Source organism: Pleurodeles waltl, chromosome 4_2 (assembly GCF_031143425.1).
Source record: "Pleurodeles waltl isolate 20211129_DDA chromosome 4_2, aPleWal1.hap1.20221129, whole genome shotgun sequence".
Classification (NCBI taxonomy): Eukaryota; Metazoa; Chordata; class Amphibia; order Caudata; family Salamandridae; genus Pleurodeles; species Pleurodeles waltl.
In genome coordinates, this window is record NC_090443.1 from 5,808,806 (window position 1) to 6,097,163 (window position 288,358).

At 45.6% G+C, this 288,358-nt stretch overlaps 1 protein-coding gene across 2 annotated transcripts; it reads left to right on the forward strand.

The window, feature by feature from the left end:
- The first annotated feature begins 35,045 nt into the window (after positions 1–35,045).
- Positions 35,046–235,829, forward strand: XAB2 (XPA binding protein 2). 2 transcript variants are annotated; one of them, XM_069230363.1, is made up of 19 exons: positions 35,046–35,176; positions 42,709–42,857; positions 57,044–57,167; positions 90,366–90,563; positions 91,788–91,922; positions 93,676–93,840; positions 96,602–96,746; positions 97,341–97,492; positions 123,870–123,989; positions 126,145–126,276; positions 126,765–126,896; positions 155,403–155,516; positions 162,982–163,144; positions 168,615–168,805; positions 176,640–176,762; positions 176,992–177,163; positions 199,693–199,813; positions 231,127–231,239; positions 234,463–235,829. In XM_069230363.1, the coding sequence occupies exons 1-19, from the start codon at positions 35,150–35,152 to the stop codon at positions 234,522–234,524; spliced, it is 2,538 nt and encodes an 845-aa protein (XP_069086464.1). In that variant the 5' UTR covers positions 35,046–35,149; the 3' UTR covers positions 234,525–235,829. The 2 variants fall into 2 exon arrangements, with proteins under 2 accessions (XP_069086464.1, XP_069086465.1); XM_069230364.1 differs by having other exon boundaries at positions 35,090–35,176; positions 42,683–42,857.
- Positions 235,830–288,358: the final 52,529 nt, after the last annotated feature.

The following is a 288,358-nucleotide window of genomic DNA, read 5'->3' on the forward strand; positions in this document are numbered from 1 at the left end:
TTTTGAAGTTGAAAACAAATTAAAGTAGGGAAATGACCACAGACACACCGGGAATAGAACCTTCAAGTTTCAGTGTAAGCATCTGTGACCTTAACCATTACACCACAGGTGACTCTTCACCCTCCTGTTTCTAGACATACCTATGACATTCAACCCATGCATGTGAAAGGTAAGAAAGATGAATGGTCCATAACTAGGAAGGTTTAACAGTCAAAACACTAGTAAAATAACAAATACACTGCCAAGCGATACTAAGGCTTGACCCTTCAGCCTCTTGAGTGACAGCACAAGACCTTGACTATTAGGCCAAAAGTGACTATGTTCCGCTCTGCATTGAAACGTAAGTATAACATTTGTTCCAAACATCTAGCTAGTCTTATTTTTTCAAGTCATTGCACGGAGAGGCCATTTCAATGACTATATCTCTCTCTCTCTCTTCCATCCCATTATGAAATGGAAGAGAGAGAAAGAGAGTGACAGGACAGTGGGGGAAGCATCAAGGCCCCCACGTTCCTACTGGCTCCCCAGGCACTGCGGGAGCCGGCTTTGCTCCCAAAAGCAGGGAGCTGCTTTAAGTAGCACCCCCTGCTTGTGGGAGCAATGTTTTCATCTGTTTCCCTGTACACATTTTTGCATGCAGGGAAACAAATGAAAACTCTGCTTTCTGCCAGATAAAGCTGTTTGACAGCTCATGCTGTCAGAAAGCGGATTTTGTTTGGTTTTGCTTGGTGGGAGCTGTCAGCTTCCACAGAGCAGAAGCAAACAGCTATGTCCCAGGGGTGGGCACCCTGGGACACAGCAGGAGCCGGCCCTGCGGTCCCCAGGATCATCACTGACTCCACGAGGGGGGAAACTATTGGCCCAGGAAGGTGGTGGTCCCCGGGGTCCAAAACAGATCCCTTTCACTCATTTGTTGTAACCCCAGGGAGGTGGAGGTCCCCAGGGTTGCGGGAGAGTCCGCATGCGCCCCTGCATCCACTTAAAATTTCACCCCCGTGCTGCATGGGGGTGGCAGGGTGCTCCCCCGCATCCATTTCATATTTAGCCCCAGGGAGGTGGTGGTCCCTGGAGTCTGCAGAGGGGTTGGATGCCCCCTGCATCCATTTTAGATTGCGCCCCAGGGAGATGGTGGTCCTGGAGAGACCTGGTCCACCTGGGGGCTGTTTGAAAAACAGGCATGGGAGCTGGCGCTTGTTTTTTGAGGATTTTCATTGTATCCACAGATTCGCCCAGGCACACAGCAAAAATGTTAAAAAATGCTTTTTAGCTTTGGGGGGTGGTTCCCTCTGAGACACCAGCACCTGAGCTAAGTGGTCAGAGCATGCCTACTCTGGCACCTTTTGTTTTTTTTCACATCTTTTTTCTGGGACTCAGCTGAAGCCGAGTCCCAACATGGCTGCCAACATTCCCTTGGTGAAGTGTTAGCAGCCAATCATATCTCAGCAAGAGGTTGGTTGGGTTCACAAAGACTTTGTGTCCCTGTGCATAGAAATTGGGATTTTCTTTAATTTATTAAAAACTACTGAATGGATTTACACCAAATAACAAAAAGGCCCCGTTCTGGACCAAGAGCTACCTTTCTGCTAAATTTGCTGTCATTCCGTCCAGCAGTTTGGGCACTATTGCTGTTCAAAATTCCCATGGAAAAATGAATGGGGAAAACATGTTTTGGGACCCCCCTTTTTCTCGTCCCCTGCTTCATGGATCACCCAAAAACTTTCCAGACAGCAGCTGAAGTTAGCACCGTTTTTTGGGGGGAGGGAATTTCGTGAAGATTCATTAAATGGCACCAAAGTTATCAGCCAAACAAAACACGCTTTTTCGATAAAAACTAGGTCCTAAATATAACTACCTAGTGGCAACAAAGGTTACAGGGACATTATACATACAAAACAACAGAAATTGATCAGTTATAGTTAGTTATTTCAAGTAACTATAACTTGCGCCTTATGGTAACTATAACTCAGCCCCTCACCATGCACAATTTTCTCAGCAATTATTTTATTGCAGATGTTGCAGTGATAATATCAAAAATGCCATAGAAGATCTCGTCAATGATATCATATGTGGAGTAATTAGCTGTGCATTGGGAAGGCGTGAGTTATAGTTACATTAGGACACAAGTTATAGTTACTTGAAATAGCTCTAACTATAACTGCTGAATTTCTATGGTTTTGCACAGGTAAATTCAGAACCTGACTATAACGTCGCTGTAACCTTTGTTTTTTTCAGTGAATTTGTATTTTTTTTAACGTAAAGTAATTTGAATTATTATACATTATTACAACCACTGCACTGCACAACTGAAGACTATGCACAGCAGGGGTTGGCTGCCGGGCCCTTATAACCACACAACCCTGTGCACAGGGCCTGTCTCTGTCAGGTCAGTGGATCTGTGAGTGGGTGCGTGATTGTCTGAGTGAGTCTTAAAGTGGGTGTGTGAGTCTGTGAGTGAGTCTGAGTGGATGCATGAGTGTCTGAATGGGTGTGCGAGAGGGTGCATGAGTCTCTGAGTGCTTGTATGAGCGAATGAATTAGGGAATGAATGAATCTGTGAATTAAAAAAAATGGTTTGCACATTCTCGAATATCCTTGAATATTCGAGGATATAAGAGGATATTTACGAATATGGCGTATGGTGAAAAAAAAACATTTTAAAACCATAATTTGACCCTAAAATACTCCTATATCACACCCCTGGGGTCAGGGTACCTCCACTCTGACCCCTTATACCACTTATCCTTTCTATTTTCATCCCTGGTTACCCTCACCATAAAATGGCAGCCGTACCTTTCTTGTCAGGTTGTGGCCAGCCAATTACAGCACCTCTATTCGGACGCACATGCACATAAATTTTTGAATATTCACGATTTATTTGAGCCAGAGATATACAAATTTGACTTTTCTTTAATATCTCATAAACTACTGAATGGATTTACATGAAAAAACTAAAAGTAAAATCTGCGTACCGAAAGCTAGCTTTCTGCCACATTTGGTGTAATTCCGTCCAGTCATTCAGGCTATAGTCTTGTTCAAAGGTCCTATGGGAATTACCATGGGAAACTCAACTTTTTTGACTCCCCCTTTTTCTCAGCCCCTGCTTGACGGATCACCCTGAAACTTTCCGTGTGCAACAAGAATCACCTGCGCCCTTTTTTTGTAATTTTGTGAAGATACGTCAAACGGTGCCAAAGATATAGGCAAGTCAAAAAACACTTTTTCTATGGAAACATGGTCCTAACTATAACTACCTACTGGTGACTACCATATCTATATAATTTCTCCAAATCTCCACCACTATGTGCGGGGAAGAACGGCACAGCAATTGAGGAGGATATATTCACTGATTTATTCCGCTATCCCAAAAGAAGCAAGAAAACGTGGCCAACGCATTTCGGTGATTGTCTTAAACTGCCTTTATATATATATATATATATATATTCATACACAAACACTTGCCTTGAATTGCTTGCCTTGAATGGTGGAGTCATGTGCATGGTTAGGGCATGCTTGGTGGGGGATTCATAGTGGAGGCATTGCATGGGTGGAACAGCATTGTAAAGTCTATTTTCTGTGCTTCCATGGTGTAATTCTTGAATTTACATTACTATACACATAAAATTATCACTATGGCTGTCTGAAACCTCAGCCTGTAACTAGTCTGCATGCATCCAAGCTACCACTCATTTTCTCATACCGCTCTTCATCCATCTTTCACTTATTATTTATTCATGTATGCACTCACCCAGCCTGCAATGTCACTGACTTATTCATTCAGTGCACGTACTCATCCCTACAAATGCTGACTTATTCTCACATCCAGTCAGTCACCCCACCACACATACAAACTCTAATTAATGAACAAGTAAATGGCTAGACCCATTGGCTTTGACAATGCTTGATTTTAACTGTTCTTCAAATTAGGCCTTTACCAAATTTGAACCTTTCCTAACAAACTAATTTACAGAAGCAAGCACGCATTGACCTAAATTTGCTTTATGACGCAGTCCCCCCCACCCTTTGATTGTTCTCTTGGGCTGAGGAGGAAACAGTTCATGCACAAACATGTTTCTATGTATGCAAAGGCTACCCGTTGTGGTTCACTTTTCATTTGTTTATTCATGGTCTTGTGAATAGATGGTCCCTTGCCATCTAAACTCCTCCTCTTCTGAAAATACAAACACATGGTGGCTCAAGGTGAGGAGATTAATGCACAGAGGTGCCTGTTAGCAATTTGAACACCTAGAAACTGCCTTTGATTTGACAGGGTGCCTTGGGCAAGAACAAAAATACATTTGTTCCTCCTCCCATGCAAGCCCCCCGTGTATGCTTCCTCAAATCTAGTTTCACCCCATTCCTCCCAGGCTGATTTTCATTACCCCCAATTTTTAAAGCAAGACTTCCAAATCTCCCCAAACTTCACCAAACCATCACTCTATGACTCATCCTATTCCTCTTTTAAAATAGCCCCCTCCTCTGTTCTCTGATTCATCCTAAACGTCTCTTACTACCATGAACTCCCAAATCCCCTTTCCAAACTCTTCCCTCCTCTATCCATCCTTCATCCCATTCATCCAACTAATAAGCTCTCTGTCTCTTCCCAAATCTATTTTACTGCTATGAACTCCCAAATAATATTGTCTAAACTCTTCCCTCCTCTAGGCATCCTTTATCCTATTTATCAAGCTAACAAACTCACAAGTCTACCACTACCACCACTCCCAAACACAATGTATATTTCCCTCTAATATTTCACCACTAATACACCACTGGGATGAAATTAATTGGCAAAATTGCCAATTCACTTCATTCCCAAATCGAGGGCAGGGGCAGCCTTGTGTTCATTTTTAATTTGATTTAGCACTTCAGGCAAAACAGCATTGATGGGGTACTGCGTGTTAGGGTATATGTGTCAGCAAAGACCGTGATCCATGTGGCACAATCTTCAACTGGGAAACCATTCCAAGTGGAAGACAGTGAAAATTCTAAATTTATCTTGAGGTCCTGTTTTAGGAAATACTGCTTAAAGCTGGTTTGCTTTTTATGCAATCCAAACTGATTTTCCTCCTGTTTGGTAGGTGTTTTACCTATAATTGCATTAATAGTAACTGGACTAACAGCAGAAACGGCTAACTGTGGCTGCCCAGCTTGAAGAGCACTTGCTGGGGCAGTAGATACTGTACATATAACAAACTGTATTAGAGGCTGATTTGGTCTACCTAGATGGTTATATAGAGCATGGGTGTGAGCCTGATTTAATGCCCCTGCATTTGGATAAAGTGTATAGCCTGCCTATGCTGGCCAGGTTGCCCCCTCATTGCTGAGAGGATCCAATCTTATATTGGCGTATGTGTGGGAGGGTGCCTTGGAACCAATGTTGATGTTCCCGGCATGTCAATGGCATTTCTAAACATTCATAAGGTCTATATGCATCTGGAACTGCTGCGTCAGTGTATGTATGAAATGTCAGTGTATTAGCATACAATGCAGGAAAATTAACCCAGGAACAAAATACTTTGCATTTATAAGTTGTGTGTGCCTCAACCATGAAGGTAACTTACCAACCACCACTGGCATGCCCATGTGCAGGTAAATGTGCAGTTACTGCTTGTCTACAATTAACAGGAATATTCACTCATTACACCATACTTAATGAATGGAATTCAAAGAAAGGTAACAATATAATGGGGTAATCCTTTTAAAACGTCAAGCTTGAACAATCTACAGACAGAAATGCATGCTTCCTATTAAGCTGGGAAGGATAGATCCTTTTCACCATGGATGCCTCTGCATAAAGGTGAATAGAGGACCCTTCGGCACACACAAGAAAAACGACTCAGGAGACCCATTAAATAAGTATCTGACCTAAAATGTTGGGCACGTGTTACATGGTTTCTATGAGTTTAGTAGGACTGTGTATATACCAATAAATACTTCCCTATATAGAGACTTAGGCCCTCATTATGACATTGGCGGTAGGTACCACTTACCACCATGCCGACTGCCCCCAACATACCGCTGCCTCACCGGATTACCGCTATACATATTATGACACACACATAGCAATCCGTCACTATACAGCCACACACAAAAGTCCGTCAGCCCAAAGGTCAGTAATAAACTGGCGGTAGCAAAACCCACACCGTTACGCCAGCAGAACTACACCCACAGCATTATGCTCCTCGAATCACTACGGCGGACATTTAATGGCAGTAAGCCATTGGCGCTACATACCGCTGCACTCAAAATACACACACCATAAAAAAACAACACTACATTGGACAATTCAAATGACACACACCTGACACCCATACACACACCACACATCCACACTACTAAAAACACCCACCCACACTACCCACAACCCTTTACAACTAAAAACAAGTGCCACAAGAGAGATAGCAAGACCACAGACAAGATCACTGCCACACACCACCATCACCTATACACCATCCAAGCACCTTAAATCACACACCCCAACACATCACCCCACAAACCCTCACCCACACCACTTACACTATACCTATGGCACCACAACAACACCCCAGGTTCTCAGAGGAGGAGCTAAGGGTCATGGTGGAGGGAATCATCTGGGTAGAGCCACAGCTATTTGGATCACAGGTGCAGCAGACATCTATTGCTAGGAAGATGGAGCTATGGCGGAGAATCATGGACAGGGTCAACACCGTGGGACAGCACCCCAGAACAAGGGATGACAGCAGGAAGAGGTGGAGCGACCTATGGGGGAAGGTGCGTTCCACAGCAGCAAGACACCAAATAGCTGTACAGAGGACTGGCGGTGGACCCCCACCTACTCCCCCACAGCTAACACCATGGGAGGAGCAAGTCTTGGCAATCATGCATCCTGAGGGCCGGGCAGGAGTAGCAGGAGGACTGGACTCTGGTAAGTCAACTCTTCACTATTTGCACCCCCTCACCTGCATGCCGTCACATACCCCCACCCTTACCCTCACTCCACCACTTCCCACACACCCCACCATCACAACCCACTCATCCCAATACAAAGCCCTGCATGCAACACCAATGCATGGACACCACTCACAGACCTGCATGGCACCTATCACCACTGCATGCACACTGGAGAGAATCACCTAGACCACCAAATAGCTACTCACACAAGGGAAAGCTGCCAGGGCACTAACAACCATACAGGGCAACACATCCATGCACAAGATGTCACACACAGAAACAATAACACTGAATTTAAATCCCCACAGGTACCCCAGCCAACGTCACCAGAAAGCAGGTGCCAGCAACATCCAGTCCTCCCCCCCCCCAGAAGAGGCCTTCAGTGATGACAGCAGCTCTGGACGAAAGGATTTGGATGACCAACCTGGCCCATCAAGGATCTCCGGACAGTCGGTAACCCTGGCACAGTCCCATACCACCACAGAGCCTCCCCCCTCAGGAAACACCACCAAAGTACCCTCCCAGTGGGCCCATACCTCTGTCCCCAGGACACGTCAATCAGCAGTGTGTCCATCACTACAGGGACCCCAGGCAACCCCACAAACACAGGACGATCAGGGACCTGGGGTCAGTGGCAGTGGGCACACTGTTCAGGGGACTGAGGCACAGGACAACAGGGAAGCTGGGAGGACTGCTGTGTGACAGGTGGAGGACAGGCCCAGGGAACCGACTTTCCAGGAGGCACTCACCAAGATCCTGGGAGCATACCACCATTCCCAGGAGACAATGGGCCAGATACTGGACAAGGGGCCAGATGTAGCAACGGTTTTGCACGTCGCAAAACTCACATCACGATGCCTTATTCCTGTTTTGCGAGTCTGTAACCTGGTTACCAATTCGCAAAACGGGACTGCGAGTCGCAAATAGGAAGGGGTGTTCCCCTTCCTATTTGCGAGTCGCAGCGCGATGCTGCATTGCTTTGTGACCGCGAACGCAGTTACATTTGCAAAAGGGAAGGGGTCCCCATGGGACCCCTTCCCCTTTGTGAATGGCCTGGAAAACATTTTTTCAGAGCAGGCAGCGGTCCTATGGACCACTGCCTGCTCTGAAAAAATGAAACTGACACGTTTCATTTTCTCATTTTGTAATGCATCCCGTTTTCCTTTAAGGAAAACGGGCTGCATTACAAAAAAAAAACTGCTTTATTTAAAAGCAGTCACGGACATGGTGGTCTGCTGTCTCCAGCAGGCCACCATCCCTGTGAGTGCTGCGAGTCGCATGGGAGTCGCAAATTGCGACCCACCTCATTAATATTAATGAGGTGGGCATTTGTGACCCCCTTGCGAGTCGCAGATGGTGTCAGGGACACCATCCTGCATCCTGAATTGCGACTCGCAAATTGCGAGTCGCTCTGATTCGTAATTTGCGACTCGCAATTCAGGATTTTCCTACATCTGGCCCAAGATGCTGGAGAACCAGCGGCTGCAGGAGGGACAGACAGTACCTGGGGATTAGGGAGGACTTGAAGGACATAAACACCACCCTGGTCACCATTGCAGGGGTGCTGGCAGACATGGCCAACACTATGAGTGAGGCAGAGGCACAACAGCCAGCCCCTACCACCAGCCACACCGATGACCCTCCACCTCGGTTGCCGATAGTGGACAGGAGGCCCCGCCACAGGACCAACAGGCCACCAGCACCTCCCACCCCACCTGCAGAAGGAGAACCACCGCGCAAACGGTCCCTGCGAATCCAGGCAGAAGCCAGAGACTATTGCCAAGACCCCCGCCAGGAAATAAGACTCTCCTGTCACCCTTGTGTCCCCCTCTGTCAACCTGTCCACCTTGAACTGCCATTGCTTCCCTTCCTATGTCCCCTTGGACACTGCACCTGTGATACAAATAGACTGGAGTCTATCCTGAACTTTCCTCCATCATCACCCCAGCCCATTGCACATCCCCCTCTACTTATTAGTACTGAAATAAACACACTTTGAAAAAATTCAAGTATGGAGTCTGTCAAATGATTTAACTATGTATTTGTTTAACAAGCTTTAAACACTACAATACAACTGTACAGTAATGTATACATAGGAATGACCTGTAGTTGGCTGCGGTCAATACACCAGGAATGATAGTGGGTCACAAATATCTGCAAATAGAGATGCCAAAGGGTACAGTAAGTGGCCATAGAAGTGGGAAAATCAGCCTGCCAGTGACAATGTCAAACACAAAACTGTCAATGCAAAGTGAATTTACAGTGTCTTACCTGTGTGTCATTGGAAGTATTGTCGTATTATTGCACTTCTGTTGTCCTCATCCTCATCCTCTGCCTCCTCGTCTTCACTCTCCAGAGGGTCCACGGCTGGCACACGCCCATCTCCAGCCTCATCCTCCTGCAGAGAAGGGACCTGGCGACGTAAGGCAAGGTTGTGCAACACACAGCATGCCACGATGATCTGGCAGACCTTCTTAGGTGAGTAGTACAGGGATTCACCTGTTAGATGGAGGCAATGAAACCTGGCCTTCAGGAGGTCGAAAGTCCTCTCTATGTTTCTTCTTGTTCGCCCATGTGCCTCAATGTTAGTTTCCACTGCCCTTGTCCTCGGATTCCTCACAGGGGTCAGTAGCCATGAGAGGTTGGGGTAACCAGAGTCACCTGCAAATATCGAGGGACAACTGTTAACCACACACTATACCTTAGGGTCCACAGCAGGGCTCACCTATTAGCCACACCCGGTGCCTCTTGAGTTGACCCATCACATATGGAATGCTGCTATTCCTCAGGAGAAAGGCATCAGGTACAGACCCAGGATACTTTGCATTGACATGGGAGATATACTGGTCTGCCAGGCACACTATCTGCACATTCATGGAGTGAAAGCTCTTTTGATTTCTGAACACCTGTTCATTTCTCCGGGGAGGGGGAGGACAAATGCGATATGTGTACCATCAATAGCCCAAATAATGTTGAGGATATGTCCCACTGCATAGAACTCAGCTTTCACTGTGGCCAAATCCTCCACCTGGGGGAAAATGATGTAGCTGCGCATGTGTTTATTTAGGGCACACAACACTCTGGTCAGGACTATTGAGAGCATTGCCTGAGACATTCCTGCTGCCAAGCCCTCTGTCACTTGGAAGGAGCCAGTTGCCAGGAAAAGGAGCACTGAGAGCACTTGCACAAGAGTGGGGATCCCAGTGGGCTGACGGATAGCAGATATCAGGTCAGGCTCCAATTGGGCACACAGCTCTGTGATTGTGGCCCTGTCCAGTCTATAGGTGAGGATAATGTGCCTGTCCTCCATTTTTGCCAAGTCCACCAGGGGCCTGTACACGGGGGGATGTCTCCATCTCCTATTCATCTGCAGCGGTTGCAATCTAGGGAGCAAAACGGTGAGCAGCTGGTCAGTATTCCATATTTCCAAACACTACACTGCATTGCATGTTGTGACTGTAACAGTATATTGTTGGATAGGCCCAAATGGTGCCTATGTGTACTGTGACACAGTTAGGTGCCATGGCCTGCCCCCCCCTGAAATGGCGTCTGCCTGTCCTGTATGGAGGGACAGGTGGAAATGAGGTAATTCCGCTGACGTTGTGCGCTGTTGCGGGAGGCGGTCGAGAACCGCCGTGCAACTTCTCATTGGATACCATTGGGCCCTATGGGTTACAGTGGCCAATGGTGATGTACTCCGGCGGTGACGGTACGCACCCCCGCGGACGTGACCGCCATTTTCTATCTGTTCACTCACTTGCTACCTGACCTTCAACAGGAGAGGACCTATATTGCAAGTGCTGCTGTGACCTGTGTCTGGAACCGACCATGGCTTTTGTCACTGGGGAAAGGGCCCCTGCCTTCACCGCTGCGGAGACTAGGGAATGGGGTCCTACCCCGGTACCGAATGCTGTATGGGCCTCCAGACCAACAGATGAGTACACTGTGAGAACGATGCATGGGGCATGAATGCATGGAGCGCTGTGTGTGAGGGCCTCGTGTATGGGGGGTTGGTGGAAGGGCCCTGGGCAGCGTGCTGCATGTATGGTGGGCCATGTCTGTGTGCAAGGAGATGTGATGGCTATGGTGGGCAATGAGTTTAACAGGCAGGATGGTCTGACTGATACCTTTTCCTATGTGTATTTCTCTGCAGGTCAGCACCCAGTGCATAATTTGTGCTTGTTGTTTCTGGTGCTGAGCACCGGCACTTATTTTTGAGGGCTGGGGCTTATTCTTCTGCTTCAAGCATTTGCTGCGAGCAAAAGACACATATGGAAAAGACGAAGGAAGGGAAAAACAAAAAAGTGTCACAGAAGGGAGAAAGTAGAAAGCTGCTAGAGTGAGCTGAAGGGGCAAGTAGTGGCTTTATATTGATTGAAGAGGCCCGAGATTGCTCCAGGTTTAAGCCATCTCAGTATTCCGTGTTCCCACATTTAAATGCAGCAGCTGCCTGTATAAGAGGAGGGCTTTAGACACTGGCACGTTTTTATTTACAAATTAAGCACTGTCAGCGCCCATCAAAAAAAGGGTATATGGCGTGCCATCGCCAAGGAAGTGTGGACCCTGGGGGGACTATGGCATGCGTAGCACCCACTGTCGGAAACAGTGGGAGGACCTGAGATGCTGGGCACGGAAGACGGCAGAGGCCCAGCTGGGGATGGCCTCCCAATGAGGAAGGGGTGCCTGTCGAACCCTGATCCCCCTGATGGCCCGCATACTGGTGGTGGCCTATCCGGAGCTCGATGGGCGCTTGGGGGCATCACAGCAGCCACAAGTGGGTGAGTGCAGTGCCCCAATATACTACTTGCGCGTGGTGGGGTGGCATCTGGGTGGGGGATGTGGGCCTGTGGGTGCCCCTAGGCCAGGCCAGTCATTGCAGGGTAGGTACCATGTTGGGCAGGGTCTGATGTATACCTCCTCCAACCAAGGTAGTAGGCATCCACTACTGGGCAGGGGTCTGTGGGTCTCAGGTATGCTGCAATTGGCATTAGGTATCCCTGTCCGTAGGCTGGTGACTAGCATTGTGACTGGTAGTGCATTGCCTAGTGTGTAAGGCTGTTCCCTGTGTATGTGTGTTGTGTACGCCAACAGTGGTGTTGTTGCCGCCATTGACCAAGTGTATCCTTTGTCTCTCCCCCCCTTTTTGTTTTGTCACCCTGTCCTTATGTGCATTAGCATCATCTGGCGAAGGAGCAGAGGCACCGGTGATGGGGAGAGCTGCATCCCACAGGGCCCAGGAGGCCGAGTCCACCAACAGTGAGGGCACCAGTGGGACGGAAGGCGAGGGGAGCACCACAGCAGAAACAGGGGGGGACAGGTCTGACAGTGTTAGCTCCTCCGATGGAAGCTCCCTGGTGGTGGCGGACACCTCTGTGCATACCCCAACTACAGGTACAGCCACCACCCCCTATACCAGCACCGACCTCCCAGCAGCCCCTCAGCGTGTTTCCCGTGTCCATTCACCCAGAAGGTTGGGCATCTCCTTCGCCCCAGGCACAGCAGGCCCTGCCCCAGTTAGCCCTGCTGCCCTGAGTGAGGAGGCTATTGACCTCCTGGTATCCATCTCTGTTGGGCAGTCAACCATTGTGAATGCCATCCAGAGGCTGGCAGCCCAATTGCAACAAACAAATGCATTCATGGAGGGCATTCACTCTGGCATGGCGGCCCAACAGAGATCATTCCAGGCTCTGGCCTCCTCCCTGATGGAAGCCATTGTCCCTGTTTCTAGCCTCCCCACTCCAACTTCCTCTACCCAATCACATTACCCTCAACCCCAACCTATCCCAAGCACACAGGCAGACCAGCATGCACCCAGAACAACAGACAGGGGTGGTTCAGACAAACACAAGCACCACACGTCATCCCACAGGCACTCACACAAACACCATCCAGATGCAGACATACCAACATCCACTGCCTCCACTGTGTCCCCCTCCTCCTCCTCATCCACCTCCCTCCCAGTAGCATCTACACTCAGACCTACATGCACTCTATCCTCATCCACTACCACCATCACGCCTATCATTATACACCCCTCACTGGCAGTGACCACCTCCACATCCATGCACACCTATCCCACTGTGTCTGTGCCCCCTCCTCCCAAAGTACACAAACACAAGCTCTCAGACACCCAACAGCCATCCACCTCACAACAGCATCCAGTCCATGCACCTGCACCCAAAATCAGCAGACAGACACCTCCTACAACCACTTCCTCTTCCTCCACTCCCAAACCTTCACCCTCTTCCTGCCCCAATGTCCCTAAGAAGCTTTTCCTCTCCACCGTTGACATGTTCCCTACCACTCCCCCCGTCCTTCACGTCAGGCCAGGGTGGTCAGAACCCAGGCGGGCACCTCAGACACCCAGTCCATGGCCACAGTAGTGTCGACAGCTACTGCAGGTGGGAGAGGATCCCAGGCACCAGACAGCCACACTGAAAGGGTGCCTGCACCAGGTTCTTCAAGGAAGGGCAAGGAGGCACCACCAGCTGTGACAGGGAAGGGCAAGGAGGCACCACCAGCAGCATCTAGGAAGGGCAAGGAGGCACCACCAGCAGCCTCTAGGAAGGGCAAGGAGGCACCACCAGCAGCGTCTAGGAAGGGCAAGGAGTCACCACCAGCTGTGACAGGGAAGGGCAAGGAGGCACCACCAGCAGCATCTAGGAAGGGCAAGGAGGCACCACCAGCAGCCTCTAGGAAGGGCAAGGAGGCACCACCAGCAGCATCTAGGAAGGGCAAGGAGGCACCACCACCAGCGTCTAGGAAGGGCAAGGAGGCACCACCAGCTGTGACAGGGAAGGGCAAGGAGGCACCACCAGCTGCGACAGGGAAGGGCAAGGAGGCACCACCAGCTGTGACAGGGAAGGGCAAGGGGCCTGCACCTGCAGGCAGGAAGGACAGGAGGGCTGGTGCTGGGACTCATTTGGAGCCCCCACCACCAACCATGGTGGTTCAGCCCTCCGAGGCTGCAAGGGAAGGGCTGGAGCCTCCCACCACTGCCAGCACCGCCACCAGCACAACCACCAAGCACCACCACCAGCACCACTGCCAGCAGCAGCAGCCTCAGTGGGCAGCCGTCTGAGGCTGCAGGGGATGGGCTGGAGCCTCCCCCCACCACTGCCAGCACCGCCACCAGCACCACTGCCTGCAGCAGCAGCCCCAGTGGGCAGCCGTCCGAGGCTGCAGGGGATGGGCTGGAGCCTCGCCCCACCACTGCCAGCACTGACCACTGCAAGCAGCAGCAGCCCCAGTGGGCAGCCGTCCGAGGCTGCAGGGGATGGGCTGGAGCCTCCACCCGCCACTGCAAGCAGCGCCACCAGCACCACTGCCAGCAGCAGCAGCCCTTGTGGGCAGCTGTTTGAGGCTGCAGGGGAAGGGCTGGAGCCTCCCCCCACCACTGCCAGCACCGACACCTGCACCACCGCTGCCACCACTGAGCAGCCATCACCGCCGGCGGACAGTGCGCAGTCCTGCCTCCATGGGCTGTTGTGCGTCCTGGCTCCTGCAAATCCTGTGGGTCTGACACCCAGGTGAGAGACTGTGACCTTGCACTCCCCAAGATCTGCATCAGAGGGCACAATTCCCCATCCAGAACCAGTGGAGAAGCCATCCACTCACCCCATCCTTCCCAGGATGAAGCACACTGGGCACAGTGCCCCCTCCAGAACCAGTGGAACAAGCCATCAACTCACCCCATCCTTCCCCGGATGAAGCACACTGGGCACAATGCCCCCTCCAGACCCAGTGGAACAAGCCATCCACTCACCCCATCCTTCCCAGGATGAAGCACACTGGGCACAATATCCCCTCCAGAACCAGTGGAAGAAGCCATCCACTCACCCCATCCTTCCCAGGATGTAGCACACTGGGCACTATGCCCCCTCCAGAACCAGTGGAAGTAGCCACCCACTGCCAGCACTGCCACCAGCACCACCACAAGCACCACCACAAGCACCACTGCCAGCAGCAGCAGCCTCAGTGGGCAGCCGTCCGAGGCTGCAGGGGATGGGCTGGAGCCTCCCCCCACCACTGCCAGCACAGCCACCGGCACCACTGCCAGCAGCAGCAGCAGCCCCAGTGGGCAGCTGTCTGAGGATGCAGGGGATGGGCTGGGGCCTCCACCCACCACTGCCAGCAGCGCCACCAGCACCACTGCCAGCAGCAGCAGCCCTAGTGGGCAGCTATCGGAGGGTGCAGGGGAAGGGCTGGAGCCTCTCCCCACCACTGCCCGCACCGACACTGCCGCTGCCACCACTGAGCAGCCTTCACCGCCTGCGGACAGTGTGTAGTCCTGCCTCCATGGTCTGTTGTGCGTCCTGGCTCCTGCAAATCCTGTGGGTCTGACACCCAGGTGAGAGACTGTGACCTTGCACTCCCCAAGATCTGCATCAGAGGGCACAATGCCCCCTCCAGAATCAGTAGAGGAAGCCATCCACTCACCCCATTCTTCCCAGGATGAAGCACACTGGGCACAATGCCCCCTCCAGAACCAGTGGAACAAGGCATCCACTCACCCCATCCTTCCCAGGATGAAGCACACTGGGCACAATGCCCCCTCCAGAACCAGTGGAACAAGCCATCGACTCACCCCATCCTTCACAGGATGAAGCACACTGGGCACAATGCCCCCTCCAGAACCAGTGGAACAAGCCATCCACTCACCCCATCCTTCCCAGGATGAAGCACACTGAGCACAATGTCCCCTCCAGAACCAGTGGAAGAAGCCATCCACTCACCCCATCCTTCCCAGGATGTAGCACACCGGGCACTATGCCCTCTCCAGAACCAGTGGAAGTAGCCACCCACTAGAGAGACTGTGGCCTTGCACTCCCCAGGACCAAGCAGTGGGCAACCCACCCACTTGAGAGAACGTGGCCTTGCACTCCCAAGGACCAGGCAGTGGGCAAACCACCCACTTGAGAGACTGTGGCCTTGCACTCCCCAGGACCAAGCAGTGCGCAAACCACCCACTTGAGGGACTGTGGCCTTGCACTCCCCAGGACCAAGCAGTGGAAAACCCACCCATTTGAGAGACTGTGGCCTTGCACTCCCCAGGACCAAGCAGTGGGCAAACCACCCATTTGAGAGACTGTGGCCTTGCACTCCCCAGGACATCGCACAGGGCATGTAGCCCCCTCCAGGACCAGTCGTGTTGTACCATCTTCCGGCTGAGATGCCCCCCCATTCCCCGTCCCCCTGAGGTGCCTGTGTATTATCGACCTGATGCCCCTGCAGTGTTCTTTCCGTGTTGTTGCAGGAGTGAGGTGGGGCCTTTGCCTATGTGTTGTGGCCCTGTGTCCCACGGACATTGAGGACTGGGCAGTGTTCCAAAATTTTTAAATATGTCTATACATTTGCATTTTGATGCACTTATTCATCGTATTTTATCTTATTACACTCACTTTCTTCAAATAATTTTGTCCTTGCATTATTCCTGAGGGGTACGGGGTAAATATGTAATGTTACTACATCTGGTTGTGTGTATGGTGTTGGGGGTGGGTGTGTTGCGTGTTGGGTGTGTGTGTCACTCTCTTTTTCCTCCCCCCTTCCTTGAGTGCTAGGCGGCAGTACTCACCGTGGTCATCTTCACCGGCGTTGATGTTCATGATGCAGCTGAAGGTAGACGAGCATCTGAAATATTTGCAGCTTGGGCTCCATAGCGTCACGGTTGTTCCCTGAGTCTCCACAGGTGAGTCCTTTGACTTCTGTGCAGTGTTTCCACCAGGGTTGTGATGTTGTTGGTACCGTCCCGAAAAAGGTGGCAGATAGGCTTGTCATAATACAGTGGGCGGCACGTTGTCTTCCGCCTGGCTGTTGGTGGTTACTGCCATGGTGCTTGTTGATTCCGCCATGGCGGTCGGTGTGTTAAAGTGGCTGTCTGTCTGAGCGGTTTACCGCTGCTTTATCACTGACCTCCAGGGTTGTAATGAGGGCCTTAGTCTACAGATAACATTAGCATTTGTTTTATTAGGATAGCTCCTAGTACCACATCCAAATCCCTAAACTGACCAGCGTAAGAGATGTTATTAGTAACCTGGAACATGAACACTCTTATTCCCAAGGAAATTATGGAAACAGATTTACCTTTTTGTTTTGTTACTCTTGTATGCCAAATATATACACAAGGTACAAAATTGCATTTTAAAAACATTTGTTGAAATGATCGTATTCTTGCACAGAACGCATGAGTTGCGAATATTAGAAAGATGAGACATTACTGTAATCAGCGTTATTAAAATGGTGAAAAATTCAAACAATTCAACCATGTTAATTGTTGCTAATGTATACTCACTCCTATCTGTTACTAATATTATACGGAAGAAAGCATAGCAGGAGTACCCTCTGTCAGATCAATTGGGATAGTCTAACCTCCACACATGGGTCTCTGTGTCAGAAAGCCAGTCTACATATACAAGCTGTCTTCCTTTGCAGGATGAAGGTCAAAGTCAGCAGGGCTGCATCTCAGTCAAAACTCACATCTTTTCCACAAGTGGTAAAATATGGAAAAAGTCACCATGGGGAAAAAATGTCAAGCTAAAACTGAAATCTGAATTGGAAACTAAGGGGCTCATTATGAGTTTGGCAGTCTCGGGACTGCCATGGTGGCGGCGGCAGTCATACCGCCGATGGCCCGGAGGGGAAGACCACCAAATTATGACAATGGTGGTGTCCCCAACAGAACACAGCCAAACTACTGCCAGTACCGACAGGGTGGCAGGCCACCGCAGACAGCAGTAGGCACCTTCTGAGCAGCGGGGAGCGTGTTTCCGCCAGACACATTACAAGACTGCACACTGCCAGGGTTTCCGCTGCAGTCGCAACGCCACCAAAACCCTGGCGGAAACCAACTCTATAAAAGGAAACACCCATCTTCAGGAACACAGATGTACCTGGACCCGCCATGGAGTCAGAACTCGAAGTCGTCCCACTGCTCTTGCTCGCACAACGACTCCGGATCCAGCGGCGGAGACAACAACCGTAAGTATACACACCTAGCACACACTGGAGGGAAAGACATTAGTACACACCTGTAGTGATATTTGTGTGTTGACCACTGATGTCATGTTGCACCACTTTGCACCTGGCTTAGTTGCCCACTGTCACTTTAGTGGTCACTGGTTATAGACTACATTTTGTATTCAGCCTAGACTCCATTTTGTGTTCAGCTTAGCTTCACCGACACGTTAAAGATGCAAGTATTTTTCCTTACAAACAGGTTATGCAACGTGTTTTCTATTTCTGCGTGTTTTCTTTCTCACCGAAGAGCTAGGACATATTATCATCTAGGACTGGTACATAATATGTAGGATGTAAGCAGTCAACACAATAAGAATGTACCTGACTTTTAGTGCAAGTAGGGAACGGTTTGGCCTTGAGAGAGTCCATTTGGGAAACTGGCCAGTTCCAACCTGTTTCTTTCAGTTCTGACCTACATTCGCCAGCATTTCTGAATATTTCCTTCTGATGGGTGGGGTTTTTCCGGAAAGCCCTTTCTACAGTTCTTTAAGATATAAAAAGATGGCCCTGCTCAGTAGCGGTGAATTCCAAGACCTCGGTCAGGATTGGACATCAAATGCCTGACATCTTTTCCGTGAGGGTGGAGATCTCTTTCTCGCAGTTGAACGGGGTCATCTTCTTGCTGGCATCTGGCAGGCCCTATGGTGATGAATTGTTGTTAATTATTTGCTTTGTATTGTGTATGAATATATATATATATATACCAATATAAGTGTTTGTATCCTTGCATGTATATATTTGCTGTTCATAGACTGAAGATTATTTAAACATGGTCTTACGTTGTTGTTGCACATTTTTAAAGTACACTTTTTACTGTTCAAATCTTCCTTCACGAACCTCGCAAAAAGCTATAATAAATGTCTTCTTCATATTAAGAAGTGCATTCCAGAGAATCTTTTCAACTGCTTTCAGTGTGTATATCTTGGCTCATTCAAAAGTAAAGCAAAACAACACCCACACACAACACACACATCCGGGACGGCTTGCCACGGACGGACACACACGTAACCACACACCCATACAAAGACACACACACCTACATATACAGACAAACACACAAACCGCACACATGTGCACCCAAACAACACACACCATGGCCAAAACACACATGCTGTACACACACCAACCCACACACACACAGCACCACCACTGTCCAACACAATCATACACAACTACACCTACTTACACAACCACATCATAACCACACCTACACAAATGCTTCACAAAGCACTCACATTGCACACCTCCATTTGACAACACATACATACATCAATATGTAAGAACACCACAATCCAATCAACTCAATCACACTGCCATTCAATGAACAATTCAACACACCATGCCCACACCACACACAACGCATGGGACATAGTCAACACCACACACAATCGCACACAGAACAACCACACAAGGACACACACCACCATCACACATGCCAACTATTACTGTACACATTTTGGCTATGCAAATGCATGGAACACACATAAACATAATCAACAAACAAAACAAAGCATTTACAGTGGGATCAATGGCAGGGCCACACACACCCATGCAGCCCAAGCACAACAGCAAGCACAACCAACACATATGTCACACACACAAACCGAGGCCCACATACACCAAACAGCCATGTAGAAAGAAAGGTAGGACAAGCATGTTAACATAGAATCCAACTACATATTGGTCCAGATGTATTCAGAAGGCTAACATGATTAAAAATATGTCAAACTATATACAAAAATAAGGCCATTGGCCAGTCCAATGTCCACGCCTACAAAGGCACAAATGGCACTACACTGTGCCCCTGCTTGACTCCTGACTACAAAATGACCTCCACGGGGTAGGGGCATCAAGGGGGGCAGGCAGGCAGGCACCTCAGGGTTTGGGGTAAGGGGGCTCTGGGCTTGAGGAGGTCCTTGGGCTTGGATCTGGGCTTGGGAGGGAGTGCTTGGCCTTGGGAGGGGCAGACTTCTTGGCAAGGGAAGGGGCATGGGCACCAACCAGGGGGCAGTGGAGGACTTGGAGGTGGAAGGGCTGGACTTAGGGAGGGACACAGAGTGCTTGGGGGTCTCACAGAGGGGTAGGGAACAGGAAAACCTCCAAGAGGAAAGGTTTCTTTGACATACAGGGGTGGTCATGACAAAAGGGTTCGGGAGTGGTTGTCAGATGTGTCTTGGTGGATGTCTTGGGTACAGGTGCATGCATGGAATGCTTGTGTCTACTGGGTGTCTGTTAGGTGGGTGAGTGCGGGCGTTTAGGTGTTTTGGGTGGAGGTACTGGGAAATGCCATGGTGGATGGGTGACTGTCTGTTAGGGTGGTGTCTGCAGGTATGGTACATGTGTTGCATGTGGGGGTGTCAGTAGTTGTGGTGGGTGTGGATTTGGTGACTGGGGTCGATGTTTGCGGGTCTGATTTTGTGCTGACTGTGGGTACGATGGGACTTGTGGCTGGATCCAACAATGATGCTGTGGTGGCTGCAAGTGTGTCTGGTGAGGTGTCTGTGAGGAAAGGGGTGGCAGGGGAGTCAGTGCAGGGAGTGGATGTTGTTGTGTCTGCAGGTGGCTGTTGCTTGTGTGCATGCCATTGGTGGTTCTAGTGGTGCTTATGTTTGTCTGTGGAAACCTTGTCTGTTGAGGTGGATGCATGCCTGTGTGAATGAGTGCTTTGCAAGGGTATGGGGAGAGGGGTTTGGGAAGAGGTAGTTGGAGGGGGGACGGTAGGCAAAGGGAGACTGGCTGCCATCAGAGTGGAGGCCAGAGCCTGAAAACATCTCTATAGGCCAGCCAGTGCACCGTAAATGCCCTCCAGGAATGCATTGCTCTGTTGTACCTGAGGTGCCAGTCCCTGAATGGCATTCATGATAGTCGACTGACCCACAGAGATGGACCTCAGGAGATCAATAGCCTCCTCACTGAGGGCAGCAGGGCTGACTAGGGCAAGGGACGAGGTGCCTGCGGCAAAGGAGACGCCCACCCTCCTGGGTGAGCGGGCATGGGCAACTGGGTGGGGAGCAACAGGGAGGGCAGTGGTAGTAAGTGGGGAGGCGGACAAAGATGATGCTGGGGTGGTGCCAGGCCCGCCACCGCCAGGGAGAGTCTACTGGAGGAGGATTCCAATGAAGATGTGGCTGATCCAGTCTCCCTCGTGGCAGTACCCTTGTCCTCTGTCCCACTGGGTCTCTCAGTGTCGCTGATGCCAGCTTCCTGGGTCCCGTGGGCTGCTGCTTCCCCACTCGCCTGTGCCCCTTCTCCTTCACCAGACGATGCTGATGCACACAAAGAGAGAAAGGGAGGGAGGGGGAGAGAAAGAGAGATAAGGGGCAAAATGCCTAACATAAACCTCCCATTGACACAAGTAAATATGTACATCGATCACAATACATATCATGGCAAGGCAATCGCATTTGACAATATACATAACCTACATACGGGCATCGCATGTCAGCACTACCTACACCTCTCTGCCAACCCTCACATCTACAGCAATAACTAAGTAGGACAACACTACAACACCCAGCCCCAGGATACCAACTAATGGCCTTTGAAGCTGGCACAGCATGCACTGGACTCAGTATCAATACAATGCCTGAATACACATCTTACCTCTCCATACACCTATCACCCATTAGATGTGAAGCTGACACAACATAACACAGCAGGCCACTACAGTGAAAACAGTGATTAGTCCATGTCCCCTGTAGTATGTACATTACAGTGAAGACAACTCTACTCACAAACCACACACCACCTACCTGTCCTCAGGCATGGCTGCCCACTCAGTATAGTGATGCCATTGGGGAGGACAACTCTTATTTAGCCAGTACTAGTCAGACACCCAAACACTTAACTTCAGATGTGTACTATGTGAATCTGTGGTATAAACATGTGAGTAGTTAGGCCCTATCACAGAGCTAGAGCTGCTGACATAAAACACATATATCACTACTCAGCATACTGCCAAGTGCATCTACTATGGGCCATGTACCACATGTTTACCGTCTTAACACATCCACTGAGTGCAGTGTCACAACAGATGAACCACTGGAACACACATACCACATTGTGAACCACCTCCCATGCCATGCACATGCAGATACACCAGTGGGAATAGGCACAATGACAACTCCACCCTTGAACACTCTATTCTACAAATGGCAAAACCTGTCACTGAGCCCAAGCAACACACATCACATGGGGTAAATACTTGCATGCAGTAGGTACACATGAACTAACACCACTGCTAGTACACCTAATACACATCCAACTAACACTTAAGCATCCTGAGTAGACAGGATACAAAATCATCTTTACCTCAACACGCCATGTGTCATTCAATACCCAAACTACTCCTAATCTGCCACTACCTAATAGCCAAAGCAAGCTGTAAGAGTCACAGGCCATCAGAAGTGGCCTTAGGCATCCATGTCAACATGAAGTAGGCAGTCAATCAGCAATGCAGCATAGGAGTAGCTAGGGCTTTGTCAGCATGGTGACACATAAGGGTCCTCCCAGGGCACTTACTACCTCCAATACTAATCCATAGTTTGGAAGGCTGCATCCCTACAAGTATTGCTCCTAGGAATGCATATTCTGTGCAATCAGACTTCATCATTTCAACATGTTTCTAAATCCCACGTTACCTACCTACACAGTCTCTATAGTCAGCAGAGCACGTATATATGCCCAGTCAGCCATCAGGCCAATAAACCTGTCACCTGAAGACCAGTTTTGTGGTGGAACTATTAAGCCATGCCCACAATCTGTCAATATCCATAACCAGTACATGATTTAACAAGTCCCAGACATAAAGAAGAGTCACACAGTCGCATATGCAGGTAGGCTACACAGATGGCAGTGGATTGACACCTCAGAGCCACTGATGCAGATGGCAGGAGATAATCATACACAATGCTGAGGGTAATACTGACACTCATATCCATTATATGGCCAGGAAGGAGTCACACATGTGCCTATGTCATTAGTGCATCACCACATAACTGACATGGAGAGGTAGGGAACAGGGAGATTTACATCCAATGACTGTTATGCATGGAGACACATCTACAAAATATACTCTGCCAGGGTGCCAATTTACCATTTCCTAATGTTGATACACATGTAGCATGTACTACAATGCCACTCTGCCATGAATGAGGCACCCAAACCCATTTAAGGCCAGCCAAGTCCCAGGATACAGTGATTACTCACCCCCTTGTGCCTGCTGTGCTGCCCTCAAATGCCTGTCTAGCTAAGGGTAGGCCACTGCCAAAATGCAGGCCATTAGGGGGGGTAATGGTCCGACGGGCCCCGCTTCCTTGTTGGGAGGACTTTCCTAGCTGGGCCCCCATGGTCTTCCGGGGCCAGCGTCTCAGGTCCTCCCACCGCTTGCGACAATGGGTGCTCTGCCGAACATGGTCCCCCAGGGTCCGCACTTGCTTGGCAATGGGTTTTTTCTGATGGGCATTTACCTGCATTTGTGACACAGACAGAAGAAGAAAGTCATGTAGACAGGCACCATAGCAAGAACACTGCACTATAGACATCAGACCCACCCAGTGCCCACACATACCCATCCTAACGCATCACACCCATTTATTTCACGCCCCCTGCATGCATTTACCCCATGACTGGATCGAGTACGGCATTCATCCTCACACACACCCCTATCACACATGACTATGGCATTGGGCTCACCTTCTCCTCGGATGCCTCATACAGTTGTCCATACAGGGTAAGGATCCCTTCCACCAGCTTCTCAAGCTTTTCTTGGGCGAAGGCTGGGGCTCTATCACCTGCAGGACATGGTATGATGGCTCTCAGAGACAGTACACAGCAGCTCATGTAGTGGAGGTCTTGTTTGCAGTAGTGTCAGGAGTCAATTGAGCAAGGCTACAGAAAATGGCTGTCGGGAACAGGACCGTCACCGCCAGTGGTGATCGCCATTGGCCCCAGTCACCCATAGGCAGCAATGTTATCCAATGAGAAGTTGCGTGGCAGTTGCGACCACCTACCACCATGACGACATACGCCAGCGGACTTAGGTCACCTTCATCTGTCCAGTGCTACAGGACAGGCGGCTGCCATTTTCTGCATATAACATATGTTGATGCAGCTAAATAAGTGTGCCACACACTTTTAACAGCTGAATGCGTAGTAGGCCTCCTATGTTGTGCCATCTTGGTTTGACTCATACATGTGACATGCATGACACAGTTGCGTCATATGGCTGGTATGTTAACAGGGTTACGTTTATGTGACAATGATATGTAGTGCTAACATGTGTGGAGTGCATATCACATTGTACAATCTCTCCTTTCTATCCTAGATACCATGTAATGAGGATTTTGAGACATGCACCATTGCACGTCCGTTAGTGGACCTTGCAACCTCTCAAGGAGAGGCATATAATTCAAACTTATCGTCTGAATAGTCAGACCATCATGGATCTATGTACCCAGTTGGAGCCTGATCTACTGCCTCTCATAAGTAATCCCTATGCCATCCCTCCCACAGTTCAAGTTCTGTCAGTGCTACACTTTCTTGCCACAGACTCCTTTCAGATTACAGTGAACTTGGTAGCAGGGATGTCACAACCCATGTTCAGTCTTGTGCTGAAGGATGTTCTGTGTGCTTTACTGAAACACATGGACAGCTACATCAGGTTCTCCCAACAAGGGGATTTGCCCTATGTGAAGGCAGACTTCTATGATGTAGGACACATCCTTCATGTGACAGGGCCCATAGATGGCACCTATGTAGTCTTTGTTTCTCCCAGTGCCAATGAACATGTGTTTGGGAAAAGGAAAAACTACCACTCCATCAATGTTCATCTGGTGAGAGTGGCAGACCAATACATTTCCCAAGTGACAGCCAAGTTTCCTGGATCTGTGCATGACTCCTACATTCTGAGGAACAGCAATATCACCAACATGATGGCACGACTACAGAGAGAGAGAGAGCTTAGCTCATTGGTATGTATGCAAATGGATGTGTCTTTCTGTTTTGATACCTGTCATCACAATCTTCCCTGTGTCTGTACCTGCATTGTGACAGGTCCTACCTCTGTGCACACAGGTGACTCTGGCTATCCTAACCTTCCCTGGCTGTTAACACCAGTGAGGTACCCTGTCACTGGTGAAGGGTGAAGGGAAACTGTTTCAGTGATGCCCACGGCAGGACAAGACATGTAATAGAAAGAACATTTGGGCTCCTGAAGGCCAGATTCAGGTGTCTGCACATCTCTGGGGGTACCCTCCTCTACAGTCCCAAGAATGTATGGCAGATCATAGTTGCCTGCTGCATGCTTCACAATCTGGCCCTGAGACATCAGATAACCTTACTTGCTGATGAGGAGGAGGCAGCAGGACCAGTGGCTGGTGATGCAGGAGCGGAAAGTGATAAGAAGGCAGATGAGGAAGGTGCAGCTGACTCCAGGGCAGAGCTCATCAATCAGTACTTCCAGTGACATACAGGAATGCTGTGTATGTATTTGCATGTGTACTATTTAAACATACTTTGCTTATCAATGGTCCTCCTGATTTGGCTTATCAGTGGTGGTGTAAAAGGTACCTATCCCTATGTGTGAGGTGACTGAATGCATGCAAGCTGCTGACTGAATATGTATCTTCTCTACTGTGTACACTCTGCAGGTTGCAAGATTGACATCTCCAATTGACAGCCCTGTATTGTGTGTGTCTGCATTCTCCTGTTCTCATGTCATTCCAACAAAGTGACTGTGTCCTGTTCATCCTTGGCACTCCTACATATTGGTTGATCCATTAAAGTTAATTGGCCTTTGGTTACTGTTCACAGAGTTCAGTTTAGCGTAATACAGATGGCAGCGAGTGTGTTTTATGATGTCTTACCTGAGACTGGTGATATGGAAGTGATATTTGTTGTGCCCTGTTTAAATGGCTCTCTACACTGGACAGAACAACTATGTACTGCGTATGTGCTTTGTGTGGTACCGTGCCTACAGAACTGATGGTAGTCTTTGTCATGACCTTTTTGCAGAATGGATATTTGGATTTACTGTGGTATGTGGCTGTACTGGTGACTCCCTTACATCTACCCTGGGCCATTTCTGTTGTACTGTGTCTCCTGCAGAGGATGCCTCCCTCTGCAATCCATTTCACTGCCTGTTGGATTAGGGGGCCATACCCACATGACATTTTGCAGAGCAAGCATTTGGATGTGTGCAAAGACAAAAATGCAGTTGCTGTGATCCAAAGTGTTTACGGTGCATACAGTGGCAAACAGGTGATGAATGGATCATGGTAAATGGTATCCTTACAGTTGGTGGCACAGCTGTTGGTGGCACAGGTCCAGTGTCCATTGGAAAATAGAGTAATGTTAGTGCACAGTCGACACAGAGTCTCAGTGGCAAACAAGGGAGTGTAATCAGGAGAGGGTCACTTCCTGGCAGTGCGTTTGGTCTCTGCCTGGATGGACATCCACTTTTGTGGGGGAGTTCTTCAGCTACGGAGAGAGAGGTACCTGAGGCCTGGGGTTCCCCTTGCAGAGCCTCCATTCCAATAGCAGCCGCAGATGTAGATGGCTCTGATGTGATTCACCTAGTGGAAGGGGCCTGCTGGTGGGTGGGAGAAGCATGGAGGGTGGTGTTGATGTCCTTGTGCACTCCTGCAATAGTGGCCATGGTGGCATTGTAGGCCTGACACTGCTGCATCACCTTCCTGTTGTATTCCCTCTGCAGCCTCTGGTTTTACCCCAACATGGTTAACTGGCCCATCCTGCCCAGGGATTGATGATATGCTCCCAGGACTTAGGAGATGGCTTCCTGGTCAGGTGACTGCCTTGGCTGCCCCATTCTCTGGCCCACAGGTCCCCTCCCATGCCCACTGCCTCCATGTGCCTTTGTCCCTGGTACGGTGTGCCCACTCCCACTGTTAGCAGATCCTTCATTGTCTTGGGTGTCAGGGGGTGACTCAGGTCCCTGTACTGTGGGCACACAATTAATTGTACAGTCCTTGGGACACAGGTTTGTGGATGAAGGCTTGGCTGTGATATTGGTGCCAAAGGGTGGGGTTTTGATGTGGGCAGGATGAGGCAGGGAGTGGTAGACTGACCAGGGGTTCCCATATGGGCCAGGTAGGTCGTCAATGTCCAGACATCCTGCGGCATTGTCCTCACCATCGTGAGGAGGGCTAGCTATCTCTGGCATCCTCTTCATGGTGTCAGTGACAGAGGAACCTGTGGATGAAGTAAGAAGGGGTTAAATGGTGGCAGTGTTATAGGTTATCTCTTTGTCTGATGCATACAGTGGCTTGACTTGATTCCCAGCAATAGCAATGATAGGTGAAGCTTTGCTGTTGTGATATGGAGTGCACATTGCACATATTGCTGTGGATGGACTAGTGCAGTTGTTCCCAACCTCTGGTCTGGGAACCCCTGGGGGTCTGCAAAACCTCCTCAGGGGGTCTGCGAAAAGATTAGGGACCCAGCTTTCAGTAATGACTAAAAGGGTGGTCCCCGGATTCAAATAATGATTCAGTGGGGGTCCCCTGGTTCCAGTATTGATAAAGTGGGGGTCCACAGAAATCAAAAGGTTGGGAACCACTGGGCTAATGCATTGTCTGAGTGGTAGTGGTAGTTATTGGCTGTGCTGTCCATGTACCTGGCAGGGAATGTGTGGGCATTGGGCCACGTGGGTGGTGTGGCATGCAGGAGACGGGCATTAGGTGATAAGATGGGAGGTATAGTGGGAGATGGGGAGAATTGGGAAGTGTTTGGGTGGTGAGGACGCAAGCTGTACAGGTCGTTTAGTGCCAGGGGAGTGTTAGTTAAACCAGAGTCCAGTCCTTTGGGTATTCCAGTCAGGCCTTCACGATGCATATGCTCAATACCTTCTTCTCCCACAATGGTAGCTCTGTGGGGGGAGGTGGGGACCCACCGCCAGTCTTGTGCATGGCTATCTGGTGTTGTGAAGCTATGGCTCACACCTTCCCCCATAGGTTATTTCACCTCTTCCTAATGTCCTCCCTTGTGCATGGATGGTTGCCCACTGAGTTGACCCTGTCATCTATTCTCTGCCATAACTCCATTTTCCTGGCTATGGATGTTTGCTGTACATGTGCTCCAAACAGTTGTGGCTCAACCGTGATGATTTCATCCACAATGACCCTTAACTCATCACTGAAGCGTGGATGCTTTTGACGTGATATGGAGGTTGTGTAGTGGGTGAGGGTGGGTGTTGTGTATGTAGGGTGAAGTGTAGGGTGCTTGGTGGGATGGGGTGTTTTATTGTGAGTCCGGATTGATTGTGGTGTTTGTGTATAGTTGTGATTTGTGTATAATGTTGTTTATGCAGTTGTGTAGTGTGTGATGACTGTGATTGTAAATCTGCCTATGATGTATGAGTGCTGAGTAATAGGTTTGTTACTTCTTGGTGTATGTGCTGGTCGTTTTAGTTGCAAAGGATTGTGGGTTGTGTGGGTGTGTTATGTAGTGCAGTGAGTAGGTGTGATTGGTGTGTGTATGTGTGTCAAATATGGGGTATTCAAACTGTCCAATTGGGTGTTGTGCTCTGGCAGGAGTGTATTCTGAGCACAGTGGTTCAGACCGCCAATGGTTTTCCGCTATGGTAGAACTGCTGTGGTGATCTGTGGGTTGTAATCTGATGGGTGGAAGGTTGTCAGCGTGGGGTTCTGGTAGTGGAGCCACCTCATTCCCTTCCTCCTGAGTCCTGGCAGTGTCGATTTTGTGGCTGTATTTTGGTGGTCTTCATAGTGTGACTCTTGATACGGTGGTCGTATTACCGCCAACGAGGTGGTTTTTTTACGCTCGCCACCTCTGCAGTCTTGCAAGTAGACTGCCAAAGTCGTAATAAAGGCCTAAGTGTGGGCCACACAACAGGAGTAGCGTGCTGCTTGATGAAAAGCTCTTCAACGCCTCATCACGGGTAGTAAGCACTATATAAAATATAATTACAATATGTCAGCGTACAGTTTACTATTCAGTGGGTAAGGCTTCACTTGAGACAACTGTTATAGCATCTTCACAGATATAGGGGGTCATTCTGACCCCGGCGGGCGGCGGTCGCCGCCCGCCTGGAGGGAGCCGCCATATGGCCGCTCCGCGGTCGAAAGACCGCGGAGGCCATTCTGGCTTTCCCGCTGGGCTGGCGGGCGACCGCCAGAAGGCCGCCCGCCAGCCCAGCGGGAAACCCCTCCCCACGAGGAAGCCGGCTCCGAATGGAGCCGGCGGAGTGGGAAGGTGCGACGGGTGCAGTGGCACCCGTCGCGAATTCCAGTGTCTGCAAAGCAGACACTGGAATTCAAAGTGGGGCCCTCTTACGGGGGCCCCTGCAGTGCCCATGCCATTGGCATGGGCACTGCAGGGGCCCCCAGGGGCCCCACGACACCCCTCACCGCCATCCTGTTCCTGGCGGTCGGAACCGCCAGGAACAGGATGGCGGTGAGGGGGTCGGAATCCCACATGGCGGCGCAGCGAGCTGCGCCGCCATGTGGGATTCCCAGGGCAGCGGAAAACCGGCGGGAGACCGCCGGTTTTCCTGGTCTGACCGCGGCAAAAAAACGCTGCGGTCAGAATGCCCTGCGGTGGGACCGCCAGCCAGTTGGCGGTGCTCCCGCATCCCCGACCGCCGGGGTCGGAATGACCCCCATAGAGGTTTACCTGCGAGGTTTGGAGAGGAAAGTGCTTCTGTCAGTGGATATCAAGTTATCTCGTCAATGGTGGCTAGATATGGACAGTCTGAATAGTGGAGTTTTGATGCATTCAGATCCTTCTCAACCCCTGACGATGAATGCCAGTATCTTAGTATGGGTTGCTACACTGGGGAGTCTGTCAGATAAAGCATGATGGAATCTGGCAGGCACATCAAGGTTGTCGAATTGAAGGAAATTAACATCTGTAGCCAGAGCCCTTCTTCATTTCATGTCTTTGCTGCTTCACTTCAATTCAAAGGTAAGGTCCAACAACTTGATGACAATGACCTATAACAATCACCAAGGCAGCACCAATTCACAGTCTCTGAACACAATGGCTTGCTCTCTGGCATTGTGGGTGGAGAAGCAACTACTGCAAATTGCAGCATTCTACACCAAGCATCTGAACAAGACAGAGGGAGATGTTCTGAACAGAGTTTTTCCCTCCTCTCAAAACCTAACTATGCCAAGGTCTAATTGTACTTACACTCCCCACCCAACCTCCTGTAAACCATCAGCCTTGTGCTAAATTAACAGTACGTCTGTGGTCAAAGCTGAAAAAAAATGATTGGATAAACACATTAATGAACCAGTTTGCCTCCTCTTCTCTTCCCCAACATTATACAGCAGAGGGCTTTGACAAATGGATTTCGAAGTCTCTAGATATCATTTTACCCACTAAAACTATATTCAAGACCATTCGGAAAAAGAACTCATCTTGGTTTACTCCCAATTTGCTGGATCTAAAAAAAGAATGTAAGCAGATGGAGAGAAAGTGGAGGAAATCATATGACCCTGGCCTCAGAAGAGACTATAGGAATATGATTCGGTCTTTCCACCTGGAAATTAAGGCGGCACAAGCCTCCCACTATACCTCCAGGATCAAACGCTCCTCACACTCTCCTAGAGAGATGTTCTCTATTTTTGAGGAACTTACTAAACTTCCCCAGGTCAATAACACAGTAGAGGGCTCTCAGGCACATAGTAATGAATTAGCCTGTTTTTTCCAAAAGAAAATTGCTGATATTTAGGCAACTCTTCCTAGTAATAACCTCAGTGAGGATGAGTTTGTCCTTCATCCTGACCACCAGGCCCCTCAAGCCTCACTCACAGTCTTCCAGCCTCTGACTAAAGATCTAGAAGACAAACATCTGGGCTCCATAATATCCGGATCTCTTCTGGACCCTTCCCCTCCTTTCATTTTAGCTCTAGGATCTGAAGTTGTATCACTGGTGCTAACTAACATTTTGAATTACTTGCTGTTACATGGGCATATCCCACAACATTGTAAACATGCGGTAGTTAAGCCTCAACTAAAAAAAACTAATCTTGACACAGCTTTACTATCCAACTATAGACCAATTGCTCTTCTTCCCGTTGCGTCAAAAATAATTGAGAAACATATCAACTCTCAGGTGTCAGGTTTTCTAGAGGAACACAATCTTCTTCATAACACCCAAATGGGATTTAGACCGCTCCACTGCACCGAAACAGCCTTGTTGGCTGTCACTGAAGACACCAGACGACGTGTGGATGCTGGTGGATATGCAGCAATCATTCTACTGGATCTGAGTGCCACCTTTGACACAGTAGATCATAATGTTCTTCTTCGCAGAGCCTCTCAAATAGGAACCAAAGGCACCTGCCTTAATTGGCTTGCCTCATACCTAAGTCAAAGAACTTTTCAAGTTCTGAATCAATCATATTATTCTGACATTTTCCCACTGACCTGCGGGGTTCCACAAGGTTCTTCAATAAGCCCTACGCTCTTCAATATTTATATGGCCCCCCAGGCAAAGATCGTGGAACCCCATGGATTGTCTCTTGTGTCCTATGCCGATGATACTCAATTGTTTTTTTCCTTTTCTACTGGGACCAACTCAGATTTTGCCACTCTCTCTTTGTGCCTGTTTGCTGTTGCTAGATGGATGGCGAACAGCAAACTCAAGTTAAATGAGGAAAAAACAGAGGTTATGCTGATAGGAAAATGTTCATGTCTGAAGCCTCCTGCCTCAGTTTCAGTTGGACTAAATGACCTTCCCTTGACTAAAGATAATATAAAGAGTCTAGGTTTTTGGCTGGACTATCGTCTCACAATGGAATGCCACTAGAAGAAACTGGTGGCTACTTGTTTTTACTTACTGAGGACCTTTAGGAAAATGTTCCCATTTCTTCCCTTTGCAGCCAAAAGGCTCATTGTCCAGGCTCTGATACTGTCTCGCCTGGACAATGGGAATGTTTGTTCTTCAGTTCCCCTTCTTATGTGCTAAAGAGACTACAGGTGGCGCAGAATGCTGCTGCCCACCTTTTAATGGGTATCCTGAGACACCACTCGGTTAAATCTGCTCTGGGTTCTCTTAATTGGCTCCCCATTGAACAGCGCATTAATTTTAAAGCCACCTGCTACGTGCATTGTGCACTCCACAATAGGGGTACGGCCTTCCTTAGGCATATTATAACTCCCTACATCCCCCAGAGATCACTTAGATCCTCCTCTGCTTCCTTGATCAATACACTTTGGTTTAACAAAGCAAGATGGGGAGGCAGGTCTTTTGCCTTCAAGGCGGGTCACCAATGGAATTCTTTACCATTGGAGCTTCGACTAGGAAACTCAGAACTTCAGTTTCGTAAAAAGCTCAAGACTTTTCTCTTTCCTTTATAATTTGTCAGCCTTGTCTGTTTAATGGTCCTGCATCAGCGCTGGGAGGCCTCCGGGTAGCCATGTGCTCTACAAATATCTAATAATAATAATAATAGGTAAATGTTTGGAGAGACATTTTGGAGCTTTGGGAACCTGTACATGGATCTTTTTGTACCAACGAAGAAGTTCCTGTCTTCTTCCAATACTGTTGTAAATGTCTTTTGAAGTGGACGGCTGCTATTTCACACAACAACATATTGTGTTCCTGGACTCGGTTTCACCAATAGTTCTTTAAAAGTCTTATCCCACTTTACACTGTGAACCCTCTTTCCTTTCTTCTTTGGTCTACTTTCTCACCTTTCTTTCTTTTTTATTTCTTGTTTTCTCTTATTTTATCCTTTTTTCTTTCCTTCATTCTTTCTTTTTTGCCTTCTTCCTTTTTTCTTTCATTCTAGCTTTTCTTTCTGTCATACGTTCTTTCTTGCCTTTTTGTTTTCCTCCCTTCCTTTTTTCTTTCATTCTTTATGTATCCATCTTTTTTATCTATTTTGCCTTTTATTGTTTCCTTTTTTCTTTCTTTTTTGCATCTTTATTTCTTTCCTTCTTTACTTTTTCCCTTCTTTCTCCCTTTCCAGCCCTCTTTCCTTCTTTTTGCCTTCTTTCTTCCTTTCTTGCTTTTTGCCTTCTTTCCTTTGTTGCCTTTTTTTATGTCTTGCCTTATTTTTTCATTTTCTATTTCCTTTCTTCGGTGCATTCCTCCCTTTTTTCTTTCCTTCTTTCTTTTTTACCCTTTCTTTCTTTTCCTGCTTTCTAACTTCTTTTCTTTCCTTATGCTTTCATTTGTTCTATTTTTCTGTCTTCCCTTCTTTCATTCGTTTTGCCCTTTCTTCCTTTTCTTTCTTCATGCCTCCTTTCCTTTTTCTTTCTTCCTTCTACTTGCCTTCTTTCCTTCGCCCTTCCTTTTTTTGCCTTCCTTCCCTTTTTACCCCTTTCCTTTCTACCATTTTGTCTTCTTCCATTCATGTTTTTTGCCCTTCCTTAATTTTTGTCTGTCTGTCTTTCCATTTTTACCTGCCTTCCTTCCTTAATTTCTTCACTTCTTTCTCAAAGGCGAGCATAGCAAGACTACTAACTTGTTTTGGTCTGTGTTAGCCTAGACCTGTTCATTTTACTAAAAGTATGTATAACATAATTACTTATAGGTATTAAGACAGACTTCATCCATTAGTGTCATTCACATGTTTCTTATACCTACTCCGGCATGCATCAGGGGGCAATGTTAGCCTACTTTCATCTCCTAAATAACCCTGCCTAAGCTGTTCCCTTCTCTTCCACATCTAAATCACCCAAACCTCATTTTACTACCATGATCTCCCAAACAACCCTACTAAATTCTCCCTCATTTATCTCACCTTTTGACTCATTCAAACCCCCTCCTGCTACTACGATCTCCACAACCCTTTCCACAGACTCTTCCCTCCTCCACCCCCCTTTACTCATCTCAAGCCTCATCCTATTACTATAAACTCCTAAGTAACACTTCTAGATTCTTCCCTCCTCTACCCTCCATTACTCCAGTCAATCCAACTAACAAACTCACATATCTACAGCTCAAATTAACTCATAAAAATACTAAAACTGTACTCATATTTCCCTATACTAATCCACCACTAATTTCTTCTGGGTTACGGAGTAGCGTGCTACTTGCCGAAAAGCGCTTTGACGCCTCATCAGGGGTAGTAAGCGCTATATAAATACTATTACAATACAATACAATATTTCAGCCACTGATTGAGTTCAATGAGTTCCTGCATGCTGTCCTTTAACAAGGAGCACATCCATACACAAAGCAGTTCCCTTCTGTGCCAGGTGCACCATGGCAATGTGTACTTTTTTTAGACCAGAAAATCACTTTGCCTTTGGCCCACGTTGTTTTAGATATAATCACAGCCCGGCAGCTTACCAAACAAAGTTTTGCAATAACCATGACAAAAGAATTGCCTGAAGGCTGGCGGCCAATGATGCCACCCATACCTATTGCTTTTGCCAATGCTTGCTTCTCATGCGCCCACCAAAAATACTATTAAAAAGCAAGTTACTGGGCCGGAACATTGTTTCCTGATTTGGTGCCAAATAACCCCTCTGCAGTCAGCAAGACTGCAACAGCATCAATTAGGCGTTAAAATATAAAGTTCAAAGTTAATCCATATCCATTCCTCCACCTGCACAGGAACCACGCTGTGCGCCATGAAATGAATGGACTTGTTATAATTCATCCTTATGTGTCTACACTACGATATACTGTAGACAGGTGGGTTGAGGGGAACTAACGCAACCCCAGTCAGACACTACGTAATCTCCAATCCCTTTACGTTCACTGAAGGTTTGAAGAGGTTTTGATAATAATGTTAGACCGCGCGTATCTTATTTCGTGTCCGAGGACCATTCTTTGGCGTAGCTATACTCCGCATTCTGAAAAACAGTGAGATGAGAAATTCTTGCAAAGGTGCCTGCCACGGGAAATCTCTTGGGTCTGTATTCTTGTCTCTGTTTTTGCCCGCTATGCCGTACTACACAGGAACCACTAATACACATAAAGAGGTATTCCTGCGTTTAACCGAAACTAACCATACAGCTGAATTTCTGCTTAGTGACACATGGGCGGGGGATAAAGAACACAATCCGTTTCAAAATGGCCGCCAGTGTCATGATTATAGACATTAGCCTGGCCAAATATGGCGCCCTTGCCGATGTCCGTGAATGGAACGTCATATTCTAGCTGCTCATCTAGCCTCCAAGTACATCATCAGCCATCGCCAGGAAGGTATACTTCAGCCGTGCGAGACACACTGGTGGCGCAAACCCGGACTGTAGGAGGATGCCGGGGAAGCCAGAGCTCAGTTTCGTAAGTCTTTAAAGGAAAGGAAAGGTGGGCGGTTGAAGCGTGCTGTCTAAAACTGCGAGTTCCCGCACGCACTCTAGCAACAGTTTACAAAAATTCTACTAAACTTTTAGTCGTCCCGGAATGCCCCGCCAAAGGCTTTTCCACGAGCCACGGAGTATAGCCTTTGATTTTTTTAAGGACCGCAAGGCTACGGCCTCGAGAACTCTCTGGTTAGGCATTACTTGCAGTACTCTGATGTGTAAAGGCAACGGGTAGTTCCTGGAGCTGAGGAGCGTCATGCAGGCTACACAATGAACATGGTAGTACTATAAATGGTAGGGGTGCAGCCGTCAGGATTTACTTGCAATGAAGCACTTATTGTCGACTGTCTCGAATAATACGGGGTAGCAGTTAGTGCCACCAGCTCAAGAATGTTGTTGAATAAGCTGTAAAACTGCCAGTTTAAAAATACACTGGTAAATAATGTAGAACTGACACATTCTTACAACGCTCATTAAAAATGTCAGTACTACTAGTTTTCGATTACCCTGCAGTTGGAGATACCAGCACCAGAATCGCTGAGGCAGGAGGTAGTCCTGACAGTTCTACAATTTATTGGGTAGTAATCGGCACTGGCAATCGTAGACGATCCTGAGTCGGAAGGTAATAGGCTAGAGTCTGGTGACCACCCGCCCGTAAATTTCACGGACTGTCCGTAATTTCGCCCTGCTGTCCGTTGTCCGTGATGAAAGCTTTAACCTACGGCATTTGTCCGTAATTTTAGCCTTTCACCTAAAGGGCAACGGAGGCAGGTCGAAATTATGGGCAGATCAGTTTCCCCAGCCAGACTGGAAGGCAAGGGAGTCTCGTGTGCCCGGGAGTCTCCAGTGCTCTGAGGGAGGGGCAGACAGATAAGAATGGGACCTTCTTGCCATGGGGTATCCTTCCCTAAAGACATGCAAATGTGGGCAACTGGTAAATCTTCAAATACAAAGGGGCTTGAAAACCTGCATTGACTTTACTAAAAGGAGTCACTTGAAGTTTTCGGGTGGCAAAGATATTTCTTTTAGAGAGATATTGTAATGGTGTTCCAAGGTGAGCTGTGGAGTGTGTGGTTTTAATGGAGTGTTATAAAAATGTTTAGTACTAGATATAAACTGTATATTATTCAAATTTGTATTTGAGAAGCACTTTTTTATTTTTTTTATTGAACCGAAATGTATTTGCGCATTTTGTAGCAGCCTTTATTATGATGTAATTGTATTTTTCACAGTTCTTCCAGGTACTTTGGTACCTCATAGTACTAACAAACATTGGCAAAGCAATAGGTCTCGTCTACAAAAGAGTTATTGGTTTTGCTAATGTGTTTTAGCCATTAGCCATGTTATACACCAGAGTAGCTGCTGTTCAGCATGGCTTAAAGCTAGTGGCATAGTGGTGTGGAGTGGAGTAGAGTAGCATAGGAGCAGTGGCGTAGAGCCCAGTGGTGCACAGTACAGTGCAGTGGGGTACAGTGCAGTTGTTTGGAGTGCGTTAGCGTAGAGTGCAGTGGTTTAGAGTGCAGTGGCGTGGGACAGAGTAGAGTGGCGTAGAGTGGAGTAGAGTGGCATAGAATAGAGTGGCAGAGAGAGCAGTAGTGTAGAGTGGTGCAGTGGCATATATTGCAGAGTAGGCTCACGTTGCAGGGAGTGCAGTGGCGTAGTGTAGAGTGGTGCAGAGTAGAGCAAAGTGCTGTGGAGTGATGCAGAGTAGAGTGGTATAGAGTGCAGTGGCATAGAATGGAGTAGTACATAGTGCATTGGTGTATAGTGCAGTGGTGGAGAGTGCAACGCTGTAGAGTAGAGTGTCAGTGATGTGGAGTAGAGTGGCACAGAGAGCAGTGGCATAGAGTACACTGGTACAGGGTAGAGGGCAGTGGTGTACAGTGCAGTTGTTTAGAGTGCCTTGGCGCAGAGTGCAGTGGCATAGAGTGGCATGGGGTAGAGTTACATAGAGTGCAGTGGAGTAGAGTGGCATACAATAGAGTAGCAGAGAGTGCAGTAATGCAGAGTGGTGCAGTGTCATAGAGTGCAGAGTAGACTCATGTGGCATAGAGTGCAGTGGTGTAGAGTTGTGCAGAGTGGAGTATTGTAGAGTGGTGTAGAGTATGGTGCCTAGAGTGCAGTGGCATAGAGTGGTACAGCGTTGCAGAGTAGAGTGTCAGTGCAGTGGTGTAGAGTGGTACAGAGAACAGTGCAGAGTAAAGGGCAGTGGCATACAGTGCAGTTGTTTAGAGTGCACTGGTGTAGAGTGCAGTTGCATAGAGTGGCATTGGGCAGAGTAGAGTGGCATAGAATGCAGTGGAATAGAGTATATTGGTGCAGAATGCAGTAGTACAAAGCAGAGTGGTGTAGAGTATAGTGGCGGCCAGTGCAGTGTTGCAGAGTGTCAGCTTGCAGTGGTGTAGAGTGCGTTGAACTAGAGTGCAGTGGTCAGAGTGGTATAGAGTACAGTGGCGTAGAATAGATTGTTTCAGAGTTGAGTGCAGTTGCATAGAGTGGAGAGGTGCAGTGGCATAGAGTGCAGTGGCATAGAGTAGATTATTTCACAGTAGAGTGAGGTGGCTTAGAGTGGAGATGTGCAGGTTAGAGGGGAGTTGCATAAAGTGGCATAGAGTGGGATGGCATAGAGTAAAGTATTGTAGAATGCCGTGGCATAGAGTGCAGAGGTGCAGAGTAGATTAAATTGATGTACAGTGTATTGATGTAGAGTGCAGGGGCATAGAGTTGAGTGTTACAGAGTAAAGTGCATTAGCATAGAGTGCAGTGGTGCAGAGTGGAGTTGTGCGGATTAGATTGGTGTTGCCTAGACTGGAGTGTGGTATGGCGTGCAGACGAGCAGAGCGCAGTGGTGTAGAGAGGCGTAAAGTGCAGTGGCATAGAGTAGAGTGGTACAGAGTAGAGTAGAGAGGCATAGTGTGAAGTAGCATGGAGTGCAGTGGCATAATGTGGAGTGGTTGCGAATGGAGAAGAGTGCAGTGGCATGGAGTGGAGTAAAGTAGAGTGATACAGAGTAGGGTGCAGTGGCGTGTAGTGGTGCAGAGCAGAGTGGAGTGCAGTATGGATGATATGCTAACACACTGCCATTACAGACAACACATTTTTGATTGAAATGACCATTACATTTGCACAGATATACAGCTTTTCAAATCGAACTATACTGTGCACAGACGATGATGTGTGGAAATTGCATCCCTAATACAATGATTTGTTTTAATCATGTAAAGGTATTTGTTTCCAGCACAGTTCAGAATTAACACAAAATGTGCTTGATTTGTACTTCTAATTCTGATTATATTCTGAAGTTTATTTAAATGTTGTCATGTGATAGAAAAAACTCTTTCCTAACCCCAGTATCCTGCAAGATTTTCGCATAAATCCTCTCACTTTGAAGTCAGAGAAAGGAAAGTAAACACTAAGTTCCCACTGAAGACAGAGCCTGACATTTGACTTTGTTCTTTGAATGCACAGCAAATATGATAAGATAAGAGCAAGATTTACAGGCCTGTTTATAGAAAGGGAGCACTCTGCAGGATACTGTAAATAAGGTTTTGGCAAGGGAAGGGACTAATTCAAGCTGCATGGCCTAAAACAAATAAAGCCAGCAAATTGAAAGCAACAAATTGTGAGTTACAAACCACAAGGCCAATGGCAAGCAATGGGCAGAATGCATTCACAAGGAAGCACTATGAATTTACTTAAAGTGACAGCTGTGGGATACTTTGTGGGGAAAGTCCAGTGTTTTAGTCCATTTCTTGCAGAGGTTTGGCTACATCAATCACCCAGGTAGTATGACGAGAAGACCTGGAGTGGTTTCCATGTTGCAGGATAGGTCTGTATACCCATTCTATCAGTTTGCCACCATTTCCTATGGTACAGAGCTTCTGGCACACCTCTTGTAGGGTTAGTGCTAGGTGGCAGACATGAAATAGGGCATTTAATGATTATTGAAGGTGGTTGTAAGTAAGGAGTTGACCGGGTGAAGATGGCAGTCTGCCACAAGGGTTTGGAAATTTAGTAGCTCACTGTTCAGAAACAAAGTCCCCAATTTTAAGATACCTGCAACATGCCACTGATGGAGTTGCTCTGAGCACAGCCATCCTGTGCGAGTGGGAAGGCTTAGCAAAGGTAGTGCAGGAGCATAAGGTTTCTTCGTGTCAGTGAGTTTACAGGTTCTGGCAAGGCAAGAGAAAGCCGTGCATAACCCCAGATGGTGATCCATAGAATGGTCAGTAGGAAACAATGAGCAGTGTATTAAGCCTTCCTTAAAAGTCTTTGCTGATAAACCCCATCTCATGCAGGGGGTGGGCAGAAAGCCAGTGAGCCACCCATTGGACCTGTGCAGCTGAATAATAGCATTCTAAGTCCAGAAGACCTAATCCACCTGCAATCATGGGTAGCTTTAGAATGGAAAGAGCTCCCGATGGCACCGCAGTGACCAAATCAGATGAATGGCCTGTCTAAAGAAGGAATGAAGGATGAGCAGGGGAAGATTTGCAAAATAATACTATCATTGGGGTAGCACACCATCCTCACTAGTGCCAGGTGGCCCACTACAGAAAGCAGAAGAGAAGACCAAAACACAAACTGGGCTTGGAGGGACCGTTCGCTCTGCCGAGGATTTTCATCCTGGAAATCAGTGTAAGAATGGTAGATATTAATCACTAGGTATCAAAAGTTAACTGGTTCCCAGTTCAATCTGAGATCTAATTGTATATGAAGATTCTATGTGTACTTGACACTTAGGGATAACCCAGATCTCTAGTTTGGCTTTTGCTCAATTTCAAAACCATATAAAGACATGGAGAAAGTGGGCAATTGCCTTGCACAACCTTGCAAGGGGTCTGGCCCCTGCTCACCCTTCAAAAGCACTAACAGCGGACCATTGCACCAGAAGAGTTTGCCAAGGTGGATGGGTGTTGCTTGTTCAACCCCATGACAGTGCCCCTTCTGTTTCAGTCCTGTGTGCAGAGACAACTCCCCAGGTACCCAATACCTTTGAATAGTCTTGGTGGACCCATCTTGTCTGATTTTAGGAATTGTCCCACCTTGTTCTTCTCTTCTTTATTTATCCAGTTTTTAGCAACAACCCTTTGAATTACTTGTTGTGGATCTCCCATTTGATCTCGATTTCATCCTCTTCTTTTATTATCTTTGATTGGTAGTCCGGGCTCCCATTTCTGAGATAAATGTAGAGTCCCAGACATACACTCTAGTGCAGTGAGACTACAGACCAGTTATGGGTACATCACATCCTGACATTAGGTGTGAGACTGTCGCCCACACCATCTGCCCTGCCTCTTTAAAAAAAAATTAGGTTGAAAGTCCATGGGCGGTTGGGGTAAGCTAGATGTTTTTGTTCAATTTGTTTAAACTAGCATAAGGTTAATTACCTTAATGTTTCCCAAACTGTTTGCCAGGGGTTTTAAAATGTTCAGAAACATAATCAAAATGTTGCTGTTACTTTCTCTTCAGGAAAGATCGGGTAGATTTTGGTAGGGGTGATGGCCTTGCCGCAGTACTGAAGGGCATTAATTTACTACTGAACAAGTACGTAATGTGACACCTGAATGTAGCATACCAGGAGGCAATCACAAAAGGTCCACAGTGAATAAATAGTGCTATGTTAAAAAAGAGTAAATAAATGCACTGACAGCATAGTGAGGCATGGCCTCTCTTAAGTGTGTCTGTAAAACTGACGTTTGTTCTTGAATTTTTGTCCTGAATTTTGACCCTTTGTCCTGAATTTTTGTCCTGAATTTTGACCCTTTGTCCTGAATTTTTTACAGTCCTGTACAGAATTTGCCTCAATGCCAGGTGGTCACCCTAGTGCTAGACTGTTAATGCTTAGTGCCATTGGTAATGTGCTAGTCCACAAATGCCATGAGGTAACATGTTATACTGCAGGTAGAGTACCCTGGGGCAGCAGGTGTTAATGCCAGTCCCAGAGTGGCGATGGACATGATGCATGTGCTACTACTGATTTCTCAACCATGAGTGTGGAAAATCCTATAACAGCAAATCATAATCAATTGGTGGGAAGTGGATGTTCTAAAGCACAGCTTTTACTGGAAGTTGGGAAACACTCACAGACATGTATATTTGTGGACATTCACAAACCGCTTACAGACCCCCCTTTCCGCCTTGGAAATGTGAATTATTTCAAATACTTTAGTGACAGATGGAAAATGAAAAAAGCTTAATTTTAGGCAAGTTTAAAATAGACCAGGAAATATTTTTTGGCCCACTTTCCTCAACAGAACAGTTATTCACTGGTGGTTCAGGAAGCTTGGCCCTAATGATGTATGTTCTGTGTTTTTATAACAACGTTGTTTGAGGATGTCCTGTGTTGTTGTCCGATCGTGATTAGCATTAGCGAACAAAACTTTTGTTTATGACAGTATTATTAAACTTTGAATTCATTTTGGTTGCGACTCAATTTCAGTGTGTCTAAATGAGAGTTGTCCACAATCACATAGCAAAGTTATTAAGTATATGGACCACTTTGATTTTTAACCAGTCTTTATGAATTGATTAGCCACGAATTTTAAACTTTGTTATTGTTTTTAAAGTCAAATGATATGCTTTTACTAAAGCTTGGTTGCAAATCCTTGATTTCCACCAGAATTGTGTAACTTGAATTGTACGATTTAATGAATTGAAATAAAATTTGAATTTTGAACTTGAATTCCCCAAGGCAGAACTGTAAGTGGTAGGGTGCATGAGAGTAATGGGTAGTACTGCCCATCTCAGAATGGCCTGAGAGATTAGATAACATTATCAGTATCTAAAAAGTCGGAACACTTCTTGCAGTGTTCCTAGTAGAGCCACAGAGTATTGACAATTAAGCGGTGGATAATTTGAAACATTTATTTATATGTTACTAGTTAAACTATTATTATTGAAAGAGACCCTTGTAGTTTACACACCCATTAGTTGGCAAGGCACTAATTTAATATATAACTTGAAGTCTGGATTACACTGAATGGCAAGGCTAGCGCTTAAGCAATAAAATATGTGATTGGCAACCTTTTTTTGTGGTGCAATGAAGTACTTTTGGAGAAGTAAGAACTTTTACAGACCATTCACTCTCCCGATCTGTGTTCTATTGTAATGTCCTCTGAACCACTTGATGATTTTTTTAAGATAATAGCACACAGGTGCTAATTATTTATCTAGTTTGAGTATGTACAAGTAGATATCAACATAACCCTTTATGTGTGTGTGTACATGTATAAATATATATATGGTTACACATTGTTATTGAATTGGAGCAGGTCATTATAGTTAATGTTAAAGTATAACGTCTCTTGGAAGAAAAAAAATCTGTTGTCTGATAACTTTGGCCTTTCTTTACTAGTCTGTACTTAACATTCTCAGATATGTTTACATATTGCTTGAGTTTTCTTAGCAAAGGTCTATGAAGCTCTGTCAAATGGTAACTTTGTTTGGCAGGCCCAAAAGTTTTATTTTGTTTCAACCTCCTCAGGGGCTAAATAGCTGTCTCCTCTGCAGGAAGAAGAGGATTTGCAGTATGAGGAGGAGATCCTACGTAATCCTTTCTCCGTCAAATGCTGGATTCGCTACATCGAATTCAAACAGAATGCCCCTCAAAATGTGCTTAACTTGATCTACGAGCGGGCCCTCAAAGAGCTTCCTGGAAGGTAAGTATCTTTTCCAAGACACCTTTCATAATCGGTGTAAGACTTCAAGTTGATGATGCAGAGACCTGAACGCATATTTGGCTTTATTTACAAATTCTGTGTTCTTTTTCTTGACACCTATTTGAATGAGCATAGAGTTCAGGATTAAATGTTGTGCCACTCACATTCATTGGCTTTGTATGGAAATGGTGTGGCTCATTGTTTAACAGAATGCATTGGCAACAGGCCAGTTCATCTGGTTCATTGTTTATGCTGGTTACAACAGTGATTCTGTAGTTCAAAGTCCCTATCGTTTTTGCTATTTATATGTTTGTGGAGGGGTTAGCTTGGTTGTGACGCACTTTAAGTTTCAGTGTACAGCAACAACATTTAGAGTCTGTATGTGAAACTTGGGCTCAGGAAGCTCTGAACTATGCCACCTTTTCAGGATATTCACATCACAATAAACATGCAAATAATCAAAATGGAAGCCTTTTACATTGTGTTTATCTTTAAAGTCTAGCATGGATCAGGACCTGAAGAACATGCACAGGACTTCCATGACAACCAAATGAGCCAATGCTTTCATGTAATTGTTCACAGTAGAGAGGAAACTAATTGTCTCTGGGCACATGATAAATATAGCTGTTTATTTACAGTTTGCAGAATTTTATCCCTGAAACAAGGGCTAAATTCGTAGTTGTGCAAAGGGGCAAGATAAGATTGATAGCAAAGCCCATAGTATAGAGGAGTGCTGATTGAATTATTTGTATTGATGTAACACACGTTCACCACAACATACTACCTATAATAGTCCATGCTGGTGTTGGTATCGATACACAATAAAAGTAATCTTGTCTTCAGTGTGTAACATTTTCATTATAATACAGTGAGTTCTGTTTTTTTGTGTCAGTACACATTTTCGTTTTCTATACATAATTTATGTACGACTTTCAACAGAAATAACACTACTAATTTGTACAGCAAATGTGCGCAATCTCTTGTTAAGCAAAAATGCTTACAAGATTTGAGCAAAGTTTCTTAGTTTTGGTCAGATGAGAAATCTAAACCTCTTGTATAAGTAGTCCAAAATAGGGTCATATAATTTGGCTTTAAAGTTTGAAGAGCAAATGCCAGTCATGTTTGTCCACAATTGGAAATGGATTTTATCGAAGCATGGCACAATTATACGAAGGGGCAGTAAATAAGGTTGTTCTATGTCTCCATTACTATTTGACATTACTTTAGAAGTGTTTGCACTAATATTAAGGTGATATGAAATGTAAAGGGGATTGACCATGGGGATATTCCAATAAAGGCTCTCCTATATATTTCATGCATGCCTTTTATTCATTTTGTATCTGATCCTGAAAAATAGATTAATGCTGTAATGCAATTGATGACGGTTGGACATAACATATCTGGGTATTACAATTACCAGACTAAAAGATAAACATGTTAAAATACATTGTAGGGTTTTAAGAAACTTGAGAGAAGTCAACAATTGGAAATTGTTAGATCTTAGCCTTTTTTGAGGGAAGCTGAACCTAATAAGAAATATGATGTCACCAAAATGATGTGTGTAAAAACACATGAGCAATGGAACACACACATACTTTGGATTTTTTTTTTTAACTGCTTACATCAAGGATGGAAAAGTACAGAAGATCTCATCTCACCAAAAACGCCGAACTCCAGAGAGGAATCCGAGTATGGTTGGAGCACGAAGTAAATGGTCTGCTGTGCTATCAAGCAATTTGCTGTATGGAGCCCATTGCAAGAAGATGAGGGCTCCTTTTCCATCCGTACTCGGATTATTATGCGGAACTACAAGAGCCATTTAAATTGATTCACACAACCTCTTTTTGTTTGTGCCACTGACTTTGGACATTAATTGAAGCAGCTACTTACTTACCGTCCAAAGAACTCGACCGATATTTATTGATGTCATTTAAGTTTTATCAACACACGACACCCCAGAGTAATTTTCGTACCAACTCCAGTTTTAATCATGCTCTCATCTGTGCCTTTGTTTTCTTGCGAGATTATCGAATGGATGCGATTACTTCGTTAATTACAGAGATAAACCAACTTTGTTTTGTATACTAAGTAAAAGTGCTTGTACCTGAAAATGACTTCAGCAGATTTCTCTCGCAATCGTATCTGAATGAATGACTATATTATGTATTCGTACAACTGTAATCTCGGGTGTGAGCATCCCAAGCACAGCTCCTGTCTGTAAGGTTCTGGGTTTGAGAGCCTTACCCAGGTGTTGGAGGTTCAGTACCATGAGACGAATTACAGTGCCTATATTTGGCATTTAAATTGACATAGTAGGATTGATGGCTGCCTTTTTCCCCTATCATTCATGTTCAGGAAACAGGTCACACAAAGATTTACGTTTCTATGAAATACAAATCTGCCCGATCAAAAGAACTGGGCTAGAATTATCAGAGCTCGAACTGGTTTAAAGAACTAATCAATATCCCAGCCATGATGATTGACCTCTCTGGAAGAGTAACACAACATACCTTATGTTTTATAATACACTGGACTGTGTAAAAATTAAAAATGCATGATTGATTGATTCTTATTCCTATTGGAAATTCAGTTCAAGCATAGGAAACCGCAAACAATTGCTTATGGAATGCTCAAAAGACATCTTGTTCTTGGGGGCTGGTGTAAAAATAAATACGTCAAATAACTAACTGTGTAGTAGTTCAGGAAAGACAAATTAGTTGTTTTCAGTGACCTTTCTGGGATAGGTGGTGTTGGTGCTCACAATATACTGTCGAGCCACAGAGTGATCAGTGTACCTAAAAATTGATCATAAAAAATTAGAAAAACCAAACTATGTGGACATCATTGACTGCCTTAAGGAATCTCGAAACTACCCACTATAGAAAGAGTGATTTGCTCATCAATAGATAAAAATACTTTTTTTGATAGGATATGGGTACAGTAGCTGTACTTTAGTTTCACTTGCTTTTATTGTATTTTAAAATATCAGTGTTTTGACAGTATGCATCAATGTCTCACGTTACATCAACATAGGAAAACCAATGTCACATAACAAATTTCACAACTCCTCCGGGTAACTTTGATTTACAAACTAACCCCACCCCTCTGTGGTCGCCCACCCTCAGTTATATTATGGTCCTTCCTTTCTATGGTACATTCCCTCATTCTGCAAAGGTTGTAATCAAGCCGTATATGTTTTTACAGAACACGCTTGCCACTGGACATCATTTGATGGCTTCCAAGCTCTTTTTCCCAAGTTACTTGAGACTTGGCCTTTTTTCAGTTTTGCTTGCCACTAAAACCATATCAATTCTCGACCTACCAAAGATAGTTTTCCATGGGTTACAAATACACATTTCCATTGCTGTGATGTTTTTGGTTACACAAGGCCATATCTAAGACTGAACAATCAGTGCCTGACCTATATCTATATAAATCATGCATACTCTGTTATACTCTGTCCCATATTTTCATTTTATTTCTTCGCTAAGGACAGTGATTTCGGATTTTCAAAGTATCCAGTGGGTCTACTGGAAAGTCATAAGGAATAAATGTGCCATTATCAGATATTCCATGTCTAAAGATAAATAGCAGGTGTACTCCACAACACTTCCACTCAGTCAAAAGAGAGAATACGCACCTACAAAGAGGCAGTGGAAAGACAGAGACAGTACATTGGCAGAAGAAGAAGAATTTTGCTTTTTGAAAAGACGACTATAAAATTAGACTTGTGTATTAAATTACAATATACTTCTTTATTATGTTTTGTTTTATTCTTATAGTGCTCTAAGACCACTCTTTATACGCAGTACTTGTTAAATGCAAACTGAAAAAAACCTTCTGTTGGCATTCTTACTTGGGTAAAAGATGCCTAAATGTATTATCCTTCATGCAACAGAGTGCTGTATGGAAAGTGCTGTGCTGCATTCAAGAGTCATGCGATTACATCGACAGAGCACATACCAAAAAAGGTTTGCTTTGCATGGCGCTTAGCCTTGCCGTATGGTGCAAAGATGAGCATGCTGTTTCTCGCATGAAATTTGTGATCTCTCCAGTACAAATCCTAATGTGCGGCACAAGTGTAAGCCAAAAAACACATTACTCACACATGTTGAAGGTCTGTGTGACATGCAACGTGTCATGCGCTATATATACTGTTTGTCCCCTTTTTTGTGCCTTGTTAAGCTGGGCGTAAAGACTGGTGCAAAACCAGGCAAGCCTGTTTAGTTGACCTAACTTTGCATCAAATTCAAAGGTGTTTGCGGCAATCTATATTGAACATGCTCCTTTTGCATAAATGAATGAGAGGTTTGTGCTTCAAGGTGCAAACCAATTTGGGTGCTACGTGGGGTTCAACTTACTGCGCTACAAACCTTTAGCATAAGGCGGTTGATAGAGGTTGGCATTTACACTGTAAAATGCTGCATTGAGGCACACAAATGCAAAGTAAATCTAGGCCTGAATGTTGTGTTGGACATTCTGCTTGAGTCATACAATATACAGCAGGAGGTTGGTGAATATATGGGACAGTACTGTGCCTTTTGCAGAAATGTATATGTGACCTGCAGTGGTTTTGAATTCCAGCAGAGTTGTATCAGCTTTACATGAACATTTGTCACTTACAGTGGTGCAAAATCTGAGTAGCAAACCCTACATAGAAGCGCAAGCTTTATATAGTTGTTCGAATTGGATATTGCTGAGTCTTGCTTGCTGCTGGTTCCATTTATATTTTTTTCCTTTCCTGTTTTTGTTTTTCCACAGGGTTGCATGGGACATTAGGGAGTGCAGTGACTTTTTGGTGTTTTACGTGTTCAAACATCTTGGTCCCAAGTGTGTGAGTGTGTGTAAGGAAAATGTAAAGAAAGAGGAGAGTGGTGAGAATGGAAGGAAAATTAGAGGTGAGCCAGAGAAACATAAACAAGAGGTGAATTCAAAAGAATATAATGAACGGCAAGATGGGTTAGATAAGAATCTCTTGAATATGGGTATTTTGGATCCTTTGGAGTTTCAGCAGAGAGCGACATATGGTGAGATGGCAGAGAGTTGATTGTGTTGATGGAAAAGTGGAAGCCGGGTACATGGGGTTTGACTGATTGACCTCTGGCAGAGTATGTTTAAAACCAAATGAGGGTGACTGAGAATCAGTGAAAGTTAAGTGACAGCTGAGGGTTTTGAATGGTCGACTATTTGGTCTAGGAGGATTGTCAAGGAGCTCACTAAGTATGTTTCAGGCCTAGCAAGACAGTCTCTGAGGGTGGTTGAGACCCAACTCGTGACTGGTTGATCATGCATGTGCCAACTGAATGCCTCTACTTGCCAGCAGATGATCTGTGACAATAGATTTATGTCCCTCTTCTCAGCAGACTTAGGATTTATCTTTCTTCTATCCACTAGAAACCCCAAGGGTTGTATGGCCTGTATATGGTCTCTGAGGGGTGACAAAGAAGTTCTGGAGAGGGCAGAGATACTAGCAATAGGTCGATGAGCCATCCCACCGAGCAGGTCTCTACCTGTACCTCCCTCCAGCATATACTGTCCTAATAGTATGACCCCTAAAAAAACTCTTGCACTTACTCCATCTCCAAATGCACACTTTCAAGGAACACATTAACTCATGTTAGACTCCAGGACCTCAAACCCGGTTTCATACACTGCTGGGGTCAGGAAGTCTTGGGCTTGGCTTTTTGCTCCCCTCAAATATTTTCACTGTTTGTGAGGTAAGCATGTTTTGTTGTTGTGAAGGATTTATCTTTTTGTATGAAGAGCTTGCATTGATACTGCTTGTGTTGTGCTTCTTTAGTATGTGGAGGAAAGGCTTCTGTGCTGTTGAGTGTCCTCTAACACAGTAGTTCCTTACTTTTTTAGAACCATTATTCACTTTTTAGAACAATAAACCTTTGTGATCCACCTAACTTTAATGGACATAGTGAGTGACGTTTTTTTAAATGTAACTGAAGCATCATGTGGCAGCGCATTGTCCTTTACAGACAGTGCATTTTCCATTAAAGTGGCTTATAACTTTGCACAAACATGCAGTTTTACTGATAAAAAACTATTTAACACACAAATGATAATGTATGAGAATCTTGTTTTGTGAATATTTATAATTTGTGCTGCACCAAATAGTGTTCATTTGTTTTGATCTTATTAAAACTGTTTTCTTGCACCCTTCAGAATTACAAAAAATGTGCTCTGTTTTGCTTTCCTGTCTGCTTTACGCCTGCAGCTAACTTACAAGTGCTTACACTTTGTTGTGTGGTGCACAAAATAATTCTACAGCCTTTCCTTTCACACTTCCTGTACTCCATGAATAGTGTCACATAATTTACTTTAAAAACTCCTCTCACTTTGCAGTTGGTGAAAGAAAAGTGAACACCAATCCGATGTTAAAAGAATAAGCAGCAGTTTGTCAGACGCCGTAACCTGACGTGAACATTTTTCTTTGAAGTACCAGCAAATGTGTTAAGTTACAAAAGACAGAACTAATGTTGCTGGAACCATCTCTATCATTGATAAAACCCTGAAGAATTGCTGGCATGGTACTCGAAACAGTCGAGGTCTATGACTATCTAGCAATCTCCTTCAACAATGACTTGTCCTGGCGTGTCCAAGTTGACAAAGCAGCTGCCACCCTAAAGCGGTCTGCCAATGCAATTTGAAGGCTTGCAAAGAAAAATGGCTGCCACAGATTGGCCATCGTGCTTCAAGTATACAAGCAAAAAGCAGTGGATACAGCAAGTTGCAGTGCAGAGCTATGGGGATATGGCAACAGCAAGCAGTTTCAAACAGAAAATTAATTCCTGAAATCACTATTACACCTGAGCCCTGACACACCACTTCTCCCCTGTACCTAAAAACAGGCATAGTTCGTATATATGAGCATATAGCCCTTGCTCCGGTACCGTATTGACTATGCTTTTTTGCATGGAGAGTCCTTTTTAGGTCGAGCGTGCAAGTGCTTTGACCTGTTGTAAGTATTTGGGGCTTTTAACCACGCCCAGCACTTTCATTAGTTCCTGGGGTTGCCTTTCAAAAATCACTTGATGTTATTGGTAAATGATTTACGTATGTCCCGCCTTGAGGCTTTTTTTGTCACGCTTTGCAGACTGCCCTTGTTACAAGGATTATTGCACAATTGCTGATTTACTTCAGCGTGGACAAACTTTTTCCGTTTTTCTCTTCCCTTCGTGTTGCATGGCGTCCATGTTGCTCACAACGCGAACAGTCATACCTGCGTGAACTCGATCGGCGGTATTGGAACGCTGGTCACATTGTTCAGTTACCTAATCAGAGTAATTTCTTGTGTCTCTACCCTTAAAACACTTGAAATTGGTAAATGCTTTACGTAAATACGTAAAACATAAATCCTCAAAGCGAAAGTGACTCTCCTGCACAGCGGGAGGGCTGATACTATAATATTAACTGCACTCAGGGAAACTCTCCCCATTATACTTTGCAGCGCATTCCTTTTACTAAACATTTTTGCTTATAAGTCAGCCTGTGGTGGTCCCAGGACAATAGGACCACCACCAAAACGTTCAGCACAACACATTCTTTCTGTCTAGGTCATCTTTGAGTCCTCACACTAGGTTAGTGGGGACCCCAAAATAATGACCCCTCTCACCAATCAATGTCTTTTTAAGATCTCATGGCTGGAACATTTTGTTTTACAGCTGAGAGTAGTTTGTTTTTTAAGGGCCTTGTTTGTAATATCATTGCTGTAGGCCAGCTAGCCCTGAAAATGTGCAATGCAATACACCCTCCAGGGGCTAAATATATGGTTACAATGCATTACTTTCTGTCATTTTCTTTTTGTGTGGTTATGCCGTCTAGGGGCTAACTATATAGTTACATGACTATATTTCTAACAAATGCAATTTTCATTGTGGTGTCCTCTAGGGGAAGTTCTAAGCATTACAGTCCTTTCATCAAACTCAAATATTCGTGGCACGGAAACGTGCCCCATAATACTTTGCAGGGTATTACTTTTACAAAACATTTTTGCTCATAACTCAACCTGTGATTGTCCTAGGACTATGGGGCCACTTTCAGAATGCTCTTTCTGTCTGCATCATCTCTGGGTCCTCACACTATGTTAGTGGGGACCCCAAAATAATAATCCCTCCCACCATTCAGTGTCTTTTAAGCTTTCTCATGGCTAGAACGCTTGTTTTACAGCTGGGAGGAGTTTTGTTTTAAAGGCCTTGTTTGTAATATTGTTGCAGGAGGCCTGCTAGCCATAAAATATCTTCTAGGGGCTGAGTAAATGGTTACATTGCTCGACTTCCTCCTGTTTTTATTAATGGGGTTATGCCCTCTAGGGGCTAACAATAGGGTTACATGACCATGTTTCTTACAAATTATATTTTCGTTATGGTGCCCTCTAGGAGCTGTTTTGAGCATTACAGTTTAATGCCAAAAGTTTATTTCTTATAAAGGTTTATATGATAACTGTATATGTTTTAATAATCTATCCTTATTACTATTATAACAGTGATTCAGGCCAACTTAACATCCTTATTACACTATGACTGTGAACACTCTTGAAATGTTTGGGTAACTGTTTTAGTTTATTTCTCCTCTTTGGCTCTCTTGTGTCTTTTTTGAGGAATTGTTAGCCAGCCAGCAACTCTGATGATGAGATGGTGAAAGTGGTATTCTATTGGAGTTAGCATGGCAGATATATATTAGGATGCCACATGGCAACATTTTCAATTTTTGCTGCAGATAGAGGAAGAAGGTACACAGAAGTGCTTTGGTTATATGCAGGGCCACTGGAATTCTGTGGCAGGGAAAGGTGAAACTATGAGTCAGGGTTGACCAATTTATTGGGCAAGAAAAGTCCAGTTATGAATTTACAATGCCAATAGCTTAAACTCAAGTAAATGTGAGACCTATTGCATTGCAAATGCTTGTTGAAATCAGTAATTGAGTTGTGGACAGCTGGGATAGTTTATTATTACCCATGGACATGCTACGTAAGAAGTTGTCTTCAAAATCTTGGTCTTGAGCAACTATGGTCAGACCTAGCGACTAACAACAGCGCCACCGCTGACATGGTAAATAAAGCATCTCTACATAATAAACTTAAGACATGTATTGGCATAGCATGTTCCTCTGTCCTGTCTTGTTATTATTTGCACACAGAGTCCACCCTGGGCATGTAACAGTACCTGAATAACTTCAGCTCTGCCTCACGCCGCACTTTATATTTAAAATTTTGCTTCGGCATCTACCCACCAAAACATACATTGCCAAATTCTCCAGTGAATGGGCCATCTATGACCTTTGTGACTGCACAGTGGTCGGCAAGGAGTCTACAATGCACTTTATGCTTCTTTTTTTTTTTTTTGCACCAAAACTTGTTCATCCCACTGTTTAAACAATTTTCAATTACATCTTGCACAGATGCACTAGCACTTTGCGCCAGATCAGACCTGCCAACTATTTCCAAACATGTATTTAGCTACCTTTTGGGAGCATGGCTTATCACAAGAAGGGCTCAGAGATATCCTTATACAGCCACTAATCAACCATAGCCTCACTCACCTAGGATGTTACTGTGTCTTACTTGATGTATTTCATAGAACTGAAAATGAGTACTACAGTTTTTACACTTATAGTATATTACGCCTTAAATTCACCAATAAAATAACTGAGCCTGCCAATCAGGGTTGTGCTTGTAGACAAAATGGACTTGAATATTAGTTGCCTATATTATGCTGTTTTATTGTGGGTCTCTTTATGGTATGCATTAGCTTTCAATGTGTAATTTTTACTGTATTTTATAAATGTTTTCTTTGTGCTCTATATTGTAAGGCCTAATGCTATAAACAATAATGATTCAGACAAGATAACCACAGAATTTAAGTTCATATTTAGGTTTCACTCTGACTTTCAGATTAGTGTGGCATATGACACATTTTTCTTTGAAGGAGTCCTCAGATTTTGTAGTTAGCAACACTTTCAGTAGGTAAAGATCCTCTTCTACCACCTGTTTTCCCTCATGTTTACAAATATGAATCAACAGAAAACCTGAAACAAAAACAATATTAAAATAAATTACCGATATGATGGATAAAACACATTATAGAGCCACCATTTTGGAAAATGTCGGAAGGGTTCCTCTGAGGAGTTATTTTCCATCTTTAAAACACTACTTGACCCCAAAAACCTATGTTTTGACACCAAAATGAAGTACATAGGTCTCAGGTTCCTGAAATATTACATCATCACTGCAACACAGCCACCATTTTTAAAAATGTCATCCAGAAAAAATCGCCCAGGATCGTCAATATCTATCTAAGTTAAATTACTTCTCTAATGATCCAAAAAACAAATAAAAAAATGAAAATCTCTGGACAACGTTTTTTTATGGAGGTATATCGGGGGCTGGGATTTCTAGGCAAATCATGTTCCTGTAGCAGCCCTTCTGTAATTGAAAAATGCCACCTACAAATATCCCAAGTTTGTATTTATTTCCCAGGTAATTGCTCTTGTACTTGGGTTGCTTCCACCACTCTCGGTCATGTGGCTTAAGGTCATTCAGTTATGGTCTAGGGCAGTGGTTCTTAACCTGTGGTTCGGGGACCACTGGTGGTTTGTTACTCCTTCTCACTGGGTCCGCAACTGCATAAAAAATTAAATAATATCAACTGGTTTATAAAGCATATGTAAATAAAGAAGCAAAATGTGCCATTGACAATTTAAAAGTATTCCTTAAATATGAAGGAATTTGAAATTGGAGGCTGAAAGTTAGGTTGGGGTCCTCAGATTGCTTTGAGGAAGCAGTGCAAGTGCATCAAAGAGGTTAGTGTATGGAAGATGTGTGGCCTCGTTTGAGCTTACAAAAGCACCAATGTTCGCATTAAAATAAAAATGTATATTCTTTATATTTGTGAATTAAAGAAAACATGTAATCATTTGTGTATCTGTGTTTGATGAATGTTTGTTGGATGTTTCTGTATTTTTGTGTATTATTTTGAGGTTCAAATCTTCGAAATAGCTTAAGGTGGGGTTAGTAGGGGTCTTCGGATTCCAATAATGATTCAGTGGGTCCCTGGATTCCAGTAATGATTAAGTTGGGGTTCACAGAAGTCGAAATTTAAAGAACCAGTGGTCTAGAGACAATGCCATACTTTGTCTATGTTATACGCACACCAGAATTCTATATATGTAACAGGATGTCAGTTTTTAGGGTTCCATGCTCTGGCAGTTAAAATTGAAGTGGGAGCCTGGCAAGGAGCTGTTAGCGGTGCTGGATGTTATCTGTAATAAATCTACATCTGCAAACGTAACCTTGGTGTGGGGGTGTGCTTTTAACAACTTGTCTGTAATTTACCACCTTTGCTTGGAATGTGTGAATAATAATGCCTGGCAGCAGGCCCTCCTGCTGATAGGACACCTTATGTCCTGTCAGTAGGCTGGTCTCCAACTCCAGCTGTTGCAGTAGTCTGAGTGAAATGTTGCACTTAGGGCAGCACATCTAGGTATCTTGTTCCTGCAGACCAGATTATGCCCTCAGGTGGTTTTTGCCCATTTTGTGTGTTGCACCTGGCCATTTGTTTCAGTGATGTGGTAGGTGAGGGGGGCTGTACCCCACTCCCCTCCTTAGTTGTGTCCCGCCCATTTCCTCTCGTTTTCCTAGCCAGAAGACTCAACCTCCCTCCCTACTGTATTGCTGTGGAAATTGCCCTTGCCTCACCATTCGTGTCATGCTCAATAGGCAGTGGATCAGCACTCTCATCCTGCTGTCCCTTGTGTTCCTGTCGAGAGGTTTTAGGCCACACTTGGCCCGGTTGCCCTGGGGAGGGCTTCTCATGTTGCTCGTTGTTTGCACCACACACCAACCAGAAGCCCCTACCAGACTGGCCCTTTTTAACGTGAGACAGATATGCCATGTGGAAACCCCCACTGCTGCTGACGTCGTCTTATCAGGATCAAGGCCCGTGGCCTGTCCCCTTTTTGGTGGGTTGACTGTGCTCACGTCAGCTGGCTGCCAACTTGCTGTCAAGGACTCCTTTGAGAACTCTGGCCTCATCTGTATCACGGGCACCAGCCGCCTTGTCAGGCTTGGTGTTCCAGTGCTGTCTTCCCAGGCCACCATTCCTCAGCACCATCAAACTATTGCCGGGGCAGGTCATTGAAACTTGCAGTCTGCGTTGCTGCAGTGGCGCTTAAAAGACTACGGGACTTTGCTGCGCTGCCCTGTGCCACACGGAAAGGGTAGAGATGCGTTGTATCTACAAGATACAGTGCATTTCTGTCACCTCCCCCTTGCGCAGGAGCATGGTGCATGGTGAAAGGATGCCTGCATCACAGGCAGTGCTGTTTCTGTGCAGGAAGGGTCACAAAAACAATCAATGGAGGCGTTTTCCTCTTTCTATGTGTGCTGCAGAATGTAAGGCAACTCAGCGATTTGCGCTGTGTTACCTAACACCATATCTGTAAGGCCATGGAAAGCCACGCAAAGTAGCTTTGCATGGCCTTGTAGATATGGGGCTGCACTATGCGCCACCAGTGTGCAACAAAAAATTATGCACTGGCGACGCACAGGGCTTGTAAATAAGCCCCCACATGTCCTTGAAATCTTAACTTGCACTACGCAACCAAGTATCTGGAATTTAATGCCTAAAGCTAAATAAAATTTAGAAGAAACTGAACAATTCATAATAAAAATCCTCTTCCACAGTTTACTTTCATTTTAGAAGACAGTATTTTTCTTGTGAAGATTACAGATATATTCAAACAGAATTACTCATGAGAGGTGACATCGTTTTTATAGATTTTAAATGTTGATATTGGTTTAAACTTAATTTATGTCATTTTTATTTCACTTGTCGGTTTCTGTCATTTCTACCTAAAATTTAATAAATAAATATATTTAAAAAGGCAGTAGATCCTTAGCGAGGCCTTTGCAGTGGTACACCCTGTTCATCCTTTTTGCATTTTTGACACTAGTTTCACAGCACACAGTATCCATCAGAACACATTACACAGTGCAACTTTAGGTGCATAGTTGAACACCGGAGCCAAATTTTTGGCAATGCATTGCCATCACAAAAGAACATTTGTCAGCTCATAACAGAATGTCGAACTCAACAGCTCTGCCTCAATGCAAAAAAAAAAAACAGACCAGGATTTGCTACCCCAAATGCCCGCCACCCTGGTCACACAATTTGTTTCTCGCACAATCGTTAGATGTGATCATAACCTTACCACAAGCACGTGTCTTGCATGTCTCCAGCTTTATATCTGGCAGCATGCTATTAGCAGCACCAACATTCATACCGGGCTGTAGACAACCTTTTGATCCCATTGCACTAATTAAATGGCACATTCTGCCCTATCATTGTTGAATAATACACCAAACAGTTCAATGTCCACCTCTAGTAAAACCACAATGCCTTTGTAACCTCACAATCTCATCAATAAGAAATCTCACAGACATCCAGAAATGGCACCTGCTATACCAGTGTGGGTAACATAGCATAACTTAATCTCAATATGAAAAAATGCATTCTTTGCTTTACAGCTATGCATCCTTACGTCTGAAGTAGGTGCAAGAGAGAAGACAGCCATTGTATCTGATCTATTGACTTTCACCGTGCTTTGCATCCAGGTGTTATGCTTATATTTTTCATGAAATATGTTTTTCTAATGAGTTCCTGAACTAATGTTTTCCTGCTGGTGCATTTGATCAGCTTCTTTTTAACTATAAGTCTTAGCTATCTTTAGACAGTGTTTCTGATATACACTGGCAGAGGAAAATGTCATTGGGAGCACTTTGTCAAATGAGCAAATACACCACTGCTCTTTCACTTAAATTCCAACAGATCAATAGCCAGGAGGCAAAATGCACAGTCATGTAAATACTCCTTGGGGAAATTTATTTTGTTCTGTATTGCAATTATCAAGGGTCTTTAAGGAGAGCAAATGAAAGGAAGTATGGAAATTGCAATTCCTTTTGCAGAAAAGGAACCAGTATCCCAACTAATATTGATAATTAGGCATACATGCTTTAGTGGATGTGGGGAAAAAAACAGAAGCAACCAATCCACAGAAAGAAAAGGGGGTAAGGAACATTGGGCATTTTCTAGAAGCACAGCATTATGCAAACATGTACTTCAAAGAATAGGGTTTGCCATAGAGACAACTCCTCACTGACTTTCTTTTTTCTTTTCTAGCTACAAGTTATGGTACAACTACCTGAAACAGCGCCGGAAACAGGTGAAGCCACGGTGTGTGACTGACCCTGGATTTGAGGAGGTGAACAACTGCCATGAGAGGGCATTGGTCTTTATGCACAAGGTAACTGGGAGAAAGCAGGCACTGTGGGAGCTTTCAAAAGCTGGAGGGGTGCGAGGGACAATTCAGAAGGCTGGAACAATATGTTTAGCCCCGTGATGAAGACTGAAGAAGGGTGCATGAGCCTGAGAAAAAGTGATAAGGTGTGAGCGACAGATCAAGTGTGTTGAGAGGTAGTGTGGGAAACTGTAGGAGAATTAAAATTTGTTTGGGAGATTGTGACACAGAGGAGCAGTGTTTGGTACCTTAAATGATGGTCTAGAGGTTGGTAGAAAACTACACAAAGCATGAAAACTTGCATCAAGTCGGAAGGAAGATGACAGATCTGTAGGTGTATCTACAAGGATGGAGACGTGCTATGCTATGCTAAAGTGGCAATTGTGATAGATACTACGGTCAGAATCCTGAAGTCTGGGGAGGCTGATGCAGCATGTAAAGGTTATGTGGGAGGATGTTAGAAGGGTTGTATACTCTACTGGAGCCTACAGAGGGTGAATTAATGTGGAAAATAGCAGACATTTGGTTAAGTGGAGTTGGAAGTTGCAGGAAGATGGAGGAGTGCTTAGCTGGTATTTTGGTGGGTGGAGAGATGTTTGAGATTGGGGGAAGGATGGCAACATGTGAGGATTCTGTGGTGGGAGCCAGGAAGAAGTGGCCTATGAAGATATAGGAGCTTCAGAGGCAGCTTCAGGCCCTGTAGGAGCATGGCATGATGGGGGTGGTAGGGTCTCTGAGGATGGAAAAGTCGTGGAAGGCTGAAGAAATGTGGAGAGCTGATGTGTGAGTGTGCAGAAAGAGAGAGAAGTGTATGGGAGACCGGAAGAGCGTACAGTGTGAGAGCTGGCAAGAGTAATAGGATGAGGCAATGAAGGCTTGCAGAGGGGGTGGACTGGTGATGTGGGTGCCTGAAGAAAGGTGCAAAGGTGTGTGAGAGCCTGCAGAAGTAGACATGTTGTATGTTAGGCTGCCATAGTGTTTTGAGGTATGTGGGAACCGGTAGTGTGTCAAGATGCAGAAAGGTGAAGACCTGTTCTGAGAGGATGAGGCTGGGTCAAAAGATTATGGGTGGTTGTAAGCGGCTGGATGTGTAAAGTAAGCCTACATGAACATGATGCAGTGGTATGAGAGTTTTGATAATGACATACCAGTGGTGTTGGAAGATTGAGAGATGGTATGGGAGGCATTGGAAAGTTTGGTAGATGGCATTGAGGTGCTGAAGAGAGGGGTGTTAACACGTGTGCTAAGTTTTAGTAATGTGAAGCGTTGTGAAACTATGGGTGCGTGGTGGAGAATGGTGGCATGTGGACTGGTGGTGTCCTAGGAGGATGCCCAAAGGTGGAAAGTGGTGTGGGTTGCTGTAGGGAACTAGAGAGTTGTGCGTGAACTTGTTAAGGATGAGAAAAGCTTAGCATGCTGTCAAAGGGTAAAAAGGCAATTTGGGAGTCTGCACAGAGGTTACGAGGTGTGTGGGAGGTCATTAGATGGTAAAGAGGCGCTGTGGAATGCTGCAAGAAAGTAAGCTGATGCTGGGATAGGTGGTGTGGAAGGGGGGCTCATGAGGTGTTGTGTTAGTAAGGATGATTGCACAAAGCTTTGCATACTAATTGGGGGCCTACAGGAGGAGGAGATGGCATTTGTGCTGCTATGATGAATGGGGGTATGTGGGATGTTGCTAGAGCACACTGTTATGGGACACTTGGTATAGAATTGTGTGAGTACGAGGAAGACAGAAAGGTTTGTGGTTGAATGAGAAGAATAAACTGTTCTATGGGACCCTGATTAAATGGTGTAGATGTATTTAGGAGTCTGCAAAAAGGGTGGAGAAGTGGAGTGAGAGGGTACAGGAGGATGGAGAGGTGGCTGGGCATCTTTATTAGGATAAACACATGTTTGAGGGGATGCAGTTGAGTGAATTGGTGTTGTGGGAGGGCGTGCAGAGGTCTGTACTTTATGGAAAGCTCCAGGATGAGGTCTTGAAGGTTTCTGGGCTGGATGATGAAGTGGAGTGTGCATGACTGCAGGAATGGTGTTTTCAGTTGTTGATCCTTAGCCGGTGCTGGGAGGGGAAAACAGATTGACATTTGTGGCTGTGGTACGCCAGTTTGTAAGGGTATATTAAAAGCATAGAATCAGACTAAGATGGCAAAGTGGTTTAATTTCTTCCATGTATTTACAGAAAATTATTTTACATTTGAGCAGGGCAAACCTGCTTTTAGCCTTCATACGGCGAGAATATGAGTTCCAGAAGTTTGGTAAAAAATAACCATTAAGGAAACACCTAACTACCATAAAAGTTGAAATGCATTTTATTTAAATTGTCAAAATATTATATTTATGGGGGATGAAAGGAGTCTGCTGCATTGGTAGGTGCACTGGGTGTGGTGTATTTGGGAGTGAATTGTAGAAAGAGGTCCTGGCCACTGCTTAGCAAAGCTCAGCTTGAGATTAACATGTCTGGCAGTGATTCCTAAGGACCTATCATTTACTTCCGGGAAAGCTGTTGCACATAATGGGAAACCTCTAGTTCAATAAGCAGCCCTTGCACGTGAGCAGCAGAACTATTGTTTTTTGAGTAGCCGTCTTTGCATAATTAGATGGCACCTGTGGCGCATTTTGATTCTATCACTTCAGGAATAACTCTGGCATAGTTGAGCAGCAGTACTCTGGGCGTATTTGAAGATAAACCCTGGGACATGTGTGCAAAATCCCTGGCATATTTTACCTCTACCACTTGCCCATTGAGGAGCATCTTCAAAATATCTTGCGCAGCAGTACCCTTTGCATATTTGAGCAGCAGCCCTGGCATATTTGCCCCACACCACATCAAGCAGCAAGTAGTTCCCTTACCCCCTTTCAGCATACAGATAATATAATCCACTTGCCTCACACCGTGGACTGAAATTTCAGTGTTTTTTTTAGGGCCAAGCCTGAGAGAGCATGCTCTTGCATGTGTGCTCTCACTTGCAAGACACTATTCTTTACTAAAAAGGGCTTGGAGCCCGCCTATTGGTTACCATTTGTTGGATGCAGTGTCCTTCTTTTCAGAGTCCTAAATTGGCCAGCGCTGGTCAGACGTCACTTCAATCCTTTCTGTGGAGCAGGAACCAAGCACAGATTGATTCTAGTTAATCAGTGCTCATCCACTGCTCCCAGTTTGATTCAGGTACTACTTCACTCCACCCCGACCCTCCACACTCCTGCTGCCTGCAACTCCTTCTATAGCCCCTTTTTTTTCTTTTGGTCGCGGCCAGACAGCGCTTGCGCTGTCTCTTCAAGACATATTGTATATACTTTGTGGGCAACAGCCCACCCATAGGCTTCCCATTTGATGGCTCAATTGTCCTTCTCCTATTTTTTCTCTCCATTTGTCCATGGCATGCATTTGTCATGCCTCTTCCTGTGTTTAGCCCTCCCTGAGAGCAGAGACTAAGTACTATATAAATACACTGGTTACCATTTTAGCGTCTGTTCAGGAACGACTTTTTTCTTCAGTCTAGAGCAGTTGAGATAAATACTTGTGGTTTACCGATCTCCGTGGTAAACAGGGCTGTAAATTTTGTTTTGGTTTCCAGTCAGGTCATGCTCCTTTTCCCTGTGGCATCCCATCTGACCATGCTGTGCATTTAATCTAGTGCGTCTCTGCATTAGCCACCCAGGAGAAAATTACACATTCACGGGGGTCAAGGAAAATTAAGGCCCTCATTCCGACCCTGGCGGTCAAAGACCGCCAGGGCCGGGGACGACGGAAGCACCGCCAACAGGCTGGCGGTGCTTCCTGGGCTATTCTGACCGGTCAGAAAACCGGGTCCGGCGGTTTCCCGCCGGATTTCCCCCGGTTGCCCAAATCCGCCATGGCGGGATTCTGACCCCCTTCCCGCCAGCCTGTTTCTGGCGGTTTTCACCGCCAGGAACAGGATGGCGGGAACGGATGTCCTGGGGGCCCCTGCACTGCCCATGCCACCGGCATGGGCAGTGCAGGGGCCCCTTACAGGGCCCCATGAAGCTTTTCACTGTCTGCTTGGCAGACAGTGAAAAGCGCGACGGGTGCAACTGCACCCGTCGCACACCTGCAACACCGCCGGCTCCATTCGGAGCCGGCTTCAGTGTTGCAGGCCTCTTTCCCGCTGGGCCAGCGGGCGCTATATTGGCTAGCGCCCGCCGGCCCAGTGGGAAAGTCAGAATGGCCCCAGCGGTCTTTCGACCGCGGAGCGGCCATATGGCGGTTCCCGCCAGGCAGGCGGCGACCGCCGGGGTCGGAATGACCCCCTAAGTCTGCGACAGCTGGTCAGCCCAGTCTCCAAGATGCATCTGTTTACACATGCCAGCACGGCAAAGTGCTGGAATGTGCCAGCTGGATTATTCCTGTCCTGGGTTGCCTATGCAGAGGTGAAAGGCAGTTGGTCCTCTCTGCTTGGAACCACAAGGGACGGTGTTGTGCTTTCAAAAAGCTGGAATGTGTTTCAACCATGGGGACATCCGAGGATAAGATTCGGGTGAAAGTAAACGGTCTGTTAGCTCAGTGCAAACTGTCAGTTCAGTCAAATTCCGTAAATGCCTGAATTTACATGGCGCATTCCAACAGCATCTAGTGTGGCCACTCCAACTCCATCAGCAAACAGGGCAAAAAAACTGCTTGACAATCCTGTGCATGCTACCCGAGCTGCTGCACATGCTTACCCTTCAACATGTTTTTGCACCTTACAGCCACTTGTGGTACTGAGGGAACTAGCGTTTTCTCATTTTATCTGGTGCAGGTATGACACTAAGTTTCACCTATTGCGCATTGTCATGCAGTTTTAAGACCTACAATTTAGCACTATATACACACACACTCACAATTAATTAGGAGGTGCAGCAGTACGTTATGAAGCTTGGAGTCCCTAAATCTGTAATTTTAGCATTGTGTAGTATTTTCAAATTATAAACTCAGGACTTCACATACTGGAATGCAAAGAAAAGTATATAGGGAACCAGCAAGTTACTCACTCCTGACATTTGCATGACACAAAAAGGCAGTCTCTCTTTCTTTTTAATAAGTTTGAGTGATTTGTTTAGAGGGACTGGATATATTTTGCAGGTGGATACCATATTTAAAACAGCCAATTTCATAGCGGTTCCCAGGCACACAGGTAACACATAGGCTAACACATACAGATATACATTAACACCATTGTTGCTTCAGTATGACACAGTCAGCCAGTCATTGTTTTTTGTCCAGTAGCTGATTGATTGACTTGAAGTACAGCATTTGCATGAATATTACGATTGACATAGCATGACATATCCAGGCATTTAGCAAACAGTCCCTTCCACAAGAGATGTAATCACAGGGAGGTTACATTATAGACTGTGGCAACAGCCCTGCCCATTCACAAGCCCCAGTAGCTGCGCTATCCACCCCACACTTTTTCCCATTTGTGAGGGCAGCCTTTGCTGGGGTATACAGTGTGTTCCGCTCATTGGCACCAATCTAAGTCTGCTTGCTAGTCATCTATACCGGTTTGCTGGGGAGACAGCACCCCAGGTCCACGTAAAATTGTGTTTGGCAACAGTTGCTGCTAGTATCAGCCAGATTCTTTGGTATCTGGGCCAAGCCACTTCACCTGTGATGTTAAAGAATTGCCATGCAGCCTCCATGGTGACTTCTAGATCCAGGACCATTATTCACATCACCCCTTCCCAATAGACTTGCCTTACGGGGCATCCCCACAGTACATGGAAGAAGGTTCCTTCCTGGCCACACACTCTCAAGCATAAACAGGTGGCCCCTCTCCCCATCTGGTATGTTAATGTTCTGTTCTGGAACAGTATGTCCTATGTAGTATCCTTAACTGAACTAATCTAAAATGAGTTTGTATTGCTACTACCCTGGGACTCTATATGGCCGCTACCCAGTCGTCATCCTCAAGTACTCATTGGTCTCTATCCCATGATGCCCTCTGGCCACTATAGGATCCGGGAAAGTGCACACTAACGTCCTGTTTATAGTGGAAATGGGTGTGTTGGTTAGGGGATCTGATAGCATGCTGGTGGGCCTCCAAAGGGGCTGCTGAAGGTAAGTGTTCTTTCTCTAAAAAGTGACTCTGCAGAGCAAGATCGACATTCAGATGTTGAAACTGTTCTGAGCCTCCCAATTCATATTCTTGTTGTAGGGTCTCAAAGGACATAAATTCCTGCTCCTTCACACATCCCCTAAAATGCTCAAGACCAATCAACACCCATTTTGTAAAGCCTCTGAGGACTCCCAACTCACCCAAGAGGCCACTGTCCCATAATGGGATCATTTCCATCAGCTTAGTTTCCTAACCCAAGTACTTAGTAGTTTCTTTCTACACCCTCACCATCGTCTGAAACTGTGTAGGGAGATCTCACTCAAGCCTCCTTCGATAAAGGACAGGGGGTTAGCCTCTGGTGCCTATGGCCATTCTGTCTACACAGTATGCGGGTTCCGCATGGTCAGTAAACACCAAGTCATTGACTGCCACTAGTTGGGTGGCCCAGTAGTAGTTGAGAATGTCAGGAACTGCCAGACCTTTCTTATAGATGCTCCTTTGCAGCTTTCGTAGAGCTATACTTGAGGTACCACTGTCTCATAGCAATTGACGTAACTCATGATCAAATTTTTGGGATGAAATCTGGTGGGATCCTATAGGTCGTGTTCTGTAGGATGTATAATAAGTGAGGGAGAGTCATCATATTGAAGAGGGCTGCACTGCCCATCAAGGATAACAAGAGTTCCTGCCAATGAGGAGTGTCTCTGCTGAACTATTCTAACTGTGGGAGTAAGTTCATGTCCAAAAATACTCTTGTGACATAGACACCCAAATATTTAAAGCCATTGAGTACCAGTGGGGTCATACATCTTGAGGGCAAAAGTGGAATCCCTCCCACCAATTGGAATATTAAGGATTTCTGCCAATTCATACGATATCTGGAGGGATCTTCGAATATTTGAAAAATGTGCAGGATCCTGTCAATCAAGAGCTCTAGTTTCATTACATATAACAAAATGTCATGAGCGTACAGGTAGATTCTTTTGTCCCATTCCTGATCCACTGAGATACCGCATATGAGGGGGTCCTTGTGAACACAGGCAGCCAAATGTTCAAGCGGCAATGTAAAAATCATGGGGGAGAGCGGGCACCCTTGTCTCATGCCCTTCTGAAAGGCAAAGACTCGAGTCCGTGTATTATTAACTCACACTTGCGCCAGAGGGGCCACATAGAGCTTGACCCAGCCGATAAACTTGGGTCCCAAGCCCAACTGTTCCAACGTAGCAAACAGATAGTTCCATTCAAGGCTATCAAACACCATCTTAGAGTTCAGTGCAGCTGGTTCGTTGAAGGGAGCTTCGGTTACATGTAGTACTCTGTATAGACCTCGGACATTTAAACGTGCCCCTCTATGTGGCATAAATCCGGATTGGTCCGGATAACTGTAGTGATTACCTCCCACATTCTGATTGCCAAGGCCTCTGCCAGAACCATAGCCTCGACCCACACTCAACTGCTGGTTTAACCTTCTTAATGATGACAATCAAAGTGGTGGTTCTTTGGTCCTCAGGTAGACTCCCCACCTCCCTAGCTGCCTGAAACATATTTAGTAGGTAATCTCCCATTTTGACAGTTTTGCATTTGTATAGGTCTACAGGCAGACCATTTGCCCCCGTCGCTCTCCCTGACTACAACGCTCGTATTGCCCTGGTTATTTCTTCCACGTCTGGTCCTGATCTAAGTAGGTTTGCTCCTCAGCGAGTGTGTGAATGGCAAGGTCTCTCAAAGTCTGCGCAGTCATCAAGTCCCTTAGTGGTCAAGGAGGTATACAGAGCATTTTACTATTGTGCCCCCTGGAGTACCCCAAGTGAAACTACACACTCAGTCACTGATGCAGTTCCCTTGAGATTCATTCCCACCTGACTGTACTGCAACCAAGCGTTTTAAAAACGGAAAACTGTAATAGCATCACAAAAAGTCAAAACCAACTAAGTAATAACACTCGCTACCCTGCATTGTAGGCTCCAAACTGCACACCACCCCAACCTACAGAGGGCCTGTCGGCCAAACAGTGTCATGCAATTGCAGACTAACAGGAGTTGGCTGGCTCCGCCATGACCAACCGACGGATCTTATTTAAAACAGTATTATTGTACTCCATCAATAAGACAAAACAAAAAATGTACATCCTGAGACGCGGCCATAGCTCATCAGTTATATCCCTTGTGGCAAAGACACTGTCGCTCTTCATGAGCCCTTAAACGTACAGGTTTGCTACCTGGCCCAACGTGTGCGTCCTCTCTAGCCCCAGAGAGAAATCACTTACAACCTCGATCATTACCTGTACAGAGGCAAATAATTAGCGTGAAACATGCATTGTTCATGGGTCTTTGAGAGCAAGTTCTTCAGTCCGTCCGTCTGGGGGATTGTTAGTGTCTTTGTCCAAGTGACCTCCTTCCCGCTGGCCGGTTCACCGTCCAGGGGCGCGACATCCCTCCAACCAGTCCCAGGTCGTCTGGGAAGAAGTGAATTACAGTATTTTTGAATTTTAGATGGTCTTTTGAGTGTGCCGCCAGGAGAATTACATCTTTGTCCTGAAAGTAAAATATTTGGGTGAGGATAGTCCATGGCGGAGGGCAGGGGGGGTGGGGCACCAGGCACGGACAGAGGTATTGGCACCCTATGGGCTCTCTTACTGAGAAAAATTTGGACAGATGCTTGGGGCGGAGGGTATTGACATTAAGGTCCTCAAGGAAAAGTCCACACACTGGCCCTCAGGCCCCTCTGGGACCCAACCACTCTGATGTTGTTTCTCCTTGCTCTGCCCTCCTGGTCCTCGAGTTCTGCTGTCATGGTAGTGGTTAGGTTTGTAAGAAACTTCACTTGGGATTCCAGTCTCTTAGTAGTGGAATGAAGTAGATTAATGTGCAATTCCGCGACTGTCACCTTCTCACTTATTTTCTTGAAGTCAACCTGCAGAAGGGTGACATTGACTGTCACAGCATCCAGTTTGGGTTCCATGTGCCTTTTAAATCCTGAATCGCTGCCATAATGCCCCCAAGGAGGGATTGCCGATAACTGTAGGCTCTGCCCCTGATCTTCTTTGTCGGCCTGCACCCTTGGGACAGCATAATTGTCCATTTTGTCAGCTTGGGGCACAACGGGCCCCCTGGACTTTACCATAGTATGTCTCTAGGAGGGGGCCTGGCCTCCAGAAAACCAACAGGCATGGTCTCTTCCTCGTCCTGACTCTGAATATCACCAGTCACAGCCCAGAGAGATAGAAAGGGCTCAGCACAGGGCAAGCGTAGCCGGGCTCCTTGGGAGATCATGACAGCCCCAAAGCGCAGCAATAAGTACAGGTTGTGATGCATGTTAATGTTGCCCTTGGGGAGCATCTAGCCCCCTGGCACCTTGCTTGGTCTGTTTGCCAATAGAACAGATGTAGCTGTATGTCTGGGTCAGCTGAAGACCTTGCAGTGCAGCAGGGTGGGGAGCAATTCAGAATGTCAGACTCCAGCCTGCATGCTTGTTTACTCACTCATCCCACCAGTGCACTCACTGTACCAGGACTGGGGCCCGGATGCCTGCAGTCCACCATTAATAGGGCCTGCTGGAACGCAATTCTCAGCTGTGCAGTGCACGGTGTGTCTCTGCGCTCCCCCTGCCGATGGATGTAAACAGTGGCAATCGGCGGTCCTCCGGTTCCTACTGCAACCAGTGCAGGGAACACTGCGACAAAGGAGAGCTGAGTGGTAGGCGAGGGGTGGGGAGGAGGGTTTTCTAACTGGTCCCTCCTGGTAGTGCCACCGCCACTCCAGCTGCCGAGTAGTTCAGACTGGGACTGCAGGCGCAAACCCCGAAGCTGCTTCTACCACAGGCCGCATCCACAAGCCTCTTCCTGGCTGCAGTTAGGGAGGGCCCCATTGTTGCTGCAAAGCTCCTTAACGGCTGTGCTCCTCTGTGCAGCCGATAGTGAAACTCCCTTTGTCGAGCAGATTTTGGCAGGATGGAGGCCTATTGTCTCAGCCGGCCTCCAGCGTGGCGTGCGGATACTCCTCTGTCTCGCGGTCTTCACCGCACATGCCTCCCGCCACAGTCATTCCTCAGCCAACTCTGGGCGCTGCAAGCAGCAGCCCAGGGACACCAGGAGCCTTAACACTCACAACGGGCCTCCGATTGTTTCAGGATCCCGGAGATTGGGATGGACGTAGAGGTTAATTTGTCTCCCTCCACGGAGCACTATTAGTGTGTGTCCATCTTGGCTAGTGCCAAGCCACGCCTCTCGTATATATCGATTTAAACAAGAAATCATAATTATATATCCCTTTGTTTTTTTTAAAAAACATTTAAGCCGGACAGCAAAACATAAATTCACTGTTTTTTTGTGAATGATCTAGCAAAATAGTAAAAGTGGGGTATGGTGAAGGAGACAGTATTGATTCAGGATATAGCAAATGGAACCTGTAGCCAGGTAATGAAGTGTGTATCAATTCCTTGGACTGGATGCACACTTAGGCCTCAGACAGTTCGACCTAAACACCAACAGAAGGTGGAGAGGGATGGCTCAGAGAAAGTAACCATGAATGGAGTCCAACTAAATAACAGAGCTTGGGTAAGATATAACTTATGATTGAGGGGTAAATAAAGGATATGGAGTATGTAAAATATGGATGAGGACTACCCAGATTTGTTCCCTGGCATGGTTAATGGAGAAAAGAGGCATTTTCATTAAAAAATATATATATATATATTAGATGCCATTTACTGAGTGGGGTATGTGTATCCAATAGCATCATAGGATTGGTTAGACACGTGTGTGTGTGTGTGTGTGTTTGTGTGTGTGTGTGTATATATATGTGTATATGTGTATATGTGTATATATATATATATATATATATATATATATATGTTTGATGGCATGTGTAGCTGCAGATACACATGCTGTGCACTGTTCCTGCCATCTAGTGTTGGGCTCGGAGTTTTACAAGTTGTTTTTCTTCTAAGAAGTCTTTTCGAGTCACGGGAAAGAGTGACTCCTCCCTTTCGGCTCTACTGCGCATGGGCGTCAACTCCATTTTAGATTGTTTTCTTTCCTCCATCTGGTTTGGACGTGTTCCTCTTCGCTCCGTATTTCGAATCGGGAAATTTAGCTAAGTATCTCAAATTCGTCAGTATTGTTCTCGTTCGGTACCGGTTTAGTTTTAGTGTATTGGCACCGACATCAAGACCACTTCGGCGGCCCTTCTGGGCTTCCGCTCTTCATCAAGGCCTGGTCGGCCCGACCACACCTGTCGTCCAAGACTAATGGACCGGACCCCCTTCCGTTTCTGTCCTAAGTGTCACGCAAAGTATCCTTATACAGACCAGCACCGGGTCTGTAACCTGTGTTTGTCGCCCGAACACAGAGAGGATACTTGTGAAGCTTGCCGAGCGTTTCGATCGAAGGAAACCTTAAGAGATCGACGCGCAAGAAGACTACAAATGGCGTCGAAACTGAAACAAGATCTCGACATCGAGGAGGAAGATAGAATTTCCATCCAAGAAACGGACTCAGATGAATCCGACGGTGATCGACCCTCGACGGCGCGGCAAACTGTGAGTAAACCTGCCCCGTCCCACACCCAGGGTCACACCAAAAAAATCACGGCCACAGGGACGCCACTGCCAGCAGGCCATGGCTCAACCCACAGAAAAGACAGTGACCAAATAACATTGCCACAGAAAAAGGCCAAAGATTTGCCGAAGACTTCAGACTCCGGTCGAGATTCCGGCACCGAAAAAATTTGGCATAGAGTTATCGAGTCAAGCAAACCTCGAAAAAGCTCATCGGAACCGAAAAAGACAATTTCGTTGGGAATTTCGGTACCGAAAAAACCGGCTTCGGAGCCGAAACGCTCTTTCTACACTGGGGAGCAAGGGCTTTCTATGCAGCTCAAAGAAAGGCATAGATTTGAGCAAGATCTGGATGTAGAAAAACATGACCAAATGCAACAAAGGTTAGAAATCCAGAAGGACACAGGGAAGATATAAACCATCCCCCCTCCTAAATCCAAAAAAAAACTAGCCTTTCAAGAAACTGAAATGCAACCGAAAGCCAAAGTGGTTAGAGACAAGTCACCACCACCACCACAGTTCTCACCACAACCATCCCCACTGCAATCACCACACTTGTCACCAGTGGGTACACCAATGGCGCAGTCACCCACACATACTGGGATGACCCAAGATGATGCGGATCCCTGGGATCTATACGACCCACCTATATCGGACAACAGCCCAGAGTGTTATCCAAACAAGCCTTCACCGCCAGAGGACAGTACAGTATATACGCAAGTACTAGCCAGGGCAGCTACGTTCCACAACGTAACAATGCACTCGGAACCAGTGGAGGATGACTTCCTTTTCAACACTCTGGCATCCACTCACGCATCATACCAAACTTTACCAATGCTACCGGGCATGCTCAAGCACGCCCAACAGGTATTCCAAGAGCCTGTAAAAGGGAGGGCCATCACGCCAAGGGTCGAAAAGAAATATAAACCGCCCCTGTCAGACCCAGTGTTTATAACCCAACAGCTCCCTCCAGACTCAGTGGTTGTGGGGGCTGCAAGAAAAAGGGCGAATTCACAATCATCAGGGGATGCCCCACCCCCTGTTAAAGCAAGTCGAAAATTCGACGCAGGGGGGAAAAGAGTGGCATCGCAAGCAGCCAATCAATGGCGAATTGCAAACTCACAGGCCCTGCTTGCACGCTACGACAGGGCGCACTGGGACGAAATGCAAGACATCATCCAGCATTTGCCCAAGGAACACCAAAAACGTGCCCAACAAGTAGTTGAAGAGGGATAGGCCATATCGAACAATCAAATACGGTCTGCCTTAGACTCTGCAGATACAGCAGCACGGACTATTAACACAGCTGTAACAATGCGAAGTTCTGGATTTAAATCAGAAATACAACAAGCGGTACTAAATATGCCGTTTAATCAACATCAGTTGTTTGGGCCGGAGGTGGATACCGTGATCGAGAAGATGAAAAAAGACACGGACACGGCCAAAGCCATGGGCGCGCTCTACTCCTCACAGTACAGAGGCACATTTAGGAAATTACAGTTTAGGGGGGGGGGGGTTGACAACAAATATCTGAACCATCGACCTCCCAAACAAAACCCACCTACCAGTCGCAACACCAAAGAGGGGGGTTTTGTGGCTCCTACAGAGGACCTCCATACCAAGCCCTAGCAAACAATAACATCAATGTCACACTACCCCAACACTTGTCACCAGTGGGGGGGAGGCTAACCAAATACTACCACAACTGGACACACATTACCACAGACACGTGGGTCCTATCAATTATCCAATATGGTTATTGCATAGAATTCACAACATTCCCTCCAGATGTTCCACCAAAAGCGCACAGATTATCTCCACAACACTTAGAACTATTACAAATAGAGGTCCAAACACTGCTACAAAAACAAGCCATAGAGCTAGTACCCTATCACCAGAAGGGAACAGGCGTTTACTCCCTGTACTTCCTTGTTCCAAAAAAGGACAAAACATTAAGGCCCATCTTAGATCTCAGAACACTGAATTTCTTCATCAAATCAGATCATTTCCACATGGTAACACTTCAGGATGTAGTTCCCTTATTAAAAAAAGGGGAATACATGACAACACTGGATCTCAAGGATGCGTATTTTCACATACCCATCCATCCATCTCACAGGAAATACCTCAAGTTTGTAATACAAGGCAAACATTATCAATTCAAAGTGCTACCGTTCGGAATAACAACAGCCCCCAGAGTATTTACAAAATGTCTAGCCGTAGTAGCAGCTCATATAAGGAGACAGCACATGCACGTATTCCCATATTTGAACAATTGGCTAATAAAAGCCAACACTCGGCAACAATGTCAATTTCACGCGCCATACGTCATAGATACTCTACACAAACTAGGGTTTTCTATAAATTACCAAAAATCACATCTACAACCATCCCAAATACAACAATACTTGGGAGCAACACAACACACAAAGAACAATTGCCACTCCAAGTCCACAAAGAGTTCAGTCGTTCCAAAATGTAAGATCAAGCATGCAACCAAACCAACAATACACGGTAAGGTTTGTAATGAAACTACTAGGCATGATGTCCTCATGCATAGCTATTGTCCCAAACGCAAGACTACACATGCGGCACTTACAGCAGTGCCTAGCAAAACAATGGACGCAGGCACAGGGTCAACTCCAAGATCTAGTGTTGATAGACAGCCAAACACACTCTTCGCTTCAATGGTGGAACCCTGTAAATTTAAACAAAGGGTGTCCTTTTCAAGACCCAGTGCCTCACGTCATTATCACAACAGACGATTCCATGATTGGGTGGGGAGCACACCTCAACAATCACAGCATACAAGGTCAATGGAACAATCAACAAAAACTACTTCACATAAATCACTTGGAACTGCTAGCGGTATTTCTAGCATTAAAAGTGTTTCAGCCACTTCTAACCCACAAACACATTCCTGTCAAAACAGACAATATGACAACAATGTATTATCTAAACAAACGGGGGGGGACACACTCGTCACAGCTGTGACTCTTAGCACAAAAAATGTGGCATTGGGCAATTTACAACAACATTCGCCTGATAGCACAATACATACCAGGCATTCAAAATCAGTTGGCTGACAATCTCAGTCGAGATCAACAGCAAACAAATGAATAGGAAATACATCCCCAGATTCTACAAGATCACTTCTGCCGCTGGGGGACACCAAACATAGATCTATTTGCAACAAAAGAAAACACAAAATGCCAAAACTTCGCGTCCAGGTACCCTCACCCTCAGTCCAAGAGCAATGCTCTATGGATCAGCTGGTCAGGTATATTTGCTTACGCTTTACCCCGTCTCCCGCTCATTCCTTATCTGGTCAACAAACTGAGTCAAAACAAACTCAAACTAATACTTATAGCACCAACGTGGGCTCGCCAACCGTGGTACACCACACTGTTGGACCTATCTGTGGTACCCCACATCAAACTACCAAACAGACCAGATCTGTTAACACAACACAAACAACAGATCAGACACCCGAATCCAGCATCGCTCAACCTAGCAATCTGTCTCCTGAAGTCTTAGAATTTGGATATCTAAACCTTTCAAAAGAGTGTATGGAGGTCATTAAACAAACCCACAACCAGACATTGTTATGCTAACAAATGGAAAAGATTTTTTTGTTGCTGCCAAACTAATCAGATTACGCCACTAGACGCCTCCACACAAAACATTGTAAGTTACTTACTACACTTACAAAAGTCCAATCTAGCCTTCTCTTCCATGAAAATACATCTCACTGCAATATCTGCTTATCTGCAGATTAAACATACAAGATCGCTTTTTAGAATCTCCGTTATTAAAGCCTTTATGGAAGGACTAAAAAGAATCATACCCCCAAGGACACCACCAGTGCCTTCGTGGAATCTTAATATTGTGTTAACACGACTCATGGGCCCACCATTTGAACCCATGCATTCTTGTCAAATCCAATTTTTTAAATACAGGCGTTTACTATTCAAGAACCCTTTAAACAAATACATAAACATAAAGTGGTTCTCCGTACAAATCCACAATTCTTACCAAAAGTCATATCACCGTTTCATCTAAATCAAACGGTAGAACTCCCAGTCTTCTTCCCACAGCCAGACTCAGTAGCAGAAAGGGCATTACATACGTTAGATATAAAAAGAGCGCTAATGTATTACATTGACAGAACAAAACTATTTCGGAAAACAAAACAATTGTTCGTAGCTTTCCAAAAATCACATGCAGGTAACCCCATATCCAAACAAGGCATTGCCAGGTGGATTGTCAAATGCATACAAACCTGTTACCTAAAAGCTAAAAGAGATTTATCCAAGGGTAGGTCGCTCCCCCTGCCGCTGCAGCTCCTCCAGCTCCTCCAGGTTCCTGAGACCCACCTCGCAGTAAGTACCCCCCACCTCCCAGCCCCTTGCCCTGCCCCGCGCTACTCACCCTCTCTCCTGCTTCTTTTCTTCCTCTCTGTTCTTCCTCCTCGCTCCTCTTCTGTACTCTTCTATTCCCCGTCTTCTCTCTTCTTCTGTGTGCTCCTCAGCCTCTCCTGTCGCCTCTCTTCTTCTTCATCTTCTTCTGTGGTCTTCTGCCTTCTGTTCTTCATCTTCTGTATCTTCTTCTGTGATCCTCTGTCTTCTGCTCTTCTGCTCTTCTGCTCTTCTGTCTTCTGCTTTCTCCGTCCTCTGTCTTCTGTTTCTTCCCGCGCCTGCCCTCCTGCTCCTGCCTCATCCCCCTCCCTCACTCGCCTCCCCCTCTCTATCACCCCTATCTACCCCGTTCGCTATCTGCCTCCCTCACTCCTCCTATCTACCAATCTACCTATCTCTCTATCTCACTATCTAACTCCCTCACTCACCACCTCCTCCTATCTACCTATGTTTCTATCTCTCCACCTATTTCTCCATCTATCTATTTCTCTATCTCTCCCCCCTTCCCGCCACCCCCTCTGTTACCTATCTTCCTATCCTCTCACTCTACCTCTCACGCACCTCTACAACCCCCCCTCCCCTATCTTCCCAACCCTACTCCTATCTCTCTCCCTAATCTCCTAAACCTCCTAACACTCACCCCCCTCCACCCTTAAACCCCCCTCCCCTGGCTCTTCTCACTCTACCTGTCCCCCCCCCTCCCTCGCGCTTTCCCGCCGCGACCTCCTGCACGCCCCTGCCCCCCAGCTCCCATTCGCCCCCAGCTGACCCCTCCCCCCCCTCCTCCCTCTTATGGCGGCCGCTGCGCGACAGTGGTAGCGACCCTTGACCCAAGGGTAGGTCGCTCCCTCTGCCGCTGCAGCTCCTCCAGGTTCCTGAGACCCACCTCGCAGTAAGTACCTCCCAGCCCCTCGCCCTGCCCCGCGCTACTCACCCTCTCTCCTGCTTCTTTTCTTCCTCTCTGTTCTTCCTCCTCGCTCCTCTTCTGTAATCTTCTTCTGTACTCTTCTATTCCCCGTCTTCTCTCTTCTTCTGTGTGCTTCTCAGCCTCTCCTGTCGCCTCTCCTTCTTCATCTTCTTCTGTGGTCTTCTGCCTTCTGTTCTTCATCTTCTGTATCTTCTTCTGTGATCCTCTGTCTTCTGCCCCTTCGTCTTCTGCCCCTTCGTCTTCTGCCCCTTCGTCTTCTGCCCCTTCGTCTTCTGCTCTTCTGCTCTTCTGCTCTTCTGCTCTTCTGCTCTTCTGCTCTTCTGCTCTTCTGCTCTTCTGCTTTCTCCGTCCTCCGTCTTCTGTTTCTTCCCGTGCCTGCCCTCCTGCCTCATCCCCCTCCCTCACTCGCCTCCCCCTCTCTATCACCCCTATCTACCCCGTTCGCTATCTGCCTCCCTCACTCCTCCTATCTACCAATCTACCTATCTCTCTATCTCACTATCTAACTCCCTCACTCACCACCTCCTCCTATCTACCTATTTTTCTATCTCTCCACCTATTTCTCCATCTATCTATTTCTCTATCTCTCCCCCCCTTCCCGCCACCCCCTCTGTTACCTATCTTCCTATCCTCTCACTCTACCTCTCACCCTCACCCACCTCTACAACCCCCCCTCCCCTATCTTCCCAACCCTACTCCTATCTCTCTCCCTAATCTCCTAAACCTCCTAACACTCACCACCCTTAAACCCCCCTTCCCCGGCTCTTCTCACTCTACCTGTCCCCCCCCCCCCCCTCGCGCTTTCCCGCCGCGACCTCCTGCACCCCCCCAGCTCCCATTCACCCCCAGCTGACCCCTCCCCCCCTCCTCCCTCTTATGGCGGCCGCTGCGCGTCCGCGCGCCGGAGGCGCGCCAGAGGCAAGCCCATCTGCGCCCGTCCGCGCCTGGCCCGCGCCCAGCGCCACGACCCCTGGTCCTCAGCTCTCCCAAGCCCCGCTGATCCACTACGACCCCTCCACGCCCTCCACCCAGGGCGCTCCAACACCTGCTTCCAAGCTCACCCCAAACGCACCCATGGACCCTTCGCCTGCAACTCCTGCAAACGCATCTTCCACAACGCAACTACCACGACCACCAGCCCACGCGCCATCAAACACCTCAAGTGCATCCTGGTCAACGCTCGTTCTGTCCACAAGCACGCCGTTGAACTCTGGGACCTCCTGGACTCCACAGCACCGGACGTCGCCTTCATCACGGAGACCTGGATGAACGCCTCTTCGGCCCCAGACATCGCCACTGCCATCCTCGAAGGCTACAAGATCTCCAGAAAAGACCGCACCAACCAAGTAGGAGGAGGTATCGCCATCGTCTTCAAAGACTCCATCAGCGTCACCACCTCCACCGAAGACACCCCTCTCGCCGCTGAACATCTGCATTTTCAGATTCGCACCGACCCCAGGACCACCCTCCGAGGATCCCTCGTCTACCGTCCCCCCGGACCGCGCGCCCCTTTCAGCGACTCCATCGCCGACTTCATTTCCCTGCACGCCGTCGCCTCGCCGGACTACATCCTCCTAGGCGACCTCAACTTCCAACTGGAACAAAACAACGACCCCAACACCACCGCCCTGCTCGACAACCTCGGCCTCAAGCAACTGGTGAACACCGCCACCCACATCGCCGGACACACGCTTGACCCTATCTTCTCCGCCAGCAAACACGTCTTCTTTAGCCACACCTCCGCTCTACAATGGACCGACCACAGCTGTGTCCATTTCACATTCCGACGCGAGACTCGCCACCTCCGCACCCAACCCATCCCTCGTCGACAGTGGAACAAAATCCCAGAAGAGCAACTCTTCTCCGCACTCGCCGTCAACCAACCCACCCTCACCACCGACCCCAACGACGCAGCCTCTCGAACTGGATCTCCAACTGCGCAGACAACCTTGCTCCCCTCAGACGCACGCATCAACAGGCCATCACCAAAAAACCTCTCTGGTTCTCTGACACCCTCAAAGAATCGAAGAAAACTTGTCGCGCCCTCGAGAAGGCCTGGCGCAAGGACCACACCGCCGACAACATGACCGCCCTCAAAAACGCAACCCGCTAACAACACCACCACCTGATCCGTGCTGCCAAAAGGAACTTTTTCACCGACAGACTGGACAAAAACAGCCACAACAGCAGAGAACTTTTTAGCAACGTCAAAGAGTTCTCCAACCCCAACGCCAACGCCGTCACGCCCTCACAAGACTTGTGCAACTCCCTCGCCACCTTCTTCCATCGCAAGATCTGCGACCTCCACGACCGCTTCGGACACCAGACCCACCCAACCAAGCATCACCGAACCCACACCCCCGACCATCACCCTCAACGACTGGACCCACATCAACACCGAAGAAACCAAAACCACCATGAACTCGATCCACTCCGGCGCCCCATCGGAGCCCTGCCCTCACTTCATCTTCAATAAAGCCGACGACTTCATCGCCCCGCACCTCCAGGCCGTCATCAACTCTTCGTTTTCTTCTGCTACCTTCCCCGAATGCTGGAAACACGCCGAAGTCAACACCCTACTAAAGAAACCTACGGCTGACCCGAGCGACCTGAAAAACTTCTGCCCCATCTCGCTCCTCCCCTTCCCCGCCAAGGTAATAGAGAAGACCGTCAACAAACAGCTGACCACCTTCCTGGAAGACAACAACCTGCTCGACCCTTCACAAACCGGATTCCGAACCAACTACAGCACTGAAACCGCCCTCATCTCAGTCACAGACGACATCAGAACCCTGATGGACAACGGTGAAACAGTCGCCCTCATCTTCCTCGACCTCTCAGCTGCCTTCGACACCGTCTGTCACCGCACCCTAATTTACCCGCCTCCACTCCACCGGGATCCAAGGCCAGGCCCTGGACTGGATCGTCTCCTTCCTCTCAAACCGATCTCAAAGAGTTTACCTCCCACCGTTTCGCTCAAACCCCACCGAGATCATCTGCGGCGTACCTCAAGGCTCATCGCTCAGCCCGACACTCTTCAATGTCTACATGAGCCCCCTCGCCGACATCGTACGCAAGCACGACATCATCATCACCTCCTACGCCGACGACACCCAACTTATACTCTCCCTCACCAAGGACCCCACCAGCGCCAAGACCAACCTACAAGAGGGCATGAAGGACGTCGCAGATTGGATGAGGCTCAGCCGCCTAAAGCTGAACTCTGACAAAACGGAAGTCCTCATCCTCGGCAACACCCCGTCCGCTTGGGACGACTCCTGGTGGCCGACGGCCCTCGGCACCGCACCGACCCCCACAGACCACGCCTGCAACCTCGGCTTCATCTTGGACCCTCTTCTCACCATGACCAAGCAAGTCAACGCCGTGTCCTCCGCCTGCTTCCTCACCCTCCGCATGCTCCGCAAGATCTTCCGCTGGATCCCCGTCGACACTAGAAAAACCGTGACCCACGCCCTCGTCACGAGCCGCCTGGACTACGGCAACACCCTCTATGCTGGGACCACCGCCATACTCCAAAAACGCCTGCAACGTATTCAAAACGCCTCAGCCCGCCTCATCCTCGACGTACCCCGCAACAGCCACATCTCCACACACCTGAGACACCTGCATTGGCTCCCAGTCAGCAAAAGGATCACCTTCCGACTTCTCACCCACGCACACAAAGCCCTCCACAACAAGGGACCGGAATACCTCAACCGTCGCCTCAGCTTCTACGCCCCCACCCGTCTCCTCCGTTCCTCTGGACTTGCGCTCGCTGCCGTCCCTCGCATCCGCCGCTCCACGGCGGGTGGGAGGTCCTTCTCCTTCCTGGCAGCCAAGACCTGGAACACCCTCCCCGCCAGCCTCAGGACCACCCAGGACCACTCTGCATTCCGGAGACTCCTCAAAACCTGGCTTTTCGAGCAGCAGTAACCCCCCCCCCCCCCTTCCCCCTAGCGCCTTGTGACCCGCACGGGTGAGTAGCGCGCTTTATAAATGTTAATGATTTGATTTGATTTGATACTCCAAGGGCACACTCCGCTATAAAAGAAGGGCACCACAATGGCTTTTCTTGGTAATTTACCAATGACAGAAATTTGTAGGCAGCCACTTGGTCTACGCCTCATACATTTACTAAGCATTACTGTGTAGATGTGTTAGCAGCACAACAAGCCACAGTAGGGCAGGCTGTACTAAGAACATTATTTCAGACAACTTCAACTCCTACAGGCTAACCACCGCTTTTGGAGAGATTACTGCTTTGTAGTCTATGCACAGCATGTGTATCTGCAGCTACACATGCCATCGAACGGAAAATGACACTTACCCAGTGTACATTTGTTCGTGGCATGTTGCGCTGCAGATTCACATGCGCCCTCCCACCTCCCCGGGAGCCTGTGGTCGTTTTAGTTGCATTGTAATTGTATATATGTAAATAATTTTGACTTTAATACTGTATGTAAATACACGTTTAATCCATTGCTTGGGCACCTCTAGTATCCTTACTTTAACAACTCCTACCTCACCCTCTGCGGGGAAAACAATCTAAGATGGAGTCGACGCCCATGCACAATGGAGCCGATGGGGAGGAGTCACTCGGTCCCGTGATTCGAAAAGACTTCTTCGAAGAAAAACAACTTGTAACACTCCGAGCCCAACACTAGATGGCAGGAACAGTGCACAGCATGTGAATCTGCAGCGCAACATGCCACGAACAGATGTACACTGGGTAAGTGACATTTTCCGTGTGTGTGTGTGTGTGTGTGTGTGTGTGTGTGTGTGTGTATATATATAATATGTAATGTAGAGCATTTCACCCTCTACACATCTGCATTTATTGTTTGTGTGATATGTTGCTTTATACGTGTTTGTTTCAAAAAAGGTATTTTACTAAAACCAGAATGCAAGGAGTTAAGTTTGTGAGGTGAGTTAAATCTAATTAAATAACTCCGTATTAGCAGATATGTGCAAAGTCATAGTAATACGCAATCTGTCAGGTAGGAAACCGTTATTTTGTCATGTCAGTTACCTTTACTGTGTACATAATATCGAATTTGACCTATGCCCTGTAGTACTAAATGTGTGTTTAGTAGTACAGTTGTTCAAAATAACATGCTGATTATTGGGCCACACTTCTTTTCACCAGCATGGCATAAATATATATTATGCTATGCTGGTGAAAAGAAGTGTGGCCCAATAATCAGCATGTTCTTCAGAAAAAACGTACTAATAACCAGTATCACACATTTATTACGACAGTGCAAATGTGTTGTTACCACAGCACAGTATAAAAGATTGTGAAAACTATGCTTAAATGCATCACATTTTGCACTCTACAACAACTGTACAGATGAAAAGTGCACTCCAATCTGCCCCAATCCAATCCAAAACAATCTGCCCCAGTCCGGTCCAGAACGGTCTGCCCACCCCAATCCAATCCACCCCACACCATCCCAAAACAGACCAATTTGGTATAACGCACTCCAATCCAATCTGCCCCACGGTACTGCATCCCACTCCAGTCCTGCCCAGCCACTAGGGTCCAGTCTAGCCCCCACCAGTTCAACCCACTCCAATCCACCCTACTATAGTCCAATCCAGTCCACCTGACTCCAATTCAATCCACCCCACTCCAATTCAGTCTCCCTTCTCCAATCCTCCCCCCTGCAATCCAATTCCACTCCAGTCTAATCCAGTTCATCTTAATCCACCCAACAACAGTCCACCCCACTCCAGTCTAATCTACCCCACCCACTCTAGTCGAATTCACACCACTCCAGTCCACCACACACCAATCCAATTCACCCTATCTAATCCACCCCACTCCAGAAAGCCCACCCACTCCAATCCACCCCACACCAATCTAATTCACCTTACTTCAATCCAGTTAACCCCACTCTAGTCCAATTCACCACAATCCAGTCCAAACCCCTCTTCCCAATCCACACCCCAATCCAGTTAACCCCACTCCAGTGCAATCCACTCAACTCTAGTCCACCCTACTCCTGTCTACCCCATCTCATCTAATCCACCCCACCTCATCCAATTCACCCCACTCAGTCCAGTTCACCCCAGCTCAATTCAAACAACCCCAATCAAACCCACCTCAATCCTCCCTCCCCAATCCCAACCCACCTCACTCCAACCCAGTCCACCCTACCCAATCCAATCTATTCCACATCACCCCATTTCAGTCCACACCCCTCCAATTCAGTCTACTCCACCACACTGCAGTCCAATTTAAACCACCCCACTCCAGTTCACCTCAATGCAATCCACCCCCCCAAATCCAATCCACCCCACCCTATTCCAATCTAAACCTCCCCAACCGATTCCAATCCACCCCACTCTAACCCCACTCCAGCTCGTCCCACTCCATCCAGTCTACTCCAATCCACCCCACTCCAATCCAGTTAATCCATTCCACCTCAGTTCAGTCCAATCCACCTAACTCCAGTTCAGTCTAATCCACCTCACCCCACTCGAGTCCAATCTGATCCACTCCAAAACACCCCACCCTAATCCACCCCAGTCTTATCACTCCAAATCAATCCACCCACCCCAATTGATCTAATTTACCTCACTTTAGTCCACTTCAGTCCTTCCCATGCAGTCTACTCATTCCAACCCACCCCACTCTACCCCAATCCAATCCACCCACTCTAATCCAACCCACGCTTTTCTAGTTCAGTCCAATCCAACTACAACACCCTATTCCACCCCACTCCACCCACTCTGACACTGTCACTGAACTCTACTCCCCTCTATTCAACTGACTCTACTTCCCCTACTCCACTCCAACAGATCCACTCTACAGCACTACTCCCCCACTTCACTCTGACACTCCATGCTACAAACTTTTAGAAATGCTGAACAATAGCCACAATGGTGCACAACAGGGCGAGACTTACTGGCTTTGCCAATGCTTGTTTCATTCAGCTACTCATCAATTCAGTCAGTAGCTATTTCTGTGTATGGAGGAATGATGTGTGTGTGGTAATGTCAATTTCAGGGCAGTGTACTTGTTGAATATTTACTGTGAATAAAATGTTCTGGTCTGGTCAGTGCTTAATTTGTAAATAAAAAGGTGTCGGTGCCCAAAGCACTCCTTTTAAACACGCGGCTGTTGCAATTAAATGTGTGAACACGGAATATCCCGAAGCCATCTCGAACTTCTTCAATCCATATAATGCCGTTCCCTGCCCCCTTCAGCTCACACCTGCAGCTTTCTGCTTCCTCCCTTTGTGACGCTTTTTCGTTGTTCTCTCCCTCGTCTTTCCCAAACATATCTGTTTCTATCAGCAAATGCTTGAGGCAGAAGCCTAAGACACGGCCCTCAAAAATAAGTGCCGGTGTTCAGCACCGGAAACAACAAGCACAAATTAAGCACTGGGTCTGGTTTATGTTAGAATTTGTGAGTTATGAGGTGATGCCTGGCCAAAGGGTGTCATGGGTTTGTGGTTGAATCAATATTTTCTTAAAGCAACTCCGTAGCAGTTCCTGTCTGTTAAGAACAGTTTCCTTGGTTGCTTGTTGAGCATTTGAAATTCGTGACACCTGCCGAGCTGCTGTCTCGGGCTAAGGGTGCAAGAGGGCTGCCTGGCTCATGTGAATAAGGATTTTAGGTCTTTCTTACCATTTACAGGCTTGATTGTCAGTGGCTGTAGCCGCTTCCTAATGGGCCATCATACCTGTGGCATTACTTCTTTTTACTTTTCTGGAGTACTAATGTACTAATTCGGTTTATTTGTGTCCTTCTGCTACTGGCGCCGTGCTTATAAGAAATTCATGTTTTTTTTTAAGTTTCAGATCGGCATTTTTAATGTTTCCCCGTTTCACTTTGTTGTACCTCGCTTTGTTGGTTTTTTCCCCCCCTGCAGAATTATACAACGGAAACTCGGCTCGGAGGTAATTGGAGCGCTTTACTTGAGCACAAGTTACATTGTAGAAGGTCACATTCGTGTTTTTTTTTTTTTTTTAATTGCATGAGGAGATGTTTTGTAGGCATGGTATTAAGTGATTTGCCCAGATTCACAGGCTGTTGCGCCTGTACCTAGACTCAAAACTTTGCATCTAGTATTTTCTTTTCCTCCTGCTTCCTGCGCCAATCCTAACACAACCATCATGTGTTGCACAGCGAATTCCGTGTGTCATTTTCTTTTCTGGGTCTGCCCAGACATTGAGGCTTTTCTGAGCTAGAGCAAGCGACACTTAGTTGTGTAGGAGGGAGCAGGCCATTTTTTCAATAAATAAGTCAAACCGTAGGCTGCTGCTATGGTATGATCACAGCGGCGAATCTTCACCGGTAGTTGTATTTCACACCTCTGGCTGTTACCTCTTGTCCAGCATCCACTGGTAAGCAGTGCTTAAATTGTAAATAAAAACGTGCCGGTGCCCAAAGCCCGCCTTTAAACACACGGCTGTTGCAACTAAATGTGCGAACACGGACTAGTGAGGCAGCGTAATCCTGAAGCCATCTCGGGCCTCTTAAATCCATTTACTGCCCTTTCAGGTCACTCTTGCATGTTTCTGTTTTCTCCCTTTGTGACGCTTTTACGTTTTTCGCTTTTCTCTTTCTCCGTATTTCTCATATGTGGCTTTTGGTCGCAGTAAGTGCTTGAGGCAGAAAGATAGGCGCCGCCGCTCGAAAATAAGTACCGGTTCTCCGCACCGGAAACAAGCACAAGTTGAGCATTGCTGGCAAGCAGAACAGGCTGACCAAGGCACGGCAGTGCTTCTCCAACAATAACATTGCAGAATGGTAACCAAAAGGTTGGCAGATGTCGGGACATGGGAAAGAACGCCGAGATCCATCTCCTTTGTCAAATACAAACAATAATTGCTTCAAAGAGTTTCCAATCAGTCGAGGCAGAATCTGTAGCTATTACAGTAACCCGAAAAGGCAATTGTGTTTTTTTGTTTTTTTTTTTAAACAAATGTGCCTTCCGGGTTTGTTCATTTAACTTTTTTGGCGATGTCACAGACAGGGCACACATTTGTTAAAATAGATGCTTTCTGCCCTGCTATTGCCTTCTATAATGCTTTAGGAATACGTCTCATTACCACCAGTTATTAACAACGTCAGAACAGTGAAAGGCCAGGGCATCCTGCCATGCTTATTATGCACGCCCTCCTACCCCGCCTTCCCATTAAGCTATTTAGCTATGTGTTAAGCTTGTCTCATGGACTATGCTAATTTTATTATTTTAATCGGAGATATGTTCAGAAACCGTGAGTTTGATTTATGGGCTAATACGCACAGTATGGGCTATGAAGGTTGCGTCGAGGCACTATATCGGGTAATGTTGGAGACACAGAGTTGCAGCCTGTTCATGACTAAATCAAACTAACATTATAACAACCGCCTTAACCTTCATTTATTAGTACATGGTGAGCTTTCGCCTAGCACTTTCAATCAGCTTTTAGGGCACAGTGCCACTGTCCAGCACTCGAAGCGGTAAGAACAGGTGGAATTGTATGGCGAAATTTGAAAGAAATGCTACTGTGCTACTGAAGTGTGTAGGTCAAACATGCTGTTTCACGGAGTTTCAGTTATCTGTGTACGTTATTCTGTCATTTTTGCAAAATAAAGATTCATATGCAAACTCGACCCTCCGCTGTGATTTTCTTAAATCCACAATGTTGTGCAGTTTACATCTTTTCTTCAAAAGGTAACCATGTCTACAAGGCAAAAGCATTGCACGAAGGCACAGTTTACAATCGAGTCCCCTATTTGGAGCTATGGGGTAAAATGTAGCATCTTTTCATTCCGAAGTTCTAGCAAAAAAAAAGGAACCAGGCTTCTTTCTGGAACCATTTGTAATGCTACAACTCTGCTATTACTAGCTTTTTTTATGGCATTTCCCCAATGGTTAATTTGTAAATAAAAACGTGCCGGTGCTCAGAGCTTTTCTCTGAAACTTGCTGCTGCTGCAATTAAATGTGCAAGCACAGAATACTGAGGCAGTGTAATCCTAAAGGCATGTCGGGCCGCTTTAATCCATTTACAGCCACTCCATGCCCCCTCAGCTCACTCTTGCAGCTTTCTCCATTTGTGAAGCTTTTTCGTCTTGCTTTCCTCAGTCTTTCCCATATGTGTCTTTTGCTCGCAGAAAATGCCTGATGCAAAAACATAAGTGCTGATCTCCAAAAATAAGTGCCAGTGTCCCTCCACCAGCAACCACCGGCTCAAATTCAGCACTGCATTTCCTGTGATTACGCCAGTGCACCATGTTGAGGCAGCAAGCTTCCCTGCCTCTCTCTTTTAGTGAGGGGTTTGACAGTGGAATTAGAAAGATAAACAGATAGGGGTCCTGTGGGACTGGAAAAACAGTTGTAGAGCATTCCAGAATTTTGTGCTAAAATGGGGCCCTTATAACTCTATTAGATGTTGACACTGCAATCATCGTGGTTTAGGATATCAATAGTGTTTAGGTCTCGGCTGAGACAGCACAGGCACTGTTGCTTGTGAGTGAGTTTGTTACTTAAAAAAACAAGCGCTGACTAAGGCAACGGGTCTAGCCTGTGTGATATCTTTTGGCTTTGTCAATGTCTTTTGTTTTAGACATGAAGCACAGCAGTGAGGCTGCTGTGCAGCATAGCTGGAAGTATAAAAAACAAAACAAAAAAAACCACTATGATGCAGGCAGCGCATTTGGGCTGTCGCTTGGCAACAATCTAGCGTATTGAAAAAAAAAAAAAAAAAAAATCTAAAACAGGGCTTTAAGCCCACCCATTAATAACCATAGATTGGTTTCATCATCATTCTTCTTTGCTGCCTTTTATTTAAGCAGCACTGCCAGAAGTCACTTCCTTTTCTTTCTTTGGTGCATGGACCAAGCACAGATTGATTCATCTTAATTACTGTCCGTCTTCTGATCCCGCTCTGATTCAGGTACTGCTTCTTTCACTGTCTCCACCTAGCTCCATCTCTTTTATCCCCAACCAGTAAGATATATGTTGTTCCCTCAACTACTAGCCCTTCCTGGTCTAAAACACATTTATCTGTAACACAGAAGTGTTGCAAGTTTATGTTGATTGTAGAAAGCGATAAATGGTACCATATTGGATTACAATTGCATTTGAATAGCAGGAAGCTTTGAAGTGTTTGCTGTAGGGCAATTCAGTGACAACTCAGGAAACTTTCCATTTCCCTCAATGCCACTCCATTCAATTTCACTCCACTGCACTCCATTAAAAAAAATAATAATAACTGATCTTACAAAAGTGAGACCTATTGGTTTTGCTGAGGCTTGTTATTACTAGCTATGAGTGGACTGACCGGAGACTTCGAGAGGAGCCTGGGGCAGAATCGGCAACATTTCTGAGTTTCCAGTATGTGGTGCATATTCTGCGATAGTGTCAGTCACATAGCAGGCTCGCCTGTGAAAGGCAGAGTCAATCACTTGTCTGACTTGCACTTGACAGGAATGTATGCTTTGGACAGATAGTCTGATATCAGATTGTCTGTCAGTCTGAAAAAACAGTGAGGCCTGGGGCCCCCTATGAGGCGGCATAAATGCTTTAAAGTTTTGCCTAGCATTAGAACGTTATTTGTCAGGTTACAAGGCTGAAATTAGAAGAGGGGTCTCGGGATTCAGAGGTTAGCTGTTTAATCTTTTGATCATATTTCCTCTCCTTGTTCGTGTCGGCAGTTAGAAAAGGAAACCAATGTGAAACAGGCTGATGCTTCTATGAAGTATAACGGTGGTAGTCAGAGCACATCCCAAATTTTGTGTTTTTTAACTTTCCGGGCCCAAGCAGGAGTGCGACTGCTGATAGGTCAAGTGAGGTTTTTGATTTTTACAGACTCGTGTCAATGCCATTAGTGGCTTTACCTTCCAACCCTGCATAGTCATTGCATTGTAAATGCATTTATTTAGCGTTTAGTATGAGTGGCAGCCGCTGCAAATCTCAAGGGGAGGGGTGGAGATGGGGGTGTGGGGGTTATAGAAAAAGAACAAAATAATAATAATAAAAAAATGAAAACAGATCTTTTGCTGTCGCCTCCTACCGCATTGCTCCTCTTCCTTCCCTCGATGTGGTGTCCTGGCATTCACTGGCAGACCAGCACAGGCTCCCCATCAATCCTGATGAGGCTTTCATGCTAAACCAACGCTGCTTTCATGCTAAACCTAGCTTGAAAGCAGCATCGGGATTGGTCTGACCAGCTTGGACTGCCTCTCAGACACAACCCTGGGGTCTCTGCAGTTTCTCCAGCTTGACTGATACGGCCGGTCAAACATACATGCTCACTTAGGTGCACTTTCTCCTCCTCCCTCTTCCTGTGGCCCAGCCCACCCATCCCTGAACATGCTGCTGGCTGAGCCAGCAGCTGAAAGATAAAACGATTGCAAAGGGGTAGCCTCTGTTTAGTACACCTGACGAAGCCTTGAATCCCTTCACACTGTGCAGCACTTGGTATCGTTTCAGTGTTTCACTTAGTCTTGTGCATGGATTTTAGAAGCTTACCTGACACCTTCTAACCCACGATCAGCATTTATTTTATAGGCTTTGCTGAAATGTCATCTCATACTCTGACTGCAGTTTGTCACTCTGTGTCTGTGGGCTTCAATTTTCCACTCCATAGCCTTGTTCTCCAATTTTGGCCACATTTTGTGCTTTCTGCCAGCTAGTTTTGATAAAAGCAGGCTGCTAAAACTACTACCAGCTAAGAAAACTAATAGAATTCAAAATGCGTAATATTCTGTTTGGGCCCTTTACTCCTTAGCACTGAGAGACACAAGAGGTCTACAAACGAGCATTTGCAGATCCAGTAGATCTCACCTAATGCAAGATATATTGGCTTTGTTATTTTTTTTTCCATGTTGTACAGCATTTTTTTAAAGTTAAAAAAAAAAAATAAAAGAAAATCGCTATGATGCAGTCAAGACTTGCAGCATCATCACTTTTTAAATTTTTTTTTAATTAATCTCATCTGCGCTGCGGTGCCACATGGCAAAAAAAACAGAACATTCAGAAAACCAATAGATCTTGTATAACCGAGACCTATTGGGTTTGCCAATGCTTGTTTAGTTGTCTTCCTAATGAATTACATGTAATCGGGCAGAAATAACAATAGAGAAAGAACTTTTTAAATCTGTAGAAAACAAATGTTTCTGGAAACACGCCTTTCTAATAGGACCGAAAGAGGGAACGTTTTTTCAGAACTTGCATTGTTTTAGTTGATCCAATAAATACAAAAAAATAATAAAGAGGCCAGCCCAGTCTCTTAAGCTAAGGTCGAAGGTACTGAGGTTGTTTTGTCACCTTTATCTAGTTCTCTCTATTTTCTCAAATTCTAATCATTTTGACAATGAGGAATTGGTAATTTGACTTACTTTTGCCCATTAGAAAAAAGTATTCATACTATAAGTCTCCCATTTTTTAAAGTATTGGGTTGATATTTGTTTTCTTTTAATACATCATTTGCATTGTAATTTATTTTTAGTTGAGGGTATGTGATCATGTTGTCTTTGTAAGTTACTCAAGAGAAGTGTGAGTCTGTGTTTTCGAGCGTGCCTATATTGCCTTTAAGTCTGTGTACACACTGGTGCTGAATGAGTGACTGATTTAACTGTTAATGGTGTTTAATTATCCACTGTGAGGAAATGGGATTTTTGCAGGCACCCCCCTTTTTTTGCCCCTATTTGGACTACTAACTTCTGGTCTTTTGAGTCTGAGTGTGCACCAAGGCCTGCTACCTGACCTCAGGGCCAGTATTCTAACCCCTTACCCAATGCATATTGGATTGGCTAGCCCAAATTGATATTAGCTGACTTAACTTAAAAGTCCCTAGTGTGTAGTATCTCAGATGCCCAGGGCATGTAAGGTAGAGTGTCGCCCACAGGGCTTCAGCCCTGATTGCGCCACCCTGAATGTGACGAAGTACAAAAAGTCTCCCAGCCTGCTACTGCTGCATGGAAGGACAGTTTTAAAGCTGCTAGTTTGACTTTGCCATTTAAACCAATTGCAAAGCCCCCACTGCCCTTATCAATATATAGTTTCCCCTAAGGAAGACCTCCCGAGCCCTAATGCAGGGAGCTGTATATTATTAAGTGGGATATAAACTTTAATATATCCTAGCAGCAAAAGCCTAAAATTGTATGTTTTTCTGTGGGAAAGTTAGTAGCCCTATTGGCTAATACATGGTTACCCATTGCCCTCCCTGTCTGGCTAACTTCTGAATGGTATTAATAAAATGGGTACTTCAAGATATCACATTAATCATGGCATTAAACCGACTTAATGTCTAAATTGAATTTAATGCCATTTTTAAGGGAAGGCAACTTTTAGAAAGTTGCCACTCTGTTTCCAGTTTGAACAGAGGCTACGCACAGCTGCAGGCCCCCTGACAGCCCCCCCCTCTTCTAGAGGAGTGGTGTGAACGACTCCTAGGCTCAGGAACAATAAAAGACTGCTGCAAAGGGAGGTCATACCTCCCCTTGCAGGAAGCCACACAGAATGTTAGCCCAAAAGGCAAGCTTCAAAGTGAGAAACCACCTTTGGTGGCAAATGGCGATCACATCCATGTAGGGCTGTCCCTTTGTTCCTGCCATCAGCCTCTCTACCTGAACAGAGAAGGGAAACCAGTGGCCAAATTGGTTTTCCAGCGGGAGTTTAGCCCACCGTTAGCCACACCTTTAGGGTGGGCTACTAAGCTACCAACATCCAAGCAAAGGTTCCTGATAGGAAGTATGAATGCAACATGTTCCCTCAAACTTAAGTCGATACATAAAGATGGAACTTGATTGTGTAAATGTGAATCGTGATATGGCTGTGGGTTTATATGGGTTAACTCCAGTGCTTAATTTGTAAATAAAAAGGTGCTGGTGCTCAAAGTCCGCTACTTAAACATGCGTCCGCTGCAATTAAATGTGCGAACATGGAATACTGAGGCAGCGGAATCCTGAAGCCATCTCGGGCCTTTTTACTCCATTTATAGGCACTCCCTGCCCCTTTAGCTCACTCCAGCAGCTTTCTGCTCTCTCCCTTTGCAACACTTTTCTGTTTTTCTCTTCCTCCGACTTTCCCAAATGTGTCTTTTGCTCGCAATTAATGCTTGTGGCAGAAAATTTAGCGCCGGCCCTCAAAAAAGAGCCGGTGCTTAGCACCCGAAATTACAAGCACAAATTAAGCACTGGTTAACTCTAGTTTAACAAATTACATTGCCCCTAAATTAATTTTATGCGTTGCCTGTTGTCAACTAAAGCTTCACCCATAACTCACTAAGGAAGGTGCAATTCAATACTGGGGATGGAATAAAAGAGATTTGAATGCATGTTATAAATTGAAATCATAAAGGTCTTGTGCTGTAGGCAAGATCACTTATTCAAAATATTTAAATGGTTTAACTTCTGCTTCCTCACGATTGCTCTGTAATCTGAGAACATAAGTGAAAATGCGAAAAAGAAAATGATGGCTTGGGCTGTTGGAACACACATTCTTTTATATGTTTCCAGATATTTATAATACATTTGGAAAGACCGTTTGTTTCCATGTTCTTTTCTAAATCATGGAACAGCCATGTTATTTTAACTCCATGTGCAGCATGCCTGTAGCGGATGGGGCTACAGATCGTGCCTAAGGTGCATTGGTGGAAGTCTTTATTATACCTGTAAGAATGAGGTATATAACTAGTGCTGGGGGAAGGCCTTCTGTGTTAGGTTTTGCCAAGAAACCAGTGTAACACTTATCTTCATTCCGCCTCTGCTCTACGTTTGCCGAGAGCAAGCCTTTGATCCCTCAGCTGTCCTAGTCCTCCAGTCTCGATTAAGTGGAAGTGAAGGCACCTAGACACTCTGGAGTAAGTTTGATTAGGTCTTAGACATTTCATGTCCTGTGCACAACTGCATTTTCTTTTGTCTTCTATATCTCCAAAGTTCCCACAGATGTGTGTCAGTTCATCCGAGTTCCCCTTTTAAACCCACAAATAACACCCAAGCCCTAATCTGAGACTGTCAAAATGGAGTTTTGTAGTTTCTGCCTCTTTAGAGTGTCTGTTATTTGCAATTTTTCACGATTTACATATAATGAATACTCCTATGCAGTGGGCCTTTCTCAATTGGTTGATCTGGCTCCAGTACTGGACAATATCTGGAGGACATAATGCTGTAGATAGACATGCCAGATTGATAAGAAAGTTCTTTAACGGATGTGGGGTAGTGGGTCTCTCCTGAAATTTTCGTATCTCAACCTTCACCCACTCCTAGATTCCACCGTTATTTATTTTTGTCTGTCGTTGCAGATGCCCCGAATTTGGCTGGATTACTGTCACTTTCTCATGGATCAGTACAAGATCACTCGCACTCGGCGCACCTTTGATCGCGCTTTGAGAGCGTTACCGATCACACAGCACCACCGTATCTGGCCTCTGTACCTGAAGTTTGTCCGCAGGTACCCTCTGCTAGAGACAGCTGTCCGGGTCTATCGTAGGTATTTGAAGGTAAGGAACCCAGCAATACCCATACAGATGCCAGGGTGACTTTTCTTTGTGGGGACGGTGGCTGTGGTGCTCATAGAAAATTGTAATGTACCTCTCAAGCTTTAAGTGCAGACCTGAATGAGAATTAGTGTGTAAAAACTATTTTATTTTCAATCAGAGGGTGTAGAAAATAACTACTCACTACAAACTAATCTCACCGTTGACATGCAGTAATTATTATTAGCTTTTTAAATTGAGCGGGGACTGTTAGTACCTGATTCCACGTGTAATTCGTAAATAAACTGTAAAGACTGCTGGTGTGTCCCTTCTGTGTTTCTAGTCTGAGAGAATTTGAGGCTGTAAAACAGCCCCAAACTTTGTTGAGATAATGTAGATTAAGAGCATCTTTCTCTTATGTGGGTAAAATGTCAACCAATATTCAGTTATTTTGTCTGAATGCAGTCTCGTATGTACCATTGGCAGCGATTGGTATTCTGTAAGCGATTAGTTCTTTGTTCTTGGAAATTAAAAATGTGTGACAGATTCCTTCTTTGAAGTGAGAATCTGATACCTCAATGAGATTCCTTCTAAGACTTCCTTAGGGCAGAAGTGCCCAAATTCACAGAGTTTGCATGTTATGGTGCAATTTGTAGCAGATTGGTTGTGTGTGGTAAAATCTGCACCACATTCCAGGATGCACAGCATAATGTTTCTCGTTCTGAGTGGGGCAAAGAATCTGTAGTAGATCGTGGGTGAATGGCAAAATCGTTTGCGGATTTTGGGTCAAAAATCTGTAAGAGAGATTGAAATGGGCATTAAGTCTGTGCCAGAGCCCTCTGGATGTCTTAACCTGTAGGTAATACTAGGTTAGAAGTAATATATTAGAGCAAATTCAAGCTCCGAGCTGAGAATCTCCCAAAGGAATCATTGCCTGAGCTGGTATATTAAGTAGTGATTGTGTTTTTTTAATTGGTTGCAAGAAAATTGCAGTGTCATCTGATGTAGTATGTGGACTAGTGAGCTATAGTATGGATTGGATTCATACTCCAAGATGAGAATCTACAGTGAAGGTGAAGCTGCATGCCTACATGCCATAAAACAAAACACATTATTTCATCTGGCATCACATTTTTATCTATAACAGATTGCTTCTTTGTCATCATCCACACCTCTTCTTCTGGGAAGCAGAATGTAGTTCCTTTATGTACCTAAGGTCATGCTGGTAATTCTAGTCTTTCTCTGCAGCTGAGCCCTGAGAACGCTGAGGAGTACATAGAGTATCTCCGTTCCATTGACCGCCTGGATGAAGCTGCTGTTCGACTTGCGACTATCGTCAATGATGAGAACTTTGTCTCCAAGGAAGGGAAATCAAATTACCAGGTATGGGTCTGCCTGGAGTGGACCAGGTCGAACCATCGGAGGATAAAAGGAATTCACTAACTGCAGTAGCGTGGGATGCCGTAGGTTAAGGATAAAGCACATTAACAGTACTCTGTCTAATGTAGAGGAATTATTTCAAGTATGCATTTAGGTGCATTCATTGTTAAGTTATTTAATCTCCCACTCCATTTCAAGTCTCTTTTCCAGACTGCTTTAGCTGGTGCGACGCACTCTTATAAGGAAAAGAAATAGTAACTTTAAAATACATATGTTAGTACATACAGACGGGGGGGGAGGGAGGGGGAGGGGGGGGAGTTGGGCCAGCTCTTTTCATCCATTGGTCTCTTTAGCTTTCATTCATATTTTGCTTCCATTCACTTCACCATACAGCATGAATCAGATTTTTGAAGCCATTAGCTGTCTTGCACTGAGAGTCAAGATATTCCCCCTGATATCATGTGCACATCCGCCTGAAAACAAGCGCACTTCTGTGCTAATGCTGGTGCGCCGGTATACCTTTTTTTTCTTCATTTTTTTAAATTCATACTTGTATGTGTAAATGATGTCTTCCAGTTACAGTAATTTAAAGCCAACAGTACTTTTTCTTTGTGCCAATAAGATTCATATTTATTTACGTGGCAATATTTTTTTTTTGTGGCCTATGTTTGCAAGGTGGTGTGAGGGCTGCTTTTGTACTGGAAAGTCCAGCCCTATTGACATTACCAGAATATGTTCTGCTTTTACCATTTGTTCATGTCAAGCCTTCTGGGGAAATTTAAAAAAGGCGTGCTTTGTGGACAGTGGAATTACCATTTTTAGATGAGCGAGGTTTGCCATCCTCATAATATTTAATCAAGATTAACTCCTGTGCTGGATTTGTTCCTCAAATTAATATTTGCTTTATTACATCTCATTTCAGTTTTCAGGTTGCTAAAGCGTTCTGCGTCCAGAATTGTGTCAACAGCTTTAAGGTTTCACTTGTTGTTTAGTTTGTTGTGATTTATGTAGCCGAGGGATCAATAAGGTCGTTAAAGTTCCAGTGGTATTATGTAAGTCACTATATATTAATTGTCATTGCAGTCCTATGGCATTAAAGAATCAATCGGGTTTACCCTTATTCATAGTTAAAAGTAGGCATACGTTCCTGTTTTATGTCGTGACATACGAAGGTGCTGTGAAATGAGCCAGAAAGAAAGTCACTGCCCAGTTAGTGCTAAATATAGTATGGTTCTACCTTTGATCACCTTCGGCCTATTAGTCACAAAAGGTTGTGCTCGAAAGTATTTAAACTTCTGAAATAGTTAATTAAGACTGTCAACTTTCCGGGTAAGGAATTTTATGGCTTCCTCCCTATCTGAAGTGCTAACTCTGTGATACCCTCAATTTTGCATTTCAATTTGAACAACATTATGCACTTCAGAAGTGGGAGTGGCATGAATAAAGGGCATTTTGGAAATGTGGTGCATTAATGGGTTGTCAGTAGTAAAATAGAGTAAAAGATGTGTGTGCCCATGCTGCCAATGCTGTGATTGAATAAGAGAACATTTGTCAAATTGCTTTTTCATAATTGCCACTTTAGCACATGCTCTTCGAAATGTTTTGAATTAAGTTAATAATTGATTAGCCTTTACACTTCTTTTGTATCACTCACTCATTGTTGCGGGCAAAGCGTTCCGGAGATGTCATGTGCTATGAGAGTTTGGCCCTTTGTTGCCGATGTCATATGTTACATATACTATTTTTGTGTCCCCAGCTGTGGCACGATCTGTGCAATTTGATTTCTCAGAATCCTGACAAAGTGAAGTCCTTGAATGTGGGGGCCATCATCCGCGGGGGCTTGACCCGCTTTACCGACCAGTTGGGCAAGCTCTGGTGTTCTTTGGCTGATTACTACATTCGAAGTGGCCATTTTGAGAAGGTACAGTGGATATGGGGGTCATCTGTTCTGCTTGCACTGCTGTCACCTGGTTGTCAACATTTCTGCGTCTTATTTACTTTGCACTGGCACTAGTTCCACATCAAGGCGCTTTTGATAAGACTGCTGTCTGCTTCGACGGCCCTTTTAAGTATTGATGTTTGTATGCATTGTCATAAGGCCAGCCTGGAGATACCCTTTCATGACCTTACACATATACGGCAATGGAACAGCCAAAGGGCTAAGGCAAGCATAGTTAGCATGAGCTTTGTCTCTGGTTGGATGTTGTAAGTGTCAACCCTTTCGTGTTGACATTTGCGTACATTATACCTTGCAGAAGGTTACTTCCCTATGCTGGAGGTTTAAATGTTGCACCTCTGGGCCAGGCTTCTCAGCCCGGATATGGGCAGGGAAGGGTGTTCTGTAGGGTTGTGCCTTTGATAGAATGAAAGCAGATCAAAGCAAAGGAGTCTGTGAGGTATATCGTGTAGGTAAAAGTTGGAAATGCTAATTGTGTGTATTTTCTCTTGCTTTTGTTGTTGTACAGATGTAACATACAGTGATGCTAAAAAGCAAGTACACATTTATACGATTCTGTGGTTTTATGCTGTCATAAATCGAATCTCGTTTTACAGATAACATAGAAGTTTCACAGACCGCATGCTAATTATTCTGCTTCAGGCCACAGTGCTGCCCGACTTGCCTGAAACTGCATGAAACTTTCTGTTTTTGCAACCGAGCACACATGCATTTCTTTACTTCACCGAGAATCCTACAGCTACTACATATTCCCTATTGAGAGAAAACGTTTGATGTACACTGCTTCGAAAAAGACCTAGGCCTGCGAGCGATTATCGATTGTAGCCTGTTGGGTGTTTGTGAAAGTAAGGAAATCGCGCTTTATGAATCTGGAAATAAGCTCTGTACACCCCCCTCGTGAACATTTGAAGAACACTAAATGTTACTCCATTAAAAATGATTGATTTTGATTTATGATGGCCCATCAGAAATATTTGTGATTATCACTATTACTTGTGGTGCCTGACAGTCTGACCCTCTTGAGATACTGTTCTTTTGCTGAATGGAGTGCCTTACCTTTCTGTGACCCAAGGACATTTATTAACCTTACTGATTTAACTATTGTATTGTTGAACTGAGTTATTGGGGTTACAATCAGTATATCACACTCGCAAATTTCACGCTGTAATAAACAAAAACGGCTAACATTAAGAAGCCTTTTATAAAAAAGTAAGTTCACCCATGCTACTTACAGTTAAGGTCAGGTGGTGCTAAACCATTACACGCTTACTTGATTATCAACAAGTGCTACCGGCTGTAACGGAAAAATCCGACATTTTGTTAGTTTGGAGTATTCAGGTTTGTGGTAACACATCAGCTTGCTCATAATATCAGTGACGGTCTCAGGGTAAGAATCATTGCTTATCGTCAGTTTGGGAATGGGCATAAAGCCATTTGCATATAATGTGAAGTTTTTCATTGCACAATCCACTCAAGAGTGGGTGTCTAGCAAATTCACCAAGAATCGGATCCTGTAACGCCGCCAGTGCTAGTAATGAAGCCCACAGCTACCTCCAGGGATCTACGGGCCTCGCTTTTAAATGTAAACGTTAGAGCTCATAATTCTGCTGTGAGAAAAAAACTCAGCAAGTACAGCTTCCGTAAAGATTTCCACGTGACTTAGATGTGCAAAACAGTACCTGGATAAACTTTAATAGTTTTGAACAATATCCTCTGGCTAGATGACACCTAAGTGGCATTGTTTGACTGTGATGCCCAACATCGTGTGTGGCTAAAACCAGAACCTGCATATCACAAGAAGCAGCACATTGGTCATGCATGTTGATGGAGCAGAGATGATTTGGATCTGTAGAACACGGACTTAATTCTTGATTGTACCTTCCTATAGTGATGCAGTCTGTCAGAAAATGTGAGACCACCTGTCCATCAGCTAGTTTAGCAGAAAGTGGATTTAGCAACTGCTCTGTAAGATGTTCTTCCGTTAGAATCTTCCACATTTCACTGAAAAAATGAGGTGCATCTCTTTTTTTTCACGCAAAGCTGTTAGTTGTTACATAAGTTCAGGTTTATCTGTTATTGGGACCTTGTGAGAACTATATGAAGATCGGAAGTATATACATATGTAAAACCATACAAAGTCTTAAGACGGTGTATTCTTGTTTTAACATCACTGCATATCACACTTTAAGGCAGTTGTATCGTCACAAACATGCATTGCCTGTGCAAAAAAAAAAATAACCATAAAGAAGATCTGGCCTCTGTAGAACACCACATAGCCCCTTTTTCAAGTCAAGGTATGTATTTTAGTTTTATTTGCAGTGAGAATACACAAAAAAGGGAGAGCTTTAAACCCATCAGTGCTCCAGCTTTCAATATCCGCTTCAATCAGGGTGACACCAGAGGAGACATAGTTTACATTTTCATATTCTGGGTTGTTGAGGGGTTTGTGTCTGCCCTGAGGAGGAGGTGCTTATTTTCCTGCGATTGAGAGCGGCAGGTTTTTATGCTGGTGCAGCTTTTTGCTCTTGGCTAGTATAACCTAATGTGGTTGCATTGGAAAGAATGCCTCGTGTCTTCTGAAGCGCTGAGGAAAAATATACAAAACGTTGTGCGCCTAGCAGAAGATAGAATAGTCTTTTTCATATTTTATTCATTTCAGTCTTTGACGATGTACTCCAGATAGGCAGAGCCACCAACACTCAAGTTTGCATGTCTTTCTTTCAAGGCCCGAGATGTGTACGAGGAGGCAGTGCAAACCGTTATGACGGTGCGGGATTTCACCCAGGTGTTTGACTCGTTCGCCCAGTTTGAAGAGAGCATGATTGCTGCAAAGATGGAAACCACCTCGGATCTGGGCAAGGAGGAAGATGGTGAGTTTTGAAAAGTCTTTGCTACCAAATGTAAGTCTGCGCTACACCCTCGGAAGACTGGCTTGGTCACCTTCGTCTCTTTGAAATGTTATTTCGGGCAAACGTTCATAAAATATAGACGTAAATGAAATCCAAAATACCACTATAATCAGTAGATTAAAAATGAAAACGTAATGTGCAAATTACTTGGAAAATCAAAATTAAATGCTGTGGTGTACAACCAAATCCTGTTGAATGAATATATGCTAACTTGTTTGTGAGTCGTTATTATTTACAAAATTGACATAAAAAAAATCTTACTTACCTGCAACTCATCCGAAGTGCAAAGTGTAAAACTAGATAAGATTGAGAGTAAACGTAAAGGGTGGACAAGGCTGCCTCTCAGTATTTTGCAATTATAAACTATTACCTATTTAAAAAGCTTTAACCCATCTAAGAATATGATTGCATGGCTTTAAATTGCCACTTGTTCCCTTTTCTTTGCTTTTGTATAAAATACATGTATGTATGCACAGTGAATGTATGGGTGTGTGTGTATGTGTGGGTGGTGTATGCCTCTATTTTTATTGAAAACTTGATTTTGTTGTTCCTCAGATGATGTGGACTTGGAATTGCGACTTGCTCGATTTGAGCAGCTGATCAATCGACGGCCTCTGCTCCTAAACAGTGTGCTTCTGCGCCAGAACCCACACAATGTGCACGAGTGGCACAAGAGAGTGAAGCTGTATGAGGGAAAGCCAAGGGAGGTGAGGAACTGTGTGAGAGGAACATACTGGGATTTGAGAAGGATTTTGCCAGAGCTTGTATGATTGCAACAAGCGGACTATCTCTTGATTTCTTTCCTACCGTGACCAAAAGAATAAACACTTGGTAAAATTGGTAACTCCTATTTGTTTCTGAGATGCAACTGCACAATGCGCACCGGCTACTGAAGAACAAGGGGTAAGTACTGATATCTTTGGCAGGGCAGACTAAGCTTTTGTGTACGTTCAACAAACAGGGTAAATCTTGAGTGCTGCTTCCTGTTCACCTCATATCCTGCCTCATTTTTTTTTAACCAATTCTGGAGCATAATGTGGAGGTTAAGGAAGCCCCTGCACTGGTTTTGCTTTCTTTTGTTGAAACAATTGTCCATTTTCTTTTGACAGTGTGCCCTTTGCCTTGTTTCTATACTCCTCTATACTGTTGTTTTTACCTTTTGCTTAGTTTTTTTCTTAGCATTTGTTTTTTTAGAAAACTTAAAGGATTGTGATACGACTGTGGTTTCTAAGAAACTGTCATTGGCTTGCTTTGACAAAATTATAATCTGCTGCTGTCTCTATTCCCTGAGTCTCATCACTGTGACATACCGTCACACATCTTCCCCTACATATGTGCATGAGTACTGAAAGAGTTGATTGATGCCTTGACTGGAATTCCAGTCGCATGACTCGTACTGTACATTTTGTAGGAAAGTAACCTCTTTTTGGTATGGTTACTGTAGTAAGTTGGCTCTGTATATACTATTTCAAAGTAAGAAATAGTGTGCACAGAGTCCAAGGGTTCCCCTTAGTGGTAAGATAGTGGCAAAAGTAGATAGTTCTAATGCTCTATTTTGTGGTAGTGTGGTCGAGCAGTAGGCTTATCAGAGGGTAGTGTTAAGCATTTGTTGTACACACACAGGCAATAAATGAGGAACACCCACTCAAAGACTTACTCCAGGCCAATAGGTTTTTAAATTGAAAAATATATTTTCTTAGTTTATTTTAAGAACCACAGGTTCAAGATTTACATCAAACACTTTAAATGTAAGGTACTTCACTTAGATACTTTAGGAACTTTGAATGAAAACAATATCATGTACAGTCTTTGTAAAAATGGCAATAAGCTATTTTCAAAGTGGACACAGTGCAAAAATCAACAGTTCCTCAGGGAGGTAAGTAAAGGTTAGTTTTGAAGGTAAGTAAAACACTCACAAGTCTCAAGTTTGGGGCCTAGGCAGCCCACCGTTTGTGCTTCAAGGCAACCCCAAAGTTACCACACCAGCAGCTCAGGGCCGGTCAGATGCAGAGGTCAAAGAGGTGCCCAAAACACATAGGCGCCTATGGGCAACAGGGGTGTTCCGGTTCCAGTCTGCCAGCAGGTAAGTACTTGCGTCCTCGGGGGGCAGACCATGGGGGTTTTGTAGAGCACCGGGGGGGACACGAGAAGGTACACAAAGTACACCCTCAGCGGCACAGGGGTGGCCGGGTGCAGTGAGCAAAGCAGGCGGCGGGTTTCAGGTAGGAATCAATGGAGGGACCCGGGGGTCACTCTAGCGGTGCAGGCAGGCACAGGTGGGGGGGGGGGGGGGGCTCCTCGGGACAGCCACCACCTGGGCTAGACAGAGGGTCGCCTGGGGGTTGCGCGTGCACTGAAGTTCATTTCCTTCAGGACCTGGGAGCTGCGGGTGCAGTGTTGGTTCCAGGCGTCGGGTCCCTTGTTACAGGCAGTCGTGGTCAGGGGGAGCCTCTGGATTCTCTTTGCAGGCGTCTCTGTGGGGGCTCAGGGGGGGTCGTCTCTGGCTACTTACGGGCTCGCAGTCACCGGGGAGTCCTCCCTGAGGTGTTTGTTTTCTGCAGGTCTAGTCGGGGGCGTCGGGTGCAGAGTGTGAAGTCTCATGCTTCCGGCGGGAAACGTGAAGTCTTTGGAAGTTGCTTCTTTGTTGCAAAGAAGTTGCAGGTTTTGAACAGGGCCACTATTCACGGGAGTTTATTGGTCCTGTAGTCCAGGGCAGTCCTCTGAGGCTTCAGAGGTCGCTGGTCACCGTCGATGCGTCGCTGGAGCAGGTTTTAGAAGTTGGAGACAGGCCGGTAGGGCTGGGGCCAAATCAGTTGTCGTCTTCCTCCTTCTCTGCAGGCTTGTAGGTCAGCAGTCCTTCTTTCTTCAGGTTGCAGGAATCTGATTTCCTGGGGTCTGGGGAGCCCCTAAATACTGAATTTAGGGGTGCGTTTAGGTCTGGAAGGGCAGTAGCCAATGGCTACTGTCCTTGAGGGTGGATACACCCTCTTTGTGCCTCCTCTCTGTGGAGGGGGGGGATGCACATCCCTAATCCAATTGGGGGAATCCTCCAAACTCAAGATGGAGGATTTCTCAAGGCAAGGGTCACCTCAGCTCAGGACACCTTAGGGGCTGTCCTGACTGGTGGATGACTCCTCCTTGTTTTTCTCATTATCTGCTCCAACCTTGCCGCCAAAAGTGGGGGCAGTGGCCGGAGGGGCGGGCATCTCCACTAGCTGGGATGCCCTGTGGTGCTGTAACAAAAGGGGTGAGCCTTTGAGGCTCACCGCCAGGAGTTACAGTTCCTGCAGGGGGGAGGTGAGAAGCACCTCCACCCAGTACAAGCTTTGTTCCTGGCCACAGAGTGACAAAGGCATTCTCCCCATGTGTCCAGCAACATGTCTGGTGTGTGGCAGGCTGGCAAGAACTGGTCAGCCTACACTAGAAGTCGGGTAGGTATTCAGGGGGCATCTCTAAGATGCCCTCTGGGTGTATTTTACAATAAATTGCACACTGGCATCAGTGTGCATTTATTGTGCTGAGAAGTTTGATACCAAACCTCCCAGTTTTCAGTGTAGCCATTATGAAGCTGTGGAGTTGGTGTTGGACAGACTCCCAGACCATATAATCTTATGGCTACCCTGCACTTACCATGTCTAAGGTTTTGCTTAGACACTGTAGGGGCATAGTGCTCATGCACATATGCCCTCACCTGTGGTATAGTGCACCCTGCCTTAGGGCTGTAAGGCCTGCTAGAGGGGTGACTTACCTATGGCACAGGCAGTGTGAGGTTGGCATGGCACTCTGAGGGGAGTGCCATGTCGACTTAGTCATTTTCTCCCCACCAGCACACACAAGCTGTGAGGCAGTGTGCATGTGCTGAGTGAGGGGTACCTAGGGTGGCATAAGACATGCTGCAGCCCTTAGAGACCTTCCCTGGCATCAGGGCCCTTGGGACCAGATGTACCAGTTACAAGGGACTTACCTGAGTGCCAGGGTTGTGCCAATTGTGGAGACAAAGGTACAGTTCAGGGAAAGAACACTGGTGCTGGGGCCTGGTTAGCAGGGTCCCAGCACTCTTTCAAATCATAACTTAGCATCAGCAAAGGCAAAAGGTTAGGGGGTAACCATGCCAAGGAGGCATTTCCTTACAGTTACCCTCACATTTTGTGTGCTGTCAGTGTGCTTTGACTGTGTTCACTGGGAGGCGCGCTGACGTTGCAAAGGTGTTTTCCCCATGAAAGCAGGAAGCAGCCTTGCGGCCGCTTCCTGCTTTCATGGGGAAAACGGCCTTTTACACGTTCGGGAAGGCCTCGTAAGAAAGGGGAGAGTCTCCCCTTTCTTACGAGGCCTTCCTGAAAGTGTTTCCTGGCCCACGGTCGCAGCTGCGATCTGGGGGGTCAGGAAACATTTTGAAAAGGCCTCGTAAGAAAGGGGAGACTCTCCCCTTTCTTACGAGGCCTTCTGAAACTGTTTCTGGCCCCCGATCGCAGCACAGCTGCGATCGGGGGCCAGGAAACCCCACTAGACACCAGGGATTTCACTTTTGGGGGGCGGCCCCCCCCCCCGGAAAACGGGCCGCCCGCGCCCCCATCCGGCATAATTTTCTTTAAAAAAAAAAAAAGGTAGGTGCCCCCTGGGGGGGGTGATTTTTATTTTTTTTAATTTTTTTTAAAAAAAATGAAATGACAGGGGGTCGCCCGTGGGCAGGGTGACCCCCTGTGGGGGCAATTTTTTTTTTAGATGTTGTAGGGTTTCCCTGGGGGCCATTTTGGCCCCCAAGGAAACCATACAACAACTAAAAAAAAATATATGTGTATATATCTATATATATATATATATATATATCTATGTAGATAGATATATCTAGGTACATGGATATATCTATAGATATATCTATGTAGATATATATTTATATATATATATATATATATATATATATATATATATATATATATATATATATATATATAGGTAGATCTGTATCAAAGAGATTTATAAAGCGCGCTACTCACCTGTGAGGGTCTCAAGGCGCTGGGGGGGGGGAACGGGGGGAGGGAAAGGGGCTAGGAGGTTCACTGTTCAAAAAGCCAGGTTTTGAGGCCCTTCCTGAAAAGAAGTAGGTTTTGGGTCTTGCGAATGTGGGTTGTGAGTGCGTTCCATGTTTTGGGTGCAATGTAGGAGAAGGATCTGCCCCCGGTGGTGGTGTGTTTGATGCGGGGGTCAGAGGCGAGAGAGAGGTCAGCTGAACGGACGTTTCGTGTGGGGTGTGGAAGGTGACTCTCGTTGAGGTAGGCAGGGCCTGTGTTGTGGAGTGATTTGTGTGTGAGGATGAGGATCTTGAAGGTGATCCTTTTGTCAATGGGGAGCCAGTGGAGGGATTTGAGGTGTGGAGAGATGTGTTCGTGTCGGTGGAGGTCGAGGATGAGTCGTGCTGCTGAGTTCTGGATGCGTGTAGTTTGCACTTGAGTTTTAGAGTGGTGCCGGCGTAGAGGGCGTTTCTGTAATCAAGCCTGCTGCTGATGAGTGCGTGAGTGACAGTTTTTCTGGTCTCTGTGGGGATCCATTTGAATGTTTTTCAGTATACGGAGTTTGTTGAAGCATGAGGAGGTAAGAGCGTTGATTTGTTGGGTCATAGAGAGGGAGGAGTCTAGGATGATGCTGAGGTTGCGTGCGTAGTTGGCGGGGGTGGGTGCAGGGCCTAGCTTGGTGGGCCACCATGGGGGGACCCAGGTTTTTTTGGTGAGGGCCAAAGAGGATTATTTCGGTTTTGCTTGAGTTGAGTTTCAGGTGGTTGGCTGTCATATATACATCACTTTTGTCAATATGTGTGTGGTTTCCCTGGGGGGAAAAGGGTCCGACTTGTCTAGTGGCAGTTTTAGTGCCATAAAGAAGCGCAGAAGATTTATATGCCTACTGCAAAGAGCACATCTGTATTTTATGTAAATAGCTGAGTACATTAGTAAAGTCTATGGAGAGATGAAGGGCACTTTTGCTGGGTGGTAATGAGGGAATCCGAGGAGGAGGGAGTGGGAGCACCAATAATGATTGTTGGACTGGGCGCAGGAGGTGCTAAAGACTGTGACGAATGGTATGTGACAAGGTGTTTTTTGAGTGTCTTGAAAGTACGTGCTGATTGAGGGAAGAAGCGCAGGTAAGGTGGCCTCTACTGTTGCACGTATCTCACACACACCATCAATTTTGTGACTGTCTACGTAGGCTAGTGTTTTAGAGCAACAGTTTAGCCAATAGCAGAGATGGCATCTTGATGGATGACTGCTGCCTGCACTCGGGTTATAGAGGACCGCTCTGACATAGGATCAGAGACTGAGACATCAGATACTGAGACAGCATCTGAGGGATAGGACAATGGCGCAGACTCTGGGAGTGATTTTTCAGTCAGAGGAGTCCCATTCGAAAACTCCTCTTCCAGTACATTATGAGGGAGGTGATGAGGACAGTCCTGCTGTCCCTTCGCAAGCTGTTCGTGCAACTGGGTAATAGTGGGTTAGGCCAACCCAGAGAGCAGGTGAATGCGGCGGCAAGCAGAGAGAGAGTGCTCTCTTGGGAGCTCACCAATTTAGTTCAGCCCCAAATTCCACCACCCAAATCATATTGTGGAGACATCAAAATTGTCTATGGCAAAACAAACTGGTTTTGTAAGGCAGGCACCTGTGTTTTTGGTCCTGGATTCGGCGGCCATATAGAGAAACACACTAAACCCAAACATTTCTGGAAACTAGACATTCGGGGGAGTCCACAGAGGTGTGACTTGTGTGGATTCCCCAAAGTTTTCTTACCCAGAATACCCTGCAAAGCTGAAATGTTGAAAAAAAACTCTATGTTCGATGGCATATGTTGCTGCAGATACACATGTTTGGCACAGTCCGCTGCCTGGTGTTGGGCTCGGAGTATTACAAGTTGTTTTTCTTCGAAGAAGTCTTTTTGGTCACGGGACCGAAGGACTCCTCCCTCTTTGGCTCCATTGCGCATGGGCGTCGACTCCATCTTAGATTGTTTTTTTCCGCTGTCGGGTTCGGACGTATTCCTTTTCGCTCCGTGTTTCGGTTCGGAAAGTTAGTCAGAATCTCGGAAGAAAGCGTCGGTATTGTTCCGTTCGGTATCGGGATAGTTAGGTACATCGACACCGATCATCGGAAGACTTTGGGGCAGTTTCGATCCCCCATCGGGGCCTGGTCGGCCCGACCGCGTGCGACATCGAAGCCGATGGAACGGACCCCGTTTCGTTTCTGCCCAAAATGTCACAGTAAGTATCCTTATACAGATCAGCACTTGGTCTGTAACTTGTGCTTGTCCCCCGAGCACAAGGAGGATACCTGTGAAGCCTGTCGAGCCTTCAGGTCCAGAAAAACACTCCGGGACCGAAGAGCCAGGCGTCACCAAATGGCGTCCACGTCGACAAAATACGTTTCGACGACGAAGAGGAAACATTCTCGGTTCCGGAATCAGAATCCGGAGACTCCGACGTCGAACAACAGCAACAAACTGTGAGTAAGACGTCGAAAAGTAAATCCATCGACAAACCGAAAGCCCAGGGGACGCCACTGCCAACAGGCCATGGCTCGACCCATAAATCAGGCGACCCGTCGAAGGGGCCGAAAAAGGGCACGCCCATAGCGAAGACACCCGACTCCGGTCGAGGGACCGCCATGGAGCAACCTCGGAGCCGAGAAAGCGGCTCCGAGAGACAAAAACAAGATACCGGCACCGAAAAACATCGGCACCGAGAATCCATGCCGAAAGGAACAAAAATTCTGTCGGTGCCGAAACCGAAAAAAGATTCTCTCTCGGCGCCGAAAAATACCACACCTTCATCCTACTCAGAGGAACAAGGACTAAGTGGCCAAATGCACAAATTTGGACAAGAGCTCCAAAGTGTAGAATCGGACTACACACAAAAGAGACTGTGCATCCAGCAAGATACAGGGAAGATATCAACCCTTCCCCCAATCATGAGGAAAAGAAGGATCGGACTTCCAAAGGATGACACACAACCACAAGCCAAAGTGGTTAAAAAAGTCACGCCTCCGCCCTCTCCTCCACAGGCATCGCCGGCACAAACACCGCCACAAATGCACTCACCAGCGCAAACTACCATAAGTCATGACGATCAGGATCAAGACGCTTGGGACCTGTATGACACCCCAGTGCCGGACAATGATCCCGAGTCATACCCTACAAAGCCGTCACCGCCAGAGGACAGTACCTCATACTCGCAACTGGTGGCTAGGGCTGCAGACTTCCACAATGTCCAACTGCATTCCGATCCTATAGAGGATGATTTCTTATTTAACACCCTCTCGGCTACACATAGCCAATATCAATGTCTCCCAATGCTACCAGGGATGTTACGGCACGCAAAACAAATTTTTGAGGAGCCCGTAAAATCAAGAGCCATCACCCCAAGGGTGGATAAGAAATACAAACCACCACCCACAGACCCAGTGTTTATTACTTCGCAGTTACCACCCGACTCTGTGGTAGTAGGGGCAGCTCGCAAAAGAGCAAATTCACATACATCTGGCGACGCCCCACCTCCGGACAAAGAAAGCCGAAAATTTGACGCGGCAGGGAAAAGTGTGGCATCACAGGCAGCCAACCAGTGGCGCATCGCAAATTCACAAGCGCTGCTGGCCAGATATGACCGCGCACACTGGGACGAGATGCAACTTCTCGTAGACCATCTTCCCCAGGAATACCAAAAAAGGGCGCAGCAAATAGTGGAAGAGGGACAAACGATCTCAAACAATCAAATCCGCTCTTCACTAGACGCAGCCGATACTGCAGCAAGAACAGTCAACACTGCTGTCACCATAAGGAGACACGCTTGGCTACGCACTTCAGGCTTCAAACCTGAAATCCAGCAGGCTGTCCTTAATATGCCCTTCAACGAGAAACAACTGTTTGGCTCGGAAGTGGATACAGCCATTGAAAAACTTAAAAAGGACACAGACACGGCCAAGGCCATGGGCGCACTCTACTCCCCGCAGAGCAGAGGCTCTTTCAGAAAAACTCCATTTAGAGGGGTGTAGGAAGTTGGCTCTGTATGTGCTATTTCAAAGTAAGGAATAGCATGCACAGAGTCCAAGGGTTCCCCTTAGAGGTAAAATAGTGGTAAAAATAGATAATACTAATGCTCTATTTTGTGGTAGTGTGGTCGAGCAGTAGGCTTATCCAAGGAGTAGTGTTAAGCATTTGTTGTACATACACATTGACAATAAATGAGGTACACACACTCAGAGACAAATCCAGCCAATAGGTTTTTATATAGAAAAATATCTTTTCTTAGTTTATTTTAAGAACCACAGGTTCAAATTCTACATGTAATATCTCATTCGAAAGGTATTGCAGGTAAGTACTTTAGGAACTTCAAATCATCAAAATTGCATGTATACTTTTCAAGTTATTCACAAATAGCTGTTTTAAAAGTGGACACTTAGTGCAATTTTCACAGTTCCTAGGGGAGGTAAGTTTTGATTAGTTTTACCAGGTAAGTAAGACACTTACAGGGCTTAGTTCTTGGTCCAAGGTAGCCCACCGTTGGGGGTTCAGAGCAACCCCAAAGTTACCACACCAGCAGCTCAGGGCCGGTCAGGTGCAGAGTTCAAAGTGGTGCCCAAAACACATAGGCTAGAATGGAGAGAAGGGGGGGTGCCCCGGTTCCGGTCTGCTGGCAGGTAAGTACCCGCGTCTTCGGAGGGCAGACCAGGGGGGTTTGGTAGGGCACCGGGGGGGACACAAGCCCACACAGAAATTTCACCCTCAGCAGCGCGGGGGCGGCCGGGTGCAGTGTAGAAACAAGCGTCGGGTTTTCAATGTTAGTCTATGAGAGATCTCGGGATCTCTTCAGCGCTGCAGGCAGGCAAGGGGGGGATTCCTCGGGGAAACCTCCACTTGGGCAAGGGAGAGGGACTCCTGGGGGTCACTTCTCCAGTGAAAGTCCGGTCCTTCAGGTCCTGGGGGCTGCGGGTGCAGGGTCTCTCCCAGGCGTCGGGACTTTAGGTTCAAAGAGTCGCGGTCAGGGGAAGCCTCGGGATTCCCTCTGCAGGCGGCGCTGTGGGGGCTCAGGGGGGACAGGTTTTGGTACTCACAGTATCAGAGTAGTCCTGGGGTCCCTCCTGAGGTGTTGGATCGCCACCAGCCGAGTCGGGGTCGCCGGGTGCAGTGTTGCAAGTCTCACGCTTCTTGCGGGGAGCTTGCAGGGTTCTTTAAAGCTGCTGGAAACAAAGTTGCAGCTTTTCTTGGAGCAGGTCCGCTGTCCTCGGGAGTTTCTTGTCTTTTCGAAGCAGGGGCAGTCCTCAGAGGATGTCGAGGTCGCTGGTCCCTTGGGAAGGCGTCGCTGGAGCAGGATCTTTGGAAGGCAGGAGACAGGCCGGTGAGTTTCTGGAGCCAAGGCAGTTGTCGTCTTCTGGTCTTCCTCTGCAGGGGTTTTTCAGCTAGGCAGTCCTTCTTCTTGTAGTTGCAGGAATCTAATTTTCTAGGGTTCAGGGTAGCCCTTAAATACTAAATTTAAGGGCGTGTTTAGGTCTGGGGGGTTAGTAGCCAATGGCTACTAGCCCTGAGGGTGGGTACACCCTCTTTGTGCCTCCTCCCAAGGGGAGGGGGTCACAATCCTAACCCTATTGGGGGAATCCTCCATCTGCAAGATGGAGGATTTCTAAAAGTTAGAGTCACCTCAGCTCAGGACACCTTAGGGGCTGTCCTGACTGGCCAGTGACTCCTCCTTGTTATTCTCATTATTTTCTCCGGCCTTGCCGCCAAAAGTGGGGCCTGGCCGGAGGGGGCGGGCAACTCCACTAGCTGGAGTGTCCTGCTGGGTTGGCACAAAGGAGGTGAGCCTTTGAGGCTCACCGCCAGGTGTGACAATTCCTGCCTGGGAGAGGTGTTAGCATCTCCACCCAGTGCAGGCTTTGTTACTGGCCTCAGAGTGACAAAGGCACTCTCCCCATGGGGCCAGCAACCTGTCTCGGTTTGTGGCAGGCTGCTACAACTAGTCAGCCTACACAGATAGTCGGTTAAGTTTCAGGGGGCACCTCTAAGGTGCCCTCTGTGGTGTATTTTACAATAAAATGTACACTGGCATCAGTGTGCATTTATTGTGCTGAGAAGTTTGATACCAAACTTCCCAGTTTTCAGTGTAGCCATTATGGTGCTGTGGAGTTCGTGTTTGACAGACTCCCAGACCATATACTCTTATGGCTACCCTGCACTTACAATGTCTAAGGTTTTGTTTAGACACTGTAGGGGTACCATGCTCATGCACTGGTACCCTCACCTATGGTATAGTGCACCCTGCCTTAGGGCTGTAAGGCCTGCTAGAGGGGTGTCTTACCTATACTGCATAGGCAGTGAGAGGCTGGCATGGCACCCTGAGGGGAGTGCCATGTCGACTTACTCGTTTTGTCCTCACTAGCACACACAAGCTGGCAAGCAGTGTGTCTGTGCTGAGTGAGAGGTCTCCAGGGTGGCATAAGACATGCTGCAGCCCTTCGAGACCTTCCTTGGCATCAGGGCCCTTGGTACTAGAAGTACCAGTTACAAGGGACTTATCTGGATGCCAGGGTCTGCCAATTGTGGATACAAAAGTACAGGTTAGGGAAAGAACACTGGTGCTGGGGCCTGGTTAGCAGGCCTCAGCACACTTTCAATTGTAAACATAGCATCAGCAAAGGCAAAAAGTCAGGGGGCAACCATGCCAAGGAGGCATTTCCTTACAAGGGGGGTTTCGTGGCCAACCCACAGACACCACCAGCCAACAATCAAGAACCACACTATATCAGGGTTCCTTCCAAAGGGGAGGTTTCAGGGGATATCGGGGGGGTCAATTCCCAAGGAGTAGGGGAAGATTCCAGACTCCAAAAACACCTCCACCTAAACAGTGACTTTCAAGTCACGCAACCCCTTCACTCAACACCAGTGGGGGGAAGACTAAGCCAATTCTACCAATCTTGGCAACAGATTACAACAGACAATTGGGTATTAGCAATAATCCAACATGGCTATTGCATAGAATTCCACAACTTCCCACCAAACATCCCCCCCAAAACACGCAAAATGTCACAACAACATTTAGAACTTTTAGGACTAGAAGTTCAAGCACTACTGCAAAAGGATGCAATAGAATTAGTACCAGTACAACAAAAAAACACAGGAGTTTACTCCCTGTACTTTCTAATTCCAAAAAGAGACGAAACATTGAGACCAATATTAGATCTCAGGACACTAAATACCTACATCATATCGGACCATTTTCACATGGTCACACTACAAGACATCATTCCACTGCTCAAACAGCAAGATTACATGACCACATTAGACCTAAAGGATGCGTACTTTCATATACCAATACACCCTTCTCACAGAAAGTACCTACGGTTCGTATTCAAAGGAATACATTACCAATTCAAGGTGTTGCCATTCGGAATAACAACTGCACCAAGAGTGTTCACAAAATGTCTAGCAGTAGTAGCAGCACACATCAGGAGACAACAGATACATGTGTTCCCTTACCTAGACGACTGGCTAATCAAAACCAACACAGTAAAAAAATGCGCAAACGACACCACTTTTGTCATACAAACCCTTCACAAACTGGGGTTTTCCATCAACTACACAAAATCACACCTAGAACCGTGTCAAACACAACAATATCTAGGAGCAACCATCAACACATCAAAAGGAATTGCCACTCCAAGTCCACAAAGAGTGCAGGCATTCCACAAGCTAATAAGTGCTATGTTTCCAAACCAAAAGATACAAGCAAAATTTGCGCTAAAACTTCTAGGCATGATGTCATCATGCATAGCCATTGTCCCAAACGCAAGACTACACATGCGACCCTTACAACAGTGTCTAGCATCACAATGGTCACAGGCACAGGGTCAACTTCAAAATCTGGTGTTGGTAGACCGCCAAACATACCTCTCGCTTCTATGGTGGAACAGCAAAAATTTAAACAAAGGGCGGACATTTCAGGACCCAGTGCCTCAATACGTTATAACAACAGATGCTTCCATGACAGGGTGGGGAGCACACCTCAATCACCACAGCATTCAAGGACAATGGGATATACACGAAACAAAATTTCATATCAATTACCTAGAACTGTTAGCAGTATTTCTAGCGTTAAAAGCCTTCCAACCCATAATAACACACAAATACATTCTTGTCAAAACAGACAACATGACAACAATGTATTATCTAAACAAACAAGGAGGAACACACTCAACACAATTGTGCCTCCTAACACAAAAAATTTGGCAGTGGGCGATTCACAACAACATTCGCCTAATAGCACAATTTATTCCAGGAATACAAAACCAACTAGCAGACAACCTTTCGCGAGACCACCAACAAGTCCACGAATGGGAAATTCACCCCCAAGTTCTGAACAAGTACTTTCAAATTTGGGGAACACCCCAGATAGATTTGTTCGCAACAAGAGAAAACTCAAAATGCCAAAACTTCGCATCCAGGTACCCACACCGCGAATCACAAGGCAATGCTCTATGGATGAATTGGTCAGGGATATTTGCGTACGCTTTTCCCCCTCTCCCTCTCCTTCCATATCTAGTACACAAGTTAAGTCAAAACCAACTCAAACTCATACTGATAGCACCCACATGGGCAAGACAACCTTGGTATACAACTCTACTAGACCTTTCACTAGTACCGCATGTCAAACTACCCAACAGGCCAGATCTGTTAACACAACACAAACAACAGATCAGACATCCAAACCCAGCATCATTGAATCTGGCAATTTGGCTCCTGAAATCCTAGAATTCGGACACTTGGACCTCACACAAGAATGCATGGAGGTCATAAAACAAGCTAGAAAACCTTCCACTAGACACTGCTATGCATCTAAGTGGAAAAGATTTGTTTACTACTGCCATGCCAATCAAATACAACCAGTACATGCCTCTACTAAAAACATAGTAGGATACTTACTACATTTGCAAAAAGCAAATCTCGCTTTTTCATCTATAAAAATACACCTCGCAGCTAGATCTGCTTACCTACAAACTACTCATTCATCGTCTCTATTTAGAATACCAGTTATTAAAGCATTCATGGAAGGGCTAAAAAGAATTATACCACCAAGAACGCCACCAGTTCCTTCATGGAATCTTAACATCGTCTTAACAAGACTCATGGGTCCCCCTTTCGAACCCATGCATTCCTGTGAAATGCAATTTCTGATGGATACAACTACCTGTGGATTCCTCACCTCATGAATACTCCCATGGCGCCAGCATTCGACGGAAATCTTCTTACTAGTCTCTGCACGTCGACGAGGACGTCACTGTCTCGCACGCGACGCCGTCTGACGTCATACAGGCAATAAGAGGTCCTCGACGACGTGCGGACGTCAGTTCCCTTTTTTCCGTGCATTCGAAACGGTTATCTTCGAGGGAGCAACTGTTACTCTTGCGGTTACAGTGTATATCTTGCTGCGTACTCTTTCTCTGTGGAAATAATGTCGCAGAGAAAGTCTGGATTTAAGCCTTGTCGTGAGTGTGGAGGCAAGATGTCGGTGACGGATCCTCATTCCGATTGCCTTTGGTGTTTGAGCTCCGACCACGACGTCTCGACTTGTGATTCGTGTCAGCACATGAATCCGAAGGCCATTAAAGAACGCGAGGCGAAGCTGTTTATGGCCAAGTCAAAGGAGAAGCATCACAAGAAAAAGTCTTCTCCAAGACATCGGCGTCATCGAGACTCCCGGCGCCGTAGAGAATCTCGGCGTCATTCAAGGGAGGCTCGTTCCAGGTCTCCGGATCGGCGCCGGAGGACATGGGAGGTCAGCCCCACGGTGACGCCGCATCCTTCGACGCCGTTGCTCTCTCCGACGTCTCCAACTTCGCCTGGACAGGCGTCGGTGATTGAGGTATTGGAGCCTCAGGTGTTTTCTCCGGCGCAGACGCCGAGGCCGGCGTCGGGGTCGCCTCCGAGTCAGGCACCCCAGTATCCGGCTTTTCCCACCCCTGGAGCCGATAGTTCCGCATTCTTGAATGCGATGTATGCCATCTTCCAACAGATGGCTCCAGGGGGTGCTCCGGCTGGGCCTTTGGCCTTTTCTTTGGGTGATCCTGCGCCTCTTCGGCCGGCACCCTTTATGCCCTTTCTCCCGTTTGGGAACGTGGGCTCGGCGCCAGTGTCGGCGCCGGTGGCCGCTCCGATGGCTTCGGAGGGATTGGCCCCAGGGATTTCCATCCCGTCGACTTCGAGATTTCGGCCTGTGACTCCGGTGGGTCCATCCGTTTCATCTGCTCTTCAGTCGGCGCCGAAGTTACCTGTGGCGCCGGATGCGGCGTCGGTGGCTTCGGAAGATCGGCGCCGATCTCCGACTTCGGCGGAGGTGTTGTCGACTCCGCGGATTGAGCAACGACTGCATTCAAGGAGGCGTGCTCTCCGGTTACTAGAGGAGCAGGAGTACCAACGAGCCCTAGAGGAAGGAGAGCTAGAGGACTCGGGTGATGGGCTGCGTGGACTGGAGTCGGCCAGTGGGCTGGACACTTCCCCTGAGTGGGACCTTTCGTCCCCGGGGGAATATACCGAGGAAGCTGCTTCCTTTCATACAGTGGTACGGAAGGCAGCTAGTTTTTTGGACCTGCCTTTGCCGGTGGTGGAGGCGAAACAAAACCTTTTGACAGAGGTGTTGCATCCGGCCTCAGCCGCGGCGGAGCCTCTATTACCTTTTAATGACGCTCTGCTGGATCCGGTTTTAGAGGTGTGGAAGAAGCCGGCATCTTCCCCAGCAGTTCACAGAGCCGTGGCCAGGAGGTATCGGACGGCTCCAACTGATCCTGGTTTCCTATCTAGGCACCCTACGCCGGAGAGCTTGGTTGTGCAGGCCTCCTGTTCGTCCAAATCAGCGCCTGGTTCTTTCCCGACGGTGCCTGGGGACAGAGACTCAAAAAAGCTAGAGGCGCAGTCGAAGAAGATTTTTTCGTCCTGCAGTCTGGCGTTAAAAGCCACTAATGCGACCTGTATCCTGGGGAGGTATATTCATGCTCTGATGGATGACATCTCCTCTTCGTTTACAGAGCTTCCCCAGGGTCTTTTGGATCTTGTCTCTGATGCCCAGGCTGCTGCGACCCAAATTATCCAGACAGGACTGGATACCACCGACTCGGTAGCCAGAGCAATGGGCACAACTGTGGTGGAAAGGAGACAGGCCTGGCTACGTAACTCGGGCTTTTCGGCAGATGTACAGTCCACATTGTTGGATCTCCCGTTTGATGGGGACAAACTGTTTGGGGCTAAGGCTGATTCGGCCTTGGAACGTTTTAAGGAGAGCAGGGCCACGGCTAAGTCGTTGGGACTCCAAGCTCCTTCTTCCACGGCCTCTTCCAGATTCTTCAGGAGGTTTCGTGGATTTGGGCGTGGCTCTTCCTCCTCTTCCTTTCGGGGAAGATATCAGCAACCTGCCTCTTCCCATCCCTATAGATCTTTTAGGGGGAGGGGTAGGGTCCGCACCAGGGGAGCCTCTCAGCAGCACTCTGCCTCTTCCTCATCCTCTGGCGGGGTGCAGCAGGGGAAGCAGCCTTAGGCTTCCACCATTTCCCACTCACTCCTCTCCTGTAGGGGGAAGATTACAGCATTTTCTCACCAAATGGGAGACTGTTACGTCGGACACTTGGGTTCTCAGTGTTGTGGGAAAAGGCTACACCCTTCCCTTTCGGGAGTTTCCGCCCCTCATCCCGCCCCGCCCTTCGTATTGTTCACAAGAACACCTCCTGTTGCTAGAACAGGAGGTAGAAGTCCTCCTTTTAAAGGGCGCGGTGGAGTTGGTCCCGGAGCAGGAAAGGGGTCAAGGAGTTTACTCAAGGTATTTCCTGATTCCCAAGAAGGATGGTCGTTTGAGACCAATTCTGGACCTGAGGATCTTGAATTGGTTCCTCAAGCAGGAAAAGTTCAAGATGCTGACCCTAGCACAGGTGCTTTTGGCGTTGAACATGGAAGACTGGATGGTGTCTGTCGACTTGCAGGATGCTTACTTTCATATCCCGATACTCAAGTCACACAGGAAGTATCTCCGGTTTGTGGTGGGATCGCAACACTACCAGTTTGCGGTCCTTCCGTTTGGTCTTACTTCAGCACCTCGAGTCTTCACGAAGGTGATGTCGGTGGTTGCGGCAGAGCTCAGAAGGAAGGGGATAGCAGTATTCCCTTACTTGGACGATTGGTTGATCAAAGCCAAGTCCCCGGAGCTTGTGTTGCGTCATCTGCAGTCAACAACCCAGTTGTTGTTCGACCTGGGCTTTTCGGTGAACGAGCCCAAATCTCACCTGGAGCCCTCTCAGCGCCTCCTGTTCATAGGGGCAGTACTGGATACGACATTGGGTCGGGCCTTTCCTCCGCCTCAGCGGATTCAAGATATTCAGGATTTGGTTCCAATGTTTCGAAATGGAGCGGTAGTTCCAGTCCTCAAGGTCCTTCGTCTGCTCGGTCTTTTTGCCTCCTGCATTCTGTTGGTCACGCATGCTCGCTGGCACATGAGGGCTCTTCAGTGGTGCCTCCGAAGGCAGTGGTCTCAACACAGAGGGGATCTAGAGGGTACTGTCAAGATCTCCAGAGATGCTGCTGTGGATTTGAAGTGGTGGATTGCAAGCAACAATCTTTCACAAGGAAAACCGTTCCAGCAGTCGCCACCAGTGGCCACAGTCATAACGGATGCTTCCACTCTAGGGTGGGGAGCTCATCTGGGGGATCTGGAGATCAAAGGTCTTTGGTCTCCAGAGGAACAGATGTTTCACATCAATCTGTTAGAGTTACGGGCTGTACGTCTGGCTCTCAAGGCCTTCCTCCCTTCCCTTCGTGGTCAGTCGGTACAGGTCCTAACGGACAATACTACCACGATGTGGTACATAAACAAGCAGGGAGGAGTGGGGTCGTACCTTCTCTGCAGAGAAGCTCTTCGACTATGGTCCTGGGCAAAGGACCATCGGATTTGCTTGATAGCAAACCATCTGGCCGGAGTCTTGAACGTGCGTGCGGACAGTCTCAGTCGCCACTTCTCGGCAGACCACGAGTGGCGTCTCCATCCGGATCAAGTCCGTTTAATCTTCCAGAAGTGGGGGTTTCCTCGGGTAGATCTGTTTGCCACTCGAGAGAACGCGCATTGTCCGTTGTTCTGCAGCCTTCAGTATCCGATGCAGGAAGCGTTGGGGGACGCGTTTCAAATGACCTGGTGCGGCCAGTTGCTTTACGCGTTTCCTCCCATACCCTTGATTCCTCGAGTATTGAGGAAGATTCGCCAAGACCGGGCTCTAGTAATCGTAATAGCTCCGGATTGGCCAAGGAGGGTGTGGTACTCCGACCTTCTCCAACTCTCAACGTGCCCGCCGCTCCGTCTCCCTTTCAGGGCAGACCTCCTCTCGCAGTCGCAGGGGCAGGTTCTACACCCCAACCTCCAGAGTCTGCACCTACATGCCTGGAGATTGAACGGGGCAACCTGAGTTCCTTCTCTCTCCCGCCTGAGGTAGTGGATGTTATATTAGCGGCCAGGCGACACTCCACTAAATCTATCTACGCTAATAGGTGGTCTAAATTTGTTGCGTGGTGTGGAGAGAGGCAGATTGATCCTTTACAAGCTCATCTATCGGACGTTTTGTCTTTTGCTCTATCTCTGGCGCAGAAAGGTTGTGCAGTGGCTACCATTAAAGGTTATTTATCGGCCTTGTCAGCCTTCATATGTCTTCCAGACCAACCATCTTTATTTAAATCCCCTATTGTTATCAGATTCTTGAAAGGTCTTCTAAATCAATATCCTCCAAAGCCATTCGTTATGCCGCAATGGGATTTGTCCTTAGTCCTGACTTTCCTTATGGGGTCCCCTTTTGAACCTATGCATTCTTGCCCCTTGAGGTATTTGTTTTTAAAAACAGTCTTCCTGATAGCTATAACATCAGCAAGGAGAGTGAGTGAGTTGCAGGCCTTATCAGTAAAACCCCCTTATACAACTTTTTATGGGGATAAGGTGGTGTTGAGGACCAAGGCTGCTTTCCTCCCGAAGGTTGTTTCACCCTTCCATTTGGCTCAGGCAATTACTTTGTCCACGTTCTATCCTCCGCCTCATCCTTCCAAAGAGGAAGAAAGACTGCACCGTCTGGATCCAAAGAGAGCGTTGAGCTTCTTTATCGATAGAACAAAGGATTTCAGGCTGGAGGATCAGCTGTTTATTGGATACGTGGGCAAGAGGAGAGGAAAGGCAGTCCACAAGAGAACACTATCCAGGTGGGTTGTTCTTTGCATTAAAATATGTTACTCTTTGGCAAAGAAGGATCCTCCTGAGGGCATTAGAGCTCATTCCACCAGAGCTAAGTCGGCCACTTCGGCCTTAGCCAGAGGTGTTCCTGTGGTCGACATCTGCAAGGCCGCAACTTGGTCGTCCCTTCACACTTTTGCAAAACATTACTGTTTAGATTCTGAGGTTAGAAGGGACGGCCATTTTGCACGGTCAGTGCTGCAGGATTTCTTGGTTTGACCATTTAGGCACCCACCGCCGGGCGTGGTACTGCTTTGGGACTCTATTCATGAGGTGAGGAATCCACAGGTAGTTGTATCCATCAGAAGAACGAGTTACTTACCTTCGGTAACGACTTTTCTGGTGGATACATTAGCTACCTGTGGATTCCTCACGGTCCCACCCGCCTCCCCGTTGCCTTTATGGTCTTGCCAAGTAATCCTTGAGTGCGCTCCTCTTGATCTTTGAGGGTGCAATAGATGTATATATATAATATATTTATATATATATATAGGTATAGGTGTATATATCTTTATGTATATACTTGGTGTGTGTATATATTTTAAAAGAAAGAGTTTTATATATATATATATATGTACATAAAAAAGATTTACAGTTATTCATACAATGTGGTGTATTTTTACAATATAATGGATGTTGCTTTGTTCTTTCATTGCATTGCCTGGTTGTTCTCATGCACGTAAAAAATGATTGGTACTGACGTCCGCACGTCGTCGAGGACCTCTTATTGCCTGTATGACGTCAGACGGCGTCGCGTGCGAGACAGTGACGTCCTCGTCGACGTGCAGAGACTAGTAAGAAGATTTCCGTCGAATGCTGGCGCCATGGGAGTATTCATGAGGTGAGGAATCCACAGGTAGCTAATGTATCCACCAGAAAAGTCGTTACCGAAGGTAAGTAACTCGTTCATCTAACCTGGAAGGTCGCATTTCTCATTGCAATCACATCCCTCAGAAGAGTAAGTGAAATACAGGCATTTACCATACAAGAACCATTTATTCAAATACACAACAATAAAATAGTTCTAAGAACAAATCCAAAATTTCTGCCAAAAGTAATCTCACCATTCCATTTAAATCAAACAGTAGAATTGCCAGTGTTCTTCCCACAACCAAATTCTGTGGCTGAAAGGGCACTACATACATTAGACATCAAAAGAGCACTAATGTATTACATTGACAGAACAAAGCTAATCAGGAAAACAAAACAACTGTTCATAGCTTTTCAAAAACCACACATAGGAAATCCAATCTCTAAACAAGGCATTGCTAGATGGATAGTCAGATGCATTCAAACATGCTATCTTAAAGCCAAAAGAGAATTGCCTATTACACCAAAGGCACACTCAACCAGAAAGAAAGGTGCTACAATGGCCTTTCTAGGAAACATTCCTATGAGCGAAATATGTAAGGCTGCAACCTGGTCTACGCCTCATACGTTTACTAAACACTACTGTGTAGACGTACTAAATGCACAACAAGCTACAGTGGGCCAAGCTGTACTAAGAACATTATTCCAAACTACTTCAACTCCTACAGGCTAAACCACCGCTTTTAGGGGAGGTAACTGCTTTATAGTCTATGCCAAACATGTGTATCTGCAGCAACATATGCCATCGAACTGAAAATGTCACTTACCCAGTGTACATCTGTTCGTGGCATTAGTCGCTGCAGATTCACATGTACCCTCCCACCTCCCCGGGAAGCCTGTAGCCGTTTAGAAGTAGATCATAAACCTTAAACATCTGAACATTTGTAAATAATTATTAGAAACTCTTATCATACATACATATTCACTCCATTGCATGGGCACTATTTATACCAAACAACTCCATCCTCACCCTCTGCGGGGAAAACAATCTAAGATGGAGTCGACGCCCATGCGCAATGGAGCCAAAGAGGGAGGAGTCCTTCGGTCCCGTGACCAAAAAGACTTCTTCGAAGAAAAACAACTTGTAATACTCCGAGCCCAACACCAGGCAGCGGACTGTGCCAAACATGTGAATCTGCAGCGACTAATGCCACGAACAGATGTACACTGGGTAAGTGACATTTTCATTTTCTCGCATTTCTGTCACACAAACTACAGGAATATGCTGGGATCCACAACATTCCTACCACCCAGTGACTCCTCACCTGTCCTGATAAAAACTCTACCCCACTTGAGTGCCTACACCTAGTGCCTGTGTCAGGAATGGATCACCCCAGGGTCAACAGCTGCCTCACGTAAGGACCAACATTGACCGTTGTGTGATCTATTCCTGTCGCAGGCACCAGGCCTAACCACACAAGTGAGGTATCATATTTATCGGGAGACTTGGGGGAACGCTGGGTGGAAGGAAATTTGTGGCTCCCCTCAGATTCCAGAACTTTCTGTCACCGAAATGTGTGGAAAACGTGGTATTTTAGCCACATTTTGAGGTTTGCAAAGGATTCTGGGTAACAGAACCTGGTCCGAGCCCCACAAGTCACCTCATCTTGGATTCCCCTGGGTTTCTAGTTTTCCAAAATGTGCTGGTTTGCTAGGTTTCCCCAGGTGCCGGCTGAGCTAGAGGCCAAAATCCACAGGTAGGCACTGTTTTCTATGAAAAAATGTGATGTGTCCACGTTCTGTTTTGGGGCATTTCCTGTCGCGGGCGCTAGGCCTACCCACACAAGTGAGGTATCATTTTTATCGGGAGACTTAGGGGAACGCCGGGTGGAAGGAAATTTGTGGCTCCTCTCAGATTCCAGAACTTTCTGTCACCGAAATGTGAGGAAAACTTGTTTTTTTGGCCACTTTTTGAGGTTTGCAAAGGATTCTGGGTAACAGAACCTGGTCCGAGCCCCGCAAGTCACCCCTCCTTGGATTCCCCTAGGTCTCTAGTTTTCAGAAATGCACAGGTTTGGTAGGTTTCCCTATGTGCCGGCTGAGCTAGAGGCCAAAATCTACAGGTAGGCACTTCTCAAAAAACACCTGTTTTCTTCCAAAAATGTGGATGTGTCCACGTTGCGCTTTGGGGCGTTTCCTGTCGCGGGCGCTAGGCCTACCCACACAAGTGAGGTATCATTTTTATCGGGAGACTTGGGGGAACGCCGGGTGGAAGAAAATTTGTGGCTCCTCTCAGATTCCAGAACTTTCTGTCACCGAAATGTGAGGAAAACGTGTTTTTTTAGCCACTTTTTGAGGTTTGCAAAGGATTCTGGGTAACAGAACCTGGTCCGAGCCCCGCGAGTCACCCCTCCTTGGATTGCCCTAGGTCTCTAGTTTTCAGAAATGCACAGGTTTGGTAGGTTTCCCTAGGTGCCGGCTGAGCTAGAGGCCAAAATCTACAGGTAGGCACTTTGGAAAAAACAGCTGTGTTTTCTATAAAAAAAATAGGATGTGTCCATGTTGTGTTTTGGGGCATTCCCTGTCGCGGGCACTAGGCCTACCCACACAAGTGAGGTATCATTTTTATCGGGAGACTTGGGGGAACACAGAATAGCAAAACAAGTGTTATTGCCCCTTATCTTTCTCTACATTTTTTCCTTCCAAATATAAGAGTGTGTGTAAAAAAGACGTCTATTTGAGAAATGCCCTGCAATTCACATGCTAGTATGGGCACCTCGGAATTCAGCGATGTGCAAATAACCACTGCTCCTCAAAACCTTATCTTGATCCCATTTTGGAAATGCAAAGGTTTTCTTGATACCTCTTTTTCACTCTTCATATTTCAGCAAATGAATTGCTGTATACCCAGTATAGAATGAAAACCAACTGCAGGGTGCAGCTCATTTATTGGCTCTGGGTACCTAGGGTTCTTGATGAACCTACAAGCCCTTTATATCCCCGCAACCAGAAGAGTCCAGCAGACAAAACGGTATATTGCTTTCAGAAATCTGACATCGCAGGAAAAAGTTACAGAGTAAAACATAAAGAAAAATGGCTGTTGTTTTCAGCTCAATTTCAATATTTTTTTATTTCAGCTGTTATTTTCTGTAGGAAAACCTTGTAGGATCTACACAAATGACCCCTTGCTGAATTCAGAATTTTGTCTAGTTTTCAGAAATGTTTAGCATTCCGGGATCCAGCATTGGTTTCACACCCATTCTTGTCACTAACTGGAAGGAGGCTGAAAGCACCAAATATAGTAGAAATGGGGTATGTCCCAGTAAAATGCCAAATTTGTGTTGAAAAATTTGGTTTTCTGATTCAAGTCTGCCCGTTCCTGAAAGGTGGGAAGATAGTGATTTCAGCACCAGAAACCCTTTGTTGATGGCATTTTCAGGGAAAAAACCACAAGCCTTCTTCGGCAGCCCTTTTTTCCCATTTTTTTGGAAAAAACTAAATTTTCACTGTATTTTGGCTATTTTCTTGGTCTCCTCCAGGGGAAACCACCAACTCTGGGTACCATTAGAATCCCTAGAATGTTGGAAAAAAAGGACGCAAATTTGGCGTGGTTAGCTTATGTGGACAAAAAGTTATGAAGCCCTAAGCGCGAACTACCCCAAATAGCCAAAAAAGGGCTCAGCACTGGGGGGGGGAAAGGCCCAGCAGCTAAGGGGTTAAGCCATTTTACCCATGTACTGGAGACGGGTCACTACCTGTGTTCAGCTATGTAATGGTAACTCAGAACCTGGGCATGGTTGGTGTCAAACATGTCGGAACCATACCCCAATATTGTTGTCTATTTGTTGTGTGATTCCATGCACTCTGGGGGCTCCTTAGAGGACCCCCTAGCATTGCTCCTACCAGTCTTTCAGGGTTTTCCATGCAGCCCACACAGCTGCCACCCTCCAGACATGTTTCTACCCTCCTGTTGCTTGACCAGCTCAAGCAGAGGGCAGAACAAAGGATTTCCTTTGGGAGAAGAAGGCAACACCCTCTCTCTTTGGAAATAGGTGTTTCATGGCTTAGGAGGGGTAGCCTTTCCAAGCCACCGGTATGCTGTGAAGTGCACATTTGGTGCCCTTCTTGCATAAACCGCTTTGCACTAGCCCAGGAACCCCTGGTCCATGCTCTGGCAGGAAACTGGACAATACAAAGGGAAGTGACAATTTCCCTGTCTATCACCACCCCAGGGGTGGTGCCCAGAGCTCCTCCAGACGGTCACTTGTTTCTGCCATCTTGGAACCAAGGTGAGCAGAGGTCCGTGGGAGAATCTGAGTGGCCATGTCAGGCAGGTGACGTCTCAGCCCCCACCTGATAGGCTATGCATACTCTGAGGGCGATGAGTCTTCAGCTTGCACAGGAAGCAAGAAGGAATCTCCCTTGGAGTGAGGGAGTCACTCCCCTACATCCGCAGGCACCAACTGCAATGACAACCAGCTGCGTGAATCCTGCATCACAGGTGGTGGTCTGGAGTGGTCCCCTTGGTCCTGTTTACCAGCTGTCCAACTTGGGAGACAGTAAGCCCTTGCCTTTCTTTGCAGGACAGTACCCCTGTGCACTGCAACTCTTGGAGCTACCAATGCTTGTTTGTTCCTCCTCCAAGGGATCTTCAGGCTTCATTTAGCCCCAGTCCCAGCACTCCATCGTGCAAAGCACATTCCCCTGCCTGCTGCTCCAGCAACGTGGGAGTCCTCTTCAGGTGTGCTGAGTGGGCCTCAATTAGACTCCTGTGCCTGCTGTCCGTGGGTCGCCTGTGGGGGCTGCCTCCTCTTCTTGTGACTCTCCCAGTTGCTGAGGGTCACCTCGGACTCCCCTCCTTGGGTCGAGTCCCCTGGGCCTTGCTGGTCCTCTTCAGCCTTGCAAAATCCTCTTCTCTGACTCTTACATTTCCCAAGGCCTGTTGGTGGTTTTCCAATACCACTCACTGACTGCATCATGACTGCAGACGTGGGACATCACTTGCATCACTTCTGGAACTCCTCTTCTGCTCCTGTGCTGCATTGCTAACTTTCTTCATCCATCGTCGACCTGGTCCTGCAACCACAGAAGGGTGGGTAGTGGCTCCTGCCACAGCCGGACACTCCAACTCAAACTGGACTTGGTCCCCTTCTTTTACATGTCCTCTTCTGCCAGGATCCACCTTTGGGTTCTTCCAGTCTTGTCTGCGTCTTGCACAGTCCTTTTCCAAAGTTCTGTGGGTTTGGGGAAAAAGCAGGTATTTACCTCGTCTCTCTTTGTCGCAGGGGGGGGCACCCTGGTACTTACCTTTTGAGGTTCCTAGTTCCTCCAGCTCCCCTCTACTGATCCAACGTCCTTTGGTGGGGGACTGCCTTTCACTTTCCACTTACTTAGTGTATGGTTTGGTCTCCCCCTAGGCCTCCAGTATTTGCTATTGTTTTTACTATTTGTTATTGTTTTCTAGGCTAATCACTGACTTCTAATGTGTACCTAACAGTTTATTTACTTACCTCCTATCGGAGTATTGCTTATTTAGTATTTGTGTTACTATATGAAAGCACCTTTATTTTTGCAACTGCGTGCATCTTTCATGTGTGTTTAAGGGCTGTGTGACTGTAGTGGTATTGCATAAGCTTTGCATGTCTCCTAGATAAGTATTGGCTTCTCATCCGCAGCTACCTCTAGAGAGCCCTGGCTTCCTAGACACTGTCTACACTTCACTAATAGGGGATACCTGGACCTGGTATAAGGTGATAACACCATAGATGCTCACCATACACCAGGCCAGCTTCCTACACATTTCTACAAAAATACTGGAAATACCAAAGTTTTATAGTGTGTTCCTTACCTTAGGACTCTGAAGTCTGTTGCTGATTTCAGCCCACCTTGCACCTCATAGATTATCTGAAGAGTCTTTCAGAAGGATGCACCGAATGTAAAAATAAAACATGATGATATTTTGAGAGCAAGAGGGACCCAAACAACAGTTTAATAGAATATGAAAGTTTAGGTTGCAGTGAAGAGAAAGCACCCTAGACAATTACTGATTAAACAAGGATTGGGACTAGAAGTAATAGGTATGGCAACATCTAAGGTAAAGCTATAGTTGTCTGCAAGTTGTTAATCTGCTAATAAAGGTGTGGAATATCGAAAGGCGTTTTGTTGCTACAAACTAAAAAATATAATAGTTTGTGGTAGACTCCCCTGACCTCAATTTGATATCACCACATGACATTTTCTCTGCAAGCAAGACTGATAGTTAATGCCCTCAATTCCTCTATCAATTATGCCCAGAAATCATCTATCATGCAAATATCTCCTTTTCTTGTGTGCAACATACACCTTCTGCTTGCATGTCTCTTCATAAGATTGTGATAGAGATCATGCACTATTCGTTTAGTTCATCACTGTGTTTATGAATTATCCTTCTGCTAGTATGGCTTGTTGAATGGTTTATTTGTACAGTGAGCATTGGGCTTCTTAGTTCTTGCTTTTAAAACCAATCTTTGCACTACAGCAGAAGCATTCTCTACTCTACAGCATGCTACTGGATTTCAACTCTCCTTGACAAACTGGCTAGTTCTAGATGTAGAGACCCCAGATGTTTTTGGTTCATCTGTAGGATGGAAAATAGTGCAGTTGCATTTTCTTTCTGCACTGTATGTGGATTTATATGATCACTCCACTTAAGATTTTATACTTGCCCATCACTGACTTTGCAATGGCTGTGTCTTCATGCATTGTCTCAACCAATCTTCACATGTGCTTAGATCTTTGTTAATGTTTCTCTCCTTTCCTGGATATGAACTCTGTTGAAGATCTTGGTGTCCTCTGTACATTGCTACATGTTACCTTCTAGCTCTGTTGCACTGTTATCGATATTATGTGCACCGCATTATTTGTATGTTTTTTTCTATTGAACTTAAGTTGTCTCATTTGTTATCATTCTAGTATTTTGGCATTCCCTGTAAAATCGAAGTTATTTTGCTTTATTTTAGATCATCAACACCTACACGGAAGCGGTTCAGACGGTAGACCCTGCAAAAGCCACTGGAAAACCTCATGGACTCTGGGTGGCCTTTGCCAAGTTTTATGAAGACAATGGTCAGATAGAGGATGTGAGTAAGGACGCACTCCCTCTCCCTGTCATTTGGGAAATTGAGGTGGAGTGCCTCGACTTCCTAAACTATAGCCATACTGTTTCTAGTAGTGTTTTGAGCATTTTAAAGTTATGAGCCCAGTGACAGTGCAGAGAGTCCTCCAGAGAGACAGCTAGGTAGGTATTACAGAGGCCAACATATTACCTCATGGAAATCAGATGGGTAGGTGGCTGGATGCTCCTGGGAATACTGCTGAGGATGTGGCATGGTGGCTGCTGGAAATGCTACAGGGTAGCCACTAGACATACCACTGGGGATTATACAGGGTGGCTGCTGCATTGTGGCTGCTGCATTGTGGCTGCTGTGAATGCTGGGCTTCATGAGGCATGCTGGCAGTTGCAGAGGGCATTGGTAATATTTTTGGCAGCTTGGCGTTGGTGTGAGGTGGTTCCAATAATAGGTTGAATTTGTGATGAAAGGTTATGGTAGACAGTGATTAAGTAGAGTGGACGATGGAGGGGAATCTTTGAATCTGGGAAGGAAGAGTGAATGGTAGAGAGAAGAGATGGGTAACATTGATGCTGGAGGCAGGATGAGTGGAAGAGAGGCACGGTAAATTGATGAAACATTAAATGTACGGTGGAAAGATAGCCTTGAAGCAGGCGAGGCAGAGTAGGTGGTGAGCTGAGTTAGTTTAGATGCAGCTTTGATGCTGGAGAGATGGATGGTGGAGAAGCTCAAAACACACTATTTCATTGTCTGCCAAAGACTCTTAAATAATACTTAAGCATTCCCTGTGTCTTGAGAGCACAACTCAGGGTAGGATTTCTTGGATGTTGGTATTGTAGCCAGGCAGAAAGTCCAAGTCACCTACTTAATGATACTCTAGGTGTTGCACTTTTTGAGTTAAATGTCTCTTGAGGGGTTGATGTTATTAGAAGGCCAGTAAAACAGTGATGATTTATAGAGAAATCTGAGGGACAGCAAACCATGAGTGGTGTTTTAAAGGATATGGTCAAATCTTAGTGTAGCAAGCAAGTTTGAGGCTGCAGAAAATAAAGGTACAGACTGTTCACAGAAATAACACTAATCATCTAGCATTTCCCTCTTCCTTCATGTGATCAATTCACCTTTCCCAATTCTCCATATGTCTAAGCTTAGAGTCCAAAGAGAAGACACCACTTTCCAGGATATTCCAAATTCGTTAGTTTTATTCATGAATCGGGGGCTTCAGCAGCCATCATCTGGGCAAGACATAAACAGCTTCAAAGGCTTTATATCACTTATGCTTCAACATTTCACCCTGGAGTTGGACAATCTAAAGGACACAACAACTAGAAAGATAACCCCAATACCACACATTTTTCTCCTTAATGAGCCAACACACACAGGGAGAAATAGAAGGAAGATTGGAAGTGGAAGTGGAAGGTAGCGAAACACAGTGGTTAAGAACACACAGACTAGCCACTGAAATGTGATCAAGGTTCCAAATGTGACCGTCCACCAGTTTTATCACCCGGAACAGTTCAACAACTCTAAACGCATGGCTACAACAGCTAGATACGTAACCCTAATACCACAAACAGATTGTCTGCATGGCCACAAAATATAGTTTTTTCACATAGTGATTTATACTCCAGTTTTTGCCATGCTGGAACAGTGTTAGTAATAGGTGTTCCTTTACTTAGGGGTAGTGATATCCAAAAAAGGGAACTTGTCTGGAGGCTAATTTGCATATAGTGTGGAGATAGGTGCATGAGTCGAAAAGCGCAAGCACATGTAAAATATCTTGAAGGGTTAGAAGTACAACAGAGAAGAGTAGATTAGTGTTAAGAGATTCAGATAATGTTTACTGGATAAGGTATGACTTTCTTTTGCAGAGTAGTATTTGCCCATTCCATAGAACCTTGGATTAACCTCAAATCCTCTCTATAGCATTCCTAGATTTGTTGACTTCTGCAAATGACACATTTTTTTTGCTACAGGAATTGAGCCCTGTTGCCCCTTCACAAAGTAAAATCTGGATAACCAGATGAGAGAGAGATGTATTTCCCTATCAGGCTCTGCTTATATTGTAGAGAAGGTCCTTGCATACAGCATACATTAGAAATTAGTGCTTCAGATATGTTTTCTGGGTCCGAGTAAATCTTTGGGCCTCTTTTCCTTCTTCCAGGCCCGCACTATTTTTGAGAAAGCTACCAAGGTGAACTTCAAGCAGGTGGGTGACCTGTCAAGTGTCTGGTGCGAGTATGGAGAAATGGAGCTGCGGCACGAGAACTACGACCAGGCCTTGCACATCCTCCGGGTGAGTTGTGTAATCCCTCAACTCTAGGTCCATACTGCCACTCAGCCCAGGTCCTCTTGCTGAACCCCCTCCCCCTCAGTACTTTACTCAACCCAAACCTTGCACGTTCTCCTGGGAACTCCCCTCCTTTTCTGAACTCTCAGATGTCCAAGTACTCAGCTAGCTGTTTCATCCTAATGCCAGCCTTGCATATTCCACCACCTCTTCCTGAAGTAGTGTATTATGCTAGCAAACCTTATTACCCCTCGCAGGAATCAAAAATGCCTCAATTTGTTTCCTGGATTAGCCTGGGGTTGGCATGGGATAGGGTTGCGTGGGTGATGATCTGGGGTGAGTTTGATTTCTAATCAGTGGCTGGGTGTTTGCAACTTCCCTGAGTCATGCCCCACATATCCCCATTATATTATATTTTTGATTTCCCTCTTTTGCCACTAGGTGTGGTTCCTCTTATATTGTTAACTCTTTTATGCCTCTTCAATCCTCTATAGAAAGCAACCGCCATCCCTGCTAAGAAGGCGGAATACTTCGATGCCTCAGAGCCAGTACAAAGCCGGGTTTACAAGTCGCTTAAGGTCTGGTCCATGTTAGCTGACCTAGAGGAGAGTCTGGGTACCTTTAAGGTAAGTATTTGGTGGAATTTGTATAGCACAAACCTAACTGGGTAGCAATGGAGTGCTGAAGGTTTTGATGTTCATGGTCAAACCGAAAATGCCCAGTGTTGAACTGTTTGTGACTACACATTTGAACAGAAAATATAGGTATGTGTATCCCAATTGAATGCCATGTGACTGTACCCTTTATCTCTCCACCCTACTTTGTCCTCCACACCATCACCGTCTATAGATTTTGTATGTTTATTGTGCCTGAGACTGGCTTAGCTTTCAGTATACTAGGGTAATGTTTACATTCTAGTAAAGAACTGCCTGTTTGTGTCTATTTAGCTGCTCTTTCTTAGTTACCTGATTTGGTATGGTTTGTCTCCAATCTTTAGCATGGCAGCTGGTATCTTGTATAGCAGCCAGAAGTCTCAAGCATATGTCCACATTCATTCTATTTTCTGACATTGTTGAAGTTCCCTCCTTGCTCACCTGCTTCCATTGTGTTGGTCTATGTTCTGTCTAATCTTCCAGAGTTTACCTTGAACAGTCTTCTTGTTGATATGTTAACAGTATGACGTGGCACATGATTTCATGGAATAAAATAACTTTAATTTCCCCCTTTTTTGGATTCTAAACTTTCACTAACGTTCACTTGCTAGTAACAACCCTTCTGCTGCTGGATAATCTCAAGCTCAGTGGAATCCAGAGCCTCGTCTAATGTCTTGCACTTGTGTATAAATCCTCAAAAAATCTTCAAAATTGAGACCTGTAGGTCTATTTCATGTTTGGTGTTTGAACCAAATGAATGCTCCAATAGTGTCTTTTTCATCCCCACGTAAGATTTCATAGTAACTTACCAGCCTTCTATTTGTTTCCCAAGAAAATTATCCTGTTGAGGTTGTTGTTGAGTTGAATACACTAAGGACCTGTTTAATATTGTGGCAGATTTTGGTCTCTATTTTACGCAAACATTGCCTTCCTCAGGGTTATTAAATTGACCAACAGAAGCCGAAGAGATGTGTTTACTTTTCTTATACGACAAGATGGAGTTGGGGCACCTTCACTTTTTTTAGTGTATGTGTCAAACTTTCATTTGATGCAGGACATTTGCCTTTTAATGTTAAACCCCTAGTCTTGAAGGTAAAGCACTCTCTGTAATGTGATTGTTTGGAATTGATCGTCCTGAATTTGAACTGGAACACTCTCTTTTCTGGCATCACTACACACCGATTCTGATTCAGACAGCAATGTAACCAAACAATGAGAGCTTTATGTCGGCCCCTCTACTTACGTTTGGATGGCTTTCTTATCTATTTATATTTCTTGCTTCCTGTTCTGTCCCTGAAGCATTTAGATTTAATCTCTCTTTTATCATTAGTAGAGGGTATATCCTTCCACTATTGACATCAGAGCAATATTTTTTATTTTATGTTTTTCCCATTTGAGAGCGCTCTGTGTGAGTCCATGTCCTGCCAAGGTATCTTTATACTTTAAAGATGACAGTCATGTTGCATTTAGACTCAACGTAGAAGTCATTTTGGAAGTATAGACAATAACGTTCCGTGATGGATGAACAAAGATATTGTGTAGGAAAGTGGATTATTATGTGGTGTGTTGCGAGACTTTACCTTGTAGTAATGCCACAATCTTTATCAGGTCCAGTTAGGTTTATTTAATGAAACCCTAGTGCAGTCCTGGGTAGTGGTGGCACAGAACAGTCACGGTTAATCAGGAGAACAATTGTAAAGCATTTTGAAGTACCAAAACTATTAATAAGTAAGAAACGCAACACACTAAAAATGCAAGACCAATAATAACAAAAATAATCTATCGCGGAAAACTGTAAATATTATTTTCAAATGTAAGTACATTATTTTTATAACAGTGCAATAAATCATTGTAATGGGTAAGCAGTTCTTGCCAACTGGCTATTGCAGCTACTTATCTTAACTTGGATGGGTAAGGACAGGTCGGGAGCCAGTCGCAGGGAGTCATTTGGTTCAGCCAAACAGTTGAGTCCAGCAGTCTTGGAGTGCTCAGAGCTCTTTCCTCCTTTATCTAACAACTGTATTTTCTGAGTGCTCAGATATCACTGTCTTGAAAAGTACTTACCTGATCTTGAAGTTTAAATTAAGGTAAAAATGTGTTATTTTTCTAAATTGGTCTTGAGTGTCTTCTTGAGGTTGTCTCTCATTTATTGACTGTGTGTTCAACAAATTCTTAGCACTACCCTCCTATAAGCCTAAACTGCGCGCCCACACTACCACAAAAGAGAGCATTTAGGGTTACTTTAATCTCTGTCAGCCAATAAGGGTTGCCTGTACTAAATGCATAGTGTACTCCTACATTGGCACACTGCATAGATAGCCAGCTTCCTACAACACGTACTTCGGGGGTCAGAGCACTTGCACTGGGGCCCAGGCACTACAGAGGTGAAAAACCAGCTGCATCAGCCCAAAAACTTGAAGGGGGTGGGGTTGATGATACAAAAGGAGGTCCTTTCCTATGTATTGGGTTTGCCAGTGCTTGTGATGCAGTTCGACAAGCACTGGCAAATACATTAGGTACGGCTGGACATCTTGGAAGGTTCTTTACTTTTGTTCCAAAATGGCTGCCACTCTGTTTCCTAAGGCAGCCTGGCAGTGATCTAGGAAGTATGCACAATAATTGTCGGCAGTCTTGTAATGTTATCTTATGTACATCCAAGGTGGTTATGTTGTGTCTTGAATATCCGGCAACAGTCTCAAATGGCAGCCCATAACAATTGGCTTTGCACGTGCTTCTGCTGTAAAAGCAAGCCAGTACTGGCAAACAATAAGCGTTGGCAAACTGAACATATTGTAATGATGTATGATAAAGCAGTCACGGACTGCACTGAAGTGACTAAACTAATTCATCCCACTTCCTGTCCTCTTGCAAAACAGTGCTACTTTTGCTTTGTTCTAGATACATATTGAAGTTCTTCAAGCAAGCATGATGATGTGTCCACTCTGTACTAAATTTATTGCTGTTGTAATCAATTATGTTGCAGCATAACATAGTGGTTTCTTTTCTGTATATGTGGCGCCATGTTGGAATGGATGACACTGTTGTTGAAACCGCCAATAATGATGCATGACTGGAAGCGGCTTGTTCCATCCATGTCGGCCTCCCTGAATGACGTAGGAAGTTCGTGGCTCTAGAGCTTAGTTTTACAGTTTTTCCCTTCTGATTGGGGGGAGAGGGTTCTTAAAAATCCTATTTTTGTAGAATGGGCAGGTGCTCAGCTTGCACAGTTTGGGCATACAATGTCATCCATGCAGCGTATACCAAGTCTAGTATAGCACAAGCAAGCCTCATGACTGCCATCCTTTTATTAGGCTGTAACTAATTAATCTTGCAGTGATATATTTGGTAATATGGATTCTGCTTCTAACAGGTCCTCTCTCCTGCATTTAAAGCCCAAATGAAATAATGTGGCAATCTTAACATGTTTGTCAATGGCGACTTGACCACATCATTGTGCAAACTATTGAGATGTACATTTAGGATGCCCACCGTCCTACACCTAGGGAGCATGCGCCAAGTGGCTGAGGTATCACAGTGAGGACAGAAGCATGTTTTTGTTGGTTTTATTTGTTTGGTTGCTTTTTATGTGGGGGGTGGACGTTTTTCCCAACTTCTTAGCGTGTAGATAGGGCTGGGTAGGGGCATCTGCGTTTCCATTTTTATCATAAATATGTGTTGGTAGCATAAGTTAATCTAGATACATATGCTGTGCATGCTCCTGCCATCTAATGTTGGGCTTGGACATTGCAAGTTGTTTTTCTTGAAAGAAATGTTTCATGTCACGAGGTCTTGGTGACTTCTTCTCTGGTCATAGATGCGCATGGTCACCAACTCCATTTTTAAAAAAATATTTCTTTGTTGGCTTTTTCGAGTCATTACACGAGTGATCAAGACACTTGTAAAGAATAATAGTTATGGAGATACACAGATCAGCAAACAGAAAAAATCTAAATAGTCTAACTTCGGAGTGTGTAGCTATGTGGGGAAAGACGTGGAGCTTATGTAGGCCAGGCAGCAGTCGGTCTGTGTAAGCCCCACCTGAGGGGCGGTGGGCTAGGTCAATATAGTCCCCAATACAGTGCCAAAAAACGTAAAGCCATGCTACCGCAATGACCTACAACTGTACAATGTAAAGTGTGTGTGTGAATAATACGAGATACTAGGGGTACTCATGAGATCTCAGTGGTATTTTCTATATAGAAGCAGACAGTCGCTGTGTATGGGGAGGATGCGGGGAGCAGCCGTGTTTAGCCCCGCATGAAGTAAAGATTTAGTGCTTCCTGATCAGTCTATCAGCATGGCTGCCGAGGGCAATGGATCTTCTCTGCCCGCTAGGGGGTGGGCATCAGAATCCCGCTGCAGAAGGGTCGCCACATCAGTAATTCTGTAGCCACCCTCATAGTGACCGTATCAGAGTGTATTTGGAACTGTGTCAGTGACTAAGGATAAGGTAGGGGCATTGCATTTGTCCTGCAGTTTGAGCACAAAAGTGTCCGAGCATCTAACCCCAGAGCTCTTAGATCATGTATGATAGCATCAGCCTCAGCAGTTGTCCACCTAAGCACAACCCACAGCCAGTAGCTGATCGCGGGCAGTAGAGCTGCTTTCCAGGACATGGCTATCAGGCGCTTAAAGAGGGGCACCACCAGATAGGCGAGTTTGGTGTTTTTTTGTGCACTTAGTGATCCCAAGTAGGCAGAGCAGGGGTTCAAGCATTGGGGTCACCTCTATCGCCTCTGATATGTGTTCAGAACTTGCACCTATACCAGCGCTAGCGGTGGGCATTCCCATTCCATGTGGAGGAAGGCCATGGTGTTATGGCCACAGTGGGGTATATCGCAGCCACCCCGGGAAATATCCTGTGTGGTGTAAGATAGGTGTGCTGAAGATAGTTAAACAATAAAAACTGGGTGAATTTCAGATGAGCATTTCAGGACACCTGCTTCCCTGCTCAAGCGCCATACGCCATTGTTTAGGAGTCACAGTGGTCCCCAGGCATTCATTCCAGCGGAGGTTGCTCAGTAATACAAGGTCTGAGTCCATGGCCTGCAATGCTGTATAAAGAACTGTAACTGCCCTGCACCTAGCTCATGTGTCAATAGAGATTACAACTCCTGGTGCAAGGGCGGAGCTTCCTGGCCCACCCTCCAGGTATTTCTGATACCTAAGACAAGTGCATTATAGGCCAGTGTCCAGATAATGACATCTTGCAGGTCCCGAAAGGAGCGTAGGGTTCCATCATTGTATAGGTTTCCCCCAAGCAGGTCGGGGCACCGGGTTGTGTGCCTCCCGCCGAGCCCTCATCTTGGGCATACTTCAGAGTGGCAGATGATGGGTCTAGGGCAGTGTACCACGCTGTGGCTAAATGTATCCATTCTAGCAGTGCTTTGCAATGCGCGCCAGTCTGCTCATTCCCCTGAGTGAGCCATCAGGTGACTATAGCCACTCCAGTAACCCCAATTCCTCACCTACCACTGTCCCCTCTCCCATTGTGGCCCCCGACAGCCAGCGCATAGTCCACTGCAGTTAATGGCCGCTGAAGTGTTCGGATTGAGACCAGCTTACATGCTCCGCCCATACTAGGTCGGAGACCAAGCTCTGCAAGTCCCTGAAATAGGCCCTGGTAGGGACTGCTGGGACTGCTGGCACTGCTGCGATGAAATAGAGGAGCCACATGTAGGAAGCTGGCATGATTTGTAGTGGGTACCAAAGGTACTTACACCTTATACCAGGTCCAGTTATCCCTTATTAGTGAAATGTAGTCAGTGCCTAGAAGCCAGGCTGTCTAGAGGTAGCTGTAGGCAGAGCAGCCAAGGCCAAACTAGGAGACATTCAAAGCTCTTGCAATACCACTGTAGTCACACAGTTCTCTCACACATGAAAGACAATACTCAGTGTTACAAAAATAAAGGTACTTTATTTTAGTGACACAATGCCAAAAATACTTTGGAGACTGTACTCCCCTAGGAGGTAAGTAAATTACACAATATATACACTAGCAACCAAAAACAGGTAAGTACACAGTAGGAAAACAGTGCAAATAGTGAAAATTACAATAGGTTGCAATGGGCCACACAAACCATATACTAAAATAGTGAAATGCGAAAGTTGGTTTCCCACCTAGGCAAGTGTAGTGAGTAGAAGGGCGCTGGGAGTGTAAGAAACCACCAAAGGTAAGTAAAATACCCGACCCCAGAGCCCAGGAAAGCAGAAGTAAAACACAGCAAGTTTCCTAAAACACTCTAGAAGTTGTAATAGAAGATAATGCAAGAACCAGAAGAGACTACAAGACACCAACTATGGATTCCTGGACCGGGAAGACCTGTGGAAGCTGGGACCAAGTCCAAGAACCGATGAAGAGTCCAGGGAGAACAGGAGCCCCTGCTAACTCTGATGAAGGTGCAAAAGAAGAACCACCTGTAGGAAGACAAAGTCAGTATTGCACCAAAGAAGACAGATGCAGGTTCTTGATTGGTGCAGAAGATGTCCCACGCCGGATGGATGAAGGCAGTCTGTTTTGCGTTGCTGAATTCCGCCAACAAGCCTTGGCACACGCAAAGCTCGAGGTTAGCGGAAATTGGCACTGCTCGGGACCAGGAGGGACCGGGTGGCCTCTACCCAGGAGGGGAAGACAGAGGGGGTTTTAGCAACTCAGTGTGCCTTCAGTAGACCAGGCAGCGCACACAGGAGTCCAACAGCACGGGGGCAAAGAAGGTGCAAATGTAGGCCCACGCAGCATGACACAAAGGGATCTCAAGCAGCCGGAGAACCACTCAGGAAGCTGTGAGTCTCAGGATGGAGTGCTGGCGGCCTAAGCTGTGCTGTGCACGAAGAACTTCTTGGAACGTTGCACATAAGCCTTGGCAACTGTAAGTCACGCGGTGCACAGGGGTACTGTCTTGCGTGGGGAGGCAAGCTCTTACCTCCGCCAAAGTTGAACAGCTGGACGTTGGGACTGTCAGGGTCACTTTAGTCCACCTTCAAATTGTAGCAGCACACGTTGCAATCTCTAATCAACACAAGTGTAGCAGTACGTACAACAGAACAAAATAAAGTATTGAGATTCTATGTAAAAAGTCCTCATCCAATCAGTTCCATAAACAAATTCTGATAAGTAGGCCAAAAACCATAAGCGCTGAAGTCCTGGCTAGCAGGATCCCAGTGACGCAGTCAAACACACTGACAAACCTGCCAAAAATGAGGGTAGCCATGCTAGGAAAAGGCTTCTTTCTCGCACCACAGAAGTTGTAATATTTTGGCAATTGATGCTTGGCCCAGGAGCAATCGCGTCCAAAAACCCCACAACTGACCCTATGATGCTAGGTCTCGACCGTGATTCCTATTAAGGAGGTCCCCGTTAGTGTGGTAGATGTTCACCCCAAAATAGCGGGATGCTTCGAGCTGCCAGGGCAACCAGCCATTCTCAAGCCTTTCAGCGTCTGCGCGCTCCACCCTCGTCAAAGGGAAAATACAGGACTTTCCCCAGTTGGCTTGCAGGCCCAGTTTGGGTCTGAAGACATCCAGTAAGCGAAGAGTGCTGGCAGCGCAAGTAGATTAGGATGTCGTCTGCATATGTGCCACTGAGGCCCCACTGCTATGCCCCATCCCAGGCCCCTCACCCACAGCAGGGTGGCCAAAGGTTCTATGACCTGCGCAAAAATCACGGGGGAGAGGGAGCGGCATTGCCATTAACTACGTATATTGGAGGAGGTGGCTGTATGGGGCATGAGCATGCATTGGTCGGGGTGAACTAGTGTCTGGATCATTGGGTGCAATCTATTCGCTAGGACCTTGCCCAAAATTTTATAGTCTGTGTTCAGCACTGACAAAGGGGATACAGGCTGACTTCCATATGGTCATGGCCAACTTTGGGTGGCACCACCACTACAAGGGCCTTGCGTAAGGAGTCAGGCAACCTACCCTGTTGGTATGGCTCCTGATACTCTGTGAGTAGCTTAAGTGCAAGAGTAGCTTGGTATGCAACATAATATTTCACCAGGAACCCATCCGTTCCTGGGACTTTATTTTGGGCCATTTGGCTTATTTGGCCTGAATTTCTTCCAGCTGTAGGGATTGTGCAAGCTCTTGAAACTGTGGTGGGTTGAGATGGGGGCTGTTACCTCAGCTATGTAGTTCCAGAGGCATTTGAGGGGGAGGGGTGCAGGAGTACATTGTCTAGCCTGGGAATTCACTACCTCTCCAGTAGGAATGTGGATCAGCCCAGTTATGGTCTGGAGCACCACAGAGCACCGAAGTCGATCCAGTGCGGCCTGGTTTATCTTGTTCTGTGTGCTGCCAGGCCAGAGACGTCCTATGGTGAGTGTTATTAAGGTGAAGCGTTTCTTCCCTAAGCTGTTCTCTGAGGTCTTGCAGATGTGCACAGGCTTTGCCCTCAGTCACCGCCTCCAATTCAATGGTGCACAGCCAGGTCTCTAGCACCAGCACACTGCAAAGAAGTGCAGCTTGAACACTCCATTATATCTTGATGCAGTGTCCCAGCATGACCAACCTCACAGCATCCTATTCAATGCCCTTGGACCCAGCAGAGCTGTCATTCTCCTCAAAATAATGGAGCCGCTGGATGCCAATAGCGTCCCTGAACAACATATCTAAGAGGGCCTCTGGAAGCCCCAGGTGGTTACTGGGGTTCTATTCTCCCCCTACCATCCTTCTAGGCCCCACCCCCCAGTGTAAGGTCACCTTAAGTGGGCTGTGGTCCAATGTTGTCCGGCCCAGGTATTCTGAACTTTGTACCTAGGGCTAAAACCCGGCACTACAGAAGAAATAAGGGCACCGGAGCTCTTCGATCTTCGATGCGGTGTGGAATCTAAGTACGCCGATCCCGAACGCAACAATACCGACGAAAATCTTCCGAAATTAGCTAATTTTCCGTTCCGAAACTCGGAGCGACAGGAACACGTCCGAACCCGATGGCGGAAAAAAAACAATCGAGGATGGAGTCGACGCCCATGCGCAATGGAGACAAAAGGAGGAGTCACTCGGTCCCGTGACTCGAAAGACTTCTTCGAAGAAAAACAACTTGTAACACTCCGGCCCAACACCAGATGGCGAGCTATTGCAGAACATGCGAATCTACTGCGACTGATGCCACGAACAGATGTACACTGGGTAAGTGACATTTTCATTCTCTGCCTTACCCGGCTGACCCACGGTTCAAGTAAATGTCACTGGTCTGGCATCTCTTTCCGAGGTCACCTCGCCGATGCAACAGAGTCCCCATCAGTGGATCCTGGACCAGGAGCACCCATGACTGATTCATGGTCTGTGTCGGGGACCAGTAATTGGAATCGGTTAGTATTATGAAGTGAGACCTCCGCTGCCACGTGTGCTTGTTCGTCAGATGGGCGTGAGCGGGGTCTGCGCGTCCAGTGCTGTCACTTAGGCTTCCCATCAGATCAGCCCCGACGGTCTCTCACCGCCTTGCAATCCTGTACTCCATTGGCGTTTAGCCATGCCCAGGCCTCCTCCAGGGAAATAAAGAAATGTGTTGTCGACTACCCTGAGCCTTGCAGGTAAGAGCAGGGCGTACTTCAATCCCACGGTCAACAATTGCTCCTTCACTGCTCTGAAGGTATTGCACCACTTCCAGACCTCTGCATTGTAGTTAGGTGTAAGCTGTGATTATATTCCCATTGTGAGTCTAGCCGCCCTTCATAATGGAACAGTTGCAGGAGTAAGTCTGAGTCCCTATAACTGAGCAGACGCGCGATCACTGGGTGCGGCGGGCTCCTGGGACAGGTGGCTGTCCAGGGAATACAGTGTGCCCTTTCCTCAGAGAAAAACTTAGGGTATGGTATGTTTTTCAAGCATGCTCTTCAGTTGACGAATCCACTGGCACCACTGAGGCAGTCTGCATGGCCATGATCGTTTCTTGAGGGTGCTGTGGTTTGGAGGCTTTTGGCCTAACCATAATCAACTAGCCACTGCTCTGATGTGATCATCAGTCTGGGGCAGGGGAGGCCCTGCTATCTGGAATTGACACCAAGGGTGCCCAGTTCTCCGCAACCATCCTAAGCCGCTGGGTGCCAGTGTGACAGTGTCCTACATGGTCACCTACGGGGAGCCAGCGCAGTTATTTGTGGCACTGCTTGGTGAACTTGATAGAGACTTCTAGTTGCAGATTCCTTTAAAAAAAAAAAAAAAAAATCCCCCAGACTGGTTCCGGAGATTTTTCTTTGAGCAATATCTTTGCGCGCTGTCAGTCAACTCCGCGTCCATCGTTGGTGTTGTGGTTGCAGTGAGGGCATCACTGTCCTATTTAGCTGCCACCCTGGCACGCTGACTTCAGTTCTTTTCTTTCCGCACCAGCATACGTGCAGATCAGGAGAAGAGGCACACTCAGTTGCCTTTTGACTGGCTTTTTGACTTTCTGTCGAAATTTGTAAACCTACTTGGTACATCAAGATGTCTTCCCGCAAGACTGGATTCCAGCCATGTGACTCCTGTCACAGCATGATGTCGGTGACTGATCTGCACCTAGTGTACTTGTGGTGTCTGGAATGTAACCACGACCTGAAGTCAAGCTCCGAGTGCCGGGCCATGAACCCAAAGGCTTTGAGAGAGCAGTCTCTAAAGCTTATGGCGGTCCAGCGCTCTGCGTCGCTCCCGGTGTTTGAGAGGAAGATCACGAGACCACTCGCAGAGCCATCACCACTCATCCTTGTCCCACGGCAAATCGACTGCGATGTCATCATGGCGACTACAACGATGGAGGTGGCGTAGACGGATACCACCTGACGGCGTGCAAGAATACTGCTCGAAGAAAAATCTCTGCATAAAGTCTGACGCCTGGGGGAAATTCTGAGGTACGGAACCTGCAACTAGAATATATCTCTACCAGATATTACTTACAGAAGGTAAGGAATTTGCTCATCGTGCCACCACAGCACCGTGGGTATAGAAGTTGATCTGTGGTTACCCGGACTGTGCATATCCAGTGTCCCTTGTCACCACCCCTGCTCAGTGTAAAGTTAGGCTGCAAAGTAGCTGATCCTGGTTCTGTGCCTTGTGACTAATGTCTCCTCAACAAGCAGGGAAAATTAGTTTTTGGAGTACGTAAGAACAGGTCACATCAAGGGGCGTGCACTTCTCTCCCCTCCTGGGCGATAGGTCTTTGTAGGATATCCCGGACCTCACTGCACCCAGGGATAGGACGGGGGGGGCATCCCCCAGTGACATGTAGTGCTATGGAGAGCTAGTCCTAAGCACTGCTCTCCAATGCTTTGTGGAGTCTACACCCCTCTTGCTGCTCAAAGGTGTGGAGTGGAATAGGACAAGTCTGCTATGGGCCCCAAGCAGCTTCTCCCCATTCTGGGTGATAAGTCTTCTGCCGCCCGGTTGTAGCACCACCACTCTTTAAGCGTAGGCCCAGGCACTTGCTGTCTCCCCCTCAGCTCGTGCTACCCCTGGGAGTGGCAGCGGGCCACTGTAGTCGTTTCAAGGGTGGTGGGGGAGGTGTGGGGGTGCACCCTCCACCTAGGCCATTGCTCACCAAGTCTTCTAGCCTTGCAGGCTCTGGTTGCCCCAAGGCACTTGAAAGGACTGTGTGCTCACTTGGGTGCGCCCATGTCAAAATTTCCCCGCACTCAGCGGGTATGGTTCACGGGGCAATTGCAGGCTACCGAGTTTGATAATCCGCCCTATTCTCTGGCCACCTCACGTGCACCAGGCTCTCTGCACTGTCTTAAGTGGCACTGCTGCAAGGGTGCCGGACCAGTAGACGTTGAATGTGCCAGAGCCGCGTTTCACGATGGTGTCATTCTGACAGCATTTTCCCTTCCACGTTATACTGTGGATTTGGGTACAGCACAGGCTTGCAATCAGGGTTCCCCAGCGAACAGGGGAAGCTCCGCCGGCTTCCAACGCCAATGAGCATGAGCCCCGGTTGGCAGCATAGGTCCCGACAGCAGGCGCTCCGCTACACCCTCTCCTAGGTCATCAATCACAATGGGGAACACCTATGGTGCCCTCACTCGGTCAGTAGCTATAGGGGAGGGGCACGCCAACAGGTCAGGGGGCTCTGTGGGGCAAAGGCATGCAAGATAATGGGGAATGGGCCCAGATTTTAGCAGAGCCTTACTCAAAGGTGAACGCTTGCGCCGCCATCTTGGTCAGGCCCCTGTCACCAACTCCTCTGTCAGATTGTCTTTCTTAGCGATAAGGTTTGGACATCATCCAGTGTGCTTTCATTTTCGATGGTTCCTGTCGTGGCCTCAAATCTTCTGTCATTCACCCCTTCGCGAGAAGATGCTTTGTGTGGCATCGCGTCAATCCTATCTCATCAATGAGCAACTGAGTCTCTTGGCCTTTGGTGTCCTACGGGGCCACAGAATGCTCCGGACTTCCTTCGGAGAATGAAGATGCTCCAGAGGCAATGGAACGGACACAGTTCAAGAGATTTCCCCAATGCCTCTCTAAATATCCCTGGGCTGATATTGCCTGCAACCTCTACCTTTTGCTGAAACACAGCAAAAGCCCCTGCAACTGCTGCTCGGTGTTCCACTGCAAGAATACCTTCCGCCAGCTCTGAGACTGATGGTGTGGCACAGTAAGAGGGCCCAGTCATCTTCGGAGACACCAAACTTTTTCAGTAAAACCGACGCTCTGGGTGCCAAAGAAGAAGACGGTGTTGGGTGAGTTGCAGGAGCTCCTGGCCCACTAGCCCAGCACTGATTACATTGGCTTTGGCGTCTTGAAGTAAAGTGAGGAAAGCTGGAAAAGGAAGAAGGCGGCTCCTGAGGATGCTGCTTCTACCTAGGTCAGCTCTGGCCCACATGTTAAAGACCACAACTTGCATGAGTGCTATTTATGCTCTAGTGCACACCATCCCTCATATGCTGCCTCCGGTTGAAGCTGAGCACCATCCCTCCAAGATATGAGCATCAAGCCCTCTGCTGAAGCCACCACCTCCTTTGGGTGCGCCACTGCCTTCTAGCGCTAGTTGACACTGAGTTGGCTTCAAGGATGCATAGCGGCGCCAAGCTTTCATAGCCTGCTCTACCATCTAAGCCAAAGGCTCTTGCAGCACCTGCCTAACGAGTATTGTAAGAAATAGTATATACAGAGCCAACTTCCTATACCTATCTCAAAGTGAGAGCTAGTGAGTACAGAGTCTAAGGGTTCCTCTTAGAGGTCGAGAGTGGCAATATTAGATATACCAATGCTCTATTTTGTGGTAGTGTGGTCGAGCAGTAGGCTTATCAGAGGGTAGTGTTAAGCATTTGTTGTATACACACATAGGCAATAAATGAGGAACACACACTCAAAGACTTAACTCAAAGCCAATAGGTTTTTCTAAAGAAAAATATATGTTCGATGGCATCTGTCGCTATAGATACGCATGTTCTGCAATAGCTCGCCATCTGGTGTTGGGCCGGAGTGTTACAAGTTGTTTTTCTTCGAAGAAGTCTTTCGAGTCACGGGACCGAGTGACTCCTCCTTTTGTCTCCATTGCGCATGGGCGTCGACTCCATCCTCGATTGTTTTTTTTTCCGCCATCGGGTTCGGACGTGTTCCTGTCGCTCCGAGTTTCGGAACGGACAATTAGCTAATTTCGGAAGATTTTCGTCGGTATTGTTGCGTTCGGGATCGGCGTACTTAGATTCCACACCGCATCAAAGATCGAAGAGCTCCGGTGCCCTTCGGGGTAGTTTTTCGATCCCCCGTCGGGGCCTGGTCGGCCCGACCGCGTGCTGAAGAACGCCGATGGAACGGACCCCGTTCCGTTTCTGCCCCAAATGCCACAATAAATACCCCTACACAGACCAACACTTGGTCTGCAACCTGTGCCTGTCACCTGAGCACAGCGAAGACACCTGCGAGGCCTGTCGTGCGTTCCGGTCCCGAAAAACACTCCGAGACCGTCGAGCCAGAAGACTTCAGATGGCGTCCGCACCGACAGCCCAACAGGAGTTCGAGGAACAGGGAGAAGAAGGTACCTTCTCGATCCAAGACTCAGACTCCGAAGGATTCGACGATACACAAACCGTGAGTAAGACGTCGAAAACCACACAGAGACACATTTACAAGGCCCAGGGGACGCCACTGCCATCCGGCCATGGCTCCACCCATAAATTCGGTGACCGACCGTCGGCACCGAAAAAGGCCCAAACAGTGCCGAGGTCGTCCGACTCCGGTCGAGACACCGGCACACAGCCTTCTCGGGACCGAGAAAGTGCTGGAGACAAGCCTCGACACCGAGATGCCGGTGTGGACACGGCTCGACGCCGAGACAGCGGCACCGAAGCAGATCGACGCCGAGAGGTTTCGGCCCCGAAAAAGAAAAAAGTCACCTCGGAGCCGAAAAAACACGCAGACAGGGTTTCGATACCGAAACAAACTGCAAGCGACCCAGCTCCAGGCTCTTATACAGAAGAACACTCGCTAACCTCCCAAATGCAAAAGCATAGGTTTGAGGAAGAGCTACAAGCAACTGATGTGGACCATACGCAAAAGCGTATCTTCATACAGCAGGGGACAGGAAAAATAAGCACCCTTCCCCCTATTAGGAGAAAGAGAAGGTTGGAGTTCCAGATTGAACAGACACCACAACCAAAGGTGGTGAAAAGAGTTACCCCACCACCCTCTCCTCAGCCCGTGATTAACGTCTCACCAGCACAAACTCCATCACTCTCCCCAGCTCACACCACCATGAGCCAGGGTGACCAAGATCAGGACGCATGGGACCTATACGACGCCCCAGTGTCAGATAATAGTCCGGAGGCATACCCTACGAAGCCATCTCCACCAGAGGACAGCACCGCGTATTCTCAAGTGGTGGCTAGAGCAGCACAATTTCACAACGTAAGCCTCCACTCAGAACAGGTCGAGGATGATTTTTTATTCAACACACTCTCCTCCACCCACAGCTCGTACCAAAGCCTGCCTATGCTCCCTGGTATGCTCCGGCACGCAAAAGACATCTTTAAGGAACCGGTCAAAAGTAGGGCAATCACACCAAGGGTGGAAAAAAAGTATAAGGCGCCTCCTACAGACCCGGTTTTCATCACTACACAGCTGCCACCAGACTCTGTCGTTGTAGGAGCAGCTAGGAAGAGGGCCAACTCTCACACATCTGGAGATGCACCACCCCCAGATAAAGAAAGCCGCAAGTTCGATGCAGCTGGTAAAAGAGTCGCAGCACAAGCTGCAAACCAGTGGCGCATCGCGAACTCCCAGGCACTACTTGCGCGCTATGACAGAGCCCACTGGGACGAGATGCAACATCTCATTGAACATCTGCCCAAGGACTTACAAAATAGGGCAAAACAAGTGGTTGAGGAGGGACAGGCCATTTCCAACAACCAGATCCGCTCCTCCATGGATGCTGCAGATACAGCTGCACGGACAATTAATACATCTGTAACTATCAGAAGGCATGCATGGCTCCGAACGTCTGGATTTAAACCAGAGATTCAACAAGCAGTTCTCAATATGCCTTTTAACGAAAAAGAACTGTTCGGTCCAGAAGTGGACACAGCGATTGAGAAACTCAAAAAAGATACGGACACTGCCAAAGCCATGGGCGCACTCTACTCCCCGCAGAGCAGAGGGAATTACAGCACATTCCGTAAAACGCCCTTTCGAGGGGGGTTTCGGGGTCAGAGCACACAAGCCAGCACCTCACAAGCAACACCGTCCAGTTACCAGGGACAGTATAGAGGAGGTTTTCGGGGACAATATAGAGGAGGGCAATTCCCTAGAAATAGAGGAAGATTTCAAAGCCCCAAAACCCCTACTACTAAACAGTGACTCACATGTCACTCACCCCCTCCACACAACACCAGTGGGGGGAAGAATAGGTCATTATTACAAAGCATGGGAGGAAATCACTACAGACACTTGGGTTCTAGCAATTATCCAGCATGGTTATTGCATAGAATTTCTACAATTCCCTCCAAACATACCACCAAAAGCACAAAATTTAACAACACACCATTCCAATCTCCTGGAGATAGAAGTGCAGGCACTATTGCAAAAAAATGCAATAGAATTAGTGCCAAACACACAAATAAACACAGGAGTTTACTCACTGTACTTTCTGATACCAAAGAAGGACAAAACGCTGAGACCAATCCTAGACCTCAGAGTAGTGAACACTTTCATCAAATCAGACCACTTCCACATGGTCACACTACAAGAAGTCTTGCCGTTGCTAAAACTACACGACTACATGGCAACTTTAGACCTCAAGGATGCTTATTTCCATATACCAATACACCCATCGCACAGGAAATACCTAAGGTTTGTATTCAAAGGAATACATTACCAATTCAAGGTACTGCCTTTCGGATTAACAACCGCACCAAGAGTCTTTACCAAATGTCTAGCGGTAGTCGCTGCACACATAAGAAGGCAGCAAATACATGTGTTCCCATATTTGGACGACTGGCTAATCAAGGCCCATTCGTTCATACAGTGCTCAAATCACACAAATCAGATCATACAAACCCTCTTCAAACTCGGGTTCACCGTCAACTTTACAAAATCCAACATTCTGCCGCGCAAGGTACAACAATACCTAGGAGCCATAATAGACACATCAAAGGGAGTAGCCACTCCAAGTCCACAAAGAATTCTAAATTTCAACACCATCATACAACGCATGTATCCAACACAAAAGATACAGGCAAAGATGGTATTACAACTCCTAAGCATGATGTCTTCATGCATAGCCATTGTCCCAAACGCAAGACTGCACATGAGGCCCTTACAACAATGCCTAGCATCGCAGTGGTCTCAAGCACAGGGTCACCTTCTAGATCTGGTGTTAATAGACCGCCAAACTTACCTCTCGCTCCTGTGGTGGAACAACATAAATTTAAACAAGGGGCGGCCTTTCCAAGACCCAGTGCCACAATACGTAATAACAACAGATGCTTCCATGACAGGGTGGGGAGCACACCTCGATCAACACAGCATACAAGGACAATGGAACGTACATCAAACAAAACTGCATATCAATCACCTAGAACTTCTAGCAGTTTTTCAAGCACTAAAAGCTTTCCAACCAATAATAGTTCACAAATACATTCTCGTCAAAACAGACAACATGACAACAATGTATTATCTAAACAAGCAGGGGGGGACGCACTCCACGCAGTTAAGCCTGCTAGCACAAAAGATTTGGCATTGGGCAATTCACAACCAAATTCGCCTAATAGCACAGTTTATACCAGGGATCCAAAATCAACTCGCAGACAATCTCTCTCGAGATCACCAACAGGTCCACGAATGGGAAATTCACCCCCAAATTCTGAACACTTATTTCAAACTCTGGGGAACACCTCAGATAGACTTGTTTGCGACAAGGGAGAACGCAAAATGCCAAAACTTCGCATCCAGATACCCACACGAACAATCCCAAGGCAATGCCCTATGGATGAACTGGTCAGGGATATTTGCTTACGCTTTTCCTCCTCTCCCTCTCCTTCCTTACCTGGTAAACAAACTCAGTCAAAGCAAACTCAAACTCATATTGATAGCACCAACTTGGGCAAGGCAACCCTGGTACACAACGCTGCTAGACCTATCAGTGGTACCCTGCATCAAATTGCCCAACAGGCCAGATCTGTTGACACAGCACAACCAAAAGATCAGACACCCAGATCCAGCATCGCTGAATCTAGCAATCTGGCTCCTGAAATCCTAGAATTCGGGCACTTACAACTTACCCAAGAATGTATGGAAGTCATAAAACAAGCTAGAAGGCCATCCACCAGGCACTGCTATGCAAGTAAATGGAAGAGGTTTGTTTGCTACTGCCATATTAATCAAATACAACCATTACACACAACTCCAGAACATGTAGTGGGTTACTTGCTTCACTTACAAAAATCTAACCTGGCTTTCTCTTCCATTAAAATACACCTTGCAGCAATATCTGCATACCTGCAGACTACCTATTCAACTTCCCTATATAAGATACCAGTCATTAAAGCATTCATGGAGGGCCTTAGGAGAATTATACCACCAAGAACACCACCTGTTCCTTCATGGAACCTAAATGTTGTCCTAACTAGACTTATGGGTCCACCTTTTGAACCCATGCACTCCTGCGACATACAGTTCCTAACCTGGAAGGTGGCATTTCTCATCGCCATTACTTCCCTAAGAAGAGTAAGCGAGATTCAGGCGTTTACAATACAGGAACCTTTTATACAACTACACAAAAATAAAGTCGTCCTAAGGACCAATCCTAAATTTTTGCCAAAGGTTATTTCACCGTTCCATCTAAATCAAACAGTGGAACTTCCAGTGTTCTTTCCACAGCCAGATACCGTAGCTGAAAGGGCACTACATACATTAGATGTCAAAAGAGCATTGATGTATTACATTGACAGAACAAAAAACATCAGAAAGACTAAACAACTCTTTATTGCATTTCAAAAACCTCATGCAGGAAACCCAATTTCAAAACAAGGTATAGCCAGATGGATAGTTAAATGCATCCAAATCTGCTACCTTAAAGCTAAACGACAGCTGCCCATTACACCAAGGGCACATTCAACCAGAAAGAAAGGTGCTACCATGGCCTTTCTAGGAAACATCCCAATGCAAGAAATATGTAAGGCAGCCACATGGTCTACGCCTCACACATTCACCAAGCACTACTGTGTAGACGTGTTATCCGCACAACAAGCCACAGTAGGTCAAGCCGTATTAAGAACATTATTTCAGACTACTTCCACTCCTACAGGCTGATCCACCGCTTTTTGGGGAAATAACTGCTTACTAGTCTATGCAGAACATGCGTATCTACAGCGACAGATGCCATCGAACTGAAAATGTCACTTACCCAGTGTACATCTGTTCGTGGCATCAGTCGCAGTAGATTCGCATGTGCCCACCCGCCTCCCCGGGAGCCTGTAGCAGTTTGGAAGTTACCTTCAATTATTTATATATGTATCATCTCAACCTTAAATAGGTGCATACTTAGTCACTCCATTGCATGGGCACTATTACTACAATTCAACTCCTACCTCACCCTCTGCGGGGAAAAACAATCGAGGATGGAGTCGACGCCCATGCGCAATGGAGACAAAAGGAGGAGTCACTCGGTCCCGTGACTCGAAAGACTTCTTCGAAGAAAAACAACTTGTAACACTCCGGCCCAACACCAGATGGCGAGCTATTGCAGAACATGCGAATCTACTGCGACTGATGCCACGAACAGATGTACACTGGGTAAGTGACATTTTCATTTCTTAATGTATTTTTAGAACCACAAGATTACAATTTCAGGTAAGTACATAAAATGCAAGGTACTTCACACAGGTGTGTATAGAACTTTGATTTAAGACAGTAGTACTCACAGTTTTGGTTAAAATGGCAAATAGCTATTTTAAAAGTGGACACTGCAAAAATCAACACTTCCTGGGGGAGGTAAGTATTGGTTACTTTCTCAGGTAAGTAAAGCACTTACACAGTCAATCTCCTGGGCATAGGCAGGCCACGTTGGGGGTTCAAGGCAACCCCTGGTGCACTGCACCAGCAACACAGGGCCGGTCAAGTGCAGAGGTCAAAGGAGGGCCCAAAACACATAGGGGCCTATGGGGAGAACTGGGGTGCTCTGGCTCCAGTTTGCTAGCAGGTAAGTACCTGCATCCACGGGGAGCACACCAGGGGGGTTTTGTAGAGCACTGGGGTGGGGGGCACACACAAGCCCACAAAACGCACCCTCAGCGGCACAGGGGCGGCCAGGTGCGGTGTGCAAAGTAGGTGTCGTGTTTGCTGTAGAAAACAATGGAGGGACCCGGGGGTCACTGGTGATGCAGGCAGGGCACAGGGGGGCTTCTCGCGCCAGCCACCGACTGGGCTAGTATGAGGGCTACCTGCTGGTCACTCCTGCACTGGTAGGTGGTTCCTCTGCGTCCTGGGGGCTGCGGTGCAGTGCTTTGGCCAGGAGTCAGGTTCCTTTGTTACCAGGCAGTCGCCGTCAGGGGGAGCCTCTGGATTCTCTCTGCAGGCATCACTTTGGGGGGGGGGGGATGCACTGAGGTCTACTCAGGGTGTCCATGTCATTGGAGTCACCTGGGAGTCCTCTCTGCGGTGTTGGTTTCTCCAAACTCGAGCCGGGGGCGTCTGGTGCAGTGTTTGAAGACTCCCGCTTTTGGCGGGATGTGAGAGTGTCTTTAAAGTTGCTTCTTTGTTGCTGTTTCTGGACCGAGCCGCTGTCCTCGGGAGGTTCTTGGTCCTTTAGGTGCAGGTCAGTCCTCAGAGGTCGCTGATCCCGCTGGATGCGTCACTGTGCAGGTTCTTTGAGTCTGGAGGCCGGTGGGGCTGGGGCCAAGTCAGTTGGTATCTGCGTCGTCTCTGCAGGGCTTTCCTAGTCCTTCTTGTTGTAGGTTACAGGAATCTGATTTCCTGGGTTCACGGTCGCCCCTAAATACTAAATTTAGGGGTGTGTTTAGGTCTTGGGGGCAGTAGCCAATGGCTACTGTCCTTGAGGGTGGCTGCACCCTCCTTCTGCCTCCTCCCTGATGGAAGATTTCTTAAGGCAGGGGTCACCACAGCTCAGGACACCTTAGGGGATGGCCTGACTGGTGGGTGGCTCCTCCTTGTTTTTCTCATTATCTCCTCTGGACTTTGCCGCCAAAAGTGGGGGCTGTGTCTAGAGGGGCGGGCATCTCCACTAGATGGGATGCTCTGGGGGGAGCTGTAACAACGGGCATGAGCCTTTGAGGCTCACCGCCAGGTGTTACAGTTCCTGCAGGGGGAGGTGAGAAGCACCTCCACCCATTGCAGGCTTTGTTCCTGGCCACAGAGTGACAAAGGCACTCACCCTGTGTGGCCAGAAACCTGTCTGGTTGTGACAGGCTGGCAGGAACTGGTCAGCCTAACACTGGTGTTTGGACTGGTGTACAAGGGGCATCTCTAAGATGCCCTCTGTGTACATTTTTAAATAAATCCCACACTGGCATCAGTGTGGGTTTATTGTGCTGAGAAGTTTGATACCAAACTTCCCAGATTTCAGTGTAGCCATTATGGAACTGTGGAGTTCGTATTTGACAAACTATGAGGCCATATATTGTTTATGGCTACCCTGCACTTACAATGTCTAAAGTTTGGCCTAGACCCTGTAGGGGCATAGTGCTCATGCAACTACGCCCTCACCTGCGGTATAGTGCACCCTGCCTTAGGGCTGTAAGGCTAGAGGGGTGACTTACCTATACCACAGGCAGCGGGATGTGGGCATGGCACCCTGAGTGGAGTGCCATGTTGACTTAGTCATTTTCTCCCCACCAGCACACACAAGCTGTGAGGCAGTGTGCATGTGCTGAGTGAGGGGTCCCCAGGGTGGCATAATACATGCTGCAGCCCTTGGAGACCTTCCCTGGCCACAGGACCCTTGGTACCAGGGGTACCATTTACAAGGGACTTATCTGTGTGCAATGGCTGTGCCATTTGTGGGAACAAATGTACAGTTTAGGGAAATAACACTGGTGCTGGGGCCCGGTTAGCAGGGGTCCCAGCACACTTTCAATCATAACTGGCATCAACAAAAGGCAAAAAGTTAGGTGGTATCCATGCCAAGGGAGGCATTTCCCTACACAACTCCCCCCCCCCCCCCCACCCAAACGAAAGAGGATGAGACTAACCAGAGAGTCTTCATGCAGTCCCAGGTCTGTGTTCCACTACAAAGTACATTCCCTGTAGGGATATTGACCACCTCAACAGTTTAGGGTTCTCTCCTTTCATTTGCATCAGCCATCTGAGAGGTCTGTGGTCATTGTGCTACTCACTTCACAGTTCAAACAGGTATGGTCTCAACTTCTTCAGGGACCAAACCACAGCAAAGGCCTCCCTCTCAATGGCACTCCAACGCTGCTCCCTGGGGAGTAACCTCCTGCTATTAAAAGCAACAGGCTGGTCAAGGCCGTCATCATTGGTTTGGGACAGGACTGCTCCTATCAAATGCTCCGAGGCACCAGTCTGCACATTGAACTGCTTTGAATAATCTGGAGCTTTCAAAACTGGTGCTGAACACGTAGCTTCTTTCAGGGTGTCAAATGTGTTTTGACAGTCCAAGGTCCAGTTAACTTTTCTGGGCATTTTCTTGGAGGTAAGGTCTGTGAGGGGTGTCACTAAGGATCCATATCCCTTCACAAACCTCCTGTAGTACCCAGTCAAGCCAAGGAATGCCCTGACTTGAGTCTAGGTTTTTGGAGCTTCCCAGTCCCGAATAGTCTGGATCTTGGGTTGGAGTGACTGAACTTGGCCTCCACCTACAAGGTGTCCCAAGTAATCCACAGTACCCTGCCCTATCTCCCATTTAGATGCCTTGATAGGCCTGCTGCTTGCAGGGTCTGCAAAACCTTCTTCAGGTGGACCAGGTGATCCTGCCAGTTGGAGCTAAAGACAGCAATATCATCAAGATAAGCTGCACTAAAGGACTCCAAGCCAGCAATGATTTGATTCACCAACCTTTGGAAGGTGGCAGGGTCATTCTTTAAGCCAAAGGGCATACCAGTAAACTGATAATGCCCATCAGGTGTGGAGAATGCTGCCTTTTCTTTTGCTCCAGGTGCCATTTTGATTTGCCAGTTCCCTGCTGTCAAGTCACATGTACTTAAGAATTTGGCTGCACCTAATTTGTCAATGAGCTCATCTGCCCTTGGAATGGGGTGAGCATCTGTCTTGGTGACAGGGTTGAGCCCTCTGTAGTCCACACAAAACCTCATCCCTCTCTTTCCATCTTTGGTGTAAGGGTTGGGGACCAAGACCACTGGGCTAGCCCGGGGGCTGTCAGAGTGCTCTATCACTCCCAACTCCAGCATCTTGTGGACTTCCACTTTGATGCTTTCTTTGACTTGGTCAGACTGTCTGAATATTTTATTCTTGACAGGCATACTGTCTCCTGTGTCCACATCATGGGCACACAGGTGTGTCTGACCAGGGGTCAAGGAAAAGAGTTCAGCACACTGCTGGAGGACATTCCTGCAGTCAGCTTGCCGTTGGCCAGAGTGGGTGTCTGAGTAGACAACTCCATCTACTGAGCCATCTTTAGGGTCAGTGGAGAGATCAGGGAGAGGTTCACTCTCTGCTTCCTGATCCTCATCAGTAACCATTAACATGTTTACATCTGCCCTGCCATGATAGCGCTGAAGGCGGTTAACATGGATCACCCTCTTGGGGGTCCTACTAGTGCCAAGGTCCACCAAGTAGGTGACCCGACTCTTCTTTTCTAGCACTGGGTAAGGACCACTCCATTTGTCCTGGAGTGCCCTGGGAGCCACAGGCTCCAGAACCCAGACTTTATGCCCTGGCTGGAACTCAACCATAGCATCCTTTTGGTCATACCACACCTTCTGGAGTTGTTGGCTGGCCTCAAGGTTTTTGCTTGCCTTTTCCATATACTCTGCCATCCTAGAGCCCAGGCCTAGTACATAGTCCACTACATCTTGTTTAGGCTCGTGGAGAGGTCTCTCCCAGCCTGCTTTGTTCGGTTTCATGCCAGAGCATTGACTGGGTGTCCCTGGACTGGTGCAAACCGGTTTATGCAAGGAGGGCAGCAAATGTACCTTTCAAAGCATACCAATGGCTTGGGGAGGCTCCCCCTCCCAAGCCATGTAACACCTATTTCCAAGGGACAGGGTGTTACCTCCCTTTCCCACAGGAAATCCTTTGTTCTGCCTGAGCTGGTCAAGCAGCAGGAGGGCAGAAACCTGTCTGAGGGGTGGCAGCAGCACAGGCTACCCAGAAGACCACAGAAGACTGGTAGAAGCAATGCTGGGGGTCCTCTAAGGAGACCTCAGAGTGCACGGATTCATATAACCAATACTGGCAACAGTATGTTTCCAGCATGGTTGATACCAAACATGCCCAAGTTCAGAGTTACTATTATGTAGCTGGACATAGGTAGTGACCTGTGTCCAGTACACAAGTAAAATTGCTTCCCCGCACTTACGAATTCCAGTGTAATGGAGCTGGAGTTCATAGGGGCACCTCTGCTCATGCAGGGGTGCCCTCACACACAGGTATCAGCACCCTGCCCTTTGGGCTAGAAGGGCCTACCAAAGGGGTGACTTACAGTGATCTAGTGCAGTGACCTGTAGTGAAAGGGTGCATGCACCTTTTCACGCAGGCTGCAGTGAAAATCCTGCAGACACATTTTGCATGGGCTCCCATGGGTGCCATAATACATGAACAAAGAAAGGAAAGTGGCTGTGTACAATGTTTGCACCTCCTATACATGTACATATGATAGTTAGGATAGCGTAGTCAATATGTTACTGAAAGTAACTCAATGGGTGTCCAACTGATGAGCATCCAGCCACAAAGAATGCAAATACCATCATATGAATAGCATATGATGCTTGAAAGTTCATAAGTAAATACCAGGACACACCAAGTACATCCAATTAGCTTCTGTATGTGTCAATGAAGATTCCAATTCTTGAAACCAATAGGTAGGATTCAGGTAAGTTTAAATGAAAGCAGTCACGACCATGATAAGCCTGTCGATTTAATTTATTTGCACAAACAAGACGCCTTGGTGCACTCGAATATTTTTCTTCGACACGCTTGACATTTGGAACTTATTTTGCTTTGCCTTGAAAAAGTCATGTTGATGAAACACATGTTGGCTGTTGTTCCTCTTGATGTATGATGGATACTACCCTATGGAATACTTTTGGATGAACAATAAACGTGACTACACATCAGTTTCGAATTGCAATCTTCATTGACACATACAGAAGCAAATTGGATGTACTTGGTGTGCCCTGGTTTTTACTGGTGGCATAATGCATGCTGCAGCCCATGGAGAACCCCTTGAGCCCAATGCCCTGGGTACCCAAGTACCATATAGTAGGGACTTGTATGGGGGCACCAGTATCCCAATTATGGGGTGTGCAACGTCGTAGCAACCAAATTAAGAGGGATTGAGAAAAATCACTGGGGTCCTGGTTAGCAGGATCCCAAGTGAAAGAGTCAAAGCATACTGCCAGCAGTCAAAAAGTGTGTGTGTTTGGGAGGGGGGGGAACCATGCAAAAAAGAGGGTACTTTCCTACAACTACTATACCCAAACAACATTAATCCGCTCACTCCTACAGTGCAGGACATTATTTGGTACCTATTGCACCTTCAAAGGCCGGGTTAGGCTTGCACATCAAGCTGACTACACCTAGCTACCATTGCTGCATACATGTGCAACAGGGAACATTCTTCCCTCTTCAAAAGACAAAGTGGTTCTTAAAACCATCCTACGTTGCTGCCTAAGGTGGTCTCCCCTCTATTGTGCCCCAAGCCTTTTTTTCCATGACCTGACTTGGTAGTTTAGAGATCACCCCTCACGCTTGACTTTAGGCATGCTCTTTTATAGTACATAGACAGAACCAAATCATTTCCCAAAACACAACAGCTGTTTGTAGCTTTCTGTCAGCGTCATATATGCCAAACCATTTCGAAGGCAGGGATTGCCAGGTGGATGGTCAGATGCATCCATACCTGCTATGCTAAAGCTAAAAGAGCTCTACCGCCCCCCCGTCACTCTACACCCACACACAGTATGCTACTATGGCTTTCCATAGCAAACATTTATAGAGCTGCCATGTGGTCCACTGCACATACATTTACAAAACACTACTGTGTTGACGTTGTGGCAAGCGAGCAGGCCAGAGTTGGCCAAACTGTCCTCAGGACTATGTTTCAGGCCTTGGCACCATACACTGGCTTGCCACTGCTTAAGGAAGTACTGCTTTACAGCCTGTGCACAGCATGTGTATCTACGTCCACACAATACAAATCCTTAAACCAGACAGGGTTCAAATATCATCAGAAAAATAAACAAGATTGCACAAAATAAAATAAGTACCATCAGAAAAGTTTTCAGTTGAATAGTGTATGTAATTCTCATGCATTTACCTCTTCATTGTCAGTATTTTGCTAGACGTTCTTAAGTTACCCATACTAAGGATAGTGCACATTTTCCTCACTTCTTCCAGCCAATGCCAGTAAACATTAAATGTCCACTGGTCTCCATTTTGAGATATTTTGAAAATTCACATGCTTGAATCTTTCTCTGCCATTGAACTGGGAGTCCTACAGTAACTTATATATTAGCAATAAGGGCATATTTCCATGGACAAACATAGAAGGCATAGTGAACTTCACTTCTCTAGCGGTCACCATACCGCACATTTTCTACTGCATGTCAAGTGGAAGGGAGTTGCCTTCAGATTTCGACTCGGAAGTGTATTTTTCTCTTTGTTAACCAAATTGATAGCTTCTCCAGTGCTTCCTTGCTTTTCCTGAGATAATTCCTCAAGCAGTGTTACTGTTCTGAGACTAACTCAATGGATACTTATAATTTTTGTCTTGGAATGTTTTAAATTGTAAAATCCCTATATTGACCTTACGCTTCCTCCTGTGGCAAATTCAAGGCTGTATATAGATCAGCATTCTGAATGCATATATTCTCTTTGTCTGGCACATGAAATCAGGGATTGGAAAATCTGTCTGACCTTCTCAAGTAAGACCACAGAAGACCAAGAAGACCATCTGTTCAAGTGGCTAGAAAAAAGAAATGCATCAGAACGTCCTCTATAGGTGAGGAGTTGTCTCCTGAACCAAGGAAAACCTTCAAACTTCATGTTGATAAGGAGCTTTCAAAGGAAGAAGTCTAGCAAGAAATTGCCTTCTGTGTTCAGGCAAATTGCATAAAATGTCTGAAGTGCCTCTTTTGTGAAAGTAAAAATGGAAATCTTCATTGAAGATACTATTGATGACTGCCTTGGCAACGTTAGTGTCTTCCACTTCCAACAAAGTCTGTCATAGCTACTTCTCTGTCCACCAGTAAACCATCATTGATTACCAAACAGTCAGTGCCCAAATTGTTGTTGATAAATTGACAGTAGTTTAATTGAAGACTCCCTTACCATTGATGATGCCTCTGTCAGTGAATACCTTAACAATGTTGGCACGGTCAACAATGCTCCTCTAGGTGACTCCTTCTGATCATTACACAACCTTAGTCAAATATGCTGTCCTTTGACCAGCTACCCTGCCAAAGTCTCAAAATACCTCTCTCAGCAAGGTGTCACCTTGCCCCCCTACAAACTACAAACTTCAACAGACACTGTCTCTCTACCATCAGCTTTGACAGACACACCGGATGATGACAAACAAGAAGAATGATCTCTTCCAAAATAAACCTTGGGATCACTCAGGGGAACAAGAAAACTATATTACACCAGCTACTTCAGAACTGACCATACCCATGGCAGCTCTCCACCGAATAATATTACCCAGTTCCATTTATTGGTTGAAAGAGCTTTGAAGAGTTTCCTTCTGCCTATCAGAGTAACAGAAATCACTTGTTTACTATATTCCATTAAATAGGTCCCCAGGGATCAAGGCGATTTCAGTTGTGCATCAAATGTCATGAAGCATTAGGATCACGTAATCCCCTCTTTACCTTTGCTATGGTGTGTTATTTGGGCAAAGATAAATAGCCCCAGATAGTACACCAACCTGCTTAACTGGATATCTGATTGCAGATTCTGTGGTGATGCAGGCTGGGAAGCACAGATCCCACAGTCTCACTTCACCATGCATTGCCCGTCTTGATAAAAAAAAAAAAAGGCTGAAAAAAGAATGTCTTAGGGGGAAAAAAAGAGTCTCTACCCTAGAAGTTACACCCAATTTAGTCTTAGTGATAAGAGGGCATTACAACAGACAGATGTCAGCAGACTTTCCGGTTTCCGTCTTTCACACGTGCTATTGAAAAAATCTGTGGCATGGTGTCCTCTGGAGAAGTGTTGTTCAGTTTGCCTTCAGTGGTAGACTTTGTGTGTTTTTTAATTAGGTGAATGAGATACTAAAGCAACGGTCTATTTAAATATGTCTATGGAAATGTGATGTAATTGCTAGATATAAGCTCCAGTGAGACTCTTAGTCTGATGACAAGGAATTAATTAAGCGTGCGATTCTGAAAGATACCAACACCAGAGAACTGTAGTTACAGATAACTAAGTTTTTCCCACTGTCTCTGTAGTTGTTATTTTGCACACTAACAAAGTACCTCCCATTGGTCTACTTTACACTATTGGAAGGATAGGCTTCAACCAGGCTTTGCTTGTAGAAAATGCCCAATGATTCTTTCTAGTCCTTGGAAAAAGGGCATTTGTGTGAGATACCACTACTAGCCATCCAGTTCCTAGGACTACTGTATTACAAAAAAACCTATTGCTCACTGTGCTCGTCCCTTTCTGTAAGAGATGCTTTCGCTGTTGCTGCAATTTTGTACATGAGGGAGAGGAGAGAGGCAAATGAGAAGGGGGGAGGGAGAAGAGACCGATGTTTTCCAGCAAGCTGCACTGTATCTGGTCTGTGTGATGAATGACTCGTATGATTGCAGTGCCAAGATTTTCTTTGTTAGTGCTTTTCTTAAAGAACCTACTGCACCTATACTAGAATCACATAATGATATCGGACATTTTATTTCTTTCCACCAGTCCACCAAGGCTGTGTATGACCGGATCATAGACCTGCGCATTGCCACCCCCCAGATCATCATCAACTATGCTCTGTTCCTGGAGGAGCACAATTACTTTGAGGAGAGTTTCAAGGTGGGAATGGACCTCGCTTTCTCTACAGTGTGCAATGCAAGGGCAGAGTTTGCTTATAAAGGAAAGTTACGTTTGGTGGCTTGTTGCACTAGGTGGCACTGGCATATACACTTTTTCACCTCTGGGTCACTTTTTCGTGCAGCATTAGGAGATGGAAGGGATGAAATTTGTTGTCGTCCACTGGTTTGTTGCCTGCATGACATGAATGGCAAGTTTAAGTTTTCCCATTACTTTGGCATTGCATTGACGTCAACGTTATTAAACCAAAACTGTTGGCACACATGTGACATTGTTAGCAGGAAGGCAAAGTTCGATGGCATCTGTCGCTGTAGATACGCATGTTCTGCAATAGCTCGCCATCTGGTGTTGGGCCGGAGTGTTACAAGTTGTTTTTCTTCGAAGAAGTCTTTCGAGTCACGGGACCGAGTGACTCCTCCTTTTGTCTCCATTGCGCATGGGCGTCGACTCCATCCTCGATTGTTTTTTTTCCGCCATCGGGTTCGGACGTGTTCCTGTCGCTCCGAGTTTCGGAACAGAAAAAATAGTTAATTTCGGAAGATTTTCGTCGGTATTGTTGCGTTCGGGATCGGCATACTTAGATTCAACACCGCATCGAAGATCGAAGAGCTCCGGTGCCCTTCGGGGTAGTTTTTCGATCCTCCGTCGGGGCCTGGTCGGCCCGACCGCGTGCTGAAGAACGCCGATGGAACGGACCCCGTTCCGTTTCTGCCCCAAATGCCACAATAAATACCCCTACACAGACCAACACTTGGTCTGCAACCTGTGCCTGTCACCTGAGCACAGCGAAGACACCTGCGAGGCCTGTCGTGCGTTCCGGTCCCGAAAAACACTCCGAGACCGTCGAGCCAGAAGACTTCAAATGGCGTCCGCACCGACAGCCCGACGGGAGTTCGAGGAACAGGAAGAGGAAGGTACCTTCTCGATCCAAGACTCAGACTCCGAAGGATTCGACGATACACAAACCGTGAGTAAGACGTCGAAAACCACACAAAGAAACATTTACAAGGCCCAGGGGACGCCACTGCCACCAGGCCATGGCTCAACCCATAAAATCGGTGACCGACCGTCGGCACCGAAAAAGGCCCAAACAGTGCCGAGATCGTCCGACTCCGGTCGAGACACCGGCACGCAGCCTTCTCGGGACCGAGAAAGTGCTGGAGACAAGCCTCGACACCGAGATGCCGGTGTGGACACGGCTCGACGCCGAGACAGCGGCACCGAAACAGATCGACGCCGAGAGGTTTCGGCCCCGAAAAGGAAAAAAGTCACCTCGGAGCCGAAAAAACACGCAGACAAAGTTTCGACGCCGAAACAAACTGCAAGCGACCCAGCTTCAGGCTCTTATACAGAAGAGCACTCGCTAACCTCCCAAATGCAGAAGCATAGGTTTGAGGAAGAGCTACAAGCAACTGATGCGGACCATACGCAAAAGCGTATCTTCATTCAGCAGGGGACAGGAAAAATAAGCACCCTTCCCCCCATTAGGAGAAAGAGAAGGTTGGAGTTCCAGACGGAACAAGCACCACAACCAAAAGTGGTGAAAAGAGTTACACCACCACCCTCTCCTCCGCCCGTGATTAACGTTTCACCAGCACAAACGCCATCACACTCCCCAGCTCACACCACCATGAGCCAGGGTGACCAAGACCAGGACGCATGGGACCTATACGACGCCCCAGTGTCAGATAACAGCCCAGAGGCATACCCTACAAAACCATCTCCACCAGAAGACAGCACCGCGTACTCTCAGGTGGTGGCTAGAGCAGCACAATTTCACAACGTAAGCCTCCACTCAGAACAGGTCGAGGATGATTTCTTGTTCAACACACTCTCCTCCACCCACAGCTCCTACCAAAGCCTGCCTATGCTCCCTGGTATGCTCCGGCACGCAAAAGACATATTTAAGGACCCGGTCAAAAGTAGGGCAATCACACCAAGGGTGGAAAAAAAGTATAAGCCGCCTCCTACAGACCCGGCTTTCATCACAACACAGCTGCCACCAGACTCTGTTGTTGTAGGAGCAGCTAGGAAAAGGGCCAACTCTCACACATCTGGAGATGCACCACCCCCAGATAAAGAAAGCCGCAAGTTTGATGCAGCTGGTAAGAGAGTCGCAGCACAAGCTGCAAACCAGTGGCGCATCGCGAACTCCCAGGCACTACTTGCGCGCTATGACAGAGCCCACTGGGACGAGATGCAACATCTCATTGAACATCTGCCCAAAGACTTCCAAAATAGGGCCAAACAAGTGGTTGAGGAGGGACAGGCCATCTCCAACAACCAGATCCGCTCCTCCATGGACGCTGCAGATACAGCTGCACGGACAATTAATACATCTGTAACTATCAGAAGGCATGCATGGCTCCGAACGTCTGGATTTAAACCAGAGATTCAACAAGCAGTTCTCAATATGCCTTTTAATGAAAAAGAACTGTTCGGTCCAGAAGTGGACACAGCGATTGAGAAACTCAAAAAAGATACGGACACTGCCAAAGCCATGGGCGCACTCTACTCCCCGCAGAGCAGAGGGAATTACAGCTCATTCCGTAAAACGCCCTTTCGAGGGGGGTTTCGGGGTCAAAGCACACAAGCCAGCACCTCACAAGCCACACCGTCCAGTTACCAAGGACAGTATAGAGGAGGTTTTCGGGGACAATATAGAGGAGGGCAATTCCCTAGAAATAGAGGAAGATTCCAAAGCCCCAAAACCCCAAAACCCCTACTACTAAACAGTGACTCACATGTCACTCACCCCCTCCACACAACACCAGTGGGGGGACGAATAGGTCATTATTACAGAGCATGGGAGAAAATCACTACAGACACTTGGGTTCTAGCAATTATCCAACATGGTTACTGCATAGAATTTCTACAGTTCCCTCCAAACATACCACCAAAAGCACAAAATTTAACAACACACCATTCCAATCTCCTAGAGATAGAAGTGCAGGCACTATTGCAAAAGAATGCAATCGAATTAGTGCCAAACACACAAATAAACACAGGAGTTTACTCACTGTACTTTCTGATACCAAAGAAGGACAAAACACTGAGACCAATCCTAGACCTCAGAGTAGTCAACACTTTCATCAAATCAGACCACTTCCACATGGTCACACTACAAGAAGTATTGCCATTGCTAAAGCTGCACGACTACATGGCAACTTTAGACCTCAAGGATGCTTATTTCCATATACCAATTCACCCATCGCACAGGAAATACCTAAGGTTTGTATTCAAAGGAATACATTACCAATTCAAGGTACTGCCTTTCGGATTAACAACCGCACCAAGAGTCTTTACCAAATGTCTAGCGGTAGTCGCTGCACACATCAGAAGGCAGCAAATACATGTGTTCCCATATCTAGACGACTGGCTAATCAAGGCCCATTCGTTAATAGAGTGCTCAAATCACACAAATCATATCATACAAACCCTCTTCAAACTAGGGTTCACCGTCAATTTCACAAAATCCAAAATTCGGCCACGCAAGGTACAACAATACCTGGGAGCCATAATAGACACATCAAAAGGAGTAGCCACTCCAAGTCCACAAAGAATTCAAAATTTCAACACCATCATACAACGCATGTATCCAACACAAAAGATACAAGCAAAGATGGTATTACAACTCCTAGGCATGATGTCATCATGCATAGCCATTGTCCCAAACGCAAGACTGCACATGAGGCCCTTACAACAATGCCTAGCATCACAGTGGTCTCAAGCACAGGGTCACCTTCTAGATCTGGTGTTAATAGACCGCCAAACTTACCTCTCGCTTCTGTGGTGGAACAACATAAATTTAAACAAGGGGCGGCCTTTCCAAGACCCAGTGCCACAATACGTAATAACAACAGATGCTTCCATGACAGGGTGGGGAGCACACCTCGATCAACACAGCATACAAGGACAATGGAACGTACATCAAACAAAACTGCATATCAATCACCTAGAACTTCTTGCAGTTTTTCAAGCACTAAAAGCTTTCCAACCAATAATAGTTCACAAATACATTCTCGTCAAAACAGACAACATGACAACAATGTATTATCTAAACAAGCAGGGAGGGACGCACTCCACGCAGTTAAGCATGTTAGCACAAAAAATTTGGCATTGGGCAATTCACAACCAAATTCGCCTAATTGCACAGTTTATACCAGGGATACAAAATCAACTCGCAGACAATCTCTCTCGAGATCACCAACAGGTCCACGAATGGGAAATTCACCCCCAAATACTGAACACTTATTTCAAACTCTGGGGAACACCTCAGATAGACTTGTTTGCGACAAGGGAGAACGCAAAATGCCAAAACTTCGCATCCAGATACCCACACAAACAATCCCAAGGCAATGCCCTATGGATGAACTGGTCAGGGATATTTGCTTACGCTTTTCCTCCTCTCCCTCTCCTTCCTTACCTGGTAAACAAACTCAGTCAAAGCAAACTCAAACTCATATTGATAGCACCAACTTGGGCAAGGCAACCCTGGTACACAACGCTGCTAGACCTATCAGTGGTACCCTGCATCAAATTGCCCAACAGGCCAGATCTGTTGACACAGCACAACCAAAAGATCAGACACCCAGATCCAGCATCGCTGAATCTAGCAATCTGGCTCCTGAAATCCTAGAATTCGGGCACTTACAACTTACCCAAGAATGTATGGAAGTCATAAAACAAGCAAGAAGGCCATCCACCAGGCACTGCTATGCAAGTAAATGGAAGAGGTTTGTTTGCTACTGCCATATTAATCAAATACAACCATTACACACAACTCCAGAACATGTAGTGGGTTACTTGCTTCACTTACAAAAATCTAACCTAGCTTTCTCTTCCATTAAGATTCACCTTGCAGCAATATCTGCATACCTGCAGACTACCTATTCAACTTCCCTATATAAAATACCAGTCATTAAAGCATTCATGGAGGGCCTTAGGAGAATTATACCACCAAGAACACTACCTGTTCCTTCATGGAACCTAAATGTTGTCCTAACTAGACTTATGGGTCCACCTTTTGAACCCATGCACTCCTGCGACATACAGTTCCTAACCTGGAAGGTGGCATTTCTCATCGCCATTACTTCCCTGAGAAGAGTAAGCGAGATTCAGGCGTTTACTATACAGGAACCTTTTATACAACTACTCAAAAATAAAGTCGTCCTAAGGACCAATCCTAAATTTTTGCCAAAGGTTATTTCACCGTTCCATCTAAATCAAACAGTGGAACTTCCGGTGTTCTTTCCACAGCCAGATACCGTAGCTGAAAGGGCACTACATACATTAGATGTCAAAAGAGCATTAATGTATTACATTGACAGAACAAAGAACATCAGAAAGACTAAACAACTCTTTATTGCATTTCAAAAACCTCATGCAGGAAACCCAATTTCAAAACAAGGTATAGCCAGATGGATAGTTAAATGCATCCAAATCTGCTACCTTAAAGCTAAACGACAGCTGCCCATTACACCAAGGGCACACTCAACCAGAAAGAAAGGTGCTACCATGGCCTTTCTAGGAAACATCCCAATGCAAGAAATATGTAAGGCAGCCACATGGTCTACGCCTCACACATTCACCAAGCACTACTGTGTAGACGTGTTATCCGCACAACAAGCCACAGTAGGTCAAGCTGTATTAAGGACATTATTTCAAACTACTTCCACTCCTACAGGCTGATCCACCGCTTTTGGGGAAATAACTGCTTACTAGTCTATTGCAGAACATGCGTATCTACAGCGACAGATGCCATCGAACTGAAAATGTCACTTACCCAGTGTACATCTGTTCGTGGCATCAGTCGCAGTAGATTCGCATGTGCCCACCCGCCTCCCCGGGAGCCTGTAGCAGTTTGGAAGTTACCTTCAATTATTTATATATGTATCATCTCAACCTTAAATAAGTGCATACTTAGTCACTCCATTGCATGGGCACTATTACTACAATTCAACTCCTACCTCACCCTCTGCGGGGAAAAACAATCGAGGATGGAGTCGACGCCCATGCGCAATGGAGACAAAAGGAGGAGTCACTCGGTCCCGTGACTCGAAAGACTTCTTCGAAGAAAAACAACTTGTAACACTCCGGCCCAACACCAGATGGCGAGCTATTGCAGAACATGCGAATCTACTGCGACTGATGCCACGAACAGATGTACACTGGGTAAGTGACATTTTCAGTATTAGGTAGGTATGAAGTCTGAACAGAATAAGGTGGTTTCCTTGAAGCAAGTCAAGAAGACCAGTATTGCCTCTGCACATTCTGCAGTTACAGCTGCACGTTAAGACGTTGATTTGTTTTTTTGTGTGTTTTAACCATGTATACCTTAATAATGTACAGTTAATAGAAAGCTTTTTGTTTCTTGGTCCAAGCTGGTGAATAATTAGCTGCCCTTCAAATTATAAAGCTGCTGCCTTATTTCCTGGTGCTTCTTGCACTTGGACCCCATATGTTTAAATCTCACAGTGCAGGTCATAGACTGCTGTTGATGGTGCCTCTTCAGACCCTCTTCCACTCTTCTTCACTCTCTGCTTCAAGAGGGAAACAGTGGGCTACCAGCAGACAAACAGCATTCCTCATCTGATGACTATCCTTCTACTTCATCTTAAACATTTACAAAGAATGCCCTTAGCTTAAAAAGAGAGGATGTTGTATCATGCTTTTGAAATGCACTGAGCCCCACCTGATCATTAAGGCAGCAAAGACTATGATAATCTCACCTATTCCAGATAGACATTTTCTAGGGAAAATGTTGAAGGACTCCTGGATGGGATGAAAGTAGAGACATGAGAGCACAGACCTTGTTTCGGAATATCACTTGCCAAAATGGAGCCAGTGATGTTTGCTGCAGTGAAATTAGCTGTTTAGAGCAAGTAGTGTTCCAAGACACGCGCGAATCCAAGGGTTGGAACCGGGAAACAGCTAAACAGTTGCTTCTTAAACAAAGTAATGTCTAAGCCACATTTCAGGACTTTATTTGCACTGTGAATCGGATTGCCTTGTTGTGCCAAGAGCAAATATAAAAATGTGTTACGTCCTGACAAAATGCCCAATTGGCTTAAAGGAAAAAACAGGTCAGACATGTTTTTCAAATTACTCACTAAAAAGATTTTAAACACATTCTTTAAATAAATGAGAGCCGGAAGGATTTAATCCCAGGTTCAAGTTTGAATACAGCAACTGAGTACAATGGCTGATTGACAAATTTATATTATAGGCATGTGAAGAGTAGGGGGAAAACCAGTGCTGTGGATGAGGTTTGAAGTATTGACACAGACTTTATTGTGAAGTCATGATTCTAAGTTTAAGGTCACCTGAAACGAGTGAGCAGCGGAACATGCACATGGTTATACGTTTTTTTGTTTTTTGTTTAGGTGGAAGTAATTTGTAACTTTTTTCTGACTAGCTATAACAAGCATCTGATTCAATCCCAAAGGCATATGAGCGTGGGATCTCCCTGTTCAAGTGGCCCAATGTGTATGACATCTGGAACACCTATCTGACTAAGTTCATCGATCGCTATGGTGGGAAGAAGCTGGAGCGAGCCCGTGACCTGTTTGAGCAAGCCCTGGATGGTTGCCCTCAGAAGTTTGCTAAAAGTAGGCCGAATTTCTAATCATTGTGCAGTAATTACTTGTTATATTTAACTGGACATGTGATTTTTCTGAACGTATTCTAGAAGAAAGTTTTTTTCATGCATGCTGCCCTAATAGTGTCAAATGTCACATATCTTCAAATGTTATCATGTATTGCAATATGTGTCCATCCAGAGCTATTGCATTGCATTAAACCGTTTGACGATAGCCCTCAAAACATAAAATAACATTAAAGTACATTCAAACAGTTTGTACTGTGTCTAACAAGGAAATGAGTGTTGACGCCATCTCAGATAATCTGATGAGATAGCGATAATGCGCCTACTCAGGATCGGGGACGTATTGAACCTCAAGACTAGCGAAGGCAATGTACCTGTAAATGGCATCAGATACAAAATAATTTAATAACATTTTAAAAAATAAACTCTCTGGAGTCAAGAATAACAAGCATTTGCAATGCAGTGGGTCTTGCGTTTGCTCAAGTTAGCTATTAGCGTTGTAAATTCCTAACTAGACTTTTCTTGCTATATAAATTGAAAATGAAAAATAAAACAGTCGACATAAGCAACACTATTCAAAGCGCCACTGCTGCCATGAACATTAGCGTGAAGGAGAAGAGACAAAAGGAAAAATAAGTTAGCTCACAGTCAAACGTATTGGTAAACGTGCAATTATTCATGTAACAGGGGCGATAGCCAAGTTGATAACAAAACTGCCCAAAGGAGAGACAAGCTTAAAGCATTTACCAATAATAACAAAGGATTTTTGAAAGGCAAGCCCATGAAAAAGTGACATTAATGGGCATGCGATGGGTGTGGTTAAAAGCCCACAGATAGATTATAAAAGGCCAGAGCGCTTGCGCGCTCGACCTAAAAATGTAAGCCGTAAATTACAAATAATTCAAGAGCAATAGAGAAGGCAAAAATAAATGTCACTAAGATTGCAGAGGGAATTGGTGTACAGCTTAATCAAATGCAGCAATAGAATCATATAAGGCAAAGCAAAAATAAGTCCAAAGTATGAGATAATTCAACAATGGTTCAATCTCAGAAATCAGGGAGACAAATGAGTGGCTCACCTCCAAAATGCAATATTTTTATAGGCAAATCTACAGTGGAAGCATAGGGTGAGCAAATGTAGTATTAAACTGACAAATCACAACAGAACTATACAGCATCACTAAATGCAGCCATTCTATCACCAGCCCCTAACTGAATGTTAATGTGGCCTATGCTAAAAAAAAGTTTCATCGGATGTGGCAGAACAAATGTGATTACACAAATGAGGCATACAGGTGGGAAAATCATTGAATATACCGAAAGGCTCCTTCCATAGTATTAAGAGAACAGCATATCAATACACAGCATTAGTGCAAGTTTTGGTTACGTGCAGAGTCGGAATGAGATGTGAAAACACATCATTCCTGCGTTGGAAACCAATATGGAAGTTTAACCTAGTTCGGTCTAGTTTAGGCAAACATATAAAAATACATTTGTCAAGTGTAGCTTTTTCGTTTTAGTGTAGAAATGTGCATAATGTTTAACACATTTTTATTAATTCAAAATCTATTTCAAGGTTAATGATGTGGATCTTTTGAAGGTGTTGTTTGTTCTATGCAGCCTTGGGAGCCAGAACTCTAAACCCTGGCCACCGTGATTAAAAACAAGCACAGTAACTAGTGCTTACGTCTTGATGGAACAAGAAAAAACTTTGCAGACAAATAAACCAGCCTGTACCCCCAAACCGTTCTCATGCAGAGTTTTATCAGGTATTTGGGTCAGCTTTAGGGTAATTCAAGGTGACTACAAAAGGGCGCACACCATGTATGGTAGGAGTCACACAGAATGGCTAGCTTACCTCCGAATTTAAGTGGCCACTTTCTGCAGTAACTGAAGTCTTGTCACCTTTGTATACAGCAGTAGTGGATCTACTACCAACAACAAAGAAAAAATGTACAAAATGTGAAATCCTTTCACTTTACTACCTGTATTCTTCTAGTCATTATTGGCGCTGTTGAAAATAAACTTATCCTACATAGTGGAAAGGGGATCAGAATTGAGGATATAAAGCACAAGGCTGTAGCCCTATTATATGATCTTTCCACTCACAAGAATCTGCACCTGAAAATACCCTACATCCTTGAACAGTGTAAATTTTAAGCGATTATATTTTAGTGGCCTGATTAGCTGTATTCTGCACATGCTTAGATTTCGACTCAAGTACACTAGAAGATTTGCATAAAGGGTCCTTTATGCTGTTCAGAAACACTGAAATTGCTAGTGAAGGTTGGCGATGTCGTGTCTCGGGTAGAAAAGTGGACTTGCGTTTCAGGTCCCTTTTTTGAAGGCATATCTGATTTCACCGTAGTTGGTGTTTGGGATCCAGAGCTCCAAAGTGTTATTTTTCAGAGCATCAGCTTTCTTCTCTGTGTGATTTTTATCCAACAATTTCCACTTTAGTCTCTTCGTATTTACCTGTTTCATACCCCTCCGACCCAATGACTCCTCATTCTGGAACCATCAAGGAGACATTTGTAGTTTTCTCAAGGAGTGAAGATTTCGGTCTTAAAAGCTCACATACAAGTGATCTGATATACTTGATTACATCTTAGATGTATTTGTAAATAATCTGTCGGTCAATAAATGTAGCCTTTCAGGGGACATGCAGTCATAAGTATCTGTAGTACAAGCACACATCCATAATGTCTGATTTTTGCGTCAATTGTGTCCAATCTGTAGGCCTTAATTATAGGGGTTGATTTAAAAAAAAATAAAAAAAAAAAAATAAAAAGATTATAGGAGCTCTGCGTGTACAGTAGTGCAACAGTAATTATTGGTACCATCCAGCCCTTTCTCTTCTTAAGTCCATTTTGGACGACCATGTCACAAGTAAGATGCCCTTCTCCCTTAAGACCTTCTCAGCCTGGGAGCACTCGTTCTTGTCTGTTGTGCTCCCATATCCCCACTGCCGCATTCAGTATGTCCTGTTGCAGTAATATGTCCCGGAGCAGTGAACTCTGCCTTGTGGTTGAAATGCGGCTGCTGCCCATGTGTGATGTATGTCTGGTATGCAGTTTAGGGGATCAAAACTCATGATGATTCACATTCAAATGGCCCTGCATTTTCTGTTCAGATAAACAATATCTTGCCTTCTCATGGCATAGCTGATTTACCATTTCAAAATGGAATTTTTCAGGAATGTGGTTACTTAGTGCTTCTCACTGGGCCTCTCTCTTTCTCTGCATCCTGATAACAATAACTATGTAAGCTGTTTTTTTAGGTCCTGGTATGACTTACCTCGCTTGCAGAGACCTCAAGAGGTATTGTGTATTTTGAATGTCCTTTGTCTTTGACATACTGTCATTGTTCTAACTGCTATTTTGAGCCAACGATATTCAAATATGTTGCATTAGGGTTGAGAAATACAGGTTCAGATAAGATATGGGTAGAGTAATAGAGATGGGCAAAGGAGAAAATTAAAGAGCTAGCTCAAAATGACAATTATAAGAATTGGAGAGGGAGAGAGATCATGAGTGACTATTTATTTTTCCAAGCAAATAGGCACCCGCTTCCGTCAGTCTTACCTCTGATATTCTGCTTGGTGTCTCAGTGATTTCTGCACTAGTGAATTAACGGACAACAATAAACCAGAATAAATACCTCTGCTTTAACCAGATATAGTATGAGATTTCTTGATATTGTATTTTGAGCCCTTGAAGATCACATATGAATCTACACAGTGAAACACGTTGGTTATCCTTTTTTTGTTTACAGTTGAATTTGGCCACGTTTTCCTCTGTTTGGGCATTCTCCTTTCTCTCCATGAAAATCTGATAGACTTTGTAGATTGTACTCCTTTCTTTCTGTTGTGAACAACTGAAATTGAAAAAGCACTGTTAAGTGGCCTGTTTGCTCCTTCTTGTGGAAGTAATTGAAACAAAATACAGCACCTGCAAATTGGGCATACAACACTAAATTGGATAGCTATAGATACATTTTACTAATTGCACTTTATAGAATGTTTATATAGATGTTTAAACATGATGAAAAGAAAGTGGTTTTAAGATAAAATATTTTGCAGCAATTAAGTGTTGTGAAAAAAAATTACATGTCGGTCGTTATTTTTAGATAAAATTATATATTGTAATATATACTTAAATGTTGCCCTTCTAAAAGATTGCTTTTTAGAAAGAGAAAGCTCTCTACACTATGGTAGTCTCTACCTTTGAGTGATAAGTCAAGGCTCATTGCTGGGTTGTTTGGATTGTTGACTTAAGTAGATGGAAGCCTGAATTCAGCAGGGCCACCGGTAAGGGATTGGAAGAAAAACTCCTCTCCCTTCCATTTAATGAATCTTGTTACAGTCCTTCAAGCATCAGTGAAAAACAGTCCATGTTTATAAGCATTAGCCATAGTAAATATTATAGGCATGCATTTCGAAAAGTTGAGGGATCTGGCTGCATCTAATCACCTTAATGGCCTGTATAATGCCAGCAACATATTGTGCATCAGTGGGAGGGTTGCTGATTAACTCCCACCACTACCAGCTTCCGTCTCTAGCAATATTTGATAGCCTCTGGAATTAAGCGGTCCTCCACCCCTAAATGTGGAAAACTATGCATAGTTTCAAATAAAAAAAATTCTCAGTGAAAGTTCCCATAATTACAGCTTTTCCCTGTTTCCAGTCCCCAAACTACACACTTCTAGCAATTGAAGAGCCATGTAGCTTTCAGACAAATAATGTAGTTCTGATGACTCGTCTCTCATTCCTATCCAGGTTGTATTGATCTTTAATTTAGCACTGGTGAACTGAACTCAACATCATAGTTGTGCATGTCATAGCTGTGTACATATATGGTTGTCAAGGAAAGGCATTTAGCATTAAAATGTATTTAGAACCGTGTCCTCCTATGATGATTGAGTTGCTAGTGTGTAGGGACTCAACAAATAGTCTAAAGTTTTTTCCTTTTTTTTTTTTTTTTAATAGTCATTGTGTGGTTGTGACGGCCAATCAGTAGATGATAGATGGGGCACAGTATTTACATCTGTAATCAACATCAAGCTGTAGAACCTGTCTGACAGGCAACTAGTTTTGTCTTTATCTCAAAAAGCAGAGATGGGAGCTAGTTTCCAACGGACTTTCAATACTCTGAACTTGTCGGCAGTCAGCAACAATAGGGGAGCGTCATTGCCAACATTGTCAAAAAATATGAAGATGGTCATGACTTCTTCTGTTAAAGAAGATTTTATCCTGTACTCCCTGACAGAATATTTACCTTGTTATCATCTTAAGCCATCTCTGTGTCAAGTAGAGTGATAGTGCACACGTGCATCAATCTCTTTATGGGACAGATCCCGAATACATAACTTGATGGCAGCAACTTAGTTTTCTGTCCCACCATTGTAAGTGGCTGCTGATCATAGAGCTGCAATGGATTTTCTGTCTAACCCTTTACTGCTGTCACCCCCTCTAGCAATCTACCTACTGTATGCCAAGCTGGAAGAGGAGTATGGGCTGGCGCGGCATGCCATGGCAGTGTATGACCGGGCCACTCGTGCAGTGCAGCCTCAGGAGCAGTATGAGATGTACAACATATACATCAAGCGGGCTGCTGAGATCTATGGTGTTACCCACACACGTGGGATCTATGAGAAAGCCATTGAGGTGAGCATGGTGTGGCATCAAGGAAGTCCTTCCAACTGCAAGACAGTTTTGCGGGTATGTGTATAAACGATTGAGATAAGAAGAAGGATTTCTTGCCACTAGAGGTTTCTCAGATATATGAAAAGGTAAATGTTTAATGTCTATATTGAGATTGTTGTAAGCAAAAGGAACAAAGGAGTGATGAACAAGTGGGATTGGAGCCAAATGGGTCAGAGCTATGGTGAAACCAGCAGCCTTGGGATACATTTTTTTTATTATGGTGAGTGCTACTGTTTTTTATGGAATACATGGGTTGCACATATCTTTTTATTCTGATAGGTTGGGGAAAGTAAAGTGAATTTATCTGATAGATTTTAGAGTATTGTATTTTTGGGTATTCATTCTGAGGATACTGTTGTGGCACTAGGACCTTTGTAGGGATCTGTGTATGGTTGTTTTCATGTTGATCAGTGGGTCTGGCAAAGGCTGCCTCTAGCATGCCTTGTTGTCTCTCTTTTAAAGGTTCGTGCCTTTGATTCTGTGAGATCAGTTGTTGGAAGCATATGCTGGGGTACAGTAATGTGGCTGGGTAATGGTCTAGAATACAGTAACTTCTGATGGTCATGCCAGATTTATAGTAACTAGGGATGTGCTTTGGATTGGTGCATGCTGGGCGATGACTGGGCTTAGATCTAGATCGATATAGGTTTTACAGAAATCGAGGCCTTGACACTTAAGTTTAGTGATTGTCACACACTGCAAGCACTGGTAGTTGTTTGTTGTTTTCAGGCTGTATGTTGTGTTGGTGGATCCTGAGTTACAAATGGTGTGTGAATGGCTGTAACTGTTGACCATACTACTGCACTAATGGATGGCTGGTGGGCACCTGTTAATTTGTGGGACATTTCCTTCCCTTACTTTATTTAGTCTGCAACTTTATTTTGTCTGTTACTGAGTTATACCGTCACTGTGCCCAACGCATCAACAAACAACTGTTCATCGAAGTATAGTATAACATTTTGGCTATAAAAATATATATATTATTTTTAATTAACATAATACAAATTTTTTATTTTAAAATTAGGCCAAAGGTTGGTGGTATTGTAATTAACTGAAAACATATTGAAATGAACGGTACTAGTTAGTGTTCCAATAATGTTGCATAGCCTAATTGTAATTAATTTTATTAAGTAACTGTTACGTTTATGATCTATATTAACATAATTGGTTGAAGTACAAATAAATATAAATAACTAAAAATAGGGATAGGACTAGCATTAGTTATATTTAATTTTACAATTGTTTCATTTCAGGATTGCAGTAACAATTTTATTAATTTAATTATTTTATATATAATTAATTATCCGGTATGGGTTAACAAATTGAGATTAAAAGATGTTTACTAATTATATAAATTCTGTACATTAATTAAACCTGAACTAATGAAGAATGAGTTAGGTTTAAATTTTATTAGAATTACTTGATTTTCGGATTAGGGTTAGTGTTTATAACTTTGATAGCATTCTGTTAAGTAAGATGTGAGGTAGCTGTTAATAACACTTCTATATTAAATTTAAAATAAGATCAGGAACGCAGCATTATGGTAAAAGTTGGAGATGGAGGATGAAATAAACCGCTTTCTGATGGATACAACTACCTGTGGATTCCTCACCTAATGAATACTCCCATGGCGCCAGCATTCGACGGAAATCTTCTTACTAGTCTCTGCACGTCGACGAGGACGTCACTCTAGCCCACGCGACGCCGTCTGACGTCATACAGGCAATAAGAAGTCCTCGACGACGTGCCGACGTCAGTTCCCTTTTTTCCGTGCATTCGAAACGGTTATCTTCGAGGGAGCAACTGTTACTTTTGTGGTTACAGTGTATTTTTGCTGCGTAGTCTTTCGCTGTGGTAATAATGTCGCAGAGAAAGTCTGGATTCAAGCCTTGTCGTGAGTGTGGAGGCAAGATGTCAGTGACGGATCCTCATTCCGACTGCCTTTGGTGTTTGAGCTCCGACCACGACGTCTCGACTTGTGATTCATGCCAGCACATGAATCCAAAGGCCCTCAAGGAACGTGAGGCGAAGCTGTTTATGGCGAAATCGAAGGAGAAGCATCACAAGAAGTCTTCTTCGCCAAGACATCGGCGTCATCGAGACTCCCGGCGCCGTAGAGAATCTCGGCGTCATTCAAAGGAGACTCGTTCCAGGTCTTCGGATCGGCGCCGAAGGACATGGGAGATCAGTCCCACGGTTACGCCGCATCCTTCGACGCCGTTGCCCTCTCCGGCGTCTCCGACTTCACCTGGACAGGCGTCGGTGATTGAGGTATTGGAGCCTCAGGTGTTATCTCCGGCGTCGCAGACGTCGAGGCCGGCGTCGGGGTCGCCTCCGAGACAGGCACCCCAGTATCTGGCTTTTCCCACCCCTGGAGCCGATAGTTCCGCATTCTTGAATGCGATGTATGCCATCTTCCAGCAGATGGCTCCAGGGGGTGCTCCGGCTGGGCCTTTGGCCTTTTCATTGGGTGATCCTGCGCCTCTTCGGCCGGCACCCTTTATGCCCTTTCTCCCTTTTGGGAACGTGGGCTCGGCGCCGGTGTCGGCGCCGGTGGCCGCTCCGGTGGCTTCAGAGGGATTGGCCCCGGGGATTTCCATCCCGTCGACGTCTGGATTTCGGCCTGTGACTCCGGTGGGTCCATCTGCTTCGACTGCTCTTTCGTCGGCGCCGAAGTTACCTGTGGCGCCGGACGCGGCGTCGGTGGCTTCTGAAGATCGGCGCCGATCTTCGACTTCGGCGGAGGCATTGTCGACTCCGCGTATTGAACAACGGCTTCATTCGAGGAGACGTGCTCTCCGTGTATTAGAGGAGCAGGAGTACCAACGAGCCCTGGAGGAAGGAGAGCTAGAGGACTCGGGTGATGGGCTGCGTGGTCTGGAGTCGGCCAGTGGGCCTGACACTTCCCCTGAGTGGGACCTTTCGTCCCCGTGAGAATATACTGAGGAGGCTGCTTCCTTTCACGCAGTGGTACGGAAGGCAGCTAGTTTTTTGGACCTGCCTTTGCCGGTGGTGGAGGCTAAACAAAACCTTCTAACAGAGGTGCTACATCCGGCCTCAGCTGCGGCGGAGCCTCTTTTGCCATTTAATGACGCTCTGCTGGATCCGGTGTTAGAGGTGTGGAAGAGGCCGGCATCTTCCCCAGCAGTTCACAGAGCCGTGGCCAGGAGGTATCGGGCGGCTCCAACTGACCCTGGTTTTCTGTCTAGGCACCCTACGCCGGAGAGCTTGGTGGTGCAGGCCTCCTGTTCATCCAAGTCAGCGCCTGGTTCTTTCCCGACGGTGCCTGGGGACAGAGATTCAAAGAAACTGGAGGCGCAGTCCAAGAAGATTTTTTCGTCCCGCAGTCTGGCGTTGAAGGCCACCAACGCAACCTGTATCCTGGGGAGGTATATTCATGCTCTGATGGATGACATTTCCTCATCGTTTACAGAGCTTCCCCAGGGTCTTTTGGATGTTGTTTCAAATGCCCAGGCTGCTGCGACCCAGATTATCCAGACTGGACTGGATACGACCGACTCGGTAGCCAGAGCAATGGGCACAACTGTGGTGGCAAGGAGGCAGGCCTGGCTCCGTAACTCTGGCTTTTCTGCGTATGTACAGTCCACATTGTTGGATCTCCCGTTTGATGGGGACAAACTGTTTGGAGCCAAGGCTGATTCGGCCTTGGAACGTTTTAAGGAGAGCAGGGCCACAGCTAAGTCGTTAGGGCTCCAAGCTCCTTCTTCCACGGCCTCTTCCAGATTTTTCAGGAGGTTTCGTGGATTTGGGCGTGGCTCTTCCTCCTCTTCCTTTCGGGGAAGATATCAGCAACCTGCCTCTTCCCATCCCTATAGATCTTTTAGAGGGAGAGGTAGGGTCCGCACCAGAGGAGCCTCTCAGCAGCACTCTGCCTCTTCCTCATCCTCTGGCGGGGTGCAGCAGGGGAAGCAGCCTTAGGCTTCCACCATTTCCCACTCACTCCTCTCCTGTAGGGGGAAGATTACAGCATTTTCTCACCAAATGGAAGACTGTTACAACGGACACTTGGGTTCTCAGTATTGTGGGAAAAGGCTACACCCTTCCCTTTCGGGAGTTCCCGCCCCTCATCCCGCCCCGCCCTTCTTATTGTTCAGAAGAACACCTCCTGTTGCTAGAACAGGAGGTACAAGCCCTCCTTTCAAAGGGCGCGGTGGAGTTGGTCCCAGAGCAGGAAAGGGGTCGAGGATGTTATTCAAGGTATTTCCTGATTCCCAAGAAGGATGGTCGTTTGAGACCAATCCTGGACCTGAGGATCTTGAATTGGTTCCTCAAGCAGGAAAAGTTCAAGATGCTGACCCTAGCACAGGTGCTTTTGGCGTTGAACAAGGAAGACTGGATGGTGTCTGTCGACTTGCAGGATGCTTACTTTCATATCCCGATACTCAAGTCACACAGGAAGTATCTCCGGTTTGTGGTGGGATCGCAGCACTATCAGTTTGCGGTCCTTCCGTTTGGTCTTACTTCAGCACCTCGAGTCTTCACGAAGGTGATGTCGGTGGTTGCGGCAGAGCTCAGAAGGAAGGGGATAGCAGTATTCCCTTACTTGGACGACTGGTTGATCAAAGCCAAGTCCCCGGAGCTTGTGTCGCATCATCTGCAGTCAACAACCCAGTTGTTGTTCGACCTGGGTTTTTTGGTGAACGAGCCCAAATCTCACCTAGAGCCCTCTCAGCGCCTCCTGTTCATAGGGGCAGTACTGGATACAACATTGGGTCGGGCCTTTCCTCCGCCTCAGCGGATTCAAGATATTCAGGATTTGGTTCCAATGTTTCGAAATGGAGCGGTAGTTCCAGTCCTCAAGGTCCTTCGTCTGCTCAGTATGTTTGCCTCCTGCATTCTGTTGGTCACGCATGCTCGCTGGCACATGAGGGCTCTTCAGTGGTGCCTCCGAAGGCAGTGGTCTCAACACAAAGGGGATCTAGAGAGTACTGTCAAGATCTCCAGAGATGCTGCTGTGGATTTGAAGTGGTGGATTGCAAGCAACAATCTTTCACAAGGAAAGCCGTTCCAGCAGTCGCCACCAGTGGCCACAGTCATAACGGATGCTTCCACTCTAGGGTGGGGAGCTCATCTGGGGGATCTGGAGATCAAAGGCCTTTGGTCTCCAGAGGAACAGATGTTTCACATCAATCTGTTAGAGTTACGGGCTGTACGTCTGGCTCTCAAGGCCTTCCTCCCTTCCCTTCGTGGTCAGTCGGTACAGGTCCTAACGGACAATACTACCACGATGTGGTACATAAACAAGCAGGGAGGAGTGGGGTCGTACCTTCTCTGCAGAGAAGCTCTTCGACTATGGTCCTGGGCAAAGGACCATCAGATTTGCTTGATAGCAAACCATCTGTCCGGAGTCTTGAACGTGCGTGCGGACAGTCTCAGTCGCCAATTCTCGGCAGACCACGAGTGGCGTCTCCATCCAGATCAAGTCCGTTTAATCTTCCAGAGGTGGGGGTTTCCTCGGGTAGATCTGTTTGCCACTCGAGAGAACGCGCATTGTCCGTTATTCTGCAGCCTCCAGTATCCGATGCAGGGAGCGTTGGGGGACGCGTTTCAAATAACCTGGTGCGGCCAGTTGCTTTACGCGTTTCCTCCCATACCCTTGATTCCTCGAGTATTGAGGAAGATTCGCCAGGACCGGGCTCTAGTCATCCTAATAGCTCCGGATTGGCCAAGGAGGGTATGGTACTCCGACCTTCTCCAACTCTCAATGTGCCCTCCGCTCTGTCTCCCTTTCAGGGCAGACCTCCTCTCGCAGTCGCAGGGGCAGGTTTTACACCCCAACCTCCAGAGTCTGCACCTACATGCCTGGAGATTGAACGGGGCAACCTGAGTTCCTTCTCTCTCTCCCGCCTGAGGTAGTGGATGTTATATTAGCGGCCAGGCGACACTCCACTAAATCTATCTACGCTAATAGATGGTCTAAATTTGTTGCGTGGTGTGGAGAGAGGCAGATTGATCCTTTGCATGCTCATCTATCGGCCGTTTTGTCTTTTGCTCTGTCTCTAGCGCAGAAAGGTTGTGCAGTGGCTACCATTAAGGGTTATTTATCGGCCTTGTCAGCCTTCATATGTCTTCCAGACCAACCATCTTTATTTAAATCCCCTATTGTTATCAGATTCTTGAAAGGTCTTCTAAATAAATATCCTCCAAAGCCATTCGTTATGCCGCAATGGGATTTGTCCTTGGTCCTGACTTTCCTTATGGGGTCCCCTTTTGAACCTATGCATTCTTGCCCCTTAAGGTATTTGGTTTTAAAAACAGTCTTCCTGATAGCTATAACATCAGCAAGGAGAGTGAGTGAGTTGCAGGCCTTATCAGTAAAGCCCCCTTATACAACTTTTTATGGGGATAAGGTGGTGTTGAGGACCAAGGCTGCTTTCCTCCCGAAGGTTGTTTCACCTTTCCATTTGGCTCAGGCAATTACTTTGTCCACGTTCTATCCTCCGCCTTATCCTTCCAAAGAGGAAGAAAGACTGCACCGTCTGGACCCAAAGAGGGCGTTGAGCTTTTTTATTGATAGAACAAAGGATTTCAGGCTGGAGGATCAGCTGTTTATTGGATACGTGGGCAAGAGGAGAGGAAAGGCAGTCCACAAGAGAACACTATCCAGGTGGGTTGTTCTTTGCATTAAAATCTGTTACTCTTTGGCAAAGAAGGATCCTCCTGAGGGCATTAGAGCTCATTCCACCAGAGCTAAGTCGGCCACTTCGGCCTTGGCCAGAGGTGTTCCTGTGGTCGACATCTGCAAGGCCGCAACTTGGTCGTCCCTTCACACTTTTGCAAAACATTACTGTTTGGATTCTGAGGTTAGAAGGGACGGCCATTTTGCACGGTCAGTGCTGCAGGATTTCTTGGTTTGACCATTTAGGCACCCACCGCCGGGCGTGGTACTGCTTTGGGACTCTATTCATTAGGTGAGGAATCCACAGGTAGTTGTATCCATCAGAAGAACGAGTTACTTACCTATGGTAACGACTTTTCTGGTGGATACATTAGCTACCTGTGGATTCCTCACGGTCCCACCCGCCTCCCCGTTGCCTTTCTGGTCTTACCAAGTAATCCTTGAGTACGCTCCTCTTGGTCTTCGAGGGTGCAATAGATGTTGTATATAATATATTTATATATGTATATATCTTTGTGTATATACTTGATGTGTATATATATTTTAAAAAGAGAGAGTTATATATATATATATAAAAGATTTACAGTTATTCATGCAATGTTGTGTATTTTTACAATGTTATGGGATGTTGCCTTGCTCTTTCATTGCATTGCCTGGTTGTTCTCATGCACGTAAAAAATGATTGGTACTGACGTCGGCACGTCGTCGAGGACTTCTTATTGCCTGTATGACGTCAGACGGCGTCGCGTGGGCTAGAGTGACGTCCTCGTCGACGTGCAGAGACTAGTAAGAAGATTTCCGTCGAATGCTGGCGCCATGGGAGTATTCATTAGGTGAGGAATCCACAGGTAGCTAATGTATCCACCAGAAAAGTCGTTACCGAAGGTAAGTAACTCGTTCTTTTAGCATTAAGGAGACAAACCAAAGATAGAATGACTTAAAGGAGGTTGCAGTAAAGACATACAACCAGTGACAGTATATTCCTGAATCTATGACTGCAGCTGTGGCAGCTTCTATATTCTGTTACCTGAGTCTGAGAAAGGATAAAACCTCTTTTTGGGATCATAGATAGGTAACTTATTGTGCAAACCATGATGCTTGAATTGTGCTCGGTCCAGGGGTTGCCCTTCCTCTGACAATTTCATTTTCTTGCAGGTTCTGTCAGATGAGCATTCCCGGGAGATTTGTCTACGCTTTGCTGACATGGAGTGTAAACTTGGCGAGATCGACAGGGCCAGAGCAATTTACTCATATTGCTCACAGATATGCGACCCACGAGTAAGACATCATGCAATTTGTTAGTAAACTGCATACAGATCACACAGTTTAATCTGGTGCTGTAGCAGTGGCTTCTCTATAGTTTATCCCCCTAAACCATTATCACGTTCGCCCTCCTTTGTAAAGATAATGTTAACAAGCGTTATGTACTTATTAAAAGCCTTTGTTCCACTCTTTCAGTCAACTGAGAGTCGGTGGATGGTCTGACTGCTTAAATACTCTCTTTCAGCTAACTGCATCCTTCTGGCAGACGTGGAAGGACTTTGAAATCCGTCACGGGAATGAAGATACTATACGTGAGATGCTGAGGCTCAAACGCAGTGTGCAAGCAACCTATAACACCCAGGTCAACTTCATGGCCTCACAGATGCTGAAGATCTCCGGCACCACTCCTGGGACAGGTGAGTGGCTTTTCACAGGGAATTGTGAGCCTCCCTGATGTGTTGTAAGCTTTACCAGCTAAGCCAAAGGTTAATTGACAGGATATGTGCTCATTATCGTCTGTTCCAAATCCCAAAGCCGTTTGAGGCTGTGTAATACATGTTCCAGTCTTTTAAATAATACAGTCTCAGTATGACTTGCGCATTAACTAGGCCTCCTTGTGCCCTGTGACAGACACAGAGTATTGCCTGGTGTGAGGCTGAACAAATCTCTTGTGCGCAGTTTAGTAGTAGACAAGGAGCTTTGACACATTTTTCTACTTGTCTTATGTTCGTTTTGAACCAGTCAGTTTGTAAAAGGTTAACATTTCATTACCTCTAAACCTGATTGGATGACTGGCATTTAGCAGTTATTTTTTAGAATCAAAAAGCTTAACACCGTGAGGTAAGAGGGTTTTTAGTTTAGGCCATTGTAAGAAAATGGAATCTGTATATATATGTTCGATGGCATGTGTAGCTGCAGATACACATGCTGTGCACATCCCGCCATCTGGTGTTGGGCTCGGAGTGTTACAAGTTGTTTTTCTTCGAAGAAGTCTTTTCGAGTCACGAGATCGAGGGACTCCTCCCATTTCGGCTCCATTGCGCATGGGCGTCGACTCCATCTTAGATTGTTTTTTTTCCGCCATCGGGTTCGGACGTGTTCCTTTTCGCTCCGTGTTTCGGGTCGGAAAGTTAGTTAGAATCTCGGAAAAATCGTCGGTATTGTTTGTGTTCGGTATCAGGTTAGTTACAACAGATCGACACCGACTTTTGAAGAGCTCCGGTGGCCCTTCGGGGTTTTTTCAATCCCCCGTCGGGGCCTGGTCGGCCCGGCCACGTGTCTCTTCAAGGCTGATGGAATGGACCCCATTCCGCTTCCGCCCAAAATGCCATAACAGGTATCCATATACAGATCAGCATCTGGTCTGTAACTTGTGTTTGTCGCCAGAACACAAGGAAGATACTTGTGAAGCCTGTCGAGCGTTTCGGTCCAGGAAGACACTAAGAGACCGAAGAGCGAGAAGACAGCAAATGGCGTCGGCGCCGACAGGACAAGGGTGTTTCGAGGAGGAAGAAGAAACCTTCTCCATCCAGGAATCGGACTCGGATGAGATCGATCCCGAAGAAACGCCGAAAACCGTGAGTAAGACGTCGAGACATAAAACTCACGAGAAGAGCACAAAAGCCCAGGGGACGCCACCGCCAACAGGCCATGGCTTAACCCGAAAAATAGGTGACCGATCATCGGCACCGAAAAAGGGCACGCTTGTGTCGAAGTCATCCGACTCCGGTCGAGATACCGCCACTCAGCAATCTCGGGCCCGAGATTGCGGCTCCGAGCAAGTTCGGCACAGAGACAGCGGCACCAAAATGAATTGGCAAAGAGAAACAATGACGCCGAAAATAAAAAAGGTTTCGTCAGAACCGAAAAAAGTAGCCAAAAAGGTTTCGATACCGAAACATCCGGCCTCGGAACCGAAATCAAGTTCCTACACAGAGGAACAAGGACTGTCCTCACAAATGAAAATACATAGATTTGGACAGGAATTGGAGACAATGGAGCCAGACTACACCCAAAGAAGGCTCCACATCCAAAAAGAAACAGGGAAGATCAGCACTCTCCCTCCTATTAGAATGAAACGCAAACTTGCCTTCCAGGAGAAAGACAAGCAGCCACAGGCAAAGGTGGCTAAACAAGTAACCCCGCCACCGTCTCCACAACGATTGCCGCAAACATCACCGGTAGCCACTCCACCTATGATGCAATCCCCGACTCATACAGGGATGAGTCAAGATGACCGACGCGTGGGACCTTTATGATGCGCCAGTGTCAGATAATAGTCCTGACTGTTATCCAGCTAGACCGTCGCCACCAGAAGATAGTACAGCCTACGAACATGTGGTGTTGAGAGCAGCGGCATTTCATAATGTCAGCCTGCATGCAGAGCCCATTGAAGAAGACTTTCTATTTAATACATTGTCGTCCACACACAGCCAGTACCAGAGTCTTCCCATGCTACCCGGAATGCTAAAACACTCCAAACAATTGTTTGAGGAGCCTGTAAAGGGAAGGGCCATTACTCTAAGAGTGGAGAAAAAATATAAACCGCCACCAACAGACCCCATGTACATCACACAACAGCTAACACCGGACTCAGTTGTAGTAGGGGCAGCTCACAAGAGAGCGAACTCACATACTTCAGGAGATGCACCACCTCCAGATAAAGAAAGTCGAAAATTCGACGCAGCAGGCAAAAGGGTGGCGGCACAGGCAGCAAACCAGTGGCGTATTGCAAACTCACAGGCTTTGTTGGCCAGATACGATAGGGCTCATTGGGACGAAACACTTTATAGAACATTTGCCCAAAGAGTTCCAGAAGAGAGCACAGCAAGTAGTAGAAGGACAGAGTATCTCCAACAATCAGATACGGTCAGCAATGGATGCAGCAGACACAGCTGCTAGAACTGTCAACACAGCAGTGACAATAAGGAGTCCTGCATGGCTGCGTACATCAGGATTTAAACCAGAAATACAGCAAGCTGTGCTGAATATGCCATTTAACGGACAGCAGTTGTTTGGGCCGGAGGTGGACACTGCTATCGAAAAACTTAAGAAAGACACTGATACGGCCAAAGCCATGGGCGCACTCTACTCCCCACAGAGCTGAGGCACATTTCGAAAAACACAGTTTCGAGGGCAAAGCACAGAACCCACAACCTCACAAACAAGGCCCACTTATCAGAGTCAATATCTGCGGGGAAGTTTTCGGGGACAATATAAAGGGGGACAGTTCCCAAAAAGTAGAGGGAAGTTCCAAAGCCCCAAAACTCCTCAAAACAAGCAGTGACTTCCAAGTCACACATCCCCAACACATAACACCTGTGGGGGGGAGACTAAGCAAACTTTACAAACATTGGGGGGAGATAACAACAGACAATTGGGTACTGGCAATTATCCAGCATGGTTATTGCATAGAATTTCTCAAATTCCCTCCAAACGTCCCACCGAAAACACACAATATGTCAAAACAACATATAGATCTTCTAGGACTAGAAGTTCAGGCATTGCTACAGAAAGAAGCAATAGAATTAGTACCAAACCAACAGAAAGGAACAGGAGTTTACTCTCTGTACTTTCTCATACCCAAAAAAGACAAGAGTCTGAGACCTATATTAGATCTCAGAACATTAAATACCTACATCAAATCAGATCACTTTCACATGGTGACATTACAGGACGTAATCCCACTGCTCAAACAACAAGACTACATGACAACACTAGACCTAAAGGATGCATATTTCCATATACCGATACATCCTTCACACAGAAAGTACTTAAGGTTTGTATTCCAAGGGGTACATTACCAATTCAAGGTGTTGCCATTCGGAATAACAACTGCGCCAAGAGTTTTTACAAAGTGCCTGGCAGTCGTAGCTGCACATATCAGAAGGCAGCAAATACATATGTTCCCGTACCTAGACGATTGGTTAATCAAAACCAACACGCTAGAACGGTGTTCACAACACACAAAGTATGTCATAGAAACCCTCCACAAACTAGGTTTCTCAATCAACTACACAAAGTCACACCTGGCGTGTCAAACACAGCAATACTTAGGGGCGACAATCAACACAGCAAAAGGGATTGCCACTCCAAGTCCACAAAGGGTTCAGGCATTTCACAATGTAATACAGGCCATATATCCAAAACAAAAAATACAAGTCAAAATAGTGATGAAACTCCTAGGCATGATGTCCTCATGCATAGCCATTGTCCCAAACGCAAGATTGCACATGCGGCCCTTACAACAGTGCCTAGCATCACAATGGTCACAAGCACAGGGTCAACTTCTAGATCTGGTGTTGGTAGACCGCCAAACATACACCTCGCTTCAATGGTGGAACAGTATAAATTTAAACCAAGGGCGGCCTTTCCAAGACCCAGTGCCACAATATGTAATAACGACAGATGCCTCCATGATAGGGTGGGGAGCACACCTCAATCAACACAGCATCCAAGGACAATGAGACAGTCAGCAAAAACAGTTTCACATAAATCACTTAGAACTATTGGCAGTATTTCTAGCGCTGAAAGCATTTCAACCCATAATAAGCCACAAACGCATTCTTGTCAAAACAGACAACATGACAACGATGTATTACCTAAACAAACAGGGAGGGACACACTCAACACAGTTGTGTCTCCTGGCACAGAGAATATGGCATTGGGCGATTCACAACCACATTCGCCTAATAGCACAATTTATTCCAGGAATTCAGAATCAGTTAGCAGACAATCTCTCTCGGGATCACCAACAGATCCATGAATGGGAGATTCACCCCCAAATACTGAACACTTACTTCCAGAGTTGGGGAACACAACAAATAGATCTATTTGCAACAAAGGAAAACGCAAAATGCCGAAACTTCGCATCCAGGTACCCACAACATCAGTCTCAGGGCAATGCGTTATGGATGAGTTGGTCAGGGATATTTGCTTACGCTTTTCCCCCTCTCCCACTCCTTCCATATCTAGTAAACAAATTGAGTCAAAACAAACTCAAACTCATACTAATAGCACCGACATGGGCAAGACAAACTTGGTACACAACACTACTAGACCTCTCAGTAGTACCTCATGTCAAACTACCAAACAGACCAGATCTGTTAACACAACACAAACAACAGATCAGACATCCAAATCCAGCATTGCTGAATCTAGCAATTTGGCTCCTGAAATCCTAGAATTCGGACACTTAGACCTCACACAAGAATGTATGGAGGTCATAAGACAAGCTAGGAAACCTACCACTAGACACTGCTATGCAAATAAGTGGAAAAGATTTGTTTATTACTGCCATAATAATCAAATTCAACCCTTACACGCATCTGCCAAAGATATAGTAGGATACTTACTACAATTGCAAAAGTCAAAGCTAGCTTTCTCTTCAATAAAGATACATCTTACCGCAATTTCAGCTTACCTGCAAATTACGCACACAACTTCATTATTTAGGATACCAGTCATAAAAGCATTTATGGAAGGCCTAAAGAGAATTATACCACCAAGAACTCCACCAGTTCCTTCATGGAACCTCAACATTGTCTTAACACGACTCATGGGTCCACCTTTTGAGCCCATGCACTCTTGTGAAATGCAATACTTAACATGGAAAGTTGCATTTTTGATTGCCATCACATCTCTAAGAAGAGTGAGTGAAATTCAAGCATTTACCATACAAGAACCATTTATTCAAATACACAAGCATAAAGTAGTTCTACAGACAAATCCACATTTTTTACCAAAAGTGATCTCACCGTTCCACTTGAATCAAACGGTAGAATTACCAGTGTTCTTCCCACAGCCAGATTCTGTAGCTGGAAGAGCACTGCATACATTAGACATCAAAAGAGCGCTAATGTACTACATTGACAGAACAAAACTAATTCGAAAAACAAAACAACTATTTATTGCTTTCCAAAAACCTCATACAGGGAATCCAATTTCTAAACAAGGCATTGCTAGATGGATAGTTAAGTGTATTCAAACCTGCTATCTTAAAGCAAAGAGAGAGCTGCCTATTACACCAAAGGCACACTCAACCAGAAAGAAAGGTGCTACCATGGCCGTTCTAGGAAATATTCCAATGAACGAAATATGTAAGGCAGCAACATGGTCTACGCCTCATACATTTACCAAACACTACTGTGTAGATGTGTTAACTGCACAACAGGCCACAGTAGGTCAAGCTGTACTACGAACATTATTTCAAACAACTTCAACTCCTACAGGCTGAACCACCGCTTTTGGGGAGATAACTGCTTACTAGTCTATGCACAGCATGTGTATCTGCAGCTACACATGCCATCGAACGGAAAATGTCACTTACCCAGTGTACATCTGTTCGTGGCATTAGTCGCTGCAGATTCACATGCGCCCACCCGCCTCCCCAGGAGCTTGTAGCCGTTTAGAAGTTGATCTTGAACATTTGTAAATTTGTAAATATATTACTTTAAACTTCATTATGTACATACTTATTCACTCCATTGCATGGGCACTATTACTAGCATACACAACTCCTACCTCACCCTCTGCGGGGAAAACAATCTAAGATGGAGTCGACGCCCATGCGCAATGGAGTCGAAATGGGAGGAGTCCCTCGGTCTCGTGACTCGAAAAGACTTCTTCGAAGAAAAACAACTTGTAACACTCCGAGCTCAACACCAGATGCCGGGATGTGCACAGCATGTGAATCTGCAGCGACTAATGCCACGAACAGATGTACACTGGGTAAGTGACATTTTCCATATATAACAACTGGATGGTTGAATTAATGGCAGTGGTGTAAATGATTATGGTGGGCTGTACAATCTGTTTATGAAAGAACACCTTTTAAGTAATTGTTTCAATTATAAACTGCATCAGCATCTGGTAGACCTTGGTCCAATTTCTCCCCAAGAATTGGGAAAGAAGGCAGACCATTGGGTCAAGACTAGGTTGACCAAGACTTCCACAGGGGGTGACCAAAAGAAAGGGGTCACAAAGACTCCCCAGGGAAAAGGTGTTGAGACATCCAAGGGTAAAAGTAAAGGGTCTTCTACAGGGCCTCAAAAACCTACTCAGGAGGGAGGGTCCAAAGCCTCTCCACAAACCAATTTTGGGTACAAGGGTAAAAACGTTGATCCCGAAAAGGCTGGTGTCGTAGCTGTAATCAGCAGGGACACCAAACTGGAGACAAGGCCTGTCCCAAGAAAGGTTCCACTTCTACTACTACTCCAGTTAGCACTGGAATAGCCAGTCTCCATGTGGGATCAACAGTGTGCCCAGAGCAAATCAGGGTTGACACTGAAGCTACATTAGTTTCTGAGGGTGGGGTGGACTTAGCCCCACTGGCTGCCCGGACCCCTAATATGCAAAAATACAGGCAGCAACTCTCAATTAATGGGACTAGTGTAGAAGCCCTGAGGGATACAGGTGTCAGTGTCACAATGGTGACAGACAAACTGGTTTCCCCAGGACAATACCTGACTGGACAAACTTATCCAGTCACCAACGCTGACAATCAGACTAAAGTACATCCCATGGCTATGGTAACTTTAGAATGGGGAGGGGTCACTGGCCTGAAACAGGTGGTAGTCTTCTCTGCTATCCCAGTAGACTGTTTGCTTGGAAATGACCTGGAGTCCTCGGCATGGGCTGAGGTAGAACTCAAAACCCATCCAGCCATGCTTGCTGGGTATCCCTGAAATGGAGTGTGTCAAGACAAGGGCACAGTGCAAGGCTCAGGGTGAAAAAGAGGTATTGGAGCCTGGAATAATGGCACAACCCTCCAAGAGAAAAGGAAAGAAGACTGGGGAACCAGCTTCAACACACCCAAAGAAAAATAACCTCTCTTCCCAGGAAGAAGTTCTGCCCTCTGGGGGAACTGAGCCCATGGAGTTGGAACCTTATCAGGTTGAACTCTTAGGCCCAGGGGGACCCACAAGGGAACAGCTGTGTAAGGGGCAAGAAACCTGTCCCTCTCCTGAAGGCCTCAGGCAGCAAGCTGCTGAGGAAACCAAAGGAAAAATCAGTGGAACACATAGGGTCTATTGGGAAGATGGACTCCTTTACTCTGAGGCAAGAGATCCCAAACCTGGTGCCACTAGGAGAGTGGTAGTGCCTCAGGAGTTTAGGGATTTTATCCTGACCTTAGCCCATGATATTCCACTTGCTGGGCATTTGGGACAAACCAAGACTTGGGAGAGGTTAGTCAACCATTTCTATTGGCCCAACATGTCCCAGAAAGTGAAGGAGTTTTGTGCCTCCTGTGCCACCTTTCAAGCCAGTGGTAAGACAGGTGGCCACCCAAAGGCCCCCCTCATTCCACTTCCAGTGGTGGGGGGCCCCTTTGAAAGAGTGGGAGTGAACATAGTGGGCCCACCTGAACCTCCCAAAGCCTCAGGGAATCAGTATATCCTAGTAGAAGTGGATCATGCTACTAGGTACCCTGAAGCAATTCCCCTTTGCTTTGGCTACTGCAGGGGCAGTAGTGGACCTCTCATTGGTATCTTTACCAGAGTGGGATTTCCTAAGGAGGTGGTGTCTGACAGAGGTACCAACTTCATGTCAGCATACCTGAAGTATATGTGGAATGAGTGTGGGGTGACTTAAAAATTCACCACACCATACCATCCCCAAACCAATGGTCTTGTGGAAAGATTTAACAAGACATTGAAGGGCATGATCATGGGGCTCCCTGAAAAGCTCAAAAGGAGATAGGATGTCCTCTTGCCATTTCTGCTTTTCGCCTACAGAGAGGTGCCTCAGAAGGGAGTAGGGTTTTCCCCCTTTGAACTTCTGTTTGGCCATCCTGTAAGGGGACCACTAGCTCTTGTGAAAAAAGGCTGGGAGAGATCACTCCATGAGCCTAAGCAAGATATAGTGGACTATGTACTAGGCCTACGTTCCAGGATGGGAGAGTACATGGAAAAGGCAAGTAAAAACCTTGAGGCAGCCAACAACTCCAGAAGACGTGGTTTGACCAAAAGGCTGCTATGGTTGAATTTCAGCCAGGGCAGAAAGTCTGGGTTCTGGAGCCTGTGGCTCCCAGGGCACTTCAGGACAGATGGAGCGGCCCTTACCCAGTGCTAGAGAAAAAGAGTCCGTCACCTACCTGGTAGACCTAGGCACTAGCAGGACCCCCAAAAGGGTGATCCATGTGAACCGCCTCAAACACTCATGACAGGGCAGATGTAAACATGTTAATGGTTACAGATGAGGACCAGGAAGCTGAGAGTGAACCTCTACCTGATCTCCTCTCCACTGACCCTAAAGATGGCTCAGTAGATGGAGTGATCTATTCAGACACCCTCTCTGGCCAACAGCAAGCTGACTGCAGGAAAGTCCTACAACAGTTTGCTGACCTCTTTTCCCTAACCCCTGGTCAGACACACCTGTGTACCCATGATGTGGACACAGGAGACAGCATGCCTGTCAAAAACACATTTTTTGAGACAGTCTGACCAAGTTAAGGAAAGCATCAAAGTGGAAGTCCACAAGATGCTGGAATTGGGAGTCATTGAGCACTAGATGGCAAGAGAGAGATGAGGTTTTGTGTGGACTACAGAGGACTTAATTCTGTCACCAAGACAGATGCCCATCCCATTCCAAGGGCAGATGAGTTAATTGATAAATTGGGTGCTGCCAAATACTTGAGTACCTTTGACTTGACAGCAGGGTACTGGCAAATAAAAATGGCACCAGGAGAAAAAGAAAAGACAGCATTCTCTACATCTGATGGGCACTATCAGTTTACTGTAATGCCCTTTGGCTTAAAGAATGCCCCTGCCACCTTCCAAAGGTTGGTGAATCAAGTCCTTGCTGGCTTGGAGTCCTTTAGTGCAGCTTATCTTGATGATATTGCTGTTTTAGCTCCAGCTGGCAGGATCACCTGGTCCACCTGAAGAAGGTTTTGCAGGCCCTGCAAGCAGCAGGCCTCTCTATCAAGGCATCCAAATGCCAGATAGGGCTGGGTACTATGGTTTACTTGGGACACCTTGTAGGTGGAGGCCAAGTTCAACCACTCCAACCCAAGATCCAGACTATTCTGGACTGGGTAGCTCCAAAAACCCAGACTCAAGTCAGGGCATTCCTTGGCTTGACTGGGTACTACAGGAGGTTTGTGAAGGGATACGGATCCATAGTGACACCCCTCACAGATCTTACCACTAAGAAAATGCCTAAGAAGGTAAACTGGACTATAGAAAGCCAACAGGCCTTTGACACCCTGAAACAAGCTATGTGCACAGCACCAGTTCTCAAAGCTCCAGATTACTCCAAGCAGTTCATTGTGCAGACTGATGCCTCTGAACATGGGATAGGGGCAGTTCTGTCCCAAACAAATGATGATGGCCTTGACCAGCCTGTTGCTTTCATTAGCAGGAGGTTACTCCCCAGGGAGCAGCGTTGGAGTGCCATTGAGAGGGAGGCCTTTGCTGTGGTTTGGCCCCTGAAGAAGCTGAGACGATACCTCTTTGGTACTCATTTTGTAGGTCAAACTGACCACAAACCACTCAGATGGCTCATGCAAATAAAAGGTGAAAATCCAAAACTGTTGAGGTGGTCCATCTCCCTACAGGGAATGGCCTTTATAGTGGAACACAGACCTGGGACTGCCCATGTCAATGCAGATGGCCTTTCCAGGTTCTTCCACTTAGAAAATGAAGACTCTCTTGGGAAAGGTTAGTCTCATCCTCTTTCGTTGAGGGGGGGGGGGGGTTGTGTAAGGAAATGCCTCCTTGGCATGGTTACCCCCTGACTTTTTGCCTTTGCTGATGCCAAGTTATGATTTGAAAGTGTGCTGAGGCCTGCTAACCAGGCCCCAGCACCAGTGTTCTTTTCCTAAACTGTACCTTTGTCTCCACAATTGGCACAACCCTGGCACCCAGGTAAGTCCCTTGTAACTGGTACCCCTGGTACCAAGGGCCCTGATGCCAGGGAAGGTCTCTAAGGGCTGCAGCATGTCTTATGCCACCCTGGGGAACCCTCACTCAGCACATACACCCTGCTTGCCAGCTTGTGTGTGCTGGTGGGGAGAAAATGACTACGCCGACATGGCACTCCCCTTAGAGTGCCATGCCAACCTCACACTGTCTATGGCATAGATAAGTCACCCCTCTAGCAGGCCTTACAGCCCTAAGGCAGGGTGCACTATACCACAGGTGAGGGCATAGGTGCATGAGCACTATGCCCCTACAGTGTCTAAGCAAAACCTTAGACATTGTAAGTGCAGGGTAGCCATAAGAGTATATGGCCTGGGAGTCTGTCCAACACGAACTCCACAGCACCATAATGGCTACACTGAAAACTGTGAAGTTTGGTATCAAACTTCTCAGCACAATAAATGCACAATGATTGAGTATTTAGGGGCTCCCAGAACCGAGGAAGATAGATTCCTGCAACCTAAAGAAAAAGAAGAAGAAGGACTGCTGACCTGAAGCACTGCAGTGAAGACGGAGACAACAACTGATTTGGCCCCAGCCCCACCGGCCTGTCTCCCTACTTCGAAGAAAACTGCAACAGCGACGCATCCAACAGGGTCCAGCGACCTCTGAAGCCTCAGAGGACTACCCTGTATCTAAAGGAACAAGAAGCTCCCGAGAACAGCGGCACTGTTCAAGAAACTGCAACTTTTGGAAACAAAGAAGCAACTTTCAAAGACCACACGTTTCCCACCGGAAGCGTGAGACTTTCCACTCTGCACCTGACGCCCCTGGCTCGACATGCGGAAAACTAACACTACAGGGAGGACTCCCCGGCGACTGCGAGCCTGTGAGTAGCCAGAGTTGACCCCCTCTGAGCACCCACAGCGACGCCTGCAGAGGAAATCCAGAGGCTCCCCCTGACCGCGACTGCCTGTAACAAGGGACCCGACGCCTGGAAACCACACTGCACCCGCAGCCCCCAGGACCTGAAGGAACCGAACTCCAGTGCAGGAGCGACCCTCTGCCTAGCCCAGGTGGTGGCTACCCCAAGGAGCCCCCCTTGTGCCTGCCTGCATTGTTGAAGAGACCCCCGGGTCTCCCCATTGATTCCTATTGAAAACCCGAGGCCTGTTTGCACTCTGCGCCCGGCCGACCCTGTGCCGCTGAGGGTGTACTTTCTGTGCCTGCTTGTGTCCCCCCCCAGTGCCCTACAAAACCACCCTGGTCTGCCCTCCGAAGTCGCGGGTACTTACCTGCTGGCAGACTGGAACCGGGGCACCCCTATTTCCATTGAAGCTTATGTGTTTTGGGCACCACTTTGACCTCTGCACCTGACCGGCCCTGAGCTGCTGGTGTGGTAACTTTGGGGTTGCCTTGAACCCCCAACGGTGGGCTACCTTGGACCCAACTTTGAACCCTGTAAGTGTTTTACTTACCTGTGAATTTAACATTTACTTATCTCCCCCAGGAACTGTTGATCTTTGCACTGTGTCCACTTTTAAAATAGCTTATTGCCATTTTTGCCAAAACTGTACATGCTATTGTGATAATTCCACGTTCCTAGAATACCTGAGTGAAATACCTTTCATTTAAAGTATTGTTTGTAAATCTTGAACCTGTGGTTCTTAAAATAAACTAAGAAAATATATTTTTCTATATAAAAACCTATTGGCCTGGAATTTGTCTTTGAGTGTGTGTTCCTCATTTATTGCCTGTGTGTGTACAACAAATGCTTAACACTACCCTCTGATAAGCCTACTGCTCGACCACACTACCACAAAATAGAGCATTAGAATTATCTCTTTTTGCCATTTTTTTTTTTTAGGGTGCGGAGTGTGTGGAAGCAGGAGGAGGTTAGGGCATTGATTTGCTGTGTCATGGAGAGGGAGGGGTCTAGGATGAGGCAGAGGTTGCGTGCGTTGTTTGCAGGGGTGGATGCGGGGCCTAGGGCGGTGGGCCACCAGGAGTCGTCCCATGTGTTTTTTTTTGGGGCCGAAGATAATGATCTCGGTTTTGTTGGAGTTAAGCTTGAGGTGGTTAGTAGTCATCCAGTTGGCGGTGTCAAGGAGAGCAGTGTGTAGGTTGGTTTTGGCGGTGGTGCGGTTGCGGGTGAGGGAGAGGATGAGTTGGATGTCATCTGCGTAGGAGAGGATAGTGATTCTGTGTGCTCGGAGGATGTTGGCTAGGGGGATCATGTAGAGGTTGGAGAGTGTGGGGCTGAGGGAGGACCCTTGGGGGACTCCGCAGATGATCTTGGAAGTGGTGGAGTGGAAAGGTGGGAGGTGGACTCTCTGGGTCCGGTCGGTGAGGAAGGAGGTGAGCCAGTCTAAGGCTTTGTGGCGAATTCCTATGTTGTGGAGGCGTGTGCGGAGTGTGTGGTGGCAGACGGTGTCAAAGGCTGCAGAGAGGTCTAGGAGGATGAGTGTGACGGTCTCGCCTTTGTAGACTTTGGTCCTGATGTCGTCAGTGCATGCAATGAGGGCAGTTTCCGTGCTGTGGTTCTTGCGGAACCTGGATTGTGAGGGGTCAAGAGTGTTGTTTGCTTCGAGGAAGTGGGATAGGCGGGTGTTGACTAACTTCTCGGCAACCTTGGCGGGAAAAGGGAGGAGGGAGATGGGGCGATAGTTGGAGAGGATCTCCAGGTCAGCTTTTTTTTTTTTTTTTTTTTTTTTTAAATGGTGCCTGGTATATATTGCGCTATCTGGCGAATGTTGTTGTGAATTGCCCAATGCCAATTTTTGTTGTGCTAGGAGGCATAGTTGTGACAAGTGTCCCCCCCCCGTTTGTTTAGATAGTACATTGTTGTCATAGTGTCTGTTTTGACCAGAATGTGTTTGTGGACTAGAAGGGGTTGAAAAGCTTTTAGTGCTAGGGAGACCGCTAGTAGTTCTAAGTGATTTATGTGCACTTGTTTTTGCTGATTGTCCCATTGACCTTGTATATTGTGATTGTTGAGGTGTGCTCCCCACCCAATCATGGAAGCGTCTGTTGTAATAATGGCATGAGGCACTGGATCTTGAAATGGCTGCCCTTTGTTTAAATTTACAGGGTTCCACCATTGAAACGAAGAGTGTGTTTGGTGGTACCCTCTGATAAGCCTACTGCTCGACCACACTACCACAAAATAGAGCATTAGAATTATCTCTTTGTGCCACTATCTTACCTCTAAGGGGAACCCTTGTACTCTGTGCACACTATTTCTTACTTTGAAATAGTATATAGAGAGCCAACTTCCTACAGTAAGTTGTAGTGAGGCCCAATCAGCACACCAGGAGAGGAGTCGCTGGAGCAACAGAGAGGAGACTGTCCTTGGAAGGATGAAGTGCTGGGGACCAGGGCTACTCGGAGCCTGAAGATCCCTTGGAGCAGGAGAAAACAAGCATGGGTTGCTGCAAGAGTCTCAGTGCACAGGGGTACTGTCCTGCAAGGAGAGGCAAGGGCTCACCACCTCCCAAGTTCAACAGCGGGCAGAGAGCATCAAGTGGACTACTCCGGACCACCACCTGTGATGCAGGATCCACGCAGTTCCAGAGGAGAGCAGATCCACTCAGCCGGAGGTCTTTGCTGATTGCCTGCAGATGCAGGAGAGTGACTCCTTCACTTCAGCAGAGATTCCCTCTTGCTTCTTGGTGCAATTGAAGTCTTGCTGACCCCGTAGGATGCACAGCCAGAGTAATGTTGCAGTTGCTGGAAATAGCCAGAGAAACAATGTTGCAAGACGAGGTTGTCTCAGGAGTTGCAGTCTTGTTGGTTCCTAAAGTGTCCAGTTGCAGTTCCAGTGGCCAGAAGTAGAAGTAAATGATGCAGATGACTCCTGGTGGAGTCCTGCACGTCAAATCTGGGACCCACCCGCAAGTGAGTCTCTAAATAGACCTAAAAAGGGGTTTGGTCACCTAGCACAGTGACCACCTATCAAGAGGGGTCTCTGACGTCACCTGCTTGACCTGGCCACTCCAAGGCTCCCAAGGGCCTCTACCCGTCTTGGTTTCAAGATGGCAGAATCGAGTGGCCACCTGCAGGAGCTCTGAGCACCACCCCTGGCGTGGTGATGGGCAGTTTTGCGCCAGATCAAGGACCTGGTGTCCCTGAGCTGGTGCAAACTGGTTTATTCACAACTACCCCTCCCAAGCCTTGCAACACCTATTTCCAAGGGTGAGGGCGTTGCCTCCCTTCCCCACAGGAAATCATTAGGTTCGATGGCATCTGTCGCTGTAGATACACATGGTCTGCATAGCTCGCCATCTGGTGTTGGGTCGGAGTGTTACAAGTTGTTTTTCTTCGAAGAAGTGTTTTCGAGTCACTGGACCGAGTGACTCCTCCTTCTGTGCTCATTGCGCATGGGCGTCGACTCCATCTTCGATTGTTTTCTTTCCGCCATCGGGTTCGGACGTGTTCCTGTCGCTCCGAGTTTCGGAACGGAAAGATAGCTGAAAACGGAAGATTTTCGACGGTATCGTTGCGATCCGGTTCGAGATAAACACATACGACAACGCATTGAACATCGAAGCGCTTCGGTGCCCTTCGGGGTAGATTTCGGCACACCGTCGGGGCCTAGTCGGCCCGACCGCGTCGAGAACAACGCCGATGGAACGGACCCCGTTTCGATTCTGCCCTGAATGCCACAACAAATATCCCTATACGGACCAACACTCGGTCTGTAACCTGTGCCTGTCACCCGAGCACAGCGAAGAATCCTGTGAGGCCTGTCGGGCGTTCCGGTCCCGAAAAACTCTGCGCGACCGTCGAGCAAGAAGACTGCAGATGGCGTCCACGCCAAAGGAGCATCGACAGTTCGAGACAGAAGAGGAACAGGAGGAATCCTTTTCCATCCAGGATTCAGACTCCGACGAACTCGACAATACAAAAACTGTGAGTAAGACGTCGAGATCAGAAATTAAAAAAGGCAAAGAGGCCCAGGGGACGCCACTGCCAACCGGCCATGGCTCAACCCAAATTCACGGTGACCAACAATCGGCACCGAAAAAGGCCCATTCAGTGTCGAGATCGTCCGACTCCGGTCGAGACACCGGCACGCAGCCTCCTCGGGACCGAGAGAGTGCTAAAGAGAAGCATCGACACCGAGAGTTCGGTGTCGACACGGATCGACGCCGAGACAGTGGCGCCGAAGACCATAGAGGCCAAGATTTTTCGGCACAAAAGAAGAGGAAGGTTACCTCGGAGCCGAAAAAACAAACAACAGGGTTTTCGGAGCCGAAAAAAGCACCAACAGACCCAGTTTCAGGCTCCTATACTGAAGAACTTTCTATGTCTTCACAAATGAAAAGACACAGATTCGAACAGGAACTGCAATCCACTGAAGTGGATCACACGCAAAAGCGTATCTTTATTCAGCAGGGGACAGGGAAGATCAGTACCCTTCCACCTGTCAAAAGAAAGAGAACACTTCAGTTTGTAGCACGAGAGGCTCCTCAGCAACAAACAGCAAAGACGGTAACACCTCCTCCCTCGCCTCCACCTGTAACTCCGGCTTCGCCAACTTACACCCCGTCACATTCGCCAGCTCACACCGCCATGAGCCACGACGACCAAGATCAAGACGCGTGGGACTTGTACGATGCACCAGTGTCTGATAACAGCCCAGACACATACCCAACTAGGCCATCACCACCTGAGGACAGCACAGCCTATTCACAAGTGGTGGCTAGAGCAGCTCAGTTCCATAATGTGGAACTACACTCTGAACAAGTAGAGGATGACTTTTTATTTAACACCCTCCGCCTCCACCCACAGCTCCTACCAAAGCCTGCCTATGCTCCCAGGCATGCTACGCCATGCAAAGGAGATCTTCAAGGAGCCAGTTAAAAGTAGGGCAGTAACGCCTAGAGTGGACAAAAAGTATAAGGCGCCTCCTACGGACCCTGTATTCATCACCTCTCAGCTGCCACCAGATTCTGTGGTGGTAGGGGCTGCCAGAAAACGGGCAAATTCACACACTTCTGGGGATGCACCTCCCCCAGATAAAGAAAGCAGAAAGTTCGATGCAGCCGGGAAGAGGGTCGCTGTCCAGGCAGCAAACCAGTGGCGCATCGCAAACTCACAAGCGCTGCTAGCGCGATACGACAGAGCCCACTGGGATGAGATGCAGCATCTCATTGAACATCTCCCAAAAGATCTACAAAAAAGAGCAAAACAGGTTGTTAAAGAGGGTCAAAACATTTCCAACAATCAAATACGCTCCTCTATGGATGCAGCAGACACAGCCGCAAGGACCATTAATACGTCGGTTACCATCCGTAGGCACGCATGGCTCAGAACGTCTGGATTCAAGCCAGAAATTCAGCAGGCAGTACTTAACATGCCAGTAAATGAAAAACTTCTGTTCGGTCCGGAGGTCGACACAGCCATAGAAAAGCTCAAAAAGGACACTGACACTGCCAAGGCCATGGGCGCACTCTACTCCCCGCAGAGCAGAGGATCTTATACCACCTTCCGCAAAACACCTTTTAGAGGAGGGTTTCGGGGTCAGGCCACACAAGCCAGTACCTCACAGTCCGCACCGTCCACCTACCAGGGACAGTACAGGGGAGGCTTTCGGGGCCAGTATAGAGGAGGGCAATTCCCTAGGAATAGAGGAAGATTTCAAAGCCCCAAAACCACTACCAACAAGCAGTGACTCACACGTCACTCACCCCCCCCCCCCCACACAACACCAGTGGGAGGAAGGATAGGTCAATATTACGAAGCATGGGAGGAAATAACTACAGACACATGGGTCCTAGCAATTATCCAACATGGTTATTGCATAGAATTCCTGCAATTCTCTCCAGACATACCACCAAAATCACAAAATTTATCAAAACACCATTCACAGCTTCTAGAGATAGAAGTTCAAGCACTACTGCAAAAAAATGCAATAGAATTAGTACCAAGCACACAAATAAACACAGGAGTTTATTCACTGTACTTCTTGATACCAAAAAAGGACAAAACACTGAGACCAATTCTAGACCTCAGAGTAGTAAACACATTCATCAAATCAGACCACTTTCACATGGTCACACTACAAGAAGTGTTACCATTGCTCAAAAAACACAACTACATGACAACCCTAGACCTCAAAGACGCATATTTCCATATACCAATACATCAATCACACAGAAAATATCTAAGGTTTGTATTCAAAGGAATACATTACCAATTCAAAGTATTGCCTTTCGGTTTAACAACCGCTCCAAGGGTATTCACAAAATGCCTAGCAGTAGTCGCTGCACACATCAGAAGGCAGCAAATACATGTATTCCCGTATCTAGACGACTGGCTAATCAAAACCAGTTCGCTCACACAATGCTCAAACCACACAAATCAAGTCATACAAACCCTCTACAAACTAGGGTTCACCGTCAACTTTGCAAAATCCAACATTCAGCCAAGCAAAGTACAGCAATATCTAGGAGCCATAATAGACACGACAAAAGGAGTAGCAACGCTAACTCCACAAAGAATTCACAATTTCAACAGAGTCATTCAACACATGTCTCCAAATCAAACAATACAAGCAAGAACAATACTACAGCTCCTAGGCATGATGTCCTCATGCATAGCCATTGTCCCAAACGCAAGACTGCACATGAGGCCCTTACAACAGTGCCTAGCCTCACAGTGGTCTCAAGCACAGGGTCACCTTCTAGATCTGGTGTTAATAGACCGCCAAACTTACCTCTCGCTTCTTTGGTGGAACAGTATAAATTTAAACAAAGGGCGGCCTTTCCAAGACCCAGTGCCACAGTACGTAATAACAAAGATGCTTCCATGACAGGGTGGGGAGCACATCTCAATCAACACAACATAAGAGGACAATGGAACATACATCAAACAAAACTGCATATAAATCATCTAGAATTATTAGCAGTTTTTCAAGCACTAAAAGCTTTCCAACCAATCATAACCCACAAATACATCCTTGTCAAAACAGACAACATGACAACGATGTATTATCTAAACAAACAAGGAGGAACACATTCAACGCAGTTAAGCTTATTAGCTCAAAACATATGGAAGTGGGCAATCCACCATCAAATTCGCCTCATAGCACAGTTTATTCCAGGGATCCAGAATCAACTGGCAGACAATCTCTCTCGAAATCACCAGCAAGTCCACGAATGGGAAATCCACCCACAAATTCTGAACACCTACTTCACACTCTGGGGAACACCTCAAATAGACTTATTTGCAACAAAAGAGAACGCAAAATGCCAAAACTTCGCGTCCAGATACCCACACAAGCAATCCCAAGGCAATGCCCTATGGATGAACTGGTCAGGAATATTTGCTTACGCTTTTCCTCCTCTCCCTCTCCTCCCTTATCTAGTAAACAAATTGAGTCAAAACAAACTCAAACTCATTTTAATAGCACCAACGTGGGCAAGACAACCCTGGTACACAACACTGCTAGATCTTTCTGTAGTACCCCACATCAAACTGCCGAACAAACCAGATCTGTTAACGCAACACAACCAACAGATCAGACACCCAGATCCAGCATCGCTGAATCTAGCAATCTGGCTCCTGAGATCCTAGAATTCGGACACTTACAACTTAGCCAAGAGTGTATGGAGGTCATAAAGCAGGCCAGAAGGCCATCCACTAGACACTGCTACGCAAGTAAGTGGAAAAGATTTGTTTGTTACTGCCATCATAATCAGATACAACCACTAGACGCAACTCCAAAACATATAGTAAATTACTTGCTCCATTTACAAAAAGCAAAGCTAGCCTTCTCTTCTATTAAAATACACCTTGCAGCAATATCTGCATACCTGCAGACTACCTATTCAACTTCCTTGTATAGGATACCAGTCATCAAAGCATTCATAGAAGGTCTTAAAAGAATTATACCACCAAGAACACCACCTGTTCCTTCATGGAACCTAAACGTGGTCCTAACAAGACTCATGGGCCCACCTTTCGAACCCATGCACTCTTGCGGAATACAATTCCTAACCTGGAAAGTTGCCTTTCTCATCGCCATTACATCTCTGAGAAGAGTAAGTGAAATTCAAGCGTTCACAACACAGGAACCTTTTATACAAATACATAAAAATAAGGTCGTCCTACGACCTAATCCAAAATTTTTACCAAAAGTTATTTCACCGTTCCATCTAAATCAAACGGTAGAACTACCAGTTTTTTTCCCACAGCCAGATTCTGTGGCTGAAAGAGCACTACATACATTAGATGTCAAAAGAGCATTAATGTACTACATTGACAGAACAAAGAACATCAGAAAGACTAAACAGCTATTTATTGCATTCCAAAAACCTCATGCAGGTAACCCAATATCAAAACAAGGTATAGCCAGATGGATTGTTAAATGCATCCAAATCTGCTACCTTAAAGCAAAAAGACAACTGCCCATTACTCCCAGGGCACATTCAACAAGGAAAAAAGGTGCTTCAATGGCCTTTTTAGGAAACATCCCAATGCATGAAATATGTAAGGCAGCCACATGGTCTACGCCTCACACATTCACCAAACACTACTGTATAGATGTGCTATCCGCACAACAAGCTGCAGTAGGTCAAGCTGTATTAAGAACTCTATTTCAGACAACTTCTACTCCTACAGGCTAAACCACCGCTTATGGGGAAATAACTGCTTACTAGTCTATGCAGACCATGTGTATCTACAGCGACAGATGCCATCGAACTGAAAATGTCACTTACCCAGTGTACATCTGTTCATGGCATCAGTCGCTGAGATTCACATGGGCCCACCCACATCCCCGGAAGCCTGTAGCAGTTCAGAAGTTACCTTCAATTTTGTACATTTGTATATATATTATTTAAACCTTTAATAGGTACATACTTACACATTTCATTGCGCGGGCACTATTACTATAGTACAACTCCTACCTCACCCTCTGCGGGGGAAACAATCGAAGATGGAGTCGACGCCCATGCGCAATGAGCACAGAAGGAGGAGTCACTCGGTCCAGTGACTCGAAAACACTTCTTCGAAGAAAAACAACTTGTAACACTCCGACCCAACACCAGATGGCGAGCTATGCAGACCATGTGAATCTCAGCGACTGATGCCACGAACAGATGTACACTGGGTAAGTGACATTTTCATTATGCCTTCCCCTGCCTGAGCTGATCAAGCATCAGGAGGGCAGAAACCTGTCTGAAGGACTGCAGCAGCACAGGCTGACTGGAAAACCCTGGAAGACTGGTAGGAGCAAAACAGGGGGGTCCTCTTAAGGAGCCCCTAGAGTATATGGAATCATACAGTCATTACTGGCATTAGTATTGGGGTATGATTCTGACATGTTTGATACCAAACATGCCCGGGTTCAGAGTTACCATTATGTAGTTGGACACAGGTAGTGTGTGACCTTTGTCCAGTACACGGGTAAAATGGTTTCACGCACTTACGAAGTCCAGTGCGATGGAACTGGAGTTCGTAGAGGTGCCCTCCCACACAGGGACCTGCACCCTGCCCTTACACACAGGGACCTGCACCCTGCTCTTTGGGCTGGAGGGGCCTACCCTAGGGATGACTTACAGTGACCTGTTGTAGTGACCAATGGTGAAATGGTGTATGCACGTTTTCACGCAGGCTGCAATGGCAGGCTCCAGATGCATTTTGCATGGGCCCTGATGGGTGGCATAATATATGCTGCATCCCATTGGGGAACCCTAGTGTCCCAATGCCCTGGGTATCTAAGTACCATTTACTAAGGACTTATAAGGGGACACCAGTGTGCCAATTTTGGAGTGCACAAAGGTCCTAGGTAACCACATTTGGAGAGAGGGAGCACAATCACCGGAGTCCTGATTAGCAGGTTCCCAGTGAAGACAGTCTAAGCACACTGATAGGCAAGGGTAACCATGCCAAAAAGAGGATACTTTTCTACACCAGAGACCTTGTATTTGCAGATATTGTTGCTGTGAGCAGTTGTGGATATATTGCACGTTGGCAGTAGTGTAAGCAGGCAAAGCTACATAAAGTTTATGTAGTAGGTAAATGGAAGAGATGATGTCAGCCTTAATCTGCAGCTTTAATGATATTTCATGATCAGTTATCAGTCTCAAGGATTTATCTTTTGGAACGGGTTGTAGAGGAGCGCTCAGATAATGGGGTCAAAGAAGACTGCCCAGTGAGTGAAGCTGTTACACTGGGAGAAAGAGCTCAGCGTTTCTGTAACTAAGCCTATACAACTTTAGCATCTCCCACTCCTGTACAGCTGGCAGGCAGAATCTCAGGCGGCACCTGGCTATGGGCTATGGCAGAAAATGTCAAAGCAGCACTTATTTGGTAGATAAGGCATTTTTCAGTTGTATTACGGAGGACTGAAATGTTAGATTGTGCAGACAAGGGCCACTATCCTAATTGCCGGCACTGAACAGCTGTTTGACTTCTCGAAGAGGTGTTTCTATTTTAGCAAGGTGGTGAAACGTCAGATTCAAACTATCGGAACAAACACAAGATATTCTGTTGTCTGCATTCTACTGAAGGAAGGGACTTATTGGAAGTGTAGGGTTGACTGTCTATGTACAATAGTCTACGTTGCTAAGTCCACAGGGCTAATCAATTAAATGTGTTCCTTGAAGGCCTAAATAGAACGATAGTTTCCCCTGGGCTAACGTTATTAACTTTATGTATTGTTTGGTTGCGTAAAATGTAGTTATTAAGGTAATACATAGAAAAACATTTCCATCTCTAGGGAAGGATGGCTTGGAGCATTGGCACCAGGGTCTTTCATAAAAAGGGGCCCTGCTAACTCTAAAATTGTGCAGGATTATCAGAAAGACGATCATCTTGAAACTGTCACACGAATGGCAACGCAATGCTGAACCTCTTGATTTAGAGTTTAGAGATTGTAGGGAATTAGCACATGACCATGTGGCATATCAGTGAAGCTCTTTGTGAGAACAACAAATACACTGCAAGGCTCAAATGCCTAACATTAAGATAAAATGTAGTTTGTTAGTTTTACATGAGATTCACACAGAAGATTGTCGCATTTACATGGAATGGCAGCAGCGGAACCCACTTTTCCATTATTTTTCTCTTTTCAGATGTTGGCCCTGGACAAAATGAAATAGATAACATGAGACTGTTGGAACAGAGGGCTGAGCAGCTGGCTGCGGAGGCAGAGCAGGACAAGCCCAAAATCAAAGATAAAATTCTTTTTGTCAGGTGGGTATTTATCATAATGTGTACATCTTCCTGTTGCATTGTTTGGCTTTTAAAGTGACTAAGTAAGGAACTTCTGAGTTTCATGTGCATAGTTAGCATGGTGTGTTTGCAGATTGGCTTATCAGGAAGGGTTTGTGGTGTCATCCTTGAGGTTTTTGCGCTCTGCATGTTGTTGCAACCTCCAGGCTCCTCGGAAGCCTGTTGTGATGCTGAAAGATGTGGGCGGTATAGTCATGTCTGTATCAGCCTAATGTATTTACTGTCGTCATTTCTTAAATTGATTATTCAAACAAGCATTGACAAAGCCAATAGGTCTTGCCTTGTAAGAACTTTTGGCTTTGCTAGTGTCTTTTAGCCATATTGTAGAGTAGCGTGGCCACTGCACAACCTGGCTAAAAGTCATAAAAAATAAGCGGTATGACACGGGAAAGGGAAGCTAAAAAACAAAACAAAAAAACACCCAAGCAAGCATTTGCAACGCAATAGGTCTCGCATTTCCCTGGGGTGAGGTATGCCCTGTGCAATAATAAATAAATAAATAAATAATGAACTTAAATCTGGCGTTGCTGGAGATCATGTAAACATTGGCCAGTATAGTAGCCCACTCTGATTTCACGATCGGGAGAGCCATGTCCTTCCCATTTGTGCCGCAGTTACTCCGGAGGCGTGATTACTTCCACTCTTATCGCCTGGTAGAGGAGGATGAGAGCCCAGATCCTACTGGATATGGTGCAAAGGACTCTTCTACTCTGATTGGTGGGTGTTCCGTCATTCCAGAGCTCCAGTGGATCTGCAGGGATACCACAGCTGCGCAATGCTGCTAGAACTGTCCCGGGGACAGGTCGAAGAGTTACGCCAAATGTTGCCCATTCCATTAGTCTCTGCATCGCCCCAGTATTATTGAGGGCCGTGAGGCTCTGCAGTGGGATGTTGGGGGAGTAAGGTAGGTGGGTCCAGGTACACTACAAACCGTGCAACCAACTGGAGCTCCTCGCCAAAGGGTGCTTTGGGGTCTGGAGAACCTGGGGTAGCACGTGAAGCACAGGGGTGCCATCCAGGACTGGTCTCTCGGCGTGCAGTCAGAAGTATAGCCAATTGTTGAACCACTGGAGTTGGGGCCGCTAAGTAGTAGGCCTCAAAATCAGGCACTGCCGGGTCCTCCATCAGACGTGAGACTGTGCAATTTTGTTAATGCCACTCTGTGCTGCCTGTCCCCGCCCAAATTAGCTCCACCAACAACGAGTCCATCTCTGCAAACATTTTACATGGAATAATGAGAGGTAGTTTGGAGAAGAAATGAAGCAGACAGGGGAGGGCCACCATCTTTGCGACTGCTGTTGGCCCCGCGACCGATAAAGGAAGTCTTTCAGAATCTCATGCTAGCGTGGAATGCCCTAACAGCTGCTCCAGTGTTGCCATCAAGGGTGTCTTGGATATTATGATATATCTTAACCCTAAGTATTCATGCAGGATCCCTCCCTGTCAGCCTGTGTAGGTCTGGAGGTCGATGCATGGAGCAGTTCAGAGGGTGTGTCAGCGATTTCTTTCCAGTTAATACAGAGGCCCAAGTTTTTCTCAAATTGTTCCAACAATATTACTCCCAGTAGGTCTACCTTCACATCGTCGAGAAATAGAAGCATATGGTCCACATAGAGGGCTATTCTATGGGGGATCTCTCGCCCTGCCAGCCCTCAATAAAATACACCCATTCGTGCTCCACTAGCCAGTGGTTCGACAGCAATGGCAAACAACAGCAGGGAGAGAGGGGCAACCTTGCCTAGTTCCCCTCCCCACTTCATAGGAGCGAGATATCACTCTGGCTGTGTGGACTCGCTCAGTGTGTCCATCATAGAGAAGTCTGGTCTACTAAAGAAAACCAGCATCTAACCCTAATTTGCCCATCACCTGATACAAATAGTCCCACTGCAGGCTGTCAAATGCCTTTTCAGTACCTATGGATACTATTAACACTCTATCCTCCCCAGGGTAGGTAGTCTCCATGATAGAAAGGAGTGGCTAAAATAAGACTTAAGATCTTGTAGTCCATATGTGACATTAGTGGTCGATCATATGCTCTCACGTCCTGAAGGGGGCCGGTTCGGTTTCAGTAAGGGGACCACTAATGCCTTGCCAGTGGATGTCTGGAGCCAACTAGCCTCTCAATCAGTTTCATAGCGCTCAGCCAGTTTGGGTGCTAGTACCACTTCATAGGCTGCATAGAACTCAACTCAAAGGCCATCCATCCCAGGTATTTTGCCACAGGCCATGGCCTTGATAGCAGCGCAGACTTCCTGTAGGGTTTTTTGACCTCCGAGCTTTTCAGCTGCTTCCCCATCAAGGTGTGGCAATTCTATAGGTTCCAGAAAATCATTGAGGGCTCCCTACTGTATGGAGGGGGGCATACAAGGTGGTGTAGTAATCTTCAAATCTACTGGTAATATAATTTTGCCGTAAAGCCTCACACCCTCCATTAATTCTATTTCTAATATTAAAGAGCTTGGTGAAGAGTTAGCGAGCCTTGCTAGTAACGTTCCCGCTGTCACACTCAGCATGCATCCGTGTCATATATATTCACGGTAATTGAAGCATCGAAGCTTCCCTGTACCTGCCGCAAGTAGTTCCTTGGCATCCAGCATTTGGGGTTGCACCTCCGGGTGCTCCACCTGTGCCTTTTTCAGGTCTCAAGGTTTGTTTTGGGTTTATAAATCGCGTACTAATGAGCGTCCAACTCCCACTACCTTGGAAATACATCTGCCCCTGATCACGGTTTTAATGGCATCCCATTTGGTCAGAAGGGAAGCCGTCGAAGAGGCATTAACTGCAAAGTAGTTTCCAATAGCTTCACCTATAGCTTGCTTAAATACTGGGTCGTCAAGGGTCTCCACTTATAGGTGCCAGTCTTGGATCATGGGACATTCCCTTTGCCAACCGGTGGCATTGTTATTGGTCACGTTTCTCCTCTCTGCACGCTAAGGTAGAACCAGCTGTCGAGTCGACGTGACTCCGTCGAGGCACCTGGAAGGCCTTGCCCTTCAGGGCCTTCAATCTTGGTCTCCAGGTTTGTTTCTAGACAGTGCCCTCCTGGTAATGGAATGGACGCCATTTCAGTTTTATCTGTGTTGTCAAACGAAAGACCTATGGATTGACACCTATCAGGCCTGTAACCTGTGCCTCTCTCCAGATCATAGGGAGGAGGATTGGGAAGCCTGTCAAACATTCTGCAGGAAGAAAACGCTCTGTGACCTTCGAGCATGCCAGCTCAAATGCAGCGAATGGCCACAACACTCCTGACCTCTTCTGACATCAAGACATTGGGGAGGGACACCATCCAGACGCTTCAGTGGCTGAAGAGAAAGCTTTCTCAGTCGAGGCCAGCTTGGAATCCAGTCCGGAGTTTGAGATCACCAATGTAACGCTGGAGTCTTGCTATCCCCTGCCCCTCAGTCTCAGGCAGAATCAAGCCGTCAAAGAAACTAATGCCTCCCGATCAGGAAGCCTTCGGACCACCACTGCCTTTAGGGCATAGTCAGCACCCAGAATTCAGTTGGGACGCAAGTGTAGGAAGCTGGCCTGGTTTGTGGTGGACACCTGTGGTGTTGGCACCTTATACCAGGTCGAGGCAACCCCTATTAGTAAATAAAGACAGTGTCTAGGAAGCCAGGGCTCTCTAGAGGTAGCTGTGGATGAGCAGCCAAGACTTATCTAGGAAGAGTGTAAACCACTTGCAATACCACACTAGTTACACAGCAGCTTATCACACCTGAAAGGAACCACAGTGTTGCAAAAATAAAGGTACTTTATTACACTCAACTATATTACTTGTAGGCAGTCCCCCAGCTAGAAGTACACAATATGTGTGTGTGTGTGTGTGTGTGTGTGTGTGTGTGTGTGTGTGTGTGTGTGTGTATATATATATATGTTCGATGGCATGTGTAGCTGCAGATACACATGCTGTGCATATCCCGCCATCTAGTGTTGGGCTCGGAGTGTTACAAGTTGTTTTTCTTCGAAGAAGTCTTTTCGAGTCACGAGATCGAAGGACTCCTCCTCTTTCGGCTCCATTGCGCATGGGCGTCGACTCCATCTTAGATTGTTTTCTTTCCGCCATCGGGTTCGGACGTGTTCCTCTTCGCTCCGTGTTTCGGTTCGGAAAGTTAGTTAAATCTCGGAAAATTCAACGGTATTGTTTGCGTTCGGTATCGGGTTAGTTTAAGCAGATCGACACCGAATAAAAGAAGAGCTCCGGTAGCCCTTCGGGGCTTCTATCCACCGCCGGGGCCTCGTCGGCCCGACCACGTGCGTCTTCAAGGCTCATGGAACGGACCCCATTCCGCTTCTGCCCCGAATGCCACAATAAGTATCCTTACACAGATCAGCATTTGATCTGTAATTTGTGTTTGTCCCCCGAACACAAAGAGGATACTTGCGAGGCCTGTCGGGCATTGCGGTCGAAGAAGACGCTACGAGACCGGAGAGCTCGAGGGCTTCAAATGGCATCGACTCCGACACCACGATGTCGAAAAAGAGGAGACTTTCTCCATTGCCGACTCGGACGAGGCCGAAAGTGAGCAGCCGGCGAAAACCGTGAGTAAACCTGCCCCGGCCAAAACTCACGCCAAAATCATGAAGGCCCAGGGGACGCCAACCATCGGCACCGAAAAAGGGGGCACACGTGTCGAAGACATCCGACTCCAGTCGAGATACCGGCACAGAGTATACACGGCTCCGACCAAACTCAACACCGAGATACCGGCTCCGAGCAAAGTCGGCACCGAGAGATCGGCACCCCGAAACCGAAAAAGGTGGCTTCGGAGCCGAAAAAGACAGCAGAAAAAGTTTTGGTGCCGGAACACCCAGCATCGGAACCGAAACAAAGTTCTTATTCCGAAGAACAAGGTCTTCAGCACAACTACAAAGCCATAAATTTGGGCAAGAATTAGACTATAGCCAGACAATACACAAAGGAGGATCCATATTCAAAAAGATACAGGGAAAATAAGAACTCTTCTCCCTATTAAAATGAAAAGGAAACTTGCTTTCCAAGACACAGAGAAACAGCCAAAAGCAAAGGTGGCGAAAGAAAAAACTCCACCACGTTTTTCGCCACAACCATCGCCACATCACTCACCGCAACCATCACCAATTTCAACACCCCCTATGATGCAATCTCCAACGCACACAGAGATGACCCAGGATGACCCAGATGCATGGGATCTATATGATGCACCAGTATCTGACAATAGCCCAGACTGCTACCCGGCAAGAACGTCACCACCTGAAGACAGTACTGCTTACATGCAGGTGGTGTCCAGAGCAGCTACTTTTCATAATGTAGCACTGCACGCTGAACCTATTGAGGATGACTTTTTATTTAATAGTTTGTCGTCAACACACAGCCAGTACCAAAGTCTGCCGATTTTACCAGGGATGTTAAAACATGCAAAACAAGTGTTTCAAGACCCCGTCAAATGCAGAGTCATTACACCTACGGTGGAAAAAAAGTACAAGGCTCCCCCTACGGACCCTGTGTACATCACGCAACAACTAACACCTGACTCAGTGGTAGTAGGCGCAGCACGTAAAAGGGCAAACTCACAGACTTCTGGGGATGCACCACCACCCGACAAAGAAAGTCGAAAGTCTGATGCAGCTGGGACAAGAGTTGCAGCACAGGCAGCCAGTCAATGGCGCATTGCCAATTCATAAGCTTTATTGGCAAGATATGACAGGGCTCATTGGGATGAAATGCAGCATTTTATTGAACATCTTCCCAAGGAGTTTCAAAAGCGTGCACAGCAAGTGGTGGAGGAGGGCCAAAGTATCTCCAACAACCAGATACGATCGGCAATGAACGCAGCGGACACAGCCGCCAGAACTGTGAATACAGCAGTCACTATTCGGAGACATGCATGGCTCCGCACCTCCGGATTTAAGCCAGAGATCCAACAGGCTGTGCTTAATATGCCTTTTAATGGACAACAGTTATTTGGGCCGGAGGTGGATACAGCTATAGAGAAGCTAAAGAAGGACACTGACACGGCCAAAGCCATGGGCGCGCTCTACTCCCCACAGAGCAGAGGCACCTTTAGAAAGCCACACTTTAGAGGGGGGTTTCGCGCCCAAAACACAGAACCCTCAACCTCACAAGCCAGACCCATATACCAGAACCAGTATCAAAGAGTAGGCTTTCGGGGACAATATAGAGGTGGACAGTTCCCTAAAACCAGAGGGAAATTCCAAAGCCCAAAAACCCCACAAACTAAACAGTGACTTCAATGTCACAAATCCCCAACACATAACACCAGTGGGGGGGGGGAGACTCACAGATTATTACAAAAATTGGGAAGAAATAACTACAGACTCGTGGGTCCTAGCCATTATCCAACATGGTTATTGCATAGAATTCCTACAATTACCACCAAATGTGCCTCCAAGAACACACAACATGTCCAAACAGCACTTGGATCTATTACAACTAGAAGTCCAAGCGTTGTTACAAAAAGAGGCAATAGAACTCGTACCCAACCATCAGAAAGGAACAGGTGTTTATTCCCTGTATTTTCTAATACCCAAAAAGGACAAAACTCTGAGACCCATCTTAGATCTCAGAACACTAAATCTTTACATCAAATCAGATCACTTTCACATGGTAACACTTCAAGACGTGATCCCCTTGCTCAAACAACAAAACTACATGTCAACATTAGATCTAAAGGATGCGTACTTCCATATACCCATACATCCTTCACACAGGAAATACTTGAGGTTTGTAATCCAAGGAGTACATTACCAATTCAAAGTGTTACCATTCGGGATAACAACAGCACCAAGGGTATTTACAAAATGCCTTTCAGTAGTAGCGGCACATATCAGAAGACAGCACATACACGTATTCCCGTATCTAGACGATTGGTTAATAAAAACCAACACTCAGAAACAGTGTCTTCAACACACAAAATACGTCATAGAAACCCTTCACAAATTAGGGTTCTCAATAAACTACCTAAAATCACACTTACAACCGTGTCAAATACAACAATACTTAGGAGCGACAATCAACACAAAAAAAGGGATTGCCACTCCAAGTCCACAAAGGGTACAAGCATTCCAAAATGTAATACAAAGCATGCACCCAAACCAACAATATCAAGTAAAATTAGTGATGAAACTTCTAGGCATGATGTCTTCATGCATAGCCATTGTCCCAAACGCAAGATTACACATGCGGCCCTTACAACAGTGCCTAGCGACACAATGGACACAAGCACAGGTTCAACTTCAGGATCTAGTGTTGATAGACCGCCAAACACACACCTCGCTTCAATGGTGGAATCCTATAAATTTAAATCAAGGGCGGCCTTTCCAAGACCCAGTGCCTCAATACGTGATCACAACAGATGCTCCCATGGTAGGGTGGGGAGCACACCTCAACCAACACAGCATCCAGGGACAATGGGACACTCAACAAAAACAACTTCATATAAATCAACTAGAACTACTAGCAGTGTTTCTAGCAGTAAAAGCATTTCAACCACTAATAGCCCACAAACACATTCTTGTCAAAACAGACAACATGACAACAATGTATTACCTAAACAAACAGGGAGGCACACACTCAACACAGTTGTGTCTCTTAGCACAGAAGATTTGGCATTGGGCGATTCACAATCACATTCGCCTAATAGCGCAATACATACCAGGAATTCAAAACCAGTTAGCCGACAATCTCAGTCGAGATCACCAACAGATCCACGAATGGGAAATTCATCCCCAGATACTACAAACCTACTTCCAAAACTGGGGAACACCGCAAATAGACCTATTCGCAACAAAAGAAAACGCAAAATGCCAAAACTTCGCATCAAGGTACCCACAGCCTCACTCCAAGGGCAATGCGTTATGGATGAGTTGGTCAGGGATATTTGCTTACGCTTTTCCCCATCTCCCACTCCTTCTGTATCTAGTAAACAAATTGAGTCAAAACAAACTCAAACTAATACTAATAGCACCAACTTGGGCACGACAACCTTGGTACACAACACTACTAGACCTGTCAGTAGTGCCTCATATCAAACTACCAAACAGACCAGATCTGTTAATTCAACACAAACAACAGATCAGACACCCGAATCCAGCATCGCTCAATCTAGCAATCTGGCTCCTGAAGTCTTAGAATTCGGACATCTAGACCTTACACAAGAATGTTTGGAGGTCATCAAACAGGCTAGAAAACCTACTACAAGACATTGCTACGCAAATAAATGGAAAAATTTGTTTATTACTGTCATAATAATCAAATTCAACCATTACACGCGTCCGCGAAAAACATTGTAAGCTACTTACTACACTTACAAAAGTCTAAGTTAGCTTTTTCATCCATTAAAATACATCTCGCAACAATTTCTGCCTATCTGCAAATTACACATTCAACTTCACTATTTAGAATCCCAGTCATAAAAGCATTTATGGAGGGTCTAAAAAGGATCATTCCCCCAAGAACACCACCAGTTCCTTCGTGGAAGCTCAATATTTTATTAACACGACTCATGGGTCCACCATTTGAACCCATGTACTCTTGTGAGATTCAATACTTAACCTGGAAAGTAGCCTTCCTAATAGCTATCACATCTCTCAGAAGAGTAAGTGAAATACAAGCCTTTACCATACAGGAACCCTTTATACAAATACACAAACATAAAGTGGTTCTACGCACAAATCCCAAATTTTTGCCAAAAGTTATATCACCGTTCCACTTAAATCAAACAGTGAAACTCCCAGTGTTCTTTCCAGAACCAGACTCTGTAGCTGAAAGAGCATTACATACATTAGACATAAAAAGAGCACTAATGTATTACATTGACAGAACCAAACAAATTCGCAAGACAAAACAATTGTTTGTAGCTTTCCAAAACCCTCAAGCAGGGAATCCAATATCCAAACAAGGCATTGCCAGATGGATAGTTAAATGTATTCAAACCTGTTATGTTAAAGCAAAGAGAGATCTGCCTATTACACCAAAGGCACACTCCACTAGGAAGAAAGGTGCCACCATGGCCTTTCTAGGAAATATACCAATGACAGAAATCTGTAAGGCAGCCACATGGTCTACGCCTCATACATTCACTAAACATTACTGTGTGGATGTGTTAACAACACAACAAGCCACAGTAGGACAGGCAGTATTACGAACATTATTTCAAACAACTTCAACTCCTACAGGCTAAACCACCGCTTTTGGGGAGATAACTGCTTACTAGTCTATGCAAAGCATGTGTATCTGCAGCTACACATGCCATCGAACGGAAAATGTCACTTACCCAGTGTACATCTGTTCGTGGCATGAGACGCTGCAGATTCACATGCGCCCTCCCACCTCCCCGGGAGCATGTAGCCGTTATAAGTTGATAAAAATAAACTTGGACATTTGTAAATTTGTAAATATAACACTTTTAATCACATTATGTACATACATACTTACTCCATTGCATGGGCACTATTACTAAATACACAACCCCTACCTCACCCTCTGTGGGGAAAACAATCTAAGATGGAGTCGACGACCATGCGCAATGGAGCCGAAAGGGGAGGAGTCCCTCGATCTCAGCATGTGAATCTGCAGCGTCTCATGCCACGAACAGATGTACACTGGGTAAGTGACATTTTTCATATATATATATATATATACATATATATATATATGTTCGATGGCATGTGTAGCTGCAGATACACATGCTTTGCACATCCCGCCATCTAGTGTTGGGCTCGGAGTGTTACAAGTTGTTTTTCTTCGAAGAAGTCTTTTCGAGTCACGAGATCGAGGGACTCCTCCCCTTTCAGCTCCATTGCGCATGGGCGTCGACTCCATCTTAGATTGTTTTCTTTCCGCCATCGGGTTCGGACGTGTTCTTTTTCGCTCCGCGTTTCGGTTTGGAAAGTTAGTGAAAATCTCAGAAATTTAAACGGTATTGTTTATGTTAGGTATCGGGTTAGTTACAACAGATCGAGACCGAATTTTGAAGAGCTCCGGCGGCCCTTCGGGGTTTTCGATTTCCCCGGCGGGGCCTGGTCGGCCCGAGCATGTGCGTCTTCAAGGCTAATGGAACCAACCCCATTCCGCCTCTGCCCTGAACAGGGATGTGGAATTCCTATCGCCCGACGCCCGGGACATCTTGTTTGGGGTCAAGGGCAACAAGTTTTTATGTTTACTTTGTCCTTGGGACAAGTAGGCCCAACCCCCTGCAGCACAAACCCTTTGGCTGCCTGTTTACAGAGAGTTGAACTCTCTGCAGTTGAGGTAATGTGTTTCCAAAGGATAATGCTGTTCGAACTTGTATTTATGGTTCATTATTTGAAAGCCTTCATTATTAGGGTGCGTGCTGTAAATAAATGTTTTAGGGTCATACTTCACTACTGACGTTGGTTCCAGTACAAAAAAAAAAACGTGTACACACATGGTTGAAAAGTTTAGGCTAAGTATAATGCTCCCAGAATGCTCTCTGATTATATGCAAATGAAGTGTCATTTAGTAAAATGTGTTGATGCATGCTAGTATTTCCCAAAAATATTTCTAATGGAAAATCAGTGTAACCATTTTCAACACGATTATGGGAAGCATGAAAATAAACAAACACTGACAAAGCCAACTGATCTGACATATTTTTATAAGTCTTTTAGTTTCATCAATGCGTGTCTTGTTTTGACATGGCTTTTGTAACACTTTATTGTTGTGGGAGCTACCAGGCCCTCAACATTGTAACAAACATTGGCAAAACCCCCCCAAAAAGTTTTTGAACTCTTAAAGCACACGTTGCCACCAGCGACATAACAAAGGCCCCGCAGCCGCCCTCCAGGGGGCCCCGTCAGCACAGCACCTACCCTGAGTGAGTCTGGAGAGGGGGCTCCTCCATGTTCTTTGCAAAGGGGCACCCTCCAGTTTCGTTACGTCACTGATTGCCACTGTAGTTCCTGACACTGAACAAAACTACTTTGTGTGGCAATATGCTCCTTGTGGAAGAGCAGAATGCGATCACTCACAGTAAAGCCAGCCGAAAGAGAGAGAAATAGAAGTTTAATAAAAACAAAATGTCTTTGTTAACACCAGACCTAATTAGGGACCAAGACCCACATGTAGGTAGCTTTTTGCATGTCGCAAACAGCGACTTTCGCTGTTTGCGACGTGCAAAAAGCACATTGCGATGCACAAACCCAGTTTTGCGATTCAGTAACCTGGTTACCGAATCACAAAACGGGTTTGCGACTCGCAATTAGTAAGGGGTGTTCCCTTCCTAATTGCAACTCGCAGTGCAATGTAGGATTGTTTTGTGAACGCGGGCGCAAACCAATCGCAGTTTGCACCCATTTCAAATAGGTGCTAACACTTTCGCAAAAGGGAAGGGATCCCCATGGGACCCCTTTCCCATTGTGAATGTCACTGTAAACATTTTTTCAGAGTAAAACGTTTCATTTTTCGTTTTTGTTATGCATCTCTTTTTCCTTTAAGGAAAACGGGCTGCATTACAAAAAAAAATGCTTTATTGAAAAGCAGTCAGACATGGTGGTCTGCTGTCTCCAGCAGGCCACCATTCGTGAGGGGGTCGCAAATTGCGACCCACCTCATGATTATTCATGATGTGGGCATTTGCGAAGCCCTTGCGAATCACAGATGGTGTCAAGGACACCATCCTAAATTCGGATTTGCGACTCGCAATTTGCAGGTCACAAATCTGAACCTACCTACTTGTGGCCCCAAATTCTTAAAGAAAGTCACAAAAGTGCACCCATGGTATATGTCGTACCCCTATAAAATATTTGTGAACTGTATTTTAGCGTGGGTAAATACGATGTGTAGATTTGCTCATGTGAAAATCTATTGAGCATTTGCAAGTTCATTTTCCCTCCAGCCACTTTCTTCCCAACCCTGGAAGAAGTTCTAATTCTGCCATTGTCAGGAGTAAATGTCCAACCTTTCTTATTATGGGAAAATATTAGAGAGAAGCTGGAAAAAATCTTTAAAACATGCAGGTTAGTAGGTTTGCAGACTCAAAGGCATTCCAGCCCTGGAACTATTGCTTACTGCTTCCTCCAGCCCCAGTATGCAGATCTGCAGAAAGGTGGCAAAATAAGTTAATTTCTACAGTAGGGATTGAAACTCCAAGTATTCAAGCCCTACTATGGTAGTAGCCCTGGCATAATCAGAGAGGCTATTAATTGCTGCCATAATTTGTCGCCACACTACATGGCACCAAAGGGACAAGTAGATCTTTTTACAGGACAAGTAGATTTGAGAAGCAACCTGTCCCCTGGACAAGTAGATATTTTAATAAATTCCACACCCCTGCCCGAATGTCACAAAAAGTATCCTTATACAGATCAGCATCTGGTCTGTAATTTGTGTTTGTCTCCAGAACACAAGGAGGATACTTGTGAGGCCTGTCGAGCGTTTCGGTCCAGAAAGACCTTAAGGGACCGAAGAGCAAGAAGACTACAGATGGCGTCGGTGCCGACAGGACAAAAACACATGGAGGAAGAAGAGGAAGCCTTCTCCATCGAGGATTCGGACTCGGAAGATGTTGATCCTGAACAGACGCCGAAAACCGTGAGTAAGACGTCGATATACAAAACTCACGCAAAGACCACAAAGGCCCAGGGGACGCCACTGCCGGCAGGCCATGGCTTAACCCGAAAAATAGGTGACCGAGCATCGGCACCGAAAAATGGCATGCATGTGTCGAAGTCATCCGACTCCGGTCGAGATACCGGCACAGAGCAGACTCGACACCGGGTCAGAGCAATCTCGGCACTGAGAGAGCGGCACCGAAGCAAGTCTGCACCGAGAGATCACTACGCCGAAGAGCAAAAAAGTGTCATCGGAACCGAAAAAGGCAGCCGAAAAGGTTTCGGTACCGAAACATCCGGCCTCGGAACCGAAAACAAGTTCCTAGGCCTGTCCTCACAAATGCAAACACATAGATTTGGACAGGAGCTAGAGACAATGGAGCCAGATTACACACAAAGAAGGCTCCACATTCAAAAGGAGACAGGGAAGATCAGTACTCTCCCTCCAATAAGAATGAAACAGAAACTTGCATTCCAAGAAAAAGACAAGCAGCCACAGGCAAAAGTGGCAAGACAAGTAACCCCACCACCATCTCCACAACGCTTACCACAACCATCACCGGTAGCCACTCCACCATTGATGCAGTCCCCAACTCATACAGGGATGAGTCAGGATGATCCAGACACGTGGGATCTTTATGATGCACCAGTGTCAGATAACAGTCCCGACTGTTATTCAGCTAGACCGTCACCACCTGAGGACTCTACCGCCTACACACAGGTGGTGTCAAGAGCAGCGGCGTTTCATAATGTCAGCCTGCATGCAGAGCCAATTGAAGACGACTTTCTATTTAACACACTGTCGTCCACACATAACCAGTACCAGAGCCTCCCCATGCTACCTGGAATGCTAAAACACTCCAAACAAGTGTTTGAAGAGCCTGTCAAAGGAAGGGCCATAACTCCAAGGGTGGAGAAAAAATATAAACCGCCACCAACAGACCCTTTGTACATCACACAACAGTTAACACCAGACTCAGTGGTAGTAGGTGCAGCACGCAAGAGGGCGAACTCGCACACCTCTGGAGATGCACCACCTCCAGACAGAGTCGTAAGTTTGACGCGGCTGGGAAAAGAGTGGCGGCACAAGCAGCCAACCAATGGCGCATTGCCAACTCACAGGCATTGTTGGCAAGATATGACAGGGCTCATTGGGACGAAATGCAACATTTTATAGAACATTTGCCCAAGGAGTTCCAAAAACTAGCGCATCAAGTGGTGGAGGAAGGACAGAGTATCTCGAACAATCAGATACGGTCAGCAATGGATGCAGCAGACACAGCTGCTAGGACTGTCAATACAGCAGTAACAATACGGAGACATGCATGGCTGCGTACATCTGGATTCAAGCCGGAAATACAACAAGCCATGCTGAATATGCCATTTAACGGACAGCAGTTGTTTGGGACGGAGGTGGACACTGCTATCGAAAAACTTAAAAAAGACACTGATACGGCCAAAGCCATGGGTGCACTCTACTCCCCACTGAGCAGAGGCACATTTCGAAAGACACAATTTCAAGGAGGGTTTCGAGGGCAAACCACAGAAGCCACAACCTCACAAACAAAGCCCACTTACCAGAGCCAGTATCAGCGGGGAGGTTTTCGGGGACAATATAGAGGGGGACAATTTCAAAGGAATAGAGGAAAGTTCCAAAGTCCCAAAACTCCTCCAAACAAGCAGTGACTTCAAGGTCACAAATCTCCAACACATAACACCTGTGGGGGGGGAGACTAGCCAAGTTTTACAAACATTGGGAGGAAATAACAACAGACACTTGGGTCTTAGCAATTATCCAGCATGGTTATTGCATAGAATTTCTCAAATTCCCTCCAAACGTCCCACAGAAAACACACTATGTCAAAACAACATATAGATCTTCTAGGACTAGAAGTTCAGGCATTGCTACAGAAAGAAGCAATAGAATTAGTACCAAAACAACAAATAAACACAGGAGTTTACTCCCTGTACTTTCTGATACCCAAAAAAGACAAGAGTCTGAGACCTATACTAGATCTCGGAACATTAAATACCTACATCAAATCACTTTCACATGGTTACATTACAAGACGTAATCCCACTGCTCAAACAACAAGACTACATGACAACACTAGACCTAAAGGATGCATATTTCCATATACCAATACATCCTTCACACAGAAAGTACCTAAGGTTTGTATTCCAAGGGATACATTACCAATTCAAAGTGTTGCCATTCGGAATAACAACTGCACCAAGAGTTTTTACAAAATGCCTGGCAGTAGTAGCTGCACTTATCAGAAGGCAGCAAGTACATGTGTTCCCGTACCTAGACGATTGGTTAATCAAAACCAACACGCTAAGACGGTGTTCACAACACACAAGATATGTCATAGAAATCCTCCACAAACTAGGTTTCTCAATCAACTACACAAAGTCACACCTTCTGCCGTGTCAAACACTGCAATACTTAGGAGCGACAATCAACACAGCAAAAGGGATTGCCACTCCAAGTCCACAAAGAGTTCACACATTTCACAATGTAATACAGACCATGTATCCAAAACAAAAGATACAAGTCAAACTGGTGATGAAACTACTAGGCATGATGGCTTCATGCATAGCTATTGTCCCAAACGCAAGGTTGCACATGCGGCCCTTACAACAGTGCCTAGCATCACAATGGTCACAAGCACAGGGTCCGCTTCTAGATCTGGTGTTGATAGACCGCCAAACCTACATCTCGCTTCAATGGTGAAACAGTATAAATTTAAACCAAGGGCGGCCTTTCCAAGACCCAGTGCCACAATACGTAATAACAACAGATGCTTCCATGATAGGGTGGGGAGCACACCTCAATCAACACAGCATCCAAGGACAATGGGACATACAGCAAAGACAGTTTCACATAAATCACTTAGAACTGTTAGCGGTATTTCTAGCGCTCAAAGCATTTCAACCCATAATAAGCCACAAACACATTCTTGTCAAAACAGACAACATGACAACAATGTATTACCTAAACAAACAGGGAGGGACACACTCGACACAGTTGTGTCTCCTAACACAGAAAATATGGCATTGGGCGATTCACAACCACATTCGCCTAATAGCACAATTTATTCCAGGAATTCAGAACCAGTTAGCAGACAATCTCTCTCTGGATCACCAACAGATCCACGAATGGGAGATTCACCCCCAAATACTAAACACTTACTTCCAAATTTGGGGAACACCACAAATAGATCTATTTGCAACAAAGGAAAACTCAAAATGCCAAAACTTCGCATCCAGGTACCCACAAGATCAGTCTCAGGGCAATGCGTTATGGATGAGCTGTTCAGGGATATTTGCTTACGCTTTTCCCCCTCTCCCACTCCTTCCATATCTAGTAAACAAATTGAGTCAAAACAAACTCAAACTCATACTAATAGCACCGACATGGGCAAGACAACCTTGGTACACAACACTACTAGACCTCTCAGTAGTACCTCATGTCAAACTACCAAACAGACCAGATCTGTTAACACAACACAAACAACAGATCAGACATCCAAATCCAGCATAGCTGAATCTAGCAATTTGGCTCCTGAAATCCTAGAATTCGGACACTTAGACCTCACACAAGAATGTATGGAGGTCATAAGACAAGCTAGGAAACCTACCACTAGACACTGCTATGCAAATAAGTGGAAAAGATTTGTTTATTACTGCCATAATAATCAAATTCAACCCTTACACGCATCTGCCAAAGATATAGTAGGATACTTACTATAATTGCAAAAGTCAAAGCTAGCTTTCTCTTCAATAAAGATACATCTTACCGCAATTTCAGCTTACCTGCAAATTACGCACTCAACTTCATTATTTAGGATACCAGTCATAAAAGCGTTTATGGAAGGCCTAAATAGAATTATACCACCAAGAACACCACCAGTTCCTTCATGGAACCTCAACATTGTCTTAACACGACTCATGGGTCCACCTTTTGAGCCCATGCACTCTTGTGAAATGCAATACTTAACATGGAAAGTTGCATTTTTGATTGCCATCACATCTCTAAGAAGAGTGAGTGAAATTCAAGCATTTGCCATACAAGAAACATTTATTAAAATACACAAGCATAAAGTAGTTCTACGGACAAATCAACATTTTTTACCAAAAGTGATCTCACCGTTCCACTTGAATCAAACGGTAGAATTACCAGTGTTCCTCCCACAGCCAGATTCTGTAGCTGAAAGAGCACTGCATACATTAGACATCAAAAGAGCGCTAATGTACTACATTGACAGAACAAAACTAATTCGAAAAACAAAACAACTATTTATTGCTTTCCAAAAACCTCATACAGGGAATCCAATTTCTAAACAAGGCATTGCTAGATGGATAGTTAAGTGTATTCAAACCTGCTATCTTAAAGCAAAGAGAGAGCTGCCTATTACACCAAAGGCACACTCAACCAGAAAGAAAGGTGCTACCATGGCCTTTCTAGGAAATATTCCAATGAACGAAATATGTAAGGCAGCAACATGGTCTACGCCTCATACATTTACCAAACACTACTGTGTAGATGTGTTAACTGCACAACAGGCCACAGTAGGTCAAGCTGTACTACGAACATTATTTCAAACAACTTCAACTCCTACAGGCTGAACCACCGCTTTTGGGGAGATAACTGCTTACTAGTCTATGCACAGCATGTGTATCTGCAGCTACACATGCCATCGAACGGAAAATGTCACTTACCCAGTGTACATCTGTTCGTGGCATTAGTCGCTGCAGATTCACATGCGCCCACCCGCCTCCCCAGGAGCCTGTAGCCGTTTAGAAGTTGATCTTGAACATTTGTAAATATATTACTTTAAACTTCATTATGTACATACGTATTCACTCCATTGCATGGGCACTATTACTAGCATACACAACTCCTACCTCACCCTCTGCGGGGAAAACAATCTAAGATGGAGTCGAAAGCCCATGCGCAATGGAGTCGAAATGGGAGGAGTCCCTCGGTCTCGTGACTCGAAAAGACTTCTTCGAAGAAAAACAACTTGTAACACTCAGAGCCCAACACCAGATGGCGGGATGTGCACAGCATGTGAATCTGCAGCGACTAATGCCACGAACAGATGTACACTGGGTAAGTGACATTTTCCATATATAATCAATGGCATGTATAGCTGCAGATACACATGCTTTGCATAAGTTCGCCATCTAGTGTTGGGCTCGGAGTGTTACAAGTTGTTTTTCTTCAAAGAAGCTTTTAGAGTCACGAGATCGAGTGACTCTTCCTCTTGGTGATAGTGCGCATGGGCATCGAGTCCTTTGTTAGATTGTTTTCTTTCCGCTGTCTGGTTCGGACGTGTTCCTTCTCGCTCCAGTAGATCTTGGCTTGGTACTATCTGACTCCTTTAAACGTCGGTATCGTTTTCGAACGTGTTTTCCATACTACCCTCGATCTGTTTGCAGCGTCTGGATCGATTAAATGCCCTTTTGGGCACCTCCGCCCTTCTTGGACCACTGCGTCACAGGCTCATGGATCGGACTCTTTTGATTCTGCCTTTGGTGCCACGCTAGGTTCCCCTACTCTGACCAGCACTCGGTGTATAACCTCTGCCTTTCTCTCTCTGGACCACAAGGAAGAAACCTGCGATTGGTGCCGATCTGTCCGCTCCAAAAAGAATCTGCGGGATCAGAGAGCGCATCGGCTGGAGACGACATCGAAGTTGACCGAACAAACGCCCAACATTTTCAGTGAGGAACAGGCACAGACTGCGGTTTCCATCGCAGACTCAGATGCCGACCGTGAATCAGATGGGGACAGCCAAGTTATTCCTGCGGCGCAGTATGCGAGTATGCCGGCCCCTTCCCGTCACCAAAAACATCACAAAAAGTCAACACAAATGGTCTTGGGTCCACCACTGCTTATCATGCATGGTCTGGCCCGGATGTTACATCTCGACGGCCGGCCCTCACGTTCGGCTTCGAGGAAGTCCAAAATGCGTTCGACCGAGCAGACTGTCACGCCTGTTTCAGGATTGAGTCGCAAGGTGGAGGCTTCCACTTCGGAACCGAAACGTTTGCAAACCACCTCGGAGCCGAAGCAGCCAAGCTCCTCTTCGGAGCCGAAAAAACTCCCATCCGCTTCAGAATCCACGTTTTCTGCCTGATTAACCCATTCGCTGCCAGGCCTTTTTTTCCCCTCCTGTGCGAAGCCTTTTTTTTTTTTTTTTGTTTTTTTTTTTGTTGCTATTTTGGGTAGTTCGCGCTTAGGCCCTCATAACATTTTGTTCACATAAGCTATCCACGCCAAATTTGCGTCCTTTTTTTTCCAACATCCTAGGGATTCTAGAGGTACCCAGACTTTGTGGGTTCCCCTGAAGGAGACCAAGAAATTAGCCAAAATACAATGAACATTTCGTTTTTGAAAAAAACAAATTGGGGAAAAAAGGGCAGCAGAAGGCAGCTTGTGGTTTTTTCCCTGAAAATGGCATCAACAAAGGGTTTGCGGTGGCAAGATCACCATCTTCCCAGCTTTCAGGAACAGGCAGACCTGAATTGGAAAACCCAATTTTTCAATACAATTTTGACATTTTACTGGGACATACCCCATTTTTACTATTTTTTGTGCTTTCAGCCTACTTCCAGTTAGTGACCAAAATGGGTGAGAAACCAATGCTGGATCCCAGAAAGCTAAACATTTCTGAAAAGTAGACACAATTCTGAATTCAGCAAGGGGTCATTTGTGTAGATCCTACAAGTGTTTCCTACAGAAAATAACAGCTGAAATAAAACAAATATTGAAATTGAGGTGAAAAAAACAGCCATTTTTCTCCACGTTTTACTCTGTAACTTTTTCCTGCGATGTCATATTTTTTAAAGCAATATACCATTACGTCAGCTGGACTCTTCTGGTTGCGGGGATATGTAGGGCTTGTAGGTTCATCTAGAACTCTAGGTACCCAGAGCCAGTAAATGAGCTGCACCTTGCAATGGGTTTTTATTCTATACCGGGTATACAGCAATTCATTTGCTGAAATATAAAAAGTGAAAAATAGGTATCAAGAAAACCTTTGTATTTCCAAAATGGCCACAAGATAAGGTGTTGAGAAGCAGTGGTTATTTGCACATCTCTGAATTCCGGGGTGCCCGTACTAGCATGTGAATTACAGGGCATTTCTCAAATAGACGTCTTTTTTACACACTGCCTTACATTTGGAAGGAAAAGATTTAGAGAAAGACCAGGGGCAATAACACTTGTTTTGCTATTCTGTGTTCCCCCAAGTCTCCCAATAAAAATGGTGCCTCACATGTGTGGGTAGGCCTAGCACCCACGAAAGGAAATGGCTCAAAACACAACGTGGACACATCACATTTTTTCACAGAAAACAGGTGTTTTTTTTTTTTTTACAAAGTGCCTACCTGTGGATTTTGGCCTCTAGCTCAGCCGGCACCTGGGGAAACCTAGCAAACCAGTCCATTTTTGAAAACTAGACACCTAGGGGAATCCAAGATGGGGTGACTTGTGGGGCTCTGACCAGGTTCGGTTACCAAGAATCCTTTGCAAACCTTAAAATTTGTGCAAAAAAACACTTTTTTCTCACATTTCTGTGACAGAAAGTTCTGGAATCTGAGAGGAGCCACAAATTTCCTTCCACCTAGCGTTCCCCCAAGTCTCCAGATAAAAATGATAACTCACTTGTGTGGGTGGGCCAGATGCCTGCAACAGAATAAGGCCAAAAACTTGTAGAGATTGAGGGGATAGCACAGCGAGTTGATAAGCACATATTTTTCTTTTATACATCTTTTAGGCTGACTCTGCTTTGGGGTCCCATGCAAGTGAGGTATCATTTTACTTGGGGGACTGAGGGGAATGCTGGGTGGTAGGAAATTTGTGCCGCAGCAGTGATCCTACAAAGAAAAGTGAAGAAAATATGATTTTTGTATGCAAATTTTGAGGTTTGCCGAGGAGTCTGGGTAAGAAAATGATGGGGGATCCAGGTAAGCCACACCTCCTTGGACTCCTTGGGGTGTCTATTTTTAAAACATGTCTGGGTTTGGTAGATTTCCCTAGATGAAGGCCGCACCCGGGACCAAAACCATAGGTGCCCCTCCGCCTCCCAACACAGGTAGTTTTGCAATAGATCATTTTGGTGTGTCCACATACTTATGTGATGTTCCAAACACTAAAATTGTGAAAAGAAATGCACTTAGGTTATGTTAAAAAGACCCCTCACCCACCAACTAAGTTGGTGGCATGCTTCATCATCGGGGTCCCACCCGAGGCACCTAGCGTGTCACAGGTGTTCTGCGACGCCTAATTACAGCGGAGCAGGTTTTGTCATTTTTACTACACATACTGGTTGGATTTGGCACGAGGGTGAGTGATGGTTCAGTGGATCAAATTTTATTAACAAGAGATTTCACAAAAATGAAAAGCACTGTTAAGAACTGAAAGGCCAAACAACTGAACCAATGACACACAGCTCGTGAGCTGTAAAGCCACGGCAAGCCACCAACCGCTTTACAGTCCATTCACACACCTTTCATACATGACACGCACAAGACCATTCACGCCGCCAGCCACGGGCCCAGCACATTACAACACTCGCATCGACAGACAGCGCCACTCAAGGGCCCATCACGTACATACACCCACATGCCTGATACAGCAATCACACCAGCTGATGGGAGTGTGTGGACTGGTGTTTGGCTGGCAGTGTGTTGCAGTAGCCAACAGCAAGTCAATATGTACACCCTCAGCCAAGCGCCACTCCACACACAATGGCATCACTTTTTTTTTTTTTTTTAAACAAAGAAACCACTAACTAATTAGAAATAATTACAAAAGTACAAACACAAAAGCTCTAACTAAGTACATGACTGAAATGCCAACCATGAAACTGAACACATGAAAATACAAAACAGAAAGTTTACACTCATGGTAATTCTTAAAACAACCACCCACACACAGCCCAGGCTTTGAAGGACAATCTGGGCAGTACATTCGAGTCTCTCTCCGGATACCTCTTCGAAAACACACTCTACATTTCTTAGCTGGAAAGTCTTTTTTGGGTGTGGGAGGAATGTGCTCAGCAAAGTGGCGATCTTTCAATCTAGCCACATCCTCCACCACTGCTTCTCTAGGAACTCTGGCCTGTTCAACCACAATAAGGCTCTCTATCACTGACTCCTGAAATTTCACAAATGTCATCTTTGACTCTGGCGACCTATCCTTAAACACAATAAAAGCATTAAAAGTTGCGAAGTGGAAGAGGTGAATTGCTAACATCTTATACCAAACATAAGACTTACGAATAGCAGTATAAGGTTCCAACCTTTGATCAACTCTATCTACACCTTCCATGTGCTTATTATAATCTAAAATGCACACAGGTTTGCGCACTTCAGCAACCTGGCCCCAAACAGTCAAGGGGGGAAGTACTCTCATCGTGGATGGTACTTAGCATGTAGACATCCCTCCTGTCTGAAAATTTCAAAGTTAGCAGCTCATCATTCCGCAAGGCACTGCACTGTCCCCTCTCAAGTTTTTTTACAGACAAGCTCCCTTGGATAGCCTTTCCGGTTACAACAAATTGTGCCACAAGCAACAGTGTCCACTCTAAACAATTCCTTGAACAACTACACTCCAGTGTAAAAGTTATCTACATACAAATGGTGACCTTTGTTGGACAGTCGTCTACCAAGTTCCCACACAATTTTTTCAGTAACTCCAAAAGTGGGAGGACAACCAGGGGGGTCAATACTGGAATCCCTACCAGTGTAGACACGGAAATTATACACATATCCTGTACTACTTTCAGACAGCATATACAATTTAATTCCATATCGTGCCCTCTTGCTAGGAATGTACTGCCTAAAAACTAAACAACCCTTGAAGAGGACCAAAGACTCGTCTACAGCTATTTCTTTGCCTGGAACATAGACCTCTGAAAACCGATCTACAAAATGAACAAGGACAGGCCTAATCTTAAAAAGACGGTCAGAATCAGGGTGATCTTGTGGCAAGGCTAATGCATTGTCAATAAAATGCAGCATCCTAAGAAGAAGCAAATACTGATTATGACTCATGGTTGCAGGAAATATAGCTGTTGCCATCAAGGGACTAGTAGACCAATAAGAAGCCAGTGACGGCTTCCTTATCAACCCCATCAAAAGAGTCAAACCCAAAAACCTTTTCATCTCCTCCAAATTTGTGGGAATCCACTGGGTAGCTCTAGAGTGTGGCCTAAGTCTAGCAGCGTTGTCCCTCAAATACTGATCCGCATACAAATTAGTCTGCTCAACAATCTCTTCCAAAAACACATCATCCACAAATAACTCAAAGAAATTGACAGGCAAAAAGTTCTCTATATTGACTCTACACCCAGGGAGACCAGTAAAGGCAGGCAACTCGGGCTGCTCCATGTTTGGGGCAACCCAGAGTTCAGGTCTTCTAACGGGAAACCTTTCAGCCCCAGGTTGCTGCACTAATGGCACATCAGTGTCCGCCTCTAAAACAGGCCCTTCATCTGCACTGAGTGTGGCTTCCTCATCAGAAGATTCCTCTCCAACAGAAACCTCACTGCCAGAATCTCTCACCTCCTCCTCTGCCTCAGATGCAGAGTCCATCTCATAATCATGATCAGACAATGACTCAAAAAGCATACCAACCACCTGCTGAGCGGTCATCCTGCAGCTAGCCATGATCTTTCCTACGAAAATTAACTGGACAAATTCACCACCAACAACCAGCACTGTGTAAGATAAGTAATAAAGTGTAGCTTTATTAGTAAGAGTTATAAACTCAAAAACTATACCGCTCACTTGCCTGAAAAAGCTTGAATCACCAGCAACTACTCTGCACAGACACAGCAATCACCAATGATATCCCACTAAAAAGAAAGAAAGAAAAGCAAATTAGAAATAAGACAACACAAATATCAGTGTGCACAAATCTAAGCACAGTTTCACACAAACCTGCATTTAGTACACCACCTACAAACATGTCATTCATGCATGGCAACAATACTCCTTTGGAGTAAATTGTTTTTACTTACCTAAAACATGCAACTATGCAAACGCAGGTCAACCACCGCCAAAACCGCAAGGAGCCACAGCAAAGAAAGCAAAAGCTTTAAACTAGAACAAAAAGGAGGAAAATAATTATCACAAATGCAAATACTTCGTCAGTTGACAAACATCCCACCATCAAGCATTTAGAAATTGGTGCCTAAGTGGATTCTGCCATAGGGGCAGATGGGCCTACTAAAAAATAGGCCTATCTGCCCCAAGGAGGGCAGAAAATACATTTAGTAGTGTGTCCACACGGGGAGCGACCCTTGCCCAAGGGGCCACCCCCCAAAAAAAAAAAAAAAAAACACACACACACTATCCCTGGTGCCTACGTGGCTTCTTCCCCCCTTGGGGGCAGATGGGCCTAAATAAAATAGGCCCGTCTGCCCCCTAGTGGTTTCTGCCCCCCCTTTGGGGCAGATCAGCCTAAAAATAATGGGCCGACGGCCACAACAAACATGCCCCCCAAATGGGAGCGACCCTTGCCCAAGGGGTCGCTCCCAAACACAAAAACATTGCCACCATAAAAATTTTTAATAAAACCCTGGCGTCTAGTGGGCATTCCTGCTGCTGGAATGCTCAAAGAGACACCGGGGGAATGGAAAACCCTTTCCTTTCCCCTGGTGCCTTTTATTTTACAACCCGCCGGAGGAGAAACTCACCTGTTTCCCCAGCTGCGCACTGGAAGCAAATGGCTTCCAGTGCGACCGGCAGTCAGTACGGCTGTCATTACGGGGGTGGGGGGTGGGGAGGGGTGTGGGGGTGAAAGGGGAGGGGCTTCCCCTTGCATCCCTGCCTTGGGGGGGGTGGGGGGGAAATTCACGGAGGGAGCGCTAGCACTCCCTCCGGGCCGAGGATATAATGGTTACGTCCTCGGCACAGGAGCACTGTGCCGTGGGACGTAACCATTACGTCCGCGGCACAGAAGGGGTTAAAGCAGTCAGTCACCACACTTTCGGAGCACACAACTATAGGAAGCAGATATGTTCCATCTACAGAGGAATCAGCAGACATTAGGCCCATTCTTGAAGTGATGGACCATAAACAATGGAAAATACAGATTCAAAAAGACACTGGGAATATTATTGCCTCTACTCCTTCAATAACAAAGAGGAAGCTATCTTTTCAGGAAAGTTTGGAACATGGGCCCTTCACCTGCAAAATTATTTAAGCACAAGGAGAAACCAAAGACAATACAACAGTCTTCTCCACCTCACTCTCCTTTGCTTCCCTCTTCTCCACCACCTCAGACTCCTCAACCACCACTTTCACCTACACAGTATTCTATGCAATCTTCTGTCTCTTCACATGGGGATTATATGGGCGACAATACTTGTAATGTAGACCCATGGGATGTATGTGATTCCGACCCTATCCCATCTAATGACCCTGATCTATATCCCACTAGACCATCTCCACCAGAAGACACCACTGCCTATAATTAGGTGATTGCTCTATCAGCCACATACCACAATGTGCAGGTGCACTCTGAACCCATAGAGGATTGAACACCCTATCCTCTGCACATAAACAATACAGATGTTTGCCAGTGCTACCAGGCATGCTCAAACATGCTGAAGATATTTTTAAAGAACAAGCAAAGGCTAGAGAACTCACACCAAGGGTGGACAAAAAATATAAAGCCGCACCATCAGATCCAGTCTTCATAACACAACAATTACCACCTGATTCCATTGTTGTCAGTACAGCTAGAAAAAGGGCAGTCAATCAGTCCATTGACATTGGGGATGCCCCTCCCCCTGATAAAGGAAGACACAAATTTGCTGCAGCAGGCAAAAGAATGGCAATTCAAGCTAAAAATCAGTGGAGAATTGCCAGCTCCCAAGCTCTTTTGGCCAGGTACGACAGGGCCCACTGGGACGAGATGCAGGAGTTCCTTCAATAGCTCCCTACCGAACACCAAAAAAGGGCACAGCAGGTAGTGGAAGAGGGACAAGTTATTGGCAACAATCAAATTAGATCTTCCCTAGATGCAGCAGACACCGCAGCTAGGGGTACAAATACCAGTGTTATGATTAGAAGGCATGCTTGGTTGCAGTCCTCAGGTTTCAAACCTGAGATACAGCAAGCGGTCCTTAATATGCAGTTTAACAAACAGCAGCTATGTGGACCAGAGGTGGATACCACCATCCAAAAATTAAAAAAGGACTCAGATACAGCAAAGGCCATAGGTGCCCTTTACACAACACCTTTTCGGGGTACTTTTCGCAATCCCCAATTCAGAGGGGGTTTTAAACCCGAAACATCAGAGGCCTCTACGTCCCAACAAAAACAGGGACAACAGTATTCTTCTAGGGGGTCTTTCAGAGGATCCTATAGAGGACACAGCTTCAGAAGTAGGGGCAAATCCACTGCCACAAGAGGTGACTCCACCTCATCAAAGCAGTGACTTTCTCTTCTCTGCATCCCCACACAGCACACATCTCCTGTGGAAGGAAGACTGCAACATTTCTACCATCAATGGCACAAACTTACATCAGATCAATTGGTACTGTCAATTATCCACAATGGCTTTTGCCTAGAACTCCTCTCCACCCCACAGAATATTCCCCCTCGCTCACGCATGCTTTATCCGGAACACATTGTTCTGCTAAAACAGGAGGCAGAATCACTTCTACTCAAAGGTGCAATAGAGGTAGTACCTATCACTCAACAAGGAACAGGAGTATATTCTCTATACTTCCTCATACCAAAAAAGAATGGCACTTTCAGACCAATCCTCGATCTCAGAGCTCTCAATCAGTACATTCTCTCAGACCATTTCCACATGGTCACTCTTCAGGATGTCATCCCTTTGCTACAAAAACAAGACCACATGACAGCATTAGATCTCAAACATGCTTACTTCCAAATCCCCATACATCCAGCACACTGCAAATACTTGAGGTTTGTGATAGCAGGCAAGCACTACCAATTCAAAGTGCTACCCTTTGGAGTAACAACAGCACCAAGGGTATTTACCAAATGCCTACCATTGGTTGCAGCATACCTCAGAAGAAAGTATATACATGTCTTTCCCTGTCTGGACGACTGGCTCATAAAAGCCAGACCATTCAAACCTGTCAACAAAACACCCATTACACAATTGATACCCTACACAGGCTAGGGTTCACAATTAATTACCAGAAGTCACACCTTCAACCAGTGCAAATACAACCATATCTGAGAGCAATTCTGAACACTCAGTCAGCATTAGCCTTCTCACACCCACAAAGAATTCAAGCACTCCACAGTCTCATAATCTCAGCTACAAAACAATCAAACTTACACAGTAAGGTTTATTATGAAACGGTTGGAAATTATGGCATTCTGCATATCAATAGTGCCCAGTGCACGTCTAAACATGAGACCCCTGCAACAGTGCCTTTCACAACAAAGGTCTCAGGCACAGGATCAACTTCATGATCTAGCCTTGTTGGACCGCCAAACTTACAACTCTCTGTAATGGTGGAATCACACCAACTTACAAAACGGGTGGCCATTTCAGGACCCTGTGCCACAGACCATAATCACCACAGATGCATTAAATGACAGGTTGGGGAGCCCATCTCAATAATCTTACGATACAGGGAGACTGGGACTCGATTCATCAGACTAACCACATAAAGCACTTGGAATAGCTGGCAGTGTTCTTAGCACTCAAAGCATTTCAGCCACAGATCACACACAAGTCCCTTCTAGCACAGACAGTTTGGAAGTGGGCAGTTCACAATCGCATTCACTAATTTGAACCCATGCATTCTTGCGCTCTTCAGTTTCTCTTGTGGAAAGTTGCTTTCCTGGTAGCAATTACTTACTTAAGGAGCGTAAGTGAAATTCAAGCACTCACTTTAGAAGAACCCTTCTTCCAAACTCACACCCAAAGTGGTTTCACCATTTCACATTAATCAGTCAGTGGAATTGCCAGTCTTCTTTCCACAGCCAGATTCAGTTGCTGAAAGAGATCTCCACACTCTTGATCTCAAAAGAGCACTCCTGTATTATATAGACAGAACAAAAGATTTTAGAAAATCTAAACAACTTTTTGCGGCTTTTCAACAGCCTCCTAGAGGTAATCCTATTTCCAAACAAGGATTGGCCAGATGGATAGTAAAGTGTATTCAAACTTGCTATCTTAAAGCTAAAAGGCAACTATTAGTAACGCCTAAAGAACATTGCCCTGAGGTAACTATAACTCACACCCCTGCTATGCACAGCTAATTACCCCACATGTTACATCATTCATTACATCTTCTGTGATTTAGTGTTGGTAGACGACCACACATTTCGCTCTCTGATGGGGGAGGGTGCCTCCAAGACCTCATATTACAGAGCCTTTGGGATCATACTCACGGACTTCTGCACATCAACTATCTAGAGTTGCTAGCTGATTATCTAGCACTCAAAACATTTGTGATGCATCTCATCATCAAAGTAGTCCTCATCCGCACAGACCACATGATGACCATGTTTTATTTGCAGAAAAGGAGGGGGAGGGACACACTCACTACTGTTGTCTCGCCTATGCACAGACAATTTGGCACTGGGCTATTTGCCACAACATTTATCTGTTAGCGGAACACCTCCCAGGGTCACACGCCAATTCCACTGACTTCCTCAGCAGGATGCTGCACCAAGGACATGAGTGGGAACTCCACCCCATAGTCATCCAACCCTACTTCCAAAAGTGGAGATTTCCAGACCTTGATCAGTTTGCAACAAAGGGAAACACTGAATGCCCAAACTTCACATCCAGGTTCTGACACCTTTAATCCAAGGGCAATGCTCTATGGATGAACTAGTCAGTGATATTTGCCTATGCTTTTCCACCTCTCCCTTTCCTTCCATATGTGGTGCGGAAGCTCAGGCAAACATCTCACACTAATCCTACTTGTCCAAATAGGCAAGACTACCATGTTTCACCACTCTACTGGACCTATCAGTAGCACCATACATGAGAAGCTGTCCATCACCCCAGACCTTCTCACTCAGAACCAAGGTCAGATCAGGCGCTCAAATCCAAAGGAATTGAATCTTGTAATTTGGCTCCCAAAGTCATACAATTTTGGTATTTAAATCTACTTAAACAATGTATGGACATTCTTAAAGAAGCTCGCAGACAAACCACTAGAGCATGTTATGCAGCAAAATGGAGAGGCGTTGTTTGCTATTGCATTTCTAAAAACTGGGATCCTTTCCAAGTGTTGGTACAAGATATCAATTTGAATCTTCTGTATTTGCAAAAAAGCAAACCTAGCACATACCTCTATAAGTTTACATTAAACAGCCATAGCTGCTTATCTTCGGAACAGACAGCATTCTTCTCTTTTTAAAATCACAGTCATAAAGGCTTTTATGAAAGGACTAAAAATAGTGATACCGCCAAGATTACCTGTAGTGCCTTCTTGGAACCCTAACATAGTACTCACTAGACTTATGGAACCACCACATTCATGCTCTCTGCAGTTTTGTTTTGTGGAAAGTAGCCTTCTTAGTTGCAGTCACTTCCCTGAGACGTGTAAGTAAGCTTCAGGCATTAACATTACAAGAACCATTTTTCCAGATACATAAAGATAAAGGGGTTCTTCGCACGAACCTAAAATGTCTACTATAGAGGTAGTATCTCATTTCCATCTCAATGAAACTATTGAGTTGCTGCTTTTTTTTCTCACAACCTGAAAGAGTTCTAGACACGTAGGATGTGAAAAGAACACTCATGTTCTATATTGATAGAACCAAAACATTCAGAAAGATAAAACAACTTTTTGTTGATTTTTCTCAACCACATAAATGTAACCCTACTACTAAATCCAGCATAGCAAGATGGATTGTTAAATGCATCCAACCTGTTAAGCAAATGCTAAGTGGCCATTATCTATTACCCTTGGAGCACATTCAACACTAAAGGAAGGTGCATCTATGGCATTTCTAGGTAACATAACTATAGCTGACCTTTGTAAGGCAGCTACATGGTCAACACTACACACTTTAACTAAACACTATTGTGTGGATGTTGTAGTACGCCAACAAGCCAACGTAGGTCAGGAAGTTCTGCGTACTCTTTTTACATGTTAGCAACCGCTTCTTGGGAGACCCTGCCTTAGTCTGTGCAGAGCATGTGTAGCTACAGCCACACATGCAATCAACTGAAAATGTTACTTACCCAGTGAACATATGTTTGTGGCATGCGGTGCTGAGGATTCACATGTGCCCATCCGCCTCCCCGGACACCTGTAGCTGTTCGTCTTTTGATAGACATTCTCATGCATGGTTATTTCACTTGCTTATCTTTACGCTACATACGTCACCGCCTGCGGGAAAACAATCTGAAGATGGAGTCAAGGACCATGCACATTGACAGCATGTGGAGAAGTCATTCAACCTCTTGACTCGAAAGACTTTTCGAAGAAAAACAACTTGCAATCTTCCGGATCCAACACTAGTTGGCTGAAGTATGCAGAGCATGTGAACCTAACAGCACCACATGCCACAAACAGATGCTTACACACTTACATAAAGTAATTCATTCCTTCCTAACCACCTGTTAAAAAAAAAAAAAAAAAAGAAAGTTGTAGTACACTATACTTAAACGTAAAACCCAGAACTCTGGCAAACTGTGGTAAAAACAACATGGATTCATTTTACTTTTTTACTTTTGTAAAGGCAGACATTACTCAATCCTATAGTGCCTTTCTATCAGCAGGTACTGTGGTATGCCGCAACCTAATATATCACTAAGTTTTTATATCTTATAAATGTAAAACTACTTTACCAAATTACATTTAGTACCAACAAGGGACCTTTCTACACTGTAATCTATCAATCAGACTGCCCATCCTGCTACTGCTCTCTGGAAAAAGCATTTTGGGACCCCCTTTTTCTTTGCTCCTCCTTAGCGAATCGCAGTGAAACCTTGCATCATCTACCACGTAGAAAGAGAATAGGTCTGCAAAGTTGTGTGGAGATCCGTCAAATTGTGGCAAAGTTATTAGCTAGTGGAATTTATATCTCTGGGAAAGCTAACTATAACTACAGAGTGCCTACCGCCCCTCTGTAATATGGATGGGTAGGTAGATAGATAGATAGATAGATAGATAGATAGATAGATAGATAGATAGATAGATAGATAGATAGATAGATAGATCCCCACCCTTTGAAGCTATTGCTTTGCACAAGTTGAAAGACATAGGTTAACAGAGGAAGAACAGCAAAGATGGCAAAGTCTGGTTAGTGGTGTTTAGTGTCTTTAAAAAAAATTAATTGGCTCCATTTTAAAATAACATAAATAAATAAATAATGATTTGGCCAGCTTAGCCTGCACAAAGGGTTCTAAGTTTGTTTTAAATTTTAATGGGATTTCAAAGTAAAATATGGTATATATCCATATCTTCCAGAAGTCCTCCCTAGGCATGACTGTTCAGTGCTCATTAGTTCAGTGAAGATCTATGAACAAGAACTAGGATTGCAAGTAACATCCTTCACGACTATCCTTTATAGTTTTTATGACTGCATGTTTTATCCAGGGTTTTCAAGCACTGCCTGGTGATGCAGGCATTCTCAACCATTTGTGAAAGAGAGCTGTGGCAAAGATTACAAGACTCTCCATGAAGGGTAACTGATCATTTTCTCTCTTTTGTTCATAGGAGTGATGCTTCACGCAGTGAACTGGCAGAGCTCAGTAGGCAGGCCAACCCTGATGAGATTGACATTGATGATGACGACGAGAGTGATGGCAGCCAAGATGATGAGCCAGATGGTATGTGGCAGGAAATTGAGACCGCAAGATTTGTGCCTTCTATAGGACTTGGGAAATAATTGTGTGTTTCTTAACCACTTCTGTGGACCTTATTATAAGTGGTTAGTATTGAATTTGATAATTATAGTCCCTGATAATATCTTACCGAGGGTTTTGGAATGTATCTGATGCAGTGATTATGGTATATTCAGGCTTCTTGGGGAAGTGATTTTGGGGCAGAAAACACCAGAATCTACATGTCCTGTTAAATACTGGGCCTTTATTTAGTCAGCAATTTTATATAGCACTCTTTACACCAGACTGGCTTAAGGCATTTTATACAGTGAGAGCTACATATATAAATGTGATAGTGCAGCAGGTCATAATCACTTTAACAAGCTCCATGAAAAGAAACCAACACAGCTTAATGATGCTTTAGTGATGCTACTGCGTGCTTAGGGAGGGAAAGGAGACATATTGGGGGATAATGCAAGAAGAAGAGGTAGCGGAGGAAAGCCAAACATACTATTAAATGACATAAAAAGAAGATATTGCCTTTATTCCTAGATCTGTGAATTAAGCACCTTTGGAACTTTTTCTGACTCAAATTGGAGATTATGAACAGTATATTACAGTGGCAGAAGTGAGCCATGTCTGAGGTATTTGGGGAGATTATGGGACTTGAACCTTCTAGGTAGAAGCTACATAGGTGAATCTAGAGTCAGGCCCGGCTATACCGGCTCCCTCCCACTCCCATCCCATGACCCACTCCTCGGATTTCCTCGCTATAATCCGGCAAATGTGTACCTCATCTCTCCATAGCCACCCTTTTGTATACATTCATTTATTTTAAAGCGCTTATAAATGCTGACCTTACTAACCCACTCAGCTAGCCACATAAAATATAGTTCTTCTCTTTACAGCAGCATATTAACCCACTACGCTATACTTTATGGCAAGTCAAAGCTGCCGATAGACACAACTCCCATCTCTCTCCCTAGCAGGAACATTAATCACAAGAGATATCTTGACATTTTAGTTGGTTCCCGAAGGCTTAGACGCACAAGGAACTTTTCAGCAGGTGCTTTTAAATGCAAATTGCGTACGTTATTGCTGAACCCAGCGCCCCACTGAAGTCCGTGCCCCCCAATCCAGACCAGCACCTGGTGCTGCCGCACCGCCCTCTCTGTAGTCTTTTCGTGAAATTCAATGTGTTCCATGCTGTTCTCAGGTGAGTAGGTAGAGACTTCTAGGAGCTAGTATCAGAACCCGAAAAGGGTTTTTTCAGGGCAAGGAGGGGATTTGAAATTGTATTTCTAGGATGAGAGATCTCTTACTCCTTGATAGTCTTAAGCTTCCTGACGTGGTCAGGAGGTCCAATAAGTATGTGTGTGCGCCATGGTGTAGCATTTTGTAGGTCAGACAACATATTTTAAACTTGGTTCAGGCTTGTAGTGGGAGCCAATAGCCAGTAGATATCTTTCAATATTGGAGAGATGTAGTCAGACTCGTGAGACATGCTGTGGAGTGAAAAACAGCAGTAGTTTTGATTTGATTTCAGGAAAAGTAGGTGGAAGTTAGCAAATCACAAAATTGTGATCTCTGTGCAAACAGGTGTATTGTGATCCCAATGCAAACAGGTGTTTGTGCAGGGATCTCAGTTTCACAAGCCAATCATATTCAGGCTCTTGATGTTTCATTTTTTGCTTAGCGCAGTTATTAATATAGTGTGCCTCTTGTCATACATACTGAGTTCATTAGGACATTTGTACAAAGACAATGTCGACATAAATACTCTTCTTTGTTGTGGCAGTTGCCTCTAATTTTAGACACAAGGAGTGGAGGAAACTTTGCCTCTTTATCACAAACCTAGTTTGCTTTATAGCCACGTTTGCTTCCTAAAAAGATATCTATTTTTATACAGATCCTACCATTCTTTCCAGGGCATCATAATCTGCATGGCAGAAGGTTTAGAGACACTTCAACTCTTCCATTTACAACACTTCACACCTTCCTCAGGAATCATTCCTTAGGTCCAGGCAGGGGAAGTGGACTGGGTTCTGGTCATGGTGTGTATGCCATGTAACATAGTGTATTTTACTTTGGGAAGGACTTTGTTTGTCTATTACAGAAGTCTTGGTGGAATTGGATACAAGGGTAGTTCCTCAGTAGAGATGCAAAGTTGGCTTGGAAATTTGTCAGGAAGAAGAGAAACTATACATCACAGGTTTTTGGCAATTTGAACATAGTGTTGGTGGGAGGCCCTTTACGGGATTCCTTTGTAGTTGCTTCTCATGGTACCAATAATTAGTCAAAGTTGTTTGTGCAGGTGGTTTTCTAGGAGGCTTCTCATCAGGTGGAGAATGGTTCTATTCTCAGGTGTTGCTTGTTATAGCTTATTATTGAGTGGAAATGAGCATCTGCCCGCATACATATGCTGCTGAGTTTTAAAGGACTGATAATGTGTGTTGGCCATTCTGAGGTTTCTGGCAAATGTGTAGCATAGTGGGCAGCTTCTGCAGGAACCCTGGGCCATTGTTCCAGAGTGTCTTGTATATGATATAGAGGACTTGAATGTCAAACCTCTTCAATTGCTAAAAGAAAAAAGTTAAGAAGTTTAGAACAGGATATTATGTCTACATCCTCTACTGTACCTGTTTCCACGGTTGGACGCCAGGAAATCGGATTACTTTCTCAGTAGAACATTCGATTAAATTCACAGCATTGGTGGTGCCATTAAGACTGAAGCTGTTTTTCATGATCCAGTATTCAAGACATAGTTCTGTTTGCCCAGCACCTATAGGAATCAAAAAAGTTGTCAAAATAAATCAGGTGTCTCTATTCCTGTCTGTTGGCCAATTTCTTTATTTTTCCCACAGTGTGGTAAAGATGTAACCTCATCATTTGCATGTTAGCGATTGCACATGTGGATGCAAAAGAAAGATTGGGGAATGATTCTGAGCTGTTTGTCTCTGGAACCTGGCCAAAGCTTGTGGCAGAATTGCCTGAAACTGATATGTTTGAAAGTGTCAGGAAACTGTTTCTTTGCTTCTCCCTGTCAGAACTATAACTGCTGGATACTCTATTGTTCTCTGGTTGTTCATTGCTTTGGAACTATCCTTTGGAATACACAGATGCTCAAGGTTCCTGTCTTAGGGAGAAGTTATACCTTTAGGTTTTCAGTTGTTCTAGTTGCCCTGTTTCCAGTGATCGCTTACTGATCTACACTGATTTTAACTTGCAGAAGTCCATTTGGAGCAGAAGAGCGTGCCAGATGCGGTCTTCGGGGGGCTGAAGAATGACTGATCACTGGGACTCACTTGGCTACCAAGTAGCAGCTAATGAGAGAAAACTAGGAAACTCAAAGGGATGATGAACGGAGGACATGATGCTGTCAAAGAAAGATGCTGCTGCCAAAGAAAGTTGTTTACAGTGTGTTAAAGATAATGCATTTTTATTGTGTGCAGGAGCATCTTCTGAGGTACCATATGCAAGTCGGGCTTCTCTATAGACTACCAAGAAGATACTTATTTTTTTATTATGTCCTTTGGATGAAGTACACCTGTGAAGGACAGATTGTTACTTAGTTCCTGCTGCAGTGCTGATCATGTAATTCACTTTCCCCATCCTTTTGCAGCTCTCAGTTTATGTAGTGCTATTTACACAGAGCCAAGTAAAGAACAGAGGTGTCCGTGGCCTCTCATCACCCAACAGCACAACTGGGTTTCCCTGTTGCATGGGAGTTAGTGCTGACATTAAACCCAATTCTTGCACTTAAAATAAACCATCTGTGTTCAGAATAATTGCAATACCAGCACTACATGTCTGCGCTCTGGCGATCTCAGTTACTGGGCAACAGAACTGCTCATGTGTTCTGTTAGTTTAGACTTATATAGCCTAGAGTTGCCTCTTGTGCTCTCTGATTTTTGACTTGAGTTGCAGAGAGCTGAAGCCGTCATTTGCAGACCGGATCCCTTCTAAATAGTAGCTCAGTCCCTTGTGCTCTGTTGTGTGGCAGCAATGGCAGAGATGAACCTGTTCAGCTATATGTTAGTTGCCTCTTGGCTGTACTGTGCTGTTTCTGTTATCTGTGGTTCATCCTGCCTTGGTCTTTCCAGCTATTTCCTCCAAAACTCCCATTGTCATTTGAAAGGTTACTTAAGCTTGGAGGCTTGGTACATAGAATGTCAGGTGAGATCTATGACATCTGATTGCCAGTCTTGATACTGTTGACATTATCACAACACAGTTTTTGTTTTGCACCAAGTTAGCGGTAGATCCACGAGTAGACTTGAGACATTGTCATGCAGCTACAATGCAATCTTTTCTTATATGTAAAACAGGCAATTTGCTCATCAGCAGTGTACACCCTAAATTCTAACTATTTTTTTTAAATGGTGTATTCTTTTTATGCTGATTGTCTGAGTATTTTCCCTACCTTTACATCACTCTTTCTCTTGCAGTCTTATTTATGGAGTGTGTTATTTGTACAAGTGACACATCTTTTGTATATACATGTAACATGAATGTATAGCAGTTGTTCAGGAAGCAGCAGGGGACATTGGAAGAGATTTTGTTATTTTCAAATAAAATGACTTGTGCATTGTACAATGTTAGTACTTTTCATTGCTCAAACATGTTTATAGTTTGTTAAAATTAACATTTATTTGAAGCAGTATTCTAGTTCTATTTTACATATTGGTCCTAAAAATGTTAGTAGCTGAGAAAGCTTCAAGGCATGAAGCTGTCAAATTCAGACAAGGTACAAACTCAGTATTGGGACATGGGCAACACAAATATTATAAAATAATTTTGGGCAGAAGATTTTGCATTTCCTTCTGATGTGCACCAAGTCAGGGATGTTTTAGCAATCATCTGTCAGTTTGTTCCATGGAATGGTTGTCCGGAACCGCATGGATTCCACTGGGAGGTCATATGGAATGAGTAGATCGGTAGTCCTGGTCTAAAGTGAGTTCCATAGAATGGTGATCCGTATCAGAAATTGAGTCTGTAGTAGTGGTCTAAATTACATTAGATAGTGTGGAGAGCCGGATGCAAAATCCATGGGTGATACGAATGCAGAATAAAATCCATAGAATGATGATCGAAATCTGAAATAGGTTCTGCAGAATGGTGGCACTGAATCGGTTCCACAGAGTGGTAATTCAGATTCTAGAATGGTTTTGGTGATTGGGATCCTGATCATAAGGTTTTCCCTAGTGGTGAATCTGACCCATAACTGGGATCCGGAATGGTGGTGATTCATTTACACAATGGATTGTATTGCAATGATCCATATTACATTTTAATCAGTGATGATGGGACCCAGTGGATTCCACAAACTAGGGATCAGGATCCAGAAAGGATTTGGGGTGATTATGACCTGGAATTGCTCACATTTCGAGGATGGATTCTGAATGCATTCTATACTGATGATTCAGACTATATATATTACATATGTTGGTGGTCTGGAAGGGGTTCTATAGTGTTGGGTTCCAGGGCTTTGTGACTTGAAAATGTATTATAGTATGGCAATCTGTTTTGGGTCCCATACTGTTGTGATCCTGCCCTAGAATACAATACCGAGCAGGATATAGAAGGGATCCTATATTGCTGCTTGGAATATAGTTCCAAAGACCAGTAATCCAGAATGGATTATATATATTTTTGAAATGGAAGCTTTCAGCCAGTCTGGAACTGGAGGTCATTCTTTAGCTGCAGAGTTTGTGTTTTAAGAGGGTATGTACAGTGCCATGGCTTGCCCTGTGGGTGGTGCAAATGCTTGGAAGAAAATGTTTTTCCATGGGCAGCCTCTTTAGAGCTGGAAGGCAGGAAGAGATGTGGCCAGTGTTGGAGAAGCTATATTGTCAACACATTGTAAATCCCATAGGGCCTTCAGAACACATAGAGGAGAGAGGGCAAAATGTAGTTTGTTGATGTAGTTTAGATTGAATCATACTAAACTAATGGAAGACTGCACCTTGTTTGGGAGTAGAATTTCAGCATTTGTTTTTCCTTTGTAAGAAGGAAGAGGTCAGAGCTTATGATTAGTCCAGTGTTCCTCACTTCTCTGGTTCTCAGTTGTGGTCCATGTCCTAGCACTGTGGGATGTATTGGGTCCAGTTTCCACATGTGACAATTTCTGTTTTAAAGTAGTTTAGCTTGCTAGGAGAAATAGGTCTGGGATAGGAATGTAGGGCTAAGGGGGGTTCCATATTATTGAGGTATCCTTAGCTTTATTACAGGTGAAGTTGAAGGCTTTGAAGATCTCTAAAACTAGAGTAAGTCTGAAGCCTTAATGAAAGGGGGGGTAGGTGCAAGGTGTAAGCATGATTTGGAGAGATCTTGAGGAAAAAGGTAGATATCCTGCCCAACACCTTAAATTGTGAGAGCAGTCAGAATCTGGAGTAAGGTATGATGGTGTATTGTGGCAAAGAACAAGGATTTTGATTCCGTTTGAGGTTGAGGTCACACCAGGGTGTTTTGGTGCCCTAGGCGGAATCCTGTTTATAAGTCTGAAAGTCTGATGTTTAGCCCAAAGAATGTGGAAAGCTAATGGAAGCAAATCATATTATGAGATGTTGCCCAGGAAGGTGTGCTGAAGATTGAGCTAAAGTTGGAAGAGTCTGCTGGGCTGAGACCTTCTTTCTTGAGAATTTATTTGATGTAGGGGGTCTTGAGATCCTGGGCAACTTGACTGAGTGGTTGATGTGGTAGTGATACAAATGGATTCTAGAGTGTGGTGATTAGGATCCTCTAGAATGAATTTCATTGTGCTGACCTGGATGTTTCCATATTTGTGACCTAGCCTCAGACTAGATTCCATAGGTTGGTGTTCTAGGACACATTCTAGTTGTCTATAGCATGTTGAGCCAGTGTGGTAATCTAGACATCCAGTGAGTTGTAATCTAGATTCAAAATTAATTTTTTATTACGATGATTAAGATCAACAGTGGACACAATATTATATGGTGTAGAGAATAATCCCAAGCACTGCAAAACGCAGATGCAGTCCTAGTGACTTAAGACAGGAGTACTTACTGAACCAAATGCGATATTTGTACAAAACAAAACTTGTATTCTGGATTTAAGATGTTTTTATGGTATTAGGCCTGATGAAATGTGTTGGTGTTCAAACATGTGTTGGCTAGTGTGTGGAGAAAACACTTGGCTAGTTTGTGGAGAAAATGTCTAATGAACTACTGACTATTGGATGCAAATAAAGGACATCAGAAGACTGAACACAAAGGAGCTCTGTATTGATTATTTTGGAGTGCTTTAGATTATCTTTATATATCACAGACTTTGTTCTTATTGAAGAAGACGTGGTGGCTTTTCTTCAACTTTGAGCACCCGGGATATACTGCGATTGATTAACTATATTGTTTTGTTTGGTTTTGTACACTAAGTGTGTGTGCACCAAAGTACCCAGCTGCCATTGTTTTGAAATTTTACAATACTACAAGGATCCAGCATTTTATTTTTTATTTTTTCAAAGAATTGTGGTCCTTGTCCAAAGTGTAATCCCTGGAGGGTTGTTCTGATTTTGGAAAGGCTCTATATAATAGTGTTTCAGAACTAGAATGGCTTCCATAGTCTGGATCCAGACAACAAATTGTTTTCCAGATTGACGTCTAGATAGATTAAATAGAGTTAAGATTGAGATCTGAAGTAGTTCCATAGTAGTGACCTAGAAGGGGTGATCAGGTTCCAGAATATATTCAAAAGAATAAAAATCCAGAATAGATTCTTTAATGGTGATGCCAATCCAGATTGGGTTCTATAGAATGTTAATGAAGATGGCGGCACATTCTATAGGTGACAGGGATCCATAAGAGCTTTTAGTTCTGGGAGAGTTTCCGTGGTGGCAAAGATCCAGAAGAATTTCAAGAGTTTGGTGAGCCAGATCTGTATTGGATTCCATAAATTAGTAATCCAGGTATGAAATTGTTTTCAAAATGGTGATCAGAATCTAGAGTGGAATACATGTAATGGTGATCAGGATCTGAAAATAGTTCATTAGTGGATATCTGATACAGACTTCTAACCGCAGATTCCTTCCCTCAGAATTTTCCCCAAGTGTCAGAATGGATACAGAATTATTTCTGGCGAGGCGAGGCAGCTTTGTCATTGAAAGCATGGCTCTGCGGTAGAGCCTGGGCCAGCTCCTCACTTCGTTGAGTTTCCAGGAGCTGTAGTGGCCGCCGCCCCAACTCCACAAATTTTATGAGGCTTTGCACCTGTTATTTACATGGCTTGTCCCTGCTGGTGCGCCTTCGGGCCCGGTGGGTTCAGGAGGGGACCCTACTCGTTCCCCTCCAGCGGGTCCACCAATAGCACTAGTCAGGCCTCTTGGATCCACATATGGCACTGGTCGTACCACCTTGACCTTCCTCAAGGCCGGTTGCGATGCTTCTGGTGTCCTCTGTCAGCGCCGTCCCCATTCTCATCCCCAACACGGAGCCTGAGGGGCGTTGTCCAACGCCAACTGGAGCCTGAGCCCTATTCCTATGGGCTAGGGCTAGGGCTTGGGCAGGATTGGGAAAGGCCACTGGACCCTGAAGAATACCAGCCCCTAGATCCCAACATGGACTAGTGTGAGTAATTGGCAGACACCAGTGGACTGGGCACCTCCCCAGATACTTGCATTGTCTTGCCTCCTAACACGGCTGTGGAGGAGGGAGCCTCTTTTGGTGTGATGTTGAGAGGGGCGGCTGAGGTCCTGGACCTTAGCCTGCCTTAGGTCGGTGAGGACTAACATCTTGACAGAGGTGCTTGAACAAGGAGTTAATGAAGCCCTTATGGACATCCTGCTTGGGGCCTGGTACAAGCCATGCACAGGGGCTCCTGTAAACAGGACAATTGCTCTCCGCCATTGCCCCGCTCCAGAGGACCTGTTTCCTCACGCAACACCCTACCCTAAGAGAGCTTGGTTGTCCAAGTTTCCACTTCCTATTTAAATCTTGGTGCATTCCCTACCACCCCACCAGATAGAGAATATAAGAGGCTGGCCACCATCGACAAGCAAACCTGTTCTGCCAGCCTGGCACTGCAATCCATGAACACAAACTGCCTTTTGAGCCATTACTCCCATGCACTTTGGGACCTGTGGGTCAGACAGCCAGAGGTTAGGACAGTCCATTGCCCACGGCAGCCGCAGCCTCCAAATCTCTATATTTTGTCCTTCAACCATTATGGGCACCTGATAGGAGGCAGAATACTCCATCATCTGCACCAGGAAGTCGATAACATGAGACCGCCGGGTCCTCCAGAATTTCTGAAGAGGCTTCTCCCCCTCTTAATGAGTACCCCTCTGCCCAGGCTACCCACTTACAACAGGCTGACAGAAGACCATCTCTCCTTACTCTGCCAGGGAATGGCAGCTCTCTTGGCCAAGGGCGCCATAGAGAATGTACAGTCGCCAGAAATAGGTTGTGGTGGTTATTCCTGCTACTTTCTGGTGCCCAAAACATGACAGAGTCCTCTATCTTCTGTCCCATCATAGACCTGCACCCTCAATTTATTTTTCAAAAAGAGAAATTCAAATTTCTTATGCTCTCTCAAGTCCTCTCTGCCCTGGACACGAGGGACTGGGCGGTAGCATTGGACATACAGGATGCATATTTTCACATGCCCGTCCTGCCTGCCTACAGATGTTACCTGTGGTTCATGATAGGCCACAAGCACTTTCAGTTTGCTGTTCTTCCCTTTGGCCTTCCAGCATCCCTCAGGTGTTCACCAAGGTGATGGTGGTGGTTGCAGCTCATCTGCATCGATCAGAGTACCAGTCTTCACCCATCTTGATGACTAGCTGTTGAAGGTGGGCTAACTCCAGGCAGTCGTCTCCCACCTCCAGACTATAGTGGACCTCCTGCACTCCCTGGGTTAACTATCAACGTGCCAAAGTCATACCTGACTTCCTCTCAGACACTCCCTTTCATCGAAGCTGTTCCCTTCTGAACGGCGAGTCCAGGATATTCAGGCTATGATACCGATGTTTCAGTCCCTACCCTGGGTTTCAGCGAGACTGACTTTGAGGCTGCTGGGCCTCACGGCCTCATGCATCCTGCTTGTAACACATGCCCGCTGGCATATGTGCGACCTGAAGTTCTAGTGGGCACAGCATCAGGGAAATCCCTCCGACATTGTCCTGATCACAGAGGTAACTGCAGTCTATCTGCAGTGGTGGTTAATGAACTGCGATTGGGTCAGCAGAAGACCCCTCTCCCTTCTCCAACTAGATGTGAGAGTAGTGACATGTGTCACTGCTGGGATTGGGTGGCTGGCTATTTGGGAGAGTTGGAGATCAGAAGCCTCTGGTCCCTGGTGGAATCTGTACTCTACATCAACCTACTGGAGCTCCGGGCAATCTGGCTGGCATTGAAGGCTTTTTACCCTCTATCAAGGGAAGGCTAGTGCAAGTGTTCATAGACAACACCACTGCCATGTGGTACTGGAACGAACAGGGCGGAGTGGGGTCGTGACCCCTTATTCAAGAGGCCCTGCATCTCTGAACATGGCTTGAACATCGGGGCATATCGCAGACGGTTCAACACCTGGCAGGGTCTCAAAAATGCCAGGGTGGACAAACTCAGCTGAGGATGCCTAGCAAAGCACAAATGTCATTATCTCTTTCAGCATTGGGGAGAACTTTGGAGAGATCTCTTCGCTACCACCAAGAACGAGCAATGTCTTGCAGTTTTACCTGCTGGAATTTCCAAGGCATTCCAGGTGGACTACCCAGCTCTTCCTGGGGTATGTCAGAGCAAAGAAGGGGAAGGCGTGCAGAAGCGGACCATCTCCCGATGGAACGTTCTCTGCATTAAAATCAGCTATGCTTTGGCCAAGAAGCAAACCCCAGAGGGTTTGCATGCTCATTCTATCAGGGCTAAGGCCACAACCACTACGTTAGCATGAGTAGTTCTGGTCCTGGACATCTTCCAGGCAGCAATGTGGGCTTCTTTGCACAGTTATGTCCATCTGGACAGGTATTTGCTTTTTCAGGCCTGCAGGACTTTTTAGTGTGAAAACGGTTTCCCAGACCCTCGCCACCAAGGAGGTATTGCTTGGGTATCTATTCTGAGGTAAGGAATCTGCAGCTAGAAGTCCTTATTAGATGAACAAGTTACCTACCTTCGGTAACACCCCATATTGTAGCCACAGATTCCTTACAGACCCAACTATCCTCCCCACTCTGAAAACTGATTTCTAGGAACAGGGTTTTCCCCCCTTTCTGGGCCCTAGTATTCCACACCACTGGTCAGTGCACTTTGTAGCTCCACCCTTCTGGCATGGAAAGTTGTGAAAAGAAACTGACATGAGCTGCTGGGGTGGCACCTATATAGGCACTATGCATGTCACATCAGGCATGGATGACACCACGCGGAGCCCAAAGATGCCACATACCTGTGCGTAGGAATACTGCTTTCAAAAACATTTCTAGATTCAGTATGACGCCTGGGGATAATTTTAAAGTAAGGAATCTGCGGCTGATGGAGTCAACCAGATAAGGCTTTACCGAAGGTAAGTAAATTGTTCATTTGAAATGAGTTCCATAGCACAGTTATTTAAATCTGGAATGGATTCCACAAAGGGGCAATCGAGAGAGAAATCTAAAGTGGTAATTGTCTTTTGGAATGTGTTGCATTGTGATCTTCCACAGTGGTTGCATAACATGTTGGTCAGAGAGATCAGTGGCTAAGGCATTGGACACGAAGTGAGCACCATCCTTTCCATGTCTGGGAACCATCCAGCATTTTACAGAGATGAAGAGGATTGTTAATCCAAGGACAAAAAGTACACATACCAACACTATCTATTTAGGCAGAAGAATCATGCTTTTGTAATCTGTATGTAAAATAAGGTTGGTTTTAGTCAGTGGAAAATTTCCATTACCCGAGGATTGAACAAACTAACTCCACCACCAGCCAACTCCATCGGGAGTTCCATTCCATGTGCAGCACATTTGTTTGAAGATGTGATTGCTTTAGCTGTCTTTGCTCTCTGTGTGGTATGCGCACCCATCTGTACCCTCCACTTAATTTGTCTGTGGTGGGCACCTGCACTTATTTTAGGAGACTGGGTCTTTTTTTCACCAAAAGACCACGACCCAGAGCAAGAGAAAAAGACAGGGAAGAAATGAGGAGAAAAAGATACAGTAAAATTAATGATGAGGACAGACAGGTGGATGGCAAAATACAAAGTTAAAATGAGTGTAGGGTAGTGGAAGAAAAAGGCAATGGTAGCCCTGGCATTCAGCAATGGGACCCTATGAAAACATCTGGGGCTCTGCATTTATGTTTTTGCAATGTATACAGTGCCCCCTCAAAAGGGTCTCACCTCCATATTTAGCAGCAGGCATCTGATGTTATTGTTTCCATTACTATAGCTAAACCACCCTCACATTCAGCAGCGCAACCGAAGAGCAGCTCACCTAGGAAATAGTAATACCTGAATATTCACACAGAGTGGCCCATACATTTTACAGTAAGAGGTATCCGCTCCACATGAAAATAGGTGTAAGCTGTCCAATGATCAGAAGGAAATGGGGGATAAAGTTAACTGACAAGAAAAGAGCCCTTGCAATTCCAGTCCGAACTAGCACTTTCAAGAAAATATTGCCCTTTGTAAGAAAATGTTGCTAGTTTACATAGAAAAACTACCCCAGTCTGGAAATGTAGGAACAGTGAGAGACACCACAAACTACATCTTGTAATTAAAATATAAATGAGGGTATGCTTGCTAACAAGAACTTTTCACAGCCTTGACATGTTACGCTGCCAACATGGTGCAGTGGAGAAGGCATACTTGTTTAAAATGACAATGACCTGTGGGTTTGCCTATTCACTGTAACCTTGCCCTGAAGAACCCAGTCCTATGTAAGCACAGATGATCCTTCATCTCTTACATAGCCTAGGTCTGAATTACATCAGCTTGCCAAAGCTAAGAGCACAGTTATCCTGTGTCATTGTGTAATGATACAGTACATCACAAAGTGGGCAGCATTGCTGCAGTAGGTAGGAGTGAGAAAGATAAAGAACAAGACAAGCCGTACCCAGGCAGCGTAACAACTTGGCAATTTTAACACTGTCATCTCCAACGCTCTCGAATTCCCAGAGCTGAGAAGAAACAACTTCTCTTCTTTACAAGGAATACAGATCTTCAAAATTTAGGGCCATATTTATAAGGAATAATGCATCGCTTCACTAAGGCGAATGATGCGTCAAAATTACTTGCACTGCGCAAGACAGGTTACAAGCCATGGATGCATTGCATTTACAATACGGCCCTCCAGGCATAAGGTCCCAAGGATGCATCAGAAATTGATGCATCAGTGGGAATGATGCCACAACGCATCAGGACCAAAAGTGTTGCATTGTGAAGTTGGGTTTACACCAAGCGCAACTTCAGCAATGCATTAATAAACCTAGGCGATGCGTCTGTTCTGACTGATGCAAGTAGCCTAATGTGTGGGGACCAATGTAATAGAGTGTGAAATGGTGGAAAAGTCACCTTGTTGGTCCTGGACAAGTATAGCTATGAGTCACATCACAGTGGGCATAATCTAATTATGTGTACGTAGATACCTGACTAAGTGTGACATACTGAGTGACACTTGACTGTAAGTAGATACTAATATATGTTGTAATGTAAATTGGCAATTAATGTGTTACCTACCTTGTGTGTTTACTTACCTATTGTGCTTTGGCGTGCTCTTCACTCGATTTGGGGTGGGTGGTGGGGGGGGAGAACCCATTCCTAAATGAATATGTGACAATCCTGGCCTGTGCCTTACATGCAGGTCACAGCGTAACATTGCATTGCTGCAGTGGATAATAATATCTCAGGTGTCACGATCCCAGGTTGGTCAAGGGGTCCTACAACATGATTGGAACATGTAGGCCTACTACCAGTTTAGGGGATATGATTTTATAACTTATTATAGTGTGTTAAGTGACCAACCAAACATCTCCTTCCCTTTAATGAGACCTTCACTGACATGCTGTTTGACACTTGGGCTAAGCAAACCCATATATATTAACCCAGCACCTGAGTTTGGTGGTGCAGGCTTCCACCAGTAGAGTGAACCCTAATGCCTTCCTGACTACTCCTCCAGACAGAAAATCCAGTTGTATAGAAACGTTCGGCCAACTAATATTCTCCTCTGCCAGCCTTGCATTGAGGTCAGTGAGATCTTACTCACAGTCCCAGGAGACTTACAAGCTGACTAAGTTTGTCATCTGCACAGTCCTAGACACCACAGATTGTCTAGGAAGGGTGATGGGAACAAGTGTGGAACTCTGACACCACACATGGGTAAGGTCCACAGAGGATCTTAGGAAACGTCAAGGAATACTTAATGGACATGCCCTTTGACTGTCTCCACCTGTTCGGTGAAAAGGCAAACTCTGCCCTGAAGCATTTTCAGGAGAACTGAGCCACTGTATTCTCTTTGGGCTTTTCAGTTCTTTTATGGGGACATGCCTGGACTTGACGTATGGCCAGCATCAGGCCCAACTACCTGCACAACACGGCTCACACCTGTTGAGTTTGGGGCTGTTGACCCAACAGACAACAAAATGGCCATTAGCAGCAGTATGCATCCCAATTCTCGCACCTCTGGCCACAGCCACAAAACCTCTTTAGTCTGCCCTCAGTGGCACAGAGCCATCCGGTAGGACGTAGGGTCCACAAGTTCCTTCAAGGGTCGCAAAAACCTATATCCGACAGGTGGGGTCACCCTGCCATTCCTTTTCGACCCACTGCATCTGTCACCTACATCAGAGCAGCTTTGAAAGGACCATCTGTCTGCCTTTTGCTAGGATGTGCAGACTCTTTTGGCCAAATGACCCATAGAGAGAGTACTGACCTTAGAAGTGGGGACTGGATGATATTCCCACTACTTCAGTGTGCTGAAGGGCAGAGACCTTTTGTCTTATTCTAGACCTTCACCCTCTCAAAGCCCTTCTGCTCAAAGGCAAATTCAGGATGCTCACACTGGCTCAAGTTCTACCTGCCTTAAATCTCTGAGACAGGATGGTGGCACTGGACCTGCTGGAAGCCTGTTTTCACATCCGTGACTGGGTGGCCTAAAGGCACCACCTGTCAGTCAAGGTGGGCCACAAACACTTTTAGTTTGATGTGCTCTCATTCAAGCTTACCAGTGTCTCTTGGGTATTCACTAAGGTGATGGCAGTAGTCGCTGCTCACCTTTGTAAGCCAGGCGTACCAGGCTTCTCATTCCTCTATGACTGCCTGTAGAATGCTGGCTCACCACAGTCAGTCATGGAACACATCAGGGCACCTTGAACCTCTTGACTTCATTTAGGTTCTCGGGCAACCTGCCAAAGTCACACCTGAGACCTTTGGAAAGGCTTCTCTTCATTGGAGCCATCTTTAATATGGTGTGCTTTGGAGCCTTTCCTCTGGATCAAATCTGTCCAGGTCATTCAGTTTAGGATCATCCACTGTCCTGGGTCTTGAGGAAGATGATTCTAAAGCTTCTTGGCCCGCTAGCCTCCTATATCTTGCCTGCCGACTATTGCATGTGGCACATGAGAGCTTTGCAGGGGGATCCGAAGTCTCATTGGGGCCTGCACCAGGGCCCTGCACCTATTGGGCTCTATTGGGGTGTTGAAAAGTTGAGGAAAACTGTAAAAGATCTGCAGTGGTGGAGGCTTGACTGCAATTGGACCAGTGGCAGACCTTTTTCTCTACCCCATCCGGAGCCAACAGTGGTGCCGGATGCATCACTATTAGGTTGGGAAAGTCATCAGGGAGAGGTGAAGCTAAAAATACTCCACATCAATTTGCTGGAGTTGGTGGCATTGCATGGTGTTGAAGCCTTCCTGCTCATCATCACAAAGAAGTTGATGCAGACTCTCACAGACATCATCACTGCCATGCAGCAATGCAGCTAACAGGACAGGGTGGGGTCCTGTGCCAGGAGGCTCTAGGCCTCTGGAACTAGCTGTATTGTCAAGTGCATTTCCCTGCTGATACACCACCTGGCAGGAACTTTAAATGACAGGGCAGGTGAGCTTAGTCAGCAACACCTAGCATATAACAATTGGCAGCTACACTTGGAGATGGTGCAGGGTGACAATGGCAAGGAACTTTGTTTGATCTTTACACCACTGCTGAGAAAATGCAATGGCCATGCCTTTGCACCTCCGTTCTCAAGGAAACTCTCTCTTGGAGATGCATTTTTCACGACACGGAGCACAGGCTCATGTAAGCTTTCCTGTTGTTACCTCTTGTGACTCAACTTCTGAAAAAGACCAGGAATGACCAGAACCAAGTCATCCTAGTGACTCTGGATTGGGCCAGGAAAGTGTGGTACCTGGAACTTCTGGACTTGAGCATCTGTCCTCCAATTAGGCTGCTGCTTTAGTAGGTTTTTTTTGTCAAACCAGCAGGGAAGGGTCTTTCACCCAGACCTGCACATCCAGTCCCTCCATGCATAGTGATTGAGTGGTGACTGTTAAACTCCTTTAATCTCCCCCTCAAGGCCGTGCATATCATCACGGCATCCAAGCGTTCTTCCATGAAATTTGTGTATGCCAGAGTCTGGGATAAGTTTGTGGTTTGGTGCAGTACCGGCCAGATCATTTTGCGCCATCAGGCGATGGTGTAAAAATCTAGATACAATTATCTTGTGGAGTAAAATACTAGTGCCTATGTGAGAGATTATTTTCAATGCTTAAACTCCATCTTTGCTCTTTTTATTGACGGTCATAAGCTAAAATAAATCTGGTAGTTCTTTCTTCACATCTTTTACTTTTTCGTAGCATTTAGGGGTGTGATTCTCCTTATACCACTTTCCATTTGTTTTTTAAATAGATTATAGTAAATATTTTTATATTTGATCCTATTTCATTTTTGTCACATGAAAGAGCTTGAAAGTAGTTCTGTGCCTCAGTTTACACACCATTGCGGTGGTCTTTCACTGGTCTGTGGTCTAAACCTTTCAAACATTCTCTTTCTGCAACTTTTGCAATACTGCATCACATTAGGGAGCGCAAATATCATACAAATGTGGAGAGAAAGGCAATAATCAGCCCAGACAGGGGGCTATGAGCAAAGTCTGAACTGGACACCGTGCAACTGGCACCATTGAGCTACTACTCGAGTCACAAAGTGCACAGTCGGCCTGTGTGGGAACACAGAAGCAGTGGTGGATAAGCCTAGGATTTAGCAGACACACAGTAGTTGGTCTCAGGGAATTAACCAAAGGTAATGATGGCGTACTAGGCTACACCAGACATCACTAGTAAGTCTCAGTAAACCATCCGGAAGCAATGATGAGCCAGCTCAAATGGATCAGGCACCACAGTAGTGTGGGTCTTCAGAACCACACAAAAGTGTCAGTCATACTAAAGAGATGCAACAGGCACACACAGTAGTGAGAAGTAAGGTACAGAGAGAGGTAAATGTAGATAGAGTTGAGATTGAGGTACTGAAATTTGGCTGGGCACAGGTCAACCCTTCAGTTAACCAAATTAGGAAAATACATGTGTGGGGAGAAATGCATGCTGGCAACATACAAGAAGTACAAAAAAAGGGAAAAATAAGTTGGAAAAAGATAATCTGACTGCACGCCACTAAATAAGTTTGGCAAAAATAAGAAAAAGGGGAAAGCATCAGCATATAAGAAGCTTGGGCAAGAGTCTTCTAAAAGGGAAATAAAATTATTTATAAGCCTAAAAAGGGAATCTCAAAGATAAGGGCAAATGGTAGAGAGGAAGATACCGCTCTAAGGAATACAGTATTCAGGGAATCTCATCCGCAAAGCATCAGAAGTCTGCAAATATCTGCTCAGGACTGCTCAAAGTTCAAATGTCCATCAGTATTTTAGACTTCACAAACAGTCAAGTTGAATAAACATCATCCTATGCGAATTAATCTTGTGACTCAGAAATGCTACAGTTCCAATTCTGTCATGAGAACATCTCTCTTCCTTGTGACTCCAAACAGTGTTTGAAACAAATGTATAAAAACTCAGTCCATGTTCCTGCAGTGTACTGCTTCCAATGACCAATGAATACATCTTTCCACGTTTAAACAATGGGGTTACAAAAGAACTTTTCTTTTCATGGGAACAAAATCTGAAGGAAGACTTCACGTTATGAAAACATAATAATTCAACACTTTTACGTGACTGCAAAACGCAAGCTCTGCAGACCTCACTTACCCTAACACAAAAGAAAATATAAAATGCATTTAATTAGTACATTTAGTAAAACACGCAATATGCAAACTTAGAAATTTACCATGAATAACATTTCATCAATATGAATAATTATTTCATATAAATGGAAAAACTGGTACTGCATTTCATTAAGTACAACAGAGAAGAGCATTCCTCTCACTTTACACATACTTTTAAACTCATTAATTGGTTACTAATCTCTAAAAATTCTATATTGTTTCTCTGTACACTGTTAACATCAGTTTTAACCTTCTAACGTGATTTAATTCAAAAGACACCTAAGTCGAACTCTGGAACACAAGCAATTCCACACTTAAATTGGGTGTCAGTGTAGCTTTCTGTGTTTGTTTTTCACTCTTTTACTTTCATAAACATAGACTGTCATGTCCTGATGACTTCTGTGACATAAGGGACATCACTAAATGTGAAGCTCTATCAGTCCCTCCTTTGATGGCAAAATTCACCTTCACAAACAGGCAAAGTATCATTTCAATGAGAAAGTTAAGCATTTCAATTACTTATTCTATAAGGTCTGTTGCAATCCTCCAATTTCTTGAGGTTCCAATAGTAAATGCTTCTCTTAGTCTCCATTTCTATCTACTTTTTCTCCTGCCTAGTCTTGGCTCCGCTCTCCATATCTTGTATAGTTTGTGAAGTCCAAGTGTAACTATGACACATAAAGCCACAATCAACAGAGGTCTCATGATGGTTCCTACTATTCCCTTTCCCATTGTCCCAAACCATTTACCAATGGCAGAAAAAACGTTTCCCATGCACCAGCAGCCTTCAGACTTTTCAGGTCATTTTTCAATTTGGTGATATTCAAGATATATTTTCTTTTCTCTTTACTATTGTCAGGAATGTATGTGCAACAATATTGTGCATATAACTTTTTACAGACTCTGCCTTCTTTTGCAAGCAAAATGTATAACGCAAGGCGATTTTGCAAAACCATAGATCTCACAGCAACCATCTCCATTAACAACATAGCTCCTGCAGTGTCAGTAGATAGTTTATCTACTTTTGCTTATAACTTCCTAATCTTTAGATCATTCAAGATTACTCCCACTGATGGAATTACGGCACCAACAGTATCTCCCACTGTGTCTGATGCACTTGCACCTCCTTTAACTCTGGAATTTGATTTCTCATCCCAGACTGGATCATCATTGTTGTCTTCAAGATACATTTCTGGAAAGACTTCTCCCAGGTAAAATGTTCAATACCAGCCTTTCAGCACCTTGTAATAGGTGTTTTTCCCACATATGAAATAAACACCTGGTATGGCGGGGTCCTGTCCACTTAACATAAAGGTCCTTGTGCTTCTAAATACAAAAACATGTCTATATTCACTGGTTCCTATAAAATGTGTGTCCGTCTTTGACTTTGGTCTGTGTACACATAATTTCCCTACATGTTGCCAATCTAAAACTAAGAACCCTTGACTATTCTTCACTGTGGCATGGGCAGGGTCTCGCTCCCAATCTAGTACTAAAACTCCCTTTTCTAATTTGGCTGTCATTGCCACCCCTTCTTTCCTCAATGTGTCCAACTAACTATTTTTCTACTGGGCTAATGATGCAAGTCAAATTCCTGTGGGCATATACTGTTCCAAAGGTCATGGTCGGTTCAAAGAATCCTCCCACCGTATCAATGTTATTCGCTTTAGCAAGGCTAAACTGGTGCTTCAAAATAGGCACAAAAGAAAATAGTAAGTCATAATTGGAACAGAAGTATTGAAAATACTCCTGCTCATACAATAGAGTTAGTAACAGACTACAAGAAATTCCAGGTTAGTGGCAAGGTGTGATAAGTGATTCCTTCCTGCACTGATGAACGGATTTGTGTGCATACATAGCAGTTATGAACTTCCATGGTTTTAATATATTCATATAAAAATTTGTAGTACACATTTGATGTGAAACCTCCTTTAGATCTATCAGTGTGTAAAAATCTTTCATCTTCATATAGAGGATCTTGATCTGTAAATGAATCTTCTAAATTCAGGCCAATCGAGACAGAAGATTTTTAAATCTCTTTCTCAACAGGCAAACTCAATCCAACAATCACCAGAATAATTACAATTGCACATACTATCACTAAGCCTACACACACACACATACTTACATTTACTCCTGTTTCTTCAATCGGGTTTCATGGCTTATCTCAACCACATTATGCTCCTTAGTTAAAAATCAAAAATGCAAAATGGCTTTTAATTATTCCACTGTCTCTTTTCAGTCTTTTCTTTGAGCAAATCAAAAGCAGTTTCTTCAAAAATAAAAATTGCTGTAGTTGTTTACAGAGTTCCTTGATCTTTCAAAAAGTTCATCAAGTGTTTCTTGACTTGCAAATGTTCAAACACTACTGCTAAAAAAGTTCAAATGTCTCTAATAATAAAGCATCTGATAATCACTTCCAGCAAATAATGTCTTTGTTCATCAAGCGGCAATGAGATCTCAAAGTTCAGTTCCAAATCAATTTCCATAATGTTCAGCTGGAGTCAAATTAACAAAAAAAGACAATGAATGCCTTCTCCCAATCATGAGCTATGAAATAAGTCCATTCGGGAGCCGAATATCTTTGACTTGCCACTCTTTTTCTCTTTGACCTCCTTTTTAGGCAACCTTCATTTTCACTGTCCCTTTGATCTTATTCTTCAGTTACTTCAGAAATGGTAGAAGGCCCTTTTATCACTGGCTCTGGGCTGTTCTTGGGCCACTCATCTCCGGGTGCAACTCTTTTCTCTGCCAAGACTGGGATTCCAATGTGATCTGAGCTATCAGGATTCACCTACTCTGTCGCAACCCTTCTGTACCTTCAGCTGCTGTTGACTCACTCAGAATTTCAACAGAGTGTACGCTTTTTATTAGCCACTTGTCCAGTCCCCACAGCTTGGCTAACCTGAACCCTCTCTCTCTCTCTCTCTCTCACTGTAACCGGCCCTTCGTGAACAGGCACTATTTCATCAAGAGGACATGGAACTTAGGGGTATATTTAAGAGCCCCTAGCACCACTACAGCGTCACTTTTCCTGAAGCTTCTGTGGCGCAATGCTCTGCGCCTTATTTGCCACCTTGTAAATAGGGCCCCTTTACTCGCACCCCTTTACATGGAAGGTACGTGCAATGGGTGTTGCTGTGGGTGAGCCACAGCAACACCATTGCATTTGGACGCTGCCTCAGATTTACAAGTTTTTGTAAACCTGAGGCAGTGCCAAAATCTAACGACACCCCGGGGTGACGTTTGCAAGGCACAAGACGAAGGAATACTTTTATTCCTCCTCGTTTTTCGCATTTTCATTGTGTGCTGCATTCTGCAGCACGCATAGAAAGAGCAAAATGCCTGAAATTGTGTTTGTTTGTGCGGGAAGGTGTCCCTTTCTGCCCATAAACAATTATTTCAAAATAATGCTTTGGCACTTCTGTCTGCAGCATACACACAGAGGGCCAAATTACCATTAGTGATTGTTTATGTGGAAAAAGGGACACCTTCCCGCACATAAACAATCAAACCTATCAACGCAGACATCCTTGCACGATGGTCGAAGGATGCCTGCGTTGGCGCTAGGCAGCTCAATTTAGCGCCAGTGCAGGGGGAAACACGGGGTGCACCATATTCTAGTAAATATGGTGCATCCCTGCGTTTCTAAAATGACGCAGCACTGCCAATTTTGGTGCAGCACCATGCTGCACCACTTTTTAGTAAAACTGGCCCTTAGTGTATGTGGTTCGCACTAACCCAGTTCAGAACACCATCACACTTAACAGCTGTCGTTACTAGAACAATCTGATATGGCCCTTTCCAACACGGTTCCAAACATGTCTTTCTAACCTGCTTTTTTTTACCATCTCCCATGTTCCAAGACTCAGTTATGACAAAGTTGTGAGACAAAGAACAAACCACATCAGCTAGATCCTTTGCAATAATCCAGTACCAAGTAATCTGTAATGTTCACAAGAGCATTTGCAGACACTGCTGGCAATTTCGTAGTGCCACATGATGATCTGATGAGGTGACAACCCTGTCTTCCTGTTAGGTGTGCTGCGCATACTCCTTAGGACAAGAGACAAGGTGTCTGGCCATTTCAGTGTTGTAGATGTACATACTTTTTCCAGTTGAGATTTCAGTGTTCCATATATCTGCTCTACCAGTACTGAAGCTTCTGGTCTGTAACTGGAATGCAATATTTGTTCAACTTGTAATGCTGCACACAATAATTTAAGAATCTGTTAAAATGAGTTCCTTGATCTGATTCCAGAGAAGTCGGAAAACCGAATCAAGGTATCAACTCCCTCAATAGCAGCTTTGCAATTGTGAGGCTATCATTCCTTCGAGTTGGGTAAGCTTCTACCCAGTGGGAAAATACACACACCTGAACCAAAATGTACCTCAGTCCACTGAAACTGGCAGTTCAATGAAATCAAGCTGCATTCTGTTGAATGGTCCTCCTGATCTGCCTAAATGACTCAGGGTAACAACAGTGTGCTTCCCTACACATCTGTGACACACTGTTCCACAACCAATCTAAATCTGATGTTGTACCCTGTTTGCCTGGATGTTCTGATCATTCCATCTCTACCTATGTGTACCTAGCCATCTGGGACAATAAGCTATTTGGCAACACTGCTTTCCCATCACGCTACACCCAAACATCATCAACATTCCTCTGGACACAACTTACTGTAACCCAATCTTGCCTTTCTTCCTCTGTCACTTCTTCCAAGTATCAATGGATGTCAAAAAGAAATTTTGACTTGTTTCAGTCATTTCCATATCTCCATTTCCTATTAAAGGAAGTGCAATGCAGGGCACAATGCTTTGCTAATTCGTCTGGATAGATACTGCCCAAGGATACACAATCGTGCAGTTTGATGAGCTGCACATTTTACAACTGCAGTTTTCACAGGTAACTAATGCTTTCAACAATTGATAAACTTTGTCACCGTTTCGGATAGGTGATCCAGAAGAGGTCATGAAACCCTTCTGGGACCACAACTGTCCAAAGTCGTGAACTACACCAAACCCATACTGGCTATCACTGAAAATGGTCACTTTCAGCTGTTCAGAAACACAGCATGCTCTAGTAAGAGCAATCAATTTGGTTACTTGAGCTGAAAAGACTCCTTGAAGCCAGGAGGCTTCTATCACACCGTAGACTGTGCAAATTGCATAACCTGCTCTCATGGTACCATCAGGACCTCTTAAACAGGAGCCATCAACGAACATGACAGTCATTTTTGTTCAAGGGACCATCTTGAATATCAGGTCTTGATTTGGTGCACAATTCAGTCACATCAAAACCGTCATACTCAACCTCAACTTCGCGGTCACTTGCATTTTCAAATGGATTTGGCAAAAGAGTGGCTAAATTCAATATATTGACATTTAGAGAACCCAATATAACCTGCTCATAACGGGTCAAATGTGCATTGCCAAGGTACTGAGTCTTGGTGCAGGTTAACAAAATCTCCACTGAATGGGGGGAGAAAAACATTCAGTGGATGGTCCATAACAATGCCTTCCCGCTGTTCAGTACTGAGGGTGAGGGCGGCTACGGCTCTTAATCAACCGGGAAATGCTGCAGCTACAGGATGAAGTTGGGCTGAAAAATAAGCCACAGGCTTGTTTGAAATTCCAGGCAACTGTGACAAAAATTGAGAGAGCACATCCATCCCTCTCATAGCAAAACAAAGGAAGATATTTGTTGTAATCAGGCATTCCCAGAGCTGGGGCACAACACAAGCTTCCTCTCAGCTCGGAGAAGGCATGCATGCATTCGTCATCAAATGGTACTGGATAAGACACATCCTTATATGTCAATCTCTGTAAGGGCTTGGAAAAAAGGGAAAAACTTAGAATCTATTAGCAGCAGTAGCCAACCATTCCCAAAAACATTCTGATTTCTCTCTGTGTAACTGGGGGATTCATCTGCATGATTGCTGAAATTATGTCTTGTGATGACCTAAATATCAGACTTCCTTTTTACAGTAATACAATTTTGCTGGGGAACCTGAGGACCTCATTTACAGGGCCCTAGCAGCACAATGTGTGACCGGAGCGTCATATTTTGTTCCCTTGCGGGGCTTTTCATGGCCTTGTAAATATGGCCCCCTTTCACCAATAACTTTGCGTGAAAGGGGTGTTCCATGGGTGTTCCCATGAACACCCACAGAACCTGACGGAATCTGACGCATTCCTAGATTTACAAGGCTGGGAATGCGTCAGATTCCTACCCCACCTCAGGGGTGGTATTAAAGTGGTGAAACGGGGAAAAATAACATTATCTCCCTGATCTTTTCTCTTTCTATGTGTGCTGCATTCTGAAGAGGAAAACACCATTAATAATTTTTTATGTGCAGGAAGGTGTCCCTTCCAGCACATATACAATCATCCCTGCAACGCAGACACCCTTGCACCGTTGGCGCTAAGCAAGTTTGTGCACCAGCGCTGAGGAAAGCACAGAGATGTGTTTTATTTGTATAAATATGACGCATCCCTGCACTTTCAAAATGGCGCAGCAAGCTGGCTTGCAGTGCCACACTATAATTTCTTCGTAAATGAGCACCTTTATGTCCATTTTGATGTAAATGATTCAGGAGAGCTATGGTTTCTCTCCTACAAGCTTAACGAGTATTTGTCGCAACCAAAAGGTCATCGATATACTGGACTAGAACTGAATGATAGGGCATTTAAAGGGTTTTCCAAGTTCTTCTTCAAAATCTGATTAAAAATTGATGGTGACTCTGTAAACCCTTGTGGAGTCCGACACCATGTTAAAATACGACTGCCAAATTTAAAGGCAAAAAGGAACTGACTGTATTCATGAAGGGGAATGTAAAAGAAAGCCTGACACAAGCCAATGACCGATTCATATGGGATCTAGAACAAAATCGTTGCTGGATTCGGTACCACTGGACAACATGGAACAACAATCTTGTTCACTTTTCTCAGATCCTGACTTGTGTGGTATTTTCCATTGGGCTTCCACAATCCTAAAATAGGGGAATTAGAAGGGTTTCCCAAAATTTCCTTCTGAACATCTTACTTAATCAAGCTATCAACAAGGGGGTTATTCCTCCAAACCTCTTGGGTAACATATTGTAAGGTGGTATCTTTGGATACACTGTGTTTGGCTTCACTGTTATTTTGACTGGATCAACATCTTTTATGAGTCCTATATCCTTTCCTGAAAAATCCTAAACCTCAGGAAAACTGTCGCCTACAATTCTTCAGGCAAATCATTTTACGTCATCACTGGATAGAATGAGACAAGTAGGTACTGTTCCACAATTTTACAGGGGACATCTTCTTCCTCATTTGTTTGTATTTCTATTCCTCAAGTTAATGGAACAGTTTAGCTTACACAACAGATCAGGTCCTAACAGACTTACTGGGCAAACCACAAATTGGTGCTTATCTTCAAATGAACATATTTTTACTGGGACATGTTCTGTAGCAGGATTTGTCAACTGCTTATTTGCTACTCCTAAAATCTGAATTTTCCTTTCTGATATAGGGAAGTTTGGTACGTCTGTGGTTCTGACAGTGGAATGTGTAGCTTTAGTGTCAACCAAGAATGACACATCTTGTCCCATAACGTTGGCATGTACAAGGGGACCACACTGATCTATCTCCAAGGATGCAGCTAGCATTGAATTCACATCATCTGAACTATCACTGGGAAATGTCTCTAAGAATTCCTTATCACTCAAATCAGTTAAGGGAAATTGAGATGCTACCTGATTCACGTTTGCATTCGCCATTTGATTCATGTTTTGCTGAGAAACAATTACCTTGAGTCTGAGCAACTTTAGCATTCTGTACCAAATTATTCACATTATTATGGGAACATTCCCATCGCCAATTACCTAAATTCCCGCAAACGGTAACACAGATTAGTTTTCTTCAATGACTGAATGTCAACTAAGTTTCCACTATGATCCATCTGAACACCACATCCTCTACCTCTAGGCTGAACCACATTGCTAACCTGCTGTTTCACACCTTGTATTCATCTTGCATTCACCATCATCTGTGGGCTCTGACTTCCTTTCTGTGCAGCCTTCTGTTGCATCACCATCAACAGTTCCTTCAGCTTTTTCTGCTTTAATTCATTTTCATCGCTGCAGCACCTTGCATACCTCAGGATCTCATCAATGGGTTGGTTCTGCCAGCAAATCATGTGCTGCTGAATCATTTCACTAATGTCTGGCTTCTATCCCTGCGCAAACCTAAACACAAAATGGCCCATATCCTTCAGCTCTATGTTCTCTGTCCCGCTGTTTGAAAGCTTGCAGCAATCTCTCATAATAAGCATTAATAGACGCTTTGGTTTCCTGTGATGTTCTGTCAGTTTTCTGCCAATCAATATCTTTCAGACACACTATGGGGCAGATTTATAGAAAGTGGCCCTGCACCGAGTGCATTGCCACTTTACCTGCGCCCCTTAGCCCCCCTCCCCCCCCCCCCCCCCCTACCATCACCATGGATGCACTGTATTTTAAATACGCCTCACAGTTGCACAGGGTAGGGGGCAATAACGTCATTTCTCATGACGCTATTGATGTACTCTGCAGGAGTAGCGCCAAAATATTGGCGCTACTCCTGCAGAGTACATAGGGCCCCATTCTAAAGAATGGAAGCCCCTTTTAACGCCTGCTCTTGAGCAGGCGTCAAAAGTGCCGTCCAAAACGGCTCAAGGAAATCCTATAGATTTCCCTCTATGCCATTTTTCCTGCTCCCCTAACGGGAGAACGCCCCCTTTGCATACATTATGCCTGGCGCAGGCATAATGTAGCGCAAAGGGTTACAGAGTGGCGCAATGCATGCATTGCGCCACCCTGTAAATATGGCGCAGGGATTTCAACCTCTTTGGGCCACATTAACGTAACAAATAATGACGTTAATGTGGCGCAAGGGCATTATAAATATGCCCCTTTGTTGTTTAGGAATTCAATTACCCTATAATACTCTCATCACCTCTTCAGATGGCACACCTGCTATTGGATCTCTCCAATGTTCACAATCTGGTCAACCAACATTTTTTTTGCACTCAGTCCACAAGTCAGCTGGAACCCCAATGTCAAACAAAGTATTCAAATCTTCACACAGGCATTTAAAAAATTTCATAAACCTCTCTGCTTGTACCATTCCACTGGCTTCTCTCTTAGTCTCGGGTAATCATTAGTGAATTACAATATATCACTCCTACTCCATGGTACATGCACATAACCTCTACCTGGTATTTCTCTCATAAGCATAATTTTTTCATTGTCCTCAGCTTGATTTGCTCCTGCTGGAGACAAGTTCTGCTTAGCTTTCTTCTGATCTCTTTTATTTGCCCATCTACCTTCTCATTTATCTAATGCTCCCCATGTGTGAATGTATGTCATTAATTCCTTAATGTGCTTTCTCATTCTGGGTAATCTCATGTTAATAATGTCTTTGGTGCTGAATTCTAATCTGTAACCTATTTTCAAAGGTTTACATTTTTCTAGGTCCACTTCCTATTTCTCAGCCAATTCTGCTAACTTTTCATGACTGTCCTGCTCCTTGAGTAAGGTTCCTACACATGAATCACAGTTCATCTTCTGTGTACGTTTCCAATTGAGCCATATCTAATGTTCCCAAAAATAATTTGTTTAATTCCGGTTGGGTACGTTCACTGTCTTGTCTCTCTCTGGTGTCTCTTCAAATCTAACGTTGCCATTTGTCTCACCTGTTACACTGTGCGAGCTCAGATTGTTTAACCAATCCATCAACTGCTGTGGTGAAAGACCTTGTAAAATGATATTTCTCTGGAGCATATCTACTTCCGGAGTACTGCAATTAATGCTCATAATCTGATCAGGTGTGGGCATGTTAGGAGGAGGGGGGTTCCCTGAGGAAACCTCACATCAAGAACTGATCCTGGCTGATCTAGCATCTGTTTACGTTCTGCAATTTGTAGAGGAGTCAAAGGAGAAACAAAAGAAGCTGATTTCTCCATCTCTGAATTGTTTGAATGAACTGGTATACCAACTGGGGATATCCCCGCAGATGCGGCTGACATTCAGGAACTGTTGAAACATTTATTGAATAGGCATTACTTCCAGAATTACCTGAAGCATACAAGGGAACAACTGGACCTATAGTCACAGGAACTGTTAGCGCATCGGGACCCATCAGAGTTTTCTGATTCTGTGAAATTGACATTCCAGCACCTTGACGTGTTAAAATATTACTGAAAGTCTGTCCTGTTTGTTTCGGGGTAGCATTTGACATTGTCTGCTCTGGCGTAAACATAGGCATACGCTGATTTTGATTAAAATTCTGCAGAGGCGTAGTCAAGCTAGGTGTCTACATTGTCTGATTCACATTAGAACTTTACCTGATTCATAACTGGGCTTGGTACTGCTTGATTTACAACTGGACCTGAAATAGGCTTCGCTGTATTCACAGTCAAAACTGGTGGATAAACCACAGGCACTTGTGTCACTGAATTAGCAGGTGTACTTGAAATTATCTGGGTTTACTCGACTGGAGCAGTTGGTACATTCAGGACTGCATTCTGCACTGCTTCACTTCTCGTTCGTGTCTCAAGCTGGTTTATGAACTCATCTTCCGAATCACTCTCATATGTGACTGTCTTTTTACCCTCATCTTCTGCCCTTTCTATTGGTTTCTTTGTAGTCGTAGGTTTTGTACTCCCATCACCTTCCTGTGTGATAGCTGGAAACATTCTTACTCCATCTAATATGTGTGCTCGCCACAATTTTTGTTCTGCATTCCATCTAGCTTTCACTAATGTCTTAATTGCTTTCTGCATTCTATTCTCGAATTTTGTCATTGTTCTCTGGCTTGCATTAAGTTTCCAAGTACTAGGGGCTTCAAATTGTGTGGGTCTTGTTGGTGGCTTAGATTCATTCAATATTCTCCTCAAACTGTCTAATATTCTTAAGTTAAATGTTCCATAATGGGGGGAAAGCTAATGCACCCTCTTTCTCAGTCATTTTACATCACTGTTATAACCACAAACATGTGGAAACTCCTCTCAGTGATGCCACATAATAAGCTGGGGTTCCTTCAAATGGGGCTTAAGCTCATTTCTTAATGACTTCAAAATTTTCATTTTTGCTCAAATTCAATTAACTACAATGATTTTCAATCAAATCAGGAAGTAATTTCAATCCCACAATCCTTTTTACAAGCTGTTTTTAACAAATAGCAATGTGATACTGTCCACCAATACCAGAGCGACTTCACACTAACTGACCAACACCAGGGTGGCACAAAATGATGTCACACTCACTTCTCTCAACAACAGCAATCGCTTTGCATTTGTCTCACACAATCGCTCACTCTAACACACACACTAAAAGCAGATATTGTGAGCAAAAACCAACAACCTGTCTGCACACTACGGGTAGGAATTCAAGCACTTTGAAAGCAGTACAGGCTACAATTTCAACTGTAGCCTTCACAATTACACAACGGGTGAAACTTGACCAGCAATTCTCACTCCGGTTGATATAGAGCCTCCATGTGCACTCAGGCTTCACCAAATACCAACCAACACACTCAAGGAAAAACTATGAGTATCGTCAACAACATCTCATGACAAGTACCTCACCGCAGACAGTAAATTAACCAAGTATATTCTACACGTTTGCATTATTCCGGGATCTTATGCCACGGTGGACCTGTCAACAACAACAACAGCAGGCATTTTTAGCAAAAAGTGCCACAATCGCTTTGAGTATGGCGACTCCGCAAAATACTTCACAACATTACACTTCACAGCAATCTTCATGGCAAAAGCTTCGCCAGCGCAAAACCCTACTTATACTAACGAAACATGTCACTTGTAGACATGACATTGGAACTTCATCAATCTCTGGAACGGATCACAGGACAAATTATGGGGTGGGCAATTTTTGGACAGGGCAATAACATAGGGTCAATCATAACTCCCTACTCGAGACAAAAATATGGTTCCCCCTCTTATGGGATGAAATCATCATTCTGCTGCCAAATCTGCTGTAGCATTTTTTATTCTTCGCAGGAATTAAATGCTCACCAAGGTCGACGGACCTTTTGACCCAGTAAGTTGTGTGGTAGAGCCATCAACAAAATTTCAACAACACCCCAAGCAATGTAAACACCATGACCAATGTGGCCACAGAAGGGAAACTCCAATCAGGGATAAAGTTAAAAGGTTTATTACAAACACAAGCTCAAAGTCATGATGACAATGTACAAAAACAAGTTATAGAAATGCATATTCACCAAGGGTTGTCCAAGGTGTCGAAATAGATTGACGAACTAGAAGAATAAGGCATAACATCAATAAGAATATCTGCAACACTGAGATAGTATGCTGTCAGAATTAAGAATCTTTGGTCAATTCACATGTAGCAGTCAATAATCTTTGGCTGGGTACAGGTCAAGCCTACAGCTAACCAAATCAGGGGAATACATGTTGTTGTAAAGTGCCCTCTTTCTTGGCATGGTTACCCCCAATTTTCTGCCTGTTGTCAGTGTGTTGACTATGTCCACTGGGATCCTGCTAACCAAGACCCCGGTGGCTGTGCTCTCTCCCTTCTAACTTTGTAACTGTACCTTTTTCTTACCACAATTGGCATACTGGTCCCCCCCCCATGTAAGTCTCTAGTATCTGGTACCTACGTACCCAGGGCAAGGGGGTGCCAGGGGATGCCAATGGACTGCAACAGGTATTCTGCCACCCATAGGGAGCCCATGCAAAGGGTTCTGCAGGCCTGCTATTGCAGTCTGTTAAACTGGTGCATGCACCTGTTTTCACTACAGGTCACTGCACCAGGCCACTATAAGTCACCCCCTATGGTAGGCCCTCTCAGCGCAGAGAGCAGGGTGCAGGTACCTGTGTGTATACCCCCCCCCCAACGCTAGAAGAGGTATCCCCAAAAAACCCAAGTCCCTTTTCCTGGACTTTGTGAGTGCGGGGACACCATTTTACACGTGTACAGGACATAGGTCACTACCTATGTCCAGCTACATAATGGTAACTCCGAACCTGGGCATGTTTGGTATTATACACCAATACTGTTGCAAGTATTGGAAGTATGATTCCATGCAATCCGGGGGCTCCTTAGAGAACCCCCAGCATTGCTACCACCAGTCTTACAGGGCTTTCTGGGCAGCCCCAGCTGCTGCTACGCCTCAGACAGGTTTATGCTCTCCTGCTGCTTTATCTGATCAAGCCCAGGAAGGCAGAACAAAGGATTTCCTTTGGGAGATGGAGGTAACACCCTCTACCTTTGGAAATAGCTGTAGCTGGCTTGGGAGGGCTCCCCAAGCCACTGGTATGCTTTGAAGGGTACATTTGGACCCATATTTATACTCAGTTTGCACTGAAATAATTTCATTATTTTTTAAAGCTAATTCAGCGCAAAGTTAACTCCATATTTATATTTTGACGCTAGACCCGTCTAGCATCAAAATATTGGAGTTAACGTCATTTTTTGGATGCGTGAAACCACCTTACGTCAATGAGATGCAAGGTAGGGGTTCATGCCCGAAAAAATGACTCTAAGCCCCTAGCACCATATTTATCCACCCGTGCAAAAATGATGCTCGGGTGGGAGGCGGACCCAAAAGATTACGCTAACCCTAATTTGGGTCAGGCGTTAAAATGAGGCCCACACACCACTACTTAAGAAAAACACACAGAAGAGCATTGCCACACAACAGCAACCACCACCACCACCACCACTACTGCTGCAGCAACCACAGCCACCACTATGCTACCAACAAAGGCAACGCAGAAGGCAGGAGAGGATAGTCAGGAACAGGACCTCATTAGGACATACCGACTCAACCGGCACGCCATACTACGCCTGCTGCACCACATTGAGCCACCGATCACAACCAGCCTGCAGACACCACATAATATACCACCTGTCACAAAGCTGCTAGCTGTCCTGCATATGCTGGCAAGTGGCTCATTCCAGACAACGGGCGCACTGTTTGCTGGTGTGTCACAGCCGTCTTTCTTGGGCTTCCTGCCGAAGGTGTTAGACGCAATCATCTCTCTGACACCCTGCCACATCTGCTTCCCAGCAAATGGAGCAGGAGATAAAACAGGGATTTTACCAATTTGCTGGCTTTCCGCATGTGCTGGGTGCAATGGACTGCACCCATGTCCGACTTGTCCCACCTGCACCAACAGAACAGAACATTTATCCACAAACTGGAAGCATACGCATTCCATAAATGTGCAGGCCATAGTGCACCACCGTGGACTATTCATAAATATTTCAGCCAAGTATCCTGGTAGCGTCCATGATGCCTACATATTCAGGCACAGCAGGATCAACGAACACTTCCAGGATGGCCAATATGGCAGTGGCCTACATGTGGGTAAGTCAACAAACCTAGCAATATACACACAACACACCAACCTTGTAGGACACACAAGACCTACACCACTCCAAAAACACATGACCAGGGTTACACAGATGTGCAGGTAACAATACATATGCATCATGCTGCAGTAAAGCACAATCAGTGCACAGCATAAACGCATACATCCACATGTATGTAACACACCCACAACTTGACAGGCACCACGTGAAGGACAGGTGGAGATATGTACCCTTTGCTAACAGAAGATGTCCACAAACCACTACAAGTGCCTATAGGTTGGCTACCACACACACATTACACCAAACAAAGCATAGCACAGCAATGAAAATGGCATACACCATGCTCATGTAATGAAAGTCACACATAGGCACATACCCCTTAAATCATGCCGTGCAAGTCTCTGCCAGAACAAACATCCAATGCCAGACAACTGGTGCCAATACCAACTACATCTCATTAACACATACCTGACCTACCTGTAGTGTGCATATACATCTGCCTGATGCATTGGGTCGCACACATAGGAATACAATATAACAGCCATCACATACCATGTGCCAGATTTGTGAGAAGTGGCACCACACCTACTGTCGTGCCACCTCACATGCACCACATACTAACCCACAACATCATCATGTCTGTACCTTAAACAATAAATGGCCCACCATGGGGCAGTGTCACTGTTAGACAGTGCAGATCATGGATGCTATAGTGGGACCCTCTTGGAGTATTTAGGACATCACTGAACTTACATGCACCGTGCTAAGGGACACATTTGCCCCCATCCCATAGCCTGCACTGTGCATGTGTTGACAGTATAAATGATGATTCAAGTAGTGGAAGATAGGGGAGACACTGGTAGTAATGTTGATCATCCAGAAACAATGGACAACACACTCTTGGACACCTGATGGCTGGCACAAACATCAGCTGCCACCCAAGATCACTAAGGGACATATGTAAGAGCCCCTAGTGCCATTTTCATGGCCTGCACTGTATGTACAAGTTGGCGGATGACCACTCTTTTGTGACTTGAAGCCACTTTATAATTAGGGCCCCCTCCCATGCAGCACTTTGCGTGGAAATGGTGTGCAATGTGTGTTGCTATAGGTGTGTCACCACAAGATAAATATCATGATGAGGCTTACTCAGATGTAGGTGTCACCTAACACCTGAGGGCAGTGCCAACATCAAACACCACCCCAGGGGTGGCGTTTGCAGGTTGCAATAAGGAAATTGACTGGTATTTGACCTCAGATGAATGTGCCACCTATGCATGCTGCATACTGCTGCACACACAGAAAGAGCTAATTGCCCATGAAAATAGTATATGTATTGGAAGGTGTCCTTTCCTGCACAGATAAATCCACCTCACAGGGCAGCCAGCCAAGCACCCTGGTGCAAGGTTGGCAGTGTTGGTGCACGGTTGCTTATTAAGCGTCCAGTGGAGGGGACAACAAAGGGTTGCCTTGTAACATATTACACATGGTGTATTACTGCATAGTGAAAATGATGCAGCACAGCGCTGCCAATTTTGAAGCTGCGTTGCGCACTGTCACAAAGATGCACTACACAACACATGGTACATACATACTGAGCATCAGTTAGGAATCCTAATTATATGGCCCAGGTCCTTGAGCCAATCCCCAAGATTGTAATGTCTGACAACACAGTGCTAGGAAAATGTAGCACAAGGCCAGGAACTCACACCATACTACAACCATGTCTGAGTCACAACTGACAACTACCATGCTACATACTAAACCTGTTGCAAGCATTAACAACAACTTACATCTTTCATCCTTTGCAGCGGATCAGGGTTACGGCATACAGCCATGAGTGATGACCCCATTTGCAAATCAAACACAGCAACAGAGCATGCCTACAGTGAGGGACACAGTTAGACACGCAATGTGGTGGAAAGGACATTTGGCATCCTGAAATCTAGATTCAGATGCCTGGACTTAACAGGAAATTGAATATATGGTCAGAGCAAGGGGGGAGTATTCCTAGGCTTCCACAGTAAACAATTGACTAAGCAATTACAAAAATACAATCTATGTAGCATAAATAGTGTTTTATTCCTTTTGTTACTTCATTGCATTTTTATCACAAGAAAGGGTTATACCTGTGTTGATAGGTGCTCCTAATTAGAAAAACACAGTGAAAGTGAAAATTGTGAAGGGAAGTGAAGGTGATATAAACAATATGTACAGAAGGTGGTTTAAGAACAATATTGACTTCCAGCGGCTCCGTCAATCCAGGAGGCCCTGAAGTCACATAGAATTTCTTTACAGTTTTAATCCACATTCAAAATCATGTTGACGTTTCAACCCCAAATGTTGACGTAAATCAATGATGGGTCATCATCAGGACTGGGAATAAAGTCTGGTCTGCAGCACCTAGGAATAGTGTAAATATCCATATTAATAGAGGCCTATTTAATAGGTATATGTGATTTAATTGATAGGTGGGGCCACGTATCAGCACTCACCTAAGGAATCCAGTGAAGGATTAAGAACTTCAGGTCAGGGGCATCTTCCTAAAGGGAAAACGATATACAAAACTGTACTCTATTTGTAATAATGTGGTATGATGTGTAAGTATCATCAATTGGTCAGTTACTACTTACAGGCTCAGTAGTGCGTTATGGACTGACGAAACTTGATCTTGGAGTATCAATCCAATTGTGGCAATGTTCTATATGATGTATTTAGGGAAGTTCATTCATAATCAGCCATTCAAAAATGTAGGCTGAGGCTCACGGTATCTAAAATATAATTATTAAATAGTAATTAATAAAATGGTCTCAGTCTAGGCCTGTGGGGTGGAGTTTGCGACCCCCGCATGGCAAAGGCCGTGAAGGGACACCTGCTTGGAGATAATTGAATGACAGTAGTATCACATTCACTTCTGCTGAGAAAGACCTCTGTTTCGCCGTTCAAAAATTTATATTCAAAGGACAACTCTCACTCTTCTTTAATATAGCTATCGCCTAGCTGCTCGTATATGCCCACTGCAAGATGTTTCAGGCATTTCGAAAAACGAAAAGTGGAAATGGGCAGATTTATAATGCCATGTAAGAGCCATACCATCGATGGACTCTCTGCAACTGTGAAAGGCAACTTCTCTAGCTTTTTGATGTGAAGCATGGTGAAACTCGCTTCCCTTTTAGCCATTGTCTGTTGTTCCTTAGATAAATTAAAAGCAGCAAACAAGTCACTACTGTTAATATACTTCCATGGACCTCTGCCATTTTTCAGAGTCTGTAATGTCCAACCTAACTACATGATGGAACGCAGCTGACTTTATCCATGATATAAAGGGGACATGTCCGTCTGAATAATATCATTTGCAGACAGCACTATGTTTGATAGGGAATAAATCCTGTTGGACAGAGTGTTCGTGCCATTGTTGACAACACCTAAAGCCTTTTCTAAATTCTGTTTGTCTATCTGCCTTAAATGCGAAGCAGCTTCTATCTGAGAAAGCTTCCAGATCTCATTATAAAGGGCATAGACAAATCTTTTAGAGGGTGACTTTCTGGGACCTAACAAGAAGTCCTGCAAGTCTATATCTTCTGAAAGAGTTTTAAGATGTTCCTTAACTGCGGCATATGTGTTAGTCTGTACCCACTGTTGGCACAGTTTACGCACACTGTAAGTTGTAACTGTACCAGTGTGTTGTCCCGAGACAAAGCGAGGGTCTGGCCGGCTAATCTTGAAACACCCTGAGGAATTCACAAAACGTGCCTGACACTCATTTGTATCAGTTGGCCATAGAAACTAACCGCCGGGACTAGAAAGTGAAGAGTTATAGGTACCAGCCTGAACATTTGCATCTAATTCTTCCTCGGTGACATTCAGAAAGGATTGCCAATTATTAAACTTTGCCGGTGTGGGGATACTGGGCATATACATTTCTTTCATTTTTGCTAACCCCAAACAGGATGTCTGTTCAATTGTGTCATTTAAAAAGATCATTTGCACAGGAATAAGGCACACTCTAAATAAAGCTTCCCTACCCTGTATTTGTCAATTGTGTGTTCCCCATACACTCTTTACATCTATAGTGTTCTTCCAGTACTCATAAACTTCAACTGCAAGACGGGAAATAAAGGACTCTGAATAAATCAATTTTGTGTCAGTTAGCTAAGTTTTCCTAATTTTGGAAGGAGGTAACTTGAAATAATGACTCTGGATTTTTTCTATCATGCCCAGAAAAAAAAAATTGAATTTAGACAAATAATGTTTTGGGCTCCCCACAGGTGGAGATGAACAGTGTTCTCACTGTGTATAGTTAAATACTGATCTATGTCTAGTTGCACGGTGCAGGTAGTAATGTCCCCCGTTGTTATAGCAGAACATTTCCCCATAATTCTGTGTGTTGGTATACACATCATCACTTTCTTTCAAATACTGACTAGTCTTTCATTTCAGTTAACATTGGATCAACCGTCTGGATATCCCAATCATCAAATACAACACCATGGGCCATATTTATACTTTTTGACGCAAAATTGCGCTAACGCAATTTTGCGTCAAAAAAATTTGCGCCGTCTAACGCCATTTGGATGCGCCATGCGGGCGTCAAATTTATACTTTGACGTACGGCGGCGCAACCAACAGGTGGGAGTCATTATTTCGTGACGCACACAGCGTCGGTCTGTCGTAAAGGAAACCAACGTAAATGCGACGCACATCACTGTGGGTCGATTTACGACAGCGCAATCGTGAAAACGCTGTTTTTTTTCACGCAATAGCGTCACATTTTTGCGCGAAAACTGCCCTTTCAGGAGAGGAGACCCAAAATGGATCCTAGATGCCCCAACAGACCCCAGGAGGATGAGAGCAGACCAGGAACTAGCCAGGAGGAAGCATACAGGACCCAGGACATTTTTTAAAAAAAAAGAAAGTGTCGCTTCAGTGCAGAGGAACAGGAAATCCTGGTGAAAAAGGTGACGGAACACCAGCACCAACTTTTCATCTCCTCAAAATTGCCACTCAGTAGGAGAGAGGCCATCTGGAAACAAATTGTGGACAAGATTAACAGTGTGGCTGAAGAACGCCGGACAGTCACCGAGTGTAAGAAACGCTGGCATGACTGCAAACGTAGGACCAAAGAGAAAATGGCCAGGAACAGGAAGGCAGCAATGCAGACTGGAGGGGGGAGTCCAGCACAACAGGAGGCCCTGGACAACATGGAGGAGATGGTTGCAGCCGTCATCCCGGAGGAGATCGTCACAGGGATTCAAGGACTGGACAGCGCAGACTACCACGACACTACGCACATGCAGGGTAAGTCGCATGGGGAATCATAATACAATAATGGGGACTGTAAGCAGGGGGGGGATACCTACTACACAATGCATGTAAGTCAGCACATATATGAAGTGGCATGGGGAAAGGGGCACGGCAGGGGGGCATGCCCAGTACTGACCGAAGCTGGGGCACGACAAAATACAGCAACCACAACAGTCCCACGGGGACATCCTGTAATTACAACAAGAGAGCCAAGGGAAAGCAGTGACAGGTGGGAAGGACACTACCTCAAATCCACATCCAGGCACTTGTATTGCAAAATCTATTCTACATCAACTAGGTCCCTATCTGTAATGCAGTAGCAAATACAACAACTGTAACTTAACTGCAAACACAGTTGACAATAACACCTCTCATCTCTGTGCAGCTATAGTACCAAATGGCAGAAACCCCACCCTGGAACATACATACCTAAATTAGGGGATGAGGGTGACATCTGCAATTACTCCTAGAAATAAGACAAAGGTACCAGTACACTCAAATGCCGAATGTCCATAACTGACACATACATAAGCCTAAGTAAACAGCAATAGGAGCCACACAGCACTAACGATACACACATGCTGCATACGTCAGGGTCCCTCACGTGCCTGGCTAACAAGGCTACATCACTAATGTCATACTGCTCAGACAACAACATTGAGGAGGGGACACAGGCAACTGGTCACTGAAACACACCTGCAAAGTCGGACAAACAAATAGGACCTTCATACGATAAACAGGCTAATCCAATTCAAAACACATCACCCAACACCATCTCAAAACATCAAGAATGTTTACATCCATACCACATCCTAACATTGACATGCATAGGTAATGCCACGTTACATGTACAGATCATGCAATGTGAATAAAAAGTGTATGGGGCAGGGCCTGAGAGGCAAGTGTTCTGGCAGGGCAGTCACAACACCCACAGTCAGTCAAAGTGTAGTGTGGCAAGTGAAACGTATACTTTGCGCATTAGCCTCAGGCTGGAGGCCTTTGTGCATCTTACCCTGAATGTACTTATACTCATTTGCTCACATCTAAGTGCCTCAGAGCAATTTGCACTAAATGATTCTCATTGCCCTTCCTATCAGTTAATGTAGCAAATAGTCAGTCCTAAGGTGTTGTCAATTAGTCAAATCACACTGTTTTGCCTACTTCTGCACTGGAGTTTGCCAGAACATATTCACTCTGTGCCCCAGTCAAGGATACCGTCTGGTACGTTGCTGATAGATGTGGTAGGGGTCAAGGTTTGGCATTCCTGCTTATGGAAACTTTGTCATCACCATGACATATGTCTTTTACATTCACTCCCTTGTCCCAAGACACGCATGGGGGAGTTTCCAAACAGAAAATAACAACTAGATGCTGCCTGCCTTGCTGCTGATGCACAACCAGATCCTAGCCCATTCCTCTGATATGAGGGATGATGTCTCCCCTGTGATTCTGACAGGCAACCTCCAAACTTAACAAGCTGTGCTATACATAGAACATGCAGGGGGAGAGTAGAAACAGTTAGGCACCATGAAAGCTGTGTACTAATGTATTACTCTCCTGCGGACTATTTCAATTCTAACAGTGTGTATTGTTTGTGTAAATGGGGCTCACACCTAAATTCCTACAAGTCAGTTGTACAATGAAACTTCATATCAAACTAATACTGTCTATGTCATTTGTGTATGGGAACCTACCGGAAAAGATACAAATGTGTAGGACCTGAGTGACCACCACTTCCCTGAGAAGTTCCAAAGATGTCATGGGCTCGGATGTCTAAACATTCCTTTGATGTGGGAGACCAGAGGCACTGCTAGTTAGTCTTAGCTAAATTGAATATCTGGGTGACAGAGTTATTTTCAAGTGGGTCAAACTTATTCCCCCACACCATTAGCTATCCTGCTGCCTAGAAAGCCAAGAATCACATGTTGGATAATGAGAGCCCACCCTACAAAATGTCCCTCCATAACAATAGTGAAACACCGAGTGAGGAGTTGGAGAAAAAAACACCTATTCCTAAATAATTACAAAGCAACACCTAGAGGCGACCTGGCAGACATGTCTGAAAGATCCATATCAAACATGTGACACACAGGTGGGCCAAAGGCCTACAACAATGCCCTATGACGGACAGCAGATACCTAGACAAACACAGAGTACAATGTTAAGGCATCCAAAGGCTTGTATCTTACTGCAAAATTGTCACAACACAGACACACTAATTGTACCCTGTTTCATTGCAGAGGAACACGGATCTCCTGCTGATCTGCCTGTCCATGAGTTCCCTGATGACATGGATGACGACACCATCAACCTCCCACAAGAGACCATTGACATGGTCCTTGAAAGCCTCCAAACCCCACCTTCAGTCACAAGGAGGAGCACAGAAGAAGCAGCCACCACAGTAGAACCACCCGCCACCCCAATTGTAAGACCTGCCAGCTCCAACACAGCTGAGGACTCTGACGACACTGGCACCAGCTTCGAAAGAACTGTTGTTGGGGTCCAGCGGGAGCTGGCCAAGGAGGTGCGGGTGGGGATGCAAAATATGGCAGCCAGCCTTGAGGGGGTGCGTTCGTGCATGTTGTCAACTGCTGATCAGGCAGCTGCAATGCAAGCCAGAAATTTTCTCTTGGAGGACATTTCAAAAACACTGAAGGAAATTTGCACAGCTGTCATCCAGTTGACACAACAACTCAAACTGCAAGCCACTCAACGTGTGCACGAATGCAACATAGAACCCCTCAGGGCCGACCTGGCTGCCTACCATTGGGAGTGGCTGCCATTCTGAAAAACCAGCAGGCCCTCCTTGCTGCAGTACTGCCCTTCCTTACTCAACAGGGATCAGCCCCCGGGATGTCTGCCTCCATGTCTTCTAACACTGAGGTGTGTGTTGCCCCTTCACAACCAACAACAACAAGGACACACCAGGCAACACACACATCAGAAGAAGAAGACATGGAACAGATAACATTCACACGCAAGAGTACCCGGAAGCCCTAGTCCCTGCACCATGCCCTACTCTGACCAAGGTCCTACGTTTTGACACATGCCAGTCTCACTACAACTAACCTCAATGACTGTTCGGCAATCCACTGTCTGACTTGTCCACCTTGCCAGTGAATGTTTCTCTCCTACCATTTGGCATTTCATGTTCCTCTGCACTGTCTGTGACATCACCCCAGCATGTCAGGAGCATCATCCACACCCCTTCTGTAGGATCACCATGTAATAATGCACCAGAAAGGAGTCAGCAAACATGGTGAATGGACATTTTGCACAACACCACTTATAAATAAATATCACTTGCACACCTATTGTGTCTCTGTGTCATTTCAAAATTCAACTGTGCAGTAGATAACTCCAAAGTGGCTGTGTGGAAACCATGTCGATTCTCTATACTACTGTCCTGATTACATGTATACTGAATCATCTGTGCAGTGGCCAGGATTGCATCATAGCTTTACTATACTGAGGAAAATAACTGATGAAGGGACTAAGCACACACAATCATGCTGTGTTGGACAGAATGATGCACCATCTATAGCTATTCTACACAACTAATGGTGGCTGAGAAATGTAGGCACCATGCAATACTAAAATTTGAAATTATGCTGTAGAATGAAAGGAATGATAAACAAATTACACTGCATCAATCACCCTTACGGCGTATACTTCCATGAAGGAAAGTCATGCTGAATCAGTACACACATGATGTAGGTCAGCAATGATAGCAACAAGACAAGAGTGTGAACAAATCATCATCTATAAAGCTCTCCCTAAACTTCACAATGCTGTCCGACCTATCTATTTACCTACAATAACAAGTCTGGAAGCACTCTTTGTGAAGTAGGATACATACCAACCCCAAACCTTGATGATCAATGCACACTACCAATGGTGGCTCTCCAACATGGTGGATACTTACCAAGTTAGCACACGGGTAGCTGGCATGTTAAACCTCATAAGCCTGGGGATAGGGAGCATGGAACACAAATGTCATACTTAACATTTCTGCTACACTGATGTCAAGGCCATGAAAAGGTAGCACCTAACGCATCAGGTAAAGGGTTAACAAATTTTTTATTTAAAAGTAGTAATAAAAGAGGCAACTAAGGGAAAGGTAAACCTACACTAATCTAACCTGACTACTACTAACCCACAACTGTCCCTAACTAACCTAAGCTAAACTTACTCTACACATGTAACGAAACGATCTAAACATCAACCCCCCACCCACCATTAAGAGACAAGACACATGCAGGACAACACTTACTAACCTACACACATACTATACTATCCTAAACAAACATATATTTTTTTTTTTTTTTTTTTTTTATATTTCTTTTTCTTTTTTTTTTTTTTTTTTTTTAATTAAACAGGAATCCCAACATTGCCCCCCACCCACCCACACACACAAAAATATTAGATAGAAAGTATAAGGACCCCCCACCCTCTTACCTAACACTAACTAAGCTAATTACCTATACTTATCCTATAACTAACCCCCCAAACCCAACTAACAGTATGAAAAGAGGAAAGAGGGGAGAGGGGAGGGGTAAAAGTTCAGGAGGGCAAAAGAACTAAAGATTTGCCCTCTGAAGTGTGCGCCGGATGGAGCGCACCTTCTTTTTAACCTCCGCCATGTCCTCCGTCAGGTTGTCCACCTTTTGAATTAACCTGTCCAGTTTCCTAGACAATGCCTGGAAGGCTGCAGGGTCAATTGGAGGGTCACTGCTGGTCTGCGTGCCGGTGGAGGTGGAGATTGTCGCTGGAGTGGAGTGGAGTGGCCACGGGACAGCCCTGCTCCCAACACACGGCTGGGTCCAGGTCTTGAGGAAGATGGCTGGTCCGTCGCTGGGTCCCCTTGGGCAGACCTGGTGGTTGTAGGTGGCACTGTTGGTGGAGCCTGTGGTGTGGCATACCACGCCCCGGAGGCCCGATCGGAATTGTATCTGCGGGCCATCCTCCGATACCCACACTGCACCTGCAGGATGTGCCTGTACCTCATTGCCCTGTGCTCAAAATGGTTGCGCTCTGCGGCTCTCAGGTTTGCAGCTGTGAAGAGAAAAGGGAAATATTGAGCATTGAATTTACAGTGGGTTGAATCCCACAATGGCTCATTTGTCCATTACTAGAAATATATTGTATGCAGCAATTGTTACAACATAGTTCACGGAAATGCTCAGAGGAAGTACATGTGAATCATGCATCCCTAAGGTCATATCACACCTAGCATATCCATGTCTCTACATGATGGATGACATCACCCTAAACTACTCATCCAAATCATACCTAAGGCATTTGACATTATGGCACCAGCTCTTCCGCATACTGACTTCAGTACATATGTCATTCTATGTGATTACACTCACACTCCTGCATATAGGATTTTTAATTAGTTGTGTGCTAAGATTGAACCCCTGGCCCAGAATCATGTGTCCACACTAGGTGTCAGATGTAGGAAATTAGGAAAATCAACTAGCAAATTGCAAAGCAGAACGGTGTCTCTGACACCGTCTGCGAGTCGCTATGGGGTCCATAAAACCCACCTCATGAACATCAATGATGTGGGTTCCAAGTTGCCCCACCTTAGCAACATGGGCACTCACGGGGATGGTGGCCTGCTGGGACCAGCAGAACTCCATAGACGTGACTGTTTTAAATTAAGCAAGTTATTTCTCCCCAAGTGTAGGCCGTTTACCGGAAAGAAAAATGAGCAGCAATTATTTTTAAATCACAACAATTGTACTTGGAAATTTTCACGGTAATTATTGGTCCCTTAGACCACTGGCTTTTTTGCGCAGGATTCTTTTAGTCCACTCACAAAGGCTGAAGCTTTACAATGAGGACCCCTTCCAGTCAGCAAGGTGGTTACCATCCACTTCAAGTGGATGATAACAGCTACTCACTTTGCAACCACGTACTCGGTTGCAAATGGGATTGCCTACCACTGTGATTTGCAAGTAGGTCTGGTAAAACCCTTCATTATATCAATTTTGAAAAGCATTTTACTCATTTGTACATGACCACCAAAGACATTTTGGATTAGGAAACAGACGTTTGCAAATCCCACACAGATATTTATGCCATTTGCAACGTGTAGACATTTTTCTCACTCTGGCCCAAGGTACTAACTCAAGTCACAAAAGGTGTTAAGTACGTGTAACATACTGGTTGCTACAGTCCTAGGTACGCTGTTTCACAGTAACATCCCAGTCTTTGTGGGTGGTGTGGGAAGAACAACCAACAATCCCATGTTCAATGCACACCCAGGAGTGTACAGAAAGTGCAACAATTATGTGCCTTCACACACAACACCTATGAAGGGCTAGCAACACGTTGTAGTCAGCCCAACCTTGTCACATCCCAGGTCCACACATGTCAAAATGTTATGACTTAGCCCAACATAACATACTATTAGTGAGGCATGTTTAACAACACACACAGGGGAGGTAGTACACCCATTCACATGATTCAACTGAACACCTAGGGCATTGCACTCAAGTCACACACACTTCGAGTTCACCTTGTGGAAGTACATGCCCATGGAAGATCCAACCTACAGTGTACACAGTCCATCCTCAACTAGGAAGAAGCACTTGTCATCAATGCCATGTGCCTAAGCTATCTGGGAGACTGTCAGTCTGATATGCAGACTCAGTTCATGGCAAGTCCCTGACCAAATCTAACATTGACCAGTCTATTCGAAATGAGTCATACCATTCCCAATTGCCGCCCTAATTGAATGGGCTACAGCCCCTCAATCTGAGAGATGACTACGTATTGCTTGGCAGAAACATAATTCTAATTTGATATCACACTAAAAGAACAAAGCAAATGAACGGCCAGCACATCAAATCATGAATTCTCTTGAACACACAGTAATCCATCATGCGTCATTACCAAACAATGTAAATAGCACTCAGGCGACACTCACTGTAGGTATCGGGGTCGTCAAAATGGGCCACCTCTCCCACGGTGTACGGGGCTGGTCCACCTGTAAAGCATGAAACAAAGATTATACTCAGACTGGGTGAACGGACAAAAGATTTCTGTTACAATGACACTGTGTGAAAATGACATGGTAATGATAGACTTTCACACATGCTCATCCTGCATGGATCACTTTGTATTCAACATTAACATTGGATGAGTCTCCTGCTCCAGTGTCACACCCTATTACACTCATGCAGTGGTCAGGACAGTCAGGTGTCGTCCAAGTTAATCCTCCATTAGTATGCCCCAACAATAATGTTATCCATACATCTCAGCATGAGCATCCCCGAGAGACATTCCAAAACTGGTTCCATGAGGACTGCATGACCACTCACAATAAAACAGGCTATTTGGACAGGGTCAACAGACAGCAACCAGACACACATGTGACATATGTGTGAACAACATGACTGACTTCATGTGACGTGACGGCAACACACATGTATAGCATCATCATGTGTTTCCAATTTTCTGTCTAGCTATGGCGTCTCCATCTGTAGGTATGTTGTTTCTACATGACGTACTCACTGGCCATTATGACCAGTGGAGTACAAATGGAGCCGTTCACGTGTTGCATTTCTGACACAAAGGCAACACTACATTACATGCAGCTACAGGCATCTGGTATGTGTTGCAAAAATGATCCATCGGACTGGTAGCATAGGTCTTCATACACATTCTGCAACAAATACACATTAGGACACATATGTATACCTTTGTAGCGTAGCATTTGAAACATTTTGGGACGCAGAGAGGGGGCGACTTAGCATAATACAAATAGATGTTGAATTTATAAAGCTGTCATTGCGTGTACATGTGTTGCAAGAATGGGGATTAATGTGTATAACCATGGGCCTAGGTTTCCCTGGCATTACACACACTCAGCTACTTATTTTGCAGATTCGCTAACAATCATCACATGTTCACACACCGATTTCTGTCATTCCCATGTAATTGTTTTTTACTCACCAACATAGCCACCAATCTGGAGTCCCAGGTGGTCCAGCAGGTCCTGTTCCCTGGTGATCAGATCTGCCCAGCGGTGCTTGAGTTGGTCTACATTCCTGAGACTCCCATAGACCCGGACCAGGTGATGGCGCACCTTCTCCCACCGGATTTTCCTGGCCTCCGTGTGATACCCCTGTATCACACGGCCCCCAGCTTCCAGCATTAGTGGGAGGAAATGGCTTACGAGCCATATGAACCCCCCCAATTCGTCTTCCCCCATCCTGGACAGGCGAGGCCTACCTGACATATTTAGAGCTCTAAAAATGGACAAATGAAATATGAAAGTAAAAGTGGGAAATGGGGAAAGGTAGAGGTGTGAAAGAAAAAGAAAAAGTAGAAAAATAGCCCAACTAACCCCCCAAACTATGCTACCCACAACAGACTCCCACAGACAATACAAACTATCACAGGTATAGACAAAATAACACTAAACAGACTGAGACAATGTGATACAACAATAATAGATTGACACTAAGACAAAATACAAGGCACACAGGACACTAGAGCAGTAAAACACAGGACAACACCTTTCACACAACCACACAGTCTAGAGAAATCTGAGACTGCAAAGTGAAAGTGAAAGTTACCTCCCAGTACAGATTTTGTAAACAGGATATCCTATTACATCACTTCCTGCATAAAATGGCCGCCGTTTTTATTTTCCCGTTATGCGTCATATTTTCACGCATACACAGTTGTGCGTCAATTTTTTATGACGCATTACAGTGCACATGATGCGGAGTGAAAAAATATGAATATTAATAATTAATACTGTACATGAAATGACCAATATATTGTGCATGTAGCGTCAATTTCACCACGCATACATCATGGGCGTCGTTTTTTTTACACGTACAGTGGTGCACATGATGCGGAGTGAAAAAATATGATATGAATATTAATAATTAATACTGTACATGAAATGACCAACATATTGTGCATGTAGTGTCAATTTCACCACGCATACATCATGGGCGTGTTTTTTTTTACACGTACAGTAGTGCACATGATGCAGAGTCAAAAATATTGTGGATGTAAATAATAATTTGAAGGTGAAATATCAAGACACTTTTGGATACATTTGTATCTGACTCTGCATTGTGTGCACTCATGTACGTGAACAAATTATGACGGCCATGCTGTATGCGTAGAATATGGAGCAAATTTATCCAAATGTCTTCATGTGTTTAGCTTTGGAAAGGTGATTTGTCATGGTCAAAAGGTGCGATGTGAGACACATTTGTGTTTGTATATGACAAATGTCCGTACTTTTATGTATAGACGGCCTTCACACTGTGATGTTTGGGATACGTTAACTAATGTATTGACCATATTTGACAACATATTTGGTGTAATTGCTGATGGCTATTTTGAAATGATGTTTTTGATACCATTATGTATTCCGTCTCCAAAATGTCCCCACCTTTATGATGGGGATGCTTTTATCTGTAGTCCTAACAGGGAGTGGGAGAGTCACTTTCAGTTTTTATGGGGCTGACCATGTCCCATTATGATTTTGTGTTTCATATTTGTGTAGGACTTGTGACATGGAGGCCACACATGTGCCTTATGCATGTGTTTAGTTCACAAGTACATGATTCTTGTATGTTTTGGGGGTGGTAGAGGTGGAGTTAGGCCCCCAGCACCCTAGGATTTGACCATCCAGAATAGCTACTGTATCCATGGAGTATTTTTATCATATCCTGGCAAACCTGCAGCAGCGGGCGAATGTAAGGCCATATGGTATGAATGACTGTTGACCATTCATTCATCTCATTAGCCCATTTGACGTTTGCAGTAATGATGATTTGGAGCTAAGTTGCATACCATTTTCATATGACTAAGGGGGTCATTCTGACCGCGGCGGTCGGCGCCCGCCAAGCGGTTCCCACCGAAAGACCGCGGCGGTCATTCTGGCTTTCCCACTGGGCTGGCGGGCGACCGCCAAAAGTCCGCCCGCCAGCCCAGCGGGAAACACCCTTCCCACGAGGACGCCGGCTCAGAATGGAGCCGGCGGAGTGGGAAGGTGCGACGGGTGCAGTTGCACCCGTCGCGAATTTCAGTGTCTGCAAAGCAGACACTGAAATTCTTTGTGGGGCCCTCTTACGGGGGCCCCTGCAGTGCCCATGCCATTGGCATGGGCACTGCAGGGGCACCCAGGGGCCCCGCGGCACCCCCTACTGCCATCCTGTTCCTGGCGGGAGACCCGCCAGGAACAGGATGGCGGTAGGGGGTGTCAGAGTCCCCATGGCGGCGGAGCGCGCTCCGCCACCATGGCGGATTCTCAAGGGCAGCGGGAAGTCGGCGGTACACCGCCGACTTCCCGTTTCTGGCCGCGGCTGAACCGCCGCGGTCAGAATGCCGATCGGTGCACCGCCAGCCTGTTGGCGGTGCTACCGCCGACCTCCGCCATGGCGGTAATTACCGCCAGGGTCAGAATGACCCCCTAAGTTTGCAAGACTCTCAGCGTTCACGATGTGATAATGCGAAGATTGTTTTGCTTGTCTGTGTCCCTTTCTGCATAAACTGGTTTAGTGTCATGTTACAATCTTCCTGCTAGGTTCAAACTGGGACACAACTGTGATGGTCTACTTTCAAATATTAGGTTGGTTGTATGACATATGTGTACATGAGTGTGGGAATGTGGATCCAGTATGACCTGTCTGTGTGTATGTTGTCACTGTAACTTCAAGGTCTCCTCCTGAGTTAGTGGCAGCTGATGTTGTTGCAATTGTGTATTGCTCACATCATACACTTGAGAGAAGCCATTGATGACATGTTCACGTACACATGGATGGTCCCACCCTGTCTCTGAACACGTGTGATGTGACTTTCAAATGATCTCCAATTTTGGGCTGGATGAGAGACTGTTTCAGTTGTTTGGATCCGGCATGTGTAATTGTCACATTTGTACTCTTGTTGGGCTCTGTGTATGGTAATGTAACATGTCACATCCTACCCTCTGTGCATACAGTTGTGATGTTTATTTTTGGTGTGATGAATTTTAATGGCATTCTTGATCAATGAGACGACATTCATCTTCAGCTATTTCAAACTAAAGGTGGTCAGAAATGAATAGGCCAAAGCATGATGTGGTGTTTGTTATCTGTGTTTATTTACAAGTGTGGAATACAAGTGATTATAATAACTTAAGTAAAAAAATTGTTCACAAGCTGTTGGCACCTACGCACTCCTGCTGCGGTGTTAGGTTGTTCCCCCTCCTGTTGCAGGCCAGCATCCTCCTCATCATCATCCTCAGGCATGTCTGGGTCCGGTTCAAGGAGGGGAATGTTCCTTTGTACACAAATATTGTGTAATATGGCACAAGTGAGTATGATTTTGCAGACCATCTTTGGGGAGTAGAGTAGGCTTCCGCCAGTGATGTCAAGGCAGCGGAACCTTGACTTTAGGATCCCACAGGTCCTCTCCACAATGCTGCGGGTCCTCTTGTGGGCGTCATTGTATGCCCGCTCAGCAGCAGTATTTGGGTTCCCATATGGTGTCATTAGCCAAGGCTGGATGCCATACCCCTGATCAGCTGAAAGAGAAACACAGAATGGTATCAATTAGATGTAGGAGGCACTGTTGTACGTATCTTTGATGGCAGTAGTTGTGTTGTGTTGTCTGTGACTATTTTGTGTACTAATGTGACAACCTATGGTTGTTGGTGGAAACTTTGGCATTGTTTTTTTCCCTTGGCTGAGCAAGTGTTTGTTGTCTAACTGTTTGTCAGCAGGATGTATTGGTTTCTCAAGTACAGTGTGCCCTCCCTTGCATTGTGACTTGTGACACAGGTGTCCGTGTGTCCTCACTGGGGGTGTGATGATAGTTCCATGCAGAGTTGAAACATGAAAGGGTATTAGAAACGTTCATATGAACATAGCCAGGCCATCCCATCCCTTAAAAGTTATGCATTGTATTAGTGTACAGGTTATTGTGAGACTTCCAATTTGCAAGGTGACATTTAGGCAACCACAGTCATGAATGTCTTCACACTAAGCTGTGGAGTAAATTCAAATGTGTGAGAGGTTCAATGGTGACTTGTGACACATGGCTAGTGATGTGAGTACCTCAGTGTGTTCCTGTCTAGGTGTTGCTATTGTGGTGTATGTGTTGTTTATCCTAGAGGGTTTCTGTGCAGTGAGTATATAAGTAGATTTTTGTCCTTACCAACAAGTAGTCCATTGCCATACCGTCCATCCTGGAAGTGTTGGTTGATGGTGCAGTGACAGAAGATGAATGCGTCATGTACACTCCCAGGATATTTAGCCACAATGTTGCTCATCAGTCCTTGGTGATCGACTATGGCCTGCACGTTGATGGAATGTGTGTGCTTCCTGTTGTGGTAGAGGTGTTCACTCGCAGCAGGTGGCACAAGGCGTACGTGTGTGCAGTCGATTGCACCAAGGACGTGCGGAAAGCCACTGATGGCGTAGAACCCCTGTTTTGTTTCCTGCTGCTTCTGCACTGTGTTAGGGAAGCAGATGTGGCGGGTGTCAGTCCAATGATGGCATCCAGTACTTTAGGCAGGAATGCGGAGAAAGATGGTTGTGAGATTCCACCAACCAGGGCACCAGTTGTCTGAAAGGAGCCACTTGCCAGCAGGTGAAGTACGGCAAGCAGCTTTGTTTCGGTTGGGATAGTGCGTGGAGTCACTAAAGTGGGGGCCAATTGCTGTTCAATATTTGTCAGCAGCTGCTGAATGGCCTGCCAGTTCAACCGGTACCTCTGGATGATGTCTCGTTCCCTGAGGCCATGCAGGGTTGTTCGTGGGCGGAATATCCTCTCCTGCCTTCTGCGCTGTCTTTGGGGTCCCTGCTGTTGTTGTTGTGGCTGCTGTTGTTGCTGCAGGGCTCTGCGTCTACGTGTACGTTGAAGAAAAAGCACCTCCATGTCTCCCTGTTTCTGCTCTGCTGCTCTGTTGTTTGTTCTGTGTGTTCTGATTAAGTACAGGTGTGTTTGCCCCATTTTAACGCCTGCCCTGACCCAGGCATTAAAATTTCACGCTATTCGTGCTTTGTGCCATTTTTTTGCGCCGCCTGCCGCGCGGAAGTGATTTTTGCCCTAGAGCATAAATACCACGCACCGCTATGTGCGTCTGTTTTTGGACGGGAACGCCTACCCTGCATGTCATTAACGCAGGGCGGGGTGCCGCTTCCAAAAACTGGCGCACATAGCGCCATTTTCCTGGTGCGCCGGATCGGGCTTCAGGGTTTAAATATGGGGCAACGTTTGCGCTGAAAGTGCGTCAAAATTTTTGACGCACATTCGGCGCAAACGGAGTATAAATATGCCCCCATGTGCGTTTACATCAGTCATAGAAATTTTGAAGACATATGAAATTTGAATGACCTCAGTAGGCCTGTGTATATAAAATGGAACTTTATCCCACACAATCCCATCAGGAATCGGTACTGCTGGAATGTTCACAAGGGAAAAGTCTCTTCGGATCTTATGTGAGGAATGATATAGAGTTAAGACTTCATCCACAGGCTCAACAGATGAGCATTCAGGAAGGTAATGAACATTGATAAGCAAGAAGAAAACAGTCACAAAATCAATCCATAGGAAAAATGCAAATAATGTCAAGGATAACCATAGATAGTTCCATGGGTGAATAAAATAGTTATCTTTAAGCCATAGATACAGCTTGCGTGTCTTTAAAACAGTTTCAATAGCAGGTGTGGATGAAGTAGAAGAAAAGTCATCAATGTCGATGAAGTAACCTGAAGCAGTCTCTGCAAACGTAGGAGCAGGTGTATTATGGGTGGATAGATCTACTTCACGTGGAGGCTCATAGTAGACAATGTTGTCAGTTTGTGTTGTGTTGGATTAGAAAACAGCCACATCTTGGACAGGTGTTCTTGTTGAAGTGGTAACTGGAATCAGCAAGAGCTAATTTTCCACCCTCCCCATGTTTGAGGAGGCATTTGTAGCATCATTGGACATGCTTGTGTAGTCAGAAGTGTTGTTGTTTCTTCTTCGAATTGGTACATCCTGTTGGCTAGTGAGAGGGGACCGGGAATTACCCAAGGGACCTCTGGGTCTACTGTGCAAGATCGGCGAGATGGTGAAGTTTGATGTCATCAATAGAAATGAATCAGTTTGCTTTGGAACCAGGCAGCGGTGGTAGAATGACAGTTCTGGTACGTTGAATTCCCAGGAATGGGACCGGTGCTCTGAAGGATGGAACAAATTCCTTCTTCACAGCAATCTTCTCATGAACCAGATCCCCAACTTTAAGAATCCAGCCAGTATAAGTTGTTGGCAAATCCCTTATTCCTAAGGTAGCAGCACTGGCAGATGATTTATCATCACAAAATTGCTGAAGCTCCTGTAAGGCAGTGAGATGTTCATTTATGTCAAAAGGTGCATCTGCTGCCACCAAACCAGTGCCATCAAGATCTGGGACATACATAAGTATCCCAAAGAGAACCTCATAGGGAGTGCGTCCCCCCCCAGGACCGTCTTGGCAGATTATTCTGTGCTCTCTGGACCCCATATAGGTGATGGAGCCAACTGCGGCCTGAACCTAATACTCTAGTTGTTAAGGACTGCTTTAGATTACGATTCCTCCTCTGCACAACCAAATTTCCCTCGGGATGGTATGGTAAGGAGTAATGGAGTTCAACACCCATCGTCCCCATGGTATCCCTGAATGCCTTAGAGGCAAAAGCAGGGCCCTGGTCCGAATGGAATGCTGCAACTGCATATGTACCGATAAAGATCAGCAAGCCTTTTATAACAGTTTGAGCGTCAGCCAACTACTGAGGCCATACCCACAGGAATCTAGAACAAGAATCTACAGCAACTAAGATGTATTTGTATGCACCATCAGGCTGAAGGGGACCGCAATGGTCCAGGTACACACATTGAAGTGGCCTATTGGACACTAAGAGGGATGTCTGTGGTGAGCGTTTGATATTGGAGCCCTTAATTTGCTGGCAAATGTTACAACAAAGGACATTTTGCTTTGTTTGTTTGTATAGACCTGTCCACCAGAAGCGTTTCTGTAGGAGTGTTACTGTGGCCAAAATACCAGCCTGAGCAGATGCAACACCCTCATGTGCTGCTTTTATTAGATCTGATCTCTGGTCGTGATTGGGGATCACTCAATCTCCAACCACAGGAAGTGTTGCGTAAGCAACATTCTGTGAACTGATGTTGTAAGAATATTTTGTAGGGTATGTTTTTGGGAGAGGGTTACCTTCGCCGCACCTTTCATGGCAGCAAAATGTCATTATCCAATCTCATCTGAGAACAAGTCCCTGCAGCCACAAAAGCCGTAACTACTGCAGATTTGGCTGCTTCATCACCCAAAGTGTTGCTGATAACATGTACTCCTACACGTTTGTGGCCCAATGTATGTACTACATGGACACAAGATAGCTTATCCTTGAGATCAGCCACCCTCCCCCACAGAGTTCTGTGTTTTATGATGTTCCCTTTGGAGTCTCTAAACCTGTTCAGTCGCCAATAATTAAGATAATAATTTTAGGACCGGATGCAGTAGTATGAGTCACGGACAATCAGTCAGTAATCCTGGCTCTGTGTGTTCTAGCGCTAGGATAAGGGCTTTGAGTTCGGCCAGCTGAGCTGTGCAGTCCCCTAAGGTCTTTGTGTAGGTATTGGGAGGGTGGAATACACCAACCTTCAACACTCTGCTCACAGCTGCGCAAGCAGCTGAGTATTGATGTTTGGTACCTACAGCTGTTTGTGCTGAACCGTCAGTATAAATGATAGCATAGTATCTGTCAAGTGGCAAAATATCTAGAGGTGCGTGGTACTCCTGTTCGTATTGGAGAAATTCTTGTGTCTAAAGTTTTGGATCAAAGATGTAATCAACCTCAGTGGCAGTCAGGGAGGTTGCCCACTGAATCCAACGTGGATGTAATGCTTTAGCGTTAGGAACACTTGCTTTGGTGATGGCCTCTAAGGCTGACACCGGGGTAATGACAATGATGTGTTTCCCTTGGGCAAGTGGTCTCTCCTTAATGACAGCCATCTGAACTGCAGTTACAATTGTTTCTGTGGGTGCAAGACGTTGTTCTGCATTACAGTATAAATGCGATCTATATGCTATGGGCACCGTGTCGCCTTGATTAAAGGTGACATAAGTGAACCCAATGGCTCCACCAATTATTCCGATGACCAAATTTGTTTTGTTGTCACAGGTGTACAAGTGTTTTCCTTCTAGCATGCCCTGTTGCAATTCCCTTTGATGCGTGTGTTCAGCTGTCCAGTGTCTGCTAAAAAAAAATTAGGGCATAGTAAGTCATAAAGTGGCATGAAATGTTGTGCATAGTCAGGAATTAAAGTTCTGCCAAAGTTGAAGAAACCAAGTAAAGACTGTAGTTTCTTGATTGTATTTGGCGGCTGGAGTTGAGCAAATATTTCTAGAAAGGGCGGGGTGAGGCTCTTGCCCTCGTTTCATAGCTCATATCCAAGGAATAATACGCTGAGAAAGGCTATTTTAGTTTTCCTAAAATTAAATTTGTAACCAAGGGCTGCGAATCCTAGAATGATCTGATCGACCATGGCAATGTTGAGGTCGTCATCTGTGAGATAGATGTCATCCACGTGAGACAATGCCTCGGGATCAATATCATGTAATATTGGTGTTACACGGGCTGAGAACAGCCCTGGGCTGTTCTTGTAACCTTGGGGCAAACGGCAGACGCATTTATGTGAGCCAAATGAAGTTCTGGCAGAAAAAAACGTTAGAAATATCCAATGTTGTTTTATATTTCTTGCACACTATGTTATTAATTGGTGCTATGCTATGTGAATTTTGTATACGTGTATGACTGTTTAAGTGTTCTGTAGGAATGGTCTGGTTTTGCAACGGGGAATAACGGGTTATTCATTGCAGAGACACGAGGCTCAATTACTGCCTGGTACTCGAGCTGAGTGATGATCTCCCTCACCAGAGCTTTAGCTTCATGTTTAACAGGATATTGTGGCGGAGGCTGGGGTGTAGACCTGATAGGTATTACATGACAAGGTGAATCCTTGTCCCAACCTACATGATGGCGGTATAATGCAGGTGCCTGCGCTAAAGCCCAATTGACAGCATAGGCTTGTTTTACCACTTCTGGAACAAGATCAGAGAAAGAAGGCAAAATGACATCCTCCCCATGTGGGAGCTTACGGATGTCTCTCGGGTGGCCAGTCCCTCTCGGCCAAAAGGATATCACAACTAAGTTCATCCCTGAATATCACACCAATGGTGCGCTCCACATCTCCCTCAATTTGGATTTTTAAATCATAAACCCTGTCGGGTAGGAGGACGCGCTCTTCGGCAGTCTCAACTGCAATGTAATTGCTAGTTGCTGTTGAATTCAGATGATCTTTCAGACTCTGGTGACATATTGTGACCTCTGCTGCGCTGTCTAAGTGTCACTGCACAATGTTCTTTAGCAATCTTCTCAAGTGTACTGGCATTTTTAATTGACAGTACTGCCACCTTTTTTCTTTTTAAACTGTGGCTTTGTTGTGGGAACTTATCTTCTTTTTTTGTCCGAAGACTGTGGTGGGTCTTTCTTCTTTTTCACGTATTCAGGATGTCGATCTGGACGGCCTCCTCTCTCGCTACGTCTATCTGGTGCGTCTTGAAAGGAACGAGAGGGACGTGAATCAGTATATCTGTAAGGAAATTTTATTTTTTCTCTATTTCTGAGAGTATATCTCCTGTCGGAGTTCTCCGGGTGTGGAGAATCTGCTCTCTGTTTTAATCTATCTTTAAATTGCTTTTGTTTACCCCAGCACTTTTTAGAAACCTCCTCTGCTTGTTTGGTACCTTCCTTAGGGGTGTTGCTCTGTATTTTGAGCTTTTTTGGCTTGGCTCCCAAACTATCCCGTCCTATACTGGTATAGATGTCGAAAATGATCTCTGGTAGCTGTTTCTCCTTTACCAAGTGTGGGATCTCTTGGAGGCGCTGGCATATAGTCAGTGTTACCGCTTCCCCTTTAATGTTACTGAGTATGATTGAGGAGACTGTGTCAAAGTTATGCATTAATTTCACCCCCAAATCTAGGACTGGTGCAGCCCTGTGCTCATTCTGAATTTGTTTTAACACTTTCGGAAAATTGGCAAGTGTCTGGGTACCATGTGTGGTAGTATAAATTGTAGGGAAGACTATACCCCATGTGGTACAGTCCTCCACTGAGGGAACCATCCCAAAGGGTAAGCACATTGTGATAATTCTATGTTTCTCCTGTGGTCCCATATGGGGAAACACAGCTTCCAGCTGATTAGGTTTCTGGGCTATCCAGAACGGGATTTTCTCTCGTTCTGTGGGTACTTTACCCAATATATAACGTACTGTTTGTGGATTGATCCCAGTAGTAGCCAATTGATATCCAGCAGGTGCTGGTGGTGCTGGATTCACTGGTGTAGTGTTCAGAGTTCGCATTACGAACTGAATAAGTCGTCTATATAGTGTTACTAGTTCAATGTCATTATTGCGCAGATCAGCTGCCTGCATGTTTTGTATACCTGCATCAGGTGTGTATGTGCCAAACATAGGCCATGTTGGTCCTTCATTACCTAAGGGACCTAATATCACAGGTTGTATTATGTGTGGTAGGGTGCCATTAAGCCAGTTCTGATGTTCTTGATAAGTAATCAGAATTTCAAGATACTGCTACGCTTGGTACTGTTGAGGTACTTTTGCAATTCTGTATGTGTGGAATGTGAATGATCTTTGGTCTTCCTCAGGAAAGGTGACCCAAGAGTTGAATATTTTTGTTTGGTGAGCTTTACTGGCTTGTACTATGAACGTGACATCCCCGCCCTCGTCTGTTAAGCCATGTGCTACTAGGTGTAATGTTAATGCTTGTCTAGCATTCCCAGGAATGTCTATGGCATTAGCCATTTTGTGAAATGGGCAAAGAGGAGGAACACCACGTGGGGAGAAAAGTCCTTTTAATGGTTCAAGCTCGCGCAACCTACAGCCTAATTAGGTGCTCCCTGTTCAGCTGAGGAGGATCTTCCCCAAGAGCACGGATGTCTCTGTATAATGGTACTTAGGCTACCTGTTGTATGTGAGACAGTGATAGTCAGGGTATCCGTAAATTAGTGCCTAAACACCATTGTTGGTGGTGCCATGTCTTGGGTTAAGGATGACAGTACTTATGTTTGTAGGCGACTATGCCAGTCCTACAACAAGTCATAACTGTCGTCCCAACCCTCCCGGCTCACAAGCAGCACCTCTCCAAAAACCCAAACAGTAA

Bases quoted from the DNA above. Each gene is read 5' to 3' on its own strand.
- XAB2 (XM_069230363.1), top strand. From the start codon at position 35,150: ATGCCGGGGAAGCCAGAGCTCAGTTTC. The intron at 57,168-90,365 runs GTAACTGGGAGA...CTGTCGTTGCAG, and splicing joins CATTGGTCTTTATGCACAAG to ATGCCCCGAATTTGGCTGGA. The intron at 177,164-199,692 runs GTGAGTGGCTTT...TTCTCTTTTCAG, and splicing joins CGGCACCACTCCTGGGACAG to ATGTTGGCCCTGGACAAAAT.